This window comes from Drosophila gunungcola (assembly GCF_025200985.1).
Source record: "Drosophila gunungcola strain Sukarami chromosome X unlocalized genomic scaffold, Dgunungcola_SK_2 000039F, whole genome shotgun sequence".
NCBI lineage: Eukaryota > Metazoa > Arthropoda > Insecta > Diptera > Drosophilidae > Drosophila > Drosophila gunungcola.
The window spans coordinates 476,440-749,498 of NW_026453190.1; the positions used below are offsets into that span (position 1 = coordinate 476,440).

The 273,059-nt window shown below is 40.7% G+C and overlaps 31 protein-coding genes, 2 long non-coding RNA genes and 1 other non-coding gene across 53 annotated transcripts; 15 read left to right on the forward strand and 19 right to left on the reverse strand.

Annotated features, from left to right (window-relative positions):
• Positions 1 to 5,885: 5,885 nt before the first annotated feature.
• Positions 5,886 to 6,758, reverse strand: LOC128260776 (uncharacterized). Its single transcript, XR_008268176.1, has 3 exons — positions 6,441 to 6,758; positions 6,170 to 6,381; positions 5,886 to 6,107 (listed from the first exon to the last, which is right to left on the reverse strand). It is a non-coding gene; the product is annotated as an uncharacterized LOC128260776 (long non-coding RNA).
• Positions 6,759 to 37,405: 30,647 nt separating this feature from the next.
• LOC128260793 (carbonic anhydrase-related protein 10) lies at positions 37,406 to 60,060 on the forward strand. The gene is made up of 8 exons (XM_052994032.1): positions 37,406 to 38,040; positions 48,402 to 48,449; positions 51,302 to 51,438; positions 51,528 to 51,719; positions 53,193 to 53,355; positions 55,058 to 55,212; positions 56,323 to 56,454; positions 57,709 to 60,060. The coding sequence occupies exons 1-8, from the start codon at positions 37,956 to 37,958 to the stop codon at positions 57,793 to 57,795; spliced, it is 999 nt and encodes a 332-aa protein (XP_052849992.1). The 5' UTR covers positions 37,406 to 37,955; the 3' UTR covers positions 57,796 to 60,060.
• An 11,598-nt stretch (positions 60,061 to 71,658) lies between these two features.
• On the reverse strand, positions 71,659 to 73,183 carry LOC128260765 (mitochondrial carrier homolog 2). Its single transcript, XM_052993999.1, has one exon. The coding sequence runs from the start codon at positions 73,038 to 73,040 to the stop codon at positions 71,853 to 71,855; it is 1,188 nt and encodes a 395-aa protein (XP_052849959.1). The 5' UTR covers positions 73,041 to 73,183; the 3' UTR covers positions 71,659 to 71,852.
• A 5,598-nt stretch (positions 73,184 to 78,781) lies between these two features.
• Positions 78,782 to 79,453, forward strand: LOC128260775 (mitochondrial import inner membrane translocase subunit Tim16). The gene has a single exon (XM_052994013.1). The coding sequence runs from the start codon at positions 78,912 to 78,914 to the stop codon at positions 79,278 to 79,280; it is 369 nt and encodes a 122-aa protein (XP_052849973.1). The 5' UTR covers positions 78,782 to 78,911; the 3' UTR covers positions 79,281 to 79,453.
• Positions 79,454 to 88,507: 9,054 nt separating this feature from the next.
• On the reverse strand, positions 88,508 to 91,077 carry LOC128260766 (uncharacterized). Its single transcript, XM_052994000.1, has 2 exons — positions 90,253 to 91,077; positions 88,508 to 89,638 (listed from the first exon to the last, which is right to left on the reverse strand). Exons 1-2 carry the CDS (start codon positions 91,075 to 91,077, stop codon positions 88,508 to 88,510), a joined length of 1,956 nt encoding a protein of 651 aa, XP_052849960.1.
• A 783-nt stretch (positions 91,078 to 91,860) lies between these two features.
• On the reverse strand, positions 91,861 to 99,579 carry LOC128260792 (defective chorion protein, FC125 isoform). Of its 3 annotated transcripts, none has more exons than XM_052994031.1 (5): positions 99,018 to 99,538; positions 95,648 to 98,018; positions 95,319 to 95,590; positions 95,011 to 95,123; positions 91,861 to 92,626 (listed from the first exon to the last, which is right to left on the reverse strand). In XM_052994031.1, the coding sequence occupies exons 1-5, from the start codon at positions 99,180 to 99,182 to the stop codon at positions 91,912 to 91,914; spliced, it is 3,636 nt and encodes a 1,211-aa protein (XP_052849991.1). In that variant the 5' UTR covers positions 99,183 to 99,538; the 3' UTR covers positions 91,861 to 91,911. The 3 variants fall into 3 exon arrangements, 2 of the variants coding, with proteins under 2 accessions (XP_052849991.1, XP_052849989.1); XR_008268183.1 differs by having other exon boundaries at positions 92,591 to 92,626; positions 95,011 to 95,137; positions 99,018 to 99,537; XM_052994029.1 differs by lacking the exon at positions 91,861 to 92,626 and having other exon boundaries at positions 93,077 to 95,123; positions 99,018 to 99,579.
• Positions 99,580 to 101,733: 2,154 nt separating this feature from the next.
• LOC128260809 (glutamate receptor ionotropic, NMDA 3B) lies at positions 101,734 to 104,585 on the forward strand. Its single transcript, XM_052994056.1, has 2 exons — positions 101,734 to 102,713; positions 103,509 to 104,585. Exons 1-2 carry the CDS (start codon positions 101,859 to 101,861, stop codon positions 104,532 to 104,534), a joined length of 1,881 nt encoding a protein of 626 aa, XP_052850016.1. The 5' UTR covers positions 101,734 to 101,858; the 3' UTR covers positions 104,535 to 104,585.
• Positions 104,586 to 105,175: 590 nt separating this feature from the next.
• On the reverse strand, positions 105,176 to 107,844 carry LOC128260767 (uncharacterized). Its single transcript, XM_052994001.1, has 2 exons — positions 107,489 to 107,844; positions 105,176 to 106,622 (listed from the first exon to the last, which is right to left on the reverse strand). Exons 1-2 carry the CDS (start codon positions 107,842 to 107,844, stop codon positions 105,176 to 105,178), a joined length of 1,803 nt encoding a protein of 600 aa, XP_052849961.1.
• A 1,645-nt stretch (positions 107,845 to 109,489) lies between these two features.
• On the reverse strand, positions 109,490 to 112,340 carry LOC128260810 (uncharacterized). Its single transcript, XM_052994057.1, has 2 exons — positions 111,501 to 112,340; positions 109,490 to 110,576 (listed from the first exon to the last, which is right to left on the reverse strand). The coding sequence occupies exons 1-2, from the start codon at positions 112,338 to 112,340 to the stop codon at positions 109,554 to 109,556; spliced, it is 1,863 nt and encodes a 620-aa protein (XP_052850017.1). The 3' UTR covers positions 109,490 to 109,553.
• A 913-nt stretch (positions 112,341 to 113,253) lies between these two features.
• LOC128260768 (uncharacterized) lies at positions 113,254 to 116,345 on the reverse strand. Its single transcript, XM_052994002.1, is given in 4 exon segments — positions 113,254 to 114,261; positions 114,957 to 115,117; positions 115,120 to 115,481; positions 115,981 to 116,345. Coding segments are annotated over 4 exon segments (1,896 nt in total).
• Positions 116,346 to 117,086: 741 nt separating this feature from the next.
• Positions 117,087 to 121,227, forward strand: LOC128260825 (uncharacterized). The gene is made up of 4 exons (XM_052994086.1): positions 117,087 to 117,622; positions 118,559 to 119,063; positions 120,003 to 120,190; positions 120,329 to 121,227. The coding sequence occupies exons 1-4, from the start codon at positions 117,297 to 117,299 to the stop codon at positions 120,993 to 120,995; spliced, it is 1,686 nt and encodes a 561-aa protein (XP_052850046.1). The 5' UTR covers positions 117,087 to 117,296; the 3' UTR covers positions 120,996 to 121,227.
• Positions 121,228 to 122,050: 823 nt separating this feature from the next.
• Positions 122,051 to 123,590, reverse strand: LOC128260817 (acetyl-CoA acetyltransferase B, mitochondrial). Its single transcript, XM_052994073.1, has one exon. The coding sequence runs from the start codon at positions 123,454 to 123,456 to the stop codon at positions 122,224 to 122,226; it is 1,233 nt and encodes a 410-aa protein (XP_052850033.1). The 5' UTR covers positions 123,457 to 123,590; the 3' UTR covers positions 122,051 to 122,223.
• A 586-nt stretch (positions 123,591 to 124,176) lies between these two features.
• Positions 124,177 to 126,852, reverse strand: LOC128260808 (serine/threonine-protein kinase Nek2). Its single transcript, XM_052994055.1, is given in 2 exon segments — positions 124,177 to 125,566; positions 125,569 to 126,852. Coding segments are annotated over 2 exon segments (2,226 nt in total). The 5' UTR covers positions 126,671 to 126,852; the 3' UTR covers positions 124,177 to 124,442.
• Positions 126,853 to 129,398: 2,546 nt separating this feature from the next.
• On the reverse strand, positions 129,399 to 129,638 carry LOC128260823 (uncharacterized). The gene has a single exon (XM_052994080.1). It carries the CDS (start codon positions 129,636 to 129,638, stop codon positions 129,468 to 129,470), a length of 171 nt encoding a protein of 56 aa, XP_052850040.1. The 3' UTR covers positions 129,399 to 129,467.
• A 37-nt stretch (positions 129,639 to 129,675) lies between these two features.
• LOC128260824 (uncharacterized) lies at positions 129,676 to 130,177 on the reverse strand. Of its 4 annotated transcripts, none has more exons than XM_052994081.1 (2): positions 130,096 to 130,177; positions 129,676 to 129,844 (listed from the first exon to the last, which is right to left on the reverse strand). In XM_052994081.1, the coding sequence occupies exon 2, from the start codon at positions 129,838 to 129,840 to the stop codon at positions 129,676 to 129,678; it is 165 nt and encodes a 54-aa protein (XP_052850041.1). In that variant the 5' UTR covers positions 129,841 to 129,844; positions 130,096 to 130,177. The 4 variants fall into 4 exon arrangements, with proteins under 4 accessions (XP_052850041.1, XP_052850042.1, XP_052850044.1 ...); XM_052994082.1 differs by having other exon boundaries at positions 130,001 to 130,126; XM_052994084.1 differs by having other exon boundaries at positions 129,992 to 130,117.
• Positions 130,178 to 130,478: 301 nt separating this feature from the next.
• On the forward strand, positions 130,479 to 133,722 carry LOC128260807 (general vesicular transport factor p115). Its single transcript, XM_052994054.1, has one exon. It carries the CDS (start codon positions 130,582 to 130,584, stop codon positions 133,123 to 133,125), a length of 2,544 nt encoding a protein of 847 aa, XP_052850014.1. The 5' UTR covers positions 130,479 to 130,581; the 3' UTR covers positions 133,126 to 133,722.
• Positions 133,723 to 134,031: 309 nt separating this feature from the next.
• Positions 134,032 to 136,125, reverse strand: LOC128260822 (40S ribosomal protein S6). Its single transcript, XM_052994079.1, has 3 exons — positions 135,983 to 136,125; positions 135,552 to 135,756; positions 134,032 to 134,713 (listed from the first exon to the last, which is right to left on the reverse strand). Exons 1-3 carry the CDS (start codon positions 135,986 to 135,988, stop codon positions 134,178 to 134,180), a joined length of 747 nt encoding a protein of 248 aa, XP_052850039.1. The 5' UTR covers positions 135,989 to 136,125; the 3' UTR covers positions 134,032 to 134,177.
• Positions 136,126 to 136,794: 669 nt separating this feature from the next.
• LOC128260815 (bystin) lies at positions 136,795 to 139,343 on the forward strand. The gene is made up of 5 exons (XM_052994072.1): positions 136,795 to 137,052; positions 137,119 to 137,236; positions 137,868 to 138,660; positions 138,907 to 139,026; positions 139,088 to 139,343. Exons 1-5 carry the CDS (start codon positions 136,924 to 136,926, stop codon positions 139,236 to 139,238), a joined length of 1,311 nt encoding a protein of 436 aa, XP_052850032.1. The 5' UTR covers positions 136,795 to 136,923; the 3' UTR covers positions 139,239 to 139,343.
• Positions 139,344 to 139,701: 358 nt separating this feature from the next.
• Positions 139,702 to 145,028, reverse strand: LOC128260826 (uncharacterized). The gene is given in 7 exon segments (XM_052994087.1): positions 139,702 to 141,667; positions 141,728 to 141,790; positions 141,793 to 141,863; positions 142,721 to 142,898; positions 143,144 to 143,589; positions 144,087 to 144,490; positions 144,729 to 145,028. Coding segments are annotated over 6 exon segments (1,029 nt in total). The 5' UTR covers positions 144,173 to 144,490; positions 144,729 to 145,028; the 3' UTR covers positions 139,702 to 141,482.
• A 1,085-nt stretch (positions 145,029 to 146,113) lies between these two features.
• On the forward strand, positions 146,114 to 149,695 carry LOC128260818 (very-long-chain 3-oxoacyl-CoA reductase). The gene is made up of 5 exons (XM_052994074.1): positions 146,114 to 146,695; positions 147,285 to 147,331; positions 148,355 to 148,430; positions 148,503 to 148,843; positions 149,121 to 149,695. The coding sequence occupies exons 1-5, from the start codon at positions 146,530 to 146,532 to the stop codon at positions 149,454 to 149,456; spliced, it is 966 nt and encodes a 321-aa protein (XP_052850034.1). The 5' UTR covers positions 146,114 to 146,529; the 3' UTR covers positions 149,457 to 149,695.
• A 678-nt stretch (positions 149,696 to 150,373) lies between these two features.
• On the forward strand, positions 150,374 to 158,392 carry LOC128260805 (sorting nexin-25). Of its 2 annotated transcripts, XM_052994049.1 has the most exons (13): positions 150,374 to 151,154; positions 151,232 to 151,371; positions 151,520 to 151,616; positions 151,681 to 151,815; positions 151,878 to 152,054; positions 152,609 to 152,781; positions 152,841 to 153,247; positions 154,066 to 154,803; positions 154,868 to 155,047; positions 155,118 to 155,255; positions 155,327 to 156,010; positions 156,692 to 157,074; positions 157,202 to 158,392. In XM_052994049.1, exons 1-13 carry the CDS (start codon positions 151,030 to 151,032, stop codon positions 157,233 to 157,235), a joined length of 3,411 nt encoding a protein of 1,136 aa, XP_052850009.1. In that variant the 5' UTR covers positions 150,374 to 151,029; the 3' UTR covers positions 157,236 to 158,392. The 2 variants fall into 2 exon arrangements, with proteins under 2 accessions (XP_052850009.1, XP_052850011.1); XM_052994051.1 differs by having other exon boundaries at positions 150,375 to 151,154; positions 156,692 to 158,392.
• Positions 158,393 to 158,429: 37 nt separating this feature from the next.
• On the reverse strand, positions 158,430 to 160,697 carry LOC128260812 (protein hold'em). Its single transcript, XM_052994062.1, has 3 exons — positions 159,658 to 160,697; positions 159,436 to 159,592; positions 158,430 to 158,817 (listed from the first exon to the last, which is right to left on the reverse strand). The coding sequence occupies exons 1-3, from the start codon at positions 160,574 to 160,576 to the stop codon at positions 158,430 to 158,432; spliced, it is 1,464 nt and encodes a 487-aa protein (XP_052850022.1). The 5' UTR covers positions 160,577 to 160,697.
• Positions 160,698 to 161,100: 403 nt separating this feature from the next.
• Positions 161,101 to 162,657, forward strand: LOC128260820 (synaptobrevin homolog YKT6). Its single transcript, XM_052994077.1, is given in 3 exon segments — positions 161,101 to 161,492; positions 161,563 to 162,002; positions 162,005 to 162,657. Coding segments are annotated over 3 exon segments (597 nt in total). The 5' UTR covers positions 161,101 to 161,367; the 3' UTR covers positions 162,037 to 162,657.
• A 4,707-nt stretch (positions 162,658 to 167,364) lies between these two features.
• On the reverse strand, positions 167,365 to 172,592 carry LOC128260806 (uncharacterized). Of its 2 annotated transcripts, none has more exons than XM_052994052.1 (4): positions 172,069 to 172,592; positions 169,739 to 171,270; positions 167,454 to 169,224; positions 167,365 to 167,390 (listed from the first exon to the last, which is right to left on the reverse strand). In XM_052994052.1, the coding sequence occupies exons 2-3, from the start codon at positions 171,257 to 171,259 to the stop codon at positions 167,848 to 167,850; spliced, it is 2,898 nt and encodes a 965-aa protein (XP_052850012.1). In that variant the 5' UTR covers positions 171,260 to 171,270; positions 172,069 to 172,592; the 3' UTR covers positions 167,365 to 167,390; positions 167,454 to 167,847. The 2 variants fall into 2 exon arrangements, with proteins under 2 accessions (XP_052850012.1, XP_052850013.1); XM_052994053.1 differs by lacking the exon at positions 172,069 to 172,592 and adding an exon at positions 171,559 to 171,730.
• A 5,816-nt stretch (positions 172,593 to 178,408) lies between these two features.
• LOC128260827 (uncharacterized) lies at positions 178,409 to 192,060 on the reverse strand. Of its 2 annotated transcripts, none has more exons than XR_008268185.1 (3): positions 191,467 to 192,060; positions 186,345 to 186,489; positions 178,409 to 178,736 (listed from the first exon to the last, which is right to left on the reverse strand). It is a non-coding gene; the product is annotated as an uncharacterized LOC128260827 (long non-coding RNA). The 2 variants fall into 2 exon arrangements; XR_008268186.1 differs by having other exon boundaries at positions 186,345 to 186,795.
• A 726-nt stretch (positions 192,061 to 192,786) lies between these two features.
• On the forward strand, positions 192,787 to 205,038 carry LOC128260804 (guanine nucleotide-releasing factor 2). Its single transcript, XM_052994048.1, is given in 15 exon segments — positions 192,787 to 194,447; positions 195,962 to 196,609; positions 196,701 to 196,891; positions 196,952 to 197,469; positions 197,530 to 197,729; positions 197,820 to 198,008; positions 198,392 to 199,021; positions 200,508 to 200,613; positions 200,688 to 201,430; positions 201,572 to 201,706; positions 201,709 to 201,739; positions 202,394 to 202,969; positions 203,040 to 203,165; positions 203,236 to 203,367; positions 203,443 to 205,038. Coding segments are annotated over 15 exon segments (4,797 nt in total). The 5' UTR covers positions 192,787 to 194,008; the 3' UTR covers positions 203,576 to 205,038.
• A 4,618-nt stretch (positions 205,039 to 209,656) lies between these two features.
• LOC128260813 (protein shifted) lies at positions 209,657 to 220,627 on the forward strand. Of its 7 annotated transcripts, none has more exons than XM_052994064.1 (8): positions 209,657 to 209,788; positions 216,169 to 216,570; positions 217,430 to 217,687; positions 217,773 to 217,967; positions 218,718 to 218,918; positions 219,939 to 220,034; positions 220,100 to 220,297; positions 220,362 to 220,627. In XM_052994064.1, the coding sequence occupies exons 2-8, from the start codon at positions 216,180 to 216,182 to the stop codon at positions 220,406 to 220,408; spliced, it is 1,386 nt and encodes a 461-aa protein (XP_052850024.1). In that variant the 5' UTR covers positions 209,657 to 209,788; positions 216,169 to 216,179; the 3' UTR covers positions 220,409 to 220,627. The 7 variants fall into 7 exon arrangements, with proteins under 7 accessions (XP_052850024.1, XP_052850029.1, XP_052850030.1 ...); XM_052994069.1 differs by having other exon boundaries at positions 209,687 to 210,072; positions 217,773 to 217,916; XM_052994070.1 differs by having other exon boundaries at positions 209,687 to 210,072; positions 217,773 to 217,916; positions 218,730 to 218,918.
• On the reverse strand, positions 218,935 to 220,837 carry LOC128260819 (5-demethoxyubiquinone hydroxylase, mitochondrial). The gene is made up of 3 exons (XM_052994075.1): positions 220,686 to 220,837; positions 219,256 to 219,761; positions 218,935 to 219,188 (listed from the first exon to the last, which is right to left on the reverse strand). Exons 1-3 carry the CDS (start codon positions 220,687 to 220,689, stop codon positions 219,030 to 219,032), a joined length of 669 nt encoding a protein of 222 aa, XP_052850035.1. The 5' UTR covers positions 220,690 to 220,837; the 3' UTR covers positions 218,935 to 219,029.
• Positions 220,838 to 221,413: 576 nt separating this feature from the next.
• On the forward strand, positions 221,414 to 223,374 carry LOC128260814 (uncharacterized). Its single transcript, XM_052994071.1, has 4 exons — positions 221,414 to 221,669; positions 221,755 to 222,151; positions 222,209 to 222,938; positions 223,005 to 223,374. The coding sequence occupies exons 2-4, from the start codon at positions 221,761 to 221,763 to the stop codon at positions 223,249 to 223,251; spliced, it is 1,368 nt and encodes a 455-aa protein (XP_052850031.1). The 5' UTR covers positions 221,414 to 221,669; positions 221,755 to 221,760; the 3' UTR covers positions 223,252 to 223,374.
• A 145-nt stretch (positions 223,375 to 223,519) lies between these two features.
• Positions 223,520 to 224,090, forward strand: LOC128260821 (uncharacterized). Its single transcript, XM_052994078.1, has one exon. It carries the CDS (start codon positions 223,633 to 223,635, stop codon positions 224,086 to 224,088), a length of 456 nt encoding a protein of 151 aa, XP_052850038.1. The 5' UTR covers positions 223,520 to 223,632; the 3' UTR covers positions 224,089 to 224,090.
• A 22-nt stretch (positions 224,091 to 224,112) lies between these two features.
• On the reverse strand, positions 224,113 to 243,064 carry LOC128260803 (uncharacterized). Of its 3 annotated transcripts, none has more exons than XM_052994045.1 (6): positions 242,659 to 243,056; positions 236,177 to 236,427; positions 228,955 to 236,105; positions 227,559 to 228,734; positions 226,800 to 227,476; positions 224,113 to 225,928 (listed from the first exon to the last, which is right to left on the reverse strand). In XM_052994045.1, the coding sequence occupies exons 2-6, from the start codon at positions 236,368 to 236,370 to the stop codon at positions 224,468 to 224,470; spliced, it is 10,659 nt and encodes a 3,552-aa protein (XP_052850005.1). In that variant the 5' UTR covers positions 236,371 to 236,427; positions 242,659 to 243,056; the 3' UTR covers positions 224,113 to 224,467. The 3 variants fall into 3 exon arrangements, with proteins under 3 accessions (XP_052850005.1, XP_052850006.1, XP_052850007.1); XM_052994046.1 differs by lacking the exon at positions 242,659 to 243,056 and adding an exon at positions 236,549 to 237,365; XM_052994047.1 differs by lacking the exons at positions 224,113 to 225,928; positions 226,800 to 227,476 and having other exon boundaries at positions 228,477 to 228,732; positions 242,659 to 243,064.
• Positions 243,065 to 243,704: 640 nt separating this feature from the next.
• Positions 243,705 to 252,610, reverse strand: LOC128260811 (putative metabolite transport protein HI_1104). Of its 3 annotated transcripts, none has more exons than XM_052994059.1 (3): positions 252,448 to 252,610; positions 244,486 to 245,836; positions 243,705 to 244,423 (listed from the first exon to the last, which is right to left on the reverse strand). In XM_052994059.1, exons 2-3 carry the CDS (start codon positions 245,819 to 245,821, stop codon positions 244,152 to 244,154), a joined length of 1,608 nt encoding a protein of 535 aa, XP_052850019.1. In that variant the 5' UTR covers positions 245,822 to 245,836; positions 252,448 to 252,610; the 3' UTR covers positions 243,705 to 244,151. The 3 variants fall into 3 exon arrangements, with proteins under 3 accessions (XP_052850019.1, XP_052850020.1, XP_052850021.1); XM_052994060.1 differs by lacking the exon at positions 252,448 to 252,610 and adding an exon at positions 252,201 to 252,441; XM_052994061.1 differs by lacking the exon at positions 252,448 to 252,610 and adding an exon at positions 245,925 to 245,943.
• A 3,475-nt stretch (positions 252,611 to 256,085) lies between these two features.
• On the forward strand, positions 256,086 to 256,158 carry Trnaf-gaa (transfer RNA phenylalanine (anticodon GAA)). The gene has a single exon. It is a non-coding gene; the product is annotated as a tRNA-Phe (tRNA).
• Positions 256,159 to 257,228: 1,070 nt separating this feature from the next.
• LOC128260787 (60S ribosomal protein L17) lies at positions 257,229 to 259,895 on the forward strand. Of its 2 annotated transcripts, none has more exons than XM_052994023.1 (3): positions 257,229 to 257,359; positions 258,255 to 258,345; positions 259,372 to 259,895. In XM_052994023.1, the coding sequence occupies exons 2-3, from the start codon at positions 258,265 to 258,267 to the stop codon at positions 259,849 to 259,851; spliced, it is 561 nt and encodes a 186-aa protein (XP_052849983.1). In that variant the 5' UTR covers positions 257,229 to 257,359; positions 258,255 to 258,264; the 3' UTR covers positions 259,852 to 259,895. The 2 variants fall into 2 exon arrangements, with proteins under 2 accessions (XP_052849983.1, XP_052849984.1); XM_052994024.1 differs by having other exon boundaries at positions 257,244 to 257,362.
• Positions 259,896 to 273,059: the final 13,164 nt, after the last annotated feature.

Consider the following 273,059-nt stretch of genomic DNA (forward strand, 5'->3'; position numbering starts at 1 on the left):
TAAAATCACTTTTGGCATAATTAAATGAAAAATTATTGAGAAGCCTTCTTAATTGGCCAATATTGTGTACAAAGTCTTGGCCAAGTCCCATACTATTTCAGGAATATTTATATAATATAAATATAAATTGTGCGTCTGAAATGATGACAAGCAGCTTTGAATCAGCTCAGATCAGTTCAATTTGAGGGGTAGTTTTATGGCTGAGGGCGGAGCCTGTGGAAAGGGGGCGCTGAGGGGGTGTGGCAGCAGGTGTCTTCTCAATTTTATGACCAGACGCTGCTGTTTGTCCATCGCTGGAAGTGAAAACAAAAGAAAGCAGATGATTTATGCGCTCGCTTAAAACTTTGCGGTTTTTACTTTTTACCGCATATTCGTTTCTTTTTTTTTTTTTGTCCGTAGTCCATTGGGAAAGGGGCGTGGCCAGGTGAAAAGGGGGCGTGCTCTAGAAAGAGCTAAATTCTTCACGTTTGAGCTGCGAGCGTGATAACATTTTGTAAGCTATTTTGCTCTCGAATCATTAAGCCTTAAAGTGTTAGAAAAAATAATGCAAATAGAAATCAACAAATCGACTAATTTTTACAAAACAATAGCTCATTAAGATCTTTCAAAAAAGGATTTTATTTTTTTTGGCATGTGGTTTTAGTCACACCTAAACAGAAATGTATATTATATGAAAAATTTTCGGTATATTATATATATATATATTTGTTTTTTAAACGAAATAATCATTTTAATATGCTATATAATATATTAATGTTTCACGCTTTTTTAACATTCCCCACTTGCACTTGGTTCACTCTCAGTTATGGCACACACAACATCCCAATTATGAAGTTGCAACGCCTTGCGATGGGTGTTCTAAGGGGTGGGGGGTTGTCGTAGGAGAGGGGATTCCCCGAGAGGTGTTGGCAAGAGTGGGCGGAGGTTTCGGCAAATGCTGCCTGCAGGTCACGTAGCGCAAATAATGAACTTGCTTCGACTGGCGACTGCAACCGTCGGTTGGATGGCGCAGTTTGTTTTGGCCTGAAGATGGAGTCCTCGAAGAGGGGGTCGGCAATGCCCCACCCCTGGCACAAGCCAACTAAACGCCCGTTTTAGTGCCAACAACGATGGACTGACCGTTCGAAATGATTACGGGTTACTGATTACTGCCTCTCCAGTGCACTGGCGACTGGCCGTTCAAAACGGGTAAAAGGGGTAATGGACGGGCCATTCGGCATCGGGAGCTGGCCAAGAATCGACTGGATTGAAGATTAGTCCATGGAGCATTTATCTGGAGATTTTGCGGCAGCAGGAGCACGGCATCCGGGAATAAGAAGTTAAGCCGGACAAAACAATTAGCTTTGGTTCGCTGAGCATTTTTCCAGGCAATCAACTGGGTTTTTGTTTTTTCAATCAGAATCGCAATTGTCTCTCTCTCTCTTAACGCCACTTTTTTCATTTGATTAATTTATCATTGGTTTTTGCAAAACTTTATTGAAAAACCGAAGGTTTTGTGAATTAATATAACACATATTACTCTGAACAAAGAAGACGTATTAAAAATGTTATAAGATTAATGATTTTTAGGAGGATGCCACAGAAATCACTAGGGTGTGGTAAATGCAGTAAAATATAGTTATAACGTACTCTTTCGCAATAAATTCATGAGACTTTTGGATTTATAATATATTTGATTCCAAATCTATAGGAATTTCTGTCACATATATATATATATATATAATAATATATATTATACATATATCTTATATATAAATATTAAGATTAATAAACAGTTTGGTACCTGGATAGAAATTAAAAGATCAAAGTTATTATTTTATTATGGCATATCAATTTTTGTTCATTATGACGCTCGTATCATACGCTCATTAATAGTTGCTTTTAACTCAATTACCCTTATGTGTTTAATTTAAGATGTAATGATTATGCTTCACATTTTTCTTATTGACCCTATCGTGATCTGAACAAAATGAATTTAAAACCGTTTATAGGGATATAAATTATATAAATACAATGCAGAAAAATAAGACATAGTAATTTATTACTTTGTTATTTTAATATTATTGAAAACTATTTACTGTTAATGTCATAGTAACTAGCGCTGGGCTATTTCATTAAATAAATAAATAAATAAATCATGGCCATATGGGGCTATGGCATTAAAAGTTTTCTGCTAATTTTGTTTTCTTCATTTTGAATTTTGTCTCATTGTTTTATCAGTCTATTATGGTGCACTTAACCCATTTAGTATTCTGCTAGATATCGAATATCATTCGGATATTCGACAATTACAAGGTGCGCAGATGGGCGCGCACCTGAATCGCAACATTATGGGCATTTCGGGCAATCAAAGTCGGCAAACTGTCATTAGTGCCGACAGGCGAGTGAATGGCCAAATGTCACATATTCAATTTGCTGTCATATTGATTGACTAATTGAGCAATCTTGATAATTCGACCGACTTTAACCCACCCATTCTCCCCTTTGAAATTATACACGCGCCAAGGCAGACCTAATTCAACAAATTAACCCAAGAATCGACCGCAATATTTGTTTGGATTATATATGCCTGGGACTGGTCAAGAGTTTCGTCGTATTGCCCTCCACAATGGTCGAAATCGAAGTGCTTAATTGGTAGATTAAAACTGAATTATGTTGGCCAACTCCCCATCTGTCCATCAATCATTCAATTGAAACGTAAATAGTAATTTGGGATGTGAAAACAACTGGCTACCAGCTGCAATTCAAATCAAATGCTAGAGTGAATATGAATATAATTACTGGCGATTGTTGAAACTTAAATAAAGTTGGCACAATGGGCACAACATGTTTTTATAATGCAATAACATACCATGACTTCAATCAAACTTCAACCACAAAATGATTTAAATGTATAATTTATAAGTTTGGTAGGTTGGCAAAATTGAAATATTGCAAATATAATTTAAAAACTCTTAAATTCTGGTACATATAACGAATTCAATAGTAACATTTTGTTCACTTTTATTTACTATCGATGGTTTGCTTGCTTTTTGTTTTTTCTCAGCAGCTTAAATTGCTTGGAACATTATTAAATGCGGTTTTAATGGCTTTACGGATATGTGAGCATATAAGTCAATGACAACTATCATCAACTACGCATTTATTTATTGTTTGGATAATTACCGAGTGTTGGTGGGGGGATAATATTATTCCGTCTTTTGTGCTTGGCCTGCCATAATGTTACAGCTAATAAATGTTGTCCTGTCATGGCAATCAGCCGGTGTTTGTAGACTTGGGCGGAGGTGGTTTTTGCTCTCGACAAGACAGGGACATTTCTGGGCACTGGATGCCCTTCCCCATTCAGATGGATGGCTGATGGCCTCCGGTTATGCGAACTACAATCACGCCAATAAATATGCAACATGGATGGCACAAATAAAATACTTGTATTTGTATTTGTGCGAACGCCAGTGCAATGCGCTCGTGTGCGGCAATTTTGCATTCCTAATGCGACAAGCAACAAAAAAAAATGCATAACAAATTTACAAAAATACATAACATAAATAAAATACCCAAAGCAGCCCCCGCTCCACACTCAAATACATATTTGTACACTGCGGGGAAAATAGGGTTATTTTATAGAAATAATATTTTATGAGATGAGAATTTTTTTGTTTTGATTTTAAATTTGATTTCAATAGTTTGAGTATCTATAGGCAACTTTAAAATGTTTATAAAACTGCCGAAAAAATCATAATTTTGACTACCGTTTTATACCAGTTAAATTCGCCTAGGTAGTAAAAAAGCTTTTTTCGTAACATGGGAATAATACCATCAATGTAAAGATCTTCAATTTTTAAAACTCCTTTTTTTATTTGAGTTTTGTTTTAAAATGTTGAAACCATTACTAATAATGTGTTAAATATTTTTGCATTTTATAATTTTGCTGCAGCTGTTTATAATTCTTAATTAATTTCTCCTTGGCCTTGTTGCTAGCATATTCATGTTTCATATTTATTTTTGATACATTTTAATCTATTTTTTTTATTGTGATCATTGAGAAAATTTATAGAAATAATTAAAGCTTGGAAGAAAATAATGGCAAGTGATGAATTTTATTAAAAATTTATGGTACAAGGGCATAAAATATCAACGTTCTCGAGAGTTATCAGTGTATATCCATCCATATATATATTCAGGAAGATAAACAGCGCGCGTTGCGGCTGTCCAAGTTATGGATGAGCAGAAAAAGAGGCGGAGAAGTAGAGGGTGGGGTCTTGGCCCGCAGCACAAATCAATTGGATTAGAAAATTGTCAACGAAAATGTCGAGGGGGGAGGTCCTTTTCCAGTGTGTGTGCGTGTGTGGGGTGGGGGTGGAAGGGAGAGGGAGATGGAGAGGGAGAGGGGATGGAGTGGCAAGGACGCCGGCAAGACGACGCTGAGAATGTTGCAGCTTACATTGATAAATTATGGATAAAAGGCGACAACAACAGCAATAACAAATCGAATAAATATTTATGAAACTAATGAAATGACATCAGCGGGACTTGGCCTGTCCTGTATCTGTATCTGTATCTGTAGCTAGATCTATTTCTATATCTACATCTATGTTTCTGTAGCTGTTTCTTTGAGTATCTGTGTGTGTACGTTTGGGTATGTTAATCTGTGTGAAGGACGCACCTTGCGGAACGGGGCAACAGAATGATAATGACTCTGCCACGGGGATGATATTTTGATGGGGCTTATGATGATGTCGGCCCCGTATAGACTAGAAAAACCTTTTAGAATGTTAATGACTTATGAGACTTTCTCCTCCTTCGCCATGATGTAATTCCTTCGCTGGCTGAAGGAATATTTTTATTGCTCTTGTTCCATTTGACTCAAGGCGAGTCGTTAAAAACACAAGCCATGACAAGGCACGAAAAACTTTTTGGGCTTGTACCGCATAAGTCTTCAAGCCAACCAAACCAAACCAAACCAAAACAAAAAAAAAAAAAAAAAACAAAAAACAAAAACAAAAGAAGGGATTAAAGCCAGCTAGTTTTATTGGCATAATTAAAATACGGCCTGGCACGCTTTGGCGTTACATTTCTATTATTTACTTATCATAATTGAATGTTTTTTGTGCGTCGCTGTGCATTGCAAATTGCATTCTTTGCCCGGGTCCCAGAACAATTAAATGTCCTTTGTTTCCTAATTGAAATTTATTGAATTTTTGTTGCCCCACAGTTTGTGTGTGTATGTGTGTGTGCTTTCGATTGTGTGTTTGTGCGTCGCTCCGAGCGCTTTATTTAATTAATTTGGCTGCGTTTTAATGTTAACTAAACACGCAAAATCGCTTCGCAACCTCAAAATGCTATCAAGTCAAGGAAAAGCGTGGCAAAATGGGGAAAATCAAAGCCAACTGGCAATGAAATAAAGCCAATTAAAACCCTTTCGATTGGTGGAAGGAAAATGCTTTAATGAATTAGAAAAATGAGACTATTTCATATAAGTTTGCATTCAAAAATGTAAAAACCTTTTGATCTGAAAAGTGTATATCAAGAAGGCATTTAAAAAAACTTCCCATTAAGGAAAAAAACGAAATAATAAATTTATTATATAAAATAATTAATCTTTAAACTCTATTGATTTAAGTCAAGTCAACCAATAATTAATTTCACCTTTTGTGTAGCCTTTGTGAGTAATTACCTTCCTCCAATCACCAATCAACCAATTGCAGCTAGTTGTTGCGATTATTATAGTGTGTATCTGGAAATAAGCTGGGTATTAGTTTAGGTTGTGCTTAAAATTTAATTCACGTTTTGTTTCTAAATTACTATTTCTAAGTCGAAAGACCTATTTTACGTGTATTTCCTGTATATCCTGGATTTAATATGAAGACCATAGACGAAAGTTTGATTATTTGCCAAGTGTATTTTTGTTAGTTTCTTTGTGTTTACAAATAATAGTGCCGGACACGAAGAGCAGGGACAAGATCCAATAGAGTTGTGGGGGGTTTTAGTTTTGGTGGTGCAGCTCAATGGTTGACTCCAGTATATACGCAAATACCAAGAAATTCTATGAAGAGATGGCCAATCATTCTTGTTGGACATCTGATTTTGAACTTTCAAGTGCGTGCCTTCTGGAATACAAAATATATAAATATAAAGTATTTTAATAAATAATTGTTTGGTTACTACTCACCATTTGTCAAGTCGTTAATTGATTGAGAACTGAACTGCACTGCAAGATACGGTTGATCCTCCTCTTAACTTGTTTGCCATTCGGTTTAAGTGTTTAACAGGGAATTTGAATTATAGTCTACCTTCCCACTTTTGTCTTCATTGTTTTCCAGTCTTTTTATGATCGTTCCATATAGTTAGAGCAAAGTGTCAACTGGCGTCGCGTTCATTCAGCTATTTTTGAAATTTAATTAATATATTTTACATGTCAGAAAAAGTTGGATAAATATTACCTTCACATCATCTCGGCCTTTTGTTGTCGCTTCTTTTTTCTGTTTTGTGTCTTTTAAGTGTGGGCATTTAAAGACGTGTATAATCAGACGAGTAGAGAAAAATTTTACAAAAATGTCGTAGGGTTGAGCAATATGCGTACACAAAACTATTTCACTTTAGGCTTAAAACTAAATTTGTTTGTTTTTTTTGTGTTGCTATTTCCTGTGTGTTATTTCTCCGACATGGTTTTGTATACTGAACTCTGTAGGGACCGATGGGTGTAAGTAGAACTCGAAATTAAAATCATAGATAGTTTGATTAAGAAAAAGGCAACAATTTTGAATTTTTTAGAAAATGAAAAGCCGATTGGATCAGAATATGATGAGGACATGATGAGAAAAGTCCATGTAGAATTTTTGAAATCCTTTTATCTGAAACCCATATCACAGGCATTCGAGAAAAGTCAACAGCGTCCACAAAATCGTTTGAAATAATACGAGAGGGGAGGAAAATGGGAAGGCAGCCGTACAAAAGCTAAAGAAATAATTACAAATTAAAATAAAACACGGAGTGGCACAGACAGACATTCACTTGAGGAAATATTGAAAATATAAATAGACAACTTACAACAAATTTAATACAATATTTACAGATATTATAAGAAAATTGTATATGGATTGCATTTAATATTACAATTTTACATATAATTTAAAAATTAAGTATTAAATGTGTTGTACAATTGCCTGATTTTTATTTACAATTTTTCAGCTTTTATCAGTGTACTAATAAAATAATTGTAAAAATATGATAGGTTTTAAAAAATATGTTTAATTAAAGCCCCTTATAAAAATAAATGTAAAAGTGTTTGTCAGTAAAAAAGGAAAGCATTTGTAAATGTTAAACTCTTTTTTGGTGATATGCCTTTAGCTAATTTATTTTTGTTTTGCTGCCAGTATATGCTTTCTCACGTGCTACGGTTTTAAATTGATCGGCCAGGCCGTGGCTTTGTCATCGTTTTTTGTATTAAACATTTAACGGCGTCAACATGACAAAGAATAACGTGGATCTGACGGCATAAGGTATGGATATCGGGAGTCAAGGAGTCGCAGTCGGAGTTGAAGTCAATGAGCCGTGACGGGCCAATCGATTGGTCGAGTGCAAGACCGCAAAACGAATTTAAGACCCGAAAGCTAGTGTGCTCTAGGTTCAAGTTGAGGTTTCGGGTACCGTCGAATTACTTGCGAGGGGTGTGGTGAGGGGATAAATGGATGTCCGTGTCCATGCTGCAAATCAATTTCGCAGAACGACGTCTGACAGTTGCCAACTTGGGGGATTTTTGGGAAGAACGGGGGGCTTAGCGAGGTAGATAGGCCGGCATCAAGTCAAGTCGGCCATCCATCAAAAGAATTCGGCGCCCGAAGCGTTAATCGTTGTCAAAACCTGATAAAGACTGATTGAGTGCTTAATGGCACGGTTGGGCGCCAAAATCGAACGCCGGCCGCACGGACGTTGTATGATAATCAAGTTGATGTCCTCTTGCAAATAGAAAGTAAATCTCGACGGCATCCGCGGCGGCGGATCTAAATCGCAAGATGGGCTATGGTCGATGCTAGATGGTAGAAGATGAGGGTACGGCGCGGCTCTAGGTGAGTTGGCCAACTGCTGACAGCCCTGATGAAGATTGAACAGCAGCCAGTTCCTGCTCCAGCTTCAGCTTTAGCTCCTGCTGATTCACTTTGAGCCCGGCCCGCTTTGCTTAAAGCCAAATATTTGCTGGTTATGAAGGCAAAACAGCTTGTGTAACAGGAGAGATGCAGCCGGGAACGCCGTCAGAAGATAAACAGCGCAAAAGTAAGTTTGAAATCACCCATAAACATATTTTGCAGAAATATTAAGCTTAAAATATATAGTGCACTTGCTGGAACAAACAATTTATTGGTTTTGTATGTCTAATTATAAATACTTTATTTCATAAAGATAAATCGTTGGCAATTATAACACAAGAAGTTGATTTAAATGCAATTATTTTGGCTTTGAATAATTCAAACTTGTTTTAATTTAATAATTTCCCAACAATAACTATGTAGCACATATAAGTCACAGACTGTTTTTGTGCATCTGATGACCCAATTTAGAAATGCTCATTATTTTGCGAGTTTTTCATAAGGGGCTTAAAAAATTTTTTTTTTTGGGAAAATGGGCTAAAAATAAAAAGTTCAAACTGAACGAGGTATAAAATTCCATTATTGGAGTCATACCAATATCATTTGGCGAACATATATATGCAAAATAGGAATAAGGTATTTTGGCAAAACAAATAATTTTGACTTAGTTAAAACTAGAAGCTCAGCTAAAGAAACTGTTTAAAGCAGCTACTAAACTTATCTAACAATGCGTTTTACGTTTTTTTTTTTTGCAAAAATGGTTTAAAAATAAAAATGTCCAGGGTTTGAGTGCCAATTGGCTTATCAGATTTCATTATTGGACCATTATTTGCATTATTGTGGCCAAAAGTATAATTGTTTTAGTTGTAACTTTTTCACGCAGGAACTATTTCATATATGCAAAGAGAAAAAACCAGTTACAGCAAGCCATTAAACTCTATATATCCACAAATATATAACGAGCTTTTCCCAATACTATTATTTCATAAACAACAAATGTAAATGTTCGAAATTGTATTTCCAATTTTAGATTTATGGTATTTTCCTCAGTGCCCCCTTTTGGTATTGCCAAGAGAGCAGAGCTTATCTGGACTATATATATCTCCTACTGATGCACCAACGATTTTGGCCCTTGACCCCCGGATTCCCTGAATAATACCGCCAGCGGAGTTTGTTTTTGTTTTTCGTCCGCTTTTTCTTTTTCGGCTTTTCAATTGCAGTGGGAAAAGTATTTGCATATGGCGCTGTGTGGGCTGCATTAGAAAATGGCTGTCCTTTATCTGTGTGTGTGTTGTGTGTGTGTGTGTTTTTATGTGTGTGTGTGTGTGTGTGTGTTGGACGCCTTAAGCGGCTGCTGGTGAAAAGCGGCAGCACTTGGCACTTGGCACAGGGCAAATGCTGAATTTTCCCTGCTGTTTACAGTGCAGCGAAAGATGGGAAAATGTGTTGGCGCAAATAAAAATGTGCTTCACACACACACACACACACACACGCACACGCACACGCACACGCACTTACACAAGCAAACATTGGCAAACAAACATGCATTTTATTTTAAGCAACTCACAGGAATTTTGTTTAAAAGGGAAAAACTGCAGCTATTTTTTTTGGCAAGCTTTTCGATCTGAAAGTGAGTTTTTTTGCTTGCAACTAATATTTTAAATTTATATCACATATCTGGAAATATTTTTCTTTGAGCTAAATGTATAATTTATTTATTGGGATTTTGCATTCATTTACCAAATCATCTTAACTTATGCCAGGTATTTCTGCCATTCTGGATTAATCTTTTCGAATCCAAATCCCAATCCCAATTCCGATCCGAAGAGAGGAGGCCACTCGACTGCCCAATCAATTTATGGTAATCAATTTCAATAAACAATAAACAATCAATATGTCATGTGCAATGTGCAGCCTTCCCTTCATCCATTTATGTATGTGGCTGGACTCCAACCAGGCACATGGCTTTTTAAAGTGCTCCAGCTCCTGTGCTCCTCCTCCTCCTCCTTCTCCTCATCCAAATCCTTATCCTTATCCTTATCCTTATCCCTATGCTGCTCCTTATCCTGATCCCGATCCTCATCCTGCTTCTCCTATGTCTATTATAAACCAGCTCCTTCTGCACTCGCTGCAGGCCTCAAAATGTTCCATTTTCCACTTAAATGGCAGGCAGCAAGTCAGAAATTTATGCATGTCCACTTGCTCTTAACGCCCCCAGTTTCACCACACCCCAAATTTACACACACACACACACACACACACACACCCGCACGGAAAACTCCTATCTATCCGTGTATCTGTGTGTGCAGTTATAGCTGCAATCATAGATTTCAGGCTGAACAATTCACGTCAACTGCATTCGGATTTTGAAGAGCAGTTGCTGTGGAATGGCATGAGTTGGAGTTGGATTTGGCTTGGTTTCGGGTTTCAAAATGCTACGGGGAGGTGAGGTCCTGCCAGGACCACTGGACGGAGGTCGGTCGAGGAGCCGGTCCGGTCCGGTCCGGACCGGTAAGGTGTTGAAAATGCCAGCACGCCTGCAATCAAAGCGAACAAACACTGCAAAAAATATTGGGTTTGAAAACTTCTTAAATTGTCTCATGTCGTCAAAATTTATTGTAATATTCTTGAGCTCAAATAAAGTTGAATTTTTAAAACGATATCCTTAAAGTAGGTAAAAAACATATTAATGTATTTATTTTTCATTTTGTACACACTAAGTCATAAAATGTATTACACATGGATCTTAACTCATTTATTCTGGAGCCAAAATATTGATGTTTTTTAAATTAAGTGGGCTTTAAACTGTACGATTTTATAGAACTTTTGAGCTTAAAACGTACAAGTAGCTTATCATTACGACGAGACCACGTTCCTAAAAATAAATATAATTAAACATATTTTTTAAGGTACCTCTTTGCTGCCTTGGAAAACTAAAAAATTTCGAACAGAAAAGATTAACAATTGTAATGCAGATTATTGAAGAATTCAACAAAATACATTTTGCGGTTACAATTTACAAACATATATGCTTTAAAGAGCTGACTTAAGGTAACCTTACGCCAAAAGATTTTCGAAAAATTATGAAGAGCGAACAATTTAAACCTAATACTTGAACCTCTAAAGTTTTCCTGACATTGCCATCGAACTTAAGTTATTACTCCAACTTGACCACCGTTCCAGACTTGCCAAACTGAATTTTCCGAGTGCTGCCCCTCCGTTTTGCGACCACTTTGGCCTGGCTGGTGATCCGAATGGTACTCTAACCGATGCACCACCTCCCAAGGGAAGTCTCAGCTGGACTCCAAACTCTGGTGGCGATTCGGGCATTGTTCGTCGGGCACTCGAATCGCAGGCGCAGGGCTCAGTTTAGTTGGCCTAGGTAAATACATCATTAAACATGTAAGGCAAATGCATTGTCAACAGCAACTGCAGCACTAATCGAGTTGCGCTGTTCCTCTGTTGTTGGTGTTGTTGTTGTTGTTGCTGTTTTTGTTGGCAGAAGGTGGGCGGTGGGTCAAAAGGGAGGCGGGGTTCAAGGGGGCAGGGCCAAGGACTTGGCTTGGTGACTGACTTCTCTCACCCGAAATCCGTTCGCATTGCTCGACGTGCTCAAGTGTGTGCCATTATGTACCTGTGTCAAGAGGAGATTTTCACAGATAAGTTCAAGTCAATAAAGATTCAGATTGCTGCATGAAAAGTTTTACAAAATCGAATGAGATTGGTCAATGTTCTATTATCGTTTTGCATTACATATTTTTACATATTTTATTTCATTTATTTTTTTAATGATATTGCTTTTCTGTGAGCCTAGCTAGCATGATTTTAGTCAGAAAGCTTTTAACAATAAACATCTTTGGTAAGTAAGTAAAAAAAAATGTATTAATATTTACTCAACTGTAATCTATTTCTCCATGGGGTTAATGACAAACTGTGTGATCGGAAATTAAATATTTCCTATTTTCTGCTAGTGTATCTCACAATAAATTATAAAATCTAATGAAAATCAAAAAAATTTTAAATTTTAATGTCGGTACAGCAACAAATAAGTAAGTTTTTCATGTTTTCTCATTGTAAAAGTGTATAAAATTAGAAATTCTATGTTTCTTGAGTAGATAGTGTTAGTTTTAATATTTCTAACAACGTTTAAGAATTACTTTATAAAATTAAACTAAGCTAAGTAAAATAAAATTTAAATAATTTAATTCTTGAGTGATTTTCAAAATCATTTATTAACCCAAAGGAGTCATAGGCTTTAATTCCTATTTTTCTGACCGCCATTGTGCTCGAGAGTGATTTGGAGTGCGGGTGTGTCCTGGCATTGACGTGCCAAACAGCGGACGATTGTCCAGGGCCAAGACAAATGCACATTTTGGTAACTTGCGTTTGCATTTGCGTTTCGAGAATTTGCAATCATCCGGGGTTGTGCAACTCCTCGGTCGCCTCTCGCCCCTCGCCCTTGCTCGTCGCCCCATGCTGACCCGAATATATAAACATATATGAGGCCCAGGATTCAATTGTTGCGTCCAGGACCCTTAATGGCAATTTTGGTTTTTGCGCCTGGCTACCGTGTTTGCATTTGGCTTTGTGTTTGTTGTTGTTCCTCGGCCCACTTACCGGGAAAGTGGTTTTCATTTAAAGCGGAAATTAAAAAATGTCCAAGCGTGCAATGCAAACAACAGTGTGTGGGGTGGAGGATGGTGTTGTCCAGCCGAAGGAGCAGGACAACAACAAAAAAAAAAAAAAAAATAAAAATAAAGGAAAATAATGAACGACCAGGGATTAACAAGCTGCCCAATGCCCCTTTCTCCATTTTCTGTGCAGTTTTTATTTTTGAAAATTTTTTTTATTGTTTGCTGACTGCCAGCGAAAGTGTTATCAACACCAATCCACTAAGGGCTAAAAAGAGACAGCACTAGGCTAACGAGAAAGAGACGGCATGCAGGCGAACGAATTGGAGATGCAAAAATTGCTTTCCTTTATTTATTTGACGCGTTTATTGTTTGGTATACAGTGTTTTTATTTACCGTCCACGTCCACCCTTTTTTTACCCCTCGATTTTTCCCCGCGAATTGCAGCTGAAACTATTAATATTTATTTTCAATTTCATCTATTTTTTGTTTTCGAACTCTTTTGTCTTTCTATCGCGCAAAAGGTGTCACCTTTCTGAGGATTTTCCTCGATTTTCCACGCTCTCCCCTCCAGCACTCCATTAGAATTAGACATCGGAAAATGGCCAGCAGTTTTCACACGATTTTCACAGAGTGGGCAGCTACAGATTGCAAAACGATTTTAGCTTTTCAGTGATATGCCATACAATATTGGCTTGGATTAATAGCTGAAAAGGTCATAATATTATTGCCAACATTTAATTGGCATCTCATTTCATTTAATATAAATACATAAGCTTAAGGTGGAAGGTGGTATGGGGATATCAAAAAAGGTATAACAAATTCTTGAAGTGGACACACTCTCTAAAATCTAATATATATGTAGGTACATTTTTCGTATCATCGAGCATATTAAACAGCAGGTAGCAGTGCTCTCGACATGTACCTTAATGTATGAATGCGTAATATGAAATGAATATAATGATTTGCATGTATTCACATGTCACTGAATATCCTTGCGCATATTGGGCTTCGATTGCAAGCGAACGGAAATTGTGGCTGTGTGTGCGTGTGTGTGTGTGTGTGTGTGTGTGTGTGTGTGTGTGTGTGTGTGCCCCTCCAATGCCCTCCTCCCGCAAATATGGGTTCATAGGGTGCACGGCAGCCGCTTAACCCCACCGTCATCATCATCATAGCCACCAACACACATTTGTCTTCAAAGATGTATTTATGGCAGCACACTTCATCATCGAGGGTATCGTTGTCATCATCATCATCGCCTCCATCGTTTTCATCATCGTTGTTAGCTTTGGTTGTCATTATTGTCCTCCTGTCGTTGTCATTGTCGTTTCCAGCATTGACACCTCATTGATGGCAGGCCGAGAGCCGAGGTCCTGACTTCCGAGGACACTGTGATAAATAAGGGCTAAACAAATTATATGCATATATTTGTTTGGCCAACACACTTAACCATTGCCAAGAACTAATGACACCTTACTTTGGTTTTGGTTTTAGTTTCATTTTTTTTTTTAATATTAAGTTTTATATTATATGACTACCTTTCTTATAATTCTTAAATTTTAAGTTGTTCTTTAAAATTTAAATAGCACAACTAACAAGCTCTTCAAAAATTACGTTTTTTGTGTCTTCACTATAAAAAATATATATAAAAATATAAATGTTAAACCTTTATTGAAAAATTAAGTCTATTCTTCGAAGAATATGATTTTTAAGAGTGATGTACAAAATATTCAAATTTATTAAATTCGTTTTAATAAAACATCAGTAAATTCAATGCAATTCAATTTTTTTTCACACAGTGTAGAATCTGTGTCCTGGCTACACGTTATTGCATTTGGCTCGCTCAGCTCACCTCTGTCCCTCTCTTTCCCTCCTGCAGCTATCTATCTCACCCACTCACACACCCACACACCCACACTCACACGAAGACAGTTGCAGTGCCTGTCTGAGCTTTACAACTTCAATCAAATTCAATTGAGTTCAATTCAATTGTAACGTATTGTATTTTTATTGAGGCATAAAAAAGGGAAGCTGCTCCCACGCATGTGTGTGTGTGTGTGGGTGGATGGGTAAGTGTTTGTGTGTGTGTGTGTGTGTGTGTGTGTGTAAGGCACACTCTCGGATTTAACAAGTGCGACATAATGGCGCTGACAAGCAGCAAACTGGAACGAGATACATATATATAAGGTATACTATATGAAGGGAAGGAACAACGCAATCACTGACACGCAGCATAAGGCTCAGACCTTGCCCCTCCCCCTGCCCCTCCCCCTGCCCCTCCCCGTCTACCCACCACCCACCTCACTTCTTTTTGGCGACGACTTTTATGACTTCAATTCAATTTGTTTACGAGCCAAGGGCCCCCAAAGTGTGAAACCGAGAGCTGGCTCCGCTCAGCCTTGTGCATGTTCAAAAGAGTCGCGCACAAATGTGTGCTATGCTAAATAAGTAACTCAGCGGCAGCAACAACAAGGTCACAGGCGGTGGGCGGAGTGGGCGGATTGGTTGGTGCGGAACAGCGGCAGGTGATGAGCGTAAAATTTATGCAGCCACATGTAAGGCAGACACCATGAAAGTTGCCCAAAGGGGCAACCAGCGACGCTGAAAGCTGCACTGAAACTAAAATCATATTTAAAGAGATTTCGCTTATTGCAAGTATTTACATTTATACTCTTAAAATTATGATTGAGTATTTCGGGGACTAGACAGTATTTATATATAAGTATTTGCATTCTAAAAAAAACTTAGGCAATCAATTATATAAAACATTACCTTTTCTCTGAATAATAATTTCATATATTTCATATATCTGCATATGTAATACCTTCTCATGTTTCTAGTTTTTCGGGGAGTAGACAGTATTCATATATTATATTTCCATGAATAACTCAGCTTACTCAAGTTGTTCATTTAAATTTTAGGCAATAAAATATATAAAACATAACCTTACTCTTAATAATTAGTTTCATATATCATGTATATAATACTTTCATATATTATATTTCTAGTTTTTCGGGGAGTAGACAGTATTTATATATCATATTTTCATGAAGAACGTTAGGCAATGAAATATATATAACACAACAGTTCCTTAATAGTTATTTTCAATTCCTAAAATCATAATAAAGTTCTTAGACAGCTTTATATTAAGAAATGTGCCACTATTAAATTTCTAATTTTTTTTCACTGTGCCGGAACAAAAAGGTGAAGTACCCGCAATGGGGAAAAGATGGCAAAGTGGGCTTCCCCGCATTAGGTTGACAGATTTTTCGGTATTATTGTCACGTCACGTCTGGCGGCGGATTTGCCCGTGCAGCCGACACCTTAAAGCGGCACAAGGCGGTTAAAACGGGGCAAATCCTTGCAAGGAAGGCAACTTTAAAGCCTGTGCCCTGGCCACTAATTAAGCAAACTGAAGTGGTTGTCGTTAGGTGGATTTCGCTTGCTACTTCTTGCGATTCCTTGTGCCGCTCTTGAAGGGCAGCCAATTAAATTTCGAAGGGAAATGGGGGAAACTGAGGTGACTTTCCACTTTCCCCGTGGACCGGGGATCCGCTGCCGCTGGCATTTTCAAGTTTCGCTCAAATTGAATTTCCAACAATTTTTGCCGCGTTGGCGTTATGAAGGTTTTCCCTTTGGCCCCTTTATTTCCCGACCACAAAAGCAAAAATAAAAGTGGGCAAACCGGATAGAAAGTAAGCAACAACAATGGGCGAGAATAAGAATACAAAGTTCCAAGCACAATGGGCAACAAAGGGTTAAACGCTTGATGAGCGGGAATCACCGCCTAATTTGGGATTCACTTATCAATAAATCAGATGTAATCTAGACTGACCATTGGGTGTTAAAGTTAATTTTTATGCACATTTCAACTTTCTATTATTTTAATTTTTTAGCAGAAACTTTACCTGAATTAAAAATTTGTACCATTTTTTTAATGATTATTTTTTTAGAACTAAATATATCTTAAAGAAAGAGTCTAATCAATTCAGCATGCCATTTTTACAATATAACAGATTTTCCTTTTTTTTTTAATTTTAAAAATTATAAATTTGGAGAAATTTATATTTTGGAAGCAGTTTGCTTAGTTTTTATCTTTGGCCGAAAGAGAGAGAATTTTTATAATCACGGCAAAATGTATGTCTTAAACTTTATTTTGCAAACTTGAAAATAGCTTTGAAAAAAGGTATTTTTGTAAAAAAAATTTTTTTATTGCCAAGCTTAGAATATTTAACCAATCAAAAATATTGTAGGTTTTCAAGAATACTTATTTTTAATTGAAAGTCGATCAGACCGTTTCTCGTTGATTAACATTGGCCTGCCCCTTCTTTTCGCCCATTGCCCTTCATTTGTTAGCATCGAGGACATTCCAGGATCGGTGTGATTTTCCGAGAGCTGTTAAGGGGAACGGGTTAATCGGAAAGAAGAAAGAAGAAAGAGGCTTTGGAGGAGGGCCCGCAAGTAACCAGAAACAAAAACCAGTTAACAGCATTTTAAAATTACAAACAAACAAAAAAAGAGAAAGGGAAAACCTAAATCAACTCGAGGATGACGTCGTCGGCTGCCTTAACCCCACTTCAATTCTTTTCGCAACCCCCTCCCACCTCCTCCCTCCCCATCCGCCGGCCTTAACCCTCTATCGCCCCCCTCTTTCGATGCTCTTAAGCGGCGGCAATCGCGTTTTTGCACAACTTTTTCAGACGTAATAAAAACGTTCAACTTTTGCCTAGTGCCTTGCATTCTGAGCGTTTCTTTCTCACTTTTAATTTTGTTTTTTATTTATTTTTTGTTCGGTTGCCTTTTCGTTGTTTTTTTAGTCTTCTTTTATCCTAGTGTTGCTTTTGCTTTTGCTTTTGCCATTTTCATTTGCCGCCGCTGCAGTTTTCCTCTAGTTGGCGCAATTTTCCGCGTTTTCATCGTTTTAATCGATGTTGGTCAAAGTTGATGGAGGCGCACAGGGGCGGTGGGTTAAGGGGGGTCTTTTTTTGGTCTGCCAGACAGACACTTGCAGTGCAAAATGGTGATGGTAATGGGGGAGGGGACGATGACGGGGACGGGAACGGGGGTTTGACGGAGCAACAGCAGCCATCGACAAGGACTAAAAATCTTGTAACCATAATTAAAAGTTGTGCTGCCTGGCCGATCCCCTCCGCCAATCTGCCCATCTAACATCCCAACGCCCGCCCATGGCACTTGTGGTGCAAACAATAATTAATTTAAATTGAAACATTTTAGCGCGCTTTCCGCAGCGAGAGGATAGTGGGGATTGGGAAAATATCGGATTGGGTTAAGGAAAAAGAGATGGCTATCCATGCAGTGAGTACTTAATAGCAGTTAGCTGAAATACCGCTGACGACATGGGTCAAAAACTAAGGGAAATTAAGCTGATCACTGGCTATCGCTTCGTTTAAAGTAAATGCTTTTTATGTTTTAAAGATTAATTAAGCCAGCTTACATTATACATATTTCAAAGATTGTTCTTTAAATAATTTTTAATATTATAGGAACATAAAAGATGGTGGAAGCAAATCGTATGCTGTAATGTAATTACGTAATTGTATACACTGTCTTAGCTTAAAAATTTTTGAAATTACTTTGCTAAAATTATTTTTCAAAAAGCATTAGTTTTGCTTACAAATAAGTTACAAAAATTAATAAACATATATATTTTAAAGGATTTGTATGATTTTCAAATTATAATCATTAGGCGCAATCCTAAAAAATATAATCGAAACATAAGAAATGGTGGATGAACGAAAATATGCTAAGATTGTAATTTTTCTATAAACTGATAATTGATAATGTTTTCCCAAAAATGAAAAATGTTTTTAAAATAATGATTGAGTTTATTTATTTTGTGTCAAATTTGATTCTATCATAGCAGCTACTGAACATTGATTAACAAATGGAAGCATAATTAATGCCAAAGTACTGACATATTCGAATTGTCTTGGCTTAAACACTTTGCTGCCGTAGGACATCTTTCAACCGCACTTAAGTCGAAATGCTAACACAGCTTGGTGAAATATGAACTGAGCTGAAAATTTACTAACTGGCGAAAATATCAAACTTCGATTCGGGGCAGAGGCAGCATTAAAGCGAAATTCCAATGCAAATACTTCGATTGAACTCGGACTTGAACTCGAATATTTATTGAATATTTGTCCAGAGCGTTAGCAACCACTTTGCCACTGGGCCTTAGCTAAAACTGAGAATTTATTTAATTTTATTTTATTGCCGTTTCTTTGCCAATACGTGCACACCGTACACGGCCAGTCATTTATTTATTTATTTATTGTTGCACAATGTTGCAAATGTCGAAGCATTCAACTGAAAAATGTTCTTCTTTTTGTTGCCTTTTTGCCATTGTTGTTATTGTTACTGCCATTTGAATTGTTATTGATTTTGCATTTGCTTCTGCCGAATTTATTGTTGGTTTTTGCTGCGGGCTAATTGTGAGTGCATGTAACTGATGCATTTTTCGGGGAAATATCTTGGCTTAATTGAATGACACGTCAATTAATTCGGCTACATTGAAAAGAGGGGTTAAAAGGAAAATGGAGAAAAAGCAAAAAAAAAACATGTCTATTTTCTTGTAGCTATTGATAGCCTCAATAATTGATTTTTATGTTCACTTAAGCTGTATTTGCGATTTACCGCAAAGCAAACAAAGTGAACTCTGCAAGGGTAGTTGTGATTTTATCGTGATGGAGAAATTAGTTAAGACATTGAAAGCTATTTTGAATTAATTACTTGATTAAAATAACAATACTAAATTTAAAAAAAAGCACCATAAAATTGCTTGTCAAGAGCGATTTCTTAAAGTTGAAGCTTAGTATAACAGGAAGCACTTGATAAATTATTTAAATATCATTCTATCGGTAGTTCAACAAAGATATTGGTATTTATTTTAAGACATTCTTTTAACTTGATAGTTATAAATGTCTAAAAATCATTGAGAATGTGGTATGTAAATATTTTAAGTACATTGGTACAATGCACGGGGTGTTATATCACTCCAAAGAGTGCGTTTACCTCCATGGGTCTTGTTTCAATTGTTTGTTGAGAAAAATATATTCAAGACAATGCGTAGAGCTAAAAAAGGCGTAGGGAAGATATCAATCCGGTGCTAAGCACATACTTTTAAGCTAGCCCCGAAAGAGTGACAGCTCCACAATTCATGGCTGCACACCTCCAAATCACCTGTCAAGATGGAAACATCGTAGCCTACTTTTCAGGGTGTCCACCCGTGGCCATTTGCATTTTCACCGCAAAAACAGTGCCGCACTTGCACTTGCAGTTGATGTTGCTGGTGCAATTGCTGCAGCAACCAAAAAAAAAAAAAAAAGAAAAAATAAAACGAAAATAAAGAAAAATGAGACGGAAATGCCGCTGAATGAATGCGGCTGTCAAATGCCGTACAATTTGCCATGCAGCCCCGCAGTCCCGCCCACTCAGATGCCAAACTCAACTCAATCTCAGCTGCGCTAAAATGCACAACAAAAGCGGGTCGACAGTCGGCGTTGGGGCAACAGGGGGTTAAAAGGGGTGTTGCAAGTGCGTGGGGGCACCAACGGCGAAACGGGGCCATCTGGCAATCTATCTCCGACGCTTGCCATGCATTTTCCATACCCCCCTTGTGGGCGGGACTGGGAAAACACAGCATGTGTGATGTATTGCTTTGTGTGATTCTGACAGAATTAGCAGCTGCTGCTGCCGAAAATTGCACAACAATTGCCGACTTGACGGCCAAATAAAGTTTCGCATCTTCGATCAACGAATGGCCAGCATAAAAATAAGGAAATTCGTAGCAATAGCTGGAGAAAACTTCCCCTCGCCGCAAGAAAGCCAGAGAAGAAGGTCATCAGTTTTAATGTACTTTCCGGTCTCCAAGGATATATTAATTTGGTTTTTATGTAGCTGCGCTTTTAGGCCAGCGGCATATTTTATGTTTATTAGCCATTAGGCTGGCCACAAAGTAACCAGTAACAACAGCCCAAAATGGCAGGGGAATATGCCGCACAACTTTGCCAATTAAAAGTTGACGCGAGCCGGATTAAAGGTTGCCAAATCAAACGAAACTTTTCGGTTTTTCGGGTGCCTTCGACAGGATACTTTGGTAATCAGTTTATAGCCTCAAAGTCTTTTGCCATTGATTAGCCTATCATTTTATTTCTCAATACACACACTCTTGTAATTTACTTATTGCAAAAGTAATAGCAAGTTTACAATTTAGCTAAAGCTGAATATCAGCTGTAAACTTACAATTACTATTTTAATTTGAAATTGCCTATTTTCGAATGCATTTAAGTCGCCCAATTACTTTCAATACTTGACCCCAAAATCTCCGCACTCAGCGTCTCCCAAAATTTACAAATACACATGCAGACACACAATAAAATAACTTTTAATTACGCACAACTAAGGGCTGCTTTGCATATGTGCGAGATGCTAGAATGTGTGGAAGTCCCGTGAAATGTAATTAGAGTTTTGTGTAGTGAAGTTGTCAGCTTTTGGATAACCGAAAACGAGCGTTTTAACAAGTTTAATTGGTGCAAAGTTGCACACAAGTTCATCGAGTGTCCTCCCACCGCTTGCAACTTTGGCCAACTTTTGCCCACATATATATATATATATATGCCAAGTATACCCATAAATGTACATATGCGGTCTGCATTCGACATAAGTTTTAAGATTGAGCGGCCACCAACAGAAAGTTGTTACCCAAATTGATCCGCATTTCACCGATATAATTGGCGATTTTCAAATCTTTGGTAAAAGCTCGTAAAATTAAATAAACAGAGATTTTGGGGTAAGTTAAAGCAAATTTCTGATTTATTTTGATAAGTTGAGGGTTTTAAATGAAAATAAACCCCTTTTTGGTGAACAGTTTTACTTACTAAAAATTAAAAAAAAAAAGGCTTGAAATTGGTTTAAAAAATATTTAGTTTGAGACTTTTTATATCGTTACATTGTTTTTACAAACCTTGAAATGAGGTTTAAATTAAAGTACATTTTTGTAAGTGGGTTAAGGCAGGGAATTAGCGCTTTGTGGTCTGTCGCTGACAGGAATACCTCCTTTATATTCCCAGTTTAAGAATAAAAACCAAAGACAAGCCAAGGCAAAGCAAAGCCAAGAGCGACAAACTTTCGCCAGACAACTTTTGTCATCTCATTCTTGACTTTAGAATTCTTTCTTTGATTTTTTTTTTGTTCAGCTCTCTGTTGTTGCTTTTGTTGTGTTTAGTGCAAAAATTTTCATATTTACTAACTTATGCAGAAAGTGGCAGCCGCTGCCGCTGTTGTTGGCTAATGAAATGCAGTCGTCGCTGCTGCAGGATCTTCTTCGCTCTGACAAAAACAAAAAATAAGTAAAAAAAAAAATAAAAAATCAGAAAAAAGAAAAGTGTCGTCGGCAACTTTTGCCAGCTGCCAAAACTGGAGACAGTTGATAGCCACCAAAACGGGCAACGGTTGGGGAAATGCAAACTTGGCCCTAAGTAAATGCTGCCACTGCCACTGCCACTGCCACTGCACACACCATTCCGCCGGGTTTTCCTTCTCACTTTTCACCTGGTTCAAGATTTCCTTCTGCTCTTCTGCCTTCCACTGTTCTTCCACTCTTGGCTGGCAAATTGCCCAGCAACAAAAACAGCCTCAATTTGCCACTGGTTAACAAATTGAATTGCCAGTGACTCTGTCACTATCTTTGGTCTTTGGACACTGAAAGAAACAGAAGCTTGATTCTAGGTACTTGCTGCAGAAGAGTTGAAAGTTCAAAGGCTTCAAAAGGCGAAGATTTGTAGGTCAATTAGATTAGAAGAGGAATATGTTTATACTTAAAATTGTTCTTCCCTTATATAAGAACCATCTTACATTTTAATATTATTATTTGTCGTTACATATTGTTTAAATTATTTTCGCATAAAAAATGTAATTAAATATGTACATTAAAAGAGGGTGAATTAAAAAGCAAAGCTTTTGAAAGAAGCGAAGATGTTTAGGTCAATTAGACCAAAAGAAGAATATGTTAAAATTAAAAGTGTTTCTTATTTTAGGTAAGAACCATCTTACATGTAAATAATATTTTTTTACGTTAATTGTTAAATAAAAAAAACAAATTTTGCATACCAAATGCATTTAAATTAATTAAAAATGGAGAATTTAAAACAAAAGTTTCTGACAATAAAATCTTGTATCTTTTTATGATTTGATTTTAAAAGGCTTTTATTAGTTAGCCAATCTCAAATACTAGCAAACCGAACTTAACCGAACCAAACCTTAATGTAATTAAAAAATTAAATTAAAGTTTTTAAGTAATTAAATAGTGTAAGGCCTACAAGTCTCCAAACCTCATCACCATATTTTCTCACCAGTAATCAGCGTTAGAAAAATGATATTTTCTTAGTGTAAGACCATTTCAGTTCTCATTCCTTGTTAAAGAGAACTTAGCCACAGGTAAAAACCTGTTGCGTTTGCCGTAAATGAATAACTATTAATTATATGATTTTTTTAAATCTCAAATTCTAGCTGCCCCCAAACCATTTTGCACACCCCGGCACATTTTTTGTGTGAAGCCCCGAGGACCATTTAAATGGAAAACATTGACAAACAGATACTGGCCACTGGCCTGTCGAGAGCAGAACCAATTGACAGGCGTGGGTTTGACCTCAGACCCCATCGAATCCGGACCAATTCTGGGCTCCCCATTTACCATTTTCCCTTTTCGCTTTTCCCATTTCCCGGGGGGCATGGTGGAGCACCCATTGTGAAAACAAAAGTTTGACTGACTGAGTGACCGGCAGTGAGAAAGGCCAAGAGCAATGGCACCAGTTTTCCCCCAGTTTTCCCCGCCTGTCAGTCTGTCTGGGTCCAGTTTCCACATTGATTTACGTGGGGAATGGGGGAGAACAGAAGGGCCAGCCACTTAACGCTGCACACACGCTTCCTCGCTTTTCCCACTTCTTGGGTGTTTGGCTCTTTATTCCGTTTTTTTCATAACTGTCTGCCCTCTCACATTTTATGGAGTTTATTAATTTGAGTGCTTTCCTTTCCACCAACCCCCAGTGACATGGTTGTTCATGGGCTCAAACAACAAATGGCGATACTTGTTTTATTGAACCCCTGAACGCCTGAATCCAAACCCAAGCCCAAGCCCAAGCCCAAGCCCAAACTCCAACGCATGTGTCGCAAAACTGTCAATGAAAGTTAACGGATTGGCTTTCAAATACAGCTCTTGACCCGCCAGCCAGCAACATCTGTCAGCTGTCTGGCCAATTGATTTTCAACTCTGCCATCGCTGCCACGTAGTTTAAAAATATTTTACAAATATTGACACTGCCGATTAAGCGAGCGCACCGAGCTAAAACAAAGACCGAAAAAGGAAGGCGAACAAATAAATCACGTATACGCCATGCTGACGCTAGTGCGGGAGTGCAGCAATTAGCATGCAATTAGTGGCAGAAAGCATCCAAAAGATGCTAGGTGACGAAGAAGTGGGCCAAGAAAAAGCTAAGGAAGTAAGGGGAAAACTTTTTGATTTGTGTCATTGTCTTTTCCCCAGCCAACTGGAATTGTTGTTCTTGTTGTTTGTACACGAGAACGTGCCACAAGTTGAGTTTTCCAGCCATCAAAATGTTCATCTTGAGCCAGCCGCCAAAAATTTTTTGGGGCGCCAAGTTTTTAATTGTTTTTTATGCAAAAGGAAGACAGAGATATGTAGATACGTTATATGGAGAGTGCTAGGGAGATGGAACTTAAGCTGATTTGAACTTTAAAATTGGGCCCTGTTTCACCTCTCCACCTCTCTGCCTTTTCCCATCCCATTTTCAGTTGGCCACAAATTGCCAGACAAGCCAAAACATAAAACAATTTGCCGGCTAAATAACAAAACGCCAGCAAGATGCGACAATGAAGCTGGTGGAATAATGATGATGATGATGATGATGAGGATGAGGATGGGCAAGAGGTTGGGTATGAGGATGAGCCTGATGACAACATCGCCAGACGGCAAACCACAACAAAGTGCAAATTTATGCCACAATAAATGTAGCCAGAACGGCTCTGTCTTCATTTCCTCACTCTCAAATAAAAACCAAGAGAAAAATAAAACAAACTTTAAGCACTGCATTGCTAAAGAGTTTGGTTCAAGTATTTCGAGAGCAAAAGGCAAAAAGGGGGATTTGGTTTTCAGGATATATAGATATGCACTAATCATCGAATTGACATGAGCCTTTATTATTCAATATTTCAAATAACTATTTATGTACGCAATTATTTAATAGTTGTTGCAGGAATTTCTTATTTTATTTTAGCACTGCCTCAGAAATATCATTTTAAGTCGGCTTATAGATGACTTATCTACTTTTTTTTAAATAAGACAAGAAAGGTTTCTATTTAAGGAATCAAAAAATTAGCTTATTAAAGTAGCTTGTTTAAAGGTTGCCTGTATGGAACACTAGCTGTATAATATATTTGATTTTTTATTTATTGGAAATATTTATGTACATGTATAATTAATAAAATATTTAACATTTTCGTAATACTTATATAGTTGTGGTACTCCAATTACTTTAAATGTTTAACATTATGATAATACTTATTATGTGAAGAACTCCTACATCTGGAATTGTCTAATTCGCTTTTTTCCATGTATATATATTTATATAAGGTCAGTTTCCCATCTTTTTTGGCCCACTTGTAAAACGTTTGACGAGCCGAAACGAAATGAAACGAAACGAGTCGAGACGAGTCGACACCTTGAAAGGCCGCTCAACCTTAACCCACAACAGACCATAAATAAAACGTCTTCTTGTCTGGCCACTTCAAGTGGCTAAAGGTGGAATGGGATTGGGGTGGGTGGGTGGTGATTGTAGGGTTTTCGAGTCAAAGTGTGGGGGAGAGGAAGGCCCGTCGCCGCAATTTTAGTCTCCATAAACTGTCAGGCATCAGTAACTTATCGACCCTTAGCTTTTAAGTGGATGATTTCAGGCTTCAGATTTCCGCACACACACACCAGTACACACACTCCAGCTCACACTCAAGCTCACAGGGATACGAAGGACACCTGGCCAGGTGCTGAACTGGTGGGGAGCTGGACAAAAAGTCTCCGTATTTTGTTTTATTTCACTTTCTATGCGGGCTCTCCTGTTGTTACCAACTATTTTCTTTATGTTTCCATTTTTCCTGCATTCTGGCCTCAACTACCATCATGATCAGCTTTCTATATACCACACGGGAAAAAAAGCCAACTGTCCATTATTTTGATGATTTATTAAAATTACATTAATATTTGTTTCTTTTTATTTTTTCATATATTTATTTGAGTTATTTTCGGTTTCATTATTTTTTTGATATATTAAAAAAAAATTATTATGTTTTCGGTGTCATTGTTTTTTTATACGTTATAATTTAAAACAACAACATTCAAATGAATTTGATTTTATAACGTATATAGTTTCGATTTAATAACTCTTCACATTTCCTATTTTAATAAGCAATTATAAACTTTCAAAATGCTTGAAATATTTGTATTTTAACAGTGCTGCTTCCCGACCAACTCTCTGTCCGTATCATCATCATCTGTATCATCGTTGTCGTCATTTTATTTTATAAACTCCAGCACTTCTGGCCAACTTGACTGACTTTTAGTTGGCTTTAGCGGAAGGGGGCGTGGTTTTCCTTGAAGTGACAGTCGAGGAAGAAGGTAAAAAGGGACCAGGACCAAGGACATGGCCATTTCGACTTGGTCCGAGGTGTGCCAGCCTGTGGTTGTTGTTGTTGTTGCTGCTGTTGTTGCTGCTGTTGTTGCTTTTGTTGTTGCTATTGTTGCTGATGTTGTTGTTGGTCGTGCACACGTCAAGTGTCCTTAAAGGGATTAAGGGTGAATGATAGCGGCTTATGTCTTAGGTGTGTCTGCTGTCCTTTTGTAAAATAACTAATGCCTTTACCTTTACCTTTGCCTTTGCCTTTAGCCCAGTTGCCATTGTTATTGCTATTGCTATTGCTATTGCTATTGCTATTACGCATTGTTGGTGTTTTTGATGATGATGTTGCTGCTGCGGTTAGTTAACCTCAGGTTTTTGTAACTCTTGTATTGCAAACTCTGTAATGCTTTCTCCATTGTTATTAATTTTTCAGTTTTTAAGATTGGGTAATAGCAAAGGTATTAGCTTGCTCATTGTTCTTGGTATTTTAAACAGGGACCTAGGACATTTATTTAAAAACAAAAACCGACTGAAATTGTTACAGTTTTTAGTTTACATTTTATCCAATTTTAATGCACTTTACGGACAAGAGAGACTATGTTTTAATGTATTTTATTGCATGAGTAAAAAGAGTCTTTACATGTGAAATTAAACATAAAATCAATTAGATTTATGGTATTTTTTGTTAAAACCAAGTAATGATGATTTGAAATAAAAAAAAGCACGGTTCTTTCCCTGAAATGCATGTCAAGGCGTGTATGCTATTATCAATTTACTATCTCCAATGAGTCTACAACGCACAACGCACAACCACTGATTACTGAACTGTCCAAACTCATTGGGGCATTGATTAGGTTTCGACGCCCCAAACTCCGATCGAAACTCTTCGCCGCATAAAATGGTCGAGGAAAGTTATTCCATTTGGATACCGGGCGGCCAGGCATTTTCCGGGAGCACTTAATTAACACCAAACAATATAATTTTCCAAACATTCCCATGTCCGAAGTGGAGGGCGAAAACTTTTGTCATTTGCACATCGGCTGGCCCCAATTTTACTAGACCCTAAGCCCAAACCCCAAGCCCAAAACCATTCCATTTCCATTTCACTACTCATTAGGAAAGCTCATTATTGTCAATAGTTCGTAGATAATTTGAGACCTTTTGCGGCCCCTCGTTTGGCCATTGTTTTATTTCCATACCCCTTCGGCTGTGCTCCGTTTTCTTGCCCATTTGTTGCTGTGCTGTTTTTATTTTCAAAGTCATTACGAAAGTTTGCCGCATCGATAAATGGATAACCAAAACAGGAGGTTGGTCGGCAGCCAGGGGAGCGGAACATCCTTCCCGGCCAACTTTGTGTTGTCATTGCGGGAGCCATCGACTGGTCAACAGTTTTCCTACCTGTTCCTGTCTGCCGAGAATTTCCAATTTCCAATTGACTGCGGTGCTGCACAACTAATTGGCAACAAATGAGCACGAAGTTGGGCGCCATTGGATGGCGGACTGCAGCATTGTCTGGGAGAAACTTGGATCCAAGGACCTGCAAATCAATTAGGCAACACGGCGCCTTGTTAAACATAGCAAAAAGCTCTTTTGCAAAAAAAAAAAAAACAAAAAAAAAAAAAACAAAATAAGAAAAAGGAAAAGAAACGAAAAAAAAGTTGTTAATTGAAAACGGCGAATGTTTCTTCGTCCATTTCCGTTGTGTTTCCACTGGGCATTTCTTTTGGGGGCTTTCCTTAAGCACTTTTTCCGTTCGAACAATTCAATGGCAGTGCAGCCAGGGAGTCAACTGACCCCTGACACGACAAAACCAACTGAATTAACACATTAAAATTACATTTTATTACAAGTCAAGGCGGGTCGTACATACGCCCAAACTCATGAGAGCAAACGAAGGGCTCGTCACTGGATGGCGGCCAAAGTTGAGTAATAAAAAGCGAAGGCGGCCAGCCAGTCAAGAAGTGGCAATCCGCAGCCGCCCACTTTCAAACACCCACACACTCACTCACACACTCACTTACACACTCACTCACACACACTTAAGCTGGGAGTCAGGTGTTGCGTGTCTGTGAAATGTTTTTCACCATGTGCGTGACCGAAAGAAGAAAGGTGGCTCGAGCATTGAGCCACCCAAACACCCAAACACCCCACCACCCAACCACCCAAACCCCAAAGGACACTCCACACACGTGGGCCAAGCAAAGCTGGCCCTAATCTGACTAAAGACTCTGGATTCCAAATCAGTAGCTGCTAATGTTCGGAGTTTTGATTTGTGCCCAGCTTTTGCCTTTGCTTTTGCTGGGGGAATAGTCAAAGATAGCCAGGGATAATGATTTATTGGCCGAATGTGGAAATTCGAGAGGCCAACAAGGGTTAAGCAGGGTTATGGGAAATAATATCACATTTAATGCGCCAATAATTAGGGTGGATTTAAAATGCTAAGGATACAATACAGTATCTTCTGGAATTTTAATCTACAAGTGGTCCACAATTAGTTTGTTTAAAATCCCTAGATCTTACTGCCAAAATTTTAAATTTATCAATATTTTGTTGGTTTAAATATTGGCCTAGAGTGACACTTTTTAGTTAATTTATTAAAACGCGTTTAATTTTAATCTAGCCTTTCTCAAAACTAGTTTCTTATCAGATTTAATTAAAAAATTAATACATATTGAATATGAAAAAATGTTGTAATGCAAATAAAGATTTTGTTCATTTGATTCAATTTTAAAAATAAATTTTTATGATAAATTTTTGAAAACGGTTTCAATAAAGTTTTACGAAAAATTCAACTTTGCTTGTAATATTATTTAATTTGCTTAATCAATTTATTTTATTTTGATATAGACCATTATTAGAATTATTAAATGTTTAATAAACCAGATGCTATTCTTTTAAAAAATATAGCTTTAATTCTTTAAAAAGCTTTGTGATAAACAGGAACTACATTTGAGTACATCCTTGAGCCATGCAAAACCAATCTACTCATATTTCATTAGCCTTTAGTTGCAACCTAAATTCGATCTCTGTTGCACGGAGCAATCGCAAATGAAAGTGATGCCAAGGAAAGCTCGACAAACTCGGAAAATTGCCAGGTTGTGCAGCGAATTTGTTTGCGTCACCATCAAATTAGACGAAGAAGGAGCTCGCACCTTGGAAAAGAGAAGAAAGGGAGGTGAAAGCTGAAAGTTGAAAGGGGACCCCAAGACATCCGGGAAAACGACGAAGACGACGACGACGACGAAGGACCGCAAAAATTCAATTGAAGGAATGCAACAAACGAATTCGATATTCCAGACAGGTGGTGGCGTGAAAAGGGGAGACAGTGAAGAAAGTGGAGAAAGGGGGACAGGTAAGGTCAGGTTAGCAACGTCAATTCAATATTCAAAATGTAATTTAGCGTAATGCACACACAGGCAAAACGAGAACGAGAGAGCAACAGTCAAGTGCTGGAAGATGAGACGCAATTGCAGCGATAAAGTTGCCCTTCGATTGCCCAGACCGCAAAGATAGGATGTGGCTGGTTTTCCCCTATATTTTCCTATTTTCACCGCCCCACTCACCCCCCTAACCGTCCTTCCCAGCTTCCATCGGCAATAAATTTCTGTTTGGAGCGTGAAAATGCAGATAATGTTTACACCTGAAGGCCACACACAAACACAACAACAGCAAAAGAGTGCGGATTGTGTTGCACTTGCAGGGGCGAAAAAGAAAATGGGAAAACGGATATGGCGCTTTAAACTAAAACGGAAATATTCGTGTAAGCCAAATTAAAAGGAAGCAAAACCTGGCTAACTTGAGGCCGGTGTTGTCAGCTGATAGCGACATCATAAACTTCGAAAAGCTGGCATAGATGGTCTTACCCAAATGCATAAATAAATAAGTAACAATATCAATGATATCGAAGATGTTGCCCTCGTGCTTTGCGGTGCAACTCGGAGGTGCTTACACTTAAAGTTCATTGGCTTGGTCCAAGGATTAAATAACTTTCAATCAGTAAAGTGGTTTTCTTCAGAACAACTTATTTTTAAAAGTATTTTAAAAAGAGTAAATTTTATATAAGGCTTATTAGTCTGTGAATTTAAGCTGCTTACAAAATAATTATAACAAATAAATAAAGAACAAAATAAATATAACAAATAAATATGAACAATGTACGTAATATTTAAATAATAGGCACTTTACTTCAAGTGGGTTAAAAACAAATACTTTTATTACTAACTAGTATTATAGGAAATAGTCAACTATGTTATGAACACCTTTAGTGTTATTTTTAGCTTGCTTCTGAAAAGATCTGGGTGTTAAAACTTTTAATATAAGGGTAAGCATTTAAGGAGTACTTGCGGAAGAGCTTGACAGCTTGTTTTTTTTTTAAATTGAAATGGATAAGTAAAAGGTAAGTACTATTTATACCTAATCAGTTAGCTGCATGTGCATCCACTAGGGTCTATTACCCCAAATGAATTGCCAGCGCCTGGAGTTGAAGTTCCAATTTAATTTGCGGTCCGTTCGATTGCATCGCTGTCCACTTTCCGACTGCTTTGGCCGCCTAAGGGTTAAATCCGTCAGGCTTTATCCGTCCGAAAGTGTGTGTGTGTATCTGTGTAGCCACACGCACACCAGTTAATCCGAACTTCCGCTTGAAGCGGCAGCGTCAAAGGTAAAACCAACTAAACGCACCGCCGGCAATGAAACGGAACGGAATGGAACGACATCGCCAGCGGAACGAAATAGGAAGTGTGGGGAAAAAAGAAAAGCGCTGCTTTTCCGCGAAAGGAAAAACTATACAATCAAACTCATACACACACACACCCAAATATATATATATATATCGGAAAAATAACGAAGCAGCGAATCAATAAAAAAAAAATATAAGAAACAAGAAATAGAGAGACAGGAAAATGGGAAACCCATGATAGAACGATTGAATGCGGCGCCGTAAAACCTTTTAGTTATATTAATTTCAAATCACACCCCGCTCGCGAAAGGCGTGAACCGAAAATGCCGTAAAAGTTTTACGATTTCCCCGTAAAGGGGGTTTTTCTTGGCCCACTTTTCTTTTTTTTCTGGTGAAAATTTACAACAATTGCAGACCTTGAACCTGCCGCATTCGCATCCAATTCGATGGCCAAATTGATCTTGTCGCATAATTCTCAGCAAATTGCCACAGCGATTTGTCTTGTTGCCAATTAGCCGCAGTTTCCTGTCGTCGGGGGCGGTGGAAAATGAGGTGGAAAATGAGGTGGAAAATGGGTGGAAAATGGGTGGAAATGGGTGGCAAATGCGATGGCAATGGCGATGATGCTGCTTCTGGGTTCACAGGCCAATGGCAATTGCCGTTGGCGTTTTTAATTAGAAAATGCGCAGTGTCTGCTTCAGCCACCCACTATGCCACCCCCTTTATCCTCCAACACCCCACCCCCACCCACAGCCACTTACACACATTCAATTCGCTGTGTCTGTCTCTCATTCGGTTTGGCAAGGTGTAAAAACTAATTACATTAAAACTGCCACGAATTCAATTGCATTGCCAATGACTGCGAATGTGAATGTAAATACGAATGTGAATGTGCATGTGAGTGTAAGTGTGAATGTGCATGTCCTGGCGACCGTGTAGCTGTCAGCGTCTATGTGTTAGTGAGAGCTGCAAATTGCGTTGCATACTTTTTTGGCGCTGGCCTTAATCAATGCCAACTGCCTGCCAATAAAATGAGCAACAGCATCTGAAATACAACCTGATCTGCACACCTCACTGATCCTCCTCCATTGTAGTCTCTATCACTGACTTATAAACCACTGAAGTCACAAATTTTGAATTTTGCGGATATTTTTTGTAAACTTTTAATTTGATCAACTTAAAAATATTGATTTGAATTCTTTTTAGAGTTTGTTGGCACTCCTGTCTATTCTATAATTGTAATTATTTACAAGCGCAAACGACTTAATAAAAAATTACATTTATTGTGCGACTGTTTAAAAAATTGTATTTTCTTTTTAAATACATTGTAACAATGTTTATTAAAATTTAAATTATATATATTATGTTTAAAAAATTCATTAATTTTGCAGCTTAATGTAATAAGCAATTCACAATTTTTAAAAATATCTTGTAATCAAACTATAATTATATTGCCATGCTTAAAGCATAAAATTATTGTTTATTTCCTTCCCAAATTGCAAGCATGTTTCTAGCTGAAAAAAACTTTGTTTTAATTTAAAAACTCCTTGTACTTCTTAAAAAGAGTATAAAATCGAAGTGTATGGCCAGAATCGGATTGAGAAGCACCATTTGTTTTCACTATTGTTATTGTTAGTTGGCGCCATGCCTTGGTCGGGCTGCCCTCACATTCAATTGCAATGTCAAGTGATTGGCTTCCGTGGGTTGACGAGCTGGGAGGGGGTCATTGTGGGGTTAAGACCACCAGATGCCTGCCGATTTTCCGACTTTCCCACATTGCCACCACCGCCGACTGTTAACTGACTTTGATTGAAATGCTTTTAATAATGTAGAGAGACATTTGAATTGAATTAGCGGCAAAAGCGATTTTAGGGATTAGTCGTTTCGAAACTTAAAAATCGGTAAATTACGGATAAATGAAAATTGTGTAACGCTCAGCGGCATTAATACGTTATCGCGCCGCATTTAATTCCACAAAGGACCCATCGAATATATATGCATATATGTTATTTTGTATATGTAACTACACATATATTATTGCGCTAACTTAAGCGTGCATGTTGAAAGGTTGCGTCTCACCATTCATGGATTCGCTTTCATTTGTATGCAAATGAGGTGGAAATCTAATTACCGCAAAACAAAGGACCAAATCCGTTGTCTGTCGCGAATCAAGTAAGAAAAACTGTTTATGCCTTGTGTTATGTAAGGCGATTACATTATGTGCCAGGACCTTTCCACACCCACACCCACACCCACACTCACACCCAGACTCACACTCGCACATAAACATCTTCAGGCAAGACGGCAATTTGTAATGCGCCAATAAGAATTTATATCAACGCTGGCTGCCAAGCAGAAACCAGAACCCAGCCACGACTCCCGACGAAATCCGAGGACTCCTCGTGGTCGAAGGATACCCTTGCCACCTCCTTCGTCCTTCGCCCATCGCCACTGATAAGAATGCCGTCCTGGAACAGGACAAAAGCACAAAAAACAGGCAACGCACGTAACGTTTCGCTGATTGCCAGCAGCAAGGACTGCATATATAAGAAAAAAAAAGGCAACGAAACCATAACCCAGGACAATAAAAACAACAACAGCGGGGCGCCTTGCACGTGGCTGGCGAGCGTTGTAATTCGCCGGATCGGCGGCCCAAAGTCGCGCAGGCGTCGGCAGCGACGCCAGGACCTCGTGTCCTGCCACGAACTCAGCACCACAACATTCGGTCGTAGAAGAGTTGGCCGTATAAGAGTGATGGAATTAGTGGGGACAGTGGCCCCTTGGGTGGGAACAGTCGACCACCGCTAACAACATTTCCATATGTATAGTTTAATATATATTTTTTTATTATTCGCATGACATTTATTGTTCACTCTCAAAGTATCGGAAATAAAATTAAGTATAACAAGAAATTTTTTGTTTGACGATTTGAATTAAATTAAAATCGTAAATCTAAACTAATATAAATAAATTAGATACGAAATAATTTTTATAAAATATTTCAATATTTACTTTTTTTTATTGTTTTTGTTTTTTAATATTCCGATTGTTTCCATGGAAGCTATATGATAATAGTCAATTTTTAATTAAATTTGAAGAACTACCAAAAAAAAATAAAAAAAACGCAAAGTTATCATTTTTTTGGGACTCGTAGGCCAAGTTACAACAAGAAGACTCTTTGGAAACGTTTCATTTTCTTATTTCTCCAAAACCCCAAAAATACCTTTAAAAAATCATTTTTTTTATTAAAAGCCGATGAAGTAATGGTCAAAAGTTAGAATGTCATACATTTTTGGATTCGTCATAAAATTTCCAATCAAATGGCATTCACAGCAAAAATTTTTCCAGGTTTTCAAATTTTGGCAAAAATAGTATAGGTTGCCAGCTGTTCAAAACAGCAACTCTTGTGGCTATGGGTCTTAGTTTGGCAAAGTTACAACAAAAAGACTCTTCGGAAATTATTTATTTGAAGTATCCCCAAAAACCCAAAAAACACATTAAAAACTCCGTTTTTCTGTCAAAACCCTGGGAAATAATGGCCAAACGTTGGAGTGTTATATACCGTTAAATTCGTCATAAAATTTCCAATCAAATGGCATTCACAGTTCAAAATGTTGAAAATTACCCAATTTCCGCAAAAAATGATGATGTACCCCCTTACAAAAAAGTCAGGAAATTGGACAAAAAATTAATTCTTCAAAAATCGTTTTTCAAAATTCGGTTTCTGTTCCAAACAAATATTTATTTATTTTAATCGATCGGAAATGGATAGAATAGGTCGCCAGCTGTTCAAAACAGCAACTCTTGTGGCTATGGGTCTTAGTTTGGCAAAGTTCCAACAAAAAGACTCTTCGGAAATTATTTATTTTGAAGTATCCCCAAAAACCCAAAAAACACATTAAAAACTCCGTTTTTCTGTCAAAACCTTGGGAAATAATGGCCAAACGTTGGAGTGTTATATACCGTTAAATTCGTCATAAAATTTCCAATCGAATGGCATTCACAGTTCAAAATGTTTAAAATACCCAATTTCCGCAAAAAATGATGATGCACCCCCTTACAAAAAAGTCCGAAAATTGGACAAAAAATTATTTCTTTAAAAATCGTTTTTCAAAATTCGGTTTCTGTTCCAAACAAATATTTATTTATTTAAATCGATCGGGGATGGATAGTATAGGTTGCCAACTGTTCAAAACAGCAACTCTTGTGGCTATGGGTCTTAGTTTGGCAAAGTTCCAACAATAAGACTCTTCAGAAATTATTTATTTTGAAATATCACCAAAAACCCAAAAAACACATCAAAAACTCAGTTTTTCTGTCAAAACCTTGGGAAATAATGGCCAAACGTTGGAGTGTTATATACCGTTAAATTCGTCATAAAATTTCCAATCGAATGGCATTCACAGTTCAAAATGTTTAAAATACCCAATTTCCGCAAAAAATGATGATGCACCCCCTTACAAAAAAGTCCGAAAATTGGACAAAAAATTATTTCTTCAAAAATCGTTTTTCAAAATTCGGTTTCTGTTCCAAACAAATATTTATTTATTTAAATCGATCGGGGATGGATAGTATAGGTTGCCAACTGTTCAAAACAGCAACTCTTGTGGCTATGGGTCTTAGTTTGGCAAAGTTCCAACAATAAGACTCTTCGGAAATTATTTATTTTGAAATATCACCAAAAACCCAAAAAACACATCAAAAACTCAGTTTTTCTGTCAAAACCTTGGGAAATAATGGCCAAACGTTGGAGTGTTATATACCGTTAAATTCGTCATAAAATTTCCAATCGAATGGCATTCACAGTTCAAAATGTTTAAAATACCCAATTTCCGCAAAAAATGATGATGCACCCCCTTACAAAAAAGTCCGAAAATTGGACAAAAAATTATTTCTTCAAAAATCGTTTTTCAAAATTCGGTTTCTGTTCCAAACAAATATTTATTTATTTAAATCGATCGGGGATGGATAGTATAGGTTGCCAACTGTTCAAAACAGCAACTCTTGTGGCTATGGGTCTTAGTTTGGCAAAGTTCCAACAATAAGACTCTTCGGAAATTATTTATTTTGAAATATCACCAAAAACCCAAAAAACACATCAAAAACTCAGTTTTTCTGTCAAAACCTTGGGAAATAATGGCCAAACGTTGGAGTGTTGTATACCGTTAAATTCGTCAAAAAATTTCCAATCGAATGGCATTCACAGTTCAAAATGTTGAAAATTACCCAATTTCCGCAAAAAATGATGATGTACCCCCTTACAAAAAAGTCCGAAAATTTGACAAAAAATTATTTCTTCAAAAATCGTTTTTCAAAATTCGGTTTCTGTTCCAAACAAATATTTATTTATTTTAATCGATCGGGGATGGATAGTATAGGTTGCCAGCTGTTCAAAACAGCAACTCTTGTGGCTATAGGTCTTAGTTTGGCAAAGTTCCAACAAAAAGACTCTTCGAAAATTATTTATTTTGAAATATCTCCAAAAACATAAAAAACACATTAAAAACTCCGTTTTTCTGTCAAAACCCTGGGAAATAATGGCCAAACGTTGGAGTGTTATATACCGTTGAATTCGTCATAAAATTTCCAATCGAATGGCATTCACAGTTCAAAATGTTGAAAATTACCCAATTTCCGCAAAAAATGATGATGTACCCCCTTACAAAAATGTCAGAAAATTAGCATTAATTTAGCAGTTTTTTAAATGTTGGAACAAAAAACTCTAAAATATACAATCAAACTATTCCCAATGACATTAATACCAAGAAACATGTTGATTTTTTTACTTGTGTTGTCGTAAATCAACTGGAAAATTACGTTGCTAAGAGTTCTCATCATTGAAACAAAATGCTTTTTGATTATTTTTTTTGGTAACGTTTCAAATACAGCAAAAAATAACATATACAAAAAATAAGAATTAAAAACTGTGAATGTTAGGTATTGTTTTATTAATTTTAATCAAATTCCTTTCGGATTGTTCTCAATTTGAGCAATTTCCCTACCTTCTTATAAGAACGATTCGTGGCCTTTCGTTCCCAGTATTTTAGAAGGAAGCACTTCGTGCGGCGGCCAGGCGTCGTTGTCCTTCGGCTTCGTTCGTTCTTCTTCGTCCTGGCACGAAAATCCTTTCGCTGTTGCTGCTGTACTGCTGGTGTTGCTGCTGTTGCTGATGCCTTCGCTGCTGCTGCTGTTGCTGCTGTTGCTGCTGTTGCTGCTGCTGCTGCGCGCCTGCCGAGAAGCCCGTTGCATATCCTTTGGCGCTGATGCCACTGACAGCGCCGTTCAGTTTCGATTCGGATTCAGAGACAGACGGACGCGTCCTTTCGTTCCTCCCGATTGCAGTTGTTTCAAAAAAGCGCGAAAACTGAAAATTCCAAAAAAAGCGTCGCCTTCTCCTCCCTTGCCAAGCAAAGAGGTAAAACAATTTTTTTCGAGTGTGCAGTGTGTAAAGCGAGAGTCGGGGAAAATACAAAAAAAAAATTGCAAAACGAGAAAACAGAAGACGGAAATGAAGCCAGCTAGTTGTGGGCATATCGGAGAAAGTAGCGGAAATTAAAATTTGCATATATGCAGAGGGCGGCGGTGGGCGGCCAGCGGCAAGCGGCAAGCGGTGAACGGTGAGCGATGAAGATGAAAATTAAGATGAAAGCGAGCCCGCAACTGACCGAAGCCAGACTCAAGTGCCAGATCTAACTGCAGACTCGTGCGCAATCCAACCCACCAGCGAACCAGCGAGAACTCAACAGAAGCAAATACAAACAGAAGGCACCACTGCCTCCCAGGAGCCATAGTCCAGATCCAATAGTCCAGAGCTGAAGCTGAAGCTGAAGCAGAAGCGAAAGCAGAAAGTAGTGAGATGCCGTCGCCAGGACACACATCATTCTGCTGCTCCACGGCAGGATTTATCGCTTGCTCAGCAATCGTTCTGCTCTGCAGTTCCGGTAAGTGAAATATGCCCAACAAAAGGATCCCAGTATCCCAGGATCCAAGGGACCAACCAACTTCACTCACTCACTCTTTAACTCACTGCCTCGATTTCTTTTCTGTTGACCAACAAATTTGATTTTGCCTGCTTCTGGTTTATTGTTGACGTTGCATCTTGCAATGGAAACGTCATCGAATGTAAAATGTTTTGCGAGGCAAGTTTAAAAGGATTTTGACGGTGGCACACACACAGACAGAGGCACAAATACAGATACAGATACAGATACAGATACAGATACAGATACCGATGCAGTCTCACAAACAGATACAGATGACTGCCAGACGAGTCCTTCCACCACAACAAAAACGCACCGACACTTGCCACAAACAGTGAAAGGAGAAAGGACGAGAGTCCTGGGCACAGGCACAAAGGGACAAAAAGACATAGAGACATAACGACATAGGGACATGTGTGGCAGGATGTTCTCGGACAACTTCAGCTGAGTTAATGCATTTGGTTGCACAAACCCCATAAAAGGGGAAAACATAAATATATTTGCACAAAAATGTGCTGCAAGCAGCTTTGGGCGACCCTCTACCGTCACCGCCATCCACATGTTGCAATGGGCAAACATATTAACGCTCAAGTAGCAAAACCTAAAACTCAGTCCTCAATGCGGTTTTCCTTTGTGCTAATCCAATATCCCGACAGGTTTTTTACTAGCTGAGCGATTTGCCACTGGGGGAGTTCTTAAAAAATCCAACAAGAACTTTTGTTCGATATCCCTTTTACGTACAAATTAAAAAACTGCAAGACGAAAAAAATATATATATTTCCTATTTTATGTTTTATAAAAGAACTTAATTTCTTAAGCCTGCCTTTAAACACTTTTAGATTGTAGAATGCCTTTTAATTTTACGGAAACTAAAAATATTTTTAGATAAAAATAAATTAAATTCAAATGACTTATAAATATTAAAAAACTGCTTAGTCCATACTAATAACGATTAAAAAACTTACAGTTTTTAAACTTAAACTGTATTCAGATTGATTGTTCTCTGTGTATGAAATTTAAAAAGAATATTTCTACCCCTAAAAACAAGCTAAAAATTAATTAATTCAAATTTTTAGAAATGTACGAAGTGTAAATAATGACGATCTTTTTATTGTTGAAAGACAAATGGTTCTCCAAGTTAATTAAAAATCAAAGAAAGTTCTTAAAATCTTTAGATAACTTATAAGTCACTCGAAAACTTGTTATAACTTAGCAAGTCGGCAACAATTGCGATCAAAGTGGCCACAAAAATGGAAAGCGAATTAAACAGTATTACCGAGCACAGACACAGTTCATCAAGCTGGTTTAATGCCATGAATTTTGCACACTTTTTCTGCCGTGGTCTGTAGCTTTGCCTGTCGCTTTGCACTGCAGCCTTGCAGTTGATGGGCACAATATATATTTATGTTCAAATTTTATATTCATAATGTTTTTACACATTGAACAGCGCATTAGTGATAAAAACCGCAGACAGATCGGTTTTTGGTACAGGGCTGGGGGAAACTCTGGCGTTTGTTATAAAAATTGCAGCATAAACAAGTGCAAATAAAAATAAGCGAAACACAAACAAAAACAGTGGCAGTGCGGTCATACAAAAACAACAAAGGCAGTGAAAACGGCAGCAACTGAAATTGCATAAACTGCAAAGTGCAAAACTGAAAAACGAGTGAAGCGAATAAAAGGGGTGTGAAAATCGGGTCGCTGGCGACAAAACATTACCCAGTCATAAATATGAAAATATTAAACAATATCCACAAAAAGCGAACTTCAAATGCTCTATTCATTGTTAAAATATTGGTTGTGTAAAGTTAAGTTTATTTATAACAGAAGGAAAAGAATTATAAATGTGATACAAAACCGTTTCAGGTGTTGAAATATATATATATATTTATTTAAAATTATAATAATAATTATAATCAAAATTTATTTTTGAATGCATGAAAAACATTAAGATTTTAAATTTTACACACCAATTTCATAATCATGTTCTATGTTTGTTAAGAATATATTCAGTGCATTTATTTAGTATTTAGCCATCAAAAATATAAAGGGAACTTTTAAGTTAAGTGATCTATAAAATTATGTGTAATTTACATAAGCTTCTTATGTCTCTAAAATGTTTTGCATAAATTGTTTGTAATTACAAACATCATTGAAACTGAAATAAACTGTGTAACAGAAAGTTAATAATTGAATGCCGGGCATAAATACAAAACTTAATAGACACTTACCAAAAAAATATTTAAAATTATGACTGATTGATAAATTGCATTAATAAAATATAGCAAATGCTACAAAAAAATGTAGCCCTTGTGTCCAAATCAATTCCTTTTTTTTCTCGAATTTAATCCAAACTAATTCTCCTACCAAATCAGTTCACTTTAAATCTAAAAGCCGACTAATCATATGAATGTGGCCAAAACAGCCTGATAATAATCGAAAGGCCTTTCCATGGAAGGCAGGCCATAAAAAATAAAGCAGGGAAGCCCAGGAAAAGCGGTAAAAGGAAAAACAGGAAAGGAAAACATTTTGTGGGGCGTAACAAAAGCTAGCTATATGGCAGAAATGCATGCAGGACAATCAACTCTCGCACACACACATACACACACGTTCGCAGGACTCAATAAATGTGTATGGGGGGGTTGTGCGTGTGTGTATGTGTGTGCGTGTGTGTGTGGTTTATGATACCATTTAGCCAGAGGGTTGTTTTGACAAATTGTGCAAATTATTGTGTTAAATTTGCCCTTGAGGTGAAAAATCACTTTGACATGACCAGCCAAGAGGCATCGCCTTTCCTTCAATCGTTTTTTCTTTTTGCCACCAGCCTTCCGCTTTTCCACTTTTCCGCTTCTCCGCTTTTCCCAGAAGTGCTTAGCTGATTGTGCTTTTGTCTGGCGAATTACAAACGCCAATACATATGTCAGCCGGCGGGCAATACGCCTCGTTTGACCACCGATCTACTTTAAGTGGCTGCCCCAATCTGCTGCAACTGCTCCCAACACACAGCTGCGGTCAAGATGATAACACTCATGGTGGTTTTTGAAGAATTCTAATTCAATTCAGTCATTAAATTGTACTTTATTAATTGAGAATGGCTTAAAAAGATTTTTTTAATAAGTTAATATCACTTAATAATGGTTTTTCAAACGGCAGCGGAAATGAATGTGATTAAAGATCTATTGTGAAAAAAAGTTAATATATAAAATAAAATTAAATTATTTCAATATAGCTAGTGTTATCTTACAAACACTGATTGATTGTAAGCATCTACTCGTCTACTTAAAACAATAGTTTTTGAAACTAATAGTGAAAGTCTTAAGTCCTAAAAACAAATAAGTTTTCAGCAGTAGAAATTCTGCACTACAATTCTACCTTTTAAATGCATTTTGCCGAATATGAAAAAGTTAATATAAGAAAGTGCATATTATGAGTGAATATATATTAAAAAAATACTGTTTTTGAGGCTCCAGCAATTGCTGTCTATTCTTGTAATTAGTAAATTGATTACTTATGAAATCATATATAAAAACACTCAATTTCAAGCGATATTTTTAGATTTAGGCCATCAAAGAATGCAAAATAAATATGGTTTTGAAATTAAAAGTGGAAGTCATAAAATAAGATAATCTTTTAGAAGCACTTATTTTTATATTCCTCATATGGCTTAACGTAAAAAGCTAGTCACTGTCCAAAAGCTTAATAACTTATAAAACGCAACTGATGAGACAGTGCGGTTTCCATTCGCACTGGTGCAATTTTGACCGCCGCTTTATGCAAAGACATGGAGTACTTGTCCCTTTTTAAAGGCCAATGCCACTAATTGAGCCAGCTCAGATACCCGTAGATGAAGTTGCCAAGCCGGCGAAAGTTTTCAAAAAACGATTTCGCATGCAGCGTTGACGTGACTCGCATTAGCCCCCGAAAACTGCACGCGTGTGTGTCTGCACCACCCCCGGGCTTTGCCTGTGACCCCTCACCCTTTGACCCCCAACCATCGACTTTTCCCTCTGCACAGGAAAATGTACTGTTGCTTATTATCGAAATTGTATATGCCAAGCAGCGGCGGCCACAACTTCCTCTTGAGCCTTCTTCGCCGCTTTCTTTCAGCCACTTCTGCGAGGGGGTTTTTCCCTTTTCTTTTTTTCCCCTTTTTTTTTTTTTTGCTTAAAGAACAGGGGAAGTTGGTGGTGCAGTGGTGGTTGGTAAAAGTTTGTTGGCACCAACAAATTAAGATAGTTGGTTAGTTGCAAGCGGCAAATGTCTAGACGGTTTTTAGCCAAATTATGGTTTTCAAGCGTTGTATTTGCTTGCCCCAAACCTCTGACCCTCCATCCTTTTTAAACATGAGCTTTTGGCTTACTTTGTTGGCAATTACCTTAATGCACTGAGAAAATCACCAAAGAAATTTGTATAATATGTTAACTATTTAAAAATAGTATTAACTTAACTTTAATAAATGATTAAAATATTCCTTTGATATTTATACTTAAGAAAAACATAAACTTTACCATTTGCTCAAAGGGAAGATGCGTTTTCTTTAATACTTTTATGGGCGTGCCCCTTTTCGGTTTTTGTTTTTTTTTTTTTTTTGTTTTTTTTTTTGAAAAGATCCTTATCTGAATGAAATTGCTTTTCAATCAACGCTTTCGGTAGCATTTAAACACATTTCCACAGCATGCGAAAAAATAACAAATCAAGCAGCACAAACATCAACTTTTGCTGTTAACTCATCGCGTGAGTTGAACGTTTATTTCTCTCCACTTTGTTCATCAGCATTCCCTTCCCTTTTATTTTTTTATTTTCCTGACCCATTTTTTAATTTACCCCAGAAGATGAAATGGGAATTTTATTTTTGGCGCCAAGAACCAACAAAAGTATTTCACTGCAAAAACACCAAACGGATAAAAAAAACAAAACGAAATGAAGTGCGGAATTCCTACAATGTTTCTCCTTGGGCGAGGGAATGGAAAAAGTTTTGCTAACTATTTAGAAAAATCATGTAATGGCGTGGAAATTGTTTCTGTCCCTATTGCTGCTTAATTTGCTAGGCGATTAAATGTAAATTGTAGATTAAATGGCAGTGGTGACTTTTACAATCACTTGTGAAATTCCCCCAAATAATGTGTAATTATTGTCAAGGGTGTATTGGGTAAAAATACGCTTTTAACATATTGGGTACCATTGAAAATTGAGCTGAGTTGAACGCGGAAATTTATTTTACTTATTTCACGCTCAGTCATAAAAGTTCATGTCGCATTACTCAACTCTTGACCAAGTTACAAAAGCAAGGCTTAAGTTACCCTTTTCATTTAATATGTAGCTCAATTTTTAATTAATTATATGATTTGATTCAAGCGTATTCAGAACGATGTTATATATTTTATAGTTTATTTTACTTTCCAATTTCAAGAATTGCATTAATTTCTTTGGTTTTTATTTTAAAATCACTGGCCAACAAATAAAAAATGATTGGACTAAGTAAGGCACTTTTTCAATATAATTTTGTATGCCAGCTTAGTTCAGAGTTCGCTCTGCTGAGTTGCTAATGCATTAAAAGCTGCAGCTTGCCCTTTACTACCTGTAGTTGCAGTTTTTAGCCATGAATTATGCAGCTAATCAGATTTAATGCGATTTCCATAGAAATCCAGTGTGTGAACATTCATCTCGAGCGCGTAAAACAAATTAAAAATTGAAGTGAAAAATGGGCAAACAAAAATCGAGGAAATCTGATCGAATGTTTGCGAGCAAATTAACTCGCTGAAAGGCTTTGTCAAGGGGTAAAAATGAGGGATCGGGCATTGGTTTGGGTTTTCGATTTCAGGTCTGAAAAGCCAGAACTATGGTCGTCAATCTTTTAAGGGGACTGCCAAGGCGACAGTTTGATAAACTGGAGCAGCGCTTCAGATACTCATCAGCGCTTCGCTGCTCGCTTAACAGGAAGCAATAAATTCTGCCAGGACATGCCAGGATATGTGTGTGTGTGTGTGTAAGCGCTTTCCGCGCCCTTGTCTAGAAATTTTAATTAAAAGCGATGACACAGCGAGTAATTCAATATCAAAATGTCGCCTATTAATTTTAAGGACATTTCCTTTATTGATTCACTGTCAATATTATATTGGAGCCATAATTTACACATAAAAGGGCTGTCCTGTTCCACCCACCAGCCACCATCCACCACCCACACCCCCAAAGCCCCCGATCATTTGCCTTAAGAACAGCCTTTGTTTGGCTTGTTTAATTCATTTAGACATTGAATCATGAGCGGGGGCGTGTTGGCCCTTTTTGATGGGACCCACGCACGATATGGTGTGTGTGGTGTGCGTGACTATATCCTTATACCGGGACCAAAGTCGAGGACATTTTCCTGCTCTTTGATAGCCGAGCGAGCATTCCATCTTTACGCCATTTTCATGAACACGCCAGTTAGCCAGTGAGCCAGTGAGCCAGTGAGCCAGTGAGCCAGTTAGCCAGCCAAACAAACAAACAAACAAATGGCAAAATGGCCCAGACACACGTCCGCCTCCTTTTCGTTGGCCCACTTGATTCTGATTTAACGCCCAAAGTATATTGTGATTACGAGAAACAAACAACCCAAATGGAAATCCCAGTTAATTTAGTCATCTAAACGCGCTTGTTATTGATAAGAAATGAGTCAGGGGAAAACACGGCAATTAATATGTCCCCTCTGATAAAGTAATAAAATGTGGGCAGGGTTGAAATACGACTTGGAAAATGACATTCCGTTCAAAGGGTTAAACGAAAGGAAAATAATACATAAATATTTATGATATTTGTTGACTTTTTATGGATTAATTCGACAAGAAAAGTTTTACTAAAAAGAAACATACATTCAAGAAAGAAAATGCATTTTGTTCAACAATTGTATTAATGAATACTATTCCAATCTAAAAATGTTTGATAACATGGACTCACAAATGAGCGAAAATTTTACACTAAAAAATTAGTTCCTTACTTTTATATTTTTCATTTATTTTGCATTGGTGCATATGTGTTTTGCAAAATACAGGTGTCACCTAAGCCATATTGATATGTTATTAAATAAGAAAAAACACACATAGACGAAAAATAAAGTCTTGAATATGAAGTTACTTACTTTAATTTGTTTTAATATTATAACTATCAAAATGCATATGTATTTTATCTCTAGATAAAACTTCTAAGCAAGTATTTAATACAATTGTCACCTAAACCATATTGACCATATTGAATTTTGGCCAGGCCAGACATATAATCGGCAAGCCAATGAACTACTTATCCGCCCCAATACAAGTGTTGACATATATACACACATATATATCGACTTCTAGCCGCTGGATTTGATAAACAGCCTTGGATTGGAATTAAAGCAGCTGGAACTGGCACAAAGGCCTAATGTTCCGCATACCAGAGAGGCCAAATAGATAGTTATAAATATAGACAGATAGAGCTGGAAATATATATGCTGGAAGAGGGTTTTGGGGGCCGATAGAGACAATAACCCGAAAGCCAGATTCCATTTGAATGGCCAGCAGGAACCCATAAACCATTGGCCAAATCGCACACACTCGCAAATATACACACAATTGTGGCGACAGACTGACTGTCTTTGGCACCCCGTCCCTGCCCTCATAAAACCCATCACCCTTTGTCCTACACAGGAAAAAAAAAAGTATACTGTAGTGTAAAAGTTACTTTGGATCAATACCTACGAAATCAGGTGGCAAATGTTTTATTAATATTTAGGATTATATTCAGTAAAGTTATAGATTAGCATGCTCTATTATTAAATTTGTGTTTTTTGTATAAAATTATTCATTTTTATATAAAAACGTTAATGTAAAAATCGTCTCTTTTTCATTAAAATATTTGTTTCACTTGATTTATATACAAAAAATATACATATTATTTATATAAAGCTTACATATATAGCAAGCACTTTTAAATATTATGAAAATCTTCACAGTGTACCCAAATTTTGTCGGTCGTTGAAATAAAACTGTTATAACAATAAATTAAGTTGCTGTTGCAGCATAAAAACGAATTTACCAAATGACTGAATTGTATTTGGGGAACTGGATGAGTCGGGGACCATGACTGTGCAATCGGTTGACGGATCGCAGGAGATGAGTCCTGGAAGTGAATTGGGAACCTTTGGTCTTCTCTTTTTGCACCCATTTGGCACTCCGTTTGGGGGCCAATTTAATAGCATACTTTTACAGCGCTAAGCAGACAAAAACAACAGCGCAAATAAGGGGCAAAAAAATGGCCGACTAGCGACAAGCAAACAAACAAACCAACAAACAAAATGAAGTGACGTCGCCGAGTCGCGGCTCACAAAAACGGACGTTCATTGTTATGCCAAGAAAAGCAACACGACGACCCGAAAAGGAATTCAACAGAAGCAAACAGAGACAAAGGACCGCGATGGCCAGGGATCAAATGGCAAATTGAAAATACACTATTTTAGTTGCAAGGGATTTTTCGACATTGCATCTTGACACTTTAATTTGAAAATATATATTAATTATTGCATTGGTCAAGACGTTTATTCAGTTTTGATATCACGCTTTTTTTACGTTTGTGGCTTCAAAATATGTAATCCTTTAAATTAAGAGCTCTCAAACATTAATTCTTTTAATTTCTCTAGGTTACGTTAGGTTATTTACATAATACATATTAGTTAAATTTCTCAATTATTTTCTTTTGGTCATAACTTAAAATTTTCAATTTAAAATGAAATCAATTTTTATAAAAGTTTTGCTGCTGCATTTGATAAAAAAATAAATGTAGTGATACAAAATGATTAAATTTTTAAAGAATTGCCAATGAAATACAATTTATATTAAAATACAGCCCAAAAATGTGTATAAATTCTAGGCCTTTTTGAAATTTAGGTTTAAAGAAAGCAAGCCAAATTTATTTGTTGCCAAATTTTGACATCTTAAAATTCACAAAAAATTATTATCAAAATTTGAGTGGAAATTACCTATTTTCTGATCATATAAAAGTTGTCTAAAAACCAGAATCTAGGAGTTAAATGGAGTAAGCATTTAGTGAAGGATTTAAGCTTAACGAAAAGGTTGACAAATATTATATTAAATAAGTTTTGTAAAACCCATTATTATGGAGAAAAATTAAATATATAAAAGTAAAATCTGCCAGGCTTGCAAAGAAGACCAAATGAAGTAAAAATATGATGATGAGCACGGGCACGGGCAATGGGTCACTTCCTTGGGCATAAAGTCGTAGTGCCCTTAACATCGCCAGGGTATTCGCAGTGATGGCAGCAAACAGGAAGCGGGCAACGGTTCCAGCGACTCCCTTTTGAACTTCCGCTTTGGCTTGCAGCAATTTCTTTGGGCTTTATTGCCCCCCGACCCCTCGACCCCCCAACCCCTCGACCCCCCCAACCCAACCGACCACCCCTTTGCAAAATCCCCCTTGCCGAAAAGCTCCGTTACGACGCATATAGCATAAATTTTGAATACGCTCAAACTGCTCAAAGGACTGCGAGGGGTCTGGGGTCCTGGCAAAAAAAATAGCGAAAATTGTCTGTCGCTTGATAAAGCGGAAGCAGAACTTGCCCATAAACGAAATGTGGCAACTGAGTGTAAACTTTATTGGCGCCAGACTGCCTGGCGACATCGCTGTTGTCATCCTCATCCCTCATCCTCATCCTCATCCCCATCCCTTGGCCCCGAATCCAGTAACCCAGCATCCGAGCATCCTGGTTGCTTTTTTGTGGCCCAGTTGGACGTTGACTCATGCGACACGCAGGATAAGCAGGACCAGCAGGACTACGACTACGACTACGACTATGACTACGACCAGATCCGATGGCGTCTCGATGGCTGGCCGCTAAAGTCATCGTTTACCCCCCAGAAAGAAGCCGCTTGTTTGTTTTGTCTGACTTTGCCGGTGACTCTCAGTCTGCGGGATAAGTTTGGGAGAGCGGGTGGTAAAATCGAGGAAGTCTTACATTAGTTGATTTCATGCGCTGTTTACATTGGCAGCGAATTATGCGCATTGAAAAACCGAGATTTGTCTGCCAGCGGGCGGGCCATCCTCTTTCCAGTTTCCCCTCTTCCCTTTCCCCTTTCCCCTTTCCACATTCTACATCCTCAAATCCTGCACGCCTGCATATGCAAAGGGATCTGGGATATGGAATCCAGTGTCCTGGGCTGACTGCTCCTTGGAGTCAAATTTGGCTGGCATTTTCAACTTGTCTAGACTTTAAGCTCTTTGGCACCTCGGTGGTGCTTACCTTTCCGCTTTAAGGATCTCGATTTGATTTGCTCTTTTTTTTTCTCGTCTATTTTCAGAGGTCCTGTCCAGTTGGGAAGAGTGGTGGACATACGATGGCATATCCGGTAAGTGGCTGAAATGTATTTTTAAAGCTTTTTGTCAGAAAGGGTGATTTTTTCATTAACAGTTTATAAAAATATCGGAACCTTATGGCTTGAAATTACATTGGCAAAATAATTAAAGAATATGTTACCGAATCTAAATGTTCCTTATAACTACAAATTCGTCATAATATTATAGAATTCATTAAACATTAAAGGCTTTACAACATTCCACTCTTATTGTTGACATTTTGAAAAAAATTATATAAAAGAGAGCAATACTTTTTATACTTTTTTTCTCTTAATCTTTATTCTCTTTGATTATATTTATATATATATTAAATTAATTTTCATTAAAGTCTTAGAAGTTTTCAAGCATTTCTCCCTTTAATCAATTTCTTTTGTGAATGACCGAACGTTCGCATCTTTATATGAATAAATTGGTAAAACTTTCGCACCCCCTTTTCGGATGCTGTGGCTGATTTAATTACATTTCAAATGGTTTGGCAACGAAAAACGCAGACAGAGCGGGCAAACAAACAAACAAACAAACAAACATTGACAGCTACACAAAGTGGATGTTGTTGCTGTTGTAATTGCTGCTTGTCACTGTCCGCATTTTCCTCTATAACCCCTGATGCACTTTTCGCAATAAAATGCAAAAACAAAAACAAAAAAAAAAAAAAGGGAGAAACAAGCAACATGCAACTGCAACAGTAGCAAGAAATGAATGCAAAACACAAAATGAACAGCGGCCACAAAAGCGACAATTGCGGGGTGGTAAGGGGATGGTAAAGGGGGCGGTAAGGGGGTGGTGATGGAGTGGGGGGCGGTTATTGGACAGTGGACAGTGGACATTGGGCAGGTCAGCTGCATCATCACGGAGCACTTTCAAAGCATTGGCATTTATTGCCGCCGCGCGTCATCACAGCACCCACACAAATTCAGGGGAAAACCCCAGCCACCTTACTCTAAAATGCGCACAAAGCGTTAGCAATCGAAACCAAATTGTAGAAAACGGAATGCGCATCCTGAAAGTCCTTAAAATTATTTGGGTTCCATCGCTTAACATCAAATGTCCGGAAAATCGGCTTTAAAGAGTAAGGCAATAACGATTTTCGCAACTAATATATTATGTGCATATATTTTAAAGTGCAATTTGGATTTTTTCAATCAAAATTAAAACTTCTATGCTACAAATGTTAGATTGATATAATCTCTTGTGAATAACCAATCATTTTTGTAATCTTTTTAAACTAAAGTTAAATTTTGTATTGCCTTTTTAGCGACCTGTAAAATTAAATGATTTTAAAACTTTACGATACAATTGGCTCTTAAAAGTTTAAAAATTTAACATTACCTCTTTTGCCTATCAATATAAACAAATTGGTTCAATAATGTTAAAGAAATTCTTTGGAAACTTAAATGCATTATGTTTTACAAGTACCTCAATAACATAAAAAATAATTTAAATTTATCTACAAATTTGTATACCACAGACAGCAAATAATTCCATACTTTTGTAACAAATAAATTGGGCTGTCTTAAAATTGCCTTTGAAATTCAAAAGAGAGTATAACATGCAGCTGACTTTGCCCAACTAATCTATCAACTGTTATTTGCCTTTATTTGATTGCCCACCACATAGAGAAAAATATTAAATTTAACATGAGGCAACAAAGGCCTAATTCCACTGGCTCCTCTTTTTTACCAGGGACCACAACAGGATCCGCATTTTGCCCCCCAGTTCGCCAGTATATGGGTATATGTGGTGAGGCATTGTTTTGAAAACTTTCGACAGTTTTCAGCCCGTCACATTGGAGTTTGAAACCGAGCCGAAAACCCAAACAAGTGGGGGTGCCTCTGACCCCTTAGCTGCATTTAATTGCCATTTAAAAGGGGGTCCAATTGCAGGGATGGGGGTCCAGTTGGGTAGCTTATGAAATTTCATTTGGCATTTGGAAATGTCATCGATGGTGCTGCTGCAGTTTCTGCTCCTGTTTCTATTTCTGTTTGCATTGGGCGAAGAGGCAAAGACACGTTTTCCATTTGCTGGATTGACAGAAAACTGTGGCATGGTAACAGTAACAGAAACAGAAACAGAACCAAATGAAGGGGCCAATAACCGGAGTATATAGAACTGGTCAGTGGGGAAAAGTTTCAATACCTTTTATCCTTTCTTGGTACTCAAAATTGGCTGTAAAAATTGACTATTTGTGTCTGCTCTTTTTATTAAATATTTATTTCTATTAATTAAGTACTGAGTTGTAATCACCTAGAGAACTAGCACTAGAACACACATTAATAATTTGGGCTTATAAACTGTAACTTTTATTGGTTTAGATCTATTCTAAAGAATTCCGCTATTCCATAATTAAATTAATTTATTAAATTTCGAGCCTACAGCCAGAAAAAACATTGGACCAATTTCTATCTTCTGCAGGATCTTAAAAATTGAAAATGGACAAAGCTAAATTTTTCGGTAATGCATTACCTTAAAACACCAAAATATTTTTAGCAAAAAATGGCCTTTATAGATAATTGCGATACCTATTAGGTAGATTTAGGTATTTGGGTGTTCTGAATGAAAGATTATATTTGAAATAAATATATATGTTCTCAAAACTTTTAAATATTAATTTCTAATCCTCTTAAAGCAATGATGCTGGATTAACTGCTACTCTAAATGGGAATCCCCTTTTTAATTCTTTAAGTAATTTCATTAAATGTACTGGTTCTTCAAAATAAGAACTATTTTTTGACCCCAACCAATGTAAAAAACATCAGTATACCTGTTTTGCTCACTTTTTGCGCATGTGTCCATTTGAGCGACGGCGACTCATCCTTTTGGCTTCACTTTGGCTCTTTTTTGGCAGGACCGAGCTTCTGGGGCCTCATCAATCCGCAGTGGAATATGTGCAACAAGGGTCGCCGCCAATCGCCCATCGACGTGGTGCCCGACAAGCTGCTCTTCGATCCCTACCTGCGACCCCTGCACATCGACAAGCACAAGGTGCGTATGACCTATTACTTTTGACCTGTTTGGTTTGGTTATGCCCCGAAGGCATATCCTGAATATATGTGTATGTCCTGCCATTGCAGGTGTCCGGCACTCTGCACAACACGGGCCAGTCCCTGGTCTTCCGGGTGGACAAGGACACCAAGCAGCACGTGAACATATCCGGCGGACCTCTGGCCTACCGCTACCAGTTCGAGGAGATCTACATCCACTACGGCACGGAGAACGTCCGCGGATCCGAGCACTTCATCCAGGGCTACAGTTTCCCCGGCGAGGTGAGATCATTTTCATATAGCGACGCATTTTTCTCAATTTTAAAGATACCAATTTAGTATAAGAATTAAATATATTTATTGTAAAAATTTGTTTCTGTATGAACCTGCGAACAATCTTAAAAGTATCTTGTCACTTATAAATTTGGCATTACAATTTTTCAATCTTTACAAAAATGAATGTTTCCTTAAAATAAAAGAATGTTTATATGTAGGTACATTTTTCGAAATATTTGTCAGTCATTCTTTAAATGTACATCAATCGCTTTTTATACCCTTGCAGAGGGTATTATAATTTCAGTCAGAAGTTTGCAACGCAGTGAAGGAGACGTTTCCGACCCTATAAAGTATATATATTCTTGATCAGCATCACTAGGAGAGTCGATCTAGCCATGTCCGTCTGTCCGTCTGTCCGTCTGTCCGTCCGTTTATATGCAAACTAGTCTCTCAGTTTTAAAGCTATCTGCATGAAACTTTCCCAAAAGTTGTCTTTCTATTGCAGGTAGTATATAAGTCGCAACGAGCCGGATCGGACGACTATAGCATATAGCTCCCATAGGAACAATCGGAAAAATAAATGAAAAAAAATTATAACTTTGCTGTTTTTTAATTTTTTGTTTAGTTCTTCGACATATAGTAATGGTAAAATATTTCCGATTTACGGTTTAAATTTCATCAAAATCGGACGACTATAGCATATAGCTCCCATAGGAACAATCGGAAAAATAAATGAAAAAAAAATTATAACTTTGCTGTTTTTTAATTTTTTGTTTAGTTCTTCGAGATATAGTAATGGTTTAATATTTCAGAATTACGGTTTCAATTTCATCAAAATCGGACGACTATAGCATATAGCTCCCATAGGAACAATCGGAAAAATAAATGAAAAAAATTATAACTTTTCTGTTTTTTAATTTTTTGTTTAGTTCTTCGACATATAGCAATGTTTAATTATTTCAGAATTATGGTATAAATTTTATCAAAATCGGACGTCTATAGCATATAGCTCCCATAGAAATAATAAAAATATATAAAATAACTATCTAATAATTGAGCTGCAAATAATCATAGTTTCAATGTTTTTTTTTAGCACATACTCAAGTAAATCATAATTTAAATGTTTTCAAAAGTATTTAATTAATGCAATAGCTGCAAGGGTATATGAACTTCGGCTTGCCGAAGTTTGCTTTCCTTCTTGTTTTTTGTTGTGATCATAAACTGTTAGCCACTTTAACTTTCGACTGCCATTAGACATTTAAAACAATCTTTTTGTATATTTTAAACAATTAATACGTGTTATTCTTAATTAAATTTGTCTTAACAGTTTTGGTAGCTGCCAAATACGGCATACAAATAGTACCAAAAACGAACGATATTTTGTTGCATACGGATATTAAAATTTGTAATTAAATTAAATTAAATTAAAAATTTAAAACCTTTTAAGCAATGACAATAACCCAGTTACCCCTTTTGCAGATTCAAATCTACGGATTTAACAAGGAGCTGTACCACAACATGTCCGAGGCACAGCACAAATCGCAGGGAATCGTGGGCCTCTCGCTGATGGTGCAAATCGGCGAAACGCCCAATCCGGAGCTGCGGATCATCACGAGCACCTTCAACAAGGTGTTGTATCGAGGTGAGTTCTACCCTGCCTAACCTTTTGCCATAAAAGCCACCCTAAACCCACCCAAAAGCCACCCAAAGGCCACCCAAAGGCCACCCAAAGGCCACCCAATGGCAACCCACTGACCACCTTCATTTCCGTCTACGCAAAATGCTACCGGAAATGTTGCAATGTTAATACCGTTGCAAGTTGCCTTTTCTTCGGCTGCCGGTTTTTATGATGTCATTGCAGCGGCAGCAACAACAACAACTGCAGAGGGTCATAATTATGTCCAGGCGAGCCATAAAAAATTGACGAGTGGGAGGCGGTGGGCGGGGTTCTGGCCAAATTGAGACTGGCCGGCACAAAGTGACGAAAATGAAACCGCGAATTACACTAAACCGACACTTAATAATTCCACACCGCCCTGCCCCGCGGAAAACCTATTGCACGTCTCGTTGGCATTTTCTTGGCCAGTTTAATAGCCTTTTTACAGGTCGTACAACTTTATGGCAGCCCAGCCCCAGCCTTAATTTGTAAAATGCCAGGGCGAAGCGACCAACCGTCTGAAACCGAGAGCCGAGAGCCGAGAATCGAGAAATATGCCAGGCCATTCGCCAAAAACATCAAGAACAACCACAATAACTGCGGGATAAAGCAGAGCTACAGTAACTTTAAAGTACTCAAACTGTAGATACTCTTCCAAAAATATAAAAAAAAACTACGATAGGCCAGGACAACATATTTCAAAACTAACCCTTTCACCGGTACTCAATCTGATACAGGAAAATAGTTATTTGTGCATCACATTGGATAACACAAATAACTTTCTGTAATAAGAAATACATTTTTTAAATAAAATTGTAGATTTTATATCTTACTGTAGATACTCTTCCAAAAAAATTACGATAGACCAGCAAATTTAAAAACTGACTTTCTTACCAGTACTCAATCTGAAATAGGAAAATAGTTATTTGTGTATCACATCAGAAAACAGAAAAAAAAAGTTAGTAAACAAGAAATATATTTTTCAATACATACTAGTACATAAATATGTAATATTTCAGGTTAAGTACTCTTGTATCTTATATGCTTTAAATAAAAAATGATCTAGAAGTTCAAAATTTAAAATTCAGGCATGTTTAAAAACATTTCTTAAAAAAATTTCTTAATAGATCCCTATTAGCTTTCAATTAAAGTTTAACACATTATATTACATGATATTATGACAATATGATAAATACAAAATTTGTTAGAGTAAAGACTTTTATATAGACTTTTATAGTTCGAAACATATATTATTACTTCGACTGCCCAACATTCATTTCCCCACTAACCCCCCTAAAATAACCATGAGATATTCCTGCCAATCAGCTGATTGATGTGAGAGTATCCCCGCAGAAAGTAAAACTAACACTTGCGATGGAGAAAAAGGCCCCTCTCCATCCGGTAAAAGCCTTCTTCGACTCCGTATTCCGCTTGACTTGGACTACAAGTCGCGAGTTGCTTCATTTCCGGCTGGCAAAATGATTTGTATGAATGAAGCCGAACGCTGACGTTGAAGTGGTCAGGTTGGGAACTGCCAACTGGCAACTGGCAACTGGCAACTGGCAAAACTGGTCTGAATTATTCATTAGACCCCGTGGCAGACGTGTTTTCATATTTTTTGTGCGATTTGCGCATAAATAGCCCACCGCACGGTGCACCTTGAACTTAGCATTGTAACGTGTTTCAGGCTTCTCCACGCCCATCCGGCACATATCCGTGAGGTCGCTGCTGCCGAACACGGATCACTACATCACCTACGAGGGCTCCACAACGCATCCGGGCTGCTGGGAGAGCACCGTCTGGATCATAGTTAATAAGCCCATCTATATCACCAAACAGGAGGTGAGTCCGTCATCCGACATCGCACATTTCACATCCGACATCCACCATCCACCATCCACCATCCACCATCGCATCGTATCGATTCGGCGGCACGGCGAACCGCAAATAATTAAATGCATTTCGTGTGTTTTTCAATTGCAATTAGAGCGGCTTGTACTTGCTGGTTTATTTATGTTCGATTTTCCCTATATTTTTTTCTCTTTATTTTTGGTTTTGTGATATTACTCCCTCATTTTTTTTGTTTTGTTGGTCGCTGATTGGAAGTACAATGAAATCGCATAAATGCAATTATAAAATTGCTCATCAATTTGGGCATTGGTCAGAACGCGGTGGAAATGCGGTCAATATTACGCTCTGTGCATAATTAAAAAACAATATTTGGTTAGTTTAATCAATTTGCATAAATGCATATCAAACGTGTGTAACGGGGTCAAAGAGTGCTGCGAAAAAATACTCAAAGTAAATGAGTAAACAACAAAATAGTGCATGCAAAAAGTTGGCCAAAATACATTAAGTGGAATGTAAACAAGTCAACAAATGACAAAAGTGATTTTGATCAGCTACGTAGCTGGGAATAACAAGATGATTTAATGCGAATAGTAAGAAATAGACAAAAATATTTAATACGAAAACGTTTATAAGTTTTGACAGAACAAAAGACAAACTATGAGCAAAAACAAAACCTAGCTGATGTCGAAAAAGTCACTTTTTAGTATAAATTATTTTTGCACAATTCCTAAAATTAACACAGATTTTCAGATTTAAATGCAAATTGATTTGGCATTTTATTTCAATTTGAACGAGTGGTGACATTTTTATTTCGACATATTTTTATATGTTCAATTTTTCTGAGATTTCTTTTAGCATTTAAACTCGAATTAATTTTATGTTAAAGTCCTTTTTTGTTGCCAATTTCTTTTCATTTTACAGGATATTGCACCAACTGAACTTAAATATAGTTGTCAAATCAATGAAACATTTTAGCATTGACAAATTGCACAGGGAATTAAGCACTTAATTTGGCGTCATTTATCGGGTCATTTAACCAGCTGGATAAGCCACTTAAAAAGCAACTATTAAGCCACTACCAATGTCCAATTTATGTTGCAGTTGTACCAACTCCGACGACTGATGCAAGGCTCCGAGAGTACACCAAAAGCTCCACTAGGTAATAATGCGCGACCCGTGCAAAGTTTACACCATAGAACCGTAAGAACGAACATAGATTTTAAGCGCAACAAGGTGAGTGGCATTGCCTTAATTAACCCATTAGCCACACGGTTGCCAAGTGGACGCAGTTTTTATTTGCGGTCACATTATTACAGCATTTACACATTTTTTGTTCATTTATTTTTAATGCGAGGTCGGACCCGTGTGCGTACACAACTCTTATCTCTGATTATGTTTTTGTTGAACTCACAGAGAAGTATTATTTTTTGTTAATTTATTTGTAATAAAACATGAGCGATTTGTGGGCACATACAGAATGTTAAACATTGTTACGATTTTAAATCACTTGTTAAAACTATTAATATTTATTCTGTTAATCAGGTGACCAATTGCTGGTCTTGTTTTTATACCCTTGCAGAGGGTATTATAATTTCAGTCAGAAGTTTGCAACGCAGTGAAGGAGACGTTTCCGACCCTATAAAGTATATATATTCTTGATCAGCATCACTAGTAGAGTCGATCTAGCCATGTCCGTCTGTCCGCCTGTCCGTCCGTCTGTCCGTCTGTCCGTCTGTCCGTCCGTTTATATGCAAACTAGTCTCTCAGTTTTAAAGCTATCTGCATGAAACTTTCCCAAAAGTTGTCTTTCTATTGCAGGTAGTATATAAGTCGGAACGAGCCGGATCGGACGACTATAGCATATAGCTCCCATAGGAACAATCGGAAAAATAAATGAAAACAAATTATAACTTTGCTGTTTTTTAATTTTTTGTTTAGTTCTTCGACATATAGCAATGTTTAATTATTTCAGAATTATGGTATAAATTTTATCAAAATCGGACGTCTATAGCATATAGCTCCCATAGAAATAATAAAAATATATAAAATAACTATCTAATAATTGAGCTGCAAATCATCATAGTTTCAATGTTTTTTAGCACATACTCAAGTAAATCATAATTTAAATGTTTTCAAAAGTATTTAATTAATGCAATAGCTGCAAGGGTATATGAACTTCGGCTTGCCGAAGTTTGCTTTCCTTCTTGTTATTTATCTATTTTATGCAATACATATGTGTTTTGTATTTTGTGTTAAACAATTATTTCGGAAGTTATTAAACAATTAAGTTTAGAGTGGTCAGTGACCACCAATACCTCACCGCCAGATGGCGCTGCATCTTATTTGTTTTCTACGTGTATTTGTTTCCAATATTAATAATATGATCACTAATTCCTCACTTTGAGTCCTGCAACCGTGTAGTTAGTCCCAGCAAATCCTCTAAGAAATTCTCAAGCATCCCAATTTCTCTTCCGAAAACATTGACAGAATCAATATGCGTGCCCCTCGATGTACAAGGATATGTACTATCGGGCGAATCGATGGTCACCCGACACGGGACTTTTGATACGTTGACAACTGGGCAGGAAGCGCTGCGAAAAGCAATTACTATTATTGCTATTATTATTATTATTATTATGTGTGGTAAATAATGTTACAGCAATTACAACTATAATGACAACAACTGGTTACAAAAACATGAACAACTGAGGCTGGCAACGAAGCATTTTGAATTTTTTATGTCGCATTCAATTTTTATATTCATGTTTACAACACGAACTCAGGATTCGTTTGGCTTGCAATTGCAACATTCCTACGGCAGCAGCAGCGCAGCAATTTGTAATATTTATTTCATTATCATTAATAATACAACAAGAGGACAAATTTAGGTAACAAATGCATGCAAAAAGCGGAAAAAGAATGCCTATGGAGCGAGAACAACAATAGAGTAAACTCCATGCCAAACGCAAATGCTAAATTGAACAAACAAAAACTGTCACACAGACACTAGCAAAAAATATCAAATAGTAGCTTAAAATTTGCGTAAAAACGTTATTGCATATTTTTTGTGGAGAAGCATAAGAACTTAATTCAATGAAATTTCATTATTTTTTATCTCTGTTGTATGCAAATTACAAAAAGCACGAGTCCATAGCATTTTTCTGTATGTCAGGCTTTAATTTTGTAAATTAAAGCGTGTTCTCGCTCTTGCTTTTTAATCACCTAGTTTTCAAAAGATATTCTTGTCGTCAAGGAAATCTGGTCGATTAAAATGCTTAGATTTAAATATTTCCAATTCAATGCATCCAATAAATTTATAATTATTTGTGATTCGCCTTCAAAACGATTCAGCAAAAAAAGAAAAACAATGTTATAAGCAACAACAAAGTGAAATAGGGAGTTTCCGTTAACTGGATGGGTGGACAATAACTAACAAACAAAACAAAACGAAACGAAACGAAACGAAACGAGAGATAAATGAAGAGATGGAGCAGAAATATATAAACAAATGGCAACAGAAATTAACAAAAACTAAATATTCATATAAATATACACAAAAGTAAAGGTATCTATATAAAAAGCATATATATACACACATATATAGACCACTCTGGCAGGTGGCGACTACAGATTTCTCTGGAGTTTTGATATTTGGAAATACTTTGAAGGATATTTAAATTATTTTGCCAAAAAATGTTGGGCTTTTAAATGTTTCCAATTAGAAATCGAACTATCAGAAAACTCTCAGCAAAAAAACAAAACCTCTGAAGACTTTTGTGGCACCCCCTGTATATATCTACACACTATATACATATGTGGATGGGAAAGTGCAGTAACTAAAATAGTGCAGACAGCATGTCTATGTTTAACTCCCACACCCCAAGATACACCCGAAAAGACACACACAAACACACCCAAGACATCCATAAGCGTCTATATAATTGGCTTCAGATATGATGATCTGGCAGAACATCCCATCCTCAGTTAGCGGCCATCTATATATCTATAAACCTAGTCACCAGTGATGGAGTATACACCAGCTAAAGGAATGGGCTACAAAACGTAATCCAACTCTAGAAGGCAAGCATTAGAATTAACTAACTAACTAATAAATTGATTAACTAGCCGTGTTGCTAACAAAAACCCAAGTAAATCAAATTCGAATTAAAATGAGTAAGCCCTAAAACAAAACAAAAATTATATATATATATATATACATACATTAAACAACATTTTTTTTTTTGAACGAAAACAGTGTTGTAAAGTGCTGTAAAGACAAGTATTATGGCTAATGTAGAACCTAAGTTACTGAATAGCATTTAGCAGTTAGCAACACCTGAGTTTGTATGATATACACGAATATATAGTCTACCTATACCTAAACATATATCAGATCCGTTCAATTCCCACATTCGCAGCTGTCGAGCGACACTTTGTGCAATTATTTCTTTGGGCCAAAAAGCAACCAACCAACTAAGGAACATACTAACTAGCCGACCAGTTAGGCCCCCCGATTATGTGTAGAGCATTAACTATTTGTATAATAAAGCTAAGGGGATCGACACGAATTCCTCAACTCGGTAACACTTTGCTATGACTGTAAGTTACTATTGTGTTGCCATACGAAAACAAAAACAAAAAATTGAAAGGAGCAGAAACTCTATATATATATATATATATAAATTATACAAATTCTATATATATATGTAACTATAATTGCAAGAATTACTAAGCATAAAACAGGTTAGCAGCAATGAAAAGAGAGGGTATTGTTCCCCGAGAAAAATGAAAATTGGAGAATGCAAAACTAATAAATTGAAAGCGAAAGTATTATATGAAAACCAAAACTTCGGTTTTTCTTTTTGGCGGGTAATCTTTTTAGCTGCCAGCCATCGCAATATCCGGAACTCGAAATAGAAATGGAATTTCAAATCATCACCAGATGTCGATTTTGGGGTGAGAGCGAGGTAAGGATTAAACATTTTACCAAGGCAGATACCTAATGAGTTTTCGGCAATTCCCTTACAAAAATTAGGAAGTTCATTCGTTATCATTGAGGTTTTGCCGTCGGATACCAAGGCTGCAACTAAAGGTAATTTAAAGGTATTTGAAGTTGACCTATACACTGAAGAGAAATAAGCATGAGTACTTTTATGAAATTCTAAGTTCAAATCTAGTTAAGTTGCAAACTATTATTTTATTATCATTCAAAGTAAAAAGATGCTACTTACGCTTATTAATTTTTTAATATTTACCCTTCTTATAAAATACTTTCAAGGTTCTTAATTATATATATATGTATAAATTTAATAATAATAATAATAATAAGAATACACTTTTTTTTAACGTTAATTAACTCCAGCTCTTCACTTGCTTAATGTTTTATGAAAACATACTTATTTTTAAAAATATTTAGCAAATGTTGCTTTTATAATTGCTTCACTTTAGGAACTCCCCGATGGATACTTGAGTAGACAGGGCAAAGTACCCACTTAAATTCCAAATATTTGTAAAATATTTTAAGTGTAATCTAAATTGGAATGTCCTTGGGCAGCAGAACAATAATAATTATAGAAGCGAATGCGTAACGCAGTCAAGTGCTTAGAAATGGGCCAGAAACAAAAACACACTTTATTTCCGTATGCTGTCACAGTGCCCATACACACACACACACAACTATGCACTTGGTCACACCCATCCAAAACACACCCAAACACCCACACACCCTCACAACGATGGACACAGTGGGAATGGCCTGTTTAAATATGCAATTTCAATTTCCGAAAAACACAAAACGCGTGCAACACGCAGAGGATTCACAGCTCAGGATTTTCACTGGATGGAAAATGGAAATGTTATGGGGGTTGGGATGGGGGGGGTAATGTGGGGGAAAAGTGGAAAACCGGAGGCGATTGGGAGGATGTAAAATTTGATGTTGAATGTTACCAGGCAATCGGAAATGGCGGATTTGAGCGGCGGTTGGGCAGCGGCCGCATGTTTAATTGGACGCAATTGAAACTAAACTAGCGTAAAATAGAAATAAAAACACAAATAGAATTGCCGCTCGCGGCCATGTGACCATATGGCCATTGAAATTCATTCGTTTCGTCTCGCATAAAAATTAATTACAAATTAATTTACCATAAATTGGAATACCACCCCGAAATCCTCCACTCACCGGTTGGTCAGTGAAGTGGCCCGAAGTCGCCCCAATCACTGGACCATGGCCCAAATGCATTACGAGTGCGATTTGGCGGGGCCTCTCTATATAACGACTGTTCATTAGCGCCCCCAAACATTCGCCTACAGTGGGCACTCGTTTTAAAAAGGGAATTAATTTAAGCAATCAGTGGCAAGCTCACTGATATCCGTTGATTTTAGATATCAATTTGTTTTTGAGCAACTTTTACGATAGGTGCAAAGCATGTGAAATTATTAGGAAATAAATTTTTTATATTCTGAAATATTTACAATTCTTAACTTACAATACCCGCTTACAATTTTAGAACATAGAAAGTCAAATATTATTCGAATTTTCAAAATAAAAAATCCTATATTCAATTATAATCCAAATTGGAAACTGTTGCTAACAAATTTGAATATTAAAATAATATTTAATAATATTACAATTACCTACTAGAATTTCAAAATATTTTATATTATTTATTTATTTATTTATTTAGTTTTTTCTTTCCTTTATATTTTCTGATAAGTGTTTTAGCAACCTGTTTTTTTGTTGTTGCAGCCACAGCATAGTTAAATAGTTAAGGTGTAAATATAAACATAAAAAAAGTATATTTAGTTTATTCGAAATCCATACAACAAAATAGAAAGAAATCCAATTTGGTCATGGTTTAAATGGTTTAGAAATTTTGTACTTATATACATCTAGGAAAACACATAACAAAATGCCCAAGTTTTGGTTTTTGGAAAAACGGATTGTTTTTGAAACATAACACGCTGCAACTGGAGGACATAAATGCGTCTGCATAGTATTTGAGCGATTTGGCCGACATTTCTCTGATAGCCACATTGGACCGTTGAAAGCTATGCTTTTTTACTACCCTCGATTTTGGCCATTGTTTACGCTGACGCAGCAGCCTTGGGCCAAAAAAAAATGGGGGCGGGGCATTGAGGTATCAGCCGCATTTTACGAAATGCGGTCAAAGGGACTAATTATGCTAAACGCCAAAACCGCAACAACCAGTTGGCCATGGCCAAAACCCGTCCGCCTCTTCTTTTTTCCGCCTCTGCAGTTGTTACTCGATGCTGTTGTTTTTTTTTCAGTGATGCGATAAACCAAAAATTGGGCACGATATTTCAATTAAATTGTTATGCCGATGGCCATGCATATGTAATGCGTTATGATTTGGGCCACATTTTAGCTGTATTTTCAGTGCGCAGTGCTCAGTGCTCAGTGCTCAGTGCTCGGTGCTCAGTGCTCAGTGGCCAGTGGCCAGTGCCACGCCCCCTGCCCCTGGAGCGCAAAGTTTTTTCATTTGGGCGGAGGGTTGGACATGTAAATAACAGCAAAAGTTTTAATTAAATTTTAAATACAAGTTAATTTTTGTGTATTTTCACGCTCCACACACTCTCTATCTCACACGTTTTATTTAACTTTGTCTATTATTTATCTGTGTGTGTGTGTGTGCTGCGCTGAAAATGAGTTATAAATATTTAGTTGTAATTCATGTTTAGTTTGCATTGTTTGCGGCCTCAAAATCGAAATTAATATTCATGAACCAGCGACGCGACCGCTTCAAATTTTAATTAGAAATAAATAATTCCATCACTTGTTGCTTCGCCCATTGCCATTCATAATCCCCATTCGCATTCAGGTGATTTGCAGGCAATTATGTTGTACACTTCCAGGCCACACAACGCATATTGATGGCGAATCCGAATCTGAATCTGAATCTGAATCCGAATCCTATTCCGATCCCAGAATCCAATTCTTGCTCCTTTTCCAGTAATAAACGTGCGTAATCAAGCCATCGCCAGCTATGTATATTGTATATCAGTCTGAATGTCGGAGGCACACAACAAAAGCCAATGCCAGTGCTTTATGCCACACTGAAAAGAAATAGGTCAGCTAATGGGTGATTTGGCCAAACACGCCTTTAAAACCATTTTAAGAAAAAAATTATAGCACACTTTTTGGGGCAAGTTAAATTTATTTTTCTTTTTATTTTTTGTTTTTACTAAAAATGTTTATAAACAAGTGTGCCAGCTTGAGCAGGTTAAATTTAATGTTTACGAAACGTATACAAATTTAATTATAATAACAATTATATTCTAAATTTAATTTCTAAATTAATACAATATTGTAATAGCCTTGTTTAAAAACTAAACATAGAAGTGTTTTGTAAATTACACTGTAAAGCTAAAAAAAGCTTCAAAGTCTTTCATTTTAAAAATTGTAACATTAACATCGACTTTAAAATAATGAATATATTAAGGAAACTAATTTGGTTTTGCTGTTTTCAGCTCTTATCTTTCTTTTCATCAGTAACTCGTCCCGAATTATTTTTATTTAATGAGAATGTTGACTATTAGCTTATGAAAAGGACTTACTATTATCGATATATAATATTAAACTGTTCTTAACAAAAGACTTTTTATGTAGTTAAAATATTTTCATATAAAAAATTTGAACACTATTTCCCGCTGTGCATGTGCAAGCACCTGCCTTCTTCTTTTGCCGGGTGTAATATTTGATTTTGATTGAAGTGCAGTCAGGCATGTGCGGCCAAGGAAAAATCGCACGAGACCTTCTGCCTGTTGCCTATTCCTGTCAGTCCGGAGTCCCGATTCCGTAGTCCTCTGCCCGTATTCCGTAGTCCGTAGTCCGCAGTCCGTAGTTGAAGACGAACGCATAATGAGTGCCAGGCAAAGCCGGAGAGACGGGCTGCATGGGAAAAAAAATGCATTATAATGCCGCCTGCCAACCGACATGAACGTGAACGTGAACGTGAACGTGAACGAACGCCTCCGGCTCTCGTCCTCGCGTCCTCCTGGGACTCCATTTAAGCTACGTGACTAAAGCGCCAGGACTGCAGCCACAGATTCCAGGAAACTGGTTCGCCGGATTCCCAGCAAAGCGAATCGAATACGTAGTTTGATTGATTCATTCCGAAGCCAGGCGCATAATTTGTTGGATTCTATATGTAAATTGCTACATTTTATGTTTATCAACATTACCATTTACCAAATTTCCAGTCATGAGTCAAGAAGTTTACAAATTATGGTTTGAGTTCAATTAAAACCCATCTTTACTTAATTTAAAAAAAATAAATTAATTACAAATTAATATTATAACTTCCACGTGTCAGAACGTTGAGTATTTTGTATAGAAATAAACACTGAATACACAATTATTAACCCATTTCTCTGTAATTTTAAAATGGAAAAACAAAAATAGAGACAAAAAGGTTAAAATCATAATTATTAAAACATTAAAATATATACTACTTTTATAACTCAATTATGTGCTTAAAAATATAGGGTTTGAGTAATTTTATCGAAAAATACCAACAATTCTGAAGCAAAAACAAAAAATAAAAAAATAACGTAAATACTTGTGAGTCAAATGGACAAATTTATAAGACCTCACCTTTAAAATGTTGCATATTTATTTAAAATATTTTGTCATTTTGTTCAGAACTTTCAATGGCTAAAATTATAATATTTAAGTACTTATTCGGCTTGATTTGTACTTGAATCAATGTGAAAATCAGCCCAGTTACATTTTAATGGATTTTGTTTCCTTGACTGTGAACTAGTTCTACTGAGTAATCCACACAAGAATAGGGATAGCAGGAACGAAACCCTTTTTGCCAACTCATCTCGATGCGACCTGACAGGCATCCAGAATCCTGCATCCTGCATCCTGCATCCTGCGCGTGCCCCCCAAAAACACGTTGAGCTCCTCTCAGCCCGGGGGCTAAGCCAGCTCAGACTTGAATTCGGACTGAGACCCAGTCGAGCCGGGAATATCGCACTTCCCGGCAGCTCCTTTTTCGATTCCCAGCTCCTGCTGCACTTCTTCAGCTTCGACTTTCTCCGCTTTTTCACGCCAGGCAATTTTATGGGCTGCATAAATCAGAGATGCCCTCAACCGCTCCCAATCCCTAGCCCTCGCCCTCGCCCTCGCCCTCCGCCTCCACCTCCCCCACCCCCCACTGTGGGCGTGGCAGGAAATTTATACATGACGACGTTATTATTTGGAAGCACACCTCCCCCCACTAAAAAACTATATACGTATATATAGTTTAGGCCTTGGTAATTGCCGACACTCGCTTGCGCATGAAAATTTAAAACGCAACAAATGAAAGAAAATGTTTCGGGTTTTTTTTTTTAAGTTTTATTTTATTTTTTCTTCACCCTACACATTTCCAAGTGGCTTTCTGGTTTTGACTGCGAATTAAGGCAGGGGAAAAGGGCCAAAGCTTGCTCTCTGGGCCACAATTTGTTTTGGCCCGTTTTTATTTGCCTGTCTGAGGCTGGTGGCGCTGCGAGGCAAAAAAATAAAAAAAAAAAACATTTAGGCAACTTGGCCCTTTGAAGGCTCGTGGTCATAAATTCCGTTCTCACCACATTCTCCCTCCAGCCCATTCCATTGCCGCACACTTCCTGCGAGTCCTGCAAGTCCTGCGACTCCTGTGAGTTCTGCGTTTTTCATTTATTCGTTTTCCCTGCCGCTTTTTTGTTTGCCATTGGCAAGGGGCCGGCACAAACATTTTCGTCTGCCAAGGTGCAAAAAACTGTGGCAGCATCAAGAGTCAGCCAAGGCAGCTAAAAATAAAATTACTTCAAGCCAAAGTCGAACATTAAATGCTCTCTAACATTTAGGGAACCCCTGGGGGCTCACAATGGGTGTGGAAATTAAAAATAATATTGCTTACATTCCATTAACACTTAAGCAAAATGATAAACAAGAAACACGCAATAATGTTCAAAAATATTCGAACGTTTTGATATTCCAACTATAGAATTGGTTTAATACCCATGAGTACGCCATTAAAATTATAAAATGTAATTTAAGCAACCCTTCCAAAAAAGGCAAGTAAATACCAATATTTAATCTATAATTTTAAATACTCTCTTCCCCCAAAATCAATAGATGTTTTTAAAGCAACATTGTAGTTCTATATTGCAGCATACTGCACACTTTGGCCAAGAAGCTTCATTTTGGACGGCCTCTCCTGGCAGAGAAAAGCCAAACAAAGCATATTTCTGGCATTGCCTTCTGACTTGACTTTGGCTTGGTCCTTCTTCTTTGGTTTTGGCCCCTGTTCCTGGCTCTTTTTTTTTTTTTTGGTCAGAGCGACAGAGGGAAATAAGGAATCTAAAATGATAATAAAATATTCATATTAATCTGCTTGGCTCATAAAATATTCAGCTGCGTAATTGTTGGCATTACGTTCGAGTCGAGATCCGGGGCAGCCAGCTATGACGACAGTCGTGCCGGGAGTGCCATCATCATCATCTCCCCGCCCGCAGAGGAAATGCCAAGCAAAATCGTACAAGTTTTGTAATTTACACCTGGCTGCTCGCCTCGCATTTTCCCCATACCAGACAAAAAAGTAACCATTTCCAACAATCAGCTTTAAGGGAAAAATCTGTGGGGAAAATGTGGCAACTGGGTGGGTAAAACAAACAAACTAAATTGTTTAACATGTTATAGTTTTAAGTAACTTGCTAATAATAGTCGTTCAAAAATAATAATACAAATTTAAAGTATAAAAACTCATTTATAGATATAAAAAAAAAAACTTTTATTTAGCTGTTAAATTTTTATTTGGCTGTGGGTGCTTACACAACAAAAGGGTAAAATTTCAAATGTTCAACTTACAAAAAAAAACTCTTTTGTGACTAAAATGCTATTATTAGTCGTAAATCAGAAATTACTAAGATTAACATAAATGGGCCCAAAAAAGTTGTTATTATCAAAGAAGTATATTATGTAAAACATTTAATAATTGACCAAAAAAAAAAAATATTTGATTGGCTTTAAAATTAAAATTTTTTTGAACATGCTTTGACAATACAAAACTATTTATAAGGTTGTCTTTAATAAAAAAAATTGGTTTTTTAAGTCGTTAATAAAAATAATACAAAATATAAGTAAAAAAAAATTATTGAATGCTTAAGGCAATCTATAAATATGATTTAAAATTGATGTTTGTTTGCAGGGGCTTGTACAATTAAAGAGCTTTAAAGATAAGATGATAGAATGAGTTGAATAAGCAGAGGAAAAAGGAGTAAGCCAAACCAATGCCAGTCATTGGCAATCCCATTAAGCTATTCATAATTGCTCATAATTTTGGTTGATTTCATTAGCATATGTAACATTTTAATTTGATGTGGGAAGCCGCCGCTCGCCTGCCCCGCCCCCATCACCTGCCGCCCCCACACCCACACACACACACACACACACACACACACACACACACAGATTCAGAGCCCGCAAAACTCATATGCATAATCAATGAAGCCTCATTAACCTGTCGCTGTCTGGTGTGTTATTGTTGTTGCCTGTTAATTACGCAACCCATAAAATATATATTGCTTCTCATCGCGCTTTACATCAGAATGACGTCGATTAACACCTCATAAATGCGTGTGTGTCTGTGTGGCTGTGTGTAAAACCTGTTAATTGGTTTAACGTTATAAAATTGAAACCGCCGACGTTGTTGTCGGAAGCCGGAAGCCCATGCGGCGTATGCGTAATATATTTCTGAAACACCGGAAAAAGGTGACTTCACCCACTCTCTTTTGGGATGGAAAACATCTGTGTTCTCAGCATTGAAATCGTTTGTAATAAACCAAATAATTTGAATACCCTTAATGACATTTAAACTACATTTCAAATATTACTGCAATTAACTTTAATAAAAGTACTAGTTAAAAAAAAAAAACAAATTAATCGAAATATAGGTAAAGCTAATGATCTTAATAAAAACAGTTTTCAAAGTATATACAAAACTAAATTCAATTCAACAAAATCTATGTCATCTTGTTGCAGTTACTTCATTGAGAATTCATTTAGTGGAACATGGCTGACCATTAATATTAATATGTTACCAATAAGGGCAGCACAAAATAAAACAGGCAGCAGCAAAAGGACCGCACACATGCATTTAGTGGCTTTTGTTAATTATGACATTTACCCTGCAATTTTGCTATTCCCATCCTTAGAAGTCAGTCTCAACATATATATGTATATATATTCATATCGCTTTCGAAACGGATATTGATACCGATCTACGTAAACTGGCCCAGATGTGGCTTTAATTTGATCTGATTCCAATAATAATTCATAATTGACTGAATAATGGACTCGATATTAATGTTAATTAAGCCCAAACGCACGGCAATTAGTTTTTGGGCCCAGAACCTAGCAGCTTTGCCAGTTGAGGCCAAGACAAGGCCCCAAGTTATCCATGCAAATGCATGACATTGTTCAGCATATCCGCTACGCATGGAAACAGACGAACAAAAATTGAAACATGAAATTGTTGAGCCTGAGAATGCAGCAAGTTGTGCGAGGGTTGTGCGACAGCTTTGGCAAGTTTAATTAAAATGTTTGCTCCATCCAGAAAAAGTGGTTTTTCAAAAATATAAAACCATTTTTGTATTTCTACAGGACTTTTAAAACGAATTTTTGTTTCGTTCCTACTTATTAGTCTTGATCAAATAGCCAAAATCAGCATCAGGATTTTAGGTGTAAAAAAAAGTTTTTTTTGTTTGTAAGATGACTAAAAGGTAACCCACAACTAAAAGTAGCATGTAACAACGACATATCAATTTTCGAGCAATATTTCATGGAAACTATTAAAAACAAGTCAAGCCAGCAAAAATACAGACTTATTTATGCAGCAGGCGAACTAAACTTTCGATTATTTATTTTATGGCCACTTTTTTGCCTATTTTACCAGGGGTAAAACATTGTTTATTGAGAAAATTGGCAAAATATTACAACATTATAGCTTGAATGCCATTTGATTGTAAATTGTTTAATTCAGAATTTTAGCCACAAACAGACTCAAAAATGTATTCAAACAAACCATTTATAAGGTTTGCATTTGCCCTCGCATTTCGACTGACCATCTGACTATGTCAGAACTGCCCGCCCAACATCACCGCCTCCCTTGTCCCAGTCATCGCATCTTTATGAAGCTGAAGACAAAATTGTGTTGCATCGTTAGTCTAATTGCATTTTGCCAGGCGACAGTAACAACAGATTCGTGTTCTGCTCAACAGTTGCCCCGACACACATGCGAACCTATATATGTATATACATATATCGAATTAACTATATATATATATGGCCAAATACATATATGCAGCTAGGCAGGCATGCGTGAATGTTGCAGGAATCAAGGCAGCCTGCCAGCAGGACACGTACTCCTCGTCCTGCGAAGGCTGATGGCTGATGGTATTTTTTGGTTATTAAGACGATACGACTTGGATTCACAGCACTGTCATCGTCACACACACTGAGACACACTGAGACACACTGAGACACACACGAACACCCAAAGCCACACACACACACACACACACAAACACACTCACGTAATAACTAGTAATTTTGCAACGTTTATGGAAGATGTAGGAGGTCCAACTTTTGACTCTTGATTTCTCTGGCCCAAATGAACCTGACCAACCCGCAACAGCAACAACCGAGCATAACTGGCATTTAGAAAATCAATTGGGGTTTCATCAATCGAATGAGGGATACCCTGTGAGAATATCGTTTAAAGATCTGCGTTGTATATACCTCTTATATTCGGAAAAATAAATCTATATAGTAGACTAAAAGACAAACTATTTCAGATATGTTTCTTTGCATTTCAATTTAACGATGATTTAACGATGACACATTTTGGAATTTAATATAAAATAAGGTCTAAATTTTGTGAACTACAAACTTTGACTGGTTTTTTAAAAGAATCCTAGTCCCGAGTGCTACCCTCTTGCCAACCGAAGTGTGGCCCGCAAATGTGTCGCATTCAAATGAACCAAAACTGAATTGTGTCTGAGCCATCGCAGCCCCCCCCCTCCCCCCCCCTCCCCCTTCCACCCGCCACTGGCCACTGAAGTCCTGTTGGCACATTTCGTTGTAGATTTTTGATATTTTCATTACGTGCATCTGCCAGTTACGCCTCATTGTGTGGGTGTGCGCCACTACTGGCATACATACATATGTACATACTATGTAGTATGGCGTATATGGGTTCGTTTGGGAGCCAAGGAGTGCATAGATTGTCGTACATGTGTCCTGGCCTTGGTTAGTTCCATTCTAGCCGGATTTCAGTCGCTTAATCTCTGCTGACATTTGGTGAAATAGCAGCAGCAACAGCAGCAGCAGCAGCAGCAGTGAAAAGAGACAGATAAAGAGCGGCCCTGCTGCTTTACAAGCTTATGAATGCGAAAACAACAAGAGGATGTGCAAATCTACAACTCAACTGGGGGTCCTCTTTCTCTGGCAGGGCATCCTCGTCATCCACATCCATCTGGGCTCTGCTTATAGGCCAAATGCGGCGAGAGTCCCTATCCATCTACATACGTACTCACTGCTACATATATAAATTTACACTAAATTGTGTACATTTAATGAACTCTGAAGGCCAAACTAACTCACGGCTTTAATTGAAACGCATTTTATTTTTCATAACACAATTAAATTGGTACCTTTGAGCATTTATTACTTGCACCGTTTTTAAATTATTTTTATTGAAAAACTACAAATTTCTCTCGACACATTATTAAAAGTTTAGCAATCAACCAGCACATTATCGATAAACTGTGATACGTCTGTGGTCGCTTCCTTATCTGTTCTCTCCATTCTCCAATCTTTGCCTTTTTACATACATACATACATAACAGAGGTGTAACTCTGTTTTCTTCTGCTCAATTTTGTGGCTTGCCAATAATTTGTATTTTTCACTCAAAATTTTGTTTAATTTTTGTTCTTTAAAGTTCATTCTCTGCTTATCATTCTTTTTTTATTGCTTCGGCTTTTTTATCTACAATCAGAGTCCTTTATTTGAAGATCTTGTGTTTCACTGCATATAATTTTTAATCCAAATTTTTCGGTTTCTTCACTCTACAATTTCATTTCCATTTTCCTTCTTTAATATCCTTCTCCTTTATATGTAATAGTTTCCAGTTTCCTCACTATACACTCTTTTCCTTCTTCAGTTTCATCCACATTACGATTTCTTCTCCATTAAGATTCTTTAACATCCATTTTCTTTATTATAGTTTCCACTTTCCTCACTATGCGCTTTCTTCCACCTTTAGTTTCATCACATTCCTTTTGGTTTGTTTCTTCAATCTGAACTTTCTCCCCTTCTTATACATCTATACATCTTGTTCTTTTTACAGCTTCTTAACTCTTCTTTTCTTGACTATACACACGTTTCGTTGTACATTTGTTTCCACTACTTGGCTTTGTGTCATTCCATTCTCCAACTTTCAATATGCGCTCCTATTCTCCACTTCTTAACTCTCCATTCACTGCAACTGCTTTCCACGCCTTTCCAATCTCCCTTCTTTTTTCACCTCCTCCCAATTTCACCACCCTGTGTACTTCCAAACTTCCAGAATCTTAGCTCACCCCTTCAGAATCCCGGCGTGGACAGTTGACCATCCTGGCGTCGCAGCAACTGGATCCTGGGCACCGTGCGCCAGAAGAGGATGGCCCCCCGATTGTGGCCTCCGCGGGCGTAGAGATCCGTGAGGCAGTCGGCCCAGTGGTGGTAGAGCGGCATGCTCGGCGGCTCGCAGGCGGAGAGCGGTGCTCCAGTCACCGCCATGCAGGCGGAGGTCACCTCCAGCGGGTACATCAGCAGGCTGGCCAGCATCTGGATGATCGCCGCATTGTACTGCTGCTGGGGGCGGCTCATCGGCAACAGTCGCCGGCACAGATGGCTCACACAACTGGTGGCGGCCAGGACGACCAATTCGCCCAGTAGGCGTGGCACAATGCCGGCATAGAGTCCCGCAAATCCCTCCATCTTCACGAGCAGCACCAAACTGTCCAGCACTCCCTCGTACACACGTTCGCGACCCACAAACTGGGCTATCTGGCGGACCATTACCACATAAAATGGTTGCGATAGTGCCACTGCGGTGGCCAAACGGATGCTGTCCCTCGTTAGATTCCACCAGAACTCCTTCAGGCTAACTTCCTCTCCCGCCTCTCTTTTGTAGGGACCAAAGCGTAGGATGGCCAGCAGGACGTCCCCCAATAGAAAGTCCACTGTACAGGCGGCCAGACGAGCGGTCAAGCCACGATACATCCCCACGTAGCCATCCACCTGCTGGATGTGCTGCACATACCGATGGACGCCGGGCAGGAAGAGGCGTGGTCGCCCGCCGAGCAGCGGCAGGTAGAAGGGCTGCGCCTGGAGCGGCTCGTGGCCCAGTTGGATCAGCACCTTGGCAAACTCGTAGGGATAAAGAAGAGCATTGTAGCCCATGCGCAGGCAAAAGCGCACCACTTGATTGGGTCTTCCATGTTCGATGGACTGCGATGGAGCTGCCGATGTGGACGAGGATGAGGCAGCCAACTGCGACGATCCCAGGCTGTGGCCTGTTGGTTGGGCCACCTGGCTAGAAGGCCTCATCGGGCGGGAAGGCTCCGCCACTGAAGATCCAACCACCAACTCGGTTCGCTGACTTTGACGTTGCACCACCACGTTGGTGGTGCGGCGCATCAGGGCACTATTGTCCGCATCGCCACCACCCAGGGACCACCCGAATCCCGCTGCCTGGACATCGCGACGATCGTACTCCATGTGGTCCATTCTTGATTCCTTACCGCTAAGTCCTCTGTCACTTCGCCAAATGCCAAACAAAAATCGAATATAGTCGAACGACTTGATGATCAGAACGAGTTCTCCTTTAGTTGGAAAAATAATGCTTATCGATGGGCGAACTTTGACATACAGACGTTCACATTTGACATTTTTGGCGAGGGCTGCTGGATTCCAAAACAACCAAACTGCGATATTTAATGTGTTAAGAATTAACAAAATATTACAAAATATTTATTCTCAAGACAATCTCATAATAACATTGCTCAACAACAAAAAAAAACATTACAAAAATGTACCCACTTTGCATACATATAAAAAACAATAATAGACAGGTGATCAAGCTTATTAATATTTATTTAATGTAGAACAACAAACTAAATTTGAATAACAGATAAAATTAGTAAGGAAAGAAAAAACGGTTTAAAAACGGTATTTCTTCTACGTATTGTAAAATTACTCATATGATATGCATTTCTTATTTTGGTTTAACAAAGAAATTGTCTGTATAAATTAACGTAATAAATTTCAATTATACTAACAACTGGCATTGGCATTTACGTCTTCTTGTTAGAAATAACTTTTAAAAATAATAAAATAAATAAATAAATAAATAAATAAATAATAAATAAAATGTAATGATACAATGGTATGACTACTTATTTACGTTTAATTTGTATGCATGATAATAGACTTAAATATCGCGGATTTCTTTTAAACAAAAGTTTCTACTACTGAAAGAACTCAGATGATTCTGTCAGATTTGGAGTAATATTTAAAGAACTTAAATAAGTTTATTAAATTCGCAAGCACTTCTTTATTGGATTCATCATTCCAACTTGATTACAAATCCCGGAAAATGGCATACCAACCCCCCCGCCCCCCTTTTGAGCAGGGAAACCCCTGCCGACGGCTCTCACTTACTTTTGCAACATGAAATTTCAATTAGGCTGACCCCGCAGCCCTTTTGCTGTTTTTTCTGGTCAATTAAATGCAACCATATTGGCCATCCCAATCTCTGCCCTTTTGCCACTTCTCATTGGATTGAATTGCATTTTATTTTTTTTTTTAAAGCCGTTATGTTCTAGTACCGCAGTCAAGCAAATCAAATCCAATCACATCAAGGTAAAAGGTAATAAAAACGAGATATTTTTAACATATATACAAATATGTGTAAAAAAGCTTTCAGCAATTAGTCAGCAAATCACCTTCAAAATATTACTTTTTCTTAGAAAATTATTTTTAAAATGTTAAAACATTTTGGCCCTAAAAAGAGCGCAATTATTAGAAATTTAAATTAACATAAAACGGTTCTGGCACCAACTAAACGACCTTGAACTCAACTCGACTCGAGAATAATTAGCCCATTATATATCATTATTTGATGACCCACAGCAATTTTCCACTTACTTAGATGGTCGGGAGTAATGATGAGTCAGTTGGGTTCGGCCTCTGGAGCATGGAAACCAATCACACAACCCAGTGCCCAATCGCAACCACACCCCTTAACCCTTTCCCCACCTTAACCCCCCAATGCCAATCGCATGCAATCCATTCCGACCAAGCGACCGAAAGCAAATGCAACTTATGCGACACGCACAGTTGATTAACAATGTCGCAATTTTTGAACCGAACCAACGTCGAAAATCTCGCCGACCATGGCTAAAATACACGCAGAAAAAATACATGTTAATTGCGAGTGGGTAAACACTGATAATGCCAATATGTCATAATATTTCTAATATTAACATTTTTAAATATACATGTCCTTTAAAAAATATTTATTAACATTATTTGTATTCTTAACCATAAAAAGAAATGAATTAAAATGGCATGTAATGTAAATGAAATTAAAATAGTTATAAAATAATATGGATAATGAGAGCTTTAATAAAATACAAATTGTATTCGAAGTAGAAAAAAAGGTTTCACAGTTTAATTAATGATTGAAATATCAACACAATTATGTTTTTCATCATAACTATAGATTGTTTGCCAGCACTTTTCTTGGGTCTTGAATACGCTTAAGAAGAATTTATTTTACATTAACAAATCGAATGGCAATTTCAAATAGTTTTTTTCAATGTACCGCCCACCCACTGATCCACTGAGCCACTGAGCCACTGGATCACACTCTCTCACCCTCCTCCATCTATTCGCCACACACACTGGCACGATTATTGCACATCACTAATTAGTGATGTGTGCGACGCATAGCGCCTAAAATTTCTGACCATCAAAAAGCGGGAGGGGGGGGGAGGGGGAAGTGGGGATCGTGGGTGGCGAATGGATGGTCATTCAAATTGGGTGGTGGGCGGTGGTGGGTGGTGGGTGATGGGTGGCCGTTGGACGTTGGCAGAGCGAGACCTGACGTTGACATTCCACTAACAGTGAAATTGTTTTCCAAATCCAAAGCTTGCATGTTAGCCACAAGCAACAACAGCCATCGCCATTCCGAAGAGGGTGGTGATGGTGCTGCTGCCAGTGGGTGGTTAGGTGGTTGGGTAGTTGGGTGGTAGTATAGATGAATGGGTGGTGGGGCAACCACGAACGGCAGCAGCGAATGAATGGCAATGAATGCGACACTGGACGGCAGACAGCAGGCAGGAGCATTTTCAGCGCCATGGCCATGGCCATGCATCACCGATGGCCTCCACCACCAGAGCACCTCCATTTACCACCCATTCAGCACCACCCACCGCCCACCGCCCACTTACCAACACCACCGCACTGCAGTGGATCCCACGTCGCGTGTGTGGTAAATAGTGAACTGTTCGCATTTTCCCTGACTGCCTCGCATTGGTAGCTGCAGTTCTCTATAAGAAAGGGATCTATTAGCAATTGTGTTTAACGTATTTTGATTTTAAATATATAATAATTGAAAAATTTGAGAATTTTATGAAATGTTTACCATTTCTGCCTAAATTCTAACAACCAATTTTATTTTAGAAATAAAAATATGTGTTTTGCCATCCTAACTAACTTGTATTAAATATTCCCATAAACAGAAATTATTTATATTTTAACATTATCATTATTATTACTTTGTTTTATTTATTTTTAACACAGTTTTTATAATTAACAATTTGTAATTTACAGTATTTGCAAAAGAACAATATACATTTTTTGATAACAATTTTTTTTTAATGACCAAAATCTAGCAAAAATACATTTTGACACATAGTGAAATATACACTTCTACTTGCAGTCCAACCATTTCACAACTTCTTGTTGCATTTCCACTCGAACATTTTTTTTCGAAGAGTACTGATGGCAATGGTGGTACTGAGGGATACTGAGAGTTAGTGGACAACGCCGCTGTCTGGGGATTAAAACTGCCGGATGCAGTGCGGAAATCAAAATGCTATGGCGGCCAGCCATCGGACACAAATGACGAGCGGATGGAGCTCGCTACCGAGTCCCATTCCCATTTTCCAAAAAAAAAAAAAAAAAAAACCAAACGGTTCAGAATCAAAATTGAACTGGGAATGGGAATGGGAATGGGACGAGGTTTCGGGAGCGGTAACAGCAGCTTAAATGGCAACTAATCGCAAAACGCAGTTGCTCCAAGCTGTTGTGCAGAGAAAAAAAAACTTAAAAGGTTTGCATGTGGCACTTTTTTTACGAAAAAGCATCTATAGGGTATATTTAAAAGTATATGTTGGTTTTTTTATATATTTTTTATTATTATCGGTGCCTTGACTAAATAAGACTTTGTTTTATTTGTCGATACATGAATTTAATTTTTCATAAATTTCTACAATTCCTTCTTAAAATCGGGGTGACTAACAAATCTTTTCGGTTGAATTTTGCTTGAGCAAAAAAAAACTTCTGTTAAGCCTCAGAATTTTTCTCTCCGTGCGGCAGGCGCATCGGACAGGGCCACGTTTGGATAGCCATGTGGAGGTGTTTGCATAATGAATGAGCCCCAACCAGCGGCAACAACAGCCGCTGACCATCAACTGCGGCTACCGAATTGGAAAAGTGGGTGGAAAATGGGGAAAAGGGGGAAAACGGGGGCAGCCGACTTGGTCTCACGCACAAGACAATGAAATCAAACGACAAACGCAAATGTGATCAATTACAGTTTGTGAATTTTAACAGCAAATGGCCAGAAAGCCATTGTTGTGCATTTGCGGTGGGTGTGGTGACTCTGGGCGGCCAGGGTTGCCAACTCCATCTTTGCAGCCGCATGGATATGCGCCCGGAGTTCCGGACAGCCATGTGAAGGGCCGGCAACAAGTCATTATTGTAATTATGTTAATATTCACCCAGTAGTTATCCACACGCAGGACATCCCGGAGGGAGCGTACGTGCCCCGGAAAAAAGGAGACTGTGACAACCAGGCGACTGCAGACTAGACTGCTTGATGGTCTGGCCATGCGGCCGGAAGTCTGTCAATTTGCGTATAATTTGTTTATGAGCTTCACACACCCACACACACACCCACACACACACACACGCTTCGACAAAAACGCTTCCAAAACTGATACGGAAGCTGGAAATCTGAGCAAGGAAACGTTTTGATTTCATTCAGATATCCCAGTGTCTCTGAATCTCCAAGCACAGTGCTGATAAAAAAAATAGCACTATATAATGGAATATGTTTGTAAATATTTAACCATATTATTGAAAACGGAGATAAACAATTCTACTTCAATTATAATCGTTACTCTTTATTTTTGAATTTTTTTTTTGTTTTTTTCCTGAATTATTCCTGAAAATTTTAAGGTTTTTATTCTTTATATCCTAACCAGTTTAAATACTTAAACTTAGAAAGCTTTGATATGCAATTTAATCTTGAGATAGACAACTCATATCCTTGGTTTCCAATGTTTTTTTCATATATATAATTATAGAAACGAATTTAAAGAAAAAAATATTTATTATATTGACCATAGCTGTTCAACTCTGAGCTCGGAATATTAAAACACTTGACTGGGTCAGAAGTTCATCGGGTTTTTGATCACGTGGCAAAGTGTATTAAAAATGGAAACATCGAGTTAAGCATTTAAATCAAAGCAAACGCAGTCCAAACAAAAATGTTTCAATGAAATTTTATGTGAAGCCCACAAAAAAAAATGCTTGGAATATTTGAGACTTCACAAAAGTGGTTTGTATCAAGTGATTCAATTTTGGGCAAAATGTGGCAAGACACATTCAATTGGATTGAAAATTTATGGATAGAACGTAAGAGTTTAATCAATGCCAAAATATTTACAAAAAAATTGTAAGTACAACAAAACTATGTTGTGAGAGCTTAGAATAAATGTATACAATTCAATAGTCTTAAATTCGCAACTTTAAACACAAACAAATTATTTATGTAAACTTAAACTATAAAATAATATAGTTTGTATACTAAACTAATACAGAATTTAACACTGTATTTTGCTAACTTTTTTATTAGCCTTTTATCATATTAAAAATATTCAAAATGTAAATATGTGTACATTAATGTGGTAAAAAAAACGTTACTTTCACCGTCTTATGTGCAAGATTTTAAAGTGCATTAAATGTATAAATAAACAAAAAAAATTGAATTTTTAGTTTTGTGCGATGTTAAAATGAATTATTTTATGAAAGTACGTAAGTAAAACAAATTTTTAGCTGAAGCTTTTTTTGATGGTATGTTTTTAATACACAAACTAAAGCTTCTTTTGTACATATTTTCTTTTAGCAAATAATATTTCAATATTTTCGCATAAACTATTCAACACATAACTTTTGAATGTCAGTCATATCTAAAAGGAGGAGTCACTTGAATTTCTATATTTATATTTCTTATAATGTTCAGATTCTGAATTCGGAGAACTCTAAACAACTGCGAGCTAAATTCCTTATACAGAAGACAAGCAGGCAATGGCACGGTACCTAGCACAGATCGTTTATTTGGGCGCCCAGGTGGTTGGGCGGGCGCTGGTGAAGACCGTGCGCCAGGAGATCGAGGTCTGTCAGGAGGCGGCCCGGATCCAGAAGACACGCCGGGCCAACGCGCCCAGCACCCGGGATGTGGCGGTCAAGGGGATGACCCTGGTGGAGGCCCAGCAGATCCTCAATGTGAAGGACCTGAGTGACCACCAGGCGATCGAGGCCCACTATCAGCACTTGTTCCGGGCGAACGACAAGCCCTCCGGCGGCACCTTCTACATCCAGTCGAAGGTCTTTCGGGCCAAGGAGCGGATCGACCAGGAACTGGCCCAGAGCCACGACCCTCGTTCTGCATCATAAACAGCACAATCCCAGTTCCAGACCAAGGAGCAGGTCCACAAAGACCGGTGATCATTCCCAACTGGAATATGGATATCTAAGCGGCTTGCAATCGATCTGTCTTGTCATGTTGAAAACCAAATCTGTTTTCGCATTCCTAGTACATGTATATGCTTAAATTGTAAATAAACTATATAGCAACTTATTAAAAAATACGCAACACTGATTTATCAACTCTCAATGGTAGATAACCAACTGATTTTCAACTATTATTTAATATTTTTATACCCTTGCAGAGGGTATTATAATTTCAGTCAGAAGTTTGCAACGCAGTGAAGGAGACGTTTTCGACCCTATAAAGTATATATATATTCTTGATCAGCATCACTAGTAGAGTCGATCTAGCCATGTCCGTCTGTCCGTCCGTCCGTCCGTCTGTCCGTCTGTCCGTCCGTTTATATGCAAACTAGTCTCTCAGTTTTAAAGCTATCTGCATGAAACTTTCCCAAAAGTTGTCTTTCTATTGCAGGTAGTATATAAGTCGGAACGAGCCGGATCGGACTACTGTAGCATATAGCTCCCATAGGAACAATCGGAAAAATAAATGAAAAAAATTATAACTTTTCTGTTTTTTAATTTTTTTTTAGTTCTTCGAGATATAGTAATACTTCAGAATTACGGTTTAAATTTCATCAAAATCGGACGACTATAGCATATAGCTCCCATAGGAACAATCATAAATATAAATAAAAAAAAATTATAACTTTGGTGTTTTTCAATTTTTCTATAAGTTCTTCGACATATAGTAATGGTTAAATACTTCAGAATTGCGGTTTAAATTTCATCAAAATCGGACGACTATAGCATATAGCTCCCATAGAAATAATAAAATTATATAAGATAACTATCTAATAATTGAGCTGCAAATCATCATTGCTTCAATGTTTTTAGACATATACCCAAGTAAATCATAATTTTAATGTTTTCAAAAATATTTAATTCTTGCAATAGCTGCAAGGGTATATAAACTTCGGTTTGCCGAAGTTTTCTTCCTTTCTTGTTTTATATACAATATTAATCGAATAACTATGAAGACAACTATCAACAGCCTCCAATTGTTCCATTAACTCTTGGGTTTCAATCAATTGCAAATTAAAAGTGAATGTTTAACAAGTTAAGAACAAAATTAAGCATTATTATTTTTTTTTTTTATTATATTTTTTAATTTATTATTAATGGGATTTTATTGCCAATTTAATTTATTCACAAATAAAAAGGTTACAAGATTTACCCCGCAAAAATATGTATAAGATCAAACTGCATTTTAGTAAAACATGTTCAATAAAAAATTTCAGTAGCGGCTTTAATAATTTAAAATGCAAATAATGAAATAACTTTGTAACATGTAATAATAATATTAATACAAACACAAGCTTGACAGTACAACACAACAATCGAAATTCCCCAGCTTTACTTTGTAACATACTTTAATATTTAAATACTAAAATTTATTATTTGCCTACGCATATGAATATGAAAAGAGCAACAATTTACATTCAAATGGCGTTTTATATCTGCTCGGGACATGTCATTGATCTCTATAATGAGGCACGTTTTACCAAAGCATAAGTTCGCCCATTCACACACATGCATATTGTATTATGGCAATTTTCAATTTGTGTGTGCATTTAAAATGCAATTTTCGCAGGCAAAGCGAGAGGCGTGGCTCAATAAAATGCAAGTGATTTATTTATACGCATTGTTGGAAGACCGGCGAGCGGGACGAAGGGCGGCTGCCCGGCTGCTCGGCTGGCGAACTCTTAATAAAAACAATTCAGCCAAATTGGCCACAATTGTAGGCAAAAATGAAATAAAAACCCAAATAAATTGAAACCGAAAACGGAAAACAGTTGAATAAAAAACAGCATCAACGCACACGAGTTGATCAAGATGGCGGAAAATGAGTGGTGCGAGTGGAAAAGTGTGTGATGCTGCAAGAAAGGCGAGCACTTAAGTGGAAATGCAGTCGAGTGTCGTCATCATCATCAAGGGGGCATCGCACCAAACTTTCACACAAGTGCGGAAAATCGAGAAGGGTGACACTTAATCAGGCAGCAAAAAAATGAATAATATATCCATGTAATTCATGTCGAATGTAAATCATGTCCATCTTGAAAATAACATTTAATTCTCACATTTTTTACGGCGAAGTTTTTTGTGCATTTGAATCAAATAAATCGAAAAATAACTTAATTTTTTAAATAATTAAGAATAAGCATAACCTTTTTAGAATTACAAAAAACGATTTAACCATTATCGTTACTGTTTTTATGATAATTAAATTCTCTTTTTTCCCAAACACTGTTTAAATTTATTAAAAAATATAATATTTGACAAAAAGCTTAATTTTCAATTGCATGAATTTCGTTCCGTGTACCTGCAGATATTGGCAGAAGTTCAGCAACAAATGATGAGCAGCAAAGTCGACGATGCGATTTGCGTTCGTTCTAGCCTTTCTTGCGTTTTTTATGCGTTTATTTTTAACTTCTTAGTATAGAAAAACTATTCAAGTCTAATGGCACGAAAGAGAATAATGACGTACAATACACTTCGACAGTTTAAGCGGATTCACATGATTACAGAGGAGAGAGTAGAAAGTCGAGTGGAGAAAGCAGAGAAAGAAGTGCGGGCGGTAAGTAATGATGTCTGTCGATGTTTGCAGAAACTTGTTAACCATTTGAAGGCGACAAATGTCGATAGCATTAGACATAGTTATAGTGGAAACAGTGGAAATAGTGGCACAAATGCCAATAAATAAATTTTCCTTTTTTTGATACCATTTTCAATTCAAGCAAAAAACGATAATGTACTTTTCTTGATAAAACAGACAAGAGTAAGAGAGGAAGTCGTTTTCTTGAATATATCTTGACTTTGATAAGCAAAAAAATATTCAAATATATATTTCTTGACATATTTTGAAAATTTAAGCGATAAGTGCCTTTTCCAGAAATATAAAATTAAGGAAATATTTTTTAGTTTACAAAATTCCGTATTTTGCAAATGCAGATCGTTGGATCAAAAAACTGTCAATAAATTATACTCCTTTTGTTGTAGGGAAACTATTTTGTAGTACAGTATTTATGATCGAAAATAACTGAATGCGCCCACTGTACCTGTGCTCAGCTCCAGTCGGTACTTGCCAGGATCCAGGATCCAGAATCCAGAATCCAGGATCTGGCTCCACTTGAGCTGCTTTGGAGGAGTCAAACAAATGGCCAAAGATAGTGCATCCTGGGGGAGGGGGGCGTGGCAGGTGCCCATTGGGAAATGCTAGTTTTTCACAAATTTATGGCTCTTAATTGCACACATTTAAAAGTCGGGCAATAAGTCACAATTCAATTCGATTGTCCATGAAAGTCACTGGTTAAGTGGTAAAACATAAAAATGCAATGCATATATTGCAAATTGCGGCTTGAGGGCGGTCTAAAAATGCCAAGCATGTGCGATATGTGTCTCTCTGATTTCCTAATTCAGTTATTATTCAAATCATATAATTTCATCTTTATATCACGCACCGACTGCGGTGGCGGTGGCAACCCTGGCAGCATGCAATAAACACATTACGTATACGACCGCAGGACCGCGCATATAAACTATGTACGTTGCGAACGGCAATGGGGGGAATGTGGAATGGAGTGGCCCAAATCCAATTTCCTGCTCTGCGAATGAAAATTGTCAGCTTCTCTCCTTTATTATGCCATTTCTTCCCGACGCTTTGTCTCCGGCTTATCCTTCATTTGCCTGCATTTATTTTATTTTGCATATTAATATTGTTAAAAGCAAGCCGCCGCCCGTTGCGCTCCACAAAATTAGCCCGCCATTCATGCCGCATTCCGTCCATGTTCATGCCATCTTGTGTGGATGTGGATGTGGTTGTGGATGGGCAGCGTCTGTCAGTGGGTGAAGGTGGGAGGAAGCGGGAGAAGGCGGGATGAAGCGGGAGAAAGCGGGAACGGAGGCCATATCAATTTACCCACCGGAAGGCACGCAGCAGCAACATCAGTGGCAACAAAAGAATGCCACCCGATTCGGTTTGATTCGCTGCGTCTCGGCGGGAGTTCAAAAATCGTAAACATATCCAACCGTCGATGTGGAGCACAAACATATCGCATGAATACATTACAGGAAAAGCTCACAAATTGCAGGCCCTTCAAAAATTACAACAATATGATTATGTAAATTTTATGAAAGAGATAGAACTACATCAAGTTTTTAAGTTTCTATATTTAATGGAGAGTAAAGATAAATGTATATATAATTATTAAACATGCTTGATATAAAAAAAAATATTTAGATTGAATCTTTTCTTTTCTTACAATGCCAGGAGAGAATCTTTTTAATAATTTACATAAAGTTTATATAAACATGTACATAAAATTAAAAAAAAACATAAAATAAAATTTGAATGTGTCAATTTGTCCTTAAATAATAAAATTAAAATCTTAAAACTTCAGACTTCCTTGAAATACATCACTCTTTATCATATAAAAAAAATATCATTATTAAACATAAGTAAATTCATCTTCAATGTTTACATATTTTTAACATAAGAGTTTTTGCTATATTGATTTTGGTTTTCTTGTATTAGCTTTTTGTTAACAAAAATGGCCTTATATTTATTTAACAAATTGTAGAATTTTTATGTGTGGCTTAATCCATTTAGTGTTCACTGTAGCTATATAATATGAGTGCGTCTGTCCGTTTGTATACACTTATTAATGCGTATTCATTGTCACATCCGGCACGAGGAAATTATATTCCTCACCGGGCGGCCAACTTTCACCCTCAAGCCGCCCTTTCGCCCACACACAATCGCCGACTCATTCGGCGGGCTTGCCTCGCCTTGCGGAAAGCAGACGCTTTTCTTTTGTCGCTTTAATTGAAATAATTGCAAAAATGCAAATTGAATGGACAACAGTTGACACAGGATATTAACCATGGACGATGGCCAGCAGCTCGGGATTCGGCGAACGAAGGACATGCTCCCGCCGCGCAAGGAGCCTTAATGAGCTAACGAATGTACGCCGGATAATTGAGTGGAGACCACATGTACAGATGGCCGGGCGACCAGGTCGGGATCATTGACCTCCCACGCGGATCGGGGTGGGAGTTCGCCAGGGACTGCCATTTCAATTTATGGTGCGGCCAGGACATAATACCTGCAAATTATGGCCTTCATTTGAAACTCCAAAGGGGTTGGTATTAGAGCTTTCAATATATTTATTTTAATTTATTGACAACGTTTTAATACCTTCTAACTTTAAGAACAAAGAAATTTAAAACTTTTAATTTGAATCAATCAATTGTTATCTTTTTGCTATATAAGGTGAACTTAAGAATACTTAAAAAGTGAGTTCATCAAAAGTATGCAAATATAAACGTAAAAAAAACAAAACATTATTTTTTTTACACAGAAACAAGGCAGTTTAAATTGAAAAATTAAAACACTTTTTTATGTTTTCAATTTCTTTTCAGTTCGAATGGAATTTGATAAACAAAAATGCTTAAAAATAAACCTAATGAATGAAACTAATTTTTTTGTTTATTGCACCAGTAGAACTGCAAGTGGCGTCCTTTGTATAAAATAAATTTATTTGGAAACTTAAACTCTTGTCTTTCGGCTAATTTTCTTAATGAATTTATAATTTATTTATATTTTTTTCTATCTATTAGTTTTTAGTGCCTACGATCTGCTGTATTTAAAGTTCAGCCTAATTCGGAGATTCCGGATTCTAATGAGTGGCCAGCATTGGCCAGCATTGGCCACATTGTGCGGCAGTGGCTCCCGCTGTTCGTGGGCGTTTCAGGGGGGCGTGGACGGATATGGCGGCTGTGTGGATTGAACTCCGTCCTAAGCCGCCTCCTCATCGAATGTTGTCGATTTCGATGTCGATGTCGATGATGTTGCTGCTGTGTCTGGGCAACTTCCGTTGCAGCAACAATCCCTAAACCTAAATGTGCTGGTGTATATGTGCTGCTGCCCTTTTATCCTGTGAGTGGGCGTGGCCATAGGTTGCACCATAATTGTGTTGATTAGCTAATTAGATGTAATTTCGCGGCCGGAAATTGGCAGTTGCTGCAGCAGTCGGGCAGCCATTAGAAGGACAATTTCTATTTCCATCGGTGGCAAGGGTTTCATGCTAATTTTTAAGTGCATCTGCAGCAGTTTGAGTGCGAGACCATAATATCGTCATGAATATGTTTGTTTAGCGCGCAGCCATGTCTCGCCTTGAAGGGTTCCGCTCCATCAGATTCAGACTAGCCACCCCCATTGCACCCTTCGCCCCCTTTTGAGCCACGCCCCCTGTCCCATCCATGATGGTGACGTAAAAGTCGCGCCATAAAAATTCATTGCCAAACGAGCCAAAGTATTGCCGCAGTGGATGAGGATGCGGATGAGGATGAGGATGAGGATGGGGATGTGGCTGTGGCAATTGCCCAGAGTAGTCCAGACTGAGCTGCAAAAAGCTGGGTAACGGATCTGAAAGTTGAGCTGAACCGCAAGTCGTGACATTGGACGGAACACCCATCGAAGCATCATTTATTTCGGCTTACATGGCGTATGGGTGATTTGGGTTAATAACAAAATCGCACAGTTTCGATTTTACATTTTTATTTGGTTCTTAAATTCAGCTTTTCCTTAAAATGTTCGATTTCATTTCTTTCAAAATTTGTGAAGTGTGAAGTACTAAGTTATTGATTATGAATTTATTTTTGAGATAACAAATCTTAAAATGTTTCAATAAGAATTTGAAAAAAAAATTGTTTTTTTAATTTTCGATATGTTTAAATTAAAATTACAAAAAGAAAACATATTTTAGTCTTCTCTTTTTTTGGAGTAAGGATACAAAATACGATTTTTGGCTCTACAAGCTAAATAAGTTTGTGTTCTTAACACTTAGCAAGTTATTATTTACTAAATAAAACCCAAGTTATATACATTATTGTGGACATTTTATGTTAAACCTCTATTAATTTCACAAAAAATTCCAGCTATGAATGATGCATAAGAACCAAAAATAGGAAACATTTTATAAAAAAGGAATTGCATAAAGTTTTCTTCCCTTTTTCTTCGCTTTTCGCCTAAACAGCGCAGCGTATTAAAGAGGTTTTGGGGGGTGTGAGGAAAACGGAAAATGGAAAATGGAGATAGGAATGGGAATGGGAATGGGGATGCTAGATGCTAGATGGGATGTATCGCTTCAGACGCTGACTGCGAATGCTTCGAAAACGACATTGCAGGCAATGAGCTTAAGTTCAATACATTTACTTGAATTTCTAGCGAACGACAAGGACGAAGACGATGTCGTTGACTAGTTGGCTCCCAAGGATGAGTCGGAAAAGTGGAGGGCGCCGAACTTGGGAGAGCTACACGGAAACAATTATTCTCAATTTATTAAGTTTTATTTATATATGTATAACTTCACATTATATAAGAAGTTGCCAACATTAAAGCTGTTAATTAACTGGTATTGCCTAAAAATAGACAATTTAATACCTTGTAAAAATTTTTTTTTGATTCTTGTTTAACATTCGGTAATATTTACTTTATGGAAAATCATAATGATTATTTTTTTTAAATATTATTATTTTTAAAAATTGTTTGTAGTTGTAATTTAACAGTTTAAGTCTACTAAAAGTCTTTAACATATTGGCTTAACTAAGAAATATTTATAAGTTTAAAACAGATAAAAGATAGGACATATATTCTTATAAACTATTATTGCCATTGATTATACGTTTAAATACTTTGATTATTTTTGTTTTATATCTTACCGTCTATTTCTCTATTTCTAACATATTTTATTTTAGAAAAATTCTACTATTTACTTTGTGTAGACATTATAATTATTATGTGCTTATTGATTTAAATTAATAGATTATTATCAATTTAAGCACAAGTTTTTTGTATATCTACAAGAATTACCCCAAAGGGGAGTTTATAAAACTAATACAGGAAAATAAAACAATTTTATCTCAGTGTAGGAAGGCGAAGTCGAGCAACGTTGTGCCCATTACAGACAGTTTTTGTGGCGAGAAATTTCAAAAAGCTCAAATGTGCGAGGCGATAAGCAAAGCAGCAAGAGATTGGCAAGGATGGGAGTGGGTGGTTCGGTTAAGGGGTTGGTAGGCGGTCTGGTAAGGGGTCCGGTATGGGACTGGGCCAGGAGTTCAGGGGGCAATGGCAGCACTTACATGTAACCAGTCGATGGCGACAACGGCAGCCGCAAATGTTGCAAGGATTGCCGGCAAGAAGCACACACAAAATTGATGTCTATGTGTGCGGTGGATGGTTTTTTGGGTGTTTTTTTTTTTTTTGTTGGTGGGGGGGAGTAGCGCGGCTGTGGGTGGCTGAAGGACAACTATTGAAAGGGAGGGGCAGATCGGTGGGGGCTGATTCGCCAGCGCAAGTTTTGGTTTTCAAAATTTATCGCTTTTAGATAAAACGTTTTGCGTTTTTACGATACGAGCAGCGAACACTTTGGCCAACTATCCTGGAAGCCATCCTCCTTGCAGGTGGAGGGGATGTCCTTTCTTGTGGATGGAGAGGTTGGATGGAAGTGGATGTGGGAGTGGGAGTGGAAGTGACTCCCGCCGATTCTGTGGATTATGAAGTAATTTAATTAAAACGCCTGGCCCGCAAATAAATCCGGCATTATTTATGCCGCCCTGCAAAAGAAACGTGACACCTCCAGACCGAGTAATCAGCACAATTCTATCAGAATGGTCGTTAAAACCAATAATCTTAAGGAATTAAGAGTATTATTTTTCTTCGGATTGAAAATTAAATGTTTATTACTTTTACACTATCTTAGCAATTTGTTGTTACTAATTGGTATTATATATTTATTTTATTAATTTACCAAAAACCGAACTATATTCAAATAACAATACATATTTGTTATAGCCTTTGATCTCATCCCTAAACCCTCTTTGCAATAAACTAAAATCTGAAATTTTCCTGGGTATTAGACTACTTAGCGCTTTGCTGCAAACTAATATGTATTATATTTTTATTTGTATTTAATATTTGATATATATTTTAGGACTGAAATGAATACACTCAATAACATCCTTGTATCTTAACTTGAAACATACTTAAGGAATACATGATATGAGCCAAAAATAAGGAAAAATCCAATATAACAATGCAAATAAGTATGTTAGACCTTCACCGATGAAGGTTTTCATTCACTATTTGATAAATTTGTTATCCTTGTGGGTATTTGTGTTATCCTTTTGCCACGTTTTATTCTGGGTAGCAGCACTTCCGCGAAGAAGACCAGCACCGCACCGAGATTCGCCCAGAGGATGAGCCAAAAGAGGGCGGCCAGTTCGCGCATGGAGAGCACATTGCGGCGACCGGGGGCCACCGGCTGCTCCTCCGCCTCCGTCAGCCGGGGATCGCCATCGATGCCGTCCAGGGTGCTGTACGCCGTGGTGGCCATCCTGGCCGCACCCTCGTCCGTCGCGTCCACGGCACTCACATACCGCCGCGTCCAGTGCTCCAGGAAGCCATGGGAATGGGCATGCTGGATCTGCTTGTCCAGGACACCCACCAGATGCGAGTATCGTCGCACATAGAAGGCCAACTGCTGGGTGTAGATGCGTTCCCGCACCAAGTGCAGTTTCCTGCTCATCGCATGCACCCTCCTGAAGTAGCCGAAGTACTCGTAGGGGGTCAGGATGGCCACCCGCGCCGCGGAGCCACTCTGCTGGGCCAGGGCTGGAAAGGATTGCAACTCGCTGCCCTCGAGATGTACCAGCTGCTCGGGTCGCAGCTCCGGCAGACTGGCCAGAATCCTGGCCTCATTCACCGCGGCCAGGTGAATGGTGAATCGCTGGGCCAGCACCTCGGCGATCGTCTGTGGCGGATTCCTTTGGGTGTCCTGGCGCAGCAGCTGGTACATCCCCGACTGGTAGCCACCCCGCAGCACCAAGGTGGCGAACAACCAGGTGAGCAGCACCAGGCGTCCACAAGTCCCACGCGGCAGCAATCGATCCTCCAGATTGCCACCCATGGTCAGCACAAACAGCTCGTAGTACGAATTTCGGGGCAACTCGTGGCCACGCCACCATCGATCCACCATCAGGAGGAGCAGGCAGGCCAGGATCAGGACCAGGCAAATGGCTCGCCACAGGAGGGGATCGAAGGGAAAGGCCAGCTTTTCGTAGGCGGAGTAGGCACTCTGCAGATTGGTCACCAGCATGATGTGGCTCATAAAGTAGTAGGTGGACTGCGAGTAGGGAATCTCACTGCCAGCACTTGGTTTGAAATGGAAGCCACCCAGGGAGAAGTCGGCATGGTGGCCAAAGATCTTAAAGAATAGGGATGATAATATCACAGCTTATAGGGGGTGCCACCGAAAAGTCCCTAGGTTTTTAATATAATTTCAAAAAGTGTCTAAAAGTATGCAATTAAAAATGCGAATTTCCGCTTTCGTAATAAATTTATTGAACTTTTGGAAGCAAAATAATTTGTTGCATATTTATAGACTACGTTTTCAGTAATGTCATAAATTATTATAAAATTTAATATGCTAATCTAAAATAAACACCGTTCAAAAAAAGTATGCAAGACGAACATTTTCCAGTGGATTTAACAAATATTGAATTCGAATTTTCTTCAATCGGTAAAACGGAATAATGCCAATTAAACTTAAATATCTTATCGTTTAAGTTCAATTCGCAATTTTGTTTCGAAAAAATATCGATCCTAATGAAAATGCCAAAAATAATGTTAACTTAACTATATGAATAAGTTGATTGTAAAACGATATAAATTTCTAATTATTTGTTATAAAAATTTGTTTATTTTTTGTAGTAAAGCAATAGGATTTCCGAAATAATAATATTTTGTATTTTGTATATGGCATACTTTTAGACACCTTTTTAAGGTGATTTCAAATTTTCAGAATGTGGTTAGACTCACCTCGTCGAAAATCCTGCCCGACTCGTCGAAAGTGGACAGCACCTCCTCCTTGTTCATCCAATAGAGACCCACGCTAAAGTTCAGATTGTCGGCCATGAACTGGAGCAGGGCACCCTCGATGCCGACGAAGGATCCGCTGCCGTCGCGCCGCCAAACCAAATAGGGCATGTCCTCCCAGGTGGCACAGGTGAGTAGACAGCCATAGAAGTTGCCCAACTTGGCGGGAAAATAATCCTGGCTAACCCATTGCCTCTCCGGCCATTGGTAGCGATTCACCACATTGGCCGAGATCACTTGGCACCCATGGGTGGCGCTGAACGGAAAGTAGCTGACCATGAGGAGCTGACCGCCTGGAGGACGCACGACCACGCCCACATTCAGCACACTAAGGCGCCAGAGAAGCCGCAGGGTCAACTGAATCTCCTCACCATACGCATCCGTGGGCAGGGACATGTAAACCAGAGTGTAGGATAAATCCTGGGTGGCTCGAATGCGTTCGTAAATGGCCGAAAGAGCTGGAAAATCATCCACCAATGCCAGGACAGCGTGTGCATGAGGCTTGTACTCCATGGATTGCTGGAGGAACAGCCTCCTCGCCTGCAAAGTGGTCGGCAAAGTCACCAGCAACTGGGTGAGCAGCTCCTCCAAATGGCCACCAGTTGACCGGACACTTGAGTGGGTATGGATATACACGGTCTTGAAAGTTCCCATCTGCGAGTTAACCATTACGTGAGCCAGTGCATCCACCAATTCCGTATCCAAGTCGGAACCCATTGTGTTGGTCACCAAGGAGCAGCAAAACAGTATGTATAACCAGTACTTCATGGCGAAAGAGTTGCCCAAGGAATGTGGAAATGTAGGCACTTCAACCGGGAGTTTTCACATCCCGGGGGAATTTTTGTGGAATTACTTTGGCCAAACGCGTTAATCATGTCACATTAAAGGCGATTACCCTGGGGACCTCAGTGGGCTGCCCATTAATGATCAAGATTTATTAACTTATAGGCATCTCATGTGAGTGCTGTTTATAACTACTAATATTGCTTTTTGGTTGATATAATAGGTTGAAATACATATATTAATAAATATTGTTTGTTAGGGGTGTCTTTGTTCATCTCCAAAAAACTTAGAAATATTTATCTTTAGCCTTTAATAGTGAGTGGTGCCATAACTTAAGCTTTTAGCAGCAGGAAAAATAAATATTAATATGAAAACCAATTACAAAAGCTTACAAAAAATACACTGTGCTTTCGCACTGTTTACTTAAAATAATTAAAACATTTTTTAGTTATTAATAATATCAAAATAATAGAATACAAATAATTCGATTTTTTGGATATAATGTCCTTTCGAACTGTTAACTCAAAATAATTTAAGCATTTTTTAGGTATTAATAAAAAAAATAATAATAATAATAATATATTTTAAGATTTATAGCTCCTTTAGCAGCCCAAATCATATGCTTTCAGAAGATCCCAAGATTTTTGACAATGTTCGATAATATCTCAAAAACGAGTTTCAAAAAAGTGTGCTGGCAATCGCAATTTGTTCTAACCAAAACCAGGCCAAATTTGTAAACAGTTTTTACACAAAAAAAGCCAAGCCGTCTCATTGTTATTATTTAATATTTTTATATTTATCAGCATTATTATTAAAAGTCTAATCATCAACATCATCGTCGTCGAAATTGAAGTAGTCGATGTCGTTGTCCTCCCGTTCCTTTCTGCTGCTGCTATCCCTGGGCTCACTGCTCTCCTTGGGCTCCTCAATGTCCAGGTCATCCGCCTCGTCATCCGGCTCGGCTTGGGGCTCCTTCTCCAGGGGATCGCTGCCCTCGGCCTCGAACAGGCTGCGCTCGGCGGCACCCAGTTCGAAGACGGGCTCATCCAGGTCCTCCACCTCTGCCCTGGACTTCGCCGCAGGCGTGGAGATCTTGCCCAGAACGGGTGGCTGTACCTCCACCCGGGTCAGATTGGTGTGGTGATTCAGCATGCCCTTGTAGAGATGGGGAAACCTGCGCTGAAAGTCCATTTTGATGCGGAGCAGTCTCTCCAGCATGCCGGGCGTCAGGATGTTCTGCTGTGACCCCTGACCCATGATGTGCGTATCCCGGCGCCGGCGACCGTCCTTCAGGTAGGCATCGTAGCTCCCGCCGCCCGTGTACAGTGGATGGTGCGGATCGTAGGCCTTCTCGTTCCAGGGATCATCGGGTCTGGCCACCGGGAGCAGGCCCATGAACGGATGCAGCAGTCCCTCATCGAAGGTGAAAATGGAACCCACTTGGGGGTCAGATGAGGGTGTAGGTGCTGGTGCTGGTGCCGGTGCAGGTGGGCTTTCGATTTCGGATTCGGTTTCAGATGGTGCTGATGATGGACTGGATGGATATGCAAATGAGAGATGGACATGGATGGTTTGAGGATGATTAGTTGACATGCTACTACTTTACTATTGTACTACTAGCTTACGATAATGGTTAGTTACACTCAGAACAAAAACATGGCCTTGAAGATAAGCCTACCATTCACATAATCACACTGGAAAAAAACGTAATAAATACAAATATTTTGTGCTCAATTGAAATATTTTTCGTATTGCTGTTTTTAGTTTGACTATTTTCGTAATTGATTTTAATATCTGACAATTTAATTTAAATTTAAGTCATACTTAACTTAAATCTAATATTTTCCACATTAATTTAAAAATAATATTAAGTCATGCAACTTAATATGCGTTCTATTTAATATAATTATTTAATTTTTAATTAAATATTGAATATAAATTCTTGAATTCCATAGTCAGATATTTTTTTTTGTAACTACTTAACTGTTTTTGTCAGTGTACGTAAAAGTTATCAAACAATTTGGCTAAATTCGGCCTTATATTTTTAGGGTAATTTGGCATTCACACACTTGGTAGTCTCATCTTTAAGGCCACCTTTAGTCCCTTATTCCTTAATTAAAGGAACTTTTCCTAAAATTGAGAAATTCGAGTGTAGTTAGATCAGGGTTAGTTAGTTTGGATTGAGGGTCTTATGCATTCGATTGGATGAAACTTCTGATGGTAGTGGTGGCCATGGGTTTGTGTTGCCTTCCACGCAACCTCTTTCGCTTGACGAGTTTGATGGGCTTGATGGGCTTGATGGACTTTGGTGCCTTCGAAAGGGTATTGCTCTGTGATTGCCCAAGACTGGCCCTTTTCTCCTTCTGGATTTGCAATTGCAGCAGATCCTTGAGCACATCCACCAGGCTGTCTAGTTTGCTGCTACTCACACTGGCCTGCGCGGTGACCTGCGACCCCTTGACCTTTTTGCTCACCGTGCTGACCTTTCGGGGTCGCTGTGGCATTCTCGCCTGGCGAGTGGATCGCACCCAACCACCGACGGCACCGTCCTTTGTGGTTTTCGGACTAGGCGTCCTCCTCCTCCGCACAAACTTTCCCCGCATCGCGTATGGAGTGGGTGTGCTGCTGGGGTCACCACTGGACTCACTGCCACTGTCGTTTAAGGCCGCATTGAGCAGCAGTGCCTGCTGTTTCACACTCAATGCCCTTTTGGTCTTGCCCTCCGTCGCATCGGCCGTGGGTTCGTCCGCCTGGAATTCCGGATAGGCTGGGTACTCCTGACTGCCGGTGCCCTCGTAGTTGCAGGGCTTCGGCAGCTCCAGATTCTGATTCGGATCATGGCTTCTGGTCAGGTAGTCCGTGTCGTAGCCCCGATTGGCCAGAATGCGCTGCCAATTGCGATCATCCTCGTGGTCCAGTTCATTGGTGGAGCCATCTATCCTGGCTTCGGCATGGGCCACAATGGACTTGGATTCACCTCTAGTGCCTGGAATCTCTGTGGTTGCGGTGGTGGTGGTGGTGGAGGTGACTGTCTCCTCCTCGTCTTCTGCCTGCTCCTCCTCCGGATCCACTTTCTCCACCGCCTTGGCAACTTCACTCTCCGTAACTGACTTATTGTTAGTAACCACATTTGGCATTAACTGGTTGCACCTGTCGTTCAGCTTGAGGATCTCGCCCTTCAGCTGATCCACAATGCTGTGCAGGTGATGGATCTCCTCCTCCTGCTTGGATATCGACTTGGTCACATGGGAACTCTCGGCCATGGAGTCCTGTTGCATGTCGACATCCTCAACTTTTGGGAGTGCCGTAACTTCGGTGGTGGAAACTTCCGTTGGAGGAGGTGCCTCTGAAGTGGACTCACTGCCTGCGGGAGTGGTGGCCTCAGTGGTGGTTGTGGTCACAGCTGGAGCCGCCGTCGAAGTGGTTAGACGCACAAAGTCCTGGTGGTTGTACTGCTGCTGCTGCTGCTGCTGCTGCTGTTGCTGTGTAATGGGTTCTGGCTGCGATTGCTCCTCCGTGGGCCCCTGCTGGGTGCCGTCCTCGTACTGATCTCCACCGATTTCCAGGGGCTCCATGCTGGCCTGTTCCAAGGCCTCCCGAATGGAGGCCGCATTGTAGCGCATCAGTGCCTCGGCGGGATCTTCGTCAGGGGTCAGGGTGATCTCCTTCAGACCCATCTTGTATTCGCGGCGAAGTTCGTTGAGGGAGCCTTCGTCGATGGCTTCCAGCGTTCCATACTCGGCACTACGTCTGCTCCTGCGGCTGGCCTTGCACTGGCAGTAGCCAGTTGAAGCCAATCTGCTCCTGCCACACCGACAACTCCTGCCGCACTGGCACTCCAACCGGCCGCATCCGCAACCCTTGGATGTGACCTCCACTTCACCCAAACCCCTACCCAACCTACGGTAAATGGCTAACCTTTTGTGGACTCGATGTGGCTGCAGTTGCTCCTGCGGAGCTCCTCCGGTCGTCGTTGGCGGTGGCGTGGAGTCCGCTCCGCCGACTGCTCCTGATGGCTGGGGGTTTATTGTCTGAAATGCGTCGCCTGTTTAATGCCATGAGCAAAAGGCGAATGAATCGTATGAAATGGATCAAATGGCGCCAACTTTCTACGTGTACCAGTGTTAAGTGTGTGCTGTACTGTGCTGTGCGGTGTGTGTGTGCGGTGTGTGTGTGCTGATCAATGTGGTGTGGTCCTTAGTGGTTCTACTTGAGTCTCAACTTACCCTGGCCATCGTTTGGTGCTGGCGCAGCATTTCATCGACCTCATCGTTGCCCACGGCTGTGCGATAGCCCTGACCATGATAGGAGTTGGCCTGAACGGGACCGTAGGCATTCGATCCGTGGCCACCGCCGCCATAGCTGGTGCCATAGCTGCTTCCATAGCTTGGGGCAGCCGGATGATGGGGTGCCGCATAGTAATAGTTGATAACCGCCGGAGTCGACGAGTGCGACTTGGACTTCTTGCGCTTGTTGCCGCCGAGTCCCATGAAGTCCACTGTGGGGGATATAGACGGCACTGAGTCAGGATGACGGAACACACCGAAGAGATTACCTTTGTGCCGGGCAGTGCCCTCGTTCTCCGGCATCTGGGGACCTGCTTCGCCGACCATGTGCTCCTCCTGCTGCATCTGGATAGCCTGGGCCTTCTCGTCGGTCCACTTCTGGGCTGCCTCATCCTCATCCGCCCACTGTCGCATCATGGGAGTCTGCTGGTGTGGCTGCTGCATCATCATGGTATTCTGCTGGATCATTTGGGCTGGGTTCTCCGCCATCTGACGCTGCTGCTCCATCATCTTGGCCTGCTCCTCTGTCCACTGTCTTTGCTGCATCATCATGGGATTCTGTTGGGCCATTCGTTGTTGGGTCATCTGCTGATCCTGCTGCATCTTGGCCTGCTCCTCGGACCACTGTCTCTGCTGCTGCTGCTGCTGGGACATCATTTGTGGATTCTCGGCCATCTGACGCATCATGGGGCTCTGCTGCTGCTGCTGCTGCTGCTGCTGCATCCTGGCCTGGTTATCTGCCCACTGCCTTTCCTGCTGCATCTGCTGCATCTGTGGCATCTGTGGCATCACCTTGGGATCCTCTGACCACTGTCTTTGCTGCATCATCATGGGATTCTGGGGCTGAGCCTGCTGCTGCTGAGCCTGCTGGATCCTGGCCTGCTCCTCGGACCACTGTCTTTGCTGCATCATCTGCGGATCCATTTGCCTTTGCTGCATCATCATGGCGTGCTTGGCCTGCTCCTCGGACCATTGTCTTTGCTGCATCTGCATCTGCTCCATCTGCTGCTCCATTTGTGGACCCTCGGCCATCTGTCTCTGCATGGGTGCATTTTGAAGCTGAGGGATTTGTTGGATCTTGGCCTGATCCTCGGACCACCGTCGGTGGGTCGGGGGATTCTGCTCTTGGGTGGGTGGAAGCGGATCACTTTGCCGTCCAGTTGTCCTGTAGGCCGCGTACACCTTGTCCTTCTGGCCCTTCTCACCCTCCATCTGCTCGTTGGCCATGCGGTAGGCATAGGCCATTATCTGGACGATGTCCTCCTTGGACATGGTCTGGTCCTGGTTCTTGGCCTGCCGCTTGAGGCCACTTGCCTTTCTGCCACCTGGCTGTGCCAAAGTCCTGGTCTTGCGCTGCGCCTCCTTGGCGACCAATCGGCGGACATAGTCATCCCGCAGGGCCTGCTCGATGTCAGCGCGGGTGATCTTGTGGACGGGAGTGCGACTCAGGGGATAGTTGAGCCTGTAGCCTGTGGCCTCACCACCGGCACTGGCCCTCATCTCCTTGGCCATCAGTTCGATCTTCTGCAGCATTTTCAGTTCGGCAATGACCTGGCGCTCGAAAGCCCTCAGTTTGGCCTCCACACGAAGATCATCCACTGACTTCTCTTCCGTCGCATCCCCCTTCTGAGTGCTGTGGGGCATGCGGAACCAGAGCAGAGGCACTTGCTCTTGCTCCCTCTCCCTCTCCCTCTCCCTCTCCATCGTCGACTTGATCTTCTGATGGGCCATCTCCGCCTCCGGCGAGTAGCCAACCTCGGGACGCACCCTCACCTCGGAAATATCCGAGGACTGGGCATCCGTGCCGGCGGCAGGTGCTGCCTGAGCTACCGGTGTCATTCCCGGGAAGAATTGCCTTTGCATCTGGGCCACGAAGTCCAAGGTGGGAGGAGCGGCCTGACCCAGAGGAGGTAGCGTGGGCATGGCCTGACCAAGATTAGGTAGCGGGGGCATGGCCTGACCAAGATTAGGGAGCGGGGGCATGGCCTGACCAAGATTAGGGAGCGGGGGCATGGCCTGACCAAGATTAGGGAGCTGGGGCATGGCCTGACTCAGCAGCGTGGACATATCAAAGTTCGGCGGCGTCATTGAGTTGAAGGCATTCTGCAGCGATTGTCCCAGAAGGAATGGCACTTGGGGAGCATCCGCCGCTGGAGGATCGGCGGCTGCAACTGCTGCCGGCGGAGCTGGTGGCGCAGGAGCAGCAGCTGGAGCAGGAGGATCAGCTGCAGCTGCAGCTGGCACTGGAGCCGCAGCACCCAGGAGGCCAGGCAGTGGCGGCATTTGGGCCAGAAACGAGCCCACCTGCGGTCCCATGTCAATGTTGGGCAGTGCAAAGTTCTCCGGCCGGAAGCCGAAGTCCTGCGGCCAGCTCATCATCTGTCCGAAGGGATTGGGCTGCGGAGGATTCTGACGGGTCACCCGGGTCTTGGCCGTCGCATCATCGGCCAGCACCAGCACCACCTTGGAGGCGGCCGCCGCGGGCTGCAGGTTGTCCGAAAAGGCGCCCAGCAGCGATTGGGCCGGGAATAGGCTGCTCCAGCGGAAGATGCTGCTCAGGGCGGGGAATATCATGTAGAAGGCGTCCACCGGCGGACTGCCAGTGCGGATGGGGGCAATGGGCGGCATCTGCCCCAGGATCTGGAAGGCAATTTTAGATTTATTAAAAAAATTTTATATCATTTTTATTTAAGTGTGTACTCAAATGGCTCTTATTTAGAGTATTACACAGAAGATGTCATAAAAATTAGTTAAGCTAGTAAAATAATGGTCCAACTTTTACTTGATCTATTAATAAATAATATCAATTAATATATAAGTGTAAAATTACCTAATGAAATAGTTATCCTCAATCGTCGACTACCCTGTGCTATTAAATTAAACCTTTAGGTTTTTACGTTGATGAAAGTATACTTCTCTAAACGATTTCAGAGCACAGATTTCTAATCTGGCTTTATATTTGAAGGGAAAGATACCTTAAAGGTAAAGTATGCCGTTTTTAAACATTTTTGGTTCCTCCTTAACAGGTGTTTTAAAGATCTTTAACCACATGGAAAATAGCAATTCGTTAGCTTTTGAAGATACACTTTTTTTAAGCAAATTTAGATTTAAGTAAATAAAATAATTTATTGCTTAACCAAATTTATGGGAAATAACAAGGTATATAAAGTACACTTTCACTTAAGCTCAGTGATATTTTAATTTTTTCATTAACAAATTATGGCTTCTGCTTGCAGAGATTAAATGTTTGTGAATATTGTTAAAAAAGAGTTATAAATTCGTATTAATGTTTTATGTATATAAATATTTTAAGCAAGATTGAAGTTGTTAAAAATCACTGAGTTAACTGAGTAATTTTAGTTCCATAAATGGCTATAGGCTTGCATAAGATATTTATTTATTATGTTTCACTATTTGGAGAACTTAAAGTCATTTAGTAATTAATCAAGTCAGTAGCTAAAATTCGACTGAGTAACTTTGTGCTTCAAGTCGCTAGATATTTATATAAAATGTTACTATCTATATTTATCAATATTTTATTAATGTTCCACCTTCTTCAACTTGACACACTAGAAACACTTTTTTTACCACTTGCATGGATACTACTATCTACTATATATGTCCCACAAACGAACTCACCTCGTCCTGGCTGGGAATCCTTGGTCTGGTGTCCGTGGAGAAGTTGGTCGTTGATCCGCCATCCGGCGCAGAAATTCCGGAGCCAACGATGGCCTGGCCTGGGCACTGGCCAGAAACGTGGACGCCGAGGAGCGCCAGGAGCGGCAGCAGTCTGTGCAATCTCATCCTATGGCTGGGCAAAACTCTGCGCAAGATCGATGATCGATGATCGGTGTTCGCCGGAGCTCGTTGGCCGACTGACTGCTGATGGTCGTCGGACGGTGGTCCAAATAGATTTTTTGCCACCGCGTCGGCGGTGCAGAAAAGCAGACGTCGTCGAATTCGTGACCCGTACCGAATCCGGGTCCGCCACACGCACCGGAGAAGAGTGGAAAAGTGGAAGAGTGGAAAAGTGGAAAAGTGGAAACAGTGGAGAAAACGGGGAGAACAGCGTTTCCGTGTGTGTGACCCGAATCGAAATTCAAAATTCGGACCGCAGCAGCCGCCGCAGCTGCAACCGCTGCAAAAAACCTTGCCCAACTATTCTGCCGGCCAGCTTTTTCCACGAAATCAGCGCAAATGATGCACAGTAGACAAGACGAAAGAGAACAGGGCCGGTAAGGGGCCACACATTGACTCAATTTGTTAACAAAAGCGCTATAAAATATGTATGATAGGGTATTTTCACATGGTTATTTTAAATATCATTATCAGACTGTTAAAAGCAAACAATTTGGAATAAGAAAAACAAAACAAAAACACATATATTGTAAAAAATGTTTGGCCAAAACGTATTCCTTAAAAAAATAATAAAAAATTGAAAATTTGTAAATATTAAAAAATATATAATAACTTTGCCAACTCGAAGTCAAAACTAGTTTAAATTTCCAATAACCATACTTTATAATCATAGTATTTTATAGCAAGTGCTCATATAAAATGTATGTTTAATACTTTTTTTTTTTATTCATAAATAAAAATTTAGTAAAAGTATGTGAAGCTTAAAATTTGGTTCAAATTTCCTTTAATTTTAATATAGCCCATGACAATGAGAATTTCACCAAATGATTAAATATGTTTGTTATTTTTTTTTTCCATAAATAAATAAAGTATGTGAAATTAAACTTACTCGGAATTAATTTAGGCAATGGCTTTGAAAATTTACTAAAATATTTGCCAAGCTATTAAAATATATATTATTATGAAATACATACCTTTTTGGTTCAAATCCGGCCCTGATTTCTGTCGAGGGTCGTGGTGGGCCTGCCCTTCAAGCGTCGATCCCCGGAATTCTTGCGATCGTTTGTGTGTCACCAGAACCTCCACAATTGCCGCCGGCACCAACAGCACCACCATCACCACCACCACTTCGAGCACCACCACCACCACCACCACGAGGTTTGCTGAGGTCAGCGGTGGTGCAGCTTGTAGCGACACGAAAAACAAAGTTTTTGTCATCGCAGCGGGTGGTTATGCAGAGGTCAGCGAAAAGTGCTAAAAGTAAGAGCAAGTGCATTTCTTCAACTCGGTACAGCGACCTTTGCTTGGTTTACATTCAGATTGACCAGATTCTGATCACTATAAAATTACACACGGCCCAAAGCTATCTACATTAAATCACGATTATTGCGGCTATATTGCGTAAGCAGACCAATTAAAAGTTAATTAAAAAAAAAACATTAATTTTCTTAAATTATTAAAATAACCATAGCCTTAAGCATGGCACACGTGGTCCGAAAATCACAAGGTCATGTAGGTCATGTATTATTTATTTAAATTCATGATTATTTAGTGTTTTATTTTAAAAAATGTAATCCATAATCCATCAATTATTTAAAAGCCAGTCTTAGCATTGAAATATATTTTAATTAAAAAGTATAGTTTCCTAAAATGGTATACATTTGACTTTGGAACTTCTCCAAATAGAAAATTATGTTATAAATTATATTTTTATTTAAAAATCCGGTTTCATATTGTATTATTTTCTGCATATAAAAATGTGATTTTGTTTTTATTTAATTACCCTCGAACTGCTCGAAAAATATTTCTGACTCGCCAAAAAGCGCCGTGCAAAGGTGCTAAAAAATTTTGTTCTGTAAATTGACGAGCTAATCAAATTTTTCCAAAAAATATTTTTTGTAGCCTACGTATATAACCTTTTTATACTTACACAAAAATGACAAAGCAATAACCAGCGGTTGCATATATAGATTATTAAATATTATATATTTAAGTTAATTTATGGTGCATTTGCATTTCCAGATGCCGCAGATATAGCTTTTAGCACGCAATTTAACCCGTCAGTTAAGTGATTCCTGCTTGGATAATAGTAACGAGCTAGCTCACTGAAAACAAATATATTTTTTATAAACATTATTAAAATTTAACAATCGGTTTTTTCTTTTTTATTTATAGCCACTGTTACATTTACGGATTACATTTAAAAGGCATACAATCGATAACTAATTAATTAAAATCCAATTTTTTAATGATGTTTAATGATTTGTAGCTTTTGAAAGATTCTTTACTCAGCTATTTTTAATCAAATATATTTTATAGTTATTACACTTTATTTATATTTAATTTTATTGGAATATAACAAAATTTTTAATATTTTTGCTATGATATGTTACAAAGTTGTCAAAGAATTGTTCTTGAAACTTCTAAGGTCAAGATTGTTTTATTAAATATATTTAATAGCCATTAATACTAATTAATAAACATTTAATTCCTTTCAATCACTGAAAAGTAGATTTGTGTGGCTGTGTACTTTGTGTATTTTCAGTGTAGTAGCCCATCATGTAATAGGATGGTTGGGACCGGGCAGGACCTCAGTTGGCAAGGAGCCACTGGTGGATCGTCATGTTGCCGAGCGGTGTGCACAACGTGAGCCTCGTTTACGCCCTGGTCTGGGCCATCGATAATTTTTACGGAAGGGGCAGCAGCACTCCACTGGCGGTGGTCCAATTCGCCACCAGTGCGGAGAATCGTGGCCTCCACAACGACCTGATCGATGAGGCCCTGGTCCGATCCTCGGGCACGGGCCGAATCCAATTCGTGCTGGAGGACGAGCACGTGGAGAGCACGGGAAACAATAAGGACCTGCCACCGCCGAGTGGAGTGACGGGCAGACCAATGGCCATTTGGTTCCTGGACAGCCTGCTATCGTACTTCCGACTGGAGATGTACCTCAGTCAGCCGGGCAGTTCGTACAAACGGAACGGCTACTTTGTGGTGGTCTATACGGGGAAGGAGGATCGACCCATGAACGCGGTGCAGATCATGTTCCGGCGACTGCTCAACATGTATGTGCTGAACGTGAATGTGTTCCTCCACCGAGAGGGCACGGTCCAGCTGTACACCTACTATCCCTATGGACCGCATCGCTGTCAGTCCTCGCTGCCGGTGTACTATACCGCCTTTCAAAACATGCCACCGCCGGCGACGGGACTCGGACTCAACAAGCCGCTCTTCCCCAGCAAACTGGCCAATATGCATGGCTGCCCTCTGGTGGTGGTCACCTTCGAGCAACGGCCCTTTGTGTTCATCGAGGATGATGTGAGGGTCAAGGGGGGCAGGATTATGGGCGGCATCGAGGGCATGATCTTCCGCAGCCTCGCCGAACGGATGAACTTCACCTTTGAATTGGTGGAGCGGCAGGACAAGGACCGCGGCCAAATCCTGCCAGATGGAAATTTCACGGGCATTCTCAAAATGGTAAGAAAACCCACATTTTGTTATTAATAGTTTTCGATTTGTTCTGCACTTTAATTATTTATTTTTTTTTTTTTGTAAGGGCTATCTATCATAGCAAAATGCCTCGATAAGTTATAAAATGTAGTATTCTGAGACGAACGTATTTCAAATTTTGTAACCAAAGCAAAAAAAAATCAAAAACAGAGAAACAAACAATTTTTGGTCTTACAGATATTAAAAATACAGCTCAAGCGAGTGTAAAACAAAAAAAAAAAAACGATTTATAACATCACAAATTGAATAAGAAGTGATAATCAGATTTTTATTATATTTTTGATTTTTTTTAACACATTAAAAAGGCAAGGAATATTAAAGCAAGTGTAAAGCACATTTTCTAGCTAGAACTTATAGCATTTCAAAGCTAAATAGAAGGTCATAATCGGATTTAAACATATTACTTTATATTTTGTCACATATAAAAAATGGCAAGAGAAATGTAATGCAATGTAAATCTATTAGCTCAAAAAAGAGGATTTTCAACATTACAACCTTAACAAGAAAGTCATTATCAAATTATAAGCAAATTATTTTATTATTTTTGCACACATTAAAAATGTAAAGGAAAATTTTGAAAATGTAACATTTTTCCTTAACCGAGGGTTGTACAAAAAAATATAATAAGTTTATTTTATATATATGTATTTTTTTTATTTTTAACAAGCAACTTCCTGTTGTACTGCCCGCACTCACTGTTCACTGGTCGCATACGTAATGCTACCCCCCTTAATTGAGTATACGCATGGTGATCCCTTTCAGATGGTCGATGGCGAGGCAAATGTGACGTTCGTGTGCTTCATGTACAACAAGGCCCGTTCGGAGCTGATGCTGCCCAGCATATCCTACATAAGTTTTCCAATTCTGCTGATAGTTCCGGGCGGTGGATCGATGACGCCCATGCAGCGACTGACCCGCCCCTTTCGCCACATCATCTGGTCGTGCGTGGTGGTCAGCCTGTTCCTGGGCCTCGCGCTCATCGCCCTGCTGAGGATGCGTGCGGTGCCGGGACGACTGCGAAACTTGGTGCTGGGCAGGCACAACCGATGGCCATGCCTGGACATGTGGAACATCCTGGTGGGCGGCCTGGCGCTCTTCAGTCCCCGCAGGAACTTTGCCCGTTACCTGCTGCTTCTGTGGCTGCTGCAAACCCTGGTCCTTCGGGCTGCTTACTCGGGTCAGTTGTTCCTGCTGCTGCAGGATTTGGAGGTTCGTTCCCCGCTGAGGTCTGTCTCCGAGGTGCTAGCCCAGGGCTACGAGTTCCACATGCTGCCCGCCCTGCAGACCGTCTTCCGCGACTCGATGCCCAGCAGCCATGTGCGGGTGATCCCCACGCTCGAGGACGCACTGTACCGCATGCGGGACGAGGACGATCCGGGCATAGCGGTGCCGGTGCTGCAGCCCACGGTCTTCCAGTTCGACTACCGCTCTGGGCCAAATGCCAGGCACCTGACCACCCTGCCCGTGCCCCTGATGACCGTCCCCATGACCATCTACATGCGACCCCATTCCTACCTGAAGAAGCGCTTCGATCGCCTGCTGATGGCCATGATGTCCTCGGGCATTGTCTACCGCTATCGCCGCATGTATCTGGACAGGATCGAGAGGCTGGCCAAGAAGCGTAACGTGGAGCCAAGAGCTCTGACCCTCTGGCGACTGGGCGGGATCTTTCTCTGCTGTGGCATGCTGCAGCTGCTTGCCATCCTCGTCTTTGTCCTGGAGATGTTTAGCAGGAGACATCCGCGACTGCGCAGGACCTTAAACGCAATCAATCGATTCACGGCATAAGCTAGTTTTCAAAGTAATACATAAACTTAATTGTTGAATATACCCACAGAATAAAACGAATTGAAACCAAATGTAGATCATTTATATTTCTCAAAAATCGTTTTCTTTGTATCAATAGCCTTCTACATTCGCGAACTATTTTTTTAAATTTAAAAACCGTAAAAAGTTAATTTCGCAAAATGCACTTTGAACTAAACTACTAAAATTAAATGATTTTGGGCTACGTTAAGCGAAATTTCATAAAAAAATTAAACAGCTAGTTTAAAATAAAATTTTAAAATCGCAACAAATAAAACCAATTGATGTGTATTTAAAACATACAATATTGTTACCATAAAAATTTCAGTAAATTAAAATTCTTCAAAAAAATACCAACTCTTTTATTGCCAAACTATGCGGAAAGAAGAAATTTTCAAACAAAAAAAAAAACCTCTGTAAAAAACATGATTTTTGGTTGTTTTATAGAGATTTTATTGGTAAAAATCGAATTTTCTGTACAAATTGGATATAATATTATTTTTCTCTGTTCAAAATGTTATGATTTGTTTCAAGGCTGACGGCAGAACAAAATGCCTTTCCTTTTTAAATAACACATTTAACATTAAAATAAGAAAATAAAATAAAAGTAAAAAAAATTATCATCAAATTCTCTCCATTAGCCAGGTCAATCTCGGCCAGCGGTGTGTGTGACTGAGGTGCTCTAGCCCAAAAACGAGAATGGAAACGCCGAGGGCTGCCATCAGGCAGTTGAAGGCCGCCAGGACGAAGCCCATGGACTTGGCGAATCCCGTGGCAGCATCCTCATGTTGACCATATCGCGCCGATCTGGGATCCGGGGCATCCGTGGTGGTGGGCATGCTGCTCCAGGCGAGGATCTCCGAATGGTGCTGGAACAGGCCAAAGCTGCGCATTTTGAAGAGCAGATGACTGATCTCCCAGGCGAAGTAGGAGTCATAGGGAAAGTACATGCAAATCATATTGTCGACGATCTTCTCGGCCAGAATCACCAACTTGTTCCGATGGTTTCTATGTTTGACCAAGTGTTCGGCCAGAAATGAGCGACTTGTGAAGGCTCCCGTTTTCCATGGTGCCTTCAAAAGGGCATGGAAAACATCCACCGGTTGACCCGGGGATATTGCGGTTTTCCCCTCGAAAGCCGGTAGTTTCAAGGTCATCCGATAGGTGGCGTGATCGGTGATAAAACGGTAGCCTCCACTCAATGTGTTCTCAAATGTACGAGGTGATGGCTTCACCGGTGAGTTGTGTATGAAATTAAAAACAGAAGCCTCGTAACTGGCGCGAATGACAAAGATCCAGAGCATCCAGCCAGCGATAACAGGAGCCGGCACTAACCAGCATCTACGCAGAATCCTATGAAGGCAGAGAACAGATCCCAGGAATAACCAGGTATATCCCTTGAAGGGAAACAACATTACTTCGTAGATGCTATAGCCACCTCTGGCCGGCATCACTAGTATGTAGGACAATTGACTGTAGGGCACAGTGACTGCCAAATAGGCGGATCTCTCTGTCGTACAGGCGGCACACCCAATGGTCATATTGGCCCTCCGCTCGCGGAGCATTTTATAGGCACCCGTGAAGGTGCCATTCATATAGCTGGAACCACCAATCAGTCCAGCCGGTTCATTTGGGATCAACTTCAGCGTAAAGTTCATCTTACGGGCCAGGATCCTCAGCAGCCTGCCGTCCAATCCCTCTAGCATGGTCAGGGGATCGCTTCGCTCCCAATGCACAGTCATATAGGGCGGTATGTCCCACACAATGACGCTAAGGGGACAGCCATGCAGATTCTTCAACCGCTCCGGATAGAGATCTCGTATGTGGGAGTCCTTCAAATCGATTTCCACCGGTTCCGTGCTCTTGCAACTTTCGGCGGTATACGGCAGGACATTGAATCCCCGGACTCCCTGCAAACTGGGCACCAGGATCACTACGTTTATGTTGTAGCGCTCTTGCAGGAAATATGCGAAAATGGTGGACATTATGGAACGTTGCTCCGAATCGGACAGGAATGAAAGCAATACCACAATGCACAAATGGTTTTTCTCCAAGCCATTGGCTAGGGCCCTAAATTGAAAAAAAAAAACATGGGTAATGGGTAATTACAAATTTGTATAATAAATAAAAGTATCTAAAACAAATAAAAATAATTAAATTTAGTTATAACAGAGAGATCAATGCAACATATTAATATTAACACCTATTAATAAATATATATAATATAAGATCAATTTTGTTAGATTAAGATAGATCTTAAGTCATCAAACAAAATTCTAATATTTTCAACCCATTTTGACTAGTGCAATAAATATAAGCTTAACCTTGTCGCACTAGGATAGTAAATAAATAAATTAAATAAATTCTTAATAATTTCCAAGAGATTTCGATGTGCTGAATTTGAACTTGACATCAAAGTTTAAAAATGGATTTATGTCTTCGAAATTTTAGTTATCATTTTGGCCAGAGCATTGTATTCTTATATAAAATAAAAATATAGTTCCAATTTAGTGTCATAGTGTAATTTGAAATTAAGATAAGTCTAAATAAATACTTTACAAAGTTCACAATGTGGTATCAAATTCAATCTACAAATTCTATCCTTTGTCTATCTAAATAATCATTATTTATTTTTAATAAGTTAAAGAGTTTTTTGAAACAAAGGGCCAACTGATTTTATATAAACCATTTTTCGTTTAAAAATAATATGCAAAAATCCATTATAACTTTCAAGTGTATGTTTTTTGTTAGTAATATTTCCGAAGATATTGAAATTTTGAAAAATATCATACATATCATTTATTTTATAAAGAAAATCTCTATTCAAGCTAAGATAACACCATTAAAAAATGTCTTTTGCTAATCCTAATATCAATGACGATAGTAAAATCAGCCTTATAAATTCAATATTAAAAAGAATTATTATTCCAACTTACTTGGCCTGTTCGGCGTTTTGAACGAAGAGCAACTGGTTGCCGAATTGGGTGACGATCTTCCGGTTCATTCGGGAATCCAGCACTACGGGCACTGGACAATTCGGACGCATTAAACTGCGATCCAGGACTAGATGGACCAGGTTCACCCGATCCCTGTCCATTTTTTCGTAAGCGGTGCTAATGAAGACGCTGAAATTATTGAGCGCAAAGCTATTGGTGAAGATCTTTTGCAGAGTGGCTGAGATCTCAGTGGCCAGGTGCTCCTCCAAAGGATTCTGGTCTGGCCACAAAATGGCCTGCACTCGAAAATAGCCAAGAAGTGCCAGGAGCACTGACACCGCACACCGAAGTTCCATGGCGAATTGTGAGACATTTGCAACATTTTTGCAAATTTATTTGATTTAGGTTTCGCGGTCCAAGGGACCGAATTGGTTTTGGTAAGGGATTTTGTGGCTCTTTCAGTGCACTATCAATTTTTAAAAACCTGCAATGTACACAGTGGGTCTTAAACGTATTTTTAACCAAAACCCAGTGGCAGAAAATTATTTTAACATTTGTATATTATTATGAGTCTAGTGTAAGAAATCATTTTAATAATATATATATATAAAGTTAGAGTCCCCTCAAACAAATTATCAAATTTAGCTTTTAATAATTGGAGATTTCCATTTTAAAAGCGATGTTAATTAGGAAAATACGCTCTTAAGTTTTTATTTCTATAGACTTCCAACAAACAAATTGTGTTACCTCAAAGCAATGAAAGTGAAGTCAAACTTTCACCATTACTTACTATGTTTATTTACAAGGTAAAGCCGAGGGATTTCCCAGCGGCACTTCAAATCAGTTATTCGAATCTCACAAAAACCTTAACCCATGCGATTCAAATTAATTGCAGTACTGTGCCTGTACAGGTAATGCATTAACAAATCCGTGTTCATCACTTAAACTAATTGCTGCGTACAGGCGAGCACCCTCTGACCACCATCCAAACACCACCCAACCACCCATCCACCCATCCACCCAACCACCCACATGACCCACCGTTCCGGCGTCGTGTGCGTGACAGGTTTTGGTGTCAGTATTATGCATGGGGCGCATAACCATAAATTAACACCATCAGAGGCACAGACACACACACCTGTGGGTGGAGTGGGTGGTGGGTGGTGGGCGGTGTATGGCGGTGGGTGTTGGAGGGTCGGGAACACCCCGTCGGTGTCAGGTTCATGCAAACGCCATGTCGCATGGGCGAGGTTTACAAATAGCTGGATAATGTCCTGGCCCCCATCGAAACCACAAGGTTTCTGAAAGTCACCCACACTTAGAAAAAAGTATTCCTTTAATTTTATAAATAAAAAAAAGTCGTACAAAAATTTATATTTGAAACTTAAGTAAGTTAGTAAAATATTTATTCTTGGGATATACCAAAATTAAGCCTCAATTTTAAATAAAAAAATTGTTAATAAAAAACAAAACATTTTGAAATGTGCCAGTGATAATTAATTTGTGTGAAGCGTTTTAACCTTTCAAAATGTTTTTTCCCTTAAGCCTTGGCCATATTTTTCAGTGTACTAAACTAAATATAATATTAAGAAATAATATTTTCAATTAACACAAAATGTTTGTCTATACCTTATAATAATAGTAGAAAAACGAAATAGAAAACACATGTTTGGCACAAATTCAAAACAAGGATTTTTATTTATTAACTTTTTCCAAATGGGAAAAAGTTAGACAAATAAATTCTATAAAAATTAAAACAATTTCAAGCCAGCTCAAATAAAATAAATATGATTTCTTTATGACTTTAAAAATAATATGAATTGTTTTATGGGATTTTTAATGGCTTTATGATAATACAAATTTGTAAAAAAAAGTATTTTATTGCGTACTCTTAGTTAATATAGAACTATATGTATACATATTAAGAAACGGTTTTAAAATAATATGTATTGATTTATTGGATTTTTTAATGCTTAATGCTCTTAATGATTTGTGGGAAAAGCATTTTATTGCGTAATCTTAATTAATATATTGCTACACATTAGGAAACTCTTCTCGCCAGGTGCTACGAAAAAAGTTTCCTCAAGAAACGCGACCGCCGAGAGGCGAGTTCCAGGATAAAGACGATCAGGCCAAGGATCAGACCCACCATGACCACTAAAAATATGGCATACAGCTCCATGATGCCCAGGATCTGATAGCTCTGCTCGTTGCGCAGATAGCTCTCGAAGAGCTCCCATCTGGCCCATACGGACAGGAGACCCACCGACCGCATCCACATGATCTCCTCGTTGAGCTGGTCGATGAGGAAGGAGTGCTTGGCCAGGTACATGGTCAGCTGCATGTTGATGATGTCCTCGGGCACGATTTCGAAGTAGGCTCCTGCACCGTCCTGCCCACCGCCACCCCTCTGGTGAATCTTGTCCGCACTCAGGCGATTGAAGTGGATGAAGATGTCCAGGGCGGAGGCGGTCACATGGTGCCGCAGCCGATGGTTCGCCTCCAGGAAGTAGAGCGGATCCAGCTCGGAGGTGGCCTCCAGCAGCCGGAACCGCATGTGCTCCACACTGGCAATCTCGTTCAGCACCTCCTGGACAATGGGCGTCAGCACCACCGTGTAGTTGCGCTGCACCAGCGACTCGATCGTCTGTGGCCATCGATTGAGCTGCTGGGTGCGGATCAGATGGTACAGCAGTCCCTGGTAGATTGTCCGGATTATCAAGGTGTACATCATCAGCGTCAGGCAGTAGAGACGAGCGGTCTGCGATCGGGGTGCCTCCAGCAGTGGCATGCCCACGAAGATGAGCTCCAGTTGGAGCCACGACCGCGATCCCAGACGCTCCCTGAGCAGCCTGTCCACCGCCAGCTGGAGGAGGGCGGACAGGGCCACCACGCCAAAGATGCCCAGCCAGATCTGCAGGCGGTACGGGTACAGCAGGATGTCGAAGGAGCTCAGCTCGTAGTTGGAGGCCAGCACCCCGAAGACCTCGCGCGTCTGGTGGTAGTTGTGCGTCGAAGTGGCCACCAGACTCCTGCCCACCGTCTGCCGGATCCCGCCCAGAGTGAGGTCCGCCTCGCCACGTTGCAGCTGCAAAATTAAACTTTAGATCAAGATTTGGCTTCGTTTTATTTTTATACCCCTATGGGTCAAGACTCGATCCTATTAGCTACACTGATGAAAAAAAAGGGAATATTAAAAATTAGTACCTGACTATTGAATTCGAAAGTGTATATTTAATATTTTACTTAAAGATTATCTCATAGTATTAAATACAATGTGTATTGCCGGATTTAATATTAAAATATTTGTATTAATTAATAAAAATAGTCTAATAAAAAATTTAAAATAATTTTAATTTTCAAATTTTAGTCGACTGTCATAGGTCTTTCTAAAATTTATTCAACAAAAAAATCACTATTATACATTTTACAATTCATACTAAAATGTATGAATGTTTTTTTATCTATAATTTTTCATATTTTTAATGCAGACTAATTAATCGAATTAAAGAGCTCACCATTTTCTTGCTTTGATTTTTCCACAGTTAAAATTATATTTTGTATATATACAACATAAATACAAAATATATTCCGGTTTAACAAATTGAATCAAGTCAAATGTTTAAATCTAAAATGACAAGTTTTCCATTTTTGGAATGATAAACATACACTCAAATAATAAGTTTAAAATTACTTAATTTGGCATACAACGATCTTAATTTGGAAGACAAAATTTTAAAAACCTCCATCTTTCATATTTCTAATGCAGACTGATTATAGAAATCAATCAATTGTCTTGTGAGTTTGGTTGTTTTTTATAGGTTTTGAAAAATACAAAAATATAAGACACTTCAGTCTAGTAAATTAAAGCTAATTTAAATCCATTTTATAAATTGCTGTGTTTATTTTAATAAAAAATGCTGCTTTATTTGGAATACATCTTATTTTTAATTTCTGAGAAAAGTCTGATGTATTATGCGTATTTCTATTGCAGATCGATTAAAGAACTCACCAACTCCAAGGCCTGGTTCCTGACATTCGCATGCACTTGGCGCACGGCGATGGTGAAGTTCATCTTCTCGGCGAGTGCCAGGAGCAGACGACCCTCGTAGCCACCGCCCACGACCAGAACGTGCTCCTCCGGGCCGCCATCTCCTTTCTCTTTCTCATTCTCATGGAGGACCAGAAAGGGCGGCTCATTCCACAGGGCACATCGCAGGGGACAGCCGTAGAAGTTGGCCAGCTTGCGGGGGAATAGCTCCGGCTCCACCAGCATGCTGCCATTGTAGCGATTGATCAGCTGCGGCTCCAGGTCAGAGCATCCCCGCTCCCCGAAGGGATAGTAACTGTAGAACAGGACGTCCCCGTTGGACTTCTGCACCTGAATGCTGCAGTGGATCAACTGGTAGCGCCAGCAGTAGTCGAAGATCAGCCTCATCTCGCCCAGCAACAGACGATCCCGCGCCTGCAGGAATATGAAGTAGTGCTCGTTGTAGTTGTACTCCCGGGCATAGTACTCCATCCGGATTTCCTCGAAGGCGGCAAAGGAGTCCGTGAAGATGACATTGAAGTGGCGACGACCCGGAACCGGATGCCATGGCACACCCCGCTCCACATTCACGATCTGCACCGGGGCCAATCCCCATTGCCGGAACAGGGTGCTCATCATCTCGTTGTAGAAGTTGCACGTGTGATTGCTCCGGCAGCAGAGGGTCAACACCAGCGATGGGGTCACACTGAGGATGAAGTGGTGCACCACGTGGAGCAGGGCCCGGGCCACGAACTCGTTGATGTGGTTCATCTGCTCCCCGGACAGGTCGTAGTACGAGTTGAGCAGTGCGCTGATGTTCATCCCGCCGGGACACGGACTCCAATGACGCTGCTCCAAGTCACGATCAGGTTCTGTGCCCTGAATCACCCCAGAGTTTTGTGTGACCCGCCGGTTAATTGCGCCGAAAAGTTTCATGATTAATGGTTGTCATACTAAGTGGCTGAATGGGTTCTATAACACGGAAAAATAAGGTCAATACCGTTTTAAGGAACACAAAAAAAAATTTAATTGACTTTTAGTATTTCCTAAAGTTTTAAAACCATAGATAAACAGTCGGTTGAAATCAAATTAAATATTTGTTATTCGTAAAAATGTAAGAATAATTAGAAATTTCTGTGGATGGCCGTCCAAGTAGTGACGAAGGGAACTACTGGTGTTTCTAAGCAACTAAAAAAAAGCCAACTTAGCTTTGGTTTTTTGATCGATGAACTTAATTTCAATATAAAATGATCCATCCAATGGCATTTATTGCAATATGTTAAAACTTATAAAAAATGCATACAAAAATTAAAGTTTAGTTTTACTGTTAATTAGGTTTTTGTTAAGAGTTTAATAGAACGAAAACCAGAGCTGTCTACTTAGGCAAAATATATTATCTTTTGTCACAAAGTTTTATATTTAAAATTGTTCATGTAGAAGGTGCTTTCGTCACGACGTTCTTAGATTTCATTCTAGATTGCTTTTTAAAGTTTAAGCTTAACCTGTGCAATGACATACTTTTAGGCGAAACAAGCTTAATAATAAAGAATAATAAAAACAAATAGTGCCTTACACTTATAGAACTAGTGACTAATATCTTTGATAAAATTATTATCTTTGTAATTTATTCAAAACCATTTAAATTATTTATTAAACCAAATTTAAAACTCATATTTATGACCCTATATAAATTAAAAATTCTGGTCGCGATTGTGCAATACGTTCAAATGTTCAATCAAGATGAAGCTGATTTTATATTTATAATATTCCAGAATATTGGGACATTCCAGTCCCTCCGCCGAAGGAAGAGCTCTCCGGCGAAAACAATGCCCGCCAGTAGGTACATTCCGGCCATGACCATGTAGATTCCGGAGAGCTTGGCGTGGTTGATGGACCGCCGGCTGGTCTGCGGCACTTGCTCCCTTCGGTGAACGGCGGCGAAGGAGGCGCGGCGCCAGGCGAGGATGAAACCGCCGGCATCCAGACGCCGGATTACGTCGTCCATCTTCTCGTAGAGAAAGGAGTGCTTGGGCATGTACATTCCGGTGTACTCCACATTCACGGTCTGCTTGACCACGTGGTAGGCATCGGGTTGGCCGGAGGAGTGCGTAATATCCTGATTGACCACGGCGAATAATTTGCGATTGCGGTTCCGCTGGAGGGCACTCAGAACGTCCCAATCGGAGGGCGTGTCCAGGGAGTGAAACCTATCCGGATTGCGGGCCACCTGCGGCATCTCGAGCAGCAATCGCTGGGTATTGGCCGTACTGATGCCCTGGAAACCCTCCTCCAGCAGCTGTTCCAGCGAAAACGATGGTGTGCTGTACAGCTGCAGGCGGATCAGGTGAAACAGCAGAGATTGGTAGGAGATCCTCAACGGTATACTCGCCCACAGCCAGTGGGCGGCGATGAGGCGGTGCCGCCAGGGGCGTGGCAGGCGGGCCAAGGAGGCGCCCAGCAGCAGGGCCACCACCTGCAGTCCTCCTCCTCCTTCTCCTTGAATACTCCTCCTTCGTGGCAAATGGATAGCCAGGTGGATCAGCAGGGCCAGGAGCAGGAGCAACCAAACGGGTAGCTCGAAGGGAAAGACGAGGAGGGCCAAGGCACCCAGACGATAGCGCTCCAACTGCAGCACGGCCACCAAATTGGCCGAGTAGTAGGACATGGGCGTGGTCAGCAGCCTATTCCGGCGCGCCGTCCTCCGGAAATAACCCAAGCTCAGGTTCACACTGCGCTGCTGGAGCTAAAAAAAATTAACATAAAATATAATCGTATGTGATATTTTAAGATTAAAGCTCTTAACAATTTTAAAACCATTTAAGGGTTAACAAAACCTGCTAATTAGGACGTTACACAAATTTTGATATTTAAAATTATCACATTTTAAAAGCCATAGAACTTTGAAGATATAGTTTCAAAATATAAATTCCTTCTCTTTAGCAATAGTGCTCTTATATTTTGTTTCTTAAAATTTATAGCCTAGTTTTTAAGAATCTTTAAGAATCTTATGACATTTTGTTTTTAATCCTTAGGAATAAAATATTGTTACATTTTAAAAGCTATACAGCTTAGAAGAAAAAGTATTATTTGGTATTTGGAATAAAATATCGTTGCATTTCAAAAGCTATACATCTTTAAAGAAAACGTAGTTTTAAAAATGTTTGTCAGACGTAAAAAAAAAAATTGTATTCCTAGTTCCTTTTAATCTTTAAGAAAGTTTGACTTTTTACTGTAATTAAAATTACACCAAAGGTTTAGGTCTTCTTTAGAACATAAAGAAACTCATGAATGTTTTTAAACGCTTGAGAGGATTCTTAAAACTGTCTTTTAAAGTTTAAAATTTTCTAAATATTTCAAAAGTTTTCACTGATGTATAAGCCCTGCAAATAAAGGACTGAGGAAGGAATTTTATTTCCATTTATTAGTTTTTGAACTTACCCTTTCCATGGGTCCTTCGCTGGCGCCATCCGCCAGGCGGTATGCATCCGGCCGCAGCAGCGAAATATTGGCCAACTCCAGGCTGAAGTTCATCCGGCGTGCCAGGTGCTCCACCAGCTGGATCTCGAAGCCAGTTGCCCGTTGAACGTTGGCCTTCGAGTCCAGACGAGCTCCACGAATGGCGGCTGATGCCAGGTGAGCACGGTCAGAGGACAGCCGTGCATCTGGCTGAGCTTGTCCGGAAACATCTTCGCACTCCGCACCCAATGCCGGCCATCGAAGGTGTTCACCAGCACGGGATGCGCCCTCTGGCAGCTGTCCGCCGTATACGGATAGAAGGTGTAGACCAACACCTCCACCTGGGCGGTCTGGATCATCACGTTGCAGTGCAGCCAAAAGTGGGCCAGACAATGGTCCAGGATCAGCTGCAGTTCCGTGGCAATGAGGTGATCTCGCGTCTGCAGGAAGATGAAGTAGTAGTCCGGGTCATCGAAGTCCGCATTGTTGGCCGTGATGTTGGTGTCCCTGAAAGGGGGATATAGCTTATACAGAACTCACTGGGGGGTTTTGAAATCACTTATAAAGGTGTCTGAAAGTATGCAACATAGTTTCAGTTCGATAAATTTGTTCTAAATTACCAAGTTCAATTTTTTTTTTCAGCTAACTTTTGGGCGCCTTATAAATGATTTGAAAACCATAGTGATTTCGGCGCAGCCCCGATAGATCAATTTTTAAAATAAATAATAATTTACATAGGTGTCTGAAAGTATGCAACAATACGTTTTCGTTCCAAAAGTCCCATAAATTCGTTCTGAATAATTAGTAATATTTTCACAGCATTCTTTTAGACACCTTAATTGCACAGAAAACACTTGGGTCCTAAAATCAAGTGATCACTTGTCTGAAAGTATGCAACAATATAATTTAAATCTTAAGTTCGATAAATTCGATCTACATAGACACGTTCTATTTTTAACAGCCAAAATTTAGACAACTTAAAAAGTGATTTCTTAGATATGCTCACAGTAGCCCTCCGTAGGAGTCCACCATCAGCAGGTTGACCCGCTTCCTTCCGGCCACCGGATTGGCCACCAAATCCGGCCGGAAGCGGAGCAGCTGCACCGCCACCGTTCGCCACGAGTCCATCAGGGTGTTCGTCATGTACTCGAACCACTGGGCCGTGTTCGGGTCCCTCGTCGCGATGGTCACCACCAGGATGGTGCTCAGTTGGGCCAGGACCTGCTCGATGACCAGCCGCAGGGCCTTGGCCACATACACATTGGCGTCCTCCGCCTGCAGGTCGATCCTCGAGTGCTCCAGGTAGTTGCTGTAGATCGCATGGTCGGATCTGCAGCTCCAGCTGGAACTGGAGTTGCAACTGGTGTTCATGGCGCTCCGTTAAAGGCTCAACTGTGCGGACAACTTGAACTCGGACTGGGCTATTGGGTACTTCGGTGTTTCATGGCCAGATCTTGAAAGAGATTGCACTAATTAAAAACAAATAAATCGGGAGGTTCAGTTTGGGAATGAATATTTAAGAGTATACGGGCTATACAAAATGGGCAAAACTATTAAAGCTATGCTATGAATAAAGCATTAATAAAACCCAATAATGATTTTGTTTTTGTTTTTAAAATATATTTCTTAATAATTTGTCTTTACGAATTTGTATTTAAATTTTTATTTGATTTTTAGCAATATTGGAAAGATATTTAAACAGCTTGTTATTTAATTTGCTTTACAAAGTAATTCATTTTGCTTATTGAAGTTTAGGTAATAAAACCTAGCTACAGGTAAACAATTACAATAAAAAATATATTTTTTTATATCAATACAAAAACTATTTTGAAATATTTTCTTATTTGAAACTCAAACGAATTTGTAGTTTTAGTTGTCAGTTGTTTGAAATAATTACAAAATATATGTTGTTCAATTTATTTTATTTAATTTATTACTCTTATCACTCGTAAAAGGTAGTGTTTTTATATTTTACTTTTAAGGTTATCTTTCAGTGTAAAGTTGCTTAATATAAGCATGAACTCAATTCAGAATTTTGGATTACATCAATCGAGGAAGCAATAAAACCCACCACCTTATAAGTAGAACACAGACCTGCAAGCCCATAAAAATACACAATTATCGACATCACCTTACCTTATAGGTAATATATCGTAGGAAAAATGAAATCCCTGGCTAATTGTCCACCATGGTGCGTGACCCACAATAGTTTTGTTTGACTTAGGTCCTAATGAGATGCAAACAGAGACCGCATTGGACTGGATTTCTACACGACGGTGGGACAATTCCGGCAGTATTCTTCCCGGTTTTGAATAGACGGACATGAACGTGACTAGCCTGCTGCATTTTGAGTCCATGAAGTACATGGGCGCCCAGACGCAGGCGGCGGCCATAAATCAGCATGTGGCCCAGGCACTTCGTGTCTTCATCGAGGACTTCTACCAGCGAATGGCACCCGCCTTCATCGTAATCCTCTCCTGCCGGCGACCCAGTCCCATGAACTTCTACCGCAACATCATGCAGCTGCTCTACGAGAGCGTGGACACCATGATCATCCAGTTGGTCCTGGTCGAGTCCGCTCGTCCGCGCCGCATCGAAGGACCAAGGACGCACAATCTCCTGCTGGTGGACTCGCTGCAGGCACTGCTGTAAGTGGGTTGTCCAAAATTAGGGCAACGGAACTTTAAGGAAGCGAGTTTAAAAACAGTAAAAGAAATTGCGAGTCTATTATGCTGATTAAAGAATATTAAAACACCTTAAAATCCATTTTTCCAATAAAAGAAGTTGTAAGTCCATTGTGCTGATTAAACGATATTAAAACACTTTAAAATCACTTTTTCCAGATCCCCGTAAACTTAGATATAGCTGGCAAAAAAATGTGTCAAACAATTGACCAACGTTAAATTTTGAAGCACGTTTTTCGAAAATAAAGTACAAATTTATGGAGTTACAAAACTTTAAAATCGGAGTCTAAATAGTTTAGATATCGATTCTAGAAGTACAGTTTTCAGCTTCAACAATTTAGAATGGCTAAGATAAAATTTGTAAACGGCTTATTTAAGAATAAAGCAAGTTTTAAGTTTTTAAATCAGAGTACGATTTGTCAACATATCGGTTCTGGAAGTGCAGTTTTTGATCACCCTTGTACAGAAATTAAAATGGACAATATAAAATTGACCAACAGCCAAATTGGCTCAACTTAAAGCAGATTTTTTTTTTTAAATTAAGCCACAACCTTTTATAAGTCTGATAAATATGTTTTAAAAGTGTAGTTTTGGATCAGCTAACATTCAAATGGGTCAAAAATTTCTCAATAAGATAAGTATTAAATTGACACCACGAAAGTATCAAAATAATAATATAATAATAAGGCCCTACACTACAGTTTAAGACTCTACGGTATAGAAATGGAACAAAAAAGGATGGGGGTTATTATTTAGTATTGATTTAACGCTCATACTTTAATACTGCTTGCAGTTTAATTTCAAGACACACTGATTAAACTTGCAGTTATTTTTTCTAGGGTGCATAAGTAATTAATTAATAAATAAAAACACAATTAATTTTTGTACCTACCATGCCAGGGACATCGATATACACACATACACGGCGCAGTCGGATGCCAGCGAGTACTACTTCATCTTTCTGCAGCAAAGGGATGCCCTGATTCCGCAGGACATGCAGGGTGTTTTCGCGTACTGCTGGCGCCACCAGCTGATCAACTGCAACGTGATGACGCAGAGTTCCGGGGGTCAGGTGCTGCTCCACACGTACTTTCCCTACGCAGCTGGCGAATGCAACGATTCCCGGCCCACGCTGATCAACCAGTTCCTGGGCGAGTCCTGGCAGCATAGCGACTACTTTCCCTCCAAGTTGCACAATCTCCACGGATGTCCTTTGGTGGTCCTGGCCCGGCAGGTGTCGCCCTTTTTCGATCTGGATGAGGGGCAGCGGGAGCTCCGTGGTCTGGAGGGACGACTGCTGCAGGAACTGTCCCGAAGGATGAACTTTAGCATTCGGTTCGAGGGTCTCAGGGATCAGCAGGAGAATCACACTACCTGGTCGGAGATGCAAATGCTCCAGAAGTTGGTGAGTTGGCCTCACTCTACTGGGGCAGGGCACATTGAAATTTAAAAATATTTTTAAATGAAATGATAGTAATATGCCCCAAAAAAGGGTTAAAAACTACCAAAAACATAGCAACAATATCTTGATATTCTCTGAATTCTTTCATAGAAAATAGAGTTGTTATTACATTTTTTAAATTTAAACCTACTTTTTTTAGATATAAAAAATTTTAAAAAGCTAACAAAATCAGACCCTTTTATTTTATTAGCCATTATTTTGTTCATTAATATAACAATAATTTTCGATGAAAATTTGGTAAACAGACCACGTCAGTGTTTTAAGAAAATTTATAACCAAATTTGGAAAATTGCTGATTTTATCATTTTTTAAACTTCTGAACAGGCAAACGAATTAATGTTTATCAAATTGGTGCTATATGTCTTCAAATATTTCTTTCCAAGCTAGTCTTAAATGTATTTTTATAGTAGTATTTATTTAATTAATAGTTATTAGCAAATGAATGCGACAACGTAATTTCTAAAACAAATGTTGTTTTTACTGTTCTGCAACAACTCCTTTAAAAATAATCTAAAAATCTTTGGTGGGGAAATATTATTATTAATATTATTAAAATTCGTAATTTTTTTAACTTTGGGGACTAGAATTTAGTCCACCGAAATCAGTTATAAAAGTGTACTTTCTAATGTTAACTTTTGGTGCAGTAGAGTGTTATTAAATTTAATTACACCAATTAAAATACAAAAACAAGTTCAATATTTGTTTAAAGCAGAAAAGCATTTTTTCAATTTATCGTTTTGGAATAAGCCAATTTAATCCATAACGTTTTTAGTTATTTAATAAAATAAATAGTTTGAATATGACTAATTTTAGGTCTATATTTACTCTTAATATAATTTAATTTTTCAGCTTGATAAACTTAATTTGATTATCATTTTTCAGGTCAAAGGTGGCCTGGCCGACCTGGCGATTGGTTATGTGAGGAAACGCATCCAGTACTCCTCCAACCTGACGCCCGTGTTCCCGCACTACTCGAACCGCCTGGTGGGATGTCTGCTGCTCAATTCCCACAACCTGACCAGCCTGGAGATCTGGTCGTTTCCGTTCCAGGCCTTGACTTGGCTCTGCCTGCTGTCCAGTTTCCTGAGCATCTCCTGCCTGGTGCTGCTCCATGGCCGCGGCCCGGGTGACCGGGTGGCCCTGGTCCTGGCCGTCTATGCCGCCGCCCTTGGCCTGCCCATCGATCCGCCCGAGCGTCCGGCGCTGCAGTTGCTCTTCGCCAGCTGGCTGTGCTTCGGCCTGGTCGTGCGGGCCATGTATTCGGCCCTGCTGTTCCTGATCCTGCGGTACCATCTGCACCAGCGCCTGCCGGACAGTCTGCAGGACCTGGCCGAGGGGGACTATGCGGCGGTGATGACTCGCATCACCTGGCAGGATCTGAGGGAGGTTCCCAGTTTGCAGGAGCTGCTGGGCCTCCGGTCGCTGGTCGTTACCTCCGAACGGGAGGAGGAGGTGCTGCGCCAGCTGGACAGGTGCTCGCTGGCCGGCTCACATCCCCTCTTCTTTGGCCTGCTCTCCCAGGACACCCTGCTGCATCTCACCCAGCGCGGTCATCGGGCGGGCTCGTATCACATTGTACCGCAGCACGTGCTGGAGCAGCAGCTGGCCATCTACCTGCAGAAGCACTCACATCTGGTGGCGCACCTGGACCACCTGGTCATGTCCATTCGGTCCGTGGGCCTGCTCCATCACTGGGCCGGCGAGGTGGCCAGCGAGCGGTACTTCCGCAGCCGGTTCCTCTACCGCGGGAAGCGCATCCAGCAGCCGGATCTGTGGGCCATCTACCTCCTGGCCGCCGGACTCTATCTCCTTTCGCTGGTCGTCTTTGTCTGCGAACTCCTGACCGCCAGACGAGCTGCAAACGGAAGGCTCTGAAAATATCTATCGACCTATCCATAAATAGATTACAAAAATTTAAATAAAATGTTTGAATGTTTGAAGAGTGCATATAATCACTGGACACTTGGTTCTATAAGAAATAAAGTCTGGACAAAATCGTGTGTGTTTAAAATTAGCTTATATAATCTTCAGAAGAAATATTTGTGGAATATTTCAAAAATTTTGATAATTCATTTCAACATCTAAATTAACTTTTTAATAAAATTAAAATTCAGAAGGAACTGAGAAATATATTTTAAAAAATGTTTAAATGTTTAAAAACAATATTCAATTTTTCATTAAAAAAATACAACATTTTAAAAAGTCTTTTATAAAATACAATACGCAGTACAAGGGCACATTATTTAAGAATATTCATGTGTATCTAATGACAAATGTGTCCAAAACAAAAAGTTTTTTTTAATTTGTGCTTACTTCTAATCTAGACTAGAAGTCAGGAACTTTATTTTATAAAGTTAACAAATTTATATATTTGGCTTCATTTATGAGAAGCTGTGGTAATATTTATTAAATTATTGAAAAACAATACTCACTTTTTCATTAATAAATTGAAGGTTTTTTTAAAAAAGCTTTTATAAAAATAAAACACAATGCAGCTCATTTAAGACTCTTAATTTGGATCACAATTTGAACAAAAAATAATTTAAAATAATTTTAGCAAAGTATAAAGTACAGGGTATTATGTCACCCTTTAGAATTCATTCATCGATCATTTTACAAAATACAAAATACTATACAATTTATATAAGACTTAATTTTGAACTCATTTTATTTTTCTTGGTTAAAAAAATGAGGAAATATTGAGGAAGAATTGAGGAATTAATTCTGATTTTGATCTCAATTTCTTTTTTTCTTAAATAATTTTTAGTTTAATTTGGATGGAGTTTTAGGAACATTTTGTAACACATTAGTAATGTAAATAGAACCCAATAAATTAGCCAAAATATTTTTTTTAAATATTAAGAAGTTTTAAGTACAGAATATTTCGTAACCCATTAATAATGTAAATAGGACGCAATAAATCTCATATCTCCTTTGATTACTCACTGTTTCATAATTTTATTATGCAAATCACAAGATTTCGATAAATGCGACTAGGCACAAAGATAGATAGACACTTAACAATTTAAAAAAAAACACACAGAACATGAGTCCCTAGTAAATGCATTTCTGGTTGAGTGGGAGCAGGGCCTTCGCGCTGACCTTACAACTTCTCGAGGAGAATGGAGGAGGCTCCTCCGCCGCCATTGCAAATGGAGGCGCAGCCCAGTTCGCCCTTCTTCAGGCTGTGCGACAGATGGGCCACCAGACGGGCGCCGGACATGCCAATCGGATGGCCAATGGACACGGCACCGCCATGGACGTTCACCTTGGCGGGATCCACATCCAGCTTCTTGATGTTGGCCAGCACCACCAGGGAGAAGGCCTCGTTGACCTCCCACATGGCCACATCCTCCTTGCGAACGCCAGCCCGCTTGAGCAGCTTTGGAATTGCCAAGGCCGGGGCAATGGGGAAGTCGATGGGATCCGTTTCGGCATCCTGGAAGGCCACAATCCTGGCCAGCGGCTTAACGCCAGCCTTCTGGGCCGCCTCGGCGGTCATCAGGACGACGGCGGCACCACCATCGTTCAACGTGGACGCATTTCCGGCCGTCACAGTGCCATTCTCGCGCTGGAAAACCGTGGCCAGCTGCCCGAACTTGTCAAAGTTCACCCGCTTGTATTCCTCATCCTCAGAAATGACGATCTCCGGCTTTCTCTTCTGCTGAATCTTAACGGGCGCAATCTCATCCTGGAAGACCTTGCTGGCCCAGGCGGCCGCCGATCGCTTGTAGGATTCGATGGCGAAGTCATCCTGCTGCTGACGAGTGATCTGCAGCTTCTTGGCCGTATTCTCGGCACAGTTGCCCATGTGGAACTTGTTGTACACATCCCAGAGGCCATCGAAAACGATGCCGTCGGTGAGATTAACACCGCCATAGGGGGTGGAGCCGCGCTTCAGGTAGAAGGGCACATTCGACATGGACTCCATGCCGCCGGCGACGACCACATCCGCATAGCCCAGCTGCAGGGATTGGGCGCCCAGCATTACGGATTTCATGCCCGAGGAGCAGACCTTGTTCACCGTCGTGCAGCACACATTGGTGGGCAGGCCGGCGAAAATTGCCGCCTGTCGGGCCGGGGCCTGGCCCAGGCCGGCTGAAACCACATTGCCCATGATCACCTCCTGGACATCGGTCTTGGAAATTCCCGCCTTTTCGATGGCCGCCTCGATGGCCCTGGCTCCCAATTGGGTGGCCGTCAGTGGGGCCAACTGGCTCTGGAAGCTGCCAATTGGAGTGCGGGCAGCAGAAACCACCACAACTTCGGCTATTTTCGAGCTGTATGTGCGCTGGGCGCTCCAGCGACGCGTGGCCTGCAGCAGTCGGGCGGACATCTTGGAATTTAGTTAACTTTTAGTAACTAGCGAAGCAAAGAACACTTGGAAAGAGCAAGAATCTAATCGGAGTCCAACCAGAAATCACACCAGAACCTGTTGCTTGCGTAACGAACCGGTAATCGGCCTATCGATAGGCAACAGCTGGCGCGGCAACAGTGTTGACAACTGTTGAATAACAACACTAGCTAAGGGCGGGAAAAGGCCATAAAGTATATATTTGAATTTTAAAGCTAAATATTAATATTATTTAAATGCTTAACGTTCTTGTTGCTAAAGCATATCTCTGAGTATTATAAAGAAAATTAGCTTATATTTCATTATTAGTTACCGTTATTGAAAAAGATAAGATTTTTAGTCGGATGCTTGGAGCAAAACAATATAAATTAATATTGCGTTTGTGTTAAAGCTGATCATATAAAATCTCTTATGATTAAAAAAGAACACATTTATTTTTTTATAAACCAATTTTCTTTCACATTAAACTTTATTTAAAACAGAGCTATGTGTCCTCAAGCTATTTTTCGACACAACACAGCACTGAAAATGCACTAATTGAATTTAACGGAACTTGGTCCAAGTAAATACATTAATTTGTAAAAAAAACCCATAGTTTTATATGAATGGTTATCAATTTCTATTAATTTTCCAGAGATATTTATATCCTGTAAAAATAGTACATATAAAAATTATGGACAGCATTAAAACAATTACAAAATGCATTATTCATCATGCATGTAAATATTTTATTGAATGCAAAAAACATTAAAAGCTAGACTTGCTTAGAAAACTAATGCAAATTGCACAATGTATGGCAGCGAAAAAAGGACAAATCTTACTGCTAATAATACGCTTGCATAATATGGTAATAAAAAAATTGTGTATAAAAAAAAGGAATATATATTACGGAACTTATTCCACATCACAACGCTCGTAGTTTCCATGGTTGCCATGGCTGCTGGACTCCACAATCTCCCGTCGACCGCTTAGATCACCATCTGGTCGCGCGTTGATAGCTTCTGATGGCCACTGGGCACCACCAGAGATCGTCGCATGCGATTCCGCTGGAGAGTGGAGTTCCGCTCCCTCACCGATTGCCGCAGATGCTGGCGCCGAGCTCCTCCGGGCCCGCATCCGCCGGCTGCTCCTCCTCCGCCCGCCTCCCTCTCCGCCGCATTCATGGCCGCCAGCAACTCGAAGGCTTGTTTCTTCTGCTCCTTGGTCCAGAGATTGGCCACCGGAGGAACTGCTGCCGGCTGTTCCTGCGTAATTGGTGGCTTGATGGCCAAAGGTGGTCGCTGGAGTCGAGCTGGAGCGGCTTGTGGAACTTGATTCACCGCTGGCAGGGATTTGGAGGTTGCCTTGGACCCGCGACTCAGGCCGAAAAGGGAGAGAATCGATTTCCTGCGTGTGGAGGAGGCTTGGCTGTCACCGGAATCATTGCTGGACACACTCATCTGCATGGGAACGGCAGCGGGCGTGGGATTCACTGTCGGATTAGCCACCGGAGGGGGCATGTTCTCAATCCCATAGGTGACAAACTTCTGGGGCGATTGGAACGTTACCTTGCGCAGAGTATTCAGGGACTTGGGAGCCGGCAGAGTGGCCAAATTGAGTTTGGCCACCGTCGGCGATGTCTCATTCAGTTCGATGGTGCAGTAGGTGTCATCGTGATGCGACTTCACTGGCTTCCTGGGCGGAATGGGCGGAGCAATTGGTTGTCTGCAACTGCAGGTGAGCTTCTCCTGCTGGATGAGTTTCTCCTGCAGCTGGCGCTCCAGCGACTGGACACGCTGCTCGCCCAACTGCAACTCCTGCTCCCGGGCCTGCAGCTCCTCTAGCTTCTGCTGCAGCAGGGATTCCTGGGCGCGAATGGCATGGAGACGGGTCTTGAGCACCTCATCGAAAATATTCTGGGTGAGGGCACGCGGACTGCTAGTAGCCTCCATAAAATGATCCTTGCTTAGACTATCCTGAACCCGCTTCTGCTGCTCCTGCTGATCCTTTGTGCGTCGCCGCTCTTGCTCCTGTTCCACCTGTCTCTCCTCCGCTCGCTCCTCTCTCCTTATACTTTCATATAAAGCGGGATCCGATAGCTGTAGCTTCTTGGGGGAAAGATTTTTCGCTTGGCGGAGTAGAAGAGTTCACTCCTCAAATCCGGGGTAAAAACACCCGTGACACTTAGTCTCCTTTGGCCATAGCCTTCATTGAAGCTGTACTGCTCTGTAAACAGAGTACTGGATAATTCTGGCGAAACCTCTTCATCCTCGTCGTCCTCGAAGAGTCTGCCGCCGGTGGGCAGCGTATAGAAATCCTCGCCTGCCTCAATTAGACTTGGGAACTTGCCATCCAGCTCGCTGATGTTACGCACCACCAATGGATGCCGGATGATGACCTCGATGCCGGGACGCTGTTCATGATCCACGGCCAGCATAAAGGCGATGATCTCCTGCAAGTCGGCACTGTAGATCGCGGGAATCCGGCTGAACTCGCCCTGGGCGATTTTCTCGGACAGCTGGTCAAAGGCTCGACCGCGAAACGGTGGCCGCAGGGCGCACATCTCGTAGACCAGACAGCCCACCGCCCAGACGTCGCTCTTCCGGTCGTACTTCCTGCCCCTCACCAGCTCCGGACTCATGTAGTGCGGCGTGCCCACAAAGGAGGCGGCAAAGCTCTGATCCCGTCGAAGCATCCTGGCCAGACCGAAATCCCCCAGTTTGGCATTGCCAGCCTCATCCAGGAAGATATTGGCTGGCTTGATGTCGCGATGAAGGATGGTACCATTGGGGATTTTGTTGTGGCACACCTGGAGAGCCCGGCAGAGTTGGAAGAGCACTCGCCAAATGTAGGGCTCCTCAAAACGCTGCCTCTGTGTTCTCGCTCGCTGGACAATCTGGGCGAGATCGCCGCCGGCACAACACTCCATTACAATATATACGGACTTGGCCTCCCGGTTGACCAGGTGATGGTAGTACTGCACAATATTGGGATGCTGCAGTTGCCGCAGAACACTGATCTCGGAAACCAGGTCCTCGCACTTGGCCTCGTCCAGCTCGTCGTAGTTCATACCCTTCCAGGCGAAAAGCTCTCCGGTGCTCTTGTCCCGCACTTTATAGCAGGTGCCGAAGGATCCGTTGCCCATCACGGCCAAGACTTCGTAGTCCTGCAGGGTTTTCTGCGAAAAGTCCATGCCGGCAGAATCCTCTCCGCTCATACTTGGTAGATTTTATATCTATCCCACTTGCTTAGATTATTCCGGTGCCTGTTTCTTTCGATCCGCCCGCTTTAAAATCCAAAATCGAATTGAAACTGGTTTTTGGGATGCAGGAGTTTGGGCTCTCTGGATTTCTGGAATTCTCATTTTCGGCACCCACACAAACAAACCAACTACCTGCAAAAACCGAAGAGAGCAACAACAAGTGGGCAAAGAGAGGCTCAAGTGCTGAGCACTTGACGCTGGCCAGCTAGATCTGGCGGAAAAAACCTAGAAGTCCTGAAAATTAACTAGGAAAAAAGAATCTTAAACAAGAAAAGAAGCAAAGTTCGGCAAGCCGAAGTTCATATACCCTTGAAGCTGTTTTAAAAATTAAATATTCTTGAAAACATTAAAATTATGATTTACTTGCCTATATCTTTAAAAGCATTGAAGCTATGATGATTTGCAGCTCAGTTATTCGATATTTCCTATGACAGCTAACGATATCGTTTTTAATACAATTAAAAGCGTAATTCTGAACTTTCATATTATTAAAAAGTCAAAAATAATTTTAAAAAAAATTACAAAATAGAAAAGTTACATTTTGAAAAATTGTTTTTTTAATGTTTTTATTGTTTCCATGTGAGCTATATGATATAGTCGTCCGATTTTGATGAAATTTAAACCGTAATTCTGAAATATTTATCGATTACTATATGTCAAAGGACTAAAAATAAAAAACAGCAAAGTTAAAAGTTGTTTACAATTGATTTTTCCGATTGTTCCTATGGGAGCTATATGATATAGTCGTCCGATTTTGATGAAATTTAAATCGTAATTCTAAGATATTTAACCATTACTACATGTCTAGTTTGCGTAGAATCGGACGAACAGACGGACATGGCTAGATCGACTATCCTAGTGATGATGATCAAGAATATATATACCTTATAGGGTCGGAAATGTCTCCTTCCCTCCGTTGCAAACTTCTGACTGAATTATAATACCCTCTTCAAAGGTATAAAACCCCAACCAGCTAAAATTGTTTAAGATTGTCAAAATTTATTGCTAAAATAATATTGATTTTATAAACATACATTTAAAAAAATTGATTTCTAAAATCTTTCTAAAATAAATACATATTTATTCCACTCTTCTTTAATTTTTCATTTTATGCTGACTCTCTCAAAATCGTAATAATATTAGTGAATAACAAAAAAGTGGTAATAAAGTACTTAGAATATATTAGAACTTAAGTAATGCCTGCTCTGTGAATACAAGAACAGTTATGAAGTTTCCTGAAATTACAAGACTATTTCAATTTAATTTTAGCGCAATCATTAAATGACCTTCATTTGATTTAACATACTTTAAGAAAATCCTTCGCACCTAGATGCTAATGTGCAATCTAGCTATTTTTCAGACAAGATTCTGCAGCACTGTTTTGTTACTTCAGCACGTCTGCATTTCTCGTTTCCTTCCAGGAATGAGGATCATGCTGCTGTCCTCTCTCGCACCAATGGGGAAGGCTAGGCACTTGCAAATCTCCTGCACCTCTCTATGGCTCACACTCTCCCCCGCTGTGAGAGAGTGCACTTGTGCGGCGAAAACCTGGAAAATCCCCTCCCCCCATTCAATCCCACTGCGCCTGTGTACAAACTGCTGACCATTGAAAACAATGGGGAAGAAAGAGGCAGCACGCCCAAGAACATAATTCCAGCGATTCATCACGCTCTATCCCGAACCCAAATCCGAACCCGAATCTGATCCCAAAACCCCTAACCCTAGGCCATAAAAATAAATTACTTTTGTTGCATTGGCATTTCAATTTGCTGCCATGTTTGGAAAAGTGGAAATGTCCTCATCGGATTTCATAATTCATATTTAAAGAGAGTGTGGTTCTCATCCGAGCGGGGATTCAGTCTAACGGTTTCAGCTGGAAGCACTTACAAACTAAAGCAGGGGCGTGCAAGGAGCTACCTTTAGGGGTGTTCATTTCTCAGATATTTAGAAAAGTTATGGTTTGGTAAGATTCAAAGCAATATATGTATGTATACGCTAAGATAACATGTTTCCCGTGAGCTTTAAGAAATTAGTGGGTGGTAATTATAGCACAAATATTCTCCAGCATTTCGATTTTCAATTCAATTTTTTAAATGTATTAGGTACAAGGGTTCTATATTAGGTGCGTTGCATTTATTCTGATATAAATAATTTTCAAAATAATTTTTAAAAAAATTGACTAATTCACAATACTCTGAACAATTTATAAAAAATATTCTAAAAATAAAATTTTAAACTTTTATTTACTTATCTTTAGCAACTGAACACATGATAAAAGTACTAACAAGTTATAAAAACGGAACTAATAAATTTAATAATAAAACATTTTGAGTACCTTGTTTTTTATATGATCTATGTACCTCAAGTAATCCCACAATATATAATGATAATTTTTAAGACTGGAAATCCTCTATAAAAGTATCCTGTCTACGCCCCTGATCCTAACTAAGCAGAACTCACATGTCGCCCCTCTCGCTCGCTCCCGCTGTGATGCACAGGTAGAATCCCTCGAAAAACGAGTTATCTCTTCGAATTTTCGAACTATGTATTTGGCTTATCGTTAGCCGTGTGTTGATGTTTTTATGGTTTTCCTGGGTAAAACAAACAATGCCACGCAATCCTTCACAAATAAATCACGTTCCTAACCGCAGATCTCCTCCTTTGAGCAGGTAAACACATTGCATTTTTCACATTTCTCCGGTTTATTGGTAAACAGTAAGTGGGGAAAAAAAAAGAAGATTGGCCGGGATTACTACCAGGACGGGGCCTTATCCTCACTGCCGCCGGAACGTCCGTACAGGGCGCTCTTGTCCCGGAACATGGTCATGCGGTCCGTCTCCTTCTTGTCCAGGAAGTGCCCGATGGCGAATCCCAGCAGGGGCAGTGCGCCCCACAGTGCTCGCTTGTCCAGCCCGAATACCATGGTATGTCCTCTGGTTTAAAGCCTCTTTATATGTCTCCTAGCGCTGATCCTTCAGGTGTGCGCTGTGTGCCAACTGAAGCTGCTGGCGTTTCCACTCGCGGGTGTGCGACCAATCTGCGTAAATCGATCCTACTGCAACAGTGGGAAAGAATATCACTGCGCCGTACTTTCGAGCCAATTGCACCACAATCCCACTGCCCATAGGTCTGCAAGACAAGCACACGGATATATGGATTTATGAGACACAAATGTGTTATGTTATTGGGTAAATTGTGTGAGATTTTGCCGGATTACGTAATGAAAATGACTGATATCTCCCCAGCGGCGTGTTAAATTGGTTGGTTTCTGCGAACCCTTCTTACGCCGTGAGTGTGGACAAGCCTTCGATTGTGTTTTTGTTGAGTTTCCCCTGGATTTTGAACTCCAATTTGCTAAATAAGATTTGTTTTCAACTTACTTATAGCATCGATAGCACCAGGGCTGTCGACTCGTTTTTAGTTAAATGAAATTATTATTATCGGTGGAATTACTATCGATTTCTTATGACAGCGTTGCCACCTTATAATCAGCTTGAAAATAGCTATATTTTATTTTGATTTCAAAAACGGAAAATAAAATATATGCCCAAGCTTAAAAAAACTATATTTGATTGTATGTGATAAATGTAAATACTAAAAATATATAAACGGAGATTTAATATTAAAAATAATGTTATGCTTCCCCTATCGAATTAAAGATCTTTAATATTAAATTAGTAAAATTTAATTTTAAAAATTAAACGAAAGTAGTAAGCCCGCCAAAAGCTTTGAAAGTTATTTCGCTAATCGAAAAGTGGGCACCTATCGGCAATAGGCCATCACTAAGCCGCCCGTCAATTGTTTTCATACATTGACGTGTCGTGTTAAATGCGAAAAAAAGCTGAATAGACCGTAAACACAGTCGGATGGAGTTCCTGAAGAGCGGCATAAAGACGGTGCTGGGCGGCGCGGAGCCGGGCCAGCAGCCAAGTGCCGCCGAGACGGTGGAGAAGCTGGTGGACCGCGTCTACTCCTCGACGCTCCTGGAGGACCGTCGGGATGCGTGCCGGGCGCTGAAGGCGTTGTCCCGCAAATACCGGATCGAGGTGGGCGCCCAGGGCATGCCGCCGCTGGTGCAGGTACTCCAGAACGACGGCCAGGACGCGGAGATCATCAGCTATGCGCTGGACACACTGTGCAACGTGGTCACCAGCGAGGAATTCGACGAGGAGGCGGACAATCCCACGGTTTCGGTGAATGTGGGCGAGCAGTTCACGGAGATGTTCATCAAGACGCCGGAGCATGTGACCCTGGTGATGGGCTACCTGGATGAGTACGATTTTCGTGTGCGCCGTGCCGCCATCCAGCTGATTACGTCCCTCATCTCGAACAAGACGCGAGAGCTGCAGGATCTGGTACTGGTCAGCCCCATGGGCGTGTCCAAGCTGATGGACCTGCTCACCGACAGCCGCGAGGTGATCCGCAACGATGTCCTGCTGCTACTGATCGAACTGACCAAGGGCAACTCGAATATCCAGAAGATCGTGGCCTTCGAGAACGCCTTCGACCGCCTGTTCGAGATCGTTCGCGAGGAGGGCTGCTCCGACGGCGGCATCGTGGTGGAGGACTGCCTGATTCTACTGCTGAATCTCCTCAAGAACAACTCCAGTAACCAGCAGTTCTTCAAGGAGGGCAGCTACATCCAGCGCTTGGCTCCGATGTTTCAGCTCACGCAGGATGCGGAGGAGGCGGGCTGGTCGCCGCAGAAGGTCTCCAACTTCCACTGTCTGCTGCAGGTGGTCCGGGCACTGGTCACGCCCAGCAATCAACAGCAGGTGGTGACCGCCTGCCAGCGTGTCATGCAAAAGTCCCGGCTGCTCCACGCTCTCTGCGAGATTCTGATGAGCAGCGGTGTGCCGGCCGATATACTCACGGAGACGATCAATGCGGTGGCCGAGGTGGTGCGCGGCGATCGGGACAACCAGGATGAGCTGGGAAGGGTCATGGCCCCGAGCAGTCCTCCCAGACCGGCCATTGTGGTGCTGCTCATGTCCATGATCAATGAGAAACAGCTGCTGGCTCTGCGCTGCGCCGTTCTCTACTGCTTCGAGTGCTTCCTGTATCGCAATGCCGATGGTCAGCGGGCGGTGGTCCAAACGCTGCTGCCCTCCAGTGCCTCCGATGTGAGCGCCCTGTCCACGGGGCAACTCCTCTGCACCGGACTCTTCTCCACAGACGCCCTGGCCAACTGGTTCTCCGCCGTGGCCCTGATGCACACGCTCGTGGAGAATGTGGCCCTCAAGGAGGAGCTGCTGCGCGTCCTGCTGGCCACCCCCGGCGGCCAAAGGCCCATCACGCTGCTGGAGCAGTGCACCAATCTCATGCAACAGGAGCGCTATCGACTGCAGAGCAAGGTGGGCCTGCTGATGTTGCTCAGCCTGTGGCTGGCCCATTGCCCGGGGGCGGTGAAGGCTCTGCTAGAGACGCAGGGCACCATGGCATACCTGACGGCCCAGCTCTGCTCCAACGAGCACGACGAGCGCGAGTTTCTCGTGCAGGGCATGTGCGCCTTCCTCATGGGCCTGTGCATCCAGTTCAATGACAACTCGCTACCCGGCCAGAAGCGCGAGGACATTAGCCAGCTGATCATCAAGCGGATCGGACAGGAGAGCTTCTGCAGCAAGCTGGCGGAGGTGTCGCGCCACGAGGCCTACAGTCGGGCCTGCAAGCAGGCGCAGATCCGGGCCAAGTCCGCCGGAGAGCTGCTGCTCGACTACGAGTACTGCAAGCTGTACAAGGGATTGGAGGCGCTGATTGCCAAGCTGGTCACCGGATTCGATGTGGATGGCATAGAGCTGACCGAACTCACGCTCAGTTCGGAGGCCTCGGCGTTGGTCTCCCAGTACAAGGGGATTATCCGTGGAATGGATGCCCAGATCCAGGCGCTGCAGCAATCCTCCAAAGAACTGGAGCACGAGAATGCCGAGCTGAAGGAGAAACTCGGCGAGGAGCAGTCGCTGAAGGCGCAGCTCTCGGATCAGAATACACTGCTCAAGGCGCAGCTGGGTGCCTCGGCGGGTCAGCAGGTGGTGCAGGCCGTCCAGGGAGCGGAAGCCACCACTGCGGCCAACCAGGAGGAGCTGAATGCCGCTCGCTACCAGGCCAACATGTATTTCGCCGAGAACATCCGGCTGACCAAGGAGTTGGAGACGCTGCGTCAACAGTTGTCGGCCGAAAAGCTGCGGGCTGATGCAGCGCACGAATCGCTGGCGGCCACGCAAAAGGATCAGGAGGATCTGCTCGAGCTGCTGGCCGATCAGGAGGCCAAACTCACGCGTTACGAGGAAGCGGTTGCGACTGCTCCATTTCCAGCTCCTAACCAAACTCCGAGTGGGCCGGCAGCTGCAGCTCCTCCGCCGCCCGAGGAGCAGTGTCAGAGTCCCATACCAAGTGGCACCGCCAGCAGATAAGGATCGCTTCCAGGATGAGTTCCTTACGACTGGAAAATGTTCGACTGCCCCCTTCCACCCCCTAAAGACAACCTCTAACCATCATATATACACACATTCTACTTGTTTTTATTTATATATATTTACTTACGTACAGAATATATGTCTAGATCGGAATTAAAAAAAAAAAAACTAATTTTTTTTTTGGCGGGAACTGCATCGAATCGCAAGAGATAGAAGATATTCCTGCAGGGTTTCCTATTTCCATCTCTGTTTATTCTGCTCTTAACTTTTTTGTTTGCTAAACTATTTTTATTTTCATAATGACCATATATTTGATAAAGATAGTTCTAATTTGGAAACTGTTTTTAAAAAAAATATTACTTGACCTTGAGCTTATCATTATTTTATGGAAATAATTCTTTTAAATGTTTTTGCACCCAGTTATTGACAGTTCATTACAATTAGCATGTTCCTTTTTTTAGAAATCTAGAATATATATATCTATCAGCTTATAATGCCAAACCATGTTTCAACTGAACTATTGTCAGAAGTGTTGCATTTACCTGACGCCAAATATAAATAAATAAATGGGAATCGATAAATTGAAGCTAAAAATCCATCTTCTGTATTTCTTACCTGACGCCAAATATAAATAAATAAATGGGAATCGATAAATTGAAGCTAAAAATCCATCTTCTGTATATCTTTACTTTTAATATTATATCAATTAATTCATTAAAAACTGTTTTCCCTGACTTTATATGTCCTTTAATTACATATTTTTTTGAGCAATATGTCCCAGACAACAGAAATGATGGTGATGCTGATCAAGGATACTTAGGTTCAACTTTATAAATAGAATTCCACTACACATCTGACTGACCAACCCCTCAATCGTATCAAAATTCAAGACAACACACCGCGTTGTATACCATTTTTTCACATTTATTTAACGTAAATGATTACAAAGTTTCTTTTTCTCCTCTCGTGGACCATGACCAAGTGTGGGGGGTCTGGTCTACGTTCAGTTTCTGCTTAAACGAAGAATGTGGGTTCCGTGTCGGCGGCATTTACTTCTTGTCGCTCGAGATGGAGCTCTTGGACTCGCGGATGGAGGCGGAGCGGCGGCGCTTGGCCTCCTCGCGCTTGGCCTTCGACTCCTTCTTGCGCTGGACCAACAGCTTGGCGTAGTCGGCGGCGGCCTCCTTGGAAGCGGTCTGGCGCTTCTTCTTCAGCGCAATGCGACGGTGCTTGCGCTGCAGCACAACGGGGGTGATCAGACGCTGGATCTTGGGGGCCTTGGAGGTGGCCTTCTTGTTGTCCTTGGCGGGCAGGGGGCGACGCACCACGAAGCGACGCACATCGTCGTCCTTGCTCAGGTTGTAGAGCTTGCGGATCTTGCTGGCACGCTTGGGTCCCAGGCGACGGGGGATGGTGGTGTCGGTCAGACCGGCGATGTCCTGCTCACCCTTCTTCAGCACGACCAGAGCCAGCACGGACATGTTGGCGTCCACGATGCATCCACGCACAGACTTGCGCTTGCGCTCGCCAGTGCGGCGTGGGCGGTAGCACGAGTGTCCCTTCTTCAGGAGCAGACGCACACGACCTGGTAGATGGTAAATGTGTTTATTACTGCGTTAATTAATGGGTTTGGAGCTTAAGCCAGTGATTGGAAGGTTACTACGCTGGTTATATAGCTAAATAGCTTTAGGAGGAGAAACTATTCCCAGATGCCAACAAATTTGAAATATAGTTCTCGATAAATTGATTGCTTGCTACGTTCTTTGAAGGCTTTAAAGTTGCCAAACTTTTCTATATACAGCTCATGCTTAGGTTATGTTTGTAAATGTGTTCTATTTTATGATGATTTATTAAGAAAATCTAAGAATATCCATAATATACCTATTTGAGAAGCATAAACTAATGACAATTCATATAGCCAAACTACTTTATTTAAAGGGTTTGAAAATACCATTTCCTATAAACAAATTATATACAATTCAAGCTAATTTTTTGGATAAAATGCTTGATGCTTTCATGATGCGAGCAAAGGTTATGTTAGGATAGGGGAACATAACTTTAAAAGAGTGCCAAAGTTAAATCTTGGGATTTTCTGTATATGTATCTTATAGCATATATTTAATGGATTCTTTACTACAAACTAAATTTCGGGATCAATAAATGTATATTTCAAATAAACTTATTCACACATTTCAAGATGCAAACATAGGTTATGTTGGGGAACGATCTCTGAAGGAGTGACAAAGCTAATTCTCTGGCTGTTTAGAATACAGAAACCATGACATAGCACTTGATGGAAACTTCCCTATTTGAGTAGTCCTAACTGTTACTGAGTTACTGGTACTAAGCCGGTGTCCCCCCCCCCCTCAAGCCAAGTCCCCCTCCAATCACTGGGTTTGTGCCACAATCGCAAGCCAACTCACCGTGGGTCAGGACACCCTGCTTCATGGGGAATCCCTGCTTGTCGTTGCCGCCGGCGATGCGCAGCTGGTAGCCCTTCCACTCGTCTCCGAGGATGTCGGCCTCCACAACCTGGCCCATACGCTTCTCGTAGAAGACACGCAGCTTGTGCTCGTCGACCACCTCGAACAGCTTTTGGCATCCCGTCGCGGGATAGGAAACGTTGAGCTGCAACACATAACAAAAACGCACACACAATGTAGATGTTGTACTTGTACACAAATCGGATTCGCATATAAAAAAAAAAATCATCTACTGATCCAAACGCAATCACTGGTTTTTTTCGCTGATTAAAATGTCGAATCACCGCGCCAGTGCTTGCGCCATCGCATTTTCGCAATATTTTCAATTTTCACCGGGCTTATCGCTCGAAATTCACAAATTTTCAGCACACCTTCATTATGTCGGTCTGTTTGCACGCAACGCAGAAAAAAAAAGAATCGGCCGAGGTCTGTTGGCTGCGAGCGCAGGGTTGGAAAAGACCGATAGGAGGAAGTAGAGACGGGAGCTGGGCTGCTTGCCTGGCGCCTATCGATAGTTCGCAGTCACGGCGAAGAGTCGCGGGTGATATTTCATTTGTTTACCTTTTTGCCTTTTCTGATGATCTATGTGGCAAATAGTCTGGCACTGGGGGATAACTTCTGGGAAAATTTTTCTTTTCATTTAAAATCTATGCCACCATTAGAATAATTAATAAACCGTTAACTTTTTATAGTTATCCCTGAAAAAAGGAAGATAATATAATCAATCGAAATCTTGAATCTTTGAAAATTATTAATATGTATTGAAATGTGTTTCTCAAAGCCCTAATACACATATCGAGAGAATAGGTATTTTATAGATAAAAACTTTGTGTACATTTTAATAATTTTCATTTTTATATACATTGCCTCAGGAACTGTACAGTTCCATTATAAATAATTTTGACCCTTTCCTTCCCTTCTTGATTAATTTTATTTGAAACCCCAAAGGAACAAGAGAACAAGAGAAAAACTAAATACGATGCCAATTTTACTGAGTTCATGACCTTGTTTTAGCTGAGGACGAGAAAACGGGTCTAAATTATTAGTTTTTATATAAAAAGTCACGGTCAGTTTTAGGTCACGGATGTGTCCTACAGTCACAGTTTCCATATTGAATGCGTTACCATCTCTAGGGAAATATAACAATCGAAAAGGCAGCCCTATACAAAGTTGCCAGACATGGGAAAAATGTGTTTTGTTTTTCGAGTTCAAAACTAGCTGGCAACGCCACTGCTTTGTTGCAACACGTGTAGTGATTACAATTTGTACTTTATTTTATTATAACGATTGATATTTGAGTGTATCCGTCAAAATGGGCAAGCCTAAGAAAGCCAATGTGGCGACAATCAAGAACGTGAACCTGGAGAAACAGATCACCGAGGGCAAAGTGGCCAAAAACAAGACCAAAGACAAGGTCAAACTGCGGGCCGAGGAATCAGCGGTACTAAACACTAGAATTTGAATAGCATTTCCTTTTGAAACCTATAAATATTTTAACTTTTCACAGAACATTGATGCCAGGAGCAGCCAGAAGATTCTGGCCGCGGCCAAGTTGCAACAGTTGGAACTGGACGAGGAGAACTTTCCCAGTTTGGTGACCGTCAAGAAAGTCAACTTCAGTTTAAGTAAGTGCATTAAAAACCGATTTCCCATGAGGGCTCTTCAAAACTTGTTAAAATGCTTACCTTATATCTTAAAATCGACTAAATTATGTATGCTTAGGAAAAAAACGAGATCGGAAGGTAACTGCGTCAGGCCGAATTCTAATACCCTTACAGTGAAGGCAAATATCAGCGGAGATTACGCATAATTCTTTAAAAACAAACTAATTTAGCTTATTTTACGGGATCATTCTTATGGCTGCTATAAGAAGTATGGACAGAGCTGTATAACAGATTTATGGCAGCCATAAGATATAGTTAACCGATTTGTATCAAGCTTATTATACTATAAAAAACATAATTTATGGCAAAAATCGAGGATTTATACTCCAATTTATTAAAAAAACAGCGAAATTATACTATTTTAATCTTCTAGATCCTAAGGCAGCTAGATACCCATATATGTGTATTAAAATTTAGAAAATTTTGGCCTGACTATTTGGAAGCTATGGGATAGTGTAGTTCAAACCGATCGGTTATTAAACAAGACCTTTTACATATAAAAAAAGAAGATTAAAATGCCATGAAATGATATGTATCATATACTTCCATGACCACTATTAATTCCATATCAACTCTTTAACCTCCTCCTCAGACGATGGCCATGTTAAGGAGGACGAGGAGGTCAATGAGACGGACTTCATGGCCGACCTGGACATGGACGACGACGATGTGGCCGCCTTCGAGCGCTTCCAGCAGCCGGCGCAGGAGGGCAAGCGCACGCTGCACCTCTCCAAGATGATCATGCAGAAGATCCAGGAGAAGGAGGCCGACATACACACCAAGATCTCCGACGAGGGCTCGCTAAAGATCGAGGAGATCGACCCGAAGGTGAAGGAGATGTACGAGGGTGTCCGCGATGTGCTGAAACGCTATCGCAGCGGCAAGATCCCCAAGGCCTTCAAGATCATTCCCAAGCTGCGCAACTGGGAGCAGATCTTGTTCATCACGGAGCCCCACAACTGGAGCGCTGCCGCCATGTTCCAGGGCACACGGATCTTCTGCTCGGTGCTGTCGCAAGCGATGGCCCAGAGATTCTACAATCTGGTGCTGCTGCCACGCATTCGCGACGATCTCTGTGAATACAAGAAGCTTAACATGCATCTATATAACGCCTTGAAGCGGGCTCTCTTCAAGCCGGCTGCCTTTATGAAGGGCATCATCCTGCCGCTTCTGGAGGCCGGCGATTGTACACTGCGCGAGGCGATCATCTTTGGCAGCGTGGTGGCACGCAGCTCCATTCCCGTTCTGCACTCCTCTGCCTGCCTGCTGAAGATCTGCGAGATGGCCTACTCGGGAGCCAACTCCATCTTCATTCGCTACTTCCTGGACAAGCGGTATGCGCTGCCCTATCGCGTCGTGGATGCTGCCGTTTTTCACTTTCTGAGGTGGGTTTCACGGTTTTTCCAACGAATATATTCGTGTTTTAATATGCCTTTTTGATTAATTCATTTTTCATTTAATATTCACTTGCTATGCTAACATATTCCTAGAGATTCTGCTTGATTGAGAAGATAAATTAAAAATCATAAAAATGGGTTTTACTTTAAGCACTTAAACATTGTACTGCAAGCCTAGCTTTTCGAATATGTTTTTATATTAAATTTCATTATTTTCCTATTCCCAAATTCCAGATTCGAGAACGACAAGCGGGAGCTGCCAGTGCTATGGCACCAGAGCCTGCTCACCTTTGCCCAGCGCTACAAGAACGATATATCCTCCGAGCAGCGGGACGCCCTGCTCCAGCTCCTAAAGTAAGTAAACCCAACCCTATGAAATAAACCCAGTATTTTAAACAACTCTTTGCAATGGCAGGAAGAAGAGCCATTTCAAGATCACACCCGATGTGAGGAGGGAGCTGCAGGCGGCCACTTGCCGCGATGTGGAGATGATGGAGACGGACAATGGTCTGGCTGGGCAGCCGGCCAAGATGTACACAGATGCCGACGTGGAGTACGATGGCTGAGTAGGGGTTTACTTAGGATTAGTTTAATATGATATTGTTTTACCAGTTAATAACTCGATAGTCTTTATATATGTAAATATACCTACATATGCAGTGAAAATCAAATTCAGTTGGTCAGTTGGTATTCAATGGGTAGAGGAAAAGCACCTTTGATGTTTTAAATGTTTTAATAGAAAAAACAAATGTGTGTGTGTGTGTGTATGTTTTTTTTTATACAATTTTGCATTAATTTTTAGTTGCTTGTTTGTTTGTTATTTGACAAATGACGGTATCAATGGGGGCCGTCGCAGTCGCCTTGGCTATTGACCAGAGGACGCCCGCTTTATACATTATGTATGTTTTATAATCTCAATTTTAAATGTAGTAATTATTAAATATAGTTCTGTAACCAAAATCTTTCTAAAAGTTTCGTTTCGTCACTTTCTTTAGTCTCTAAGTATTGTTTCGTTATCTCACTCCAACATTTTGTTTTGTTTTGTTTTGTTTTTAATTTTTGTTATTTAAGGGCATACTCCGAGGGTTCAGACCAATTACCGATTTGGGTCGGGATCAATTTGAATAATTTACAATAACTACACTGGACCATTTGAAATTAGTTTACCCAAGTACTTAGGCCTTGAGCTTTTTCAATATTCTTATTTTTCATGATTTTTGTATTTTTTTTTGTTGTGTATTCCAAGCTGAGCTTTGATTTCATAATACAATTTGTAAAGAGAGTGTATATTAACCGATCTTGAAAGCAATATGAATTTTAAAAGCCGTCAGTAAGGATTTTGAAAAAATTTTGTTTGGGCTTTTATAGGCGGTGATCGTTTGAAGCTAAAGCTAAAGACGTAAATTAATATACTCGCATGTAGGAGGGGATACAGTGGGCACTGGCTATATGAACACCGAATGATGGTTCCTCATGTCGCGCCCAAAATCGATAAATTAATATTTAATATATTCATTTGCTTCTTGTTCTTGTTCTTATTCTTGATCGTGATTTATTTCATTTAATTGAAGTAGTTGTGTTTTGATTTGGTTTTTGGGACCGTTTTCAATTAAACAATCAAGTATTTACCCATTGGTCCGAGTTGTGTTGTGTTTTCGATTTTCTTGCCAAAAAGATACAAATACAAATATACAATTAGTTTCTTCTGCCTCAAATGGTCATTGGTTCCGCAACCGAATTAACAACAATTAAACGATATGTATCCATTTTGAATGGCACAGTTATGTTAACGTTAAACATTTCCTAAGAGTTTTACTTTTATTTTTATTTTCTACACTTTTGGTTTCAGTAAATCATGGTTTAACTCAAGGAAAAACTAACTTCTGATCAAGCTCACGTATTCGTAATAATTTTCTTTGGAATTATTTCATAAGTTAACAACAAGTTTTTTGTTTGCTTCCCAAAAACACTCCAGCTATCGATGGATTCAAATATTTTCAAATCTTAGACAAGGACAAAAAACGAATCAAGGATGAAGCTACAATTTCGATCGGTATTGATTATTATTACGATTAGAATGATCCCAACTGATATGCTGTTTGATTTCAAGAAGCTACAACCATTTTTTTTCTTTAACAAGGCCTTGGATCTGAGGTGTATACTATATGTTATGTGGGATACAGATACAGATACAGATAAAGATACACACGAGCGTTACGGGGGATTGGGATTTGACGACCTTTAAAAGGCAGTTCGGTTCTTTTAGCGACAAACAATTAAGCTTGGACTTGGACTTGGACTTGGACTTGTTCTTGGACCTTACGAATCTAGGTAGTTCCATAATGACGTGGAGGTAACAAAGAGCTAAATATGGATACGTTAGATGCGTTAGATGTATATAAGATCAATATGTAGCCAACAAAACACGGCCGTTTGGTAGTACAATTCGATTCGATTATGATAATAATATTATGTTCTAGCGCTAAAAATCAATTTCTCATCTATATTTCGCGTACGCCCTTACTAATACAAGTTTTCTGTTTCTGTTTCAGTTTCAGTTTCTGTTTGTGTTTTTGTTTTGGTTTTTGATCTTTCGATTTTCGGTTTTGGGATTTTTGTTTTAAATACACTTGACTTAAGCTTAGTATTCGGTTTATGCTATGTATCGTATGTTAAACAACCCATGATTAGAGTAAAAGTCGAAAATGCAATCCTGGACAAGATTCTTTTGGTGTATGCATTTCCCGCGCCACAAAACTGGGATCTGGATCTAGGATCTAGGATCCCTAATTCCCGTCGCGTCGTCGTCGTCATCGTCCCATTCCCCAGACCCATCCCCATCCCCATCCCCATCCCCACCCCCATCCCATTCCCGATCCCAAATCCAATAACCGACCGATTCCGGATACGGACATTAGAAATAACACAACCATTGTGGAGGAGTTGGCTTTTTGGCGGCATCCATTCGCATGCTGCATGGCGGCGGGCTCCTCACCTGGAATTCGGGATTAAAATGAATACTGTGCTGTGGTCTCCAAATGAGATCAACACCTACCGTTCAGCACATGGACGACCACCGTCTCCGTAATCTCATTGCCCAGCATACAGGTGTAGTTCCAGTATCCTGGCGATTGGCATTGGCGATATACAGCCGACTTAGAGCACGTCCTGGCAGCATGTCCGTCTTCACACTACAAGTATGCAACGTAGGGAAATTTTATTAACGACTCCTTGTCTCATTATAAACATTATTCATAAGTAAAGTTCACTTTCTTAGGATTTTAAAATTTGTGCATATATTGTCAGAAATTATTATCACTGAACCTTTGCCATCGAAATAAAAGAAGTCGAACATAAGTTAGTCAATTTATGGAAGCATTTCGCATGCCTTATCTTAAGAAATTAGTTGAAGAACCAATCATATAGTAAGACCACTAGTCACATTAAAAATTGTTATGAACAATACACCTTTAAGAAATAAAAAAACCTTGGAATTTTATTTACCAGATATATATATATATATCTTATTCTAGTTACGGATATGGATTAACTGCCTTCCAAATAAAACTTATTGGAAATGTATTTTACTTTTTTATTTAGTTCGGGAAAAAAAATTAAGAATGAAATTTATGAAAAATCGGTGTTTACAAATTTTGATTCTAAACATATTTAAAAATATGCAAAATAGGTTTCTAATTTAAATTAAGACTGCTCAATCAACTCTATATCTTTAAATTAAAATTAATTAAAAAGAAATATATATATACATATATGGACATTTTATCCTTATATGAACTATTGGTTCTTGAAAACCCAGAAAAAAAATCAAGGAATTATGGAGTACATGTCCTTAAATCAAATATTTACTGACCATGATCAGTAATAATAGCACAAATAGCATTCAATTCAAGATAACGAGTAATTGTTTAAACTTGTATTAAGTCCATGATAACTTTAATATATCATTTAAGAAAATGGAGTCCTGAGTTTTGTAAGATTTCTTCTTCTGAGGAAAAGATGAAAAGGGAGGAATCACCCAGAACCCTACCTGATTCCACCGCGACTGGTGTCGTAGTTGAGCAGACGCGGTCCGTGCCGCCAGGTGATGTAGGAGGAGGGATGCGGAATCTTGGAAATGACGCACTGCAGCTCGATGGTGCTGCCAGCCTTGTAGTACTTCTCCGGCGTGGCCGAGCCCCGCTCATCGAGGATCTCCACGTGAGGAACTGCAGGGGAGTATATAATATAATATAATATAATATAATATAATAATATAATATAATATAATATAATATAATATAATATAATATAATATAATATAATATAATATAATATAATATAATATAATATATATAATATAATATAATATAATATAATATAATATAATATAATATAATATAATATAATATAATATAATATAATATAATATAATATAATATAATATAATGTGATGTGAAAGCCATCTGCTCACCAATTATCGTAAGGTAGACGAGCAGGACGAGCGGCGGATGCGAGGACACCTGGCACTCGTAGGGACCCTCGTCCCGCTCGTTGGCGAACTGGATGAGCAGCTTCCAGTCGTTGGGCTCCTCGAACTCCAGCGAGTATCTGGAGTCGCCGCTGTACGTGTGCTGGCCAAAGGTGATCAGGGTGAGGTCCTCGCCACGTCGCCGCATCCAGGACACCGTCTTGCCCTGCAGATCGTTCACCCGGCAGTGCAGATAGACGCTGGACGACAGCTGGGTGCTGATGTTCAGGGTGGTGAACGGATCGGCGAAGAAGGGGAACGGCTCGTGGGTGGTCGTCTCCGTGACCTCCAGCTCCTCATCCTCGGGCGTGTCGGTGAACGGCGACGAGAACTCCTGCCAGAAGTTCTTCGGAAAAGTGTCGAAGGGATCGCCAGCTCGCGGTCGTTTACTGTTTTTTTGTAAATATAAATTTAGACACGTTTAATTAAAAAGGTCTAACAAATAAATAAAATATACAAAAACTTGAAAGCATAAAAATAAACTTTTAAAATAATCATTATGTTGTGATTTTTTAAATATAACTTATAATGTTTACGGTCCCTGCTGTTAAATATTATATTTAAAAAAAACCTAATATTTATTGTTTTGTTTTCTGGGAAAACTCAGAGAAAACATTATACTAAGTGCTGAAAATAATAGTCTTTCTTTTGCAAACAAAACAATTAATAAGTTATTTATACCATACATTTAATGATTGATATAGAAACAATTATAAAATATATATGTAATTTATAAATTAAATTCGTTTATAAAAAGTTATTTTACATTTCTAACATTTTAAACATACAAAAAGGCATGTGTTAGTAACAAATCGACATAAATAATTCAATTATATTTGCTCGATAAATATTTATGATGGCTTAAACACTAGGAGACGGCAGACACTTACATGTGGTCGACGTGGAGCCCGATCCGATGTGGTGGAGTGAGGAGTATATAATTGCCAGTATCCAAAAGAGCCTCGATCTCATCACTGCAACAGAGTATCTGGGTATGCCGAGATACAGGATATGGGATACACCAACTGGCGCCACTCGCCGCAGGATATGCACATATGAACGCGCCTGAAATCTGTTCTATATCGATCCAGCTGCATCAGCGTCCCACTGCATTCTTTTTGAATTTCTTTTCTGGGATGCAATACGTCTACGGATTTCGCTGCTTATCGATTGCACTGCGGCAATATATTCGACATATTGCACTTGAGGACGTTATCCGGAGTTGGATTCACATTTCCCAGGGAGCCTTTGCTCGGATATTTTTGTTTGCCAACTTTTCAGCGCGTGTGGCTGGGGGGAAACAAAAATCGTCGGATAGTTGGAAAATCGGAAAAGCGTTTATTAACCAGCTCGTGTTGCGTGTGTATTTATCTTTTTGCAACTGCTGCTTGGATGGCCAATAAGCGAGAATGTAGGTCAGGACATGCTCTGCGCATGGCCAGCATCCGCATCCCTATCATCCCATCCGTAGGAACCGAGTCCAAACGAAAGTCTCCTCCCGAACACCAAAATTAAAATGGGGACTCACCTCTCAATCTCAAACAATTACAATGAAAGAGTTTTTCGTAGTAGAAAATGCAAGTATCTTGCTTGTGGCAGATGAGTTTCGTATGGATTTGAACAAATTAAAACTCTTTTCAAATCGACGGAGGGTTTGGATTTATAAATACGACCATCTGTACAGATGCGTTTGCCGGGCCGTAGACGTTGTTGTTCCCTCACCCACAATTGCTGCGGCACTGAATCCGCTCCGAAAAGACAGCTCTCTCGGCATCTTCGGAACCTAGAGACTTCCACCCACTAACCATGTCCCATTAAATCCGTTTCTCTTTAAATGCCTTAAATATATATATATATATATATATATATATATATATATATATAAGAGAGTGTATTAATTTAATAAGAATTTATACTGAAAATAAATCTAAATTACGTTTCTTTTGAAATTAAAGTAAGCTTAGAATTCAAAAAGCGATTTTAAAACGATAGTTATCGATAGGCAAAGGATTATCAACATACGTCACAGATTCTGCTGCCATCTCGTTTTGCCTTCGAAGTACCGTTAACTTAGCAGGCATTGCTCATAATTTCTGGAATTTAAACGACTTTAATTGTACCACACTACAGCAACTAATTAGTACAAGTTAAATTATTTATCGCATTTACTGATACTTCCTGCGCATGTGCAGTGTAACTGTAAAATAAATTCGGTGGATGGCCCCATGTTGGTGTGTATTGGTGAGAACATAGAACTTACACTGAGGTCTTAACATATGCGACTAATTATTAAAGATTTTGCAAAAATTTCGTTTAAATATAAATACATAATCGATTCAATAACCAAATCATTTTACCTAAAAAGAAAAGCACCAGCACAAAAAACTATCATACATTTGTAATTAAATTAAATTTAAATAAAAAAGGAAAAAAAGTGTAACTTCTAAGTTTTAAAAATTTTGAATTACTCTAGGAAATCATTAATAACCGGACACTGCTTTGCATTTCAATTTAAAGTTTAAGTTTAAATTATTTTTAATTTAAGCCAAAATTGTCAAAATTAGTCAAAATGAGTAAATATTTTCCATGACATACTCTTATTTATTTATGTAGAAAAAATTTAAAAAAAATAGCTTTTTTATAGGTTTCTAGACTTTGCAACCTGGAGAATGATTTTTCTATTCTAAAAGTGGTAGTTTTTATTTTCATCCCCTTCTCAAAATCATACAATGCAACATAACGGTTATTGGGGAGATTAATTTTCGCGGACACTGTTTGCAGCCGCCCTTATCTTTGTGTTTATTGGATTGTGTTTGTGCGCGATATGGAATGACATAAGTGGCGCACACACACATGAGGACACTTGCACATACATATATATATAAATATATATATATTGGGAAAAGAACCGTCCATTCGCATTTTGTGTCGTGGACAATTGACATTCAATTGCTTTTTCCATTTGTTTTTATTTTCCCCTTCTACTTTATTTGTTTCTCCTTCCGAAGAAAACGCATTTTGAATAATAATCAGGGGAGAACGAAAGCTACGAGTTCAAAAATCGAGAAATCGAAAATCACTGCTGATTTTAAAGGGTGTGTGTTGTGTGGAATTGCTACGATACAATACGACCACAAACACAATTGTACAAACGCAGCGCAGTCGGAAAAGGCAGAGAAAAAAGCAGCGGCGTCGACAATTCGGCATTTCAGCTGAAAACCAAATCGGAGAATCAGAAACTAATCAGCCGGCAGAGGCTAAAGCCGAACGCCCGATCCCGATCCCAGTATATAGCACCCAGAGGAGCCAGGAAATACATAATACCCATCATGGAGGAGAACAATTCCCGAGTGCTGGGGCTGCTGGGCGGTCTGGCCATCGGAATCGTGGGCTTCCAGGTGTTCCGGAAGGTCCTGCCCTGGATCTACGCCAATGTGGTGGGGCCCAAGGTTTTCGGATCCACCGTGGATCTTTCCAAAATGGGCGAGTGGGCAGGTGAGTTGGTTGCTATGAAATAAAGTCACCGGAAAGGAGTGGTAAATGGGAACTTATCAAGTGCACAGTGAAAAAATGCGTATAGCTTTAGAAAGTCTATAAAAAATAATTGCATATAATATTTCTACGTAAATGGTTTTAATGACACCATTCAGTACCTTTTAAAATTTGGTCAAAGCAACGGTTAAAAAATTTAAATGTTTAAATATCCCATAAACATATTCGTTTAAAATTGTAAATATTAAAAAAACGAATAAAATTTTAAAGCACAAATAAAATATTCGCATATATTAATTATTATATTTATTTATAATTTATAATTGATTTATGATTTATAATTGAATTTATTTAAGTAATGCTTTTAGCTAATGGAAAGCTAATGATTTTATTGTTTTTAAATACTTGTTAGGTTTAAGTGCCTTTAAAATTAGTAAATAATAATTCATGAACACAAATCAAATGAAAATTTCCAATCAAATACCTTGCTTAAGTAGTTTTTTCACTGTGTGCGATAAGAACGGTCCCCACGCCCCCCAAAACAATCCACTGATAACCCTTGGAACCCTTGGCTAACTTGTATAATTTGCAGTTGTCACCGGGTCGACCGATGGAATTGGAAAGGCCTACGCCAAGGAGGTACGTAAACGACGACATGGAGGTGACCCAATCTTGGCCAGCAAGCAAAGTCCGTCCGCGACTAATGACTTATGACTATTGCAAACGGGAAGCGGGTCAGCGAAACTTAATGAGTAATTAGTAATTACAAATTACCGAATTGAGCGTCGCCCACAATGACTTGGACATTGATTTTAACGCCGCCAATGCATTTGCCAAGTGAATCTGCACTTTGTAATCGATCTCCGGTCCCCATTCCAGTCGCAAACATTCCCTAATGGTGTTTGCTTGACTGAAAATTGCTACATTTGAGCCTTAGCACTTGTACTTCTCGTTGTTTATTTTTACAAAGTGCAGTCGCAGTAGTTTTTTTTTTGTTTTTTTGAGAAGCGGTCAGTTCCCGTATGTTTTTTTTTTTCCTTTTTTTTTTGTGTTTTACCCACTTGGAACCATCGAACGTAGAATCTACAAAGAACACGTGTCGACCGTGTGGGTATGGTTATAGAGGGCCCCGCCCGGTGCTTCTGCTAAATTAGCATTCGGCGTGCGTCGGACACACTAGAAATGGTTCAATGTTCACTCCAAATTTCTTAGGGGCTCCCACAATGGGTTTTATTTATATAAACAAAATACTGTGAAATTACTTTAATTTTTGCAACTTGATTACTTTGTTAAGCACTTCCTTGCTTATTGAGTTCTTTTTTAAGTAAAACTCTTATATTTTAGTCCTTCAAGCTGAAAACTATATATTTTGGTATTCTATATTAATGATACATATAAATGCTTTTTTCATTTTCAAACTATTCTTATAGTTTATATCTCTTAAAATTACTTAAAAGCCATAACTGTTCTGCCTGCCTATTTAGTTGCACCTTGAAAGTCTTTCAAACAATGCATATTTCTAAATCGAGTTTATTTGGCTCCTGAACTTGGGGTCATGTCATGGTTGGTTATAATATTTCTATAACACAGCGCATCTAAAAATTGGTTCCTAACTTTTAAGCTTTTTAAATACTAAATTAATATTTATTTACACGTTTTTAGCTGGCTCGCAGGGGCTTGAAGCTGGTGCTGATTAGTAGATCTCTGGAAAAACTGAATGTGGTGGCCAAGGAGATAGGTAAGTTTATTCACGTAAGGCAGTTGAAGACCTCTTAACTAACTTTAATCGCGCTCTGCTGCATACTTTCAGGAGATAAATACGGCGTGGAGGTGCGTGTGATCGATGTGGACTTCACCGGCGGTGCCGAGATCTACGACAAGATCCGCGAAAAGACCACTGGCCTGAACATCGGAGTGCTGGTCAACAACGTGGGCATCAGCTACAGCCATCCGGAGTACTTCCTGGACTGCTATAAGGCCGATCCGAAGTTCCTGCGCGACATTGTGGCTGCCAACATTCACTCGGTGACGCACATGACCGCACTATTCCTGCCGGGCATGATTGCCCAGCGCCGCGGTGTGATCATCAACCTGTCCTCCACCGCCGGAGTCATTCCCAATCCCCTACTGAGCGTTTATAGTTCCACCAAGGTGAGGATTCACATGGAGAATGCTATTATAGTCAAACAGACTGCCATTCATTATTCACTCGAAGTATCTGTGTAAAATGCATCACTGCATATGCTACATTGATTAGGGTCCATTCAGCTTTAATATTATCTTATAGAATTCATTATTTTTATCAGAAGTTACCTATGCCATCTCGCAATTCATTAGTTTTGTTTTCATTGCTTCCATTATGATTAGTTTACTATAGAAATGTACAACTGTTTTACTGAAATTCTTACCGATTTCGTTTGATTTGCAGGCCTTTGTGAACAAATTCAGCGACGATCTGCAGACGGAGTACAAGGAGCACGGCATCCTCATCCAGAGTGTCCAGCCGGGCTTCGTGGCCACCAACATGTCGAAGATCCGCAAGGCCAGCGTGTTCGCTCCCTCGCCGGAGACGTATGTGCGCTCCGCGCTGTCCACCTTGGGCATTGCCACCCAGACGGCGGGCTACCTGCCACATGCCCTGCTCCAGCTGGTCATCCACTTCACGGAGGCCGTTTTCGGAGAGCAGTTCGCCCGCAGCGTGGTGCTGAAGAACATCCTGGGCACTCGGAAACGTGCCCTGCGCCGCCTGGCCAAGGAGCAGTAGAGGATTGGGACTCGACCAAGGAGCCGAAAGCATTTATTGGGAGTCGGTTGGGGTGGTGAAGAGTTCGTTGGGTTGTGGGGGAATCTGGCTAGTCATATAGCTTGTGAAAGCACCGCTTGTCGTACGAACAAACAAACAGAAAGCTTGAAATACCAAAAAAATGTTTCCCAAATAAACTAAGTCTAGTTAGTTTTTGTCATTGAAAAACACTGAAAGATTCGCAAACAGCCATGTCATGTCATGAACAATAAAAAAAAATGTGTGCAAAAACAAAGTCACTTGATATATATGTACCCTGTACATATATCTTGTTTTTATCATAAACAAGGCCTATCATTTTAGGCCCTTCAGAGGTTAAGCGCTGGGTTTCTAGGTTTACTTTGATTTTTAACAAACGAAAAAATAAGAAATATAACCTTTTTTTAAAAAAGTTGTAATTTCTGTTATTATGCCGTTTTTCTTTTATTTTGTAATTTTAGTTAAATTGGTTCATATATTTAAAAACTAATTTGCTCTTTTTTTATATTTCTTATTGCTTTCACCAAAGTTGTGAGCTAGATTTTACGTCATTGAAAAAAAAATATTTTACTTTTGACAAGAAAATTAGATTTAGTTTTCTAGGCTAGTTTTATAAAACTTGTTTGAGTTTAGTTAGTTTGACAGAAAAATAAAAAAACATTCTTCATATGATTTTCTTTACTAATACTTTGTTTTTAAATTTGTTAACTATATATCAGCACTGTGAAATGATATTATTCCATTTTCTTAACTAGCAGTTCGCGAGTTCCAGTTAGATTTTATTTAAATTTTCAAATCTATTTGAATTGTCGATTTGAATAAGGAAGTCGATTAGTGATGGTCCCGATAATTGCAAACTATCGATGGGCCACCGATAGGCGGGCCCTTTGGACTATCGGTGAGATAGGGCTGGATATACATATACATATGTGTTTTTATAAACATAACAGTAAAGATAGTGGATAGTGGATAGCCGGGCGTGACGTACTATCAGGGCCGATAAGCCCCACAACCGATCCCAACTGCGCAGCGGCAGCGCCAGCAGCAACAACAACAACAAGCAGGCAATCAGAGCTGCGCCTTGTTGTGATTTCCACGGAAATCGGAAACTCCGGATAAAGCTGGCCAATCAACTTGTTGCGGGATCCGCAGCGTCGCCCAGTATTGATTTAGCACATATAGCTGACAGTTGTGATTCCGATTCCGATTCCCAGCCAGCTGTCGTCTCTGTATCTGCCCCAATATATTTACATATATATATTCCATAAGCGACGCTACGCTACGCTTCTCCAAAAACCGATACGATACCATATTTGTGTTCGGTTTTCATTCGTGGAGGGCATCGGAAGTGGTGGAGGAAGAGGAGGAGGAGGTGGTGGACACCACACCACACCATACACATTAGAGCAAAGCGGAATTGACGCAATTGTTGAGAACTATTTTAATGGCCAGCCAGCGGGTCGAAAATGTACGAAACTCATCAAATATTCAGAAGACAAGCAGTCAATAAGGAGGAGAGGCAGTGATTGCCCGGAATCGGAGTGTCAATTGGCCGATGGAATCGGAGGAGTACGCAGTGGACGCCATTGCCATGGAGAGTCGCCACCGCTTGCCGCTGTTCCCCATCGAACCGGAGCCATGCGCCACGACCACGCAGCGCCTGACGCTCCTGGCCACCAGGTGGGTACACAAATCCCTTAACATTTAGTCCCTTCACATTTAATCCAAGAGACAACCAAAAATCCATTACATTACAGACTACTGCGTGCACTGCAATTAAACTGGAGGATTATTGTTTCGGGCATCACGCTGACACTGCTGGCCGTCATCTGGTATTATCCCACCTTCTTTCTGTTCTTCGCCTTCGTGGTCTATTCTCTGGTCTTGGTCTTTGCGGGTAAGTCTTCCGCCTTTGGAACACACACATAATAGTATAGTGTATATGGCTGAATGAGTCACCTTATCAACCAATCGGCCAATCAGTTTGGAGCGTGAGCGCCTAATTAAAATTGCCAAATATCTAATTGCCCTTATCTCGTCCACAGCTGTGGCCGGCACCGTCTATATCCATTATATATTCACTACCAACGAGCCGACGCCACCGAGTCGCGTGTCCTCGCGACTGCTCTACAATGCCACCAAGTGAGTTCCGGACTTTGTCCCCCCTGGTATATACTCTTTATAGCAATCTATATCCGATCCGCAGGAGCAACATCTTCGATCTGCCCAAGCCCATCAAGAATCCATCGAATCTGCCATTGATATTCGGTAAAACAGTGGATCTGCAGCTCCAGCAGATCATTGAGTATGTGCTGCGGGACTTTATGTTGCCCTGGTTGGGGTGAGCTTACCATTTAATACAATACATCGAAACCTCAGACTGATAGTTTAACTGTGTCCCAGGTATGTGGTCACCAAGCCCAAGCTGATCAACGATGTGGTGCGCGAGGATCTATGGAATGCCATACAGAAGATTCATGAACGGGCCACCAGGATGGATGCCGCCAAGATCATAGCCGTGGACATGGTCAACCGGGTGACAGTGCATCTAGAGAAGATTCGCATTGCCGAGGCCAGAGCGTAAGTTCTTCTCTAATTGTAATTACGTCGCCTATCTAAAGCACTTTATCTAGCACTTTATCGTTACATACTTTTAGAGCTAAATAATTATATTTTTCAATTTATTTAATGTCTTTAACCTTTTCAATCAAAGACACATTTTTATGATTTAAATACCAAAATATTCCATGCAATTGTGAGATTAGTATTAACACATTTTTTAATCATGCTTAAAAACAAAGAAATCCAAGGCATAGTATTTTTGATAAGATATATTAAGATATACATTGAAATTTGATTCTTTGTTTTATACTCTTGCAGTCACAATAAGTTTACTTTATCATGAAAGAATGCAATGCGCAAAATTAAAAGTCATTTATATGCGCCAGAGAATAGTCATCAATCACAAATAATTAAGTTGGTAATCTATAAGCGGAAATCGCCTGTCATTACTTTTCATTCTATTGTTTTACGATTAATCGAGCTTTGGGTTAAACTACAAAAATAAGTATTTCATTTATTATTTGCTTGTTATAAATCAAATTTACATGCTTAAGAGTATTTTTCGTTTCCAGGGCTGATACAAATTCGCCGCCAGTTTTCAGTACCAACTCGTACCTCGCCGACGAGGAGAAGGAGATGGAATTCCTGCGCAAGCTGTGCGAGATTATGGTGATCCTGCTGCTGCCTCGCGGCTACTCTTTGCCACCCTTGAAGGTCCTGCTTAGCGAGATTCTCTCCTACAAGAGTGAGTTGTGGTCGGGAACACTGAGACATCCAAATCACTAATCCATTCCATCCGTGTAGTATTCTTTCCGATGATCAAAATGCTGACCGCACCGGACTACATCAACCAGAAGGTGGTCCAGAACATTGAGACCCGCTTGGCGGCGGCGGCGATGAGCAAGCGGAGCTACGAGTATGCAGCCAGCTTCGAGGACTTCCTCAAGATCATCAACAACTCGGGCAACCTCGAGGAGCTCTCGCTCATCCGCAAGAGCATTGTGAACGACCTGATGCATGCCACCACCATGCAGAACCTGCAGCGTGCCAAAGGCCTCGATCCGGACCACGAGGACCACTCGCTATCCAAGTCGGAACTCACGGCCGCCGTGCGGCTGAAGCGCTACGTCCGCCAGCTCACGATGGCCAAGGGCGAGTGCGAGAAGAACTTGGCCAAGTTTGGCTGGAATGGCAACTACTCCAGCGATATTGTAAGTAATCCCTGATTTATACTTTAAACAAAACTAGCTATTCCGAACACTAGGTTTAAATTACAACTGCAGGCACTTTAAGCATTTTATGAAGCATTAAGCATTTTATGAAATTGATGACGTTTAATAATTTAAGTCATGTTTATCATGTTGTAACAAATAGTTTTCAATGGGCTTTTTTGTTTTTGTTTTTATTTATTTTTATTTGTTAAATTTTATTTATTTATTTTTACAGTTTCTATATAACTTTTTATGTAATAGCTTATTATTTAAGCTGTTAAAAGTTATTTACGATTTTTTTGACATTTGATAAGAATTAGTAAAATGTACGTAGCATGTACTTTTACATTTTTTTTTAATTTATTTTAATTTGTTGAATTTAATTTATTTATTGTGACACTTTATAAGCAACTTGTTATATAATGTGCTTTATATTTTAGGTGTCAAAAATTATAAACGATTTTTTTACATAATAACAATGAGTTAAATGTATCATAATGCAGCTTATACTTAACAATTCACTTTTTTCGTTTTTAGTTGTTAAATAAAATGTATATACCTTTAAGGTCTCGGAATATAATTTTATATGATATCTATGATCTTCAGCTATTTTCTAATTTTAGTAAAATTTGTTTATTGTTGAACTATTTTATAAAATCAAATAGGTCATGGTTCTTGTTTTAAGTGAAAACTTACCATACTTGTCTAGCTGAGTTAAGCTCACGCAGAATACTGATTGTAATGATGAGCTTAGAACAATTTGTTGATCCCAAGTTTTAAGTCCCTAAATTACTCATTACCCAAATTGATTTGTACAGGACCTGACGCTGGTTGAGATCCTGAACACGGCGGTGGGCCGTCGCTACTTCACCCTGTTCCTGGAGCCACTGAAGGCGAGCGCCCTGATTGGCTTCTACCTGGCCGTGGAGGAGATCAAGCACGCGCACAAGTCGGTCAGCCACCAGTTGGGCACCGAGATCTTCTACACGTACATCCGGGTGCCCAAATCGGAGATCCAGATCGACAAGCACGAACGTAAGCTGATCGAGACGTTCCTGCTGGGCGACGCCGATCCTGACATCTTCTTTGAGATCCAGCGCAACGTACTGCGCACTCTGGAGGAGAAGTACTATCCGCCATTCGTGCTGAGCGATCAGTACCGGCAGCTGAAGGAGGCGCTGGACTCCAATGAGATAGCCGATCCCACGCTGATGATGTGCCACCCCATGGGCGATGCCCCGGAGCCGCTGGCGGACGAGCATCATGGTGCATCGGATGGCCTTAATGGCGGAGCCGGCGGTGCCATCGATGTGGCCGCCCATACATCGTATGCACGTCGAAAGTTGGAACAAATACAGGAGCGCATTGACAAGAAGAACCAGGCGCTGGACGCCCTCAAGTACTCGGTGAAGCCGGAGTCCAAGGTGCTCTCCATTCTCGAGAAGGAGATGGAGTGGCTGAAGAGCGAGAAGCGCCAGACGGAGGCGCATTTGCGGCGCACGGACGCCTGGACGGAGCACCTGGGCAAATGGAAGGCCACCATCCAGAGTGTGGAGGTGAGGTCTTAAGGGTTTTGCCCATCAAAAGGACAGCTTTTATTAGCGATTTGTATCTCTTCAGGTATCCGATGAGAAGGAATCGTTGCAATTTATGATCCTGGTGCATGTGGACGAGGACATTAACGCCCCAGTTCAGCCGACGTCATCGAAAAACGGCGACGGCGGCCATGCCAATCTTCGCAAGCGACCGTCGGGCATCTCCAGTGGCTGGGTGGTGATGCGCTCCCTCAACCAAGTGCATGTGGGTATTCAACTTACGTTTGTGCTTTCCGACCACGACCAACATGTTGCTTATTTATACATTTTCAAAGGAGTTGCAGCGGAAACTGCGGCACGTTAGCTCCAACCTGAAGGCCATCGACCTGCCCACGAACTTCAAGTTCTTTTTTCTGAAAACCGATCGACATGGCCAGGAGAAGGCAAAGGCACAGATTCAAAAGTTCTTGAATGTAGGCTATATACTTTACACATGAAACTCTTGAGCCGTTTGTATTGATACACGCTTCTGCCCACCACATAGTTCATCCTGGAAGACGACCATCTGAATGGCAGCGAAGCCATCTACACGTTCCTCAGCCCCAGTTCGGACCACCTGAAGCAATCGCTGCCCTCGCCAAAGAAGTCCAAGTTCTCGCTGGCCACGCTGTTCCGCAGCGATGCTGGGAAGGCGCACGAGGCCACCAAGGCCACCGATCCCTTTTGGGGGCTGCAGCGCGACGACGAGGACATCTCCACGTATCTGGATGGCGAGTCGGGCGGAGAGGCCAAATTGCTGGCTGCCGATCTGGACAGCAAGGATTCGATAGCGGAACCAATGTACGCCCTCATGGGCGAGATCTTCGACATGGGCGGTGTGTTCAAGTGGCTGCGCAAGAGCCTCATCTCCTTTGTCCAGATCACATACGGCCGGACGATCAATCGGCAGATCCGTGAGTCGGTGGCCTATCTCTTCGAGGAGTCCATGCTGCACAACTACTTCTCGGCCATCCTCAAGTCGTTTTGGCCAGGCGGCGTCCTGGCCTCCGCCTATCCCACGCGATCGGAGGACATGCGCGAGATGACAACCACGGCGGCCAAGGCCCTGCTCACCGACCACATACCGGAGGTGCTGTGCAATCTGGTTGGCGCCCAGGCGGCCAAACGAGGTGTCCTCAAGGTTTTCGAGGCGCTGCAGAATCCCGCCTACAACAAGCAGCTTTTCTACGTGAGTTTTGCGCATTTAGACAGCTTTTTTACAATTACAGTTGCTGTCAAAAAAATAGTTGTTTTCGCAAATAGTGTGGAAGCAATTTTTGAAAAACTTTTTTATATTTTCGTGAAAAAATATGTATTTATTTATTTATATAATGCTTACATATAGTTAAAACTAAGCTGCTAGAGGCCTTCAGCTCGTGGAGTAGTTTTATATTATAGATCTAGGTTTTTTTTTTAGTTTCTTATATTTTTATACATATATTGTATATTCATTTTCTGATTTATTTATATACATAATAATTAGTTTATATTTTGTAGATAATTTGTAATTTTTCTAAAAATGTGAGGATCGTTTGCGAGTTATTTTTGGTTGGGTTGGACTATAGCCTGGATGGGTTTTTTGGTTGAGAAATGTTTATGTTTATTTTATTAAACTTTTCTAAAATCATTGTATAGAGAAAACTAAATTTTAAGAAATTCTTAAAAGTTTTATTTTTTCTTAAAAACCTAAAACAATATCACTTTGTGATATTAAGTAAGTAAGAATTGTGATAAATTATAACAAAAGAAAACCCTTCTATGCCTTAAATGTGAGTTTTTAAGCACTTTACATTATTACATGTTATTTTGCCCGCATCTGTATGTGAAGATCTAAGTTTGCTAACCAAACATTCTCATTTTCTATCTTCAGGAGCTGCTGGAGATACTAATGATTGAGTTTTTCCCCGAAATCCGTCAGCTGCGGGTGAACAATGCCAACGGAACCAAGTTAAATACGGCCACCGCTGGAGCGGCAGCCGCCTCCGCAGCGGCGGCACTGGTGGCGGCCACGGCATCCGCTTCGCTGCCCTCGCTGAACCACAGTGGTGCATCGGCGGCGGGACACCAGAACCATCAGGGTGGATCCTCAGCGACGACGGGCGGATCCTTGGCAGGCGGAAGCGGTCCCCTCGGCGGTGGAGCAGCATCAGGGTCGCACCACCAATCACACTACCATCACGCGTCCCACCACCACCACCAGCAGCAGCAGCAGCAGCACCACCACCACCACCACTCGCAGGCGGGCAGCTCCAAGTAGAGTACTTTACTTTAACTTAAGCCTTGTTTTTTTATTTATGTTTTTCGTTTTGTTTCGATTTTATGTTTGATGTTTAATGCTCTCTCTGCATCTCTTTCTGATCGGTGGATGTTGTCGATTTAGCCGGAGAAAGGGATCACGAAGAATAGTTATGTAAGAACACAAAAGAACTCAGTAGTTACCAGTATCATTCCCTGTACAAATGCAGACTCCAAAAAACCAATTGATTAGTACCCTGTTGATTCGTTTGTCCACAACCACGTCCTGTAGCCGGATTTGTTTGTTATGTGTATATGTCTGTATATAGGTCAGTATTAAGCGTTGTACCAAATTGTTGTTTATATACTCGTATAGTGAAATGTGACACTCAGCTTTGATTGATTATAGATATAGTTTAGTAACAGGTATTGAGCCCAAAGTTGCGTCTGCAGCTGGCAGCTGGTGAGTCGGTGCCTGTGATCCCCATTCCGCTCCAGCTGCAGATCCGTCTGTCCCACAAAAAAAGATTGTAGACCACAAAACCGGTGAGATTAGTTTGAGGCAAAGGTGTAAGCGTATTAAACAGTGCGTTCCATGGCCATAAGGCAGGTATAGAGGTCACAACTTTTGTTGCTTTAACATTACTTTAAAAGTGGGTGTTTACATTATATTTACTCCATTTGGTGATTCTTTAAAGGCAGGATTTTAATTTCTTTAATGTTTAATTTTAAGACTTATGTTTAATTTCGATTAAACCCTTTTATCTGTTATTTATAGTTTATTTTATCACTTTCCCTATAGTCCAACAACTGTATTCTTATTTCGAATTTGTATTTTAAGCCAGTTATTTGGTAAAACCTTTTACACTTCAATTAAAATTTGTATTTAAAATATTCCTTACTGACCGAAAATTATTGGACATAATTGTTAAGTTCTATGGTATCAAATAACCTTTATGACTAAGTGTTGGATGAGGCTGTCTGAAATACAGTGCGTTTGATAACAATAAAACAGTCGCAAGTGAGGACTTCGAAGAAGTATTAATCCTATAGCATTTGGAGTCATCCGATTGCATTTTGATACCAAATTAAGTACACAAATCTAAATTAGTAAATTGAATAATGACCGAAAACTGTTTTATGGGCCTGAAACGTCCAATCCACACCCATTCTAGCACTAGGCAAAATGGCACTTAGACGATTAATCCCAGTGAGCCAAACGTATCCCACTTAAGACCCACATCCAGGCAGACCTTCTAGGCGCTTTCAATCTATTTATGTATTGCAGTTGTACACTTTTATGTGAAAATGCGAAATAAAGATAGCTATTTATGTAGATTTCGCCAGTCGTGTGTATGGGATGGGGATAACATCTAAAATACGGCCACATTCTCGACGAGCTTGTCCAAGGGAATGGCTTTCATGTCGACGACGACGACCACAAGATTCTTGTGCATCCCCGCCGGCTTCCTCACCAGCAATCTTGCCTCGAAGTATTTGAGCAGGAAGCGCCACTTCAGCTTGCTTTTATCACGCTCCGCCAGTCGCTCGAAATCCTCCGCCCGGAGGCCCAGAATCCGCTCCGCCGGATTGCCAGCTAACCGGGTCTCGACGAGGGTGCCCGTCTGATCCGATAACTGAATGTTGATGTTGAAATAGCTGGTATATCTGGGGCCATCATTGGCCAGCAAAAACTCCATTCGACAGGCTTCCGTAGAGCAATCTTCCAGATTTCGCGGTATGAGGCGTTCACAGGCGGTGCTAAAATGTCACAAAGTTGTTGCAAATTAATTATTATTGTAATGCTTAAAAAAAATATTTCATTTGAATTAAAAACGAAACGATTTTTTATTAGAATTAATATAAATAAATAAATTAATAATATAAAACTATTGATATTTAAAGCGAGCTAATTATAATGAAACAAATCTTTTAAAAAATGAATAATTATGGTTACGAGAATTTATATTCTTTGAATTAAAAAAAAAATAATGCTAATTAAGATTTGTAAACGTAATGATAATTAAAAAAACTTTGACTTCTAAAAGTTATTGAAATGGGAGCAAAAGTAGGAGAAAGTTAATTTTTTTACTAAAGACATTTTGTTATGAGCACTTTTACAACAGAATACAAAGTAATGCAAACTAAGTTTTTTAAAGATAATGCATATTTAAAAACTTAGACTTTTAAATCTTATTGAAAAAGGTGAAGTCCTTTTATTTTATTTATTTACAATTTTAATGTTGATACAAATTTGGTCATGAGTTTTTTTTTAATTTAAATAGTTTTTTTTATTAAAACATTAGAAAAATAATTAACTTTGACTGTGATTGAAGTTTTCGATAAAGGAAAAACTCTTTTCACTGCCAAAACACTTACCACTTTCTATTGATGTGCTTTGAAAATCCATCCAAGTCGAATTTGGTGACCATCCCATACAGCACGGATGTAAACTGACTTGTGGAAGCATCCTGCAGCTCGCCCTCAGCGCGGGAATAGATCTGTCTCACCGTCATCTGGACTTGGATGCTGGCAGCTGCGCGGGATTAAGAGTATATAAGTCAGATAAGGAACCATCGATTTGTGACAACCATCACCAACCGGCCGGCAGGTTGTCCAGCTCCGCCTGGGCGCAACCATCAAAGCTCTTGAGCGGCACAGTGGCGGCGAAGGCCAGCAACAGGCGGCAATCCTCGCCAGCCATGAGGGGATTCTCGCCCATGAGCGTACAATTTGAATGGGAGAGCACGGGACAACGATGAAAGTCCGAGTAGGAAACACGCACGTCCACCAAATGGAGGAGAGTGCGACGTGGCTGCCATTGCTGGGCACGCCGTATCCAATCTGCCTGCCAAATAGAGAGCAGCATTCCCTCCGGACAGCTGGCATCGATCACGATGACCTCCAGGCAGTGCAGCAGATCCTGGACCTTGCTGTGCCCCGCCGCCGGCACCTTTCGCTTGATCTCTCGCACTGGACGCACTGCAGCGACGGCCACCAGTAGATCCACATACGTGGCGATCATCTTTTCGGGGCTTCCCAGGCCGGATCGCACATCGGCCAGCTTCAGAGCCGCGGCCAGAGGCTTGATGGGGCGTTGGAGCAGCTGCTGGAGGACCATTATGGTATCGGAGTCATCGCTATTATGTCGCACCACATAGCCGTATCCCTCGTTGACCACCAGGGCGGAGGATAGCGTTGTCTGCGGATGGTAACGTTGCTCACCCGGCGGAGCCTCCGGAAGGGACATCACCTTGGCGTCCACTACATCCACCACATGGCCGATGTGGAACATGGCCGCGTACTCGTCCACACAGGCCCGTTGGCCCCAGCACTTGCAAATGGTCAGGTCGTTGGGAGAGTCCCGAATCGTCAAGGTTAGGACTCCTCGCTCGATGCCACTCATCTTGTCGTAGAATATATTCGGCGAGGATTTGGACACGATCAGCGCCACCGTGGAGAAGTGGGTCATCGTGGGCTGCATTTTCGCCAGACGTTGGAATTTTACGCGCTTTGCCATTGTTTTCTTTTTGTTTTTCTTTTAAAGTTTATTAATTAAACTAGCCAGCTTTCAATGCAATGCCGAAAAAGACCGTTATATTTATAACCGCCGATTATTGCCTGTCGATGTTTCTAGCGACTCTAGCGATAACCATTTCACTAGCGATAAATTGAGTTAATTGTTAAAAATGTGTATAGTTATTTTATTATATTATAAAAAAATTAACAATAATAGATATTAAACATGTTTATAAATGTTATTCTGTGCTTAACAGAAGTTTTTCTTTTAAACAGACCTTATTACAAAAATCCTTGTTAAGTCTCAAATAAGTAGCCAGGGAAAGATTAGGGTATGTTTCTTTCAAGTGTAAAGTAAAAGTAGAAAAATATAAAATAGCTTAAAGACAAAAAAAAATGTTTGCAGCCAATGTTTGGTTCTTCGATTAAATCATTATTGATAACTAGGCGTTAGAAAGTGCATTTTTTAACTGATGGAAAAGCTTTGAACTTCACTGGCTGAAATCGATAGTCCAATCGCTTCGGAGTGTCATCTCTAGTTTCTGGGCTGACACACCACTGTACAATACACACATACACATATACAGGGGACGGCACAGATTTACTGCGTTAAACAAACTCACTTGTCGGACTTTTCCACATTTCCACGGATGCCAGTGCGCCCCAGTTGAAATCCACCCGCCGGAGCAACGCAGGATAAGCCAGGATAACGCCGAGTGCCCCAGGATCCCACTTCAGCCCACATCAGTAGTTTCGCAGCCCGCAGATCAGATCGACGTAGCCCCCATTAAAATGGTCAAGCTGTTCGCATTGAGCATCTTCCACAAGGGAGCCAGCGAGGCGCGTCTCCTGAAAACGACCGCCGACCTGCAGTCCTTCTCCTTTTTCCAACGTGGCACCGTCAACGAGTTCATGACGTGAGTACAACGGCGCAGGCTCAGAGCATCCAATCACCCAATCACCCACCAACTCCCCACCCACTTGCAGCTTCGCGTCCAAGACAATTGTGGAGCGCACACAGCCGGCGTTGCGGCAATCGGTCAAACAGGACGCCTACATGTGCCATGTCTATGTGCGGGCAGACAGTCTGGCCGGCGTGCTGATCGCCGATCATGAGTACCCGCATCGCGTTGCCCACACCCTCATCACAAAGATCCTGGACGACTTCACGGCCAAGGTGTCGGCGGATCAGTGGCCCAATGGCACGGAGGCCACCATCTCGTTCGATTTGCTGCCAGCGTTTCTGGCACGCTACCAGAATCCCGTCGAGGCCGATCCGCTGACGAAAATGCAAAACGACCTGGACGAGACGAAGATCATCCTAAAGAACACCATCGAGGCAGTTCTGGAGCGGGGAGAAAAGCTGGACGACATGGTCAGCAAGTCGGAGAAACTGTCGCTGCAGAGCAAGGCGTTCTACAAGACGGCGAAAAGACTAACTCCTGCTGCAGCTTCACCTAGGCAGGCGGGAGACGGCAGTCAACCATCTCATTCCCTACTCCTCTAATCCTCTCAAGCAAACAGGAAACAACACCAGATAATGCAAATCAAAGACCACACAAAAGGATAAAGGATAACACCAACAAACAAACAACCAAACAAACCAACTGCTGGGGAGCGGCGTGGCTTGGAGTTTGATGATTGCTTTTTATAAATGAATTAGTTAATTTTATATACTATACTTATACTGTACTGTAACTGTAACTGTATGAATAGGAAGGCCAGTTGCCAGTTATGTAAGCCCGCTAACCGCATGTTTACTCGTCTGTGGATCTTCGGGTCCTGTCTGTATGTCTACGCTTTGGATATTTGGATGTTAATTGATTAATACCAATACAAATTATGATATCAACCTGTGTTTACCATAATGTTCTCTTATCTGTTCCGAGGGTCCGAAATTGACTCTTCGCAACCTATTGATATTGATGTTGTGGGCTTTGTTATCGCCTCTCCGGCGAATCTAAAAAGTCGGAAGGCAGCACTTATACACACGCCATCCCACTTTCGATCTGGGCAACTGGCAATCCGGTCGGAATGTGTGGGCGTTTCAATAAAGAAGTATTATGGGAATTGTGATTCGAATCGAACGTTTTTTTTTCCTATCTAACCTCTATGTATTCTATAACATTTTTTGGGAATTTTAAAGTTTATTTGATTAATTTTAGCATACTCTTGAGGTTAAGCGTGATCTAAAAACGATTCAAATTTTTCTAAAAATGTACCATTTTTATAAGCCATATAATGCTTAATACATACATTTTTTTTTTATACCTACCACTCTTTATTCCCCTTTGGATTCACGTACGCTTGGAACTTTATAAAAACTGAAAATACCATTTGCCCAAAAAAGGAAACCAAAAAATATAATTAATTTAAAAGTGATTTTTGTTGACGTTTATTTATTACATAGAAGATATCTATTCCGTTTTTTGTAAGGATTTCCGTTACATATTTCATAATTATGTTTTTCGTGTTTAACAATTTGGGATTTAGGGTGATGGGAGTGGAATTTGGTTGTCCAATTCCTAAATGGGGACGGGGTATGTTTATGGGTTCGTATAACCTAGTCTAAGATAGGTAAATTGATTACAATTTAGATTTTTCCGTTAGTTTTCGCCCTCTTCCGTCCCGATTTTCTTTTGTTTTGGAGACGGAAAATGGGGAGGCGGTGCATTATAAATATATGCATTATATTGCATGCCTATATTGATCTGTTATAATTAATATAATATTGTGTGTGCTAACTTAGCTTAAGCTGCAAACATTCATTCAAACGCGTTTGCTTGGCTTCGTGTTTATTAGCATTAACTTGTATGCATGTATATATATCGTCTGATTCCTCAGTTGCATTTTGTGTTAGTGATTTAAAGTAATATTTAGAATTTATTCAAATGGTTTGCTTTGAATATATGCAAGTGTATATATTTAATGTAATGATTTAAATGCACGCTCCTTCGAAATGGCTAAGAATTTGCATTTGAGTTTTCTGGTTCTCTTTTTTTTTGCTAAAATTTGCATTGATCAACACAACAAATGAAAATCAAGAAAAGTTTTTCTCCTTTTTTAAATCAATAAAATACGTGTGTATGTGCGGCTGGGTGAGTTTTGTATTTGTTTAAAAACTAGTTTGGATAAATTGTTGGCTTGCTTGCTTTTGATTGAATTTGTATTATTTAGGACTTAGTTGGGGATCCCCGTTTTATCGAATTGCAATCGAAATACAAGTAAGGTTCTAACGTGTTTCATTTATGCAGCTGTTATCACAATGGGTTTTGGTTTAAACTTTTTTTTATTATCTTTAAGTTAGTTCCGTTCTCTGCCGATGGCAAATTTAGCTTATAACTTACGATCTGACTGCTGCTTCTAAATGTTTTTGCCCAACAAGTTTGGTGTTTAATGGTTTTAGAACCCCCAAAAGCCGCTCCTAATATTGGCGCTTAAGAGTATGCTTGTTTTTTTTAGGTCTTGTATGTACAGTGGACCATACGAACACTTTAAAGTCCACTTTTTTTTGCCCACTGTAATATGGTGTATGTTCGTTTGTGTTTGTATCATCTATAAGAAATTTTTGTGTGTTACGATGTGTATTTGGGTGTGTGTGTGTTTGTTGTATGTGTGTGTGTGAGAGTGCGTGGGTGTGTGCGGGTGTATTTTTTTTGCTGCATTTTTGGCACTTGTGCGCGTTGCACTGTAACGTTAAATGCATTCACTTTATCGCCTACGACATAGATACATATGTATGCCCATACATACACATATATATATTTTGGTTAACCAACGAAAACTTAAAACGAAAAACAAAAAAAAAAAGTAAAACAAACGCAAAAACAAAAACTAAACCAAAAACGCGTATGTATTTGTGGGTGTGTGTGTAAACGATTTTTAGTTCTAAGTAAACGAACAGAAAAAAAAAAACGGCTATACAAACTATCGAAATAACGGCACTTCGTTGCGTTTTCTCCGTTATTTTCTTGTTCTTGCTTCAAACAATTGAATTCATTTTGTTTTTGGCTTTAGTCTTTCGTCTTTATTTTTGGTTGCATTTTTTCAAAAGTTGCAATTCTATACTTTCAAAAATATATGTATACGCGAATTTCTATCGTTTTAAATCTATCGTTTTAAGAGACTGCGAGCGAGAAATATATCGTATAGGGGTGAAAAGGGGGCTGAGAGAGAGAGAGAGACAGAAATAGAGCGATCAATCAGGACTTAAACAAAGGATATGCCTCAAAAATTTAAAGGGGGCAACAAATCGCCGCTTTCCCCTTATTTTTCGGGACTTTCGGTTTCAGTTACTCTTAAATTTTATCAGTTTCAACTTCTTTTGCTCTTTTTTTCTCGTTTTTTCGTTTTGTTTTGGTTTTGTGTTTCCGTGTTTTTTGCTTTTTTTTTTTAGTTTGTTGTTTGGTTTGTTTGTTTTTCGCAGTGTGTACACAACAACTTATAGATAAATACAATACAAATATCGCGCTCTATAGTTTTATTTCTTCAAAAAAAGAATGTATGCCTCAAGTCATCCATAATACATTATATTGTAGCCATCAGACATTGTCTATAAGCGACAACGACAACGACAATAATACAAATACATAACATATATTCATATTCCTCTTCTGGTTCAGATACTGATTTCAGCTTCAGTTTCAGCTGCCTCTGCTTCAGTTTCAGTTTTTGGCCTGGCCTTTTTGGGGGCCTAGCGGTTACTTCATTTAAATTGGTTATTAATTAGTATTTTTGTATTTTCGTTTGTTTATATAAGTCTATCACATCATCACAATTCGGTTGCATCGAAATCATAATTAAGAAGTAGGAAATTATTAAAATAAAACCTTTTGTTCACTTTGTAACTTTGCGTATACGCCTAGAGTACATACAAAAAATAATAATATTTAGTTGTAGTTCCCGTTCCCGTCGTCTCCAATGATTTTCAAAATGTTTGACAAAACTAAAAACCCCAAAAAAAAACCCAAATATGAAATGAACTAAAAAGGACTTTCTTCCCCCTTTAGCTTTAAAAAGAGATACGATATACCGTATAAAAATATTCCCTTTTGTTTTTCCAGATTTTTATTTGCTAAAACAAAAACCGTACACGTAGAAAACTTATACAAAAAAATTAATAGAATTGTTCCTTTCACTCCCCCGATCGGCTAACAAATATATATATAATATAATCTACATGATTTTCATCTATTTGCTTTGTGTTCTCACACATTTCCTCTGTAGAATAATTCCCTTGTGTCCGTTACGTCTTCCCAAAATTCTTCAGCTTTTTGTACTGCTTTCCCATGGCGAAGGACAACGCACTGCTTGCAACAACATGGACAACTGCTTGGGTTGGACAGACGATATATGTATGGATATATTACTGCTAACTATATAACTGGAGCTGCCAATTAATGTTACTACGACTTATTAACTCGTACTGAACTTTGGCCAAAAGTATTTGGAAGAGAAAAATTAGGACAACTAAAAAAAATAAAACCAAAAATAAAAAAAAATTTAACACATGGGGAAACGGAAAAGAGCTTTCTGGAATAGTCAGAAGTATGCAATATGTTTGCTGTATTATTATTATCATTATTTTCGTGTGGCATTGCTTGGCATTATTCGATCTTCTAACATTCTTTTGTGTTCTTCCTTCTATTCCTCTTGTTTCGTGTTCGCTTTACTTGTTTTTATGGATGAATGTGGCTTCTTTTCTTTTTCGTTCGCTTTCGTTTCTTTTCTTTTCAACTGCTTCTGTTCTTTGGTCTTGGAATAATTGAAAATGTAATTGTAATTTCCTTTTTTTCAAGTATTTGCATAGAACTTTTGAAAAAACCTCGTTAATTTATGCGAATGTTGTGTTAGGGATATATTATTATCGAATTCTATAAAGTGTCTTGAAACAAAATGAGTTTTTGTTTTAATCTCCATTAAAAATCATATCCATATAGATTACACACATATATGTATCAAAATGGGAAATTAAATGAAAACTGTAAATTTGCTTGTCCTTGTGGTGTTCGTGGTGTGTTTTGTTGTGTGGGTGTGTGTGTGCGTGTGCTTGTGTGGGTTCCATGTGGCTGTGCGAGTGTGAGTGTTCTCCCATTGCTTCGATTGTTTTTATATTATTACCGATTGTATATTGTTAGTTTTTTTTTTCTTTTACATACTTCCTACCAAAGCAGCGCTGCCCATTCCCTTTTCTACTATTTTGGAGTTCGCCAAAATAAAGGTGAACTATAATCTCAACCGTAAGCTTCTTAAATGGAATTTGTATAGAATTTTGTCAGTTTTCCCTTTGTTGTAATTGTTTGTTGCAAATTTCGCTCGGATGTATGTATGTATATAAAACAATAAGACATGTATTTAAGTGTGTGTTATTATAAGCAAACCGTTCATTTCATACCAACCAAGTTAGTGAAAAGGGTTTTTCGATCCCTTTAGATTTAACAAATTTTCGAATTCAATTTTTTTTTGGTTGCGTGCTCGTGTTTTTTGTTTTTTTTTTTTGTGTTCTTAGCTTCGTGTACCGATAAATACACATGAATAATATATATATATATATATAAATAAATATATATATATATAACTTAACTAACAGTGTCTGTTTGTCTCTAGTTTTAAGTTTCGCTTGATTTTGCCTGGCGAAAAAGAAATAATAATAAACCCTACTTAATTCTTTTTAAACATTCGAAGAACATGCAACTGTCAGCTTAAAAACTACTTTAAATTTTCACTTTCGAGGTGTTCACGTAATCTGTTTCGTTTTACCTTATTCGGAAAACTTGAAGGGGGAGTTAATTTTGGGGCGATGATCCATGCTATGGCTGAGGGAGAGAAAAAATGGCATTATAAACTAGTTTTGAACAAATAACTAAGGACAAACTCACCCCTGGTTTTTGATGTTTGCGGCTGCTTGCCCAAAGAACAATAGTAACAAATGAAAAAGTTTGTGTTTTGGAGGTCAAATTGTATCGCAAACACAAGCTGCGAATGCTTGGATAAGCGAAGGAGAACACAAAAAATACTAGTAATAGTTAGTGGAGCGAAAATAAAAATACGAACAAATAAGCAACTTTTTGTCTTTGAATTTAGGGAGTTACTGTGCTCCTATATACTGGCAAATTTTATATCCTTTCTTTCTTACTATCATTTCTCATATGCATTTGGATTTCATGACTGTCGTCATGAATTGATGTTTGTTTGTCCATGTCGTTGGTGTTGTTGTTGCTGAAGCTGCTGTTGTTTTAGCTGTCCACGATCCACTGTCCTCTATCCTGCCTCTTATTGATGTCCTGCCTGCTCGATGGCCTGTCCAGGTCCTGGTCCGGGTCCAGCCACAGCTGGGGCAAACTGGTGATGCTGGGCGGCATAGTAGGTGGCCGGCATGCTGAACTGATTGGCATACGGATTGGTTCCCGGCGCCGCGGCCGTGGTCAACACCCCGGCCGCATCGTACATGTAGGCGGCTCCGGGAGCCGGCGCCACGGCTGCTGCCCGTCCGGCAGCTGCTGCAGCAGCAGCAGCTACGGCCGCTATCGGTGGCGAATTGGCCGGCGTGTAATGCACCAGCGATGTGGTCACCGCAGCCGGTGGCGGCGGTGGGGCATATTTATTGCCATCATCCTTGGGCGCCTTGGGCTGCTGGCCAGGTTGCTGCTGCTGCTGCTGTTGTTGCTGATGCTGCACCGCCTGCTGGCCGTAGTGGGGCACTCCCTGCTGCTGGTACTCCCGCTTCGGATACTGCTGGAAGCGTGGCGGCATGCCACCGGCTCCGGCTCCCTGCGGCACAAACTGTCCACGGCCGCGGTATGCCTGCGGCATGTACTGGCCGCCCTGCTGCGGCGCCATATGCGGCTGGGGGCCACCGCCTACGCCGGTTGCTCCGCCCACGCCACCTGCTCCGCCGCCGCCACCCTGGTGTCCCATTATGGCACGTGGGCCGCCATTGTTGAACGGGGCCCGCGGGCGATAGGTGTTTCCGTTTCGCTGCTGCTGCTGGCCACCATCCTGTCCACCCATTTGATTCATGCGGTTCCAGTTGCCCCCGCCGCCGCCACCAGCGCCGACTCCATTCTGCTGATAGCTACTGCCGCCAGCGGCATACTGCTGGTAGCCACCGCCAGTTGGCGGTCCGCCACGATTGTTGTTATAGCTGTTGCCCGCTTGGTAGTTGAGCGGATTGCTGTTGCGCTGCTGATAGACGCCGTTGTGACCGCCACTGCTGCGATCTCCGCCTGCGTTGTTGTTCCATCGCTTGTTGCCGCGATAGCCGCCCGAACTGGGCATCGAGCGAGCCAGATCCAGGAGCGCCTGCGAGGGCGTCTGGCCGGCCTCCTCCAGCACCGAGATCAGCTCACGCGCCTGCTTGGCATTGTCGGGCGTGAAGAAGGTGTAGGCAGTGCCCAGCTGCTGGCAGCGTCCAGTGCGTCCGATCCGGTGCACATAGTTCTCCGAGGAGTTCGGGTAATCATAGTTGATAACGTACTGCAGATCCTCCACGTCGAGGCCGCGCGAGGCCACATCGGTGGCGATCAGAATGTTGGACCTGCCATTGCGGAAGTCCTTCAGCACCGCATCACGCTCGTTCTGGGTCTTGTCCCCGTGAATTGAGGTGGCGGTGTAGCCCTCGGTACGTATGATCTGCAAAATGTCTTCCACCTGGATAAGGGCAAACGCGAAACGAAAATAGAATAAGTGGGGTAACTCGACGAGATTGGAAATTGGTTTTCTTTGGTTTTTAATTTCACGCAACAGCCGTTTGATTACTTTAAACAAAGCCTGCAGTAAACTTATTGACAAAATAAATTCCGCGCTATATATGAAACATAATCGTAAAATTCTAAGAAAACAAACCAAGACAAATACGGAGAATAGTCTTTGGTAGGAAGTCAAAGTAAATTAGTCAGAAAAAAGGCATTTGAAACCAAATAATCTGTAATATGTATATTCTACCTTTAGAAAGCTACGTATTCACAGACTCAATTTTGATAAATTTTATAATAATAATATCCATTTATATTTAATTATTTTGACTCAAAATATATATAAAAAAGCCAAATAAGAGATAAAGAAGTATCAAATCCACGACTTTTTTGGCTTATATGCAACTAGAATACCGGCTAAGAAACGGACTGACGAACACATCTAGCCTAGTTCAAAAAAATATATATACCTTAATTTTGGTTTCCACAAAGATTATGATCTTGTTGCCGTTGTTGGCCGAGTTGTTGGTGGGAGTGATCTCCTTGAGCAGGCGCACCATGCGCTGCGGCTTCTCCATCTCGGTGCAGATCTCGACGATCTGGCGGATGTTGTGGTTGGCCGACAGGTTCATCGAGCCAATGTTAATTTGGATGTAATCGTTAAGGAAGTCGCCGGCAAGGGCCTGCACCTCCTTGGGCCAGGTGGCGGACCACATGACCACCTGGCGGTCGGGACGAATCTGTTCGATGATCTTGCGGATCTGCGGCTCGAAGCCCATGTCCAGCATGCGATCGGCCTCGTCCAGCACCAGGTAGGTGCATCGCTGCAAATTCGTGTTGCGATTCTCGAGGAAGTCAATCAGGCGTCCCGGTGTGGCGATGATCACCTCCACGCCGCGGTCCAGATCGCGTGCCTGCGGCACCTTTGACGAGCCGCCAAAGATGCAAGTGTGACGGATCTCGGGCTTGCACAGGTGGCCATAGTCCCGCACGACCGACTGGATCTGCTGGGCCAGCTCCCGGGTTGGGGCCAGCACCAGGGCAATGGGTCCCTCGCCGCGCAGTATGGGCGGCTGGTTGCCAATGTGCACAATGGCCGGCAGCATGTAGGCCAGCGTCTTGCCGGAGCCGGTCTGGGCAATGCCCACCAAATCGCGCCCGCTCAGGGCTATGGGCCAGCCCTGCGACTGGATGGCTGTGGGCTTGGTGAATCCCTGCCGCTTCATCTCCTCGATGACGTGGGCGGGCAGCGAGCTCTCCTCGAAACTGACCACCGGATGGGGCAGTTCGTTGCCCGACACGGTTATCTCCAATTCCCGGCGTATATCAGCCACCTGCTGCTCGGTCTTGGCCAGCGTATTCGGATGGATTTGGTAGAAGTCCTTGTGGAATGGCTCCAGGTTCTCCCACTTGGGCTTGACCAGATTGCGGCCGGGATTTTTGGCCTTTTCGCGTTGAATCTCGGCGCGCTCCTCCTTGGACAACATGCCCAAGGCGGCGGCATTGTAGTTATTGCTCTGGTAGCCACCGCCTCCTCCGCCGCCGTTGTGCGGCTTTTGGTAGCGTTGTGCGTAGTTGGGATTCTTGCCACGTGGTCCGCCATACCCGCCGCCGTTGCCGCCAGCTCCACCGGTGCCCGCTCCGCCACCTCCGCCAAGGCCATTGCCGGCGAAGGCCACTCCGTTTTGCTGGCGATACGGATTACCGCCACCGGCACCGGCGGCGCCCATGCCCAGGCCATTCTGGATGCCGTAGGCCATCACGCCGTACGGCTGGCCAAAGTGCATGCTCCCAGCGGCACCGGCTGCTCCGTTGATGGCCGCTCCTCCGGCGGCGCCGGCGAAATTGTTGCGCGGATAGAAGGGACGCTCGTGGCGTGGGGCACCATTACCACCGCCGCCAGCTCCTGCGGCGGCACCATTACCATAGTAACCGCCGCCCGTGTGCTGCTGAACGCCGCCGGCGTTGGGTGCATATGCTCCGGCGTACATCGTGTCGAATCCTGAGGAGAAACGGAACAAATTATGGGTTATAATGTTGCTCAATTGTTGCTACCGACCATATTTAGATACATATATGCATTTTTAATTTAATCCCTCAGTTTAAAAGCTATGGACTTGAAATTGTGTCTACATTCTCATATTGTGTAAAGGCCTTAGTTATAAAATATGGTTCAATTTGCAACAATTTCATTGTTTTTCAGATATTTTTTGGTCACATACATACATATGCTCTTTAAGCAAAATCGGATGACTTTAGCACTGTTTATGTTGCAAACTCAAAACTTTACCAATTTATTTATTTCCTTAGGCGTAGACAAATCAAGTTTGAATTTATATACATTTAGCTATCTATAGAACGATCTGGTCTAGTTCACAAAGAAAGGGAGTATAAACTTCGGTTTGCTGAAATTTACTTCCTTTTTCGCACACACACACACACACAAACTTAAAGACTTTGCACTTTTGTAACTGTTTCGCGCTGTGGCGCTCTCTCTGGTAGTGCTGCCGCTCGGGAGTGTAAATATAAATAGAGAAACGCTTTCGGCAGATAGATCAGGGGGGTTGCTTTGGCAGAACTGAGACGGCCGGGCGGTTCCACCACCCACCCACCCACAACTTTCCACCACCGGAAAAATCAATACAGCATCGCCAATGCACACGAGACGCGGAGAGCGAAAGCACGCGCGAGAGAGGGACAAGCAGAGTGCACCGCGGAGAGAAAGAGGGAGAGCAACGCACACATACTCAGATAACCAAAAAATGCATTGCATTTTCACGCCTTACACACACGCATTTACCTTTTTTCCTGTTGCGACAACTGCTGCCTTTGTGTGTGTTTAATTTTGGATGAGCCTGACTTGTGCGGGGGCTTCAATTTATGTATTTATGCGCCGCAATTTGACATTTGCTCCCCAGCCAGTCGGATTTGGAATTGGATTTTAGTGTTCGACTTCGAAGCCTCTTCAATTTTTTCTTTTCCCTGCCGATAGTTTACTTTCGATTCGATCCTGTGCCGTCCTGTTCGATTTGGTTCTGCTCTCTCGCTCGCTCTCGTCGTCACGCTCACACGCCTCTTGTTCTCTTCTCTTTTTTTTTGCTTTGCGGCCGAGAGGTAATGGTAATTATTTGCAATTGCTACTACTCTATTTCCAGCCGCCTTCGCCACGGGAAACTAACCGTAAAGCTAACTAAACTTGGTTTGGTTAAACACTAGGAGCAAGTTAACTAATTCTAATTCTTGTATTTTAGATTTTTACAACAAAAAAAAACGCGTTTGCAGCAGCAAGTTGAGTTAGAGCTGAACCAAAAATCGATGTTTATTATCGATGCTTCAAGAAATTAGTCGATATCGATTGTTTTTTATGCAACTTTCGATTATTATACGAAAATGTAATCGAATATATCTTAGTCTCCGGATTTATTTAAGCGAATTAAAACATTACCTATAACTAGATACGTTAAAAGAACGGCTGCGAAAAAATCGATTTCAGCATCAATACTATTGTGTTTTTAAAGGAGTGTTTTTTTTAAATACTTTTTTTAGGGATTGTTACTTTTATAAGGGATTGTTACAAGAAAAACTAGAGTCTTAAAAATGTAATAATTTTATTTTTAGGTTATGTATGAATATCAACTGGGTATTAAATTCTTGTAAAAGGATGCTATAAATTTTATCTTAATATTTTTACAAAATTAAATTTTTCGGAACAAACATTTTTATAATATTTAGTCGATTTTTTTCATTAAAAGATAAAAAACCGATGCACTGAGAATTTGTTTATTCGCGGCTCTATTAAAAAGGTAACTAATGTGATACTTTTTTCCTTACCACGGCATATTTTTGCCTTACCTACCCATGTGATTGATTTGATATACCTTACAGAAATGCTGAGCTAAAATATTTTGAATAACTTTGTATTGGATTTTGCTAAATTTTTGTTATTTTTGTGTATATCTTAAAGATAAGCTTATTCCACAAAGGTATATTATATTTATATTTCCTTTTTAAAAGTTTCTTCTGATTGAAACATGGGAGTATGGATAAGTAATATCAAAATTTAGGGAGTAAGCCACCAAATATGTCATTTCTGTCATTTCCGAACAAGCCAACAGAGCCCTTCAAATTATTTTAGGAAGAACTAACTAACAGCGTAACAGCACAATTCTGAATCTAAAAATTTTTAAAATAAATGTAAATGTAAAGGTGAAAGCTGATTTAATATAAAAGTATTAACCGCGGGCGATAAAAAGTTTAACTCAATTGGAGTTATAATAAAAATAAATAATAGATACAAGTATAAGAGTCAAAACTAAGATTAAAAATATATGAAAATAAGCGGGAAATAAAACGCTCTAAGGCGTACAACAAGATTCAACCCTAAGCCACTCCTAGCAAAGACTCAACCCTGCCGCAATTTAATTATGCGCGAGAATTTGAATTTAAAATTTTTAGGTCAAACGGGAATAGCAATTGTAATTTAATTATGCACTATTCATTTAGGATTGGAGTGACTGAGACAAATGTGTTACCGAAGAGTATCAAATATTGTAGTCATGACATGACATTCATTACAAAGGTAAGTCAAACATAAGTTTATTTAAATGAAATTGCTTATACTTTTTAACGGAAAACATTGAATGAACCGTTCAAATAAGGTGTGTGTCACTGCTTGACTTCGAATGCACCCCGAAAATAATCGATAACCGATTCGATTTGACTGCCAGCTCTATCAGAAGCGTTACTTTCGTCACTATTTTCAGGCACATATTGTTTAGAAACGGCTTTCGGCTCCACCGTAAGACGGTCACATTGACTCACTGCTACAGCAACCACCGCATTTTGTTGTTGTGTTGCGTTTAAAATTCTATTGTTATTTTTGTATTTTTTTTTTGGCTCGAACGACAGTTGGTTCGAACAACAACATTTAAGCCGGGCCAAGTGTGCAGAAGTGTGAATATTAACGCGGAATGTAAACATATATATACAAGTTAGAGAGAGACGGGGCGAAATATCAAATAAAAATACTCTACTGTGTGTGTGAGCAGATACTAATACTAATAAACGAAAATGTGCGTGTGAGAGAGAAAGAGAATGATGGCGAGCAAAAAAACAGATTTTCTTTGCGGAAAAAGGAGAATGAATATTATTGCCATCACGAAAATCTGTGAATCCTCGCCAAAAAAAACCAAACACACGGGCTCATCATGAATATATTGCAGAAAATCGGTCAGTATATTTCTCCTAATTTTCTTGGAGAGCGCAAAGCGGCTCTCTTTGCGACTCCTTGATTTTCCCTTCCAATTTCCACAGTTTACCGTTTGCATTTGCCTCCATCGTTTACACACATTCCCGCTGCCCCTCCCCTTTCCCGCTCCGCCACCGCCTCCTACGCCTCCGCCTTTTGTTGTTCTTGCTACTGCTCGTTTTGGGAGCTGTCAACAAGTCTATTTTTAGACTTTCAGATGCTGCAGTTGCAGTTGCGCTTCTTCCAGAAGTGTTAAACATTGGAGAAGAACTGTAGGAAGACAAACAACAACAACAACAACAACACAAGCTAAAGATTTCCATTTCTATTTCCTCTTCCTATTTCATTTTCCACCTCTCCCTCTCCTTTTCTCTAAAATTTCTCCTAAATTCACATGGTTTGGAACACAACTAATGGACGTGTTTTTAATTGGAATTTATCCTGTTGTCTTTAATTTATCTGAATATATCCAGGAACTACATGTTTTGATTAAGTCCTTGCATCCACATGGGGTATTATGATTAATTCCTGGAAAACTCCTTTTGCACTTGACCATTGTTTACGTTTACCTTTGAACCATTGTTCTCTGTAGTTTAGATGTTATTGTTCTAGGAAATGACAAATTGATAAAATAGTATTGGATTGAATACTAAAATAGTAATCAATTAAACTTAAATTTAACCCTATGGATTTTCATGTATAATTCATCCGTTTACTATGTACATATGTCTTTTTTAATGAGCACGAAATATAATTATTTATAATCTTAATCTTTTTTTGGCATATGTTTATCCACCATTTATATTATCCTCTGGATTTTGACTTAACTTAAAAGATAAACCTACTATTCGTTATTGTGTTTAGCAAAAAAGTAGGCAAGCGTTTTAAAATGTTTTTATTTTTAAAAATCTTATTAAGCATGTTTCCATTTGATTAATTTTTAAAATCTAATTTGCACATCGTTTTTTTTTTTGGTTAAATAAAGGAAATGCTTTTTTTGCCCAAAAAATTTGAATTTCTTTAAAAAGTATTGCTGGCTATATTTATGCACTTTTTACCCGTATTAAGATTTTAGTTAACTTTCTGAGAATGACTGCATTTAAATATCATTCTAAGATTCATTGTGTTTTTGGTTAACGAGATGAGTTCTTTGTGATTGGGTAAAAATTCATAGCCCGGCATCTCGGAGCACTCTGTTCATAATAAATAAATTCTGCGAATTGGAGCTTTCTTTGGGACTTTTGTTTCATTCGCATGATTTCGTATTATCCTATTGACTTTAGTTAACTTAAATCAACATATGCGTCGGTTAGCCATTGTTTAGCATTTGTACATTTTGAATAAATTCAACAAATTTGTTGTTTTATTTGACCTGGAATTATCCTGTTGATTCCGGTTAAATCAAGTGAAAGCAAATCGGCTACCAAAATGCGGTATGCACAGTTTAATTAATTCCGGGAAACTTCAGATATTTGTTTACCTTTGTCTACATCTACGTTACCCTGTTAATCCTGTTCAAGTGAAATGCAGGCTATGGCCTCTAATTAATTTTCAAGACAGCTGTTTCTGCTAAAAATGCATATGAGCCCCTTGCAAATTCACTTTTTTGGCTAACTGAAGTGGAAGTTTTAAAATTCGGCAAAAGTCTGTTTTCCGGGAAAATGCATTCCTTGGTACGGCTGACTATACCCGTATTCGTATTTTAATACATTTTCCAAGAACGACTGCTTTTATTAGGCGTGCGCCTATCCTTTGTGGTTTTGGTTAAATGGAGTATGTATATGTACATATATACAGTCCTTTGTAATGAGGCAAAACTGTGATTTGCAGGAAAATGCAAGGCCTGGCTTCTCGGCACATTTGCACAAATAAGTTCAATTCCGCGAATTGCAGATTTCATTTGGGCTTTTGTTTGGTTTACCATTATTGCGTAATATCATCCTATTGATTCCGGTTAAATTATGTTCATTTTGATTAACGGCCTACCATTGTTTAGCACAACCTCGTTTTAATTGAATCCAACAAAAGTCGGCATTATCCTGTTCGATTTTGGTTAAATTAAGTGGAAACAATGGGCTGCCAAACTACGATTCCCACATTTTAATTTATTCCCAGAAACTGCAGCTTTTTTAGTTAGTCTGTGTCTAACTGAAATGCAAGTCTTGCCCTCTAATTAATTTACAAGTCAGTGGTTTCCAGTGAAAATGCGATACTGAGGTCTCTAACTATTTTACAAAGCTGTGGTTTCCGGTAGATACGCATACTAATCCCTCTCCCTATTCCAATTTTCATTGTAATTTATTCTTCGAAATCACAGTTCTTGCCGTCTATCGTCCATTTTTAATTGGACCTTTGTGTGCTTCACCATTATCCTGTTGATTCTGGTTCAGTGCAATGTCAGTTCCTTGCTCTTAATTAATGAACAGGGCTCCGATTTCGCGGAAATGTGTTGAAACTTGTTGCTGCCTAGTAAACTTGCCCTTAAAGGGCTTTTCATTCGAATTTTGTTTTACTTTCGAGCAATTCCCTACCTAAATGCAATGCATGCTTGAAGGGATGGCAACAGGCATTTTACAGAGCCATATTTATATTTATGTTTTAAATCTAAGTCATAATGGAATTTTTAATTATTATTATTTTTTTTTTATTTACAATGAAATTGTTTAAGATTGCATATTTAAATTGTAGCATATCTTGTGGGTTGATATGAGTAAAAATATTAAAATATGTTTCATTTTACAGAAAAATTTACACAATTGATTTTGATTTAATGGCTTTCAAAAAAAATTTTGTTAAATGTTCTACCAAAACAACAAGCTTCATACAAATTTTTTAAGTATTTCTGTGTGGATTTATTGTTTCGGCATCACTCTGTTGACTTCATAGTATGAGCACTAATTCCCTTTTCAGAAACGCAACAAATTTTGGACAACCTCTGTCTTTCTTTGTGTGTTCAGCCCGTTCGGTGTTTACCTTTTTTTTAGCGAGTGCAAAATCTAATAACCAGCTAACAGCCAGCTGACTGAATGTTTCCATAGCCTGATAAGAGCCCCTTGACGCTGATAACAGCCGCTGGCTGTCACACTCCCGGGCATTTGCATAGCTCTGGGCAATGTACAAATTGTTTCTCTATAAATCATAGAGCCCGAAAATATAATAAACAATAATAATAAAATAAATTCTAAGCCCCAAAATAGCTTATTGATTTTGTAAAGTTGCTACAAACTTTTGACCTGAAGTATAATATACAAGCAGTGTTGAGACATTTAATTCGTTCCACCCTGGCAAGGTACAAATGTTAAGCAAATTTGAAACAAAATAAATATAAATACTTCGGTACCTAAATACATAAATCAGATTTGTCTCAAGATAAAAACTAATATCTAGGTAATGTAGAAGGTAGTGTCATACTTTTGTTACTTACTTTTTGTCGGTTAAACTATAGGTACAATTATCTAATTAATCACCAAAACTGTTTGCAAGGGTGTGCGAATAGGGCAGCTTCCAAAAACTTTTCACTTAATACGCATGTATCGAAAGGCGTGCTTATCTTTTTCATAAATTGTATATGTTTTCGCTTAAAATGTCACGCCTCGTTGATTTTGTAATAAAATTTGCAACCAATTGGTATTCACACCTGAATTTTTTTTTTTTTTTTTTGAGATGTTGGCAAAAAACCTGATGTTACCCATTATTAAAAGTTAAAATATAGCTTATTCCGTCAGATCAGATCCAAAAGAAAAGCATTAAGTCTTTCAGATGTGAGTTTCCCTCCGGCCAGATAACAACAAAAACGCTTATTAAATGCAGTTTTTTTTGTAAAAAAATATTTTGGATGTCCCAAAAAAATAAAGGGTACTATTTTTTGGTGTTTATATGTAGATATATTTGATTACCAATTGAGTACTGAAATCAGACTGCTGGTGGGGCGGGGAAAGTAGCTAGATTGTCTGCTCTGGCGACGACTGCTCTGCCCAGTGGCCGCGGCGATTAGATTGTAAAAGTTGTGCGCTCGCAGCTCATCGCTTACCGCTCACCGCTCAAAGTTTACCGCTCGCTGGTTCGGCGGTCGGTTGGGTAGGTTGAATTGGTTGCTTGTTGGTTGTTGGTTTTGTAGGTTTTGTTGGGCTGGTTGGGTTGGGTTGGGTTGGGTTTTGTTGGGTGGCTCAGCTCGGTCAGTCAGTCGCACGCGAAATTTTCACAACAACGGTGTGTGGCTGCTGCTGGTCGTACGGATATAGAAATAAAAATAGAAATATTAAGTCAAGTCGAAATAAATGAAAAGCCTGTGTGTGCCGTCTGTGAGCTCTCGTGACCCGCCATAAAGCTCCATAGAGTGATATCATTCATATATAGGGGCGATCCCCGAAATCATTGATTCATTCAGTTTGTTTCATTTTTTTTCGAGTGTTTTTGTGTGATCAGTGATCGAAGCGATCCAATCGATGCGGCCCACAAATTGAGTTGGAGTCGTTGATGCGTTTGCTCCAATTCCCGCGCCCCAACCACAACCAGCAGTAACAAAGCTCTAGGCAGACCCCCCCCCCCCTATTATAGAGGAGCAGGGTGGGTGTAGAGAGTATAGCATCGATTTACATCGATTTCCATCGATTTGCATCGATTTCCGCCCGTCGACAAAATGCGCGTTCTCAACACGGAGCTGCGCCTGCGCTTCAAAAATCGCAAACCGCGACCCTTTAATCGCGCTGCCAGTGCCGATGATGCGATGGATATGGCCACGACGGGGGTCGGAATCGGAAACGGAGCTGGAATTGGGATTGGGGTCGGTGTGGGACCCCTCGATCAGCGCCTCAATGGGGCCACCAATAAGCGTATGTATGATGAATGAGTGGGCACTGTGGGAAAAACACACTATGATATTCATTGATTTATTTTTTAAAAATATGTATACAAATTGATCACTTTAAAAGTGAAATATTTGCCCTACCAAAATTAAAATACAATTTGAATGCTGTCATACCTGTGTGACTAATGATTTTTTATCTGCTTTTTTTCTCTGGTTGTATATTTTATTTTTACTACTATACTACTATCTAGTGGCTTTATTATGTTTGCAAATACTAAAATAGTCCAAGGTGTTAACTCGCAATTAAAGATTTCCATGTGCAATTCACAAATATTGCAAAATTGTAAGCTTGTTATCTGAATTTACAAGTTGTTAGATAATTTATTTTAGTTGTTCAAGTACAAATACAGAGCTGCTGTTCTCCTTACATTAATTTGTCAAGACCGAATTACTGAATTTAGTTTTGCATTTAATTACTGGTAATTTTGTACATAAATAATTAAATATTGTCTACATGGCTTTAAAGGGGACTATCATAAATGGCTTATCAAAGTAATTTATCATTTCTGCTATCAGCCAAATTGATAACCCTTTAAGAGCAAAGCGCTTTGTTAGCCAAGTTTCAAGATCAAAGTCAAGTATTTAAACCCATGAAAAGGTATCTCTTTACACAAATATATGGATATCGTGTTCATTATTTTTTCGTGTGCATTTTTCTGTGTGCAATTTTTCCCAATAAAACAAACAAAAACAAAACAATTGCCAGTGCCCAGTTTTCAGTTTTCCGTTTCCAGTTTGTCAGTAGTTTTCAGTTCCAATTGAATGTGTAAACGGCCTTGAGCTCGGGACAGAGATAGAGATAGAGAAAGAGATAGAGACAGAGAGATAGCTCTGTGGAATGCCGATGTGGAATGCGATCGTTCGTCGAGATAATGGAATAATGGCTACGGACAAATCATCATTTTCATCTAGCTGCAATTGTCTCAAATTAGGCGAGCATAATCGGCCAAATTGATCAGAATCCAAATCAGCCGCGGTGGCATTTTATGCCCGGATCGAAGATGAATCAATTGCCAATAAATTGGGCAACAGGCTTATTGAGATATATTACTATTCCTTGGGGAGCTGTGTGAATCGTTTCTGGAATTTCAACGGAAGAGGGAATTGTTTCAGCTGGAGTTTATCACTCGAAAGTACGCAATTGGGAAACCCTTTGACGTAGGCATGAAATCTCAGCGCTATAATTACCATAAATTGGTTTTAATAAAGCTGGTAAATGTTATCAAGATATAGGATAAGTAAAGGAATTTTGTTTTTTTTCTTAATCCATATAGTATAACATATCGCTTCACTTTCCTTTGAAATATCTTAAATATATTTGAAACAGCAAGTCATTACAATTCTAATTTGAATAGTTCGTAAGTACATAGTTATATCGGATATTTGATTGATTAATGGCCACGGCACAGGATGCTGGGCCATAAAACCGATATTGCCAGATATTGCCAGATATTATACTGCCCGTGGTTGTGGTTGTTCCTAACCCGATCGGATATCTCGCCCACCTTGTCAGTATCTAATCTAATCGCCCGGCTCCATGTCTGTGTCAACACATGTCCACATTGTTGGGATTGCCAGCATTTGGGTGATGTGCGACATATATATAAATATATGTACATACTTATAGTATATATGATGCCATGCGATGCGATGTGTGTTGTGTTGTGTTGTGTTGTGTTTGCCTACGACATTTTGGCATGCCGCAAACGAATGAAAACATTCTCCGACTGGCGAGAGATGGAAATGTAAATGCAAATGTAAATGGGAATTTAGTATACATGAAAAGGGTTTTGTTTACCCTTTAATCGCGCTGCCAGTGCCGATGATGCGATGGATATGGCCACGACGGGGGTCGGAATCGGAAACGGAGCTGGAATTGGGATTGGGGTCGGTGTGGGACCCCTCGATCAGCGCCTCAATGGGGCCACCAATAAGCGTATGTATGATGAATGAGTGGGCACTGTGGGAAAAACACACTATGATATTCATTGATTTATTTTTTAAAAATATGTATACAAATTGATCACTTTAAAAGTGAAATATTTGCCCTACCAAAATTAAAATACAATTTGAATGCTGTCATACCTGTGTGACTAATGATTTTTTATCTGCTTTTTTTCTCTGGTTGTATATTTTATTTTTACTACTATACTACTATCTAGTGGCTTTATTATGTTTGCAAATACTAAAATAGTCCAAGGTGTTAACTCGCAATTAAAGATTTCCATGTGCAATTCACAAATATTGCAAAATTGTAAGCTTGTTATCTGAATTTACAAGTTGTTAGATAATTTATTTTAGTTGTTCAAGTACAAATACAGAGCTGCTGTTCTCCTTACATTAATTTGTCAAGACCGAATTACTGAATTTAGTTTTGCATTTAATTACTGGTAATTTTGTACATAAATAATTAAATATTGTCTACATGGCTTTAAAGGGGACTATCATAAATGGCTTATCAAAGTAATTTATCATTTCTGCTATCAGCCAAATTGATAACCCTTTAAGAGCAAAGCGCTTTGTTAGCCAAGTTTCAAGATCAAAGTCAAGTATTTAAACCCATGAAAAGGTATCTCTTTACACAAATATATGGATATCGTGTTCATTATTTTTTCGTGTGCATTTTTCTGTGTGCAATTTTTCCCAATAAAACAAACAAAAACAAAACAATTGCCAGTGCCCAGTTTTCAGTTTTCCGTTTCCAGTTTGTCAGTAGTTTTCAGTTCCAATTGAATGTGTAAACGGCCTTGAGCTCGGGACAGAGATAGAGATAGAGAAAGAGATAGAGACAGAGAGATAGCTCTGTGGAATGCCGATGTGGAATGCGATCGTTCGTCGAGATAATGGAATAATGGCTACGGACAAATCATCATTTTCATCTAGCTGCAATTGTCTCAAATTAGGCGAGCATAATCGGCCAAATTGATCAGAATCCAAATCAGCCGCGGTGGCATTTTATGCCCGGATCGAAGATGAATCAATTGCCAATAAATTGGGCAACAGGCTTATTGAGATATATTACTATTCCTTGGGGAGCTGTGTGAATCGTTTCTGGAATTTCAACGGAAGAGGGAATTGTTTCAGCTGGAGTTTATCACTCGAAAGTACGCAATTGGGAAACCCTTTGACGTAGGCATGAAATCTCAGCGCTATAATTACCATAAATTGGTTTTTAATAAAGCTGGTAAATGTTATCAAGATATAGGATAAGTAAAGGAATTTTGTTTTTTTTCTTAATCCATATAGTATAACATATCGCTTCACTTTCCTTTGAAATATCTTAAATATATTTGAAACAGCAAGTCATTACAATTCTAATTTGAATAGTTCGTAAGTACATAGTTATATCGGATATTTGATTGATTAATGGCCACGGCACAGGATGCTGGGCCATAAAACCGATATTGCCAGATATTGCCAGATATTATACTGCCCGTGGTTGTGGTTGTTCCTAACCCGATCGGATATCTCGCCCACCTTGTCAGTATCTAATCTAATCGCCCGGCTCCATGTCTGTGTCAACACATGTCCACATTGTTGGGATTGCCAGCATTTGGGTGATGTGCGACATATATATAAATATATGTACATACTTATAGTATATATGATGCCATGCGATGCGATGTGTGTTGTGTTGTGTTGTGTTGTGTTTGCCTACGACATTTTGGCATGCCGCAAACGAATGAAAACATTCTCCGACTGGCGAGAGATGGAAATGTAAATGCAAATGTAAATGGGAATTTAGTATACATGAAAAGGGTTTTGTTTAATTGTTGTTGATTGAACAATTTTGTGTTAGCTTATGCATTCACTGCACTTTCTAACTAAGCTGGAGAAAGGGGGAAGCTGTTGCCTTGTCACCTGTTGCCGCAATCCGAATCCGTATAAATGAATGCACTCTGGCAAAATATGTAGAATACTCAGTCAACTCAATTGTAGCGAAAAATAAAGAAACTATTGGTTTTTAAATTAAAAGCTGAAATAAGGCTGATAATAGCACCAAATACATCCAATAAATTCATCCTGATATAAACCAAATATCTAATATCCCTTCTATAATGTTCCTGCTTTTTTTCATCAATTACAACTTTAAATAAGTAAGTTCTCTCAAATAAGAGATTTCATTCGAAAAACCATTACTTATTGTTAAAAACCTTTCCACTAAATTCTCTGATAAGCTATTTTATTTAGTAAACATATATTTACATATTTTTAATAACACAGGAAACAGTAGATTATTTCTATTTATTATGAGTCCAAATAAAACGTCGCCAGCCATAAATCAATAAACAATAAGCTGATTTTTTAATTGCACTTATTAGCATTGGAAAATATGTAAATAATATATGCACAATTCCAGAAAAAAACACTTTTCTGTTAAATGATATTAATCTTTTATTGGATAACACATATCAGATTATAAATGAAATTGAATAACAGAAAAATTTGCCCCTTTTGCCACATATTTGCCCGGACTGAAAACAGATTTCCAGAGAATAAACATTTTTCCGAGCGTTTGTTTGTCACATTCAGGCCAAACAAAGGCGCACAAGTGTCGGGAATTGATGGCTTTGTGGCCAGGACAGCAAACGGAAGCACGGACCGTCCAATAACGGCTGACAAAGCGCACAAAACGATTGCCAGGAATCAGGAATTGAGAATGGCAAATAGCGAACGGCAAATGGCGGATGGCAAATGGCGAATGGAGAATTTAGAATTGAGAATTGAGAAGCCTGGCAGGTGGAGCCTGGTCAAAAGGAGAATTCCGATTCCTGGGAATAATATGCATCCGCTTGCGGCTGAAAGGTGACATGCGATGCGAGATGGCAGGTCAATAGCAACCGGGAATTGCTTCTATTGCTTCGATTGCCTCGTTTTTGCCACCCTGACCCTGACCTTAAGCAAGAATCCATGTGGGCGTCTGTTCTGCTTCTGCTTCTGCTTGTGCTATGTCCAAAGAGCTCTTAATTGACCAAGTGAGAGCCCGCCGACAGATGCCCTTATTTCATTATACATATATACATATTGTCTTTAAACTCGGTCGAGTTGAAAATTATTTAATTGAAATGAGCAGCGATTAAAAGAGATAGCGGCAGAGTCAAAGAAAAAATGGCAAGTGGCAATGTTTAAACCATACATAGAATATGCCTGTGTAGTTGCTCAACTAATGGACACTTGTTTGAGTTTACCAAATAAAGGTGGCAAATCTAATGTAGATATTCAGGGTATTTTCAAGTATGCTGGAACATAGTCATACTTCTATAACACCATCTTGTTTAGGCGATATTTAATTACATTTATTATTTATTCAACAGTAGTATTTGTTTTCTATGCTGAAATATAGTTCTTATCTTATAGCACCAACTAAACTTGTAGGTTATTAAATTTAATGTATTATTTTTTTGCGCTACCAAACTTGCTGGAAACAGTGAGTTACTTGTACTTTGTTTCGGAGCTAGACCTGTCACAAAAACAATTACTTAACTGACTTTTGGTGTTTAAAAAAGGTGAAACTATTTTCTTGCAAGATTTATTTATAATAATTATTGTTTTTGAACTAAAAATCAATAGTTCAAGCATTGACAGAAACTGTTTTAATAGTTTATTAGAGAAAATCCAAGTTGTAAATGACAAATTGTAAGATCTATTGGGCTCGTTTTTAAACGTTAAAGAAAGCTTTCGAATTAACAATTCCCTTGGGGTCAAAGGAGATAAAGTTTGGGGAACTCATATCTTGGGATATTTATTTAATGGTCATCTTGGTGTGTGGCCACAAGTGGGAAGATAGTTTTCAGTGGCGTCCGTCCGAGTGAAATTCGGACTGCGTTTACCTGTCTTTGGTGGCCATTGTGCTGGGACTACGGTCTATGGTCACGTATGAGATGACGCTTTCCCGCTTACCCGCTTTCCCTCTGGCAGCCCCCACAACTTTGGTTTGTTTATGTCAACTCGATTGTGGGCTTCGTTTTAACTGCTTTGTGTTTTGTGCTTTGTGTGCCTGCCCGGTGCTTTTCACTTACACAATTGCCATTCTGCACTTTTGCTTTCCTATGGATTTCGTTTTCATATCGTCAACTCAACGCTCTATGTCATAATTGTTCACCTGGCCGCCCAATCTTTTTCAGCCCATCCCCCCCACTATCCCTTTCCCCCTCCCTCCGTCTGGCTTTCTTCTCGAGTGCGAAACTTTCATTCTTCTTTTCTGGCTTTCCGTCTTTCCGCCTTTCTGTCTTGCTTTCTGACCAAGAGTATCTGAAGCGTGTCTATTGGACAGTTACATTGTTGCAGTTGGTTGTAAACCCCCCCATACACACCCCGCCCCCTCCCCCCTGGCCTTTTTATTATAACTATTATAACCACCTGCTTGAATCGAATCGAAGATTTCATTCAGCGCCTGGGCACTCCATTCGAAAGTGAAAGAGTTTTCATTGAGAATTGAGAAATCCAAATTAATTGGAGGGTATTCACCCCGCCCAATCGCTTTTAACTGTTTCCCTTAAGTTAATAATTAGATTTATTGAAGCGATTAACTTGCACAGCTTTCCGTGGATAGCCATAAAGATAAAAAAGCAACTGGAGATCATAAGATTAATTATTAACTAGTTTTATTGGCCATATCGAGAGTGTTTGTGTTCATTTTATTACTACAAAATCATATATCCTAGGTTTTAAACTATTTTAATTTGTGGGTTTTTTTTTAAATTGGATGAATGGTGTTTTCTTTTTATTATAACTATATGCTTGGAAACTAAAAGTTCGCTTATACTAAAACTAAAGTATTAGGGAGTATTCCAACTAAATGATGTTGAACGCAACTATTAATGGTTTTTCACCTTTACAACATTTGTTTATCAATGTTTCTGGTTGACAAGTATTAACTAGGGGCCCCTCGTTTTTCCCATTTTGTTTTTAAAGTAAAGTGGGTGACACCCAAACACCCACACCTCTTACAAACACTCACGCACAGCAGTTACTCCCGGCGACATCGTCATCGTCGTTGTCACCATTATACCGTCATCGCCATCGCCATCGCCATCGTCATCGTCATCGCTCCCAATTCTCCATAGAATTTCTCAGCCTCGCTTCGTTGTCGCTCGTTTCTCTGCCTATGGAGTATGGAGTAGGCATTAAAAAAAACCTCATACACCCCTTCTACACACACAAAAAAAAACTGTTTAAACATTTAACGATGTACACGAGTGGCACAAGTTGAAATATCAGCTAGGTATTCTTATTCTTACATCAACAGAAAATCAGTTTGTATATTCTGGAATAAGCAGTGAAATTTCTCAATACGTAAAATAGGTCACGCACTCCTTCTTTTACATGGCAAGAAATATCTTTCGTAGATCGAGAGATATGCTTTCAAAACAGATCCAGAACAACAACTGTCGTTCTTGATCCTAAAAGTACTAAAAAAACAAAATTATTCTATAAATATTTAAATTGTTATCATATTGTATTAAAAACAAGGATATTATAATTGTGAGTATTTATTTTTAAATCTAGTGATTAGTTATGTGTAACAAGTTTATTCATCAAGTAGAGCTTTATCGCTTTGTGACTAAAGCGTTCATTTACTGGCATAAATAAAAATAGTAACAAAAATACTTATTAGTACGAAATTGCTTGTTGATAAAAGCACAGATTTTGTTCTCAGTGCGCCAAAAAAATGTTTAGTTTCGTTTTCGTTTACGCTGCGTTGAGAGTTTTCTTTCTGTTTTTTTTTTTGATGTTTTTTGTTTGTGCCATTCCTCAGTTGTTGTCGCTGCTTTCTGGCTGTCTGTTTGCAGCGCATTATTAATTATGACGACGAGCTGCTCAAAAGTTATCTAACCGTTGCCGGGAACGGACGAACGGACCGATTTACGACGGAGTCCATTATAGAAAAGAAATATAATAAAAAAGAAAAGTATCGAAACTGTGAAGTGTGCGCCCAAATATTTAGGTGTGTAAGTTCTGTTGTTTAGTTTTGTTTTTGTGTTTGCGCGAGGTGAAAAGTTAAATAAATACACGGCGGCTGGAAAATTAGCCACTATAAATACACAAAAAAAGGGCGAAAAGAAGCCACACCGCAACAGTGACAATTCTTGAGTGAGTAATCGACGGAGAAGGCAAATTATAAACACGATGATGTATAATTTACCAATTCATTGGCATTGTTGATGGGAATAATACTCATACGCGGGGGGTGCCAATTGAGCTCTCGTACAAAACGAAAACAAATGCACATACTTTCCCGATGACAGCACCTGTGAGTGACGTCATCAGAAGGGCGGGGGCAAAGGGCAAATGGCTAAAGGCAAAGGCAAAGGCAAAGGCAAAGGAGTTCCAAAGTAGTCCCATTCTCACACCCACTATATTAGACCACACTTGAAGAAAAAATACATAAGCAATATTGAGTGAGATATGAAAAAGATATAATTACCAATTTAAAAAGGTAATGTCTATTTTCAGATCGTTAATAATGAACATAAGAGACTAATAGACATTGGTTTTTAATATTATCACACTAATACCATATTCAGAAATTTTCTAAAATTGTATGATTATTTTATATATAGAAATATTATATTATTTCTTATTACCATTTGATATGAGCATTAGGAATGTTTTATCACAGTAAATTGTACAAAATATATAGAAATCTCTAATGATTTAAATTTGAGTTGGTAAATAATAGCTGAAGATATCAAGATAACTGCATTATTTCTCCCTGTGGATAACATATTGCCCAGGTGTGTAGGTGTATGGGTATTATGCGATGCATTTAAGCGGCATGAAAACCTGTCGTGATCACTTCACTCGATGACCCATGCCCATGCATAAATCAGAGACTGTCAAATGAATTGGATTCCACATGAGCCCTTTACAGACACACCTGACTATCAACTACACTGTGGAAAAATCTATAAGAATTTGTATTGCAAATTTTTCATTTCAAAATCACGTTTATTTTATCAAATAATACAAAATATAAATTCATAGCTTAAAAACCGATCTTAAAGATATCATATTGATATTTTTCAAACAACACTTCGGTGTGACACAAATGTAAGCCGTCGTGGTGTGAAATACGACCGATTTGATTACCAAAATTGGTCATATCGCTTCTCTGTATATAAATTAGCATGTGCTGAGCAGTGTTAACAGCGAAAAAGTTAGCAAGCTAACAGTCAGTTGGCATAAACTGGAATTTGCTGTTATCTACAGCAGCGGTCAACATCATAGCACCATAGAAACACTGAAAAAAAATGATGGAACAAAAACTACTGAACTTATAACCGTCAAAAACTAACCTTTTAAAAGATTTTTTGGAAAGGGAAATTCTTTTTAAAATGTATTCTTTAATTCTGTAAAATTATTTATTAATTACATTCAGCTAGCTCTGGTATTGTGACCAAAAGTGTGTAGGTCAAACGAATGCCGGGGTTCATTGAAACATTGCCTTAATGGCTGTTTAAATTGTTGCTCTTAATTAATATGTAACTAACTACTTTGGAAGTAAGCAAGTAGCTCCGTACATTTTCAGCTTCAATCGTTTAGTTTATTTTACTACTTGAGATTGTGTTTTTATGCTCCTAATGACCAATTTGCATGAAAACTTGTCGCTTCGTAAAATGTGTGTTGTGTCTGTTACTGTTTCTGTTTCTGTTTCTGTTTTGTTTTCCAACAGATTATGTCATTTAGTTGGATTTGATGGCTTTTTGCTCAATGTAGAGCAGATTTTGTATTTTTTTATTGGGCACCCATGTGCGTGCGGTACTACATCATTCGTGTGCACATATGTTATGTGTTTATATGTCCAGGAACTATCGCGATCGCGGCAGTTAGAAAGCATGGCATTCCAAAAGGCAAACAGAAATTCCTCGACTCTAGTTTTGTTTATTTGTTGTTTCTGGTGTGCTCATTCAGTGAGCATTTCACATTTTGTGCGGTTTTGGATTTATTTTCGTTTTACATTTCGCGATTTCGTGGCTGCTCTTGCTAATAGGCTTACTCTCGGTCTCTCAATCTCTCAATCTCCAAACTGGTTAAAGATGCACTGGAAAAAAAAACTAAGATCGATTTATATTCTTATTTCCTGAAATAAAGGAGCTCTAAAATTCTAAGATATTGCCCTTTTCCAATCAATAAATTTAGCAATGTTGTTCAAGTTTCGATTGTGGAATGTAAGAATACTGATTTAACTGTATAAGTATTTCTTTTCTCTGCATAATAACAATAACAGCAACATTGAAACTGGTCGGGAAATGCGTGGAGGTAAAAGAGGGGCGACATTCGCGAATATTGGTCAAGTTTGTAGGCCCCGAGGACTTTGCATACACGAGCCAACGGCATTACGATGATGCGTTCGATGATTTTATGAACGATCTTCATTATCGTCGTCTTCATCGGGTGTGCCAATTACCAATTTTGGTGTCAACTCCTCCCCCTCGGCCCAAATCCCCACCCATTTGTTTCTTTATTTGACAGTTGCTTTGAATCCGCCTAGCCCAGTTTGGCCACAACAGAACGTCGATACGTGGAATTACCTACGATATATTATGAACTATTAAATGCTTTAATATGTCTAGTTTCCTGTACAACTTTTATATTTATTTTTTTAATTAAACTACTGTCTATAATTATTAACTTGTTCTATATGTGTTCTTGTATAATTTTACAGAAACTACTGTCTATTATATAAACTTTTTTTTTAATGAATTTTTTAATATTATATTGCTAGAGAGTCATTGTTATTTATTTATTATGTTTGTTTCAGCATAAGTTTAACTTAAATTGTTTTAGAAAAATCCATATTGTATCATATCTTAATAGCATTTAACTAAATTTGGGACACTGGTGGGTAACCTATTTAACGGTTCGTGTTAGGCAAGATCTACTGCGTTAATTCTTTTGGTTTGTGCCTTCATTTTTGTCTTTTTTTTTTTTTTTTTGGCCAAAACCAGAATTGAAATCACCTCTTGATCGACTCCACTCGACTCGTCCAACCCGCTCGGTGGCTCCAAGTCGCTGGGTCCGTTGCCTGATCCAATTTCCTAATCATGCAAAGTGGCTCTCGACTCGATATTGCAGTCGCCGAGGGGCGGGTGATATCGGGTTTGGCTTTTGGGTCTGTGTCTGTGTCTGTGTCTGTGTCTGACTGCTCTTTGCATTTCCCATTTCTGCGGTGTGCCAAATTAATTGGGTGAACGTGACTTCTATTGCCTGCACTGGAGTGGGTGGTAATTGGATTGCCCGAGAAAAGCGGGGTGGGGTGGGGCACTAGGTCAAAATGTAGCATTTCTAATGTTTGTTGCATTTCTTGATTTTTAGAACTTTTGAGAATAACTTTTTGATTTTTCATATTTATATTTTAAGAATTTTGTGTAAAGAATTGTAAGGCTTTGTGGGACAATGTCAGCACTTTCGTTTCTCTGCCCTTATTTAAATTTCATTTAACATTTTTTGTGTTTTATTTTTGATTTGAAAATTTGTTTGTTTTAATTTTATTTTTGGAAGATTATGTCCTAGAAACGTTTATGAAATTACATCTAAAATTAACCAGAAATCCTTTTTAACATTTTCCCTATTTTAAGATGTGGTTAATTTTTTTTCAGGAGATTATTTCCTGATTATTTTTACGGCTTCAATTTTTATAAATTGTTAATTTTGCTACGAACATTTGATTACGAACATACCACGAACATTTTGATTATCTTTAAAACAATATTTAATAACTGATAATTGTCAAGAGTTTTGTGGGTAGCCTATTAAGAATTCCGGTCGGGAAAAAAAGAAGCCGGAACAAAGGCGTTTGTACGCCTATCGCGAACATTTCATCGACAGGAAGTCGCAACACGATAAAAGCTCTAAAACGGCCAGCGAAATACGCTTTTGATAAGCGCGTTTTGCCGCTGACCTTGAAATCCGCACCACGGAACAGAACTTCCGCCCCTGCACGACCACCCCATTATTCTATTTTAATATGCCATAGGCCATATGTGGGCCAGGATTTAGAATTCAGGATTGACATTAACCTTATCTCCCGGATTTGGTTTTGGTTTTGGGCTACAACTTTAACCTTAACCTTAACTTACCGGCCGACGATTATAATGGCCCTTTCTTGCCACTAAACTCGATCCACTTGGGGTTTATCTGCTTTCCATATACATTTCAGGTACTGCTGGGGATTTTTGGGCCTCTTTTTTTGTTTTATGTTTTTTGTGTTTTGTATTTTGCATGCTTTTGCTTGCGATATTTTTCTTTGTATTTACTTTTGGCGACGCCTTCGATTTTCGCCCATTTGCGCAGCAGTTAGTTCATTTCCAAGGCAAGTCACGAGCAGCACTTGCAAATTGAAGAAATCCGCCCAGAGTCGACTCATGGCCCCCTTTGCCGCCCCCCAATTACCGCCCCTTCGCCACCCCCTCACCGTCTCACCACCGGCGGCTCTTTTACCTCTTTCACCTCTTTCAGCTCTTTCAGGTGTGCCAGCTGATTGATAATTGGCGGAGAGCTCTAGAGATGGAGAGCAGTCGAGTAGTCGAGTAGTCGAGCAGCCTCCCTCCTCGAAAGAGCCGCAAACCGCTGGCTGCACTGAGAAAAATTGGGTATATGGGATCAGTGTTTGCTATTTTTTTTTTATAAAATGTTTTTGACTTAAACAAGGTTAAGGATTGTCAACAAACTAAGATTTGTATGCTGATATAATATATACAAATATTTCGATTGAATAGCTTCCAATTTTTTTTTTCTACAAGTATAGAAATAGTAAATAAATAGAAAATTTTGAGTAACTTATTTTAAGGCATTAAATCATTTAGATGTTGATGCTAAAAAAAAATGTATATTTATATAAATTAAAAATTTTTACTTTATAGGGTCGGTAACTTTGTAATCTTCCATTTTAATTATCAAATCACAACATTTTGAATCAGTGCTTACAAATTGCAATTAATTGATGTACTAAAAATTACTATATTAGTTCTAACATGACATGATTTTATTATTATTGTTATATAAAAAAAAAAATGTTTATCAATTGTTATTAATACAAATCATGTACTCTTAAGTTGTAAATTATCAAAATAATATTTGTAAAAATATTAAAATCATTTATATATTTTTGTACTGTATTGTGGCTATCAGTGGAATGTATTTATATACAAATTTTGTTTGATGAATATGGGAGAAAAGGTGAGAGAAGGTGAGAGCAGGGAGAGATCAGGAGAGATGAGCCAGGTGGGCAAGTGCCATTTGGGACTGGGACTCTTTTTCCTCAACGGCTCTCGTTTTGTTGCTGTGTCGGCTAATGTTGCCGCCGTGCCTGTTGCTGCTGTTGTTGCTGCTGCTGTTGTTGCTGCTGCTGTTGCTGCTATTGCTATTGCTATTGCTATTGCTATTGCTATATTGCTAATGTGTTGCCATTGCCGTTGGCCGGTTAGCGGGTCTCCAAGACACTCGGACACTCGCTTTTTGCCTGGTCTTTTGCTTCTGCCCGTTTGCGGATTTTCATAGTTCAGTGCGCTTTCCAGTCGACAACGACAACGCGAACGCGAACGGTCGACGACGACGACGACGACGACAACGGCGACAGCTGACGACAGCAGCAACATCAGCATCACCCACCAGCGACAGAGCAGCGGCGGCGTCTAAATATAATCATTTTTATTTGTGATTTATTTAATCAACATCTCACCCAGAGGCCAACCAGAGGAGCGCTACGAAAAAGTAGATGGATAGATAGATAGATAGGAAAAATCAAAGAAAATAGCGGCAAATTGCTCTTGAAAGTGAAAGAAATTGCACTGAAAGTGCAACAAAGTGTTTGCCTATCGTGGCTTATCAATCAGCTTATTGATATTACAACGCCAAAGTGCCGGTGGTGAATGGAAATTGAAATTGATAAGAAATGTGCGGAAATCGCACTTGAATGTGTCAAGAAAATAGGAAATTGACTCTTTAAATAAAGTTTAGTTTGTCACACAATTGCGGCAGTTAAAACTGAAAAGCTCGTAAATGTTAAATACAAGGAAATATAAATTTTATGGCTAATCAGATAAATTGGCAATCCAACAAAGCGAATTAATTTGAAGTAAATAAAATTTCAATCAACATGACCAAAAAATGTTGTAATCGGTAATCGCTTAAATCGTTTATCATGTACTGGAAATCGACCAAAAGCATTAAAATAAATGCAAAATAAACTTTAAAGTGAAATATTTAAATCAGTGTCGGCGTATATTAACAATCTACTTGCTGCTGTCACCGCTTATCGTGTTGGATATGGAAAAGATGCTGTGTGTTGATCAGTGTTCGAAACTTCCTTGAAAATATAGCCAATAAAAAGCAAATCGAAAGTGAAATAATCAATTTAAAACATGCTACTTGCACAATAAAATAAAGATGTTGCAATCGGCAATCGCTTAAATCAACAATCTTATACAAACTACTGATGTTGCTGGTATCGCTTATCGGTATTTGGTGAAATCAGCCATACATACTGTGTGTGTGTGTGTGTGTGTGTGTTTTGCTATCGGCGCATTCGTTTTGGCCAAACATTTTAACCACAACAAATTGTTATGCGTATGCGTGTTGAAGTTGAAGTTGAAGTTGAAGTTGTTGCTGCCATTATGCAATATGCCGCAGTTTGATGAATCTTTTTTGAGCGACTGTGCGCTGGCCGATCGCTGGCGTTTCTATTCGTACACGGTCAAGCAATTGCCACCGAATCCCAGTACCGGCGGCGGCAATGATAATAATAATGATGTTGATGGCGTTCGTCATCATCATTGGAAGACGCAGCGGCAATCTTGGTCGCCGCGCGATGGCAACAACAACAGCAACAACTGCAGCAACAACTGCAGCAACAGCTGCAGCAACACCTGCAACATGGGCAGCAGCGGCAACACGTTGCATAGCATCAAATTCCACAGACGTCGCAAATACAAAAAGCTGACTCGATTGGCGCTATCAACGCCAGCGATTCCACAGCAGATGGATGTGGATGTGGATATCGGTATGGAGATGGCGATGGCGCTGCCCGCCACACCTGTGCCGCTCAAGAATGCGGTGTGCCGTAAGTGAAAGCGACCACTACACGAAGCGATTTTCGCTTGCTGGGTGGTGGGTGGTGGGTGGTGTGCGTTATTCGACTGCTCTTCGCTCTTCGCTTTTTAGCTCTTACTGCTGACCACTTGGGGCCACTCTAAAAGTTCCAAAATTCCAAATGGTTGGGCTCGCATGAACAATTCCGAAAAGTGGGGCCCCTGCAAATGCCAGGAATTTTTATAACATATGTGCATTTGAGCTGTAATTATTTCACTATTTTTTATTATGCCTCTGCTTGCAGGCCTCCAAGCTAAAAATCATCTTATTTTGAAGTGGGGAAGAAAGAAATAATAAATATTAAATTTTTATTTCAAAACTTTGCAAATTACTTTGTTGTGTAAAGTTTTTAATTTTGATTGGTTTCTTTTCGCTTCGATGATTGTCATCATGTCACTTTTTTTTATATTCGGATAGCCAAGGGCAATTTACACAATTTTAAACCGGAAATCTAATCATTCCTTCTTTAGTTGTGCCAAAAATTATTTTATCAAACTTTTCAATTTACAAGACGAAACATTTTAATTAAAGTTTCTTTATTATGATAAGTTTGTTCAACAAATTGTACAAAATAAATAAATAAATAAATTTTGTAACAATTGGAATGCTAGTTTTTTGCCTTAACGTTTTTGACTTAAGCCTTTTGAAAGGAAAAATTTGTATTTCTAACTCTTACAAAATGGCTTTGATTTTATTCTGGTATAATTTATTCAATGAATTTAAAATGTTCACTTTTAATATCCAAGTAAAGAAAAGTATGAAACCTAGTCGACATTGCCTTATATTGGAGAAGATTGTGGTTTATAAATGTGACAACTTTTGCTTTTAGATTTGGCATTCAAGAATGCGGCTTCAACAGTAAAGATTTCATTTTTGCACACAGCAAATCATATATAAGGCATGATATTACATTGTTTAAATAAAATGACAAATTTTTTATAACTAAAACTTTATTACAAATGGTAATACGTATGCAATTTGATTCCAAATATGTGTTCAAAAAGTGATTTTTCCAAAGATTATGATATCATATTATATGATAGGAAACAAATTCCCTTACTTTCCCAAAACAAAAATTCTGTTTCTTTATTTTTTGTACTTTAAAAATTACATATATTCTTTGCTTTTACAAAGGTATTTTTGTATGTTTTCAGTAGGAATATATAAAAAGCAACGTGCTACTAAAAATAAATGTACCTATTACTTAATAACCTATATACTTTGATTTAAGGTTATACCCTAATGATGATATACTGTGATAGCTCTATACTTATGAAGAAGAAAGATAAAAATATACTGTGCTTTCTATAGAACTTTGCAAAACCCAACCCAAAATCCATGTATTTACCTTGAAGGTTTATGTTGTGATAACTCCACTACTTATATCTAAAAAAAAAGAACATAATTTCCTCTGACTGACTACATATAAATAAAGAAAATAATTTACTATGACTGATGTACTCGTTCCCATTGCTCTCCTTACAGACGGCAGCATCAGTTCTCCATCCACGCCCGGCATCGGAGTGGGCGGTGGCGGCTGCAGCAGCAGCAGCAACAACAGCATCAACAGCGGCGGATACTCGACCGCCTGCACCCCGCCACCACCCGCGCACCACCACCACCACCACCACCCTCACTTGTTGCAGCAGCAGCAGCAGCAACAGCAGCAACAGCAACAGCAGCAACAGCAGCAGCAGCAACAGCAGGCAACGCCTGGTGGATCTAGTCGGGTCGCAGGAGGAGCGGGAGGCGGAAGTGGAAGTGGAAGTGGAGTGCCACCGGCACCACCCAGTGCCGGATCGTCGGGTCACAAGAACAGCCTAAAGGGCACTAAGCTAGCGCGCCGGGCGCGCTCCTTCAAGGACGACCTGATCGAGAAGATCTCCCTGATGCGGACCACCAACAACACGCTGGGGCGCTCCCACTCGCCGCATAGTCCGCGCAGCAAGCACGGCAGCAAGGCGCCGCCCACCACCGAGGAGGTGCAGCGGTCCACCCAAACGCTGGAGACGCACGTCAAGGACATCTCGAACGCGCTCAAGCACTTCCGCGATGTCATACTCAAGAAGAAGCTGGAGGTGCTGCCCGGCAATGGCACGGTCATCCTGGAAACCATAGCCAGCATGTATTCCGGTGAGTAGACCAGTAGACCAGTAGACCAGAAGACCAGAAGACTATCAGTTAAGCAACCAACTCTTGACCACTAACTGATCCCTTTCGCCAGTGATCCAAACCTATACGATGAACGAAAACAGTGCCATCATGAGCTCCGCCACGCAGCAGGTCTACCAGAGCCTGGGCAAGCTCATCAAGCTCTGCGACGAGGTGATGCTCTCCGAGGAGAGCGGCGAGTGCGCCTCGTTGAGCAACGAGAATGTCCGCGAAGTCATCGATCTTCTGGAGGATGCAGTGCGGGTGAGCCATCTCTCCCCCTCTCCCTCTCTCTCTCTCTAAACGTTACGTTACTCCCTTCAGAATCTCGTCACGCTGGCGCAGGGCAAGCTGAAGGAGCAGGATCAGAGCGCCTTCCGCTACAGTGGATCTGGTTTGGGCGGCATTGGTGCGGCGGCGGACATAATGAGCGTGGTCTCCGCCTCGCCAGGCGCCTTGGCCGGTGTCCCTGGCGCCGGCATTATGCGTGTTTCGGCCGCCGAATCGGCGGCCATTGCGCAGCGCACCTCGTTGCCGGACATTGCGCTGACGCCCAAGGAGCGCGACATCCTGGAGCAGCATAACGTGAATCCCATGCGCGGCTCCCACAGCACCGAAAGCATCCTGCGCGACACGAGTCCACCGCCGAAGCCACCGCTGCCCAACCGGGCCAGCAATCCGCCACCGTTGCCGCCAAAGCGACGCAGCCAACCGGGAGCAGCTTCCGGAGCGGGAACGGGAGCGGGAACGGGAGCGGTAGTGTCCTCGTCATCGACATCCACCTCCAATTTGGATTTGGACTGCAGCTCCAACATTTCGCTGCTGAACTGTGGCGTGGATCGGTAACTTACACTCACACACATTTAAGTTCCTCCAGTTTAACGATTGATTTCCTGATTCAGCCTGTCAGTGCGCTCGCGATCCCCGGATGAGAACAGTCAGTGCTCCTTCGACTCGGCCTTGAATCACTCGCGGGAGGAGGAGGACCAACAGCAGCAGCAGCAGCAACAGCAACAGCAGCAGCAACAGCAGCAGCTGAGACAGATGATGCCAAAGATGCCGGCGATGATGGACGAGGACATGGACAAGCTGCTCAGCTACAGTGAGTATTGCCGCCACGCACCGCCGCTCCCCTCACACTGCTCAACTCAAGTGGTGACCCAACCACCCTCGACCAACGAATCCCGTACAGAAACCATGGAGGACAAAATGCAGACACCACTTTCGGTTGGTGGTGGTGTTGCTAGTGCTGGAAGTGCTGGTGCTGGTACTGGTACTGGTGCTTCTGCTGGTGGAACTGGAGGAGCAGCCGATGGCGGAGCTGCTGCATCAGTGGCTGGTGGCGGGGAAACTAACAGCAATCGCCACTCAAACGAATCGGGTACCCAAAAACAAATAATCTATCATCGTAGCTACAATCCCGCTTTATATTTTGTATCCGTTACCCAACCTGGCGACATTTCCTTTCCTGCATAAATATTTAATTTTGTAAAGCTTAATTGGCAGACTTTAAAAATTGCATATAAATAAATACATTGTAGGCTTTAGCCTTTTTCACACTAGGCTTTCTGTATATATATTTTTAAACACATCAATAGCTGGTGTAAAATAGTTTGGCTTGATTCCTTCCCCACTCCCACTGCTTTCCTCCTGTATTATTTACTTTACGCTTGGTTTTGGCTTCCTGTTACCTGTTACCTGTTACCCACAACTCACACTGATTTATGGACTATTTTTAACGCTCTCCTTCCTTCCGACCGGCAGGTTTCGTTTCGATGCGTGAGTTTCGCACCTCCACGCAGACGGAGTCCTCTACGAAGTCCTCGAGCAGCAATTCGGAGATTGCAATCAGCATCAGTGAGTCGACGACGGCGGCGGCGGCGTCGATGGGGATCAGCAGCAGCAGCGAGTACCAGCAGATCAGCCAGTCGGTGTCGCACAGCCAGCGGCAGGTGTCGAGCAGCAGCAGCAGCAGCTGCACGACCACCACCACGAGCAGTAGCACCACCACCACCGGCTATGCCAGTGGCATCAACAGCGAACTGGAGCCAGAGCTGGCGCCCGCCCTGCCGCCCAAGAGCATCCACCGGGGCAGCCTCACGCGTCACGAGTCCACCGGCGCCGGCGCCGGCGATGAGCTGGACGAGGCGCATTCCGGCTGGGCCAGCCACCGGAGCAGCCAGTCGGAGGTGGCCGAGCTGCGCCAGCTGTCGCCGCACCATCACCTCAACCCCCATCTGCATCAGCATCCGCATCACTATCACCATCCGCACTCGTGCTCCGCGGGACAGCTGCAGCAGTGGCAGGCGAAGCACCACAGCCTGATCGAGGGACCCCATCTGCAGCGCCATTTCGACCAGGAGCCACCGCCGTTGCCCATGAAGAAAAAGCACAGTAAGTCGGTTTGCCCACGATGCACACGTTATTTACATCGATTTTTGTTTTCTTTTTTTTTCTTCTTGATTTTCGATATTTGATTTTTGATTTTTTTTTTTTTTTTTTTTTTCATTTTTTGTTTCGGTTCTGCATCTCGTACCGTACGTACTGTGTGTATGTGTGTTTTCCGTTGTGTATATATGTTAATTTTATCGTTTTTTTTTTTTTTGTCGAACCGCCCAGGCCAGGCCGAGCGGTATGTTTAAATTTGGGTGTATTTTGAGCGCATTTCAAGGGATTTCTCCATCATCAAAGTCCTTTATTTTTTTTTTTTGAGCGGTATCCATCATACCATACCCATTGAATAGGTGACTCCACCGATCTTTGAACCCAAAACAGAAGCAGACGAAACACCAGAACAACAATCAAACCTCCAAACAGTCAGTCAATGGGTTGGCCAGCCCAATCAGACCCAATCAGTCATCACCTTTTGTTATTGGTAGCACGGCGGTGTGCGATTTGTTTGTTTCTTTAAGACCATTTTATTTATAGCACATACCACCAACCGCATTATCGCAAACCCCCTAGAAATGCTGGCGACAAGAAAGTTTGCCAAATTGTTGTTCGCAAGAGTCTAACCCATCTAAATTATCGTTCCAACCAACATCTAGTGTTTCAAAGTGTGGCCTTTTCGGGTAAGTCTGTGTGTGTTACTAGAGGACCAACACGAAACGAAACAAAAAAAAAAAACACTAAGCCAACTTTTGCTGCCAAAATGACAAAATGCTAAATGCCAAAAAAAAAAAAAAAAAAAAAAAAAAAAAACGAAACCAAATCACCCACAAAACAAACATTTTCGGCTGCCTTCGAGAGTTCGCAATGCTTTTATCTGTTCAACTAAAACCACAATATTTTCGACTTGAATTTATGTATAATCGCTAAAGCTAGTTGTAGTCAAAACCCACAGTCATAGAAAAGCTCCCATAATTTATTTCAAATTATAATTATAATTAAAACTCCATCAATTTTGATAGCCATTTAGTGGTAATACATTCTGTAAATCATACATATATATGCACACAAAAAAAAAGAGCATTTCGAGCTCGCTCTGCTTTGAAAATTGCTGCCGTTTGCAGTTTCCGTTTTAAAGCCCTCTAGTCCTAGATGCAGTTACAGTTCACTGGCTTCCCTTTCGCTCCGCCTAACCCACTGTGTCGTCCCACCTGTCCAAATCTCCTCCTGCTCTCTGTGCTGTTATCCGTTCCTGTTACTTGTTGTTGTGATGCGATCCCTTGGCGTAGACCCGTAAGCCTGTTAGAACGACCAGTTCATCCGGGGCATTCGCATTGTACATCCCGTATGTCCCGTATATCCCACCTAAGCGGTGAGGGTCTACCAGGATCGATCGATCGCTCCGTTCCGTTCGCTTAGTTCGGTTACCGTCGTCCAGTCCATTTAAGCGAAAGTTGCTAACGATTCCCGTTTCCCTTGCACCCCACTGCAGTTCTGGCTTACATGGAGATCTGCTCGGCGTCCACGCGAGTTGAGCGCTGCCAGACGATCCATGGCGTCAACACCATACGCAACATCACGCACAGTCAGACCATGGAGTGAGTATACTTTGGGTATTGAATATATATATATGGTTGCTAACCTCATTTCCATGTATGCGAACATCTTGCAGCACCATGTCGACGAGCAAGAAGCAGTCGCCGGAGCATGAGATTCCGCCCGCCCTTCCGCCAAAGAACTCCAGGCAACGCAAGGCGACCAGCCTGGGACCGTCGCCCTCGCTGCAGCCCATCATTGTGACCACGCCGCCGCCGAGTCCGAAGCCGACGCTGGCCGAGAATGGGTCGACGGGCAGGCCGGACAGCCGCATGGCCACCGTTTGCGAGGAGCTCAACGATGGCCTGGCCATCGAGGAGTCGCTGCCGGAGCCCCGTTCGCCTGTGCTGGACAGCAATGAGAATGTGAGCGCTGTCGACGATGGCGGCCACACCTTCTACTGTCACTCGCATCAGCTGCCCAGCGAATTGGGCGTTGGCGTTGGCGTGGTCGAGGGCGAGGATAATGCCGGCCAGCCGATAAGCACACCCCAGTTGCTGGAGGAGTCGGAACCGCTGACGGAGGACCACCAGTCCAGTCGCGGTTCAGGTGTCAGCGCTGTCAGCGTTGACGAAGTTGCCAAGCCAGAGAATGCCGCCCAGCAGCAGCAGCAGCACCACCACCACCACCACCACCAGGAGGATGAGGAGGAAGCGGAGGCGGAGCCAAAGGAGATGCTGATCAACATGCTCGAGGAGGTCAACATCACACGGTACCTGATACTCAAGAAGAAGGAGGAGGACGGGCCGGAGGTGAAGGGCGGCTACATTGACGCCCTCATCGTGCACGCCAGCCGTGTCCAGAAGGTCGCCGACAATGGTAGGCATTCCAAATCCCAGAAGCAGAAAAACAAGCACAAGCACAAGCAGCACCTAGCAGCCGCACATACCAAGTCCCATTGTTCGTCGCATAATCATTTACCCAACGCCTCTGTTGTCTCTGTCCATTCCGTTCGTGCAGCATTCAGCGAGGCCTTCATTACCACCTTCCGCACCTTCATCCAGCCGATCGACGTGATCGAGAAGCTGACCCATCGCTACACATACTTCTTCTGTCAAGTGCAGGACAACAAGCAGAAGGCCGCCAATGAGACCTTTCCCTGCTGGTCCGAGTCGTCAACGATCTCACGTGAGTAATGAGTGGCTAGTCCTTTGCAATCTGAGCACTTGAACCAGTTCTGAGACGAGGATTATATGGGGGCCTACAATCCTAGACCACAAGTCAATGCCCAATTGAATTCTTTAAGGGCTTACCCCCACTTGCAACTTTGAAATTTTAAGTATAACTATGTAATAATACATCCTTAGATTTCCAAGTTAATCCGAACAAATTTGAAAAGGTAGAGGGTTAAAAGAAATAATTCCTGGGAAAACTACCGAAACGATTTCTCTGAAATTTTGTCAGACTTACAAAAAAATATAGTCATTAATCGTTTTTTTTTTTTTTGAAAGCTAAAATATTTATTTAGATTGTTAGTAATGCATATAAATAAATCCTTAGGTTAAAGACTAGATTATGCTGGTATTTTAATAAATCTATTGACATTTTTTCTTTCAAATAATATATATTTATAAACATAATTATTCAATATATTTTTTATAAAAAAAATTACTAAGATGTAATAAATCTATGTAATTTTAAATAATATCGTTCAAAACAATTAAGAGGTTTTCGTTAAAAAAAATTCTAGAAAAAAAGGCAATTTTTTTTTGAGCTGGGAAAATTCTTGAAAAATGGCTCCCGACCATTGCATACCTACTAATCCCTGTCTCTTCCGTCCAGGTCGACGGATCTCACTAGTCGACTGCTGAGCCTGCTGGTGGAGTTTGTCTATCAGTTGGTCTGCTCTGGCCAACTCTACTTGGCCAAGTTGCTGCGCAACAAGTTCGTGGAGAAGGTGACGCTGTACAAGGAGCCCAAGGTGTACGGCTTCATCGGGGAGCTGGAGTGCGGTGGTGGCGCCGGTGCGGGAATCGCCGGATGTGGTGGGAGCAGTGCATCCGCTGGAGGCGGCGGTGGGGGCAACCAGCCCAGCCTGCTGGACCTCAAGTCGCTGGAGATTGCGGAACAGATGACGCTGCTAGATGCGGAGCTGTTCCAGAAGATCGAGATACCCGAAGTATTACTATTTGCCAAAGATCAGTGCGAGGAGAAGTCGCCCAACCTCAACAAGTTTACCGAGCACTTCAACAAGATGTCCTACTGGGCGCGCTCCAAGATCCTGCGTCTGCAGGATGCCAAGGAGCGGGAGAAGCATGTGAACAAGTTCATCAAGATCATGAAGCATCTGCGCAAGATGAACAACTACAACTCGTATCTGGCGCTGCTCTCGGCCCTCGATTCGGGCCCCATTAGAAGGTGGGCGGTGTTGCACGTTGTGCCCGTGTGATCCGTGAGGCGGTCGATTAATCCTCGTTTTGTCTTGCAGATTGGAGTGGCAAAAGGGCATCACCGAGGAGGTGCGTTCCTTCTGCACCCTCATCGATTCCAGCTCCAGTTTTCGCGCCTACCGCCAGGCCCTGGCCGAAACTAATCCGCCCTGCATACCCTACATGTAAGGATGCTTTCCTCTCCTCCCCTCCTGTGCAAACACGATTTAAAAGCTAACGTATTGTACCCTTTAGCGGCCTGGTTCTGCAGGATCTGACGTTCGTGCATGTCGGCAACCAGGACTACCTGTCCAAGGGCGTCATTAACTTCTCCAAGCGCTGGCAGCAGTACAACATAATTGTCAACATGAAACGTTTTAAGAAATGGTAATTTATCTAGTCAATAAGACTCCCTCTCCCCATTTGTGAGCCTGATTTTATTTTATTTTTGCCCGCATACAGCGCCTATCCATTTCGACGCAACGAGCGCATCATACGCTTCTTTGAAAACTTCAAGGACTTTATGGGCGAGGAGGAGATGTGGCAGATATCCGAGAAGATCAAGCCGCGAGGCCGCCGCCCCGTCAACAATTAGTCTTCAAGCAGCAACAGCAAAACACCAATATTATATATTACAAGAAATATATATACAATATTAATTAAATAGTGCAAATGGTTGGCACGTCTTGGAGATGCATCAACAGGAGCAGCCGAAAAAAAACTATTCTAATGGGTCTGAGCATCAATGTTCGCTATTCTCTGTCTATATATATATATATATATATATATATACAATTATACAAGATATCTAGATATAGTTACCAGCCGAGGCAGCCGGAACAGAAATACATATACCTAAGATATAGCAATTCAGATACGGATACACGTAGCCGCGTACAAATAACGAGCCGATCTGTAGTTTAACTATTAAGCTCTATGACGGTTGGGCCATGTGGCCCATCCTCAGCTAACTCCCCACCAATAATCGAGTCCCTATTTACAAGTCACAAGTCTCCCCGAATTTTCCCCGGAATTTTTGCCAGCACTAGAACACCAAACTTACGAACCACCAGATAGACAAACCAATCAAGAAATCAGCAATTCTCGTTTTTGTTTTGAGATCTCTTTTTACACAAGAACACAACGAATTTTTGGAATCAAGCTACGTGTGTGCGTAGAGGCCAACCGAAAAACTATATTCGATGATATATGTAGCGATATCTCGGACTACGAATTGATGCAATCCACGAGCAGAATACCAAGCCACCAAGCACAAAGCGTTATATGCAATTCTCTCAAAACAACCAATATTAAACCAATATACCTACTACTCCTGTGTGTTAGAAGTTATTGAAAATAAGACTCAGAATCGAATTTCGATTCCAGAGTGCAAAATGCAGAGCGGTGTCGATCAAATCAAACAATCAAAAATTCATTTCGCGACTCAATTAATCGAAGCAACTTTTAAAGTTACAAAAACAAAACAAAAAACAAAAAAAAAAACACATGGAAGATTACCTAAAATCAATTTGCTTTTAAATGTGCGACTAACATTAAAAATATTTATGGGCATGTAATAATAGTTCTAATAAAAGCTTTTGACTTCTCCTTTCGATTCTGCAAGGAATAAATTTATTGATAATGTGTGTAAAAATAAATATTAAACAAGAGAAGAACTTTAGAGCTGAGTTATAAATGAAATGATATCGAAATTAAATCGACCTCAGTGGTTTTTACTAAGCAAAACTCTGTCTAATCTGAAAATACTGTATTCTTATTTAGAAATGGGATAAAGAAACAAAGGCTGCTTATTTGAAGAATATAATTCCCGATCACCATAACCATTTTTATTGAAAGTAAATAATAATTTGTGTTGAGTGAATTCGGTCTTCATTTTGCTGCTGCTTCCGGCGCCGATGGCGCATAAATTATGTTTACTAAGCTAACGAACCTAAGGATAACAATTTACTCCTTTTTTTTCTCCTATTTTTAAATTAATTATACTGTATGTATGTATGTATGTATGTTAAACTTAACTGATTAGTTGATATGTCATTACGCAAACTGACTTTTTATTGGGGGGAGGAAAAGTGGGGATCCAAACTCTTATTACCCGAACTGGGCCTACATTATATTGTTTTGAACAATATCACCACAGTCACAGCTCTCGTCACGAAATCTTTACAAATAAAGAAAAGCTTTTTTGCCAAGAATAAATAAGTCCAAACTCTGATTTTGCAATAAAAAGTTTAGATTTGTAACGCAGTGACCCCCTTATCAAAAATAAAAAAATTTTCCATAAAATTAAATTTTAAAAAATTCGTTTTTCAAAAATCGGTTTTTGTATCAAAACAAAATTAGTTTTTCTAAACCGATTGTGGATGGGTAGTATAGGTCGCCAGCTATACAAAGCAGTCACTCTTATAGCTAAACGCCTAATTTTGGCCAAATTACAAAATAAATCTCTCTATTTAAGGTTTTTGTTTATTTATATGTCTCAAAAAACCCAAAAACACCTTTAAAAATCAGTTTTTCTATTAAAACGCTGGTAAGTAACGGTCAAACAATGGTATGTCATACATCGGTGAATTCGTCGCAATTTTCGCAAAAAAGATGACCCCCTTATCAAAAATGAAAAAATTGGTCAAAAATTAATTTTACAAAATATCGATTTTTAAAAGTCGTTTTAAGCATCATAAAAAAATGTATGTTTGTATGTATTTATGTGTGGATGGGTATAATAAGCCGCCAGCTATACAGAACAGTCATTCTTATGGATGTACGTCTATTTTTGGCCGAGTTACAGAAAAAATGGTCTCTTAGGATTTTGTTTATTTACAAGTCTCCAAAAAACACAAAAAACCAGGTTTTCTATAAAACGCTGAGAAGTAATGGTCAACCGAAGAAGTGTAATAAATCGGTGAATTCGTCTTTCAATTGTCTATCAAATGACATTCACAAATTTAAAAATTTTCAGTTTTTAAAATGATGTACCACATTACAAAAAAGTCAGAAAATTGGAAATATGTTTTTTTCAAAAAACGCTTTTCAAAATTCGGTTTTTGTTTCAAAACTAAATTCATTGTTTTCAATCGATTGGGGATGGATAGTATAGGCTGCCAACTGTTCAAAACAGCAACTCTTATGACTATGGGTCAGCTCTTCACATTTTCGCCAAAAATGATGATGTACCCCCTTACAAAAAAGTCAAAAAATTGGACACATGTTAATTTTTCAAAAAACGCTTTTCAAAATTCGGTTTTTGTGTCAAAACTAAATTAATTGTTTTCAATCGATTGGGGATGGATAGTATATGTTGCCAACTGTTCAAAACAGCAACTCCTATGACTATGGGTCATTTTTGGGCAAAGTTACAGCAAAAAGACTCTAAGGAAATAATTTTGTTTGAAATACCTAGAAAAAAGCCAAAATACACATTAAAAACTTGGGTTTTCTGTCAAAACCTTCTGAAACAATGGTTTGAAGTTGGAATGCCATACACCGTTGGATTCGTCATAAAATGTCCTATCGAATAGCAATCACAGTTAAAATTTTTTCAGCTCTTCAATTTTTCGCCCCTTTACAAAAAGTCCGAAAATTGGACATATGTTAATTTTTCAAAAAACGCTTTTCAAAATTCGGTTTTTGTGTCAAAACTAAATTAATTGTTTTCAATCGATTGGGGATGGATAGTATATGTTGCCAACTGTTCAAAACAGCAACTCCTATGACTATGGGTCATTTTTGGGCAAAGTTACAGCAAAAAGACTCTAAGGAAATAATTTTGTTTGAAATATCTGGAAAAAAGCCAAATACACATTAAAAACTTGGGTTTTCTGTCAAAACCTTCTGAAATAATGGTTTGAAGTTGGAATGCCATACACCGTTGGATTCGTCATAAAATTTCCTATTTGTTCAGCTCTTCAAATTTTCGCCAAAAATGATGATGTACCCCCTTACAAAAAAGTCAAAAAATTGGACACATGTTAATTTTTCAAAAAACGCTTTTCAAAATTCGGTTTTTGTGTCAAAACTAAATTAATTGTTTTCAATCGATTGGGGATGGATAGTATAGGTTGCCAACTGTTCAAAACAGCAACTCTTATGACTATGGGTCATTTTTGGGCAAAGTTACAACAAAAAGACTCTTAGGAAATAATTTTGTTTGAAATAAAGGAATGCCATACACCGTTGGATTCGTCATAAAATTTCCTATCGAATGGCAATCACAGTTAAAATTTTTTCAGCTCTTCAATTTTTCGCCCCCTTATAAAAAAGTCCGAAAATTGGACATATGTTAATTTTTCCAAAAACGCTTTTAAAAATTCGGTTTTTGTGTCAAAACTAAATTCATTGTTTTCAATCGATTGTGGATGGGTAGTATAGGTTGCCAGCTATACAAAAGTCATTCTTATGGCTATACGCCTAATTTTGGCCAAGTTACAGACAAAATGTCTGTACATGTCTCTGAAAACCCAAAATACCTTAAAAAATCAGTTTTTCTGTCAAAACGCTAAGAAGTAATGGTCTAAAGATGGAATGTCATGCCCCGCTGAATTCGTCATTAAATTGCCAATCAAACGGCGTTCACACTTCAAAATTTTTCAGATTTTGAAATTTTTTTTTTTTTTGAATTGTCAGACATCGGCGAATTCGTCATTAAATTGCCAATGAAATGGCATTCTCAGTTAAAAATTTTTCAGATTTTTAAATTTTCTCAAAAAATGCAAAAATTGGTCAAAAAATTTATTTTACAAAATCTCGATTTTTAAAAGTCGGTTTTAGCATCAAAACAAAATGTATGTTACTGAACAGATTGTGGGTGGGTAGAATAAGTCGCCAGCTGTACAAAACAATCATTCTTATGGCTGTACGTCTGTTTTTGGCCGAGTTACAGAAAAAATGGTCTCTTAAGATTTTGTTTATTTACAAGTCTCAAAAAATAAACCAAACAAAAAAACACATAAAAAACCAGGTTTTCTATAAAACGCTGAGAAGTAATGGTCAACCGAAGGAGAGTCATAAATCGGTGAATTCGTCATTAAATTGTCTACCAATGACATTCACAAATTTAAAATTTTTCAGTTTTAAAATGTTTGCAAAAAACTATGGTGTTTTTTCATCAAAACAAAATTCTTTTTTCTAAACCGATTGTGGATGCTTGTATAGATCGCCAGCTATACAAAACACAAATTATGAATATACATACATGCGTCTAATTTTGACCAAGATACAAAAACAAAAACTCTGAAGAAATATTTTATATTAAGTGTCAAGAAACCCAAAAACTCGACAAAAAATTAGATTTTTTAGTAATGGTCATAAGTTGAAATGTCATACATCGTTGAATTCGTCATAGAATTTGCAATCAAATGTCATTCACAGTTACTAATTTTTTAACTTTAAAAGTTTGCGGAAAAAATTAAAAATATGTCATAGGGTCAATTCTTAAAATCAACCAGTGATGGAAAGTGTAGGTTGCCAGATGCCGCCAAAACAGCCAGCCTTATGGGTGGTTTTGACCAATTTACAACAAAAAAAACTTTAAAGAAATCCGTTTTTCTTAAATGTCAAGAAACCCAGAAAACACCTTAAATAAATTTGTTTTTTTTTTGCCAAAACCCGGGATGTAATGGTCATCGTTGAATTCGTTATAAAATTTCGTCTAGTTGCGCCTAGTTTGGCTAAGTTACAGCAAAACTCTTAAAAACGTTCTTTTTTAGATTTTCCAATAAAAACGTTCAAATATTTCGTCAAAAAATTTCAGTATTTTAGTCAAAAAATTGCAGTATTTTAGCCATAAAAATAAAAATGAGGGCTTAAATATGGAATTGTTACCCCGTTGATCTCGTAAAAGGATCTTTATGTAATAAAATTTAAAATTACACAATCTTTTTATCCAGTATTTGTCAATTTTTTTTAAATAGGCCCTTATAAAAACTGAGAAATTTGGTCATCAAAAGTCTTCATAAACAATTTATTCAATGGCTATGTGTCCAATTTGGCCAATTTATAAGAATAAATTTCAAAAATACGACAAAACGTCATTTAAGCAATTTTTTTGTATTTTCAAAGCATAACAAAAAGAAAACATTTTTATAGAATTAAAAAAACTTGTTCTTGTTCTTTTCTTTTTCCCTTAATAATTGAATAAAATGTTTTTAAGAGAGAGAGAGAGACTGCTGTAGGAAAAGGCTTAAGAGAAATCTGAAGAAGCTTGAGATTGTTTGACGATTCGAAAAAGTGAGGCAGCGAGAGTAGTGTTGCCAATTTGGATATTTTTACGCCAAGTTTTATTTTAAATAAATTCAATTTTTTAACGGCGCTAACGATTCTTCAAATCTGTACAAGTTTGTCAGGCCTTAAAGCTCTTTTCACGCTTCGATGCCTTAAGAAAAATTGTTTATTATATGTTCGGAAACAAAATTTTCAATATGGCAAACAATTCTCTAATATTTATTTTATTTACATATTGTCACAATTATTTTATATTCCCAAATGTGAAGACATCCGTTAATGGATTAAAGTCAATGTAAACAAACTATATAACTATATTCTAAACAAGTACACTTAAGGTAAACGCATGTCACTCATTAATCAAGTAAATTTATTTAAGGATTTTTTATTTTTCTGGCGATTTATAAGCGGTGATGACTCTGAAGAGTTGGCATCTCTGCGATCCGATCGAAACGTTCCCCGGTTTTTGTTGGATTGCTCAGATCAGCTCAGGAGCTGCAACGCGACGGTCGCACTCCGAAACTCTGCGCGACTTTGTATGGTTGTTTCGCTTCGTTCAAAAACATCACAAGTAAACATTACCGGGAAGAAATAAAAATACATTGTTATTTGGTTTCGGGTACATCAAATATTGATATAATTCCTATAAGTCAATCAATTTCGTATTCGGCTCTATAAAAAGCTTTTGACGGGACGAAATTCGTGCAAAGGCTCAAGAAATTCGGCAAATAAAAGTGTATATTTTTTTCGAAGCCCCAATCAGGCTTTATTTGTTTTTGGTTTCATATTTTTGTTTTGTCAACCAAGTCAACTGCCAATCCGACTGCTTTTTTTGGGCTCGGCGACAGTTAACGAGTACGTAAAGTGTGCAAATTTGAAATTGAAAACTAACCTGTGATCTTAACTTTTTGTGTTTGTTGTGAATATTGCCAGACATTGAGAGTTAATCGCGCACAAGCGTATTTTAGCGATAAGAACTAACTAAACCACAGCGAAAACACTTGCAGTTTTTTGCCATATCAATGGGGCGATTGGCCGTTCAATTTCAATTAATATCCCTCCCCTTGCGCTGCCAACCTCCTCTGTCAAATCGATCGGGAGTTGAAGTTCAGATTGAAGGCTTATGTGCTGATCGATCGTAACGGAAATTGAAATTGAAAACGAGAGGCGTCTGGGTGAAAAGTGTACACAAAAAAAAAGTGTGGTGATTAATTAGAATCAAAATATAAAACTAAAATATTAAAAAGAAAGTTCTCATATTCTTCGTTTTGGAATTGTAGCTATATAAATTCGGAGATTTAGAGGTCTTAAATGTTTACAGTAAAATGCTTTAATGCTCGAAAAAATGATCTATTATCTATTGACTGTGATTTTATTAAAGTTTGAGTACAAATTTCTTATAACCAAAAAAAAAAAACTATCATAAATTTCGGAGTTTAATTTAATTAGCTTTTCCATTCTGCCAACTTGAAAACTATTGAAAACTTAATAGAGGATGAATATCGAGTCGCAAAGTATAAGAAATGTGTGTTACTTTTAAATATAGGTAGGTAGGTAGGGTATTTGTGGTACCACTTGGCTGCATGTACTTGACTTGTCCGTTTTGGCGCGCTCGAAAGGCGTGAAAGTCATTGTCCAACGTTGGCCATTTGATTGCCAGCTCCTGGGAGCTGGATGCTGGATGTTGGATGCTGGAAGCGGCGATCTGCGAACTGGTAATGGACTGGAATGGTGGCTGGGCGACTGCGCGTTGCCTGGCTCTTCAGCATGCATATAGACACACGATGGCCTCATCGGAATCGGAATTCTGAGGCTCTTGAGTAGCTTCTGCTTTTGGCTTTCCTGCTGCTGCTTCTGCTGCTTCTGCTGCCTCTGCTGCCTCTGCTGCTGCCGGTCGTCGTCCGTCTTCTGGCCAGCCAGCCTGCGTGTCTCGCTGGCAGTTTCTCTGCCACTTCTCTTGTTTCTCCTCCTCCTCCTTCACCTCCTCTTGGTACTCGACCTCCTTCGCCACTTTAGCCCACTTGGAGACAGGCGTTGTTATCCGCTTGTTGTCTGGCTCTACTCCTTCTGCTTCTACTCCTTCTCCTACTTCTCTTTCTTCTTCTCCCACCTTCTTCTGCCACTCAATTGGTGATCGTTATCATTAGTAGGAGTAGCAGTCAGGATTAATGGGTTGCGCCAGTCTACAGAAGTTCGAATAGCCCAGCACCCTCTATGTCAGGTGTCACAATCAACGACTGACCTACACAGAAAAAAAAAAACGAAAAAAAATAAAAATCATCAACAATTTTTAGTCATTTTGGATACAATATAAAATAATATAATATAAAAAAATATTTAAGAAAAAGCGTATACAAGAGTTTGTTACCTTTTAACTATAAATTTGAAGATACATTTATATCTTACAGATATTGTATTTGATGAACAAATCGCAACGAAATAGTGGAAATACAGATCCATGTATAGACATTTTTGTTTGTGTGAATCTGAAATCCAATGTTGAAGAAGTGGTTAACGGAAGTTTGACTCTGGTCGTCCCGTTTGCCCTCCAAGCCGAGAGGCCTTCAAATGGCCAAGTTAGTTTAGAGCGGGGCAGAGTATCTTTATTTGACCAAGGTGATTTTGTCGGTGTATCATATAGCATCGTTGGTATGGTATTGGTGTATGTCTGTGTGTGTGATTGTTGTTTCATTAAGCAAACAGAGCTTCAATTGCCACTTGTTATCGTTGTTGTTGTTCCTGGACACTGGACATAATTTAAATCAGTAGTCGGAAAAATAACTCTCCCTCTCCTCTAATACCATAACTGAGTCCATGTGTGTGTGCATTTGAAATCCTTTCAGCCGATGACTTCTTCTCATTTCCCTTCGGCCAACAATTGGTCGTACTCTTTTTATATACACATAAAACAAATTTTAGGCTCAGTTAAGAAAAGTATTTTTTTTTTTGTTATTACGATTGCAAGGGAAATCTCTATCTCTCTATTTTAAAGCTGTCTTAAAAGTCTTAAGGTTATAAATTGAAAAAGTTCTCAGTTAACTTAATTTTAAATTCGTTTAATTATTCAAATCTTTTTTAAACTTTTTTGTACAAGAACTCATTTATCTTTGGCATTTATCCATCGAACTTCCAGATTTTAAGCTTGCTTTAGATAACATTATTTGTGATTACCATGCAAATGACTAAATATTTCTCCCTGTGCATCATCAATTTTTTTGTAGGGATTGTTTATGAACCTCTTGCCTCTCGCTTGCACTTGGTGTGCACCATTTATAGGTGTGCGAGAGTGGTTGTGAGTGTGCGATTTCCAGTCCCTGTTCTCCGCTCCTCCCACTCCTTTTTCCAGTCCACTCCACTCCAGCCCAGTCCAGTCCAGTCCACTCCAACGGGCAGCATCTTGTTCCCAGCTATGTTGCCGTTGTTGTTGCCTTTTGTTGTGCCTTGTGTAGGTTATTTTTTGTATTTTTTTTTTATTTTCACGTCTCATCGTCGCGTATTTGTTGCTGCCCCTGTGGAGGCTGCTTCTTTATTTTCTTGGTAATAAGGTGTGAGAAAGGCAATAATCGTAAAGAGCTAACAAATTGTTGTTGCTGCTGTTCTTACTTTGATTGCTACTGCTTCTCCCCCTCCCCCTCCTCATCTATTGGCATCTCCCTCTCTCCTCTTTCTCCGCTTGTTGTGTTGTCGCCGGTTTCACGCTAAAATGTTAATCTGTCCCTTTTTCTCAAGTTGAAGCAATTATATCGTTGACGACAGCAACAACAATAAGAACAAAAACACATGGCCTCATCTTCATTCCATTGACTTGATATGGAGTTTAATAATAATGCTGCCCCGCCAGACGGCTGACCCTCACCTCTTCTTCTCGTGCTGCACCTGATCTTTCAACGGAGAAAAATACACTGGAAACAAGAAAATTCAAATGCAGTTAAACAAAATGCGAATTTATTTCGTTTAGATTTGTGCAATTTACCTCATAAAATACATCTCGAATTCTTTAGCTGAAATGTATGAAAAAAGCAACTTATAAAATATACCGCGACTTCTTTAAATGAAATTTGTGCAAAAACCGGAGTGCAAATTTGATTGATTTGATTGATTGATACAAATATAACGTTTCTTAAGATATTTTTCGCACTTTAAAGTTAAAGAAGTAGTCTCCTTAAAAAAAACCCAAATCTTAATTTATTAGCACAATTTTTAATGTTTTTTTTTTCAAAACCTAAGTTAAGTTAATCTTTCGAAAATCCCAAGTATAGAATTCTTGATTGCAAGTCTAAGGTCTTTTGGTCTCTGACTAAGCTTTTCGGAGCATATTGAAATGGTGTCGAAGTGCGATGATGCGATTTACTGGAAATTTCGACTCAGATTTTGAATTAGATTGACCATGAATAAGATTATCTATGCGCCGTTGCCGGCTATCGCCATCATGTGCTCGCTTATCGGCCGACTATTTATTAACACGAAATAAAAATAATTTCAAAACAAAGCGTGAACGCTATATTTATAGGAAATTGAGGTCTGGCCTGGTCCCGGTCCCAATCCCCAGATCCCCCGATCCCCAGTTCCCTAGTTCCCCACTGCGATCCCGAATTCGGTTCGAGTCTAATTGCCATTATGACGTTCCCGTTGATGTTCTATAGTCGAATTGCGTTGTTCCATCGCAATGGCATTACTTCCGCCTACGATCCTCTAACCCACTGATTCAATTACGAATCGGATATACGTGGGAGCTCTGGGAAACCAGAAGTAGCAATTAGTTCACTTAACTAAAGCGTTTCCCAGGCCGTTTTGCAGACAAGTTGGAGTTGAGTACTGCCGATCTCCAATCTCTTCACTTCCACACCCGAGAGAAGAATCTTCGAGAGTCTTTTAAATCGCTGGCCGATGTCATTATCTCCAAGTAATTCCTCATAATCGCCATGTTTGATCTTATTAAGACAGCTTAACTTGTTTTCTGACCCATCATCGTCGTTTGCCCTGTCCCCGGATCGGATCTCGAAGCAACCCATTCATACGTGATGGACAGACAACGCTCGATCGATCGCTTGTCCAGCGATCGCTTGGCTGCAGTGTTGTCGGGTTTTCTGAGGTGAAAAGCTGTTTTCAATCGGGTAATTTCAATAGTATACTCCACTTGCAACAAAATACACTAAATACATAAGACTAGGAAGTATTTGCCTCAAGGTTATATTGTGCGACTCATAACGTGATCTATTGAATCTCGTGTGGTATATGTCTATTAGTTTTAGGTTTAAATTCTTTTTTGACCCGTTTTAAAAATTGTGTTATTTATATCTATTCTATTTAAATCTGATTTTAGTAATAGATCACTAAATATATGAAAAAAAAACGTAAAAAATCTGCAAACAGAAGCCTCAGATTCAAAATTAGTTTTATTTTTTTATCAAAAAAATGTATATATTATAAATAATCATTAAACAATCATAGATCAGTAAATATTTGAAAAAAAAAGTCAAAAACCTGCAAACAGAAGCCTCAGATTCAAAATTAGTTTTATTTTTTATCAAAAAAAATGTATGTATATATTATAAATAATCATTATTATTGAGTTTTATTTTTTTTTTTAATAAAAATAAGGGTTATTTTTATTATTGTTCAAGAGTATAATAAAAACCAAATAAATAACCACTTTATTTTTGATTTTTAAAATAAAATGGTCTTCTAGAATAGTGACCAAATATTAAGCTATAGCCTATTACTTATTAAAATCTGAGTTCAAAGTAATAAACTTGTTTAATTTTAATTGTGGTAGGTTGGTAGGTGAGGTTTTTACAAAAAAGCCAGATGTGATACCAAGCCTAGCAGGCATCACTGGACCACTCTTTTGTCCACCGTTCGGCATCCGCTGTCCGTTCACTTGTTGGCCGTGTTAAACGTCTGGCTTCTGGCTGTCCGGTCTGCCGTGTAACAAGGCTGGCTGGAGCTTTGGCTGTAGCTGTAGCTGTAGCTGCAGCTGCAGCTGTGGCTGGGCTGGCCCTCGTTGACTTGGGTAACTTCACACCAGGCAAAGTGCTAACGACTTTGTACCTGCTCCCCCGTCCCTCCACCAGCACGTCTGCCCCTTTCGAGACTCTGACTGCCCTTTACCGATTCAATCTGGCCAAACCGAAGTTGGGGAGGGAGGGGGTTTCTGCCGAGGGCAGGGGATGGGGATGCACCGGAATGGGGACACTTCAACTTGTGGACGGCATCGTCGCTTTTCGTTTATGCTTTATATGCCACATAAAGGAGCTGAAATGATTAATGAACTCAAGTTTAGATCAGATTGAAGGAACTACGACTTGAGCTCATATCAAAGTCTCTTAAACAATATTCATAAACTATTAATACGAAATTGGTTAATCAGGCTGTAATGTTTGGGGTTTTGAACAAAGTTGTAAGCATACGAAATGAATTATAAATATTAAAAGCATAGCAAAAATATCCATTTTAATTGCGGATTTATTCAATATATTCAAACGTGTATATGGGCACAACATTTTTAATTTGCTTAACTGTATAATCACTTAGGTTGATATTTAAGTGATAATGTAAAAATAAGACACTAATTCCAAAGAGAAAATTCGTTTCAACGTTTGTTTTCTTAAAAACCAACGCATTGGGCCTACTATTTAGCTTTAGACCATTGCTTACAAAACTATTTAGGATGTTCCCTGGAAAACTAAAGTCTTAGCAAATAGATAATACCAGCGATATGTCGCGTCCAAAGCAGCGAAACCGAATCGTAAATAGATCGAGTATCTGCAAATAGTGCAAAAGATAAACAAACTGCATGGGTGTGGTATTGGCAATCAGTGATCGGCAATAAGCAACTGATATTCGATATATGGTTGGGATTGGGGGTTCGGGGGTTCGGGGGGCCAGGCTCAAATGCACAGCACATCGTTTATTTTTAATTTCGATCTCTGTTTCTGTTTGCTTTGGCAGCTGGGGTAAAGATGACACATCAGGGCATTGGTTGCTTGGTCAAGTGGTTCTATCTGGTGCTGATCGTGCACACGCTCCTCTGCATCGGCCAGCTTGAGTGTCGCCAGCACCACAATCGGAATAACAATAACAATAACAGAAGATCGGACTCCTCCAGCTCTGAGGAGAACCATGGCAACACCAGCGATGGCCTGGACAACTTTGCCGACCAGGAAGGCGGATTGGGTAATCAACCACGACGAGGCCAGCGAAAGAAACATCAGGGCGGCGGCGGCGGAGGAGGAGGAGGAGGTGGTGGCGGCGGCGGCGGAAACGGAGGAGGCGGTGGCAACCGGCACAATCGCAACGAGGAAAGCGGCATCTCGCTGTGGATCAACGAACAGCAGCTTAAAATGCTGACCGGTAAGTGGGCAATAAGAATCTTCAATTCCTAAAAAGAGTATACCTTAAGAAGATAACTCTCGCAATATCACCATTATCAAAAAAAACTACAATTTTGAATCGAACGATAAAGAAATTATAAATCCTTAAATAATACTAAAGCACAGCCTAAGCTATCAAGTTTTAAATGTTATTAGAAAAAAACACTTGCCTTAAAATTCAACGTTAAACTCGCAGATTTTAGGCAGAAAAGCCTAGAACTATACAATTAAATTCTTGAAGAAAGTAATAAATAACTCAAATTTATAATCGATCGTTAAAGAATTTATTAAAATCCTTAAATAGTCCCAAAGAACTGCCTTGGGGGTTGTATTTTTAAAAACGTTATTAGGAAAAAACTCTAACGTTAGAGTTCAACGGTCAACTCACAGGTTTTAAGGCTAGGTCAATCACCATTGGTACTATACATTTGTTTCCGAATATAACATATTATTACTTCAAAACATAACTGATGTGCTTTTTTCAGAGCCAACAAAATCTATTTTTAATATACAGACAGTAAAAATATATACATGTTTTGGAAGAAATTACCTAAAAATTACTCAAGTCCATATATCAGGTCATATAGCTTTTGGTTATTTCAAAGGCAGCAGGAAAACTAAAGTACATAAGATCGTTCAGCCCATTTTTAGGTAATTTATTTTTAAAAATAAGTAATTTTTCTGTGAAAATATTAAGTATAATTTCCTTGCCTATAGAAAATATATCTGAGGTATATACCCTTTTTTTTTGATTTTGAAAATGTAGTTTTGCTTTCGATAATACTAACTGCAGAGATATCTGGATATGGACGTGTAACTGACCAGCTTCTCCTTCCCAGCGCTCTACTTTCCGCAGGGCTACTCGGAACGCCTGTACGCCATCCACAACAGCCGGGTGACCAACGATTTGCGCGACACCACACTGTACAACTTCCTGGTGATCCCGTCCGAGGTGAACTACGTGAACTTCACGTGGAAGTCGGGCCGTCGCAAGTACTTCTACGACTTTGACCGCCTGCAGACGATGGACGAGAGCATACTGAAGGCGCCGACGCTGTCCATCCGGAAGAGTGGCCGCATTCCGCAGGAGCAGAAGAGTAAGTAGAGCGTAGGAGGCTGTTGTAGTAGTAGTAGCAGCAGTTGAGATATCAGATCCCGGCAACGAGCCTCATCCCAAGCCAGATTTTAGCATCTTCCTGCCCTGCACCGGCAACAGCTCCGGCACCGCGTCCTTCAACGTCGGCCTCAAGATCCAGACGCGCCACAACAAGCCGCTCTCGGGCACACCCATTCGCCTCAACTTCAAAAAGGAATGCGCCCACAGAGGTGTGTATGATATAGACGCTTCCAACCCTACTTCACTAACAACTTTGCAAGGTAGTGTATATGATATATCAAGCAATGCTTTTATCTAGTCGATAGTTGTAATTGTAAATTAGCATCTACGTTTTGTGCACACTCCTCCCATCAAGCTCCTTGAGACAATGCCAATCCCTGCATGCCATCCTAGCCCCATTGAATCCCATTCCTCCCGCCATGTAGTCGCTTTTCACGGCTTCTTCGCACCCAGCTTTCCACTTTTTCCTCACCACAAAATGGCCCACAAAATGGGGTACCAATCGAAGAATGATTAAAAAGGCATTCTACAAACGGAACCTTTCAAAACTTTTTTTTGAATACGGCCTGGTTCCGATAACATTAAACTTAAATTAATAAATTATTAAATCATGTTTTGTTTGTCATTTAAATTGCTAATTGTTTTTAATATAAAACTGTTTTCTATAAATAAGTGATACTTATCAATGTCTCCTGGCAGAGTTTTATAACTATTTGATTTCATTCGTTCTCTATTAATTACATTTTCGAAGCTTCATCAAATGTCTTCCAAAATAATTTTACTGACAGCCCCAAAGGTTTGAACCACCCAGCCGCTTTCATGCCAACCCGCTTTTGTATCTATCTGTCGATTTTTGTATCCACTGTCCACTGTCCACTCCAACTTTCCCCCTCATCTTTGTGGTTCCGATGTGCTCCGTTTAGTGTGAGTCTAGATGTGACTGAGTGTTGTAAATGAGTGTTAATGCCTCGTGACCTGCGAACGATTGAACTAAACTAAAAAAACTTAAGCTCCCGATCCAGAATGCAGCTTGAAGTGCGGCAAGAACGGCTACTGCAACGAGCACCACATCTGCAAGTGCAAGGTGGGCTATACGGGTCAATATTGCGAGACGGCCTTCTGTTTCCCGCAGTGCCTCAACGGTGGCAACTGCACGGCTCCGTCCATCTGCACCTGTCCGGAGGGCTACCAGGGCACCCAGTGCGAAGGTGGTGAGTACACTGGACATTTTGAATGGCTTTAGGTCTATCTTTAATGCTTACAACGGTGCGGGAACAGATCATTTTGGTATATACAGGGGGCTCGCGCACTACGGATCCAGTCTAGATCTTCTTCGAGATGGCAATGGCCGTCTTGCAGCCGAACTTGATCACCTCGGTCATTGCCTGGTAGAAAGGCGCCTGTTCGGCTCCATGATCGATGCCCGTGTCGTGGTGTTCCTGTTCCTCGTCACGGAACTTGGTGATTGTCTCCAGCAGCTCCTTTAATATTATCAATTCCCATTAGTTTGAATGAAATTGGGCGCGGAGGCAAAGAGTAGCGCTATACCTTGTCCGGGTTGGGTGCCTCCATGATCTGGCGCAGCTGGTCGTTGTAGTGCTCCACGATCACCGTCTCCACGGCCACTGTGCAGGCCATCGCCGCCTTTTCGCCCATCAGGGCTGTTCCGGCGCCCAACACAAATCCGGCCACGTTCCACAGCGGCGTCATGATCGTTGGACGCACGCGATGCTGCTGGATGAGCTGCTCGAACTGCTTGCGGTGTTCCTTCTCCTGCTCCCACATATGTCCGATGGTCTTGCCCAGCGGTCCATTGCCCAGAATGGCCATCTGTCCGGCGTAGATGCGATCTGCGCCCAGTTCACCGGCATGATCGACGCGTATGATCTCGTCTGTCAGGGCATTTGGTCGTGGGCGCAGAGGCGTGACTCCTGGTGCGGCTCTTTCGGCACTGGCTGGTCCTCCTGATCCAGATCCTGCTCCTGCTGAGCTAAGGCAACGCATGGAGAGCACACGAGGCTCGGTTCTGCAGAGTACTCCTCTCAGCATTCCGTCTGTAAAAGAGTAGACTTTTATCAATGACTTTGTACAATCAGGGGAAAAGAATAGGGAAAAAGTGACCTTCTGGCTAATGTATAATTCTACTTTCTAGATAAGACTTCCAATTGCTTATACCCCAATCCTAACCATTTCCTGGGTTTACCCAATAACTCCTCCTCTGCCTTCCACAGGTATTTGCAAGGACAAGTGCTTGAATGGCGGCAAGTGCATACAGAAGGACAAGTGCCAGTGCTCCAAGGGTTACTACGGCCTGCGCTGCGAGTACTGTGAGTAGCGAGTATAGCCTCAATAATCGCCGCTGGAGTTCTAAAATCCCCATTCTCCTCCACAGCCAAGTGCGTGATTCCCTGCAAGAATGAGGGCCGGTGCATCGGGAACAATATGTGCCGCTGTCCCAACGGATTACGGGGTGATCACTGTGAGATCGGCAGGAAGCAGCGATCCATCTGCAAGTGCCGGAACGGAACCTGCATCTCCCACAAACACTGCAAATGCAATCCGGGATTCTATGGGCGCCACTGCAACGGCCGTGAGTGTGGATCCCTCAGATGTGGCCAATGATCTGATTATATCTGATTATATTGTCCTTCCAGGCAAGCGACGACATGACCACCGAAACGACGACGACTTCAAGTTCTAGCCCAATTGTGACTTTTCCACGGGCTTCCGTCGTACACGATGATCTATTGTAATATTCATTGAAATTGCAACATTTTTCTATTAAAAAGCACTACCACCATAACAACAACAACAACAACAACCACAACAACAGCGAGAAAAGGATGAAACGAAAATAATTCTAATTGTGATAAAATTTTTTTGTAATTTAACATTTTTAAATAAAAACGAAATCTAAGAATTGCCTTGATCTTGACAAGAATCCTAAGGTCAAGGGTAACTTACTTTAGTGCACTTACTCATTACTTATCTGCAGTTTTTCCAGGTATTCGCAAAACAAACAATATTAAATAACAATCCAATTCGGCGAGCCAAAAAAAAAGTTCTGTTTATTATACGCAGGGATGGACAATCACTGCCAGCCGGCAACTGGAATAATATCGAAAATGTGAGCGTGATTTGTGTCTGTGACCGTGATTCATGATTATTCCAGTGATATCAGTGATTCAACATACAAAGTTTGGGTTTTTTTATCTGAAATTCAAAAAAGCCTTGGAACGAGCTAATCAAACCGTAATTTTAAATTAACTTGTTTAAATTCTTAATCTTAATCTGTACTACAATTTATTAATTTATTGCTGATCTATTTGGTTAACCATTTTTAAAATTTGTAACTTGCAAAGGCTATAAATAAAGTTATGGTCAAAAACTAAATAAATAAATTTAAGCCAATTTTTAGGATTTTACTTACCCCTTTCTTTTCAAACTTTCGCAAAAGGACTGGAAGAAATGTGACCCAATTTTTTAGATCAAGACATTGACACTTCAAAACAAAATTTGAAGTGGCATATTGTGAATGATGTTATAACCAGTTTTTTATGATTAATGATAAAAAAGATTGCGAAAAGCGCCCAGCTATATTGTTATTAGTTAAATTACACTGGACAACATGACAAACTGTTGCTTTTTAGCGATAAATTTGCATCCCTGGTCGATCAGCTGGCGATAGTTCGATGTTTCGATAGTCACGCTCGTCAGCTGTGCATGTCGTGGCCCCAAATTCAAAAAGCAAACTAAAGCAAAGCCTTTGATCCGTTTGATTATCTGTAGCTTGATTAATTTCACCAAGTTCGCCTATGATTGCCCCCCACCACTGAAGGTGGATAGTGGGGTGTGGGCGTGGCCATGTGCGTGATAATAGCGCCGCAAAATATAAAACACCCACTGCCCAATTGGCCGACAAACAGTCTCGTTGAGATCACCATTGTCGTAGTAATTGGCTGGTGAGCGGGAGGGTTACTTATCGGGCGTCGGGGGCGGGTCAACGCACCAGACAAGCAACTGCAATCGCAATTCGACATTCCGCAGAGCAAGATGTCGAAGCAGCAGCAGCAATTGGACTACATTGAGCGCCACTTGGTGTACGACATCTTCAAGTACTTTGGGTCGGGCGTATCGCTGGAGGGGCACCGGGTGGAATGCTCCAAAGGGCTGGACGGATTCATGTCCGCCCTGTACACCTTGCAGCTGGATCTGGTGGTCGCCGAACGTAAGCGCACGGAGGTGGTTCTGGTCAAGTTCATGAAGGGCACCGAGGAGTTCCGCGAGCAGAGCAACTCCTACATTCAGTTTGCCAACGAGGTGTTCGCCTACGCCGAGATCCTGCCCGCCTACGAGCACCTGCTGCGCACCAGTCACCTGGCCAACGATGTGGTGGCCAACTGGGTGCCGCGCTGCTACTTGGCCAAATTCGGGGAGGTCAATGGTGGGTAAATCCAAATTGGAGTGGTGCAGCCCATCTAATCCCTGCCCAATCCTGCAGGTCTCGGGAGCGGCCGCGAATCTGTGCTAGCTTTGAAGCATCTCAAGGGCGATGGCTATCAGTTGGGCCCGCGTCTGACCCTGCGCCGTGATCAACTGGAGGCCATGGTGCGTCTGCTGGGACCCTTCCATGCCCTCGGCTATGCCACACGAATACTCCAGCCGCAGGTGCATGCCCGCTTGCGTTCGGGAGTGGTGGACATGCCGTTTGTCTCCAGCTCCGGCAAGGCCGGCTTCGATGTGCTCTATCGCGTGGCCTTCGATCGCTTCTACGAGTTCTACGACCGGCAGAAGGAGCAGCTCCTCAAGGACTCCAACGTGGGCTTTGCCGCCGCCATTGAGCGGCTGCGATCGAAGTACTTTGCCAATCCCACGCACCTGCTTGAGCGGATACGCACCGCGTCGTACGCCGAAGATCAGCCGGATAGCCACTTTGCCACCTTCCAGCATGGCGACTACAATCGCAACAATGTGCTATTCCACTACGGCGAGGATGGCCAGGTGGATGCCATCAGGACCATTGATTTCCAGGAGCTGCGCTTCAGCACCACGGCCATTGACCTGAGCTTCTTCATGTACATGAACACGCCCTCCCAAGGCAGGGAGGAGATCTTTGCGGATCTGCTGAGAAAGTACCACAAGCACATGATCGAAATGCTGGAACTGGTGTTGCATCGCAACCGGGATGAGTTGAGCGACGAGCGGGTGGAACAGCTCCTGGCGGACTACAGGTGGGTAGCGCATACATGTTTCCCTTCATCTCTTGTGCTTATATATGTATCCCTTCTATCCCTTAGCTTCGAACGCTTTGAGGCCCACTTCAAGCGATATGCCTTTTACGGGGTGATGGTCTGCATGCACTTCATGCCCTGGCTGCTGGGCACTGAAACGGATTGCGCCGAGTTGTCCCGGCTCTTCGACACGGACATGCACGGCCGGGCCTTCCATCAACTGTCGCTGGACATTGCCGGTGACGTGGCCAACGAGGAGATCTTCAAGACAGTGCGCCACGCCTACGAGCACGGCTACATGGACGAGATATAGCTTATCTGACATCAAACAAACGTGGTGGTCTTGGCCATAATCTCACACTTTAAAATAGCATCTGCACAGAGTGCCTAGATTGTGTAGCGTTTACATTAAATAATCCGACTGTGTTGCATTCCCAATCTCTGCCTGCTTTGAGACCAAACCAAGAACTAACTGCCAGTTAAGCACCACACACACGCTCGTGGCCTTGATTCACATTTGAATATTCATGTTATTCGGCGGCGGCAGCTTTATCAACTGTGATATGGTGGCGTCACTTCAAAAACACCCGAAAGTACGGAAACTATTTGAACAACTGGTGGCACAGTTGTCTATTTAAGAAACTCGGCTACGGGGTGGCCAGGAAACCAGTTGAGCATTGGCAGCGGAAGCAACATGCGGTATATATTTGTGACCCTTCTTCTGGCCATCATCCATCAGCAGTCGTCTGCAGTGCAGCAGGTGCAAACTGAGCACACCATTGTCGAGGAATGGAGTTGGCGGGACAACCAGGGTAATGGAGATTCCAGTGGCTATCAGTACGCCACAAGGCTGGATAATGACGAAGATCTGTACGATGAAGATGGAGATGATGAGGATGAGGAGGAGGACGATGCTGAGGATCTGCTGGCCCAAGCCTATGCCGCCAGCCCGGATGAGGATGAGGAGAGCTGCGAGTACAGCTGTCCACGGTACTATCGTCCCGTCTGCGTGCTCCGTAATGGCCGGCAGGTGACCTTCGCCACGCCCTGCGAGTTCCACAACCAAGTGCGCTGCGCCAGTGTCCTGAAAAGTCGGGGTCAGGGTCAATCGGCGCCTGTTTTTCAATACCAGCACAATGGTGCCTGCTGAATCACACAAAACCCATTATTTGAGCATATTTAAAATGATGGTTTAATCAATCGAATCGAATGCCGACATAATATCATAGTCTCCAAATCTGTCTCTCCTTTACTCTCCACTCCCTAACTACTTCGCCAACTTTTTTTGTATCTTTTTTTTTCTTAAGCTCTTACAAATGTAGTAAACATAATGGTACTTAATTAGGTTAAAAAAAATTGAATTTGAATGCTTGAATAGTTTGGAACTAGCACAACTACGCGTAGGGTGTATAATCATGACTGCAAGCCGATATACATAATCATGGCTGCAAGCCGATATAATGATGGGTATTAAAAGTATTTGTAATAATGATGTGGTCTTTGTCATTGTCTTTGTCTCGATCGAAGTTTTAGGGTCCGGAGTGGACCACATAGCTATTGCGGCGTTTGAGGAGGCGAATAAGAGTGTCCGACCGTCGCGCGGGCGGAGCAGCTCGAGCTTGAGAAGGAGTGCCAGTAACGATGTCCACGTTAGCCGCCATCGACCTATCGACCACTCTAACCGACTGCGATTGCGACTGGGACTGCGCCTGCTCCTCCTGCCGGGATATCCTAAGCAGTTCGTCCGGGTTCAATGTCTTGCGGCGCTTGGTAATCCGTGTCAACGACATAGCTGGCTGTGCCGCCTGGAGGCCCGCAAGGGGGCGGAGAAGGGTTCCCGGCGGTCGCGCAGGCGGAGCACCTCTTATTTGAGAAGGTGTGCCAGTAGCCGACGAAGTCGATGAAACGTTGCCCAGGTTAGACTGCGACTGCGACTGCGCCTGCGACTGCTGCTCCTGAAGGAATATCCTAAGCAGTTCGTCCGGATTCACTGTCTTGCGACGCTTGACGATCCGTTTCAATGGCACAGTTGGCTGCGACGCCTGGAGCTCCACCTGCGGCTGCTGTCCTTGGACGCCCGTCGACTTGAGACGGATGTGCAGCCGCGGGATTGGCGGCCGCTGGGCCTTGGCCATCAGCTCCGCGTCCAGCTTGAGCATCGTGGACTCGTCGTTGTAGCGCGTATAGCGCAGACTGCTCTTGGTGATGATCAGGCCGTTCTGGAACTGATAGTGCACCTGCATGAGGAACTTGCGCAGGTCGTTGTACGTGTGCACGGCCCGGAAGCGATGCACATCGTCGCGATGGAAGGTGTAGCAGTGCTGGATGTACTCGTCGAAGCCGCCCTTCTGGGGGCTGGTGCAGAAGTGGCAGTACAGGAAGCGGCTGTAGTGGTCCACCATGTGGCGCAGCGTGGTCAGCTCGTCGGAGGAGGTGAACATGCAGAAGAAACAGTGGTAGATCACCGGCGCCTTCAGCTGCCGGAAGCAGAAGGGCTCCCCCGGCTTATTGTGCTCAATGCGGCCGTGCTGACCAATGGCCACCTTGGTGGGCATCACCATACTGCACAGATCGCACTGATAGTACTCGTTGACGGCGCCGCCGTCGTTGCCGCTGGCACTGAGCTGCTGCAGGGCATCCAGTTCCGCGTCCGTCACGTGCTTCAGGTCGTTGGGCAGGTGACCCATCCGGCTGATGTGGTGCGCCAGATCATGCCATGTGTGGTAGCGGTAGTCGCAATAGGCGCACTCCTCGGGCCGCCGAATGTCCGCGGCCACGATGTTCCGGATGGAGTGCACCGTCAGCAGGTGCTCGTCGCGCAGCACCTTCGCGTTGCCGCGGAACTCCTTGCACTCGGAGCAGAGCAGCTGCGGCTGGACGCGGAAGTAGAAGGGCTGGTCGGGATGGTGGCGGGCCCAGTGCTTGGAGCGCAGGTCCTGCAGGCTGCTGTTCGTCTCGTTGCAGTGCGTGCACGCGAACTCCACAATTTTCTACGGATGAGATAGTAGGGGTTGGTTGATGCTATTCCAATTGATTGATGCATTTGCACTTAAAAACAGTTTACTTTCGGGAAATGTACTACAAAAACGATCAAGACCTTATCTAAAAGCACACATACTAAAAACATTTTAGTAATTCTCAATTATCTGCCAAGTAAATGTCCTTTCTCTGATTTTGTTTGGCAAAATTAAATTAATTAAATTAATTAATCAACACTATAAGCACTTTAACACTATTCTTAAATCGGAAGGATTTATTAAATTACGCAATTTGGAGAAAATAGATGACAAATCAAAATTTGTGTTTCAATTTTCGCTAAAAACGGTTTTTTTTTTTTTTGTTTTCAAAAATGAATTTTTCAATGCGTGACGCAGCTTTTGAATTTTATAATAATTATTCCTTCAGAAAAAAAAGGGGTTTTAAGTGGCGCCATCTGCCATCTGCGCCATCTGCTTCTGTCATATTCAAACCTCAATTTTCCAATAACTTCTAAAACAATGGTTTAATTTCGACAATTTTTGGTGTGTCGATAGATATTGACTGCCAAACGATTAACCTACCAATAACTGGCCTCTATCATGACCCATGACCCATGACCCAGAGTGACATGACAGAGTTTCTCGACTTGTGGACGTTAGAGTTGTCATGGCCAAATTTTGAAATAATCTTGCACTGTATAGGCATGATTAGAAGCTGCATGTCAAATCTTAAATCTCTATGTCCGAGATCTCGACGTTCATCAGGGCGGACAGACAGACGGCTATTGATCCCGATCAAGTTATGTATGTATATACTTTAACTCGACTCGTTACTGGCATGGTATTGTTAAAATTCATCCTGCCTATGTCACATGTGTCTTACCGATTCATCCACCTCCGGATCCGGCTCCGACTCGCCCTCCTCCGTCTCGTCGTCCGAGGCCAGCAGGTCCACCACCTCCGTCACGGTGTGTGGCCCCTGCAGCCGCCTTCCTTTCGATTCCCGACTTTGGACCTGTACCGGCACCGGCTCCTTAGAGTGCAGCTGCATTTCGATCGGCTGACCCAGTTCCCAGCTTATGCTGTCGGGTATTTCGTTGGCCACGCGTTCGTACTGGACCAGCGCCAGTCCGGTGCTGTCCGGATGCTTGTGTATTATATGCCTGCCCACGTCGCGCTCCCCCGGATGGCCGAACTCGCAGTGCGGACACTGAAACTGAAAGCGAGACTGGTGCTGCTCCTCGGCGTGCGCAATGATGCGCTGCAAAGTGCCAGCCGACTCGTTGCAAATGGTGCAAAACAGGCCGAGCGTCTGCTTGGTCTTGCTCACGATGCGCTGGAAGATCTGTACGGGTTGCACGCGCCAGCCGGGATGCGTGGCCAGGATGTGGTCGATGATCTGGGTGGCCTCCTTGGCGCCCACGGGGCAATAGGGGCAGTGGTACTGGTATCTCCGGTCGTGAACGGCCGCCGCATGGGCCATGATCTGCACGGCCGTGGGGAAGTATTGCAGGCACAGGTTGCACGTGAACTCCATTTCGCCGAGGCGCGCCAGTTTGCCTGCAGAAGATGGGGGGAGGGGTGGGGAATGTGTGAGTTGGCTTTACGAATGCTAGGTGATCTAGTGATCTCCATCACTTACGAGTCTTCAGCCAGCGGGCGGAGATCGTGCCGTCATCACTGTGCCGGTGCACCACAACGTCCACATTATGGGTATAATGGCGGTCCTGGATGTGCCGCTCGATGACCATGCGCTTGGTGTTGTAGCGCGTACAGGCGCCGCACTGGAAGATGTGCCGCTTGTGCATCAGCAAATGGGCCAGATACTTGTCCACGCTGGCCTGGCCCACCTGGCGCGTCTTGCAGTGCTGGCAGAATATAACCTCCGAGTACTTGTGCTCCAGGATCATGTGCTGGCGCAGCGCCGTCTCCGATGGCAGCAGCTGGTCGCAGTGACTGAAGCCGCAGCGGTATCGAATCTTCGCGGGCACGTACTCGAAGGGCGGTCTTACGGCCTTGTGCTGGCCGGGCACCAGCGAATCTGGCTCTGTGGCCTGGCCACTCTGTGCGATAGTACTCTCTGTTTTTGATTTCTCAGCATCTGATGACGATACCTGCTGCTGCTGTATGGCAGCCGATGATCCTGCGGCCAACGACATCTCCGACTGCTGGTAGGCCTGGTGAATGGCCTCCTCCTTGTGCTTGTAGAGATGCAGCTGCATGGCGGTCCGCACTGTGCTGACGAAGGGGCACTCGCCACATCTCAGCGGCCTTTGGAAGGTGGGATCACGGGGCAGGAGGCGCACCTCCGAGCCTCGGAAGACCGTCTTTGTGCCCTTGTTGCGGAGGTCCAGCTCCTCAAACAGCTTGCGCTGAAAATCGTGCATCTGCTGGCCCCCGAATGGCTGCTCCACGATGGCCACATAGCATTCGGCTTCCAAGGAACCCGAACCCAAACCCGATGACTTGCCGCCCACGGCGGCATCGGTGGTCTTCATGCGCAGCTGGATGAACTGCAGCTGCCGGTTGGCCAGGTCGAAGGCCTCGCCGTGCTCGTTACGCACATGGTAGAGCATTAGACGCCTGTTGACGGCCGTGGCCAAGCAGAGGCCGCAGAAGATGCTGTGCCGGGCGTGAGCCTGCTGCAGATGGGTCCGCAGGGTCGGCGGAAGCATCGTCTGGCTGCAGTATTTGCACTTCACCTGCTCGCTACCCTGGTTGACATTGCTGCGGATGTGGTAGCGCAAGTGGTTCACAAACTGCTCCTCCGTCAGCCGCACAATGCAGCCTTTCTGCGGGCAGGCATACAGTCTGTCCTCTGTAGAGGATTAAGAAAACAAAAAACAAAAACAAAAACAAAAAACAGAAAAAAAAAAAAAACGAAAACGAAAACAAAAACAAAAAGCAAGCACTCTTGTTAGTTAAGTTCAACCTCATTTCATAGTGGATGTGGTTTAAGAAAACGAAGCCCCCTTTGTTAGTGGTTAGTAATGTTCCACCTCATTTATTTGGGCAATAAATAGGTCCAGTTTACTCACCACTGTATCCAGTGGGTCGGAGCAGATCTGTGATGGCAACGGATAAGGAGACCAGTCCAGTTGGGGCGCCAGCTGCCCCAGATCCTCCTCCTGCTGCTGCTGCTGCTGCTGATGCTGGTGACACATCGCTAGCCACAGGCTGGACAGCCGGAGGGATGGCAACTGGGAGTCGGGCAGTGGCCGTGGTACCGCGCTGGCTGAGCATGTCCCGGATCTGCTGGCTAACCGAGGGCGGTCCGGTCACGCTGTCCAGATCGGAGCGAGGTGCCAGGCTGTGGATAAGGACGCCGTGACGCAGAAAGTCATCCACATCGACGGCCACGTGGGAGCAGTAGGCGCAGTTGAGATAGTCGGTGCTGCGGAAGCTGAACATGTGGAACTTCAGGTGCTCCCGCACGAACATCACCTTGTGGGCCGAGAAGTTGCAATTGGCGGCCATGCAACGAAAGCGATTCCCTTGCTCAGCAGTAGCTGGAGTAACTGGAGTAGCTATAGCTGGAGCTGAAGCTAAAGCTGGAGCTGAAGCTAAAGCTGGAGCAGCCGTGGCGCTGAGCTCAGGCGGCTGAGGCATTCCCATGGCGACTGGCGATGGCGGCACCACTGCTGCATCCCCGCCCATCTGAGCCCCGCTGTAAACCTGGCTGATGGCCAAACCCAACCCGCTCTGATAGTTTATTATGAAAGGCTGGTCCACAGTTGGCTGCTCCTTTGGCGGTGAATCGGGCTTGGCGCAAAGGAACTCGCCCAATCCGGCAGCTTGGAAGTCCACCTGCTGGTTGGGTGGCCTTGGATCCGCCGCGAGCAGATTCCTTAGCATTCCGTTGGCCTGATTATCCCCTGCTTGTGCTTGAGTATTCGGATTTGGTTTTGGTTCGGCCAGACGATCGCCAGTGAAACGACGAACCCTCAGCTTGGGAAGCACAGGAGCAGGAGCGGGAGCAGGTTCAGGGTCAGGTTCAGGTTCAGGTTCGGGTTCCGGCGCCACTTCCACCACAGACGGCGGAGAAGGAGACATCATGTGCTCGTCCCTCATGTGACGCAATTCCCCGGATATACCGAGATTCGAGCCCATCGCCTGGAAGCCCGGACAAATGGCACACTGGCCGCTCCAGCGAACCTTTGGGTGCTCCAATGCAAAGTGGTTCTCCAGGCCCTCCAGTTCATTGGAGAAGAGGAAAGAGCAGCCCGGTTGCATGCAGAAATATGAGGCTGTGTCTCTGTCCGACGAGGACATTCGAAAGCCCACGTTCTCCACCCGTTTCGGTTGCGACATCAGACGCGTGGGAGGAGTGACTGGAGGAGGAGCTGTAACAGTAGTGGCAACAGGACTTGCCTTCTCCGGCTTCGGTTCGGTCGCTTGGGGCTGCACTCTGGACATCAGCTCGCCGGGATCGGGCACACCGTCGTTGCTGCCATCGCTGCTGTGACTCGCATTGGAGGCCACTGCTTTGCCGGAGGATCGGGTGGCGTTCTTTTTCAAGCGCGAGCACAAGCGGTTGAACCGCGTGAAAATGCTCTTTTTGGCCTTGCAGTTGCGATTGGCCGTCTCCAGATCCACCCAATCATCGGTGAGTACATCGTCTTCGTCATCATCAAAGTCATCATCATCATCATCATCATCATCATCATCGTCCTGGTCATGGTCATGGTTATGGTCTCCATTTAGCTCCACCGTCACCGGATCTTTGCCAGCGTTTTGTTGGCGACTCTGCGGTTTGTCCTCTATCTCAACGTCAGAACCATCATCGCTGCCAATGCCATCGAGAATGTCACCATCCAACTCGGCCAGACTGACTTCCGACACCGTCCGAGCAGCCGGCTGTACAGGTTGAGGTTGTGTCTGAGGTGGCGTTATATCAACCACATCCACATCCCCTTCCACATCTACGTCTTCCTCCTCATCTATATCTACCTCCATGGGAGGTGGAGCTGGTGGCTCTGGTACTAAATCAGGGACTATCTCTGGTTCCTCCTGTTCCAGCAGCACCGCAGGCTTCTCGTCCACCATCAAGCTCATGTTGTTCATGGCCTGCTCTTCGTCCAGGCCTGCCTCCAGTTCCGCGTCCATTTCGACATCCATCAGACACTCGTTGACCACCAGTACGGGCTCCTTTTCCGGCGGTGGCTGCGGCAGCTCCGGCAAATTTAGACCCACCTCCTTCTGTGCCTCTTCCCTTTCTTGCTTCACCCGTTTCGCCGATTTTTTGGCCATATTCTTAAATTGGATCTTGACCTTCTTTTGCTGCGAACTCTTTGCCTTCGATAAGGCTGAGCTGGCCGCTTTGCCTTTGGCACTTATACTTGGCTGGACGGCGGCGGTGGTGTCATCCTCATTTCGTCCTGACCGCGCCATTGGCACGCCCTCGGTGGTGCAGAGCAGCACCTTCTCCAGCTTCACACTCAACAGCTGCTGCTTGGTGAGGTCGTGCTGCTTCATCAGATGCCGGTCCATGTTCTCCTTGCTCTGCTGCACGAACTGGCAGAGATGGCACACGAGCACCGTCATCGGGAGTCGGCCATTCTTGGGATGCGTCAGGGGCTTGGCACCCGGGCCACAGGACGCGGTGTGCTGGTGTATCTTGTTTTGGTAGCTCTGCGGATAGTTGCAGTGGGAGCACTGCTGACGCGGCTCGCCCAGGTGCGAGTTGAGGTGATCGCCCAGGCCCTGTGGGCCGCGCAGGAGGGACGTGTCGCAAAACGGACACTTGAAGTAGTACTTCTTGTAGCGCAGTCCATGCCAGTACTCCGGACGATTGCCGCGTCCGGCTCGCAGTTCGTCCAGCACACCGGGTGGCAAACGGGCGGCGAAGTGCTCCTTGTGCTCCATCATGTAGTGACAGATGGAGCTCCTGCGGATTGGCTTCGCGCAGACAACGCACCTGAGGTTGGCCTTTGACTTGGAGTGCCATTCGGGATCTATGTTGCGAACACCCTTTTTCTGTCCTTTGTCCTTCTTCTTCTTTTGTTGTAGCAGGCTGTCCTTTACTGGCTTCTGATCTGGCTTCTGATCTGGCTTCTTGATTAGCTCTTCCAGGGCCAGACATCTCTTGATCCTTACGTTGCAGCGCTTGGTCTTCGGCAACGATGCCTTGAACGAGGCTCTAGTGATGCCACCGCCACGACTGAAGGCTTTGCCCCGTCGCGCCACATTTCGGATGAAAATCGGACTAGCCACGGACAGGCGGCTGGATGATATGCTCTCGGGGGCTGGCGAGGATCGCTGCAGGGATTGGGATCGGGAACGCAGCGAGCGAGTAGAGGATCGCGGCGGCGAGGGAGTGCGGGAACGCCGGGTACAGGCCCGTCGTCCGGTGGCCCGCAGCACATCTTGGCCGTAGTACATTTGGGCAATGTCCTCGTTCAGCTTGTCTAGTTCGTTGCGCCTAATGCGAGGTTTCGTGCGAGGTTTGGGTGGTGCTGGGATCACGGGGGATTTGTCCTCCACGTCTATAATGGGCTTTGCCGGCTGCTCAGCCGCTGTATCCCCATCCCCATCCCCATTTACCTCCTTGGTCTCCTTCTTGTTGTCTAAACGTGCCTTTTTCGGCTCCTCTGGAGCATCTGAAGCATCTGGAGCATCAGCTTGCCTTTTGCGCTTACGATTTTTGGCCGGAACAACTTTGTCATCATTACTCAAAGAATCGTCTCCTGGTTTGGCGGCGTCAGGAGCAGGAGTCTTCGCCATGGAAGTGCCCCTATTCGTGGCCTTTGCCCGTGGTCTATTGATCTGTCCCAGGCCAAAGCAGCTCCGGCTCAGCAACGTCTCGTTGAAGGAGGCCTCTAGGCCGCGGGTGCGACGTTTGCCGGTGATAATATTCTGCGTGGACACGGTACAATTGTCATTGGTCTTCTCAAACATGTTGGCAAGACTGCGGGCATTCTGGGACTTGCGCCTCTGCTCCTGCAGATCCTCGTAGAGGAGGCTGGTCGAGATCTCCTCCTTGTTCACCAGCGGCTTACTGGCCGTGGGAGCCATGGAGTTGCGCCGCTGCATAATACGGTGCAGAATTTGAGGCGAGGGACCGGGCACCTCCTCGTCGTCGTGCTCATCCTCAAACAGCAGTGCTGTCGGTTTGTGGTTCTTGATCTTGGGCTCCTTCTCATCGTTGACCACCATCAAAGTGTCATTGGGACCAACGACGATTTTCATCTTGGAGAGCTTGGGGGTCGGTTTTGTACCCTCTTCCCCTTCCGCCTTAACTTGTACTTTCTCGCCTTTCTCTACGGGTTTTTCCTTGCCTGGAACAGTAGTAGTAGTGGCAGTATCATCATCGAACTTGGCGCTAGTTGACTTTGCCTCTGAAGTGGAAGTTCCTCGCTTTTTCGTCGGTTTCTTCATCTTGTTCAATTTGTCGAAGGGATCCTGATTCTCACTATCGTTACCATTTGCCGGTAGAGTTGGCGCATCCGAAACGGAAGGCTTGCTTGCTGCCACCGCCTTTCGGATCTTGGCCAGGATGCCCAGATGCTCCTCGTCCGGCGGCTGGACTAGCTGGCTGTCGGGAGCGCTAAGCGCTGGGTCTCCTGGAACAGGAGAGGCATTTGCCTCGCTGGCGGGCGGTTCGTTCTCCAAGTTGTCTGTATTCTCTGAGCTGTCCACACTGATCACGCTTTCAGCATCCCCGAGCTCACGGGTTTTGTCAACAGCTACGGATGACTTCTTCTCCGTCTCCCTGTCCAGCCTCTTTTTCTCCTTCTTGCCGGATCTATTCTTCTCCTTTTCGGACTTCTTATCTTGCGATTTGTGATGCTTCTTGGACTTCTCCACGTTGTTAGCCGGCTTATCGTTGCCCTTCTCGACCTTGTCGTCTTTATCGCTAGTCTTATCTAAATTTCTAACCTTATCCTTATGCCTATCAGTATCTTTATCCTTCTTGGCATCACATGATTTGCTTGTAAGGGAATTCGAGGAGCTGCTTAGGCTATCCCCATCCCCATTGACTGAGCTTGGGCTGGTGTTTTGGTTCTTGTTTGGGTTTGTGTTTGGGTTTGAGGTGGTTGGGGTGGTTGGGGTGGTCGTTGTTTTCTTCGGAATCCGAAAGTCTAGCTTTTTGGTCAACAGGCCAAGCGAGCAGTTGCGGTAGGATGTGTCCAGTTCGGTGGTCACTGGTGTCACTGGTGTCACTGGTGCCACTGGCGCCACTGGCGCCGCTGCAGCAGCCTGACTTTCCTCCAGTTTTCGCTGCTTCTCGGCAGCAAGCAGCCTGCGCTGTTTCGCCTCAGCATCCAGTTCACGCTGGATGTCCGCTTCCAACTGGCGCAGTTGCTCTGCCTCCTTGGCCTTGGCCTCCGCCTCAGCACGAGCCTTGGCCTTGCGGTGCTCCTTGTAGGTGCGATGTGTGTCATTGGGTCGCTCGAAACGCGAGTTGTGATTACCACCACCTCGTGTGCTGTTGTTGTGACCTCCACGATATCCGCCTCTGAAGCTGGACGTGCCATTAAAGCCACATGCGTTTCCACCTCCATTTTGATTGCACATAAAGCCTTTGGCAGTGGGCCCGCCTTTTACCTTTAGACCGCCTCTCCAGTTGGACTTGTTGTAGGCATTGGGAACGGTCCCATTTCCATTTCCACTTCCATTTCCATTCCCGTTAACATTGATATTATTATTAGTGTTAGTCAACTGCCAACCATTGGCTTCTTCGAAGCCTTTGTAGATGGTTGTGTTACGACGCGGGTCACTGGAATACGGCGGTATCTGATTTGGCTGTGGCGACGGCTGCTGATGCGGCTGCTGATGCGGCTGCTGATGCAGCTGCTGATGCGGCTGCTGATGCGACTGCTGATGCGACTGCTGGTGCGACTGCTGCTGCGGCTGCTGTTGCGAATGGGCGGGATTGTTCTGCCAGGTGCGAGGATTACGTAGTTCTCGGGACTCGGTGCCATTAAAGCGTCTGGGATCATGGCTCGGTTCCCTTGCTGAACCAGCTCCATAGGACCGAACATCTCCCGCAGACTCCGAGCTGTACTGCTGGGCAGGAGCATTGAAGCAGCCAGTCTCTAGAGGAATGTTTGAATACGGGAGCCATGTGGCGATCCTCATGCTCGGAGGTGTCGGAATTGGCGAGGGTGTACGCATATTGGGTGGCGGAGTCACCGGTGGCAAGCTTTCGGCGTTGTTATTGTTGTTGATGTTGGGCTTGGGCGGCTGGCTTAAGTTCTTCTTGCCGCGCGGATCGTTTATGTTAGAGGAAAGCGGCGGCATATCCTGCCCCAATCCTAATCCAACTCCTCCTTTCAAGGCGGCCAACTTTCTGCGTGCCTCCTCCAGAGTATTCGAGAGAATCGAAGGGCTGGGTGACTCCTTAAGCGCCAAGGACTGGCTTGCATCCTTTACGGACAGCCTTGGCGGGGCTTCCTGCTGCGGAATGGGCAGCAAAAGCGGTGAGCTCCGGCGCATAAAATCCGGCTTGTCTGAAGGCCCCAGATTGGCAGCTGGCATACTGCTGGTCAACTGCGGGATAGATCGGCGCACGAAGTCCACCTCTGGCGAAGCAGCAGCAGCGCTCAATTCTTTGGTTAATGGCGATGTCATTATTTGGTGGTTTGCCCGCTGCTTCTTTTCCTCCATGCGAGCCTCATGCATGGCACTCAGCACTCCGCGATTGCCAGCTGCATTGGGCAGCGGTTCAGATTTCAGTTTGAGCGGAGCTGGAATGGCTGGTACCCCCGTATCAGGGACTTGAGCTGAGGCGGGTTTTTGCACCACCTCTGGTGGCTTTGCGATGGGATTCTTTGGGCTAGCGCTGGCCAAGAAACCGAATATCTTTGGGTTGGCCAAGGAACCAGATGCCATAGGGCTGGCTAAGGAGCCTTTAGTCTTTACTGATGACTTGGAGCCGGAGGACGCCGGCTCCTGTGCCTTTGAAGGCGCTGGCTTGGACTTGGTGGCAGCTGCTGGGATGGGTGAGCCACTCGACTTGTTACCCTTTTTCGGCTGAGGCGGCTGTTTCGCACGTATTGGTGGCCGTGCGGCCGTACTTGACTGTTGGGAGGAAGTCGACGAGACGGACTCAATCTCGGCTTGGTCACCCATATCGATGAATGCCTTGTGCTGAGTCCTAGGAGAGTCCAGAATCAAGTGCTCAAACTTAGTCCTTAGCTTGTCGATGATCCGCTCGATCTTCATTAGCGTGCTCATGGATACATTGCTAGAAAAAGGGAGGATTGGATTTTTAATAGCCAAGTTTGGTGTGGTCGACTCTAGGTCCGTGTCACTTACTCGCGCTCCAGCAGACCGACCAGCGAACTCAGCCGCTGACACTGCACCTTGGAGAGATTATGCTGGTAGGAATTCTGCACACGCTGGATGAAGGGCACGCACGAGCGGATCTCCTCCAGCTTGGCCTTGACCTGCGCCTCGTAGGCGGCTTCGGACCCCTCCACCTCCATCACATCGTCCTCGCTATCGTACATGGTGACTCTGGAACGTCAGGCACTGGCGTCGAGGCGTCTCGTTTGAATCCGACTCCTCTGTGGGTTTTAGGGGTTATTACAAGGGTTAGCAGGATGATGATGGCGATGAAGTAGGGCATGGAAGGGTTTTCTAACTCTCCAGATCTGACACTAAAGCGCACACGCACACTTCACTCACCGAATGTTGAACACATTAACTAGATTGTCATTATTGATGTGCCTGGAAACAGGAAACTGTGTCCCAAAACTCGATTGAAAGATAAATAAAAGGCAACACACATGTAAAATTCACGGCGTCGTTGATCGAATGACAACAACTGTTGTGGCGCCGAATCCGAATACGGGCTGATGCGATAGCAAGTAATCGATACTATCTACTAAATTAAATCCTTCTTAAAATAATTACGCACACGATTTTGTTTCTTTGAGTACAAGCCGTTTGTTAGTTAACCGTGTTATTTATTTTCCCATTCACCTAAATCCTTTAACCATTTAAAAATAAATAAATTAGAACACGGTATTTTAGCCCAGCCGACTATCGATAGTGCGATATGCGGGCAATGCTACTCACGGGCACACTAACAACAACAAAGCACTCCCCTAAGTGGATACGAAAAACACGAAAACAAAGTGTTGTCGCGAAGTGAAATGCGCATTAAAATACGGCGAAGTGAATTCGCCGCAATTGCATTAGTGTGCGTGTGGCGGTGGCCAAGTGAAAGTGTATTAGTGTCGCAGGGCGATCGATTTTTTGCTGTTGTTGCTTTTGCAGAGAAACCAAAAAAAAAACTTACAATGCTGCGATCTTGAGCGATATTAAAAAGAGTAAATACGTACATATTTCAAAACTCTTCTACCTGACTGCGCTTTTAAAGCGAGTTACACAACACGGAACACAAAAAAAAGAGCAATATACACATCCAAGCGTAAATAATGATGTAGATACACACATCGTCTTTTTGGAATAGTATGTGAAAACTAGCCAAAGCAAATATCTAACGAACAGACGGCACAAAGAAGGCAAAAAAATCTGTTCATGCGAAATACAAACTTAATACGACCCTTGCCCGGGATCAAAAATTCCGAAAATACCGAGAATTCTAAATCGTCTCTATTGTTGGCTGATCAAGAATATAGATAATAATATAGTACGATCGGATCCCACTGAACCCATTCAACCGAATGTTGTACATACATACATAGTAGTTAAACATTGCTGCTCAGTTCTTTAAAGTTCTTCAATTTTGTTTGTAGGCTTTTAGAGGTTAACATTTCTTAATAATTACCCACTCACTAACTTTTGCAAGGAACGTATGAACAATTTTTCACAGTAAGCTCTTTTTAGTTGTATAACGAAAGACACAATTCTCAATCGGAATTCTTGCCCAACTCGGAGATCTCAGAAACCTTACAGATACATTCACATGGACTGTATACTGCGAAATTCCCCTAGTATATAACAAAGTTAAGACTTCCAAAGGCGCGAAGATGTCGTCGTGATCGACAAAAAAAAACCGAAAGGAGGATGAAGTTTACCTTTCGAGGGTTGCTACGCATTAAGGGAGTATTCTGGTCTACAATTTTGAAAAAAAAAAATTTTTTCCGTTAAATGATTTTTTAAAATTCGAACTATTTTAGGAGATACAGCCGATTTTGTGACGTGGCGTCCGAGCCGTTTTTCTGAAAACAACTTTTTTTTAAGGTGGTTGACATGATAATTCAAGTTCTACTGATCTGATTCCTTTTAAATTTAATAAATATCTAGTTTATACAACTCTCTTTTAAGTGTTTATACAATATTCAAATAGGTCGAATAAATTGATTAAAAAACATTTTTTGTTTTCAAGTCGATGCCGTTTTGTTATCTTTAGTTTTTGAAAGTAGTCAACCCGATAACGGCATCTTTGCTATTGAAGAATTCGTTTGATTTTTCTTTCCGATCTCTACAAGGGCTGATATCATGTCAACTATGTCGCAGCCATTTTTTGAAGTTCCAACTTCACAGTCCAGTGTCTCGGCGAGTATTGGGTTTTCTTTTTTATTTTTTTTTTATATTCTTAAAATGTTAATTAAAACCATATAAAAAATTGTATACTAAAAATGTTTTTCATTTCTTTTATATCTTACTTGCTTAAAATTCACGCTTCTTGACCAGAATACCCCCTTAAGAACTGTAACTCTCGTTTGTTAAGAAAAACTGGAAACCATATGGAAATTGATGTTACTACATCGTAGAAGGCAGAAGCCGTATTCCCGAAAATAAAATGTATTTCATCTTTATCAGCAAACCCGGCTGTCTGTTTCATCAGTTTTAATGCTGTTGGGTTTTAACTTTTCTCAAAACCCTTCTCTTTATATTTAATATTTAAGTCGGATCGACCAGAATGCTACGCTCTTTTTAATTCAACCACTTCTAATATTTACGGATATATAACAATGGAAACTATACTACTACTACACATATTAAGCTGAAAACAAATCAAATATTTTTGTAGCTTTTAAAAATAAATAAAAAAAACTATCAACATTGCTGTTTTAATTGCTGCTGTTATTTTACTGTCCTACCACGAAACCAATTCGAACTGAAGAATTCGGATCAGTAATCGACTTAAATTTAAAACAACAATAGCTTTTACTGGTATACAAAATATTTTAACAAAAAAAAGAGTTAAAAATTCGTTTCGGGTGTCATAAAAATCTCCACAGATTGACTTAAGTTTGTTTAAAGAATCTAACGACAGAGAATACGTTTCTACGTTTTCTATTTGTCTTATATATTGTTGCTGTTCGGATAGCTTTTAAACTCTTTAGATATACGGTTGATTTTTAAAATGGCTAAAAAAACGCGCGTGGATATTTTTCAAATATCTTTTTTTTTTAATAGCCCCAACATTGTGGATCATTTGTTGAAGATCACATCATTCATATGGTTGTCCGGGAGACCTTGCAGTAGGTCATTTGGTCGACCGAATTTTTCACAGCATTTTTGATGTTATGGTCTTCAATGGCGACTTTAATCTAGTGTTTTGGACGTCAATCGCCTTAGGATGGTGGCCATAGGACATAACCTTGACGGCACCCCACAAAAAATAGTTCAACGGGGTCAACTCGCAGGTGAGAAGAGGGCAGTTGACATCGCCTTTTCGGCTGACTATTCGATTTTCGAATATACCGCGCAGAAGTCCACTGTTACGTTGGCTGTGTGGCACGTAGAACCGACCTGCATATGTCGTACATGTCTAATACTCCCATTTTGGGGAAGAAAAACTTTCAACACACGCGATAGCGGTCACCATTGACGGTTACGGCGGCTCCTGATTTGTTTTCGAAGAAAAACTTGCCAATGAAGCCGCATGACCACATACCGCATCAAACAGTCACTCGTTGTGGATGCTTGATTTCTCCAAATGCTTGTTTAACGTAGCCACCGAGAGCTTCATCTAAAAATATGACTTTTCGATAAAAGTTCTCATTTTCCACCACATCGATTTCGACCCATTTTGCGTGTTCCACAAATAAACCTCAATGTTGGTGCTATTCAATAAAAAAAAAAATATTTAAAAAATATTCACCCATATTTTTTGTGGATTACTCAGTATAATCTAAATTTAGTTATTCCAGATTTTTTTAGACAAAAATTTCATACTTTCAAAAGAATGATAAAAAAGACTAAAAGCATTCACACTGCACATTCACCTTTTGTTTTCGGCGGGTTAAAAGTTTCCAATATATTTCCATTTTTATTAAAATATGTAGACGTTGTCCGATTTGTTGCTGCGGTGTTTTTATAGCAAATAGGTTTGGCAATCCTGATACGTCTGGCGAAAACATACTTTTTAAGATTCAATTACACCAAGTTTAGGTTGTTAAGAAGGTTGAGCATTGAAGGTATATAATTTACTTATTTTTCGATGACGATTATTGGAATACAGCTCAACAAAAGGCAGGCATCAATGAAGCGCAAATTTTTTAATCAAAATAGAGAAATATTTATCACCATATTATCACAAACTTGGTATTAAAATAGATATTTTTCTAAATATTAAAATAAACATATTGGACTATTTTTGTAATTGCTGATTGTTCACTCGCACTTAATTTGTTTGAATGATTTGCACGGGGAAACTTGTCAATGCCTTTGTGCCGACAGCGGTTTTACATTCGTTGTATCCATGATGCAACTATATAAGGTGATCTAAACGAGCTAAGCTGCTTTTTTCTGAGGACTTTTTTTTTGCCGGTCGTTTGTCAAACGTGCAAATCGTGCTATCTCTTTCTAGCGTTTGTCCTTCTAAGAGCGGAGAGAGCTGATCAATTTATCGTCCTCAGCAGAGCTAAAATGACCAATATATATAGTTGCATCATGGTTGTGTGGTGCTCTGCTACTGCTCTGCATTTCTTAGAGCCGCTGCTAGCGGGGATTGAGATGCTGCTCGCTCCTTACTTGCACTGTTTTAAATGCAGTGTGGCAGATGGCGCCAGTTAAAACACGATGGTTTTCTGGTTTCTCTTTTGAAATATGTAAGCTGAGTAATGGGTATCCAATAGTTTAGGACCACAACGTTTCCTCTTGGTTGGGCATATACCAAGCCACAAGTATCAGGTAACTCTGTACAGACATGTCAATTATAATTGGTGACGTCATTGCAACACAACAGATGGCGCTTTCAGCTTTGCCGCTTATTGATGCGATACCGGTATCAGAACAGTAATGGGATTCGGTTTTATTCCCAAATCAATCCTAATAAGAAGTCTAAAAAGTAATTTTTGATTTTTCTTTCAATGTGTTCCTTTGAAATGATTGTAAATCAGTGAGTTTGTAAGGTAATCAGGTAATCAAATCGATACTAGGATCATAGGTACGCTTTATTTGCAAATAATTAATGGATAGTCGCTTACTACTTTTGATAGGTTCATAGGCATGGCATATTGCACATAAAAAGATATCGATTATCATTCTATTTCCAAAAAGGTATTTTATCAATTATAACTCGATTCTTATAGCCTGATTCCATTGGCGCATTAAAACACATTTAGCCTAATGCGCATTTATTTACACAGGGAATCCCATAAGGCTAAATGCCGCATTTAAAATAAATGCGATTATTAAATGCGATTAAAAACCATTCGCCCCGAACGTTTTTAGAAAAATACCGATGTTTAACGATATTTTGTTCGTGCCACCACTACAACAGCGGTTTTCTATATGCAAGGTTGGCGCAATTTTTGATGTCTTTTCAATATAAAATCTATTTTTTATAAAATGACTGAAACCTAGAGCGCACGCTGCAAATTCTGCTCGCATTACCAAATTGCATTACTACTGGATCTCTGGCATAAAATAACTCCCATATATACGGGGATCCTTGCCCTTTTTAGAAACTGTGGTGGTCTCCATTGCAAACCCGTCATAACAACGCAATCAGCTTCTCTTCCTTGTCGTCCAAGTTGGCGAATGCCTCGGTAGCATTATAAATGTCCTGCTGAGCATTACAGAGTTTAGTAAACTCACTCATGTTCATTAATTTTAAATAATTTTTTTGGATTTGCCAAAATTCTAAAGTAAACAAACCCAGATCAGCTGTTCGTGCCACTCACATGTCGGTGTAGCATTAGCTAAATGCTAATGCGCCAATGGAATCAGGCACATTTAAAAAGTGCACTAATGCGGCAATGGAATTAGGCTATTACAGAGTTTGGAAAAATGAAGAAATTGCGTAATTATTAGTCAATAATCAACTATCGATACATTTTTTTTTGCAATTACTTCGTACACAAAAACGTAGTATGTAATATAAAATTTACTTCATTTTTTAGAAACTAGTGAACCAGAAAAGCTTTTATATATATATTTTCTTATTTGCAAATAAGCCGTTCTTATAAACATAGTACAATTTCTTATAGATGTTATTTGAATTCATGATAATATCGATAAGACCAATAGGGTTATCGATTAACGCACAAATCAGTTTCCCAAAACAACGACACATGAGGATTCAAAAAGCCGAATGTCCTTTTGGGCCGCCGTTGAATTAGGCAATGATTATGTTTACTCTATGGGTAATTGAATTCTTCCCGATAAGTTCTGCGCAAAACTTATGCAGACACACTCGCACAAACACACCCGCAAAGCTCACACACATACGACGAACACAGAGGCATGCGAGAGCACGACTTTTTGTTGCTAGCCTGCACAGTTTCTTGTTTTTTTTCTGCAGCGCACTTTCCGTTTTATGGACCACAATGTTTAACTAGCATAATAAAAAGTTTATAGTTGACTGTACTTACCGAAGCGCTGGCCCTACGGTTATTCCTGTTCCAAAGCGATTATCCGCGATTTGTCCTTGGCTAGCAGGCTACTGTTGAAATAAGGGACGATGCTTGCACATCAAAAGTCAACGTCGAAATGACGGAACAATGCCCTTGTTGCCGAACACAACACACCGGCGAGAAACACAGTACACACATCCACACAGCCGCTGATTCCGACACACGCACGTGCCCACACCGACACGACTACGGTCCCAATTCGCTGCGTTCAATTCGCCGCAACTAAACTATCGTTTATGCTTCGCGAATATCGCCACCAGCGATGATCCTCCCTTGCGATAAAAAAGATTTCTTCTTCGTTGGGGTTTTCGTTTACTTTTATATATGTATATGTTTTTTCGCTTCCAAAATTTTGAAAGTTTTTTTTTTACTTTCATATGTATGTCGAACGAGCTGCTGGGCACAAATGATTTTAGTTCTACTTTCTGCCCTTATGTCAACTTTAACAATGGAATTTTAGATCAAAGGGGGGGTGACCAAAATATTGTAAGGAAAAAAATATTAAGGGACGTATATGCAAAGTATGATTAAATCGAATTTCTTGTTATAAAAATGTATAAACCATATGCTATCTTATCGGTACTAATAACGAAAAGACAAAAATGTTCACTTTTGGAAACATTTTTTGTAATAAAAAACACAATCGATAAATTTCGGTAGTTATAGGCTTACTGGGAAGACAAATATAAAACAAAATTAAGGGTAAAGTTAAGGACACAAACGTTCTGTACAATAATTGTGCATACATAAAAACCATTGAACAAGCCTTACAACTACTTTTCTAGCTAAGAAGCCGCTGCTGTTTTCAAGCCAAAATTATTCGCAAGTATTTGCTCCATTGCTAGGCCTGGTCATACTGCAAGAAAATTGTAACAAAAAGGAGGATGATAACTGACTTCGGGATTCTGCCACATACACATACGCTTGCTTATAGCGAAAAAAGTAGAGGAAATAACCGACCCTGTGGGTCCTCTACAATGGGTAAATATATTGTACCGCGAGTGTTATGTAAATTTGATATTAACAAAACAGCACTTTATTAAAGTTGTACACTTGTTATCGCCTGCCGATTTAAGTACACAATTATCGCGCTAAAAAGACAGTGTGTGAGGGAACTAGAGCAAGGATAGTGCTCCGTTTCGTCCTCCCACACTTTCCCAACTTAGGACTAAGTTTAAAGGTGTTATGACACTTGCCCAAAATGCAGCTAGTAAATCTTTTTGGAAAGCTCGAGGTTGGTGAAGCAGCACCCAAACAACTGACAAAGTAAAACTGCTTTTTGGGTTAGAGCACAGCTTGACTGATTAATGTACTATTTCAATTATTAGCACTCAATAAATCCAGTCATTTAGCCGAATTTCAGGCCAGTGTCATAACACCCCAAACGAATTAAAAATTCCGTAATAGTAATTAATAAAAAAAAACACACACATTTCGGACTTTAAACTAAACTATAGTCTACTGCTCTCGGCACCGTTCTGTCGCACCGGAGAAGGCTGGGCCTTGTCGTATCCGTTGCTGGACATCTGCAGGTGCTGGGGCAGCTGGGCGGGACGGCCATTGGAGGGCAGGGTCTCGTCCACGGAGAACACGGAGTTGTCGTGTCCGTGCATGTGGCGCGCATTGAGCACGGCATTCGGATGGGTCTTTGGCGACTCTGGCTCCTCCGCCTCATCGGGCTTGCCTTCCAGCAGGAAGCATGTGATGAAGAAGAGGATGGAACCTGAAATTGAAGACAGCAATGAGTAGAGTTGACACATAGAAGTGACCATGTAGACTACTTACTGATGCCGTAGAACCCAGCATAGAAGATCATAATCGATCCGCGGTAGCCCAAAACCTTGGCCACTGGATCCACCAGAATGGGCAGGTTACCCCCAATGTTGTTCATCACGAACAGGAAGACGCCAATGGTTGAGGAGCGGACACGCAGCGGGACGATCTCCACCACAATGGCGAACACAATGCCGAACCACATCTCGGCAAAGAAGTAGCTCATTCCCAGCGTGATCATGGCCCACAGCGGATCGAAGTAGACCGATCCGAAGGCCGGCAGTGTGGCAATCAGCTGGCTGATGGCCAATACAAAGGCACGTGACCGAATGCCCATCTTGGCCACAATTTTGTCCGATACAATGCCGCCGACGACCACGCCCACGCTGCCAATGCCAATGGTGACCCCGAACAGCCACCAGCCCAGGTCGACATCGGGGAAGTACGAGTTGTAGTAGAGATCAGCGTTGTACGCAAAGGTCATGCCACCGCAGTGACGAATGGAGGCGGCAATCATCAGCATGATCATCGCCGGACTCTTGATCACCTGCCACAGGCTCACCGGCTTTCCGCTCGCCGTCTGTCGGTCGCCCTCGCCAATGGCCTTGCGCTCCGGCTCCCGCAGGGTGGTTCCCGTCAAGGCGGCCATAATCACCGTGAGCACTCCCGCGCCCAAGTAGCAAACGCGCCATCCCAGATTCCAGAAGTTCAGCTTGGTGATGTACCGGCCCACAGGGAAGGCGATGCCATAGCCTCCGTAAATGCCCCAATTGAAGATGGCCATGACCAGCGCTCGCTTATCCTCCGGGAAGATGTCGGACATGATGCCCGTGGCCAGGGGATTGCATCCGGACTCGCCAGCTGCCATCACCATGCGGAGCAGCACCAATTGCCAGTACTCCTTGACAGTGCCCTGCAGGATCATGGCAATGCCGAAGATCACCGTGCACACGGTCAGCATCTTGACGCGATTGTACTTGTCGGCCGCGAAGCCCATGAAGACGCCCGCAATGGTGAAGATCAGAATGAAGGTGGGACCGGCCAGGATCTGATAATCGATGCCCAGGCCATTGTAGTTCCACTCGCAGTAGCCAGTGCCATTGAAGTCGAGCGCATAGCAGCTGGACTCGTTTCCAACCGCCGAGCACTGTGTGGGCAGCTCGTGACGATTGAACATCGATGTGTTCTGCTGGCAGGCATGATCACCGTAGTCCAACTCAATGGCCGTCTGCTTGGAGGTCACGCCAATGAGATAGTGACCCAGCTCGCCCAGGATGTAGCCAATGGTGAGGAGGGCCAGCACGTAGGAGTTGTAGAACCCGCTCAGCTTGTCGAGAATCGGTATCATCTTGGTGGCCGTTGACTGCGGGAGAGACAAGAAGATAGTGTGTGCTGATTAGTCTCCGCATCTGGCATCAGGCAATCGAAAATTGACAAGAAGATACACAAACCACCGAATTGGTAATTTAAACTGGGCAGCTATCTATCCCCCATTTCGATTCTGTACCGACATTGCATTCATTTGCACTGAGAGCGGGGCAATAAAGAGGCAGCGAGCAGCAGTGAAAAAATTTTAATCAAGTGCCTCGACATAATGACAAATAATCTGCGGGCACTCAATTAATGGGTCTACCAGCCTTAGAGTGTCAGCACACGGGTCAGCTGCACATAATGCAATCTTGTCTGATCTGTCGTGACTGGAATTTCGAAAGGAACTTTTGCACAATGTCCATAATTCTCCCTCGCAGCGTAACGAAAGTGAAGGCAACTACGCGTACGTGATGCGAAAGGCGGTATCTAACGAGCACTATCCGGATACTTAGCCGACATAATGATATACAATCGGAGCTCTGCAGGTGCTGACAATTAAGTTAAGATCGAAAGCATTTAATGGCCGAATAAAGTACTTGTTTATTGATAAATCAGTTAACAGAGTAATGCTTTTATTAAACGAAAGACTACTAAATCTTACATTTGGGAAGCATTTTGTGTCCACTTTGTAGCGGTGACCTTAAATTTAATATTATAAGCTTTTTGAATCATTCAAGAAAATCGGAAGCGGGTTCTCAAATCCCTCAGTTGGAATAATCCAAAACATTCACCTACTCTACCAAGCAAAGTGCCAAAATCAATTTGTCTTATTTTTCGTTATTCCCTCCATTCTCGCAGCCGGCAAATTAATTTTTGGCAAATCGCCATTAACCAAGCTTCGTAATAATCGTAGCTGGTTGCCCACCGATCGGACAAAACTATAGCTCGGCTTTTGGGCAACGACTTGACTTTTGACAGGCTAAAACGCCCGCCCCGCCAACATGCGTACCGAAATTCCTTTAATCAATCAAGTTAATTTGTTTTTCTATTTTTTGTTTGTTGCTATGGGTTTACAATGGCTGCGCTGTCAAAATCGCCAAGGTCAGGCTAAAGAATCGCTGAGAACTCGGTGGCCAGACACATTTAGCTATCCGACGGATATGCGGTCGAACAAAAGGTCTCAAGAATGCGGATGCTTGGTGTATTGACCGCTTGGGCTATTGCAAAGTTGTTCTCTATATTTACCATTTAAGCATTGGCTTGTCTTGTTTTGTGCTCATTGTTTGGGCACCGATTCATGCTCGTGAATCGAACTCTAAACATTTGTGCCTCTATTTCCCAATCCGCACTCTCCGCCTTCGAACTTTAACACATTCTGGTTTCGAACTGCCTAATGTTCGGTGCAATTTTAATAATAATAGCTATTAAACCAATGACGACGGCTAAGTCCATTGTAAATCTGCTAGCCTTGATCGCTTCACGATGCGCGTTGACATTTATCGAGCCATAAATACAAGCATCACCGTTTTGGGTATTATAGCTGACACGTGAGTCTAGTCTAGTCTGTCGTTTTATGAAGATTCGATGCAGGAAGCAGGGTATTATTTGTGATTGTTTTGTGGTTTAGTGAAATACCAAGACGCGACCTTGACATTGAACTATTGTTAGACGACTCTTGTGGATAACCCAAGCTTCTATTTCAACCGTTTATGTCGCAGCTGTTGCGATTGAAGAGCCTTGGCCATGCATTACATCCACATCCGTCAGTGCGTGCCGTAAATCTCGTTCTCTATGTTTCTAGACCAATGCCAAGGCGCCAAAAACCGGACCACCGAGCAAACGTGACTGGCCTGGAAAACCCCCTCCCCTTGGGGAAACTCGCCTCTTTCGCTTTCTTTGGCAAGGCCATTGGATTTGCAGTTCGTGAATTAACAACTAAACTACTCGATTACATGCCCATTGAAGCGTTAAACTTCAGAACCTGCTTCTAGAAAAAATGTATGTCTTTCGAACACAAATAGAATGAAAAATGGAATTGTATACGTAGCATAAAACTTTACATTTGCATTTAATAAAGTGATCTGCTTTTGGGACCCAACTACGCTGAGGGTAACCCCCGTGAGCTTCCATTTTGACCTCCCATCCCCCCAACCCTCCATCGTATCACGCAATGCGAAATTACAGGTCCGCTGTTAGAATGTCAGAACCCCCATATTACAGCATCGACTTGGCTAATGTTCGTGACAAGATTAGACCAAGAACGGTCAGGCTTGGCTGCCTCGAGTCGACTTGAGAACTGGACATGTGCATGACTAATGTGCGAATATCCGATTCCGATATGCTCACAGATTTTCGGATGTGGGCGCGACTCCACGCTTACCCAGCTCTCGTCTGGGTGCCTTAAACTGCTAATAAGATCTCGTTTAATTAAAGCTAAGTACTTCTGGGAACTTTCTTCTATCCGCTATAAAGTTAAAGTTTTAACCCAATTTTAGACCAGTCTTACCGATTAGCTCGCGCCTAATAAGCCTAAGCCTCTTAAGACGTCTATGCAAACCACTTTGAATAGACTGACAGACAAATGGCCGGCACTCAAGCATGCCCATTACACATTATACACATTATACTCGTACAATTGTATTAAGTTGGCTCAAAATGCGGTTTATCAGGCCGACTTGCAACCGCAGTCAAGGTTAACTTGGCCACCAATTATGAATTGCAGCCAGATGCTGATTTTCTGGTATTTGAATTAATTTGCAAATTAATGTTCTTAATTTATTGGCTAGGCCTTTATGGGCAGGTGTCTCTATTTTCTTCTCGCCCACAATTATCAGGCATTTAGTTAAATTGAATGGGAGATCTTTAGGGCCAGTTAAGATGGCGTGACGTAGCCAACGGTTCGGTTCGGTTCGGTTCGACCTTGACACCTGTCCGTGTGAACATTTACATTCTGCAGCTCGTTTGGGGGGCTACGCCCCCTTTGGATTCTGTCTGGGCTTTTGGTTTTGATTTATTCATGGCACTCGCCGTCGAAATGAAGCCATCAAGCCGCTGAATTGCCGTTTTTTGAGTGCCGTTGAGTGTGGTCAGTTAGCAGAAGCTAAGTGACAAGCGAATCACATGGTTTGCATACCCATTATGGACCATGTGTTAAGTGCCAACGACGCCACCTGAAGAAATGCCGGATGTCTGTCTTGCATAAGTAAGTAAACATTGCCATTAAAACTGCATAAGTCGATCAATAAAAGCTAGAGCAAACCCATTTAATATAGAGGAAGAAAGTAAAGCAAGTAGACACAAATGGGTTCAAACAATCAGATAAATTAGATAAATTCAAATTAAAATTGCTTCATAGTATAATATATGTGCAATAACGCCTGAGGTCAACCGGGCCATAAATCTTAAAAAATTGTTTTAAAATAATTCTACACGCCTTCGTTCCGATTTTATTTACTAAAAGATTTATACCTCACTCATATACTCTAAGCGATCGACATGTAATTGTATACATTTTTATCAGAAAAGTGAACTATATCAGCAGAAAATGTTGTTGTCAATATTTCTTAGTTCGGTTCGGTTCGGTTTGGTTTTGTTATTTTATTCTATAGTTACATTTTTTTATTTGCATAGTCTATTTTACATATGTATGTATGTACTGTATAATTAGGAACTATCAACTAATGGCTAAAGTTAGAAACAACCAGATATATACACGGATGAAAAAATCAAACGTTGCACAAAGCAAAATGCTATCGAATCAGAAAACAACAATTTTTTGTTTTTTGTGTACGAATGTACGTTCATGACCCCTGAAGATCTCCATATGGAGGTGGACCAGCCAAAAAGATATAGTTAAGAGCTGACAGTAAGACATGTAATTAACAAATACAACATATCGTTTAAAGAACTAATTCAGGCATAAATTAATAACACTCCCCCCAAATAATTCTTGAGGATATGGCATGTCGAAGATAAAATGCCAATGAATCAGCTTCGATTGGCTGGGAGCAGGTGTTCGAAACTTGATCTTAATGAGTTACAAAATGACAGAGCGATCGCACCTGGCAACTGGGAAGCAGGTGGGCGGGGTTGTCACCAACTGCACTCCCCATCCCAATCCCAGATGCAAATGCATAAAGACTTGTGGATTCGCAAATCGTGCCCACGTGAACCGAGATCTAAGTTGAAGCCGGTCAATTTAGTGGTGGGCTCCCGGAGGGTGAGACAGATGAAACTGTTCCGCTATTAGCATAAATTAATACGAATAGTATCGCCCGGCTGGTCAAACCAGTGACCATAGCTAAATGGAAGCGAATCCGAGTGCAACAAAGGCAAAGTTGCTAATCATCATCATCTGGGGCAAAATGTATCTCGTCTCGGGCTTTCTGTTTGCTCAATCTCGAGGGGATTCTAAAACAAATGACTACTGCCGGACTGTATAACCCGAATTACGGGTAATTACGTCGTCTCTGCTTGTTTGACAAATGCAAATCAAGGGGACGACGAGCTAAAGGGAGAGATCAGCCATACAGATTCGACTACAGAGATACCCATGAAAAGAATTGATCAACTTCCTATGGATTTGAAGATCTGCTTACTCGGTTGAGTTAGTCAACCCCACTCACTAATGAGTGGGTTGCTTATTATATTTAATCACAGTAGCCCTGGTGGACATAGATTGGGTCATAAATTACTCATTAATATCTATCAGTGGCTACATATCTCCCAGAACGCCAGATGGCCGTAATTTGGCTTAAGTTTACGGCATAATTAGAGTGATCTGGTCAAACAATTAAGCAATTCTCGAACTGGATGCCAGCGAGAGTAATCAATTAAAATTAATTATCTGCGACACCTGAGCAACCTTTCTAAGTGTTTTGCTACAGATCTCGCATTCCTCAGTCAATATGGATTGAACTATTATAAAAAAGTACTTAAAGAAATTATGTGATCTCATAGGGAGAGGTTGGAATGTTGTCAACTGTATCCGTAATTAAAGACGGGCTTTTTGATTTCCCAATCGAGAGATCGCAACTTGACCTTCTACGGGCATTTTTAAAATCGAAAAAAGTTCATATAAATTATAGAAAAGGCGAATGTTAATCAAAATCAGACACACTTATGCAATTGCCAGTGTTCATTTGCAATTTCAACTCTTCCATAATATATTGCTAGATTTTTGCATTCCGTTCGGATCTGGAATCTCGGATCTTCGTGACTGCCCACAACAATATGACCTCCCAATCAAATGCAGGGGCAAAAGGGGCTTTTCGAAAGACGCCCACCAGAAATTCTGCTTGATGTGGGAACTGACACGAATCGTGTCGTTGTCTAAATCAAAGTCAAAATAATCGATTACCACAGGAGTTTGTTTAATAAATTCCTATTTAAATCGAGCTTTCAATTTTTGCGATAACGCCAAAATCATATAACACGTTTGAACAAATTGCCCGCTTGCTACCTAACTTACTCACTCAATCGATCGATCGACCGATCGACTCGAAGATTCATTAGACTGTCTCGTCTGGGATTCTGTAGAATCCAGTTATTGTTTCAGTTCGGGGGTTCTCCTTCCTGCTCTTCGCTGATAAGATAGTCCAAACTTCAGGCCTCATTAGCTTTTGGGTGTGGGAGTGTCGTTCGTAATTTGTTGACAGCAACTGAGTTGCGTCAATATTATGTAGCTCAAACACAAGCTTTTAATGGTTTTCGTTGTAGCCCAAGTGCCTTTGGCTATTTCCCCACTTCCCGTTCCCCTCAAAAATCATTTCAAACGAGTATGGATGCTTATTGCCATTTATTAATGACAAGCAAGCCATGTTTATTTTCTTTTTGTTTTGCATAGAAGCCTAATCACAATTGTTTACTTTTAGCACTTGGTCGTTGGCAATCGTTATGTACATATTTGGCAAATCATCAATAAGAATGCAATCTCAATAGGACTAGTACCTTTTATTGCCTGCGATCTTTAATGATTCGGCTTTATAGTTGTTAGGCTTTATATATATGACTAGTTAGGCAATGATCGTTAAGATCTGTAGTTTCGTGTAAGAAATCTTATTTGGAAGGGCTAGGTCATAAACATTCTACTGGAGTGTTAAAAAAATATATTTCCTTAGTTGAATTTGTGTTTGTTAGGTCAATAAAATAACCTTTTCTTCATTTCCCCATTCTTTTGGGTAATTTTTGTCGTTTTTCTTTTAAGGCTTTTGAATCAATTTCCGATCATCTCTTTTGGGTAATATAATCTACATCGCAATTTACTTTTAAAATTACATAGATGCTATTTCTCATTGACTTTCGGATTAATTGCTAATCTTTTTCGTGGAATTTTTTCTGTCACACCTTTTAATTAATAAGTCTGCGGTTACTTGGTCTTCCCCTAGTTAAACTGATTCACTCCCCGGCTAACTCACACTTTCCCACTCTGTCGAGCTGCTGCAATTGCAATTCTTTTCTTCGTTCGACGATCGATCGATGGCTTTGGCACTGACACAAAAAAAAACTGTACCCCTCGATGGATTTAAATTAATTAATTGCACACAAGCACGCGTCGGCGAGCAATTGAATACTGTCAAGGCGTTTAATATTTATTTCAATATCTTTGCAGCATCAGCGAAGATAGCGCGACACGACATTCGACAGTCAACAGACGACACTTACACAGAACAAACAATTCGATGGCAAGAAAGCACACTGTTCAGTTACAGTCCGAACCGTAGGACTTGGCTCTGGACTTGGACTTGACTTCTAGTGCGACAGCGACTGCGACTCCGACTATTCTGTTTATTTTGGGGCACGTCCAGTTGACTGCGTTTGGCAAACAGAACTAAAACACGGCACAGTCCATCGTCGTTTTTAAAAAGGAAAGCCAAACCGCCCAAACGGCGACGTCGACGGCGCTGCCCTCGCCGGCTAAACAATGCAAAGTTTCAGCTTCAGCCCGATCCGAAGTCGAGAGAGGTTCAAAAGCAAAGCAGTCAAGCAGTCAGGCAGTCAAGCAGTCAGACAGGCGGAGAGCAAGAGCAGAATGAGCGCTCCGAGTGCTCTTTGTTGGCGAAGGCAAAGGCGAGTCGACTGCTTAGTCAAGAACCGCAAGCGGGAACAACATAACATTACCCTTCCATTCCATTCCATACCATCCCAAATCCCCGTCCCAAAAATAGTATCTGCAGTGCGAACAAAGGACTGATTAATCGGAATCCCCAATTTTCATCGGCCGTGCCTCCTTTTTTTTCTCGTTTGAACTGCCGCAGGTGCTCTCCGATTGTCATCCAATTGGAGCACAGTAACTTAATCGATGGGCTTGTCCAGTTCGGGTGCTAAAAGATCCAAAAAGTTAATGTTCGTATCACTGCTTGATGTTACCACAAGGTAACAAAATTCAAGCTGTACTTAACAATAATTAATAAAGAAGTAAAGAAATATATAACATTTTTAAATGATCAAACTTTCAAAGAATAAAAAAAAATCACTTAAAGTATAGTTGGGATGTAATTTTACCTATAAAATAAAATTTAGGCTCATCATTTAAATCAGTTCATTTTGTTTTTTGGCTTAAAGACTTAACTAAAATAGTTTAATTTTGGTGTGGCTGCCTGACAATTTGCCTCTGAACATAAATCCCAAAATCAGTGATAATATTTTTCCAAGTTGTGGTTACATTTTGAAATGTACAATCGTAAATAGTTGAAATACATAGTATTTTTCCCACAAATGATGGAATAAATCAAGATATTCTTCAGTTAATAAATCAAAACAATGCAATTTTTAACTTTGTTAATAATTAGCTTTTGAACAGAACCTGACCTCTGCCATGGCCATTTGGTTAATCATCTTAGACTGCATGCCTGGCGATCATGATCATGCTGCCCTTGATCCCGCCTCTGAGATTTGTTTACGCTGCTCTCTCTCGAAAAACAAGCGAAAACAAACGAATCATCGCAGAGAAAACCAGTTAGCGGCAATGGAAAATCCACGCATAATCGAGAGTTCGGTGGATTCCCCACTCTGCCAGCAACAAACCCTCTTGATCTCCACTGTTTTGGAACGTCCATTTCTCCAGAGAGATCCGAAAGATCCGAAGGAACCGATGGAACCGAGAATGCCGATGATGAGTGGTGCTTGTCTGTGCCATTTTATGCGGACGATTCCTGGACTGACCCCCAAGACAACATTATTTAACCCACCCATGTAGCTGCCGATCGCCCCTATCACTTTAAAAATCTATTTTTGATTTACGCATAAAAATAACACATGTTCTTTATAAGATAATTTAATACAAAATAGGTTCTATAAATAAAGTTACATTTTAAAAACTACATTAGTTATTGACAGACAATGTTATAAAAATGATCGCTTATCACAAATAAAGGATATACTATTCTATGCAAATTAAATTTGAGTCTTATAAAAAATTATATTATAATTAAAAGCCTAAAAACATCAATTTTTTTCTTAACTATTTTGAAAAGTTTAATCTCAAATTATTCAGATCTCACAAGTATACACCTAAAGTTAACATTTCCCAATGGGTTAAGCTCTGAGATGGATTCTTGGATTCGAGGAATACATTAAAATGCGCTGCAAAATCCAGTTGCCAGCGAAGTCTGACGTCCGAGGCTGCAATTTGGGGGGGGATTTTTTTTTGTTTTTATTCACCGGTTCCTATCATTACCAAGGAAACTCATGTGCATGCCGTAAATCGGTGCATACGATAGGCGGCGATGGCCGCTGACTCACGGATCTCCGGTCTCCGTTCTCCAATGCCCTGTCCCCTGTTCCAAATATTCCCATCTGCGCAGATCTCAGATCTCAGCTTGCCCCGCGGAACCAGTTTCCATGGTGGTTTTTATACTTTTGTATACACCTCTCGAGTTGTTTGTGCTTTTTGGGCTGCAGGTGTTTGGTGTTTGGTGCTGGGCCTTTCGGGTAATTTTTTCGATGCTAATTTTTGCATTGGTCAACTTCTACTATTGTGACGTCAGGTTTGGTTAAATGTTAAAGTGGGTGTTGGTTGGTGGTTGGGCGGCTCTGGGAGTGTCAAGTTCGAGTAGCTGAGTAGCTGAGTAGTGGGTGGTTGGGGCTTTGTTTGCTTTTCAGTTTCGGATTCGGTTTCGGTTTGCTTTGGTTATAGTTTGGTTTGGCTTGGTTCGTTTACATTTTGTTCTGGGAGCGCTGGTCTTTGGTCTTTTATTAGTTGGTCTTGCTTGAACGCCCACGAAGCACTGACTTCAAGGCAGCCCTCGCCGGTCGGCAGCTACGGTTAAGTGCCTTTTGAGTGTGGAACCGGATCCTTGAGATCGATTTCATGATGGCGATGTGGACTACGGCACGTGCAATGCCGGACGAACTGTCGCCAAGTTTAGTGCAGTGCAGTTCAGTTCAGTTCCGTTCCTCGACACTTGACCTCAAGAGATGGAAATCCAAACGATCGAGATACACCTGCAATTAGGCGTGAATCATGAATAAATTGAAAGGTACCGTGTGCGACTCTAAAAATATACTCCCGAGTATATTAAATTCGCACAAATTACAAAACAATAAAGGCATTTTTGTCGCGCAGCCTGACTGCGCAAAGAACTCTGAATTGCCGGAGGATTTTTTGGGTGAGTGGTTGGTACCGGTTTGATCCGCAGTCTTTTTTCTGATCTCTGGCCGATTAGCAACACAGGCATTTTTACGGTCATGTCCAGAACGAACGCGCTAATAAATGACTAACAGAAAAGGGACAATGCCGATGCGGTTAGTGTCCAGCTAATTTTATGGCTTCCACCTCGATCGGCTTTATCGGGTCGCTTTATTAAAAAGCATTGCCCCCAAGTGCTAGTTATTTTCCGTAATACCGAAAACCACAAAACACCGGGTCGTCATATGGAAGTTTTCCTGGCTGAATGAAGGAGTGCAAAGTAATTTTTGACTAAACTAATTTAACTAATTACAAAAAACCACAGAGATCCAGAAAAATAATCTTCTTAATAAACGAACTGTTTCCCACTGTTTAATATAGGCCAATAAAATAAAAAAAATATTTATGACTTAACAAAATTTATTTGATTTTAAATCTATGGGAATTATGGTCCAAGTGAATGCACCATTGTTCATAACTGAATTGAGTAATTTATGCACAGAGGTGAGAAGATTTATTTTTATTAAAAAGCTAATATGGCTACTAATGAACCTTAAAGTCATCCAAATAAAACGTCTTATCTCAGATTCTGTTTAGCATATGTTTATTAAATCAGGATTAATAATTGTATTTTTCATCGTTCGAAGGTCGCCAGGAAGCTAAGCTCCCAAGTGCCGAAATAGCTCAGTTGGGAGAGCGTTAGACTGAAGATCTAAAGGTCCCCGGTTCAATCCCGGGTTTCGGCAATTATAAAAATTCTTTTTTTTAACTTCTGACTTTCTTATAATATCTTCTGTTACTAAATCTCACATTTTGTTTTTATATTTTGATTAGTTTTGTTTACTTTTTACCCAATCACTGTCAGTTAGCCTTGTTGTCATACCATTGAAAAAATACTTGTAAAAGCTTTCATTGGATTGGAACACGAATATTGCCACATTTCAAAAAATAATAAAAGCTTTATGCTGACTTGATCAAAATTACAAAACATTTATAATACAAAGTATTCTTCGAAAATTCTTGCATTGAATATAACAAATTGATATTTTTATAAAAATATTTCATTGTGCTCCCTTTTTTGTTGCAGGTAATCTTGACAAATAAATAAAAATACTTAAAAATAGTTTTTTTTCGCATTTAAGACCTTAACCTTAAACGTAAACCTAAAGTATATAATTAACATCTATAGACGTTTAATTATTTTTTTGTTTTGCCAGAAGAATTTAATTTTTAAAAATACCGCCGATCGATAGATGCAAAAAAATCAGAACATCCTAAGTATCGAATAAATAGCTTCGGCTTTAAAACAATCGATAGTGGCTGCCGTATTGATCGATTTTTCTCACGACAACAAACGGTCTTATAACGATGGTATCGTTTTAGAATCGAGTATTTAATTAAATAAAATATTCTGTTAATGTTGGATTTTGAAATTTTATGTTTATCTTAAAATAAGGTCCTCGTCTTTCTTGTTTATAACAGCTTGTTTTGCCTTTAAACTTTAAAACCGATGGGTTCAGCTATCTTCTGCGACAGTATAGATATATTGAGATTTTACTTTTGAAAGTTTCCATCTTTGGTCGATGTTATTTGGATTTATCTCTTATTTATTAACGATTAATGATGTCTTTGCCCTCAGCCGACATATTACCCTTACATGTTGTTATTTTATTTAATATATCGTTAGAGATGGATACACATCGATGAACGCTGCCAAACATCGATATGACCGATATTTGCCACCATCTGTGTCATCGATGTTATTGCATCTCTAGAAACTGCCCGTTTCCTTTCTTTTTAATTTCCACGTTTCCGGTGAGTGCATGTGCTCCGTGTGTTTTTTGCTGTGAATTGTCACTTAAATTAACTTTAAACTCTTCTAATTGCGGCCAGGGCACTCCGAGGCGTTTGCGGTCGTGTAAATTTGTGTTGGCAGAGCGATTTTAGGTGGTAAATCAAAGCCGCCAGTTGGCCGGCCAAAAAACGTTCTACCCCCTTATTTTTTCTTACATATTTTTTTACTGTGGGCCTATGGGCCAAAAAGCAAGTTACACCATGTAAACAATACACTTTGGTTTACAATAATATATGCGCCTTAATGGTACATAACTTTTTTTTCCTGTGAAATGTAGTGAACAAATGTCTGCCTATATGTGTGTGTTTAGTTGTACATGTATGTGTGTGTGTCAGAGGATTTTGAGTGTTTGCAAAAAGTCTTAAGCTCGTTAAATTTAAATGTTTCTATGTGAAACTAGACAAATTTCATAAATTTTGCAGTATTTTAAGTCAAAAGTGACCCAGTATTGTTGTTTACAGACACGCACCAACACACACACGCGCACACATAAGCAGTCGCTTAGGCTTTTTTTTTCTCGCTCATGTTGCACGTGTTTTGATTGCCGCCTTATCCGTCGGTTTTAACTAAAATCAGACTGCGAAATAGGTTTTACTGTTGAAATTTTTACACGACCGCAGCGTAAACAGTTTGTCCCATAGAATTTGCGAGAATTACCGGCCCAAGTGCCTAAAACTCTGGGCAGAAACTAGTGTTAACAAAACATACAATTGCGGTCAAAATAATAGTGGCAGGGCAATGTAAAATACGTAATTATTACTTATTTAAAGTTCAAGACTTACATTTTGTTTCACGTCCTTAGAAAGAATTTTGATTTTGTTTGGCTTATAAAAATATAATCCACCAATATTTGCAATAATTCTAGTTCTCAGATACTTTTTAATGGCGCATTTTAGAACATGCACTTCTATTGTCATGACCGCAAATTTCGTATGTTTGTCAATACAATTGTTTGACGATTTCACTAATTGTTAATGTTTCTTGCAGATATTGAAAAATGGGCCGTTACTCACGCGAGTCAGACAACGTGGCCAAGTCGTGCAAGGCGCGCGGGCCCAATCTACGTGTGCACTTCAAGGTGAGATCCCGATCCCCCAAAAAATAGGACTAACTTCGTCCGCAGCTTAAATCAGTGAATGCCAGCCGATTGTGCAGCATCTCGCTTTTGCATTGCTGCTAGAGGAAACCTCCAAGTGGACGAGTTCATCAGCTGAGTGCATCCAAAGTCTCTCGATGCCCTCTTCTAAAATCTCGCCCACAACTCGTTAAAACTCTATAGAATAATTGGGAAAGCCTTTCCATTCCCATGCCGGCATGCCCATTTAATAGGTGGTTGCTCCAACCTGGACAACTACTGACGATCCGCATGCCCAAAGCGAAGTCACAGCCTTGCTAAAACAGCGGCCTGCTGCTTTCCATGAGCGAGTCTCTACCTGTAGCCTGGCACAGATCTTCAGAACCTTATAGTCAACCCAATCGGGGAAGAAAATCAAATTCATATAAGTTAGCCATCCAAGTTATGTAGAATTAGCAGCTACAGCTGATAACTAGTTGTTTGTGATTATTTGACAGTATTTAAACAATCTTACTATTAACATCTTCAAAATTGCCTTTTATTATATGATATAGCTAATGATTTTTATCATGATTTTATTTTAACATTTCATTAGAAAAATGCGACATTATTGTTGGTTGCACCGAAATATACTAGCTTTGATTTCCTTATTTATCTGAATTTTTCTAAAATATATAACAAAAAGGGCTTAGGATTGCTCGACCAAAAACTAGTAAACATATTACCTAAATCAAACAAAATCTATGATTATCTGTCTGGAATAACTAACAATATATGAATTATGATAGTGTAGCCTCCCTAAATGGGCACAGCTTTAAAACCAGGTGGTTTATCCCTCATGGAAGATCACTGATTAAAAGCTGTGCCCAAAGCAAACTCCAGCCATTGTAAAACAGCGGCGTGTTGGCTTTCAATGCTCGCGTCTCTACCTGAACTTTGGTACAGCATAATGTTTCTGCCCCTGAACTTGTAGGCACTTGTAGCACATCACAGATCACCAACTAATAAAACCAATGCTTGCTTTTGCAGAACACACATGAGACCGCCCAGGCCATCAAGCGCATGCCCCTGCGTCGTGCCCAGCGTTACCTGAAGGCCGTCATCGACCAGAAGGAGTGCGTGCCCTTCCGTCGCTTCAACGGCGGAGTCGGTCGTTGCGCCCAGGCCAAGCAGTGGAAGACCACGCAGGGTCGCTGGCCCAAGAAGTCCGCCGAGTTCCTGCTGCAGCTGCTGCGCAACGCTGAGGCCAACGCTGACTGCAAGGGTCTGGATGCCGACCGCCTGGTCGTCCACCACATCCAGGTGAACCGCGCCCAGTGCCTGCGTCGCCGCACGTACCGTGCCCACGGTCGCATCAACCCCTACATGTCGTCGCCGTGCCACGTCGAGGTCATCCTCACCGAGAAGGAGGAGGTCGTCTCCAAGGCCACCGACGATGAGCCCACCAAGAAGAAGCTCTCCAAGAAGAAGCTGCAGCGCCAGAAGGAGAAGATGTTGCGTTCTGAATAAAATGTGTTCTGGGCCAGCCGCCCAAGCCGGTGACAACTATTGAAGCTCCATTCTTTTTTTTTTTGTGTAAACTAAATAATATAACTTAATGAGAGTTGAAAGTGCGTAAGGAAGTTGCGGATGTGGAGAATACAGAGCACCAAACCCCAGATTTGACCACCTGGAAATGTTATGCGTTTTGCTTTTAACTCGATCTATTTTTTTTTTTGCTAGGCTAGGAGAGCGCCTTGTTTGGGCGCAATAAAGAAAATTAACATTTTCGTACATGTGACTTGCACTCGAAATGGGTTTAGGATTAGGGTTTGGCGTCCTTAAGATTCTTTATCTTTTTTAGATGCCGTTGTAACTCTGGGAATTGTATCTGTTACACTGTCGAGGTCGGTTATTGATCTTTTTGATTTGATTGTTTGGCTAGATCTCCAAGTTAATTCAGGTTTTTTTAGGCAATAATAATTATTCAAATTTCGGATGATCCCGAGCCCATATACTCGTGATTAATTCAGATTTTTGCTTAAGGTTTGTTAATATTTCGGATGATTTCTAACCGACATCCAATACGAAAAACAAGATCCACCCTAAAAATCAACATGGTAATATTTGTGCCCAAATATTTTGCAACACTTACTCGGGGCATAGTTTTTTCTGATTTATCAAATACGAAAAACTAGGGTCACCCTAAAAATCAACTTGGAAATTGTTTATCAAAGTCGCAAACCACAAACTCACAGGGCTGGCAACTTGGTGGATAACTGCAATAAATTTCTATCATAGCCATCAACCCATTTCGATAGGCAATACATATTTTAGCTAAGATCGCGTGCCATAACAAGGATCTTCAGACAGCAAGCGACTTGCGCGCGCTTAGACATTTGAAATTTGAAAAACGTTTTGTCGAGCACACCGACGTCCAGTTTTCGGTTTATTTCCTTCCGCAGAGCGCGCTTTTGGAATTTTTCAGTGGCTTTTGCGCGCATTCACTTGCATCAATTGCCTTCGAGTGGCCACTTGGCATATTCATTTAAACTGATTTCATTGTAGCGCACTCGTTTACCAGCCTCCCCACATTTTCTTTGATTACAATTCAGCCGTACTTATACTTACAATGCAAATTAATTGAATTATTTCAATTTGCTGGACTTCTGGCTCAGTGGCCAGCGTTTCGTATTATTTTGGTGAGCGCGCTCTTCCCTGTTTTATTTATTTGTCTTTTTTCTTTATTTTTTTTACGTGGCGACATACTGAATCATTCCCTGAAATGCCACGCCCACAAGCTGCTTGATATTAATTCCATTGAAGACTCAAGACAAAAAAAAAACAAATAACAAAATAAGAAAAATGAAAAGGAAAAACAAGCAACTGGAAATAAAATCCAAGCATCGGGGACTCAACGAAGAGCACTTGAGCGGAATAATGCAATAAATGGCAGGTTTTGTTTCTGCTTTTCTTTTGCGATGTTAACGATATATGGAATCTTTGGGGGGAGTCTTGAGCTTGGATTCGGATTTGGATTTGGATTTGGATTCGGACTCGGCCTGCCAGGTCGTATTCGCATTCGACCACCTAACGTCGCCTGAACTGAGACAAATCTAATTTACATGATCGCTCGCATTATCTCGTCCATTGTATTATAATCATCTGCGTCGACATCGACCTCTGCCGCCGTCCCCAGTTCATTGCTGTAGTGGTTGTTGCTTTTTGATTTTTGTTTTTTTTTGTTTTTGTTTTTTTTTTTTTTTTTTTTTTTTGGTACTGTTGTGGCGAGTTCAGTGGTTGGCGCTTCCTAAGTGGATGACACTCAAGCTCATTGAGCGCTCCATTGTGGGGAGACATTCGATGGGGATGGGAATGGGAATGGGAATGGGAATGGGCTGTGCAAATGCGGGGGAGGATCCATGGGATTCGGGGTGTTCAGGGGCAGGGGCAGAGGCAGAGGCAGGGGCAGGGGCAGGGGGCTGAGATCGGTGGGATTGGGATTTGGATTGGGATTCTGCCGGCGTCGCTGCCGTGCTGCACCTAGCCAGTAGCCAGTACCCAGTAGCCAGTAGTAAACATAATACAACAACAATAGAGCTCTCGCACAGCGCACTAAACAATGCGAAACAACTGAAATTCGTTCGTTTTCAGTTTTAAAGTTCAAGCCGCGACATTAGCACACGAAATCTGCGATTATCCGACACCAACTAAAAATACAAAAATAAAAAACTTAAAAAAAAAAAATAAAAATCAGATAAAAAAAAAGGAAATCAAAAAAAAAGAAAAAAGAATCAAAATAAAGCGTAATCAAAATTACACATAAAATAAATCGCTTTAGTGATCCCATTTCGATTCCCAGGCGGGTGCAAATACCAATTGAAATCGATTTCCACGCAAGCGTTTCTAGAGCGTGAACAGATCAATATAAATGAATTACAACTAAAAGGCAAACAAAAAATATATACAAAAAAATTAACAAGCATTAACCAAGCAAATAAAAAGAAAATCGAACCACTAAAGCACCTGGCAAGAGTCCAAATTATAAACACATTTTAGCGCGAAGGCATCAACAAATCGTACAAGTTGGAAAAACAGCGGAAAACTTTGTTTCCAATTCCAAGCATCGATAAAAAAAGAGCAAAAAAAAAAAATAAAAGAAAAGAAATAAAAAGGAATAACACAGGCCGACGGATAGAATTGCGAGTTACCCTTGACCAAAGCGGAAAATAGCCACAAAGTAAGGATTCACTTCATCCAGAATTGTGTAGCTTAGACGATGGTAGCTCGTTGTCATATATGCAGACTGTACTTGCGATCGCGTTTTGCAATAATAATAAAAAAAGAAAAAAAAACTGTTCTAATATTTACATATAATTTGATTGATAAATCATTTCATATTCAGCATGGAAAATAACGCAAGTAAATATTGTGCACCTGGTTTTGTTTACTCGAAATTTGCATTTAAATAGTGGGAATATTTTCACTTGTCCGTTGTTTCTTCTCGTATTTGCATGCTAATTCGAATTGGAACAACGCCTCCTTGATAAATATGGGGGGTTAGTACTTTCCGTCCGGATCAGGAATGTCTAAATGTCTGATTGTCTGAATCTCTGAAAGTCCGAATGGCATCCGAATCCGTATCCAGCTGACTGACTAACATGGCTAACATTCATTTGGCCCGAAATTGCTCGACATCACGCAGCGATCTGGTGGATATATGTACAAGTTCCTATAGTTCATATATGCTGAATGCTGCTGCCCACAAGTCCAACGAGACGTCATCCAATGTCAACGTCAGCATTTGGACGCCTTGAAAGAGTGTGCGTATTTTTACCCCAGTCTCAAAGCGGTCTGGCCCATGTGGTGGTCCAAACTGCCCCATTCCAGACCGAACAGGTCTGGTCCACCTTCGAATCTTCTCTATCCGATCCGATCCGATCCGATACGATACGATGCGATCTCTATTCTTTCGGCACTCTGTCGGCAGACCTGCCACTCTCCCACTATAGTATCTCAACCCCCACTGACCTCAGACAGATTTCCGATTCGATTCCGGCTATAAATACAGAGCATGTTTCTAAATCATCCTTCCGAAGGTGCTGCGTCATTGGGGCACGCACATTTTCGCCATACAAGATTCAAATATAGACCCAAAGACGACACTTGTTGGCGGAAATGTTCTCTCGGCAACAGTTTGAAAACTCGTTGTTCCAGAGATGAGTGCTATTTTCGAAACGAAAACGCTGTGAACCGGTTTAACCGGTTGCAACGGGTACCGGGAACTTCAACCGCTTGTGCTTTGGTTAAAATTTAGCAATTCCTAGGATATGGGACAAATTTCAAATGGTTGGCATAATGGCTTGTCAATAGGTAAGAAAGAATCCCATTCTCTGTGCGTAAGTAAAGCCAACAAAAATTGGATGCCAAAGAAAAAAAAAAAACATAAACAAAACGGAGAGTATATAAGTACTAAAAACGATCGAAATAACAGGCAGACTCACCCGCTGGGTGTCCGAAATAAACAAGATAGAATCAGTTTTTCCATTCTCATTTTTGGCAAAACACATTTTCCTCTCATTCCGTCTCTTTTTCCCAGTGCTATGGCCCACTCTTTCGCACGATATACTTTCGCTTTCTGGGGGCCTCATGAGGATCCACGATTCGCGATTCACGTGCTGTGTATTGTTTATATTTTGGCTGTTAGGTAAAACTGGGTGAAACGTGCCGATCGTGTGGAGCTTTTCAATCGCATTCGCATGTGCACATCCAAATGATTAGATTACGATGCATGGGCTAAATCGGTAGTAATGTTTGATTTTGTTCTATGGGTTTCAGCGCAGCGCCAAATAATTGCTTGATCGAATATTTCGATATTAACCAAAGGAAAGCGCCTAAAAGTCGGGGCAAACAAAAAGAAAACATAATCCACGACACCATAAAACAAGCGATAACTATTTGAATGGAAGCAATATCGCAGCTCAATCGGCAAGACAACGATAAAACCGATAACAAGGACGGAAAAAAGGCGCCGATAACGAGACTTCTGCATTGCCACGCCCACCGTTATCGCGAAGAGGTGAGTTTAAGCTAATGATGCATTTTTGGCAACATACGTTTTTTTTACTACGTTTTTAAAGCGCATTAAAATTCATCCCACTTTAAATTGCGCATACGACAGGTGGCACAAAATTAAATTATTTAATGAAATCTCAACCTTTTTTATTTGATGCCCAATTAAAATATATTACTTTAGCTATATCTAAAAAAAAAAACAAATAATCCCGTAAGATAATGCATTTTTGTATGCGTGTTAAGGTCAACCATCTATAAATTACGTATACGCCTAGTGGCACATAACTCAAATATTAAATGAACACTTTTTGTTGGCTGGGAGAGCAAAAACAGTGACGTCGGTTTAAATACCAGATCTGAAAAATTCTGCTAAAAATCTATTTTCAGTTGAAATCGATTTCTCGTTTTTTTTTTCACCACTTGCTCACACCCAATTGGCCATTCAATCATTTCTGATTGCACTTGATTCGTCTTCTTTCCTATAAAACGCATCAAAAAACATAAATATTTGTGCAATGTGGCGGCAATCAAACAAGTTAAGTTACTAGTGGCGCATTTCTTATGACAGCACTTTTGTAACAGAAACAAAAAAGAAACAAAATTCGTGGGGAAATTACAATAAAATTAAAATATTTGCGCCCAGATAAGACAAGAGAAACGTGTCGGCGGCAATTCGGGAGAATCAGAATGTGAGTGGTTATGGGATTGAAGAGGAAGTAGGGAGGTCAGACAGCTTTGGCGCCACATCCTCACATACTTGCAATTGTTTAAAATTGTGTACTTGCGCTTAAAATACCAGGAAGCGGCCAAAATTTAAATGAGTGAGGGTAGAATACACATTACAGAGATAAGCGTGAATAGTCCTTCTATACGTTCATCTATGTAACACTTTGTACATTTAATATGTAGCTAAATCTTATTATGTATACTCAAAAATCACTGAATGTTTCGTTTTTATAAGTGTGTCTTGAAAATAAAATACTGACAAAATTAAAGTTTAAGTATTAATTCAATGCTAAATAAAAAGTAAAAGTTTAGAAAAGTTCCCTAATAAATGTTTGGTATAAATATCATAAAACTCTAATATAGTTTTTAAATAAATAAATCCATCTAAAAGACTACCTTTCGCCAGTAAGCGTGTGCTAAAATTCAAAATTTAAATCAAACATTGTAGTTAAAGTTTATGTTTTAATAAATGTGTCTTGCAGATAAACTACAGACAGTATTTAAGTAAAAGCAATAGTTCAATACTACACTTTTTAGTTTTATTTCTATATCGAAATGTCTAAAACTGTAGTCTAAGGCTTTTATTTTTAAACCACTTAAGTTATATTTTGATACTTTCGGGGCCTTCATTTAATACTTATCTTATTGAGAAATTTTTTTTTACCCAATAGTTAAAAATTCATGATTTGATGCCTCCCTAACGCTATTCTTTAATAATTAAATTTATATTAATTACACATTGATTCCTACTTCCTTTTTCTAATTCTAACGCCACGCACAAATGTTCTTGAACCTGAAACGCGACCAATTTCAAATCCGAAAATTGCGAGAGGCTTTATTTTTATCTGGGCAAACATTTCCTTCGAGGCATGCTTAAAATAAAGCGCATATAGATCGCTCTCTCCGCCATAATTATTTATTTATTTGTTTGTTTGTTTATTTTTTGCCTTGCCTTCGCTCGCTCTTTGTCGATTTTTGGGGGGCGACAAGGCGGAAAGGCGGAAAGGCGGAAAGGCGGCTCGATCCGATTCGAATTGGTTTGGGTCAGCGCAAAGTTCCTCGATATATCGTCAGATATACACGGATACGGATTTCGATTCGGATTCGCATACAGATGCAGCTACAGTCTGTGCTGGCAGTGCAGCGAATTATTTTTGGGGGCTACGACTAGACGAGTCGAGACGAGACGAAAGGCAACAAAAAGGCAAGGCAACTTGCAAACGGCTTTAATTGTGCAATTAGCTGCATAATTGCAATGCTCGGAATGATCACAGATTCAAGGGGAGGGTAGAAAATGGGTATACATTTACTAAACACACATAACTACTCAGACTTTATAAGCTAAGTAACCATACAATCCAGCTGAAAAGAGAGCTACGCTACAGCTCTTCCTTAAAGTTAATCTTTATTTATTAACCACACTTTTCAAGACAAGTAAAGTTCATTGAATCGAGGACAAAACGTTTTAAAAGTCAGCCGACTAAAGTCTATCCAAACTCGCGAGATACGAAAAGTCCTTCACTGAGTTCTCCAAAATTAATTCATTAAATATATATATATATTTTTAAATAATATAATGTAATATGTTTAATATTTGTATTTGTGGTACACGTTTTTTTTTTTTTTTACCAAAAACCTATAGTTCTCTTACCCACTTGAAAATTAAATAAATAGCTAACGTAAATAAATACAAAATTGATTAAGATAATTTTAGCAGTATGCGAAAATAGAGGAGTAAATAATATTTTTCCCTGTGCATTTAGCAAACAAATAGTAATAAACGCGAGAGGGAAATCTCATAAAACCTGCCACGTAAGCAATTTCAGGCAGTTCGGGGTCACCAATCTGACACTTTCTCTAGCACCGCCGATCTCTCTTTCACCTCCCCCTGATTTTATTTCTTTCTGCCCACCTTAATGCCAGCATTTAGCAAACAAATAATACATTTAAGTGGGAAGTCTTATAAATACATTTTTTTTTTGCCTGCTCGGGGTCACCAGAATGCAAATATCTCTACATGTGCATACATATAGTATATTATATAGGATGTGTATACCCATTCCATATGTTTTGCTCCGAAAGTCAATGCAGTTGAGTTGAGGGCCTCGTTCGCTTGTTTTTTTTTTTTTTTTGTTTTTCATTTTTATGGCCCTTCAGTTGGCTCGTGTCACATATTTGTTGATCCAGTAGCTTTTCCAGTAGTAGTGGCTATACAATGCCTCGATTACATTAACCAACAGGGCCCTAATCCAGATAAGCATTTTAAATCAAACTCCCCGCGCGACAGTTAGACAGAAAACGGCAGCGAGAAAAGGCAAATAAAAAAAAAAAAAATAAAACAATAAATACAAACAAAAGCCGCGTTGAACTAAACAAAACAAGTGCTTTTCGGCTTTTCATATATCTATTTTGCATGGCGTGGCGAACAAAGAGCCAAGCGACATGTGGCAGTTTCTAATTGTTGTCACATCCATTGTTGTACCTGCTCGGGCGCCACAAACCTGTTCGCAAATGAAATCACATGAAAATCAAAATCAAAATGAAAATCAAAATCAAAATCAAAATGAACAAGTCTCTGCAATGGAAAAGCACTCAAGCAGACAGTTCCTCAGTCCTCAGTGCCCGTGAATCGTCTTCCAATTGACGCAATGACAGCTTTCATCGATCATGTGCCAGGCAACTAGTTTCAACTAGGTTTCTTATACCCATGGCTGGGTATTGTCCATTTACCAAATTCAGGATTTAGCGATTGCCGTGCAGCAATGCCAAACAACTGCGTAATCAAAGAGCTAAATTATTTTATACTTAAAAATATATTAAGGTTAATACTATCAGTTTTAAGACCAGCAACAAATGGTGAGGACAGAATAGCAGTTAACAATCAATCGTAAACTAAAATCAAACGAAACTCTGGGTATACTTTAAAGTGAATAAATGTTTACAAGCATTAAGCCATGGTGTCTGAGAGTTCCCTAAAGAAATATCAACCAAACTGCTACAACCAAAATAATATTATTATATAACCTGATTCCATTGCCGCATTAGTGCACTTTTTAAATGCGCCTGATTCCATTGGCGCATTGGCATATAGCTAATGCTACTCCGACATGTGAATGGCACGAACAGCTGATCTGGGCTTCTTCTTTCTTTTGAATTGTCGTAAATCAAAAAGAAATGAATTAAAAATTTAAAAAAAAGGCAAAGTTTCGAAAAAAGAGCAAGGATACCCGTATATGTGGGAGTTATTTCCTGCAGTAATGTATTGAGGTACTGCGACCAGGATTTGCTTGTTTTCAGTATTTCCAATTTTTTTGTAAAAACGTTCGGGGCGAATGATTTTAATCGCATTTATCTAAAATGCGGCATTTACCCTTTGGGATTCACTGTGTAAATAAATGCGCATTAGGCTAAATGCGTTTAATGCGCCAATGGAATCCGGCTAATAGACACTTAACTGTTGTATAAAATAATAATAAATAATAACTAAGTGTTATTTAATAAAAATCTCTTCAAGTTTATATGATCACTACAGTTAATTTATGACCTTCAATAAATGGGGAATACAGAACATTAATAAATAAACGATTAAATAAAGAAATGTTTACAAAAAATGAATTGTTTATAGCTGAAAATGCAATACGAAATTGAGACTCATTATTTTTACAATTTCCGAAATGACTTAATTTCGATTTTGGGAATGTATTTTTGATTTATGAACAATATCTGTTGTTTGAAATATGTGTTTTTTTTTATTTGTACAGGAACGATTAAAATTGTGCGCAATGCAAGGAGTGTTTGTGGCAAGTATATATTTATGGGAGATTTTTATAATAAATGGGTTTAATGATTCGGATATTTTGTTTGGTAGCTTAATCTTCAAAATGATTTAAATGAATTAATACAGTTTATATTTATACAGGATTTCTTTAATGATTCTGTGACTATATTTGAAAGTTTGTTTAAAATAACTAATATAACTATTATATAATTATAAGTATAAATTCTAAGCAGCCTAAATAAGGGTATTTTTTATTAATACATTTAATTCTTAGAAATCATTAGCAAAACTTTGAGGCTTTATTTGAGGATTCATAAAAGCCGCTACCGAATTGATCTGCGGAACTGAAGCATTCAACTCGGTGTCGCCCCTTTTTAATTCTGATGACGTTGTTGCACTAAAGGTTCAGCGGGTTGTTTGTTGGTTGCAACCGGTTCTAACCGGTTCGCACTGGATACTGGATACTGGAGACTGAAGACTGGAGACTGTAGCCTGTAGCGTGTAGACTGTAGAATGCAGAACGTGCTCTTTGCGGGCTGTTGTTTTCGATGTTGTTCAAAATTGGGCATTGAATTGATTTCTGCTTGTGTCAAATGGTTAGTCATCTCTCACTCTCTCTCACTCTCTCTCTCTCTCTCTCTCTCTCGCTCTCTGTCCCTTTCTCCCTTCCATAGGATCGTATGTCGTATATATAGCCCTCTTCTGATTAAGAGACCCGATCTTGTATTGTTCCCCCTGCCTTAATTGATATTGAGCATGCAATGATTAATCAAGCCCGCGAGCTGTGCGCATTCATTTCGACTTGGTTGCCATCTGATTGAAGCGGCAAATGAAAAGAGTGGGGTGGTTTTCAAGGAACCAGACGAGTTGGACCATAGACACTGCGTAGCCAAAAGTGACTTGCCACTTTCGATTCACGTGACTCCCACCCAAAACACCCAAAGAGTTCTCATTTCTCTGACGCACAGAGTGGAGCTTCGGACAAGAGCATTAGAAAAAAGCCCCCGCTAAGCCAATTATAATGTTGATGTTTTGAACGTTATAATGTTGCGGCTCAGCGAAATGGCAGGTTGTAAACCTAAAGATAGATCATTAAAGTGGGTGATAAGCTAGACTAATGCGGGACGATTGTCCAACTGAAGGATAAGAGGACTTAGCATTTATCTAATTATAAACTGTTGAAAACATTCCCCTCCATTATTTAGATAAAACGAAATCACACACATATTTATGGAGAGGAAAAACAATGAAACATATATACTATTTAAAGCCAAGCCATTATATAATATTTAGTACTTCTTTATTAAATTAGCTTCTTACTTCTTACCTGTTAGCTGGATAAATCAGACTAATATCAATAGAAAACCACTCAAAATTCAACACGCATACCGTATTTCCCCTATTTATGGAGCGGAAAAACAATCAAGAATGTGTGCCCATGATCTTGAATCTATTTATGTGTAGAGAGTTCAAGATCAGAGCACTGAATACCACTAAAAATAATTGAGATTCTTGTCAACTAGTTTTATTTCTATTTTCTGCCATCAATTGATGGGTAAAGATAATGTTCGCTATATGGGCAATACCATGATTTTAACTCAATGAAAGATTAATAAGGGATTTGCAATACAACAATGATTCGAGTGAGTTATCAATGAAAGTGGTCACTTATTTTTGAGATGATTTTTGCATACTTTTGAGCTAAGTTCAGAGATTTAGAGATCCAGAGATCCAGCGGATCCAACTCATTCCAGATGCCAACGCAGAAATGCCAAGCTAGGCAGATTTATGCCTGATAAAAAGTGCGCCGATAAGCGGATGGGGTATCTCCGCAAGAGGGTGGCCCATAAATCCCCAGTGGCAGCAGTCACAAAAAACATCAACAAACTTTAAGCCGCAGCCTCATAAAGTCTACACAAATTTCCACTGACGTCAGTGGGTTTCACATGGGCAGTGTACACAGAGATCAAGATCAGGAGGAGTGCTGTGGAGTGGAGTGGATTGGAGTGGATTGGTGACATGTTATGAGATGGTTCAGGTTCGGGTTTGGGTTTGGGTTTGGGTTTGGGTTTGGTTTGGGATTGGGCTGCCATGGAAGTTGACTTTGACTTTGATGGCGTTTGAAGACGAGACGAGATAAGTTGAGATGAGATGGGCCTCGGCAGTCAAAGGACACACACTGGGCTGTCCAAAAAAAAAAAAAAAAAAAACGAAAACAGAGTGAGTGCCTCTGGTCACGAGGGGTGATGACAGGCGGGCAAACACCACTGAACTTGGGCGATTGGATGGCGATGGCGGCTGGGCCAATATTTGCTTGGGGTCCACTCCGGATTGCGAAAGATGAGGATGAGTGACGGAAATATTTTAGCCGTCGCATATTTTTAGCCGATCTACATTGCATTGGCGGCATGCAGCCAGATTTATTAAGCAAACACCTTTTGTAATTTTTATTATTCCGAATTATTTTTTTATTCTTTTTCCCATTTTTGAATCATTTTAAATGAAGAATTATTGGCTCGAATGTCTTTTATATACAATGCCAAGACTTAACTTTATTGAAGTAAGAAAATCGTTTTCCATTTATTTTGGTTTTTATATTAAGAATTACTCCTTACTTGTATTATTTTGGGTTATCTATAAATAACCCATTCCCTATTAATCTTCAATATTTCGAATGATTTTAAATAAAGAATTTTTAAATGAAAATAGTTCATTTTGAAATAGATTTTCAATAAAAGTCGAATTTTGTTTTACTTCAACTTGTTGCTGACTTATCAGCTTTCATTGCAATTAGATTATGGGTTTTTAGCAATAACTAAAGAGAATTTGTAGGCAAAATGTGGTGGTTTATTTCCGAGTTTCCGAGATCCAGATTTTGAAAGCGACAGACAAAAAAGTTCTCATTTATTTTTTAAATATTTAATAATTTCTTTAATTTTGAGATTTTTGCGCAAGTTTTTATTTACGATGAAAACGTTCACTTCAAATTTAAAGCATATTATTTTTAAACAGAATGTCTATTGCAAAAAAGAAAACAAATTATCCAAATCAATATAAAATATTTATACTATGTACGATGAAATGTAAATCAAACTATTTTCCACCACTTTCCTAGGAGGTATTTTATATAAACCTTGCACGTTTCCCCTAAAAATAAAGAACAATTGATCCAAATCAATAAAAATACTTTGCAATTATGCCCCAAAATCTATACGCTATGGAAACTGTCTGACACATTCGCTCTGCCGATCTTGGATGAGCTTTTCGATTCGGTTTCATGGCTGTGGGCCGCGGAAAAAAACCTTTGCACACACAAAAATACCATGTTTTTTTATGAAACTGAAAGAAATTACGTAGATCTTTCGCCGCCGCCCGGGAATCGGGGACTCTCGAGGGGGCGTCTGTGGGGGCGGCTGGCACAGACACGCAAATACGTCCGACACATGCGAGGCGACAAAAACGCGAGAGCGACTCTGAAATTCGCACGCACACTAGCCATATGACCATATATATTTAATACATATTTCGTGGATCTATTTCTGTAGCGCCTGGATATTGTTGACGCGCAATTTTGGGACCCTGCAGCGATTACCATTTTTCAAAAAAAAAAAAAAATCGATTGCTAAACGGTTAATGGCTAAATGGTATGTGCCCTAGGGTTTCTGTGATTCAACATCTGTGGCACCTTAACTAAGGCTATACTATATAATCGTATGTAGTGCATAGTCAACCTTTAGCTGGTCCATACCGATCGTTCAACTGGTTCATACCCGTTTCGAAATCGCACTCATGTCCAGCTGCCCGTGACTAAGCGATTCGTTTGTTACGAAAACAATTTTTAACCGATTCATAAGCGATTTAATTATAATCCCTATGCGTTTTTTCGAAAACCATTTTGTTGCGGTTTAAGCCTATATAAATCGTCATCCCTTTGATTAAATATTTTTTACGGATTTATCATTCAATTTATTGACCTCTCGATTTCTTTTTGTATTAGAAATGTAATTTAAAGTTTAAACAAATAATAACTTCCTGGCCGTTTTAATGGGACCTTGTCAAAAAATTGTTGGCAAACCAAGCTAATTATCATGGCTAAGTGTTTTGAAATCAGTTTCAGCCTCAATATGCGTCATAGTCAAACCCTACCCGCTTCTAACCG

Coding starts and splice junctions, on each gene's coding strand:
- LOC128260793 (XM_052994032.1), top strand. CDS start 37,956: ATGCCGTCGCCAGGACACACATCATTCTGCTGCTCCACGGCAGGATTT. Junction 38,041..48,401: donor CGTTCTGCTCTGCAGTTCCG/GTAAGTGAAATA, acceptor GTCTATTTTCAG/AGGTCCTGTCCAGTTGGGAA. Junction 55,213..56,322: donor TCTATATCACCAAACAGGAG/GTGAGTCCGTCA, acceptor TTTATGTTGCAG/TTGTACCAACTCCGACGACT.
- LOC128260765 (XM_052993999.1), bottom strand. CDS start 73,040: ATGGACCACATGGAGTACGATCGTCGCGATGTCCAGGCAGCGGGATTC.
- LOC128260775 (XM_052994013.1), top strand. CDS start 78,912: ATGGCACGGTACCTAGCACAGATCGTTTATTTGGGCGCCCAGGTGGTT.
- LOC128260766 (XM_052994000.1), bottom strand. CDS start 91,077: ATGAAGTACTGGTTATACATACTGTTTTGCTGCTCCTTGGTGACCAAC. Junction 89,639..90,252: donor CGGGCAGGATTTTCGACGAG/GTGAGTCTAACC, acceptor CTATTCTTTAAG/ATCTTTGGCCACCATGCCGA.
- LOC128260792 (XM_052994029.1), bottom strand. CDS start 99,182: ATGAGATTGCACAGACTGCTGCCGCTCCTGGCGCTCCTCGGCGTCCAC. Junction 95,591..95,647: donor GGGCACTGCCCGGCACAAAG/GTAATCTCTTCG, acceptor TATCCCCCACAG/TGGACTTCATGGGACTCGGC. Junction 95,124..95,318: donor AGCACCAAACGATGGCCAGG/GTAAGTTGAGAC, acceptor GACGCATTTCAG/ACAATAAACCCCCAGCCATC.
- LOC128260809 (XM_052994056.1), top strand. CDS start 101,859: ATGTTGCCGAGCGGTGTGCACAACGTGAGCCTCGTTTACGCCCTGGTC. Junction 102,714..103,508: donor TCACGGGCATTCTCAAAATG/GTAAGAAAACCC, acceptor GATCCCTTTCAG/ATGGTCGATGGCGAGGCAAA.
- LOC128260767 (XM_052994001.1), bottom strand. CDS start 107,844: ATGGAACTTCGGTGTGCGGTGTCAGTGCTCCTGGCACTTCTTGGCTAT. Junction 106,623..107,488: donor CAAAACGCCGAACAGGCCAA/GTAAGTTGGAAT, acceptor TTTTCAATTTAG/GGCCCTAGCCAATGGCTTGG.
- LOC128260810 (XM_052994057.1), bottom strand. CDS start 112,340: ATGAACATCAGCGCACTGCTCAACTCGTACTACGACCTGTCCGGGGAG. Junction 110,577..111,500: donor GGAACCAGGCCTTGGAGTTG/GTGAGTTCTTTA, acceptor TTAATTTTGCAG/CTGCAACGTGGCGAGGCGGA.
- LOC128260825 (XM_052994086.1), top strand. CDS start 117,297: ATGAACGTGACTAGCCTGCTGCATTTTGAGTCCATGAAGTACATGGGC. Junction 117,623..118,558: donor GACTCGCTGCAGGCACTGCT/GTAAGTGGGTTG, acceptor CTACCATGCCAG/GGACATCGATATACACACAT. Junction 120,191..120,328: donor GCCTTGACTTGGCTCTGCCT/GCTGTCCAGTTT, acceptor TCCGGCGCTGCA/GTTGCTCTTCGCCAGCTGGC.
- LOC128260817 (XM_052994073.1), bottom strand. CDS start 123,456: ATGTCCGCCCGACTGCTGCAGGCCACGCGTCGCTGGAGCGCCCAGCGC.
- LOC128260823 (XM_052994080.1), bottom strand. CDS start 129,638: ATGGTATTCGGGCTGGACAAGCGAGCACTGTGGGGCGCACTGCCCCTG.
- LOC128260824 (XM_052994081.1), bottom strand. CDS start 129,840: ATGGGCAGTGGGATTGTGGTGCAATTGGCTCGAAAGTACGGCGCAGTG.
- LOC128260807 (XM_052994054.1), top strand. CDS start 130,582: ATGGAGTTCCTGAAGAGCGGCATAAAGACGGTGCTGGGCGGCGCGGAG.
- LOC128260822 (XM_052994079.1), bottom strand. Junction 134,714..135,551: donor GCAGGGTGTCCTGACCCACG/GTGAGTTGGCTT, acceptor ACCATCTACCAG/GTCGTGTGCGTCTGCTCCTG.
- LOC128260815 (XM_052994072.1), top strand. CDS start 136,924: ATGGGCAAGCCTAAGAAAGCCAATGTGGCGACAATCAAGAACGTGAAC. Junction 138,661..138,906: donor GCCGTTTTTCACTTTCTGAG/GTGGGTTTCACG, acceptor CCCAAATTCCAG/ATTCGAGAACGACAAGCGGG. Junction 139,027..139,087: donor GCCCTGCTCCAGCTCCTAAA/GTAAGTAAACCC, acceptor TTGCAATGGCAG/GAAGAAGAGCCATTTCAAGA.
- LOC128260818 (XM_052994074.1), top strand. CDS start 146,530: ATGGAGGAGAACAATTCCCGAGTGCTGGGGCTGCTGGGCGGTCTGGCC. Junction 148,431..148,502: donor TGTGGTGGCCAAGGAGATAG/GTAAGTTTATTC, acceptor GCATACTTTCAG/GAGATAAATACGGCGTGGAG. Junction 148,844..149,120: donor GCGTTTATAGTTCCACCAAG/GTGAGGATTCAC, acceptor TTTGATTTGCAG/GCCTTTGTGAACAAATTCAG.
- LOC128260805 (XM_052994049.1), top strand. CDS start 151,030: ATGGAATCGGAGGAGTACGCAGTGGACGCCATTGCCATGGAGAGTCGC. Junction 151,617..151,680: donor CTGCTCTACAATGCCACCAA/GTGAGTTCCGGA, acceptor TCCGATCCGCAG/GAGCAACATCTTCGATCTGC. Junction 157,075..157,201: donor TCGCAGGCGGGCAGCTCCAA/GTAGAGTACTTT, acceptor TTGTCGATTTAG/CCGGAGAAAGGGATCACGAA.
- LOC128260812 (XM_052994062.1), bottom strand. CDS start 160,576: ATGGCAAAGCGCGTAAAATTCCAACGTCTGGCGAAAATGCAGCCCACG. Junction 159,593..159,657: donor GCTGGACAACCTGCCGGCCG/GTTGGTGATGGT, acceptor AATCCCGCGCAG/CTGCCAGCATCCAAGTCCAG. Junction 158,818..159,435: donor AAGCACATCAATAGAAAGTG/GTAAGTGTTTTG, acceptor GTGACATTTTAG/CACCGCCTGTGAACGCCTCA.
- LOC128260806 (XM_052994052.1), bottom strand. CDS start 171,259: ATGTACGCCGGAGCATATGCACCCAACGCCGGCGGCGTTCAGCAGCAC. Junction 169,225..169,738: donor TTGTGGAAACCAAAATTAAG/GTATATATATTT, acceptor GCCCTTATCCAG/GTGGAAGACATTTTGCAGAT.
- LOC128260813 (XM_052994064.1), top strand. CDS start 216,180: ATGACACATCAGGGCATTGGTTGCTTGGTCAAGTGGTTCTATCTGGTG. Junction 216,571..217,429: donor GCAGCTTAAAATGCTGACCG/GTAAGTGGGCAA, acceptor TCTCCTTCCCAG/CGCTCTACTTTCCGCAGGGC. Junction 217,968..218,717: donor TTCACTAACAACTTTGCAAG/GTAGTGTATATG, acceptor AAAAAACTTAAG/CTCCCGATCCAGAATGCAGC.
- LOC128260819 (XM_052994075.1), bottom strand. Junction 219,189..219,255: donor AGGCACCCAACCCGGACAAG/GTATAGCGCTAC, acceptor ATAATATTAAAG/GAGCTGCTGGAGACAATCAC.
- LOC128260814 (XM_052994071.1), top strand. CDS start 221,761: ATGTCGAAGCAGCAGCAGCAATTGGACTACATTGAGCGCCACTTGGTG. Junction 222,152..222,208: donor CAAATTCGGGGAGGTCAATG/GTGGGTAAATCC, acceptor CCAATCCTGCAG/GTCTCGGGAGCGGCCGCGAA. Junction 222,939..223,004: donor CAGCTCCTGGCGGACTACAG/GTGGGTAGCGCA, acceptor TCTATCCCTTAG/CTTCGAACGCTTTGAGGCCC.
- LOC128260821 (XM_052994078.1), top strand. CDS start 223,633: ATGCGGTATATATTTGTGACCCTTCTTCTGGCCATCATCCATCAGCAG.
- LOC128260803 (XM_052994045.1), bottom strand. CDS start 236,370: ATGTACGATAGCGAGGACGATGTGATGGAGGTGGAGGGGTCCGAAGCC. Junction 236,106..236,176: donor GTCGGTCTGCTGGAGCGCGA/GTAAGTGACACG, acceptor CCCTTTTTCTAG/CAATGTATCCATGAGCACGC. Junction 227,477..227,558: donor CGCCCGCTGGCTGAAGACTC/GTAAGTGATGGA, acceptor CATCTTCTGCAG/GCAAACTGGCGCGCCTCGGC.
- LOC128260811 (XM_052994059.1), bottom strand. CDS start 245,821: ATGATACCGATTCTCGACAAGCTGAGCGGGTTCTACAACTCCTACGTG. Junction 244,424..244,485: donor TGCTGGGTTCTACGGCATCA/GTAAGTAGTCTA, acceptor CTTCAATTTCAG/GTTCCATCCTCTTCTTCATC.
- LOC128260787 (XM_052994023.1), top strand. CDS start 258,265: ATGGGCCGTTACTCACGCGAGTCAGACAACGTGGCCAAGTCGTGCAAG. Junction 258,346..259,371: donor ATCTACGTGTGCACTTCAAG/GTGAGATCCCGA, acceptor TTGCTTTTGCAG/AACACACATGAGACCGCCCA.